The sequence below is a fragment of the Daphnia magna genome, linkage group LG9 (assembly GCF_020631705.1).
Source record: "Daphnia magna isolate NIES linkage group LG9, ASM2063170v1.1, whole genome shotgun sequence".
In the NCBI taxonomy this organism is placed as follows: domain Eukaryota; kingdom Metazoa; phylum Arthropoda; class Branchiopoda; order Diplostraca; family Daphniidae; genus Daphnia; species Daphnia magna.
Window position 1 is genome coordinate 1,197,688 of NC_059190.1, and position 260,799 is coordinate 1,458,486.

Below are 260,799 nucleotides of genomic sequence, written 5' to 3' on the forward strand. Positions count from 1 at the left end.
GGCTCTCTGCTATTTGTCGTTCAACTCCAATGGTCCGACTTTTGTTTTTCTTGCACGATGAATGTTGAAGCGCGTTCGCAATCAGAAAAATTGAAAAAAAATGCTTTTATTTTCAGTGGATAAAGAGTGTGGGTCGATCTATACGTGACATTCGATGAAATAAGATTTTCTTTTTCTTATATTCTCTTTGAAGTGCGTCATGCAGTAGAGCTATGCACATAATAAAAAGAAGGAAAAAAAGCCACTTGTTTCACTGGAACGAAATACGAGATTGCATTCTATGTTTGCATGTTATATACTTTTAATCTAAACGATATAACGCAGCGAGCCTCTCGAACGTGAACGAACTGGTCGTTTAATCGAACATTTCAGATGGACGAATTTTAATGAAGCCTCGAGAGAATTTGCCTTGATGATATTCAATCAAACCCTTTTGGATAACAGAAGGCTCGCTAACATTATTCATTTTTGCTCATTAGTGGAACGCTCCATGTCAAGATTTGAACGCTTACACACAAAAAGAAGCGGGGACTCACCCTCTCCTTCTGTGGTAATATTCTTTCAATAAGAAATATAGCTGCTCGCTGATGATACATAAATTCAGACGACGCCCTTGCAACGCATTTGTGAAAAAAAAAAAATGGGGTGGTGGTGGTGGCAGAACTGCGCAATGACCGGCGTCGTGTTACCATTTCCTATATTCTATAGCGGGGCCCTATATTCGAACGCGGGTTCGGTCACACCCCGCCCGCTACTACATTTTTACTGTCTTTATTATAATAGCAAGCGCTATGTGTTGTAACCGTTTGAAAAGCAAGCGACGGCCTTTTTTATTTTTTTTTTCTCTTTAAATCTTTTTCGCCTGATGCAAAAGGGGCCTCAACACAACGTATTCACACCCCCTCAGATTGTAATATTCCCTAAACTCATCTCAAATCAGTTGTGTGTGTGTGTGTCTATTTTATAACAGACGAGAGAAAGCTGAGATTCGAATTTCACTCCGGAACCCCCTCCGCCTTAGCAACGGCTTTTTCTTTCGCACCTCTCTGGATGAAAGTTGAACGTTGTTCACATCTCAGTTCTCCCAATCGTGTGTTTAAAATAAACACACGTTAAAATGCAATAGCAGATCGTTTAAATGTATACAGGTATACGTATAGGTGTGTGATCCGCAATTGCTGTTCGGTTGAACGGCCAACGACCTTTCCATCGTCACCTGAAAGTGAAAGGATGTTCCCTCCGGCCTTGGATGATGGTCTTTTTTCTTCCGTATACAATGGAAAACCAAATTCACCCCTTCCGTATACAATTTGCGAAAAAAACAAGCACACAACAAGATGTTCTTCCGCGGTTTCCCCATTTTTTGAATCCCTTTCAGTCTGTTCTGTCAATAGAGAACAAGAAAAGAATGAAATACTGGACAAGAATCGCACCCTGGCATCGATTGTGTCTACACATCATACAGAGCGGAAGAAGTGGGGGTCGCATCCATCATCAACTGTTTTTCCTTTCTCGTCCGCAAGGGCCTTTTGACCGGTCACAGACGGACAATAAAAAAAGAGAGAGATAAGCAAAAATCTGCATGTTTTCACTTTCAATTGAAAAGAATTGAATGTAAGTGTCTGGAAAATCGCGGAAGAAAGGCGTCGTATTAAAGATGATGATGATGCGAATAATGGACCCGGCGGAAGCTGCCAATTATCTCTGATAACTCTCTTGTATTTGTTTGCTACGTGTTGCTGCCCAACCCCCCTACCGTTAGCGAACAACAATCTCTACTAGCTACGTCTGCGTAATTGAATGATTGGCCAATTCCGTTTCGACCTTTACACGGTTATTCGATACCATCAGGTGATGCCATCGATCGATACTGCTGATCGGGGATGCTGGGAAATTATAAATGAGAAGCTAAACTAGCCGAAACTAAAAAAGTAAAAGTGTTAAAAGAAATAAATGGTTTACAATTACCCAAGAGCACATTTGGTTCAGAGTGACCATGAAATTTTTATGTTTGATATACTTCGTGATCGCCACATCTCCGATTGCTTTTCTCGTTACAAGGCCATTAGTAATGAATGTTCTAATCAAGCTCTTGATAACAAAGTGTATATACTCGAGAAAAAAAAATAAGTATTTGGCTTTTGTGTTTATTGGACTCATCTTTGACGGAGACTATGGGTGTGGGGATGGAAAAGAACAACTGGACACTCGGAATCGATTAAGATGAATTACTCCCGGTTCGTTTTACACACTTTTTTTGTGTGTGTGTCCAGCTCGGATATGTGAAACAAGGTCGTTAAAAATGCGACACACACACTGAGCGTACACTCATTAACAGCACAGTGTGTGTAGGAGGAAAAGGGGAGGTGGGTTGGCAGTTGGTCATCAGTTCGCCCTCACACACAAAAAAAATTGAAAGAAAAACGACTAGTAGGTGAACATCAGCGTTGCTACGGTCAAAGAGAAACTCTTCGTCCGCCTCGGTTCTTCCGCCATGTTCGATGCTGTGTGAAATGTGAGATATCTCTTCCAGAGCCGAAGAGATGAAGGAAGGACTGTAAGTACGTTGGAAGGAGGGTTGAGTCGCAACCATATATATATTGATGGATTCTTTTGCTCTACTTTTGAAAGCCTCCACCCCCACATTTGCATCAGTACCGTTAAACTTGAGTCATTTATGATAATAGTTTACTGTTCAAATACAAAATCCAGATGTGGATGAAGATTTTTATGCTTTCGGACCTGAAAAAGAAAAATTAAACTGTGATTTCTTCTTTTTACTGATTCAGCCAGGATGCTGGAATAGTTTATCTTCATGCTCTGATCGAACCGGAACTTGTGGCGGTACAACGGTGAAAAGACATACAAAAAGAAGGAAGTAACAAGACAAGGAAAGGGATGATGGCCATCATCAAAAATTGTCTGTTTTTCTATAGAGCCTATTCTTCTTTATTTCATTGTCGCTCCTCACACATGATTCGGATCTCAAATATGCCATCGTGTGGATATATAGCTGTCATCTTACTCTATATCGATATGGCGATCGGAAAAAGTGTCATTTCCCTATCATATTCGAGCTATGGAGAACACAAGTATTATAGTTTATTGGTTTCATCGTCTGATGATAGCCTGTTTGTTTCGAATCAGATTCTTCTCTTGTCAGCTGTCATATCGATTTTCTCAATAAACACAAGAGCTTTTATGGACGCAATTCAATTGATCAATTGGCAACGCCGTTAAATTGCATTCGCTAGTACGTAAAAACAGCTGCAACTCGATTCACGTGTGTACGTTTTGTGCTCCCCTTTTGGATGCCATCTTGTAATCTCTTCTGTTGAATCGTAATCCTTTCAGTTCTGCTCACGTGTTGGCCGAGAGACAAAAGGAAACATTTCACTCCCATTCGGATGCAAGCAGATCGAGATAATCAGTACGTATTCAGTGAAACCCAATCTAGGAAATGAGGGTCTTTATCATGTCCACGAGAGAAAATCTTTTAGGTGTCGACAGGACACAAGTTGATGACGAAATTTTTGTTTTTCCACATCATTGGACGTCGTTTAAATTCTTGGCGTTTTTCAGTGTGCAACATTCTAAGTCCCATCATTCACACTCACATAGTTTACCACCCTTACGTGTCATTTGAGAGCAGCCATTACCACCCAGGGCCTATCTCTTCTCTTCATCTGATTTTTCAGTTTTCCAGTATTATCGGATTTTTCTTTGCTCTCGTTTTTTTTTTCTCCTTCTTCGAGGATGGAATTTTATCAGTTTTTACTTCCTCTAACTACACAGAGATACGGGCGTATGTGTTCCTGGCCACACACCTACACACAGAAGACTTGGTTCGATGAAGCAGAATGAAAAAAAAAGACCTCTGGAATGCTACTGCTGCTGCAAGTGTCATGTTCTTCATCATCGTTGTTATTAGATAGCGGGAAATGGTAACGCATTGAGTCAACGATACGTAGGATATTTGATGACGAATGATGCGCAACATCATCGATGCTGCACAGCATTGGTTTTGTCTCGTTTAATGTTTTTCTGCTGAATTTTGAATCATGTCTGGACAAGTGCGTTGGTCAAAAATGCATCACGAAAGACAATACCGTCAGTCCATTAATCTCTGGCATCGCTGACGGCACTTACAGCACGTCAGTTTTATTGCAATGGATTCAAATCTCCGATTACGTATACCAACGAGTGCGTGTCGTAAACTCACGAAAACAATTTTCCTCATGTAACCACGTTCGTAACAACTAACAAAACAGGATTCGAATTCGGGAAGTATTTAGACACACTCACGACTACTAGTATTGCCAAGTTGGGGGTTGGGTGAACGATGAATTGCCACTAAAACAAACAAATCGTCAACCAACTGCATAAATATTACTGGTCGTTCCGTAAAAGAAAGAAAAACTATTGGAAATAAAAACATAACCAGAACCCAAATTTATCACCCACTGAGAAATGACGAATGTTTCAACATTCTTCTGAAGGTCTGACAAAAATAAATCAACAATTAATTTTTTTTTTTCATCAGCTCGGTTGAACAAAAGATGATTAGTCTATCGGAAGAGTTGCTCAAATGTCTATAACATCCAAGTGCACACACAGAAATAATAGGCCTGTATTATTTGGACGATGCGGACGGACCGAGTCGTAGGCGAGGATCGAATTGCGACAAGTCGGTGAAAAATGACCGCTTCTCTTTTTCCTATTGGGCAGCAAGCAACAAACTGTTTCCAAGAAAGCTTTGTCGAGCAAAAATTAATAAAAAAAAATAAGGAAAAGAGAGAAATAGAGAAAACACAGTACTTGAATCGCTCATGAAACAAGTCATATTATCTTTGATTGGGATTCGATATCAACAACTTCCTTCGTCTCCGCCTCCCCAAGTTTATTAATAAACTATTCTTGTGATGGATGGATAGGAAGACGCTTCACTAGCGCCTTATTACCAACCCCTTTCTCTTTTGTCTTCTCTCTCTCAATGCCCTTTTTTCCATCTTTATGGTGAAGTCCGTATCACATGTCGTGTCATTTCCATCATCGCGTCAGAGGGTAACGAGGTAATGACCGAGGGGTGGTAACCAGAGCTTAATCACTGCTCTTCTCGCTGGGCAATTCTAGCTGCATTTTCGATGGAATATGGGGGGTGGAGTGAATGCAAATCCATTTTTTGTTTTCTTCCCCTTTTGTTATTTTATTTTGCACTCCAGTTGTCGTCTGACCATCAGACGAGTTCTAATGTTTTACAATTCAAGAAGAAATAAAGACAGATAGTGTGGATGGGTATGAAAAGGTCTTAACGTGACCTCTCTTCAAACGAGGTATTATGACTAGTAATAACGATGAATCTACGATGAAAGCGAATGAGATTATAATAAGAAAGGAGACGAAAAACAATTAGTAAAATTAATTAAGAAAAAAACGATGCTATGTAATGGTGGCGTATGGACAATCTTCGCGTTTGGCGGACGGTTTTTGATCAACGGGCTAGTTGCGTAATTAAAGCAGCACACATTTCAAAAAATTCCATCGTTGGGTGGCCTCCGCCAATCGAGAACTGAGATTGCGACACGTCTGGATCTGTGCATTAAAAATCGCGTTGGCATGACGTAATCGTTGAATTTCAAAAACAAACGACATAGACAATTCGAAATGCACTTACTGGAGCTCAATTGTTCGTTTTCTTCTGTGCTGAGGCTCTTAAAATCTAACAGGTATGATTTGTAGTCGACTTGGTAGAGTTGCAACGACATTTTTGAATACCGATCATTTACCGGGTTCTTGCTACGCACTTGAACGTGGAAGGGATTCACTGTTCTCCATTCCTGAAATATCAATCACGTTACGGAATTTAGTATGAATCACTTGTCTTAGATAAATCGAGAGAAACACTCACGAAATCCAGTGTCTTCATAGCTCTGTAAACCTCATACATGATGTCATGAGGCTTGCTTTGTGATCTGATGCCTGTAAACAAGTATCAAATCAACATGAGGGACGCAAATTTCATAGAAAAAGAGCAAGAACAATATAATGGAAGCGTGTCTATTACCCAAATGCCATTTGGCCCGTTTCATCGGGGTCTTGGGTGCAGTTCGTTCGCCGGCACTGGCTGCTCGCTCGCGGAATGCAGCTGCATGTGATTAGAAAGACAATATATAGTCGCAGTTCGTAAGAAGATGATGCCATGAAGCTAGAACATAGGATGTTTCAAATTACGTGCGATTCGCTCCGGATGAGGTTTTATGCCTCCCGATCCTGGCGTAGGGCTAGAATCGCCCGGACTAAAAGCGGCTGGTGGAGGACTACCGGCAATGTAAAAATCTGATAGGAAATACAGAAGACTTAATAAAGAGAGAACAGTATTTCAATGGTGAATTTATTTTTAGCTTTACCTCGGAGTTCGGCTTTGGCGGCTTCATCTGCGATGCGCTTATTATCCACAATAAGGTGGTAAGCAATAGCCAACTGATCGTGGGGATCTCCACTTAAAAGGGCACTGTGCACTTCTTGCTCACGTACCCCAAATTTCTACGCGAAAGTAATGAAAAGGATTAGATATCAACTGAGTTTTGATTCACCATTATTTCTTTCTCACCTCACAAACTTCAGAGACTGCATCCGTATCGATCACAGACGTATCCTGTTCAACCGGGGAAGGAAACAAATAGGCAGGCAAATCCTTGGCAAACCAATCATGCTTTCTGATAAATAAACATAAGACATGATGGATATTGATATGAAAGGCATTCGGAAGGACTAAATTATTACTTGACATCGTCTATCGTTGCTCTCTTCATGGGGTCCACCTGGAGCATATGACAAAGCAAGTTCACAACTGATTTGTTTAGATAATCTGGTATAGGAAACACGCCAGCTATGAAAAAATATACAAGAAATAATTAGTAGCTCTACGCGGAATAGAGCTTTTTTAAAAAAATGTGTACATTTAATTTTGCGAAAGAGTGTCGGGACGTGCTCATCATCAAACGGCAAGGTGCCGCAAAGTAGCGCGTAGAGAATGACACCGCAGGACCAGACATCTACTTCTGGCCCAGCATATAGTTTGCCCGAAATAACTTCTGGGGCTGCGTAATTAGGAGAACCACAGCTTGTGCGTAAAAATTCACCATCCATCATCATATTGCTCAGACCTAAATTGGATTCCTTGATAACTGTCACATGGAAAATAGCTGATGCTTTGAGGATATCTACCGAAATCAGCGATTTTCACATGAAGGTTAGAGTCTAATAAAAGATTTTCTGGTTTCAAATCTCTGTGCACGACCATATGGCGATGGCAATAATCGACTCCAGAAATGATCTGCTGAAAGAAGCGCCTGGCTTCATGCTCCTTCAGCTATATAGGTAAATTTAAAATAATTGTTTAGTGTAGTGCATTGTTAAAGAAATGTGGTTATTTAATTTGTGAATTACCTTCCCATGTTTCACAATATAGTCAAATAGTTCTCCTCCTGAAACATATTCCATAATCATGAAAATATCAGTTGGAGTGCTGATTACTTGATACCTACAGTGATCAATGTACATATTAGAAAATAAAAAGTATGACAATAATAGAAGTATATTGATAAAAAATTAATTGAGGTTTATTACAATTTGATTATGTGTGGATGGCGGAATAGTTTCAAATTTTGAATCTCTCTTCGAATCTTTCCCACAACATCCAGATTTTTAATTTTTTGCCGATTAAGAATCTTTATTGCAACTTTGTGGCCAGTAAGTTGATGTTCACCAACTACAGAAAATTCACGGTGATAAATACAAATACTTAAAAAAAAACAGTATGGAGTCAATGTTTACTTTTGACTTTTCCAAAAGTACCAACTCCCAATGTTTCTCCCAAAACATAATGTCCAATTTTAACAAGAGGTTTTTCTTGTGATAGCAACGCCGAGGCGATCACAGGGCGTTCGGCCATTTTCGAGCTTGATTAAAAATCACCGATTGAAAAGAAACAACTCCTAAAAAAAGGAATCGAACGCAACGAAATCGATTAACTCTATTTTACAGTATTTTTTTTAAACATTAACCAGAGCAATACGCCACTTGACAACAGCAACGTATGAAAGGTAACGCTAATTAAAATACCTATGGGATGATTCCCAAATATGAAGTGTTTACAAAATATTAACACACAAAGTTTTGTCACGTACACTTTGCGTCGTACTACGATGAAGTGTCTGCTAACTAATCTGCTAACACAACAACTAAACAATTTTCAGTGGTTTGGCGTTGGCGTGTAGGACAACAAACGGAATTATAATTTACTAGAGAATTAGCGGAGATGAAAATAAAGCGTACGGTACTTAACATTAATTAATAATTCATGTTATTTTTAATTTGCTTAAGTTTATTTCTATGGTATAGCTGGTTTTATCCCGTATCGATATCGAAAATGCATTTAAATTCCAGAAAATGGTCGATAAATACTCAATAGATGTCGCGACAAGAACCAACATAGATACACTGACAGATGACAGCGTGTTTTCCGCTTCCTGTAGATGGGAAAATCGAACAGGAATAGGAATTAAAAAGTCCTAGTCGTGATTTTTTTCAGCGAAGGGGTACTGCCGAGTGTTCGAACGTATAGTCATGCAAAACGTAATTAATACAGTGAAAGGTACGGCGCTTGGAGTCGCAGAATATCTTACACCAGTGCTTAAAGTATGTACCAAGTTGAAATCAACGTTGTATTTTTTTAGTTTTCATTTAACGATATTCATCTACAAATATGTTATCTTTTTTTTACAGGATTCCAAATTTAAAGAAACTGGTGTGTTAACCCCAGAAGAATTTGTTAAGGCTGGCGATCATTTGGTTCATCATTGCCCTACATGGCAGTGGGCAACTGGTGATGAATCTAAAATAAAACCTTATCTACCCAAAAACAAACAGTTTTTACTCACAAGAAATGTTCCTTGCTATAAGCGTTGCAAACAAGTATAATGTTACCCTAGATTTCTTATTTTTTAATCCTCAATAATAACAAAAGTTTTTTTATTTATAGTTGGAATACACTGACCAAGAAAAAATTGTTCAACCAGAGGATGGTGAAGGAGGATGGGTTGATACACACCCCACTAATGAAAACTTAACTGAAGGATCTGCAACAGCAGAAATGTCAAGTGAAGAAAAGGTAAACCATCTTTTCTTTGGACATTGTACAAATATACTTTATTTTATATGTCTGTAGAGTGATATGGAAGAGGCTGAAGATATGCAAAATAATTTGGGGAATGCCATAGCTGATCTTGCCCTTGCTGATGATGATGATGATGGTGAGGCAGCTGTGATGGAAGATAGTGATCTAGAAGATGAGGAAGATGAAGTTAGTAGTAAAGTTCCCGATTTAAGATGCATATCATTTCCCGTATTACGTCATAGGCAGAAGTCAAGCCAACCTTTGACCGCGAAAATGTAAAACCTAAATTTAGTGAGCCAAGTGGAGAAATTATTCAAACGAGAACGTATGACCTGAACATAACATATGATAAATACTATCAAACGCCTCGTCTGTGGGTTTCAGGTCATGACGAGGTATCATGAAATGTTGAAAACATGTTTCTTCATCAACAAACATCTTGTTATACAATTTTACCCCGTGCTAATTTTGAATTTAAATCGTGTACAGAATCGCCATCCTTTATCAGTTGACCAAATGTATGAGGACGTCAGCCAAGATCATGCAAAGAGAACAGTAACTATGGAGACTCATCCCCACATACCCGGCCCGCCTATGGCTTCTGTTCATCCCTGCAGGTAACTGCATTTATATTCATGATCTGTCAACTATACAATAATAACATTTAAAAATGTTACATAAAGGCATGCTGAAGTCATGAAGTTCTTTATCCAAACTGTTACAGAAGGTGGAAGAGAGTTAGGTGTACATATGTACTTGATCATCTTTCTGAAGTTTGTTCAAGCTGTTATTCCCACTATTGAGTATGATTACACACAGAACTTCACAATGTAATCAAATATGAAGGATCTTTAAGCCATTTCTTGTTTGTTTGTTTTCTTAAAGAATCTTCTCATATGTTTACAACCTGATGCTTAGGCTATTGTTTTTAGATCAAAATACACCTTGTATTTGCATTTTCGAGAACCCACGACAGCTGAAGCTATCGCGTAATGTTGATAAGGTCATGCACATTTTATCTAAGGTAGCAAACTAAAAATGTATACGAAGGAATGTCGAGGAAGATATTTATAATATACTATGTATATCCGCGCTTCCGCTGTTCCTGTTCGGCCTGCGGTCTGTTGTCTGTATCAAATTTTCTATGGCCAGTGCGGCAATGGCAAGAACGGCAACTGTGGAAGTAGCAGAAGAATCTCGTGTTGTGAATTTTGTTGACAATTTGTGCACCTTGCCGGTTTTGCGGCCTAAGTTTTCACAGAATTATAGATATTATTTGAAATAAGGAACAATCAAAAAATGTTTTCCTTTCGATTTCGTGCCATAGCTAATCTATTAACATTGAAGAATGGTGTTTCCTTAAGCAATGTGTATCAAAACCCACAGAGTAAGTCATTGGTACATTTGTTAAATTTGAAATCAATGGATTTTTTAATAATTAATTTCTATAGGCTCCTCAAGAATGTTGTATGGTTCCTTATCTACCACAAACCCTTCTCCAAAGTGGGAACTCCTTAGTGCAATTTGTCTTGAAAGAACACCAATTATAATGCCCCCAATGGCAAAAATTGAAGAAGAAATGGCAGACATGTTTCAGAAGCTTGATACCATGAAAAGCCTCAAATCAGACCATGAACTAAAACAAGATGAAGACAAGTACCAAAACCAGAAAATTGTGTGATGCATTTTTACTTCATTGACATTTTTTTTTACCTCAGAAAAGTTATTGCAAGTCTTGCAGGGGAAAATCAAGATGAGAGCAACACAGATGTAGCAACAAGGCAAACAGCTCAAGATTTTGAAGATGCTTGCAATGAAGAACTTAGCAAATTCAAACCTGGATCAAAGATAACAGGTACCTATGGTTAAAAAAAAGACAGAATGGTGGTTCATATAAATATTGTAACTAGCTGAAGATTTGAATGGAGATCTAAAGTCTACAAACAGGAAACTGGACAAGCACCTAGTGTTTGTTGTTCAAGAAAAAAAAGAAGGCAAGAAAATTTGGAAGCTTCCCCATGCCCAATGGATAAGCGGAGAGACGCTACGTGAAACTGCAGAACGAGCTTTAAAGGAACATGTTAAAACACCTGATACGTCAGTTAGAGTGCTAGGAAATGCTCCATGGGGAGTGCACACTATCAAGTATCCTTCGTCAATTAGGGAAAAGGTAGGATTTACTGGTGCAAAGATCTTCTTCTTCAAAGCACAGCTTCTTTCTGCGTGCACGACTTGTTCAGACACAGAACACCATTGGCTGGGTAGAAACGAGCTTACAGAATATCTTGATCCGCAATACTTACGTAGCGTCCAAAAATTTCTTATTGATGAAGACTAGTTCGTTTATAGCATAGGATTTGTTAGACAAGTCATAAAATACATAATTTTGTCTCACATTTCCGTTTCTTCAACGGATATTATCCCATACTGTTTAAGCTAAGTGAAGTAGTAGATTGGTTTGCACATTATATTTTCATCAATCAAGATACTGTTCGATGTACAAGTATAGCATGGTCTCAAGCTAATTCATAAGAGTGAGAGTTATGAAGAAGTTATCGATATAGATAGAGAAATCGAAATTCACTTTAAGATGTCGAAAAGAAAGAACCAATTAGATAAGAAAAAGCAACTTAACTGATAGCCAAACTGCAACAGCTCAGTGATTGTTTCGACATTACAAATCAAGTTAACTTATTTTTCAGCTATCGTACCACAAAATGTTCCAACGTGACTATTCGATGGCTAAGTCCCGAAAGCTATATGCTTGAAGGAAACACAGTCGAAAAGCGAGGTTAGAACAAAGATTGAAAAGGAAAAGTTAAAGAAAGCAATTTTACAAACTGCTTCGAAATGAGAAATGAGATGCAATCCTGTAAATCCTAACTGTTCATCACTTCAATTGTCCTGCTATAGAAGTTAGTAGTTGTGTTTTTAGGTTTTGAAGTCGGTAAAACAACTTGAGTTATAAGAACGGACGCACCACTTTAATACAAAAAAATCAAGAAAGTTATGAAGGGAAAGATAAGGGCAAAGGAAAAAATTAAACAAACGGCATTGTCGCTTTTTAAGTATGATACGGGGCAACGTAAGTGGCAGGAAAGAGGCCGCGGCGGGGGCCAATTTCACCGGTCCACCAATGTTGATCAGAACGGTCGGTCACAGTGATGACGTCACCTCGTTTGAATTCCAACTCACCTGGTTCTTGAGGGGTGAAATCGTACAGTGCCTGCACCAAAAACTGTCGGGAAATTCATACAAGAAAGTATTACTCAATCGTTGGCCTAAAGGTAGAAAGAATACACGCATGTGTGTACAACTAATAAACTCACCTCTTCAGGCACCATGTCTCGTAATTTTATATCCTGAGACCGAGAAACAGATGTGGAGCGATGGTAGTCGACCAGTTCGTTGAGCGAGTTGAATTTTACCACCCACAAGAAGAATTTCCCCTGGGCGTCGCGAAGTACTTTGAAGTGCTGGACTCCATCGCCACATCTGCAGGACAAAACAAAAATTTAGAACATCCAACGAGGAATTTTCATAGTTAAGCACAATGTACATGTGGAAGAAATTAAACTACAAGAAGTCGAATCGTGGAGTTGATGGCTTCCTTGTCTATAAACAAAAAGCACTCATCACCACCCAGCTAAGAGGATAGGAACCTTAAAGCAGATTATATAATACAGCTGGGCATCGTAAAAAGTTGTGAGAGAATTGAAGAAAAAAAAAATATATAAAAAAAAAAAAGAACGGTGCCAAGTTCCTGTTTCGTCACATATATAGATAGCTGCTCGATTACGGGTTGTGGTTCACTTGGCAAAGAAAGACAAATTGGCTATCGACCTAACTTAGAAGAATGTATCTTTTACACGCCTTACAAGTTTTAGAAATGGCCCACCAAAGGGTAAAATTAATTGCCAAAACTCAGAAGCACTGAAGTTCAAACATGAGGCAGCAAACGGATCATCATTCTACAAATTCAAATGTTACACGCAATCCGTCTTTGTTTCTCGGGGGAAAAATGACAATTCAAACCCATTCCACAGTGAAAAGTAGATGTGAATGGAATAGGATAGATGGAATGTAAACGGATGTTGCGTCATCGGCCTCAACTCACGCACTGCGTTTCAGAAAATCCTCGCGTGATCAACTTAAAGCTCCACAGAAAACAAGCTAACCAGATTGAACACTGGTTCATTAATTTTCTATTCAAAGTGGTCTTCCCTGTATGACAAACGAATATGAAATACACAGCCTAGTGGCCTGATCGTGCAATGTCCGATCTCATATAGACGATAGTCGCATGTCGGAAATTCTTTCACGCTCCAAGCATACTCGTAGTGCCAGGAAGAGAAGATATTCTGGTTGTTTGTGTGCTAAGTCTTCCTCGGTTTTACACGACAGAAAACAACAAAAACAACTTGAATATTAAGCTAGATGATTCTTAGCGGAATTTTAAAGAAGATTTTGCTCTTGATAGTTTCTCAATAATTAGGTAGAAATTTAGCTACAACCAGACATTCCAGACAGGAAGTTATTTCCTTTACATACATACTTATTTTTTGATATTACAAGCTAAATAGCTAATTCATATTCAGTCAATTATACTGGACAATGTAGATAAGTTTTCTGTTTACAAATATTACATTGTCCAACAACATTGTTGAATGTCTTCTTTAATCCATAGGAATTAGAAAAATATTGGCCTGTTTGATTTTTATATGCAAAGGCTGATAGCAACATTTTAAAAAGAATTACTATCCACATACTTGACAGAGAGGGAAAAGTCTCCTGGGGAACTTTCGCTGACTCTAACAACAAAAGCACCTTCGTGTTTGTTGCCCAATAATTTTTCTGCATCAGCTCTGGTTATTCTTCCATAGTACCAGCTGTGGGTATCAAAATAAATGTTTTAAATAACTCAAGTTTTTCACATTTTTTCAAGCTAGGCTTACTCATGGTTCTTCATTTCAATGTAGTTACTTGGTATCAACCCTTCTTTTCCATCCAATTCAGCTCTGTACCAATTCAGATCATCTTCCATGTTCAGAATCTATATGTTGATAATAGGAAACAAATCATAACATACTCATAAATGAAATTTCATGAGTTTGCCAAAAGCATCATTTCTTAGTGTTACCTTAAGAACTTGTCCTTTTCGAAAACTAAGCTCATCTTCAGCAGTGGCATTAAAGTCATGTTTTGAATTGGCTTCCATCTCAAAATAACAAGTTTTCTAAAATCACAGATGATAAAGTGTTTCTTGGCAAAACAAGCTTCTGAGAAGGAATTTCCTTTTCAAGGCTAGGCCGGATGTGCACCACGGCTAGGTTTATCAAATGAAACGACTGTTGGCGAATCACCAAAAAGTTTTGACTTTATTCAAAGTCGAGTTACACTTCTCGAAACTCGAAAACGAATAGCATTTCTCACAATTGTTTAACAATATTGACTACCAACTGACGTATCCTTGATTGTTTGATTAACTAGACACTGTAGATTTCAGGGCGCTACGAAAGCCAGACAGCCATAATTTTGGTAACCCTAGTTCGACATTTACCCACCAGTCTTATTTTTACCAATGGAATTTTTCAAAGAGAATTTATTTCAAATATTTTAAAAATATGAGATATGATTTTAAAAAATCGTGAATAACTGAGATATAAAAAAGTAACAAATGGAGTCTGCGTTTCGGGTTTTCAGTAAATCTAAATTTTAAGCTATCTGAATACCATGCAATGAGAAAAATGTGGCAACGTCGAATTCGAACGTTCATTTGAATAAAGCTCATTTGAAAAACCCCTTGGAGAATTCTTGGACGTGTTTAGACCTGCTTAAAGAAAGTAAACCAGTGTGCAAATATTTTAACTTGATTTTTTAGAATTCTTATCCCACAAATCTTAGAAAATAGTCAGAGCAAAGCAGATGTTTTTTCCTCAGAATTCACTGTAGATTTTTACTTCCATCAGAAATGAAATTTATTCTGTATTTTATAGCTATAATTCTATTGGGAACCAGTAGTCAATCTAGTTTAGTTGGATGGATTTTAGGCAGGGATAGCTCCCCTTTTAATATTTTGAATAGCGAAAAACAATTTGACAAGCTTATGACTGCAACAACAACAAATGAAGAACATAAGATTGAAACATATGACCCAAAAGAGAATGCCATAGAAGCAAGATCTGATATTCCATTTGAGCTTAGTGTCGCGGATGAGAAATTCATTGCAGATGCACAAAAATACACTGATCTAAGCCTAAGTGAGCTGGATGTCTGCCAACATAAAGTAAGATTTTTGTAAAATGTATAATGGAGCTTTAAAAAATTGTAATTTAAACTAACAATGTTTAATGCCTTGATAGTTGATCCTTCAATTGAAGCAAGACTGTAATGATCTCTCAGAGGAAGATCTGTCAAAGTTGGGAGTTAACCTTCTAAACTGCCAGTCAAGGCTCGAAGGAAGAAAGGTCTTCCCATGCACATCTTTAATGGTAACATGATTTTGAAAGTATTTAAATTAACAGCTTAAATTGTAATTTTTGTTATGTTTCAAGTCTTTGAAAGAATGTACTAGTGACATGGATTCAGATACCTGGAATGCCTACCATATTCTGTCAAACAGAGCAAGATCAGTTTGCTATGGAGCTCGACAGCAACAGTTTAGAGCACTGACTCAGATGACTGTTAACAAACTCATGGCCAGTTCAAGCCGGCAGTTGGGGTTTATAAGAGAACTCAAGGTTGGTTTCATTATTAAGTAGCCAAGTTTATAGCATGTTAAATGATCGATTACCAGGCTGAGCAAGAGGAACTAGGATCATTGGCTGCAGATACTTTGACTTCTTTAACCAAAGGTCAAGAGCAGCTGTTGGAGCAGCAAGAGTATCTAAAGGCCACCCAGCAGATAGCTTCACAGCAATTAAGCAGCACTATTAGAGAAATGTCAAGGTAATGTTTCCTTCACCTGTTACTGTTAGTTCCATATTATTATGGTTTTCATAATTTCCAGAGAGCGCGCTGCTGCCTATGCAGGTCAACGACAACTTTCGGCCTTAAGTGATTCGTTAAAAGAAACTTTGAATCAAGCAGCTCAGTTGGCCATGGAGCAAGAAAACGATCGAAAGATAGCACAGGAGCACCTCCTGAATTCTTTGATGAATCTCGAAGGACACGTAGGCGAAGTTTGGAACCAATTAGGTACTAGTAGATCTTAATAACTTTGTGGCACGACTATAACAACTTTTAAAATTCTAGAGGAAAGTGTCAATAAATTACTAAATCAACAAGATCACGCAGCTCAAATGCAAACAGAAACTATAGAAACGCTACAGCGACTAAATCATACTTTCCAATTTTTGTTGAGCGTCTCTGAGAACAGTCGTGAACAACTGAATTGGATTCAAAGCTTGGTTGTTAATACAGGTAATCGCTGTAGTGTAAGTTACATATTTAATTAACACTATTGATGAGAGTTAACAACAGAAAAAAAGGTCGGAAAGTTGTCAACCTGGGTTCTCCACGTCTGCTATTTCCTGTTGGGGATGCTGTTGTTAGGTATAATTTACATCATTAGCGTTGAAAAAAGGTGATTCGTTCTTAAACACGTTTTTTTTTTTTTTTTTTCTAATTATCGTTTAGCATTCGTACAAGCCCCATCGTACATGCGGTGGATATTTTTGTTCTTGGTCCCTATTAATTTATCAATGGACCTTCAGCAAGGTGTCGCAATGGATGCTCCGGCTCTCGTAGGCCTCCTTTTTGTCGTTTCTACTGGTAAATATGTTTTACTCTAGTTTTACGTGACAGATATCCGCGTTATTGATTTGTTTTGTATTTTTCAAAATAGGTTATCGAGTGTTCTTGTATTTGAAATCCCGCTGCAGTCCTATTACGCGCGCTATTGATAAGCCTCAGGAGATCGAGTACCGTTCTTCGACTCCCGCTGCGAAGGTTTTTGTGACGAGCGTTTCGGACAATACGGTGGATGACCTTCTCGAGGGTTGCACTCTGCTGAATGACTCATTCGATGGAGATCGTAGCAGCACGCCGCTGCCTTCGCCTTCGTTTGAAATGTTCATGTCACAACAGAAACACAAAAGCGTTCGGTCACTTCTACAAGACAGCAAACTTGGTGATATAAGCTTGGGAAGCGCTGTTCACCGTCGGAGTCCTAGGAGAGCAAACACTTCGAATTCGTTCAGAGAGCTCTCCCCTACCCGATCAGTGGCTTCGAACATGTCGATCAATCAGTCGAGAAGGTACTTTTATGCGAATCTGACGATAAAAATTAATTATTTATTAAATTCTTTTGAAAAATGTAAATAATAGTGGCACACCGCGTCGACCGGCCACTCCTCGCCGCACTTGCTCTGGAACATGCGTAGACGGTTCTAGTTGCCGCAACGCGTGCATGAAGGATTCTGTATTTTGCTGGCAGCACAAATGAAATTTTACTTCTTCAATAACTTGGGTGATTTTTTCATCTTATCCTTATACAAAATTTATATGCTCTTACCTACTTCCAATTTATTATGTGCAAAATACACGACTTAATTCATGATTGAATTTTCAGATTCAATATGTTTGCTTATCAAAGCAACGACGAAGGATGGCATCTGCACCTCCAATTCAAGGTAGGGCCCAATCATTCTCTCACTTCTTAAGCATGAGCACGTGTATTGAAAGAAACGAACGACTCCTTATCACCATCGAGATATTTTAGCTATTACCACAATAATCGTCAGGCTCAGCGTAGGGTTTTTTTCTTTTTCTTTAAATTCCAATCTGCCTTTCTCTTTTTTGGCTCCCGCTTTTTTAAATTTGCCATTGCGCATTTTTGAATAAGGTTGTTTCACCTTAAATTGAGAAAAAAAAAGGAAGCAGTGAAACTGCATTTATTTTCTTTCGGCGAAAGCGAACAGTGTCTTGATTTTTTTGTTGTTCGCTATGTTATTGCTTACAATAATTATACAAACGGTTCCATCTTGGCACTTTGGAGTAGTCTGGTTTTGAATAGGCCCTAATTTGATTTGTTTTCGGCTGTGCGTGAAGTGATGTTTGAATCGGATTTGTTAAACAGAGGCGTATTTCTTTCTAGTAGTTGTCTAGGTAACATTTGCGTTGCCTAGGCAGCATTTACGCTTGACAGCTGAGGAAAATTCGTGGCTGCGCCAGATGTACATGATTGGATTATAAACGGTGTGAACGAGCACAAGTTCCCGAAAATATGGAATCATCCAAGTTACGGCCGTGCAATCGTCATAGACGTGACTGCAATAGAATGCTCCTAGCCAAACAATAAATATGGGTGAAGAAATGATAGCTAGTGATGTAACACCTTGCGCTAATGTCCACGTGGCTTCTATTTCGAGTTTACTAATTGCATTGCTGCCGACGTGAACGAAAAATTCTGGTGATTTTGCCGTTGATTGTTCGAGGACGTTTTTCGGCCGATCGGCTTGTGATAGTGACCCTATCGATTGACATCGGCCTTCCCTCTGTTGAAGGAAGTACGTTTTTGTCTTCAAATAAATGACGATCTGAGCGATGAAGCAGCTAGTAACGAGCACAGTCAGTGTAAGGACGATGATTTTTCCATGCGGCTCATTTTTATGGCAACTGACGTTTTTCCGAATTCCGTCCCAGAAATGCGATGCTTTAAAGAGGATGGAAAGAAGGACAACTCCCGTTAACTGCCCAGCGATGATGAGTTTGACGGACACTTGATTTTTGTGCCAAAGAGGGAAGGTGATGGCGATGAAGCGATCAATCAAACCCAGCAGTAGATTTAATAGCAAACTGGCGTATGGGATGCCAACCAAAAGGGAAAATATCCAGCAGGCCGTTTTGCTTTCGGGCATCAGGTAGAAAACGATGAGTTCGTTGACGCTTACCACCTGGGCAAATAAATTGGAAAAGGTTACACCTAACCAAGCGATGTGACGAGGCTTGTGCAATCGCCGTTGCACGATTATGACGACGGCGATCAACAGGTTGAGTGGCGCACCGACCGAAACACAACTGATGATGGCCAACGGCAGGAACGCTAAGACGCTAACCGGTTCCGTCTTGTTCGTTCCGTTCGACACGATTTCGCTTGAAGCAAAGATGGACGACATGCTCGTAGCGATTTACATTGATAAATGGCCCTTCATCACTGACTTGTCGAATTAATATGTATCTCTCGTGGAAAGAGTGTATTCGAAGTACTCGAGCGCTTGCGCAATTTGTCTTCATTTTGAACGACCATTTCTTGAATCTTTTATCTCTGTTGTGCTCACGCATTGTTGTTGCTCTTAGATGTGCCCAGGACTTTGTAAAAGGCTTATTCTTAATTTTAAACAATTAATTCCCAGTTTTCTTTTCCCTCCGGTTTTTATCGCGTTGCTAATCCTATTCGCAATGGGAAAGTTTGAGCAGAACTAAGCTGCATTTTTCGGCATGCCTGTAAAGATGCGCTATCCGACGTTTTGTGTGCTGTAATCTCAGCGGATCAGTATTTGTATCACTGGAGATGGGGAATCGTGTATTGTCATGGCAACAAATCCCACCAACAACAATTTGAGAATAAAAAAAAAAACAAAAAAACCAAACGATACAGACAGACACAAATAGAGGCATACCCGATTCTTTTTTTTATTGAATCCCATCGTCTTTATCAGTAATGGAGGAATTCTTTTGAAATAATACCCTGGCCATTTATGGATGCAGTTTGTGGCAATAGGGCCAGTACTCTGTGTTTTTCTAATAGGTTCAGAAGAACCGCTTTCATCAAATAAAAAAAAAATAAATAAAAAATGGTCCAATAATTGGCTACTTTGATTTGAGGAATCCATTAAAAGGGGAAAAAAGTATCAACGGTTGCAACGTGCATCATGTTTCCCACCACATTTTTTTTTTCAATACTACAATGTAAAAATCCATTTTAACTATCCCATGATAGATTGAAAGCACCAGACAACCAACCAGGAAAAAAAGGAGTAAAAAAAAACATGCCGAATTTTTAAAAACAAATCCAGCAATTTAAAATGATATTTTCCATTCAAGCCGCTGACCCGCATTTCGTATTGAAAGACCAATCACAATGGCTCTGAAATTGAAAGAAAAAACAAATTTATAACAATATGAATTGCTTGAAAGTCGTTTTTAGATTTCGGAATTTCGGTTGATGTACTTACTCGATTCCAGTACAATCCTCCGGGGCACCTGGCTTCGGCCCATTGTCCGTTCACGCACTGATAATAGCTAGTACAAGTGGATTCATGCGCCCGGAAGGATCCGCTCGTGCAGCTAGTTCCTTTACCCGAAATGGGAGCCCAAATACTGACACTTTCCGAACTGTCGTTGTTGTCATTACCGCCATCTACTTGATTTATTTTTAAAGAAAGGGGTTACTTTTTATGGATGAAAAAATTGTTTTGCTTCTTTGTCAACTCACGTTTCATTGGTGAATTGGCGCACGTTTCTCCCGATGCCGGATAATTGCGCAGTACGCGATTAATTGTTTTGAGCAGCGGATAGGTTTCGCATCCGCACCGGTTGCGGAAATCGTCCAGGTCTAGCGCCCAGATCATGGCGCCGCCGAGTTTCATCGTGCGAACGAGGTCGGATTTTCTACGGACAATATCGACGTCGTCGAAAGAGACCCATTGATCCCCGCGATAGGCGTATGGTCCCATGGCTCCTTCTTCGTCTTGTACAATTGTCCATCCGCTTCCTTTGATTTGTTTGCAAATCTGTTGATCGGGGGGAACCCAACAAAAGATTTGTTTAAACTTGAGAAATGAATGAAGAGCGGATTTAAACCGTACCTCGTAGTAGGCAAGGAATCCAGCTTGACGCGTGAATTCTCCTTGCTGGCCAGTCCCTTTAGCCGGGGCGTTCAGTCCGTTGTTGTTCGGATTTTCCAGCGTGAATGACTGGCCGTAGAGTGGCACACCGAGGATCAATTTAGCCGGATCCGCTCCCAATTTGATCCAGTAATTGAGCGTGTAATTCGTGTTGAAGTAGACGACATCCGCTTCCGAATGGGTGGTGAACGGAGCTACGTGACCAGTTTTCTTGTCCCAATGACCGTGGTAATCGTACGTCATGACCCCGATCCAGTCGAAATCTCGTGATAGGGAAGGCACATCGTACGCAGCGTCGATGACCGTCTTGGACGGCGAGACGGCGGACGATAGGAGCCAACCTCGCGGAGTAAAAGCGGCTCTCAATTCGCTGACTAAAGCGGCAAAAGCCGGTTTATCCGAAGCTGGACCAGCGTTACAATCCACCTATTTTTTGTTTTTGTTTGAAGGTTACGTTATTCCAACCCTCGTAGATTCATTTTTTTTTTTTTTCGATTTTACCTGCCAGCATTTTGGGTACTCCCAGTCGAGATCGAGTCCGTCGAATCCGTATTTCTCGATGAAGAGGATAGCGTTGTCAATGAATCGTTTCCTGGCCGATGGATCGTTGACCATCCGACTGTATTTGTTGCCCAGTGAATCGTTCCAGCCCCCGAGAGCGATCAAAACTTTGACGCCGCGACTCTTGAGGGCCACTACCTTTGCGTATAATTTCGGTCCGTATTCGTCCGTGTCCGACCACGAATCAAAGACTCGCATTGTTAATTGGTTGGGATCTAACGTGGCAAAGCCGTAAAGGATGTGAGTGCAAAGGTCGACATCGATGTCAGCTGGGGAGTATTTGGCTTCACCGGGACGATACCAAGACCAGTTGGTGTAGTAGCAGATCACCTTGTACTCGCCTGGCATTTGAAAGTACGTCGTTTTAGAACTTTGCATCATTTTATTTTTTTCAATTTTTAATTTCGCAAATTGCACCTGGTTTGGATGGCTGAGGAGGTCTTGCTGGTTTGGTCGTAGTTATCGGTTTTGTTGGCCTGATTGTTTCGGTCGGTCTTGATGGCCTTGTTGTTGTTGAAGGCCGGGTTGGTCTGCCTGTTGTGACTGCTAATGAGGGCGTCGTTTGAGATCCACCCGGGACAACTGGAGATTTTTTTCAGACAAATTTTTCATTCAATCAAGTGGGAAATGATGTCGCAAGGAATTGTGTAAAGTCTTACGGCCGTTGAATGGACAGTTTGCGTTGGCTGGCCAGTCACAGACTTTTATTTGCTGATTCCAATGCAGTCCAGGTTGGCAACCTTGTTCGATTAGCTGCCCGTTGATGCACCATTGATAGGCGGAACAGTCTGGCCCTCTTTGACTGTATTGTCCTTCTTGACATTGTTCTGTAACCGGTTCGATGGCTGGTGGTGGCCGTGTCGTAGGCCTGGGCGTAGGCCTGAATGGTTCCGTGTTGCTTATCGTCGGTACAAAGGGGGTGGTGGAACGTGTGGGTGCTAAGGTGGCTGGCAAGGTAACTGTAAAAATCACAGCGCCAGGTGAAACTATTGTCAAGAATTCTTTGATTTTCTTGTTTACGTACCTTGATCATCTGATTGACAGTTGACTCTTTCGGGCCAATCGCAAAGCGTCTCGTCGTTGTTCCAGTACAGGCCAGGTGAGCATTTGTTCTTCTTCAGGACGCCCATGACGCATCTAGCGAAAGAGGTGCAATCGCCCGGCACGGGGTAATATTGACCGTTGATGCAATTTGTTTGAGTCGGTGGCTCAGTCGGTGGTCGTGTTGCAGGTCGTGTCGGTGGTTGGGTTGGTGGTCGTGTTGCCGGTCGTGTCGGTGGTTGGGTTGGCGGGCGAGTAGATGGTCGAGTTGGCGGTTGAGTTGGTGGCCGAGTTGGCGGTTGAGTTGGTGGCCGAGTAGGTGGCCGAGTTGGTGGCCGAGTTGGTGGTGTAGTTGGAACTGAAAATTCCACACACAAAAAAACGAGTTTATTTTTATTTTTGTTATTGCTGGGCAAGAATTTTCATTTTTACTCATTGGGAATGTGGATGGAGTGGTAGGCCTTGTACTCATGCCTGAATCGAAACCAGTTGTGATGGCTAGCGGGGGTGGTGTGACTGGTGAAGGTGGACGCTGGCAGTTGACTCCAGGTGTTGGCTGTGGATCTGTGCGGATGCCAAGGGCTCTTGCGATAGCTTTAGTCAAAGGGAAAGCTTCTGTGCAGCACGTATTCTTGAAATCGTCCATGTCAATGGAGAAGACCATCGCACCGCCAAAGCCTTGGCGTTTGATGTAGTTCGCTTTCCGGCGGACTGAATCCACGTTATCGTAGCCGACCCATTGATTACCCCTGAAGGCGAATGGGGAATCGTTGCTCACCTCGGTCCAAATACCTTGACGCACTGATCATCAATTAAACAACGGTCATTTTTCATTGGCAAAGAATTATACGGGAGAGGAGTTTGAATTTCTTTTAGGGGGGTTTACCTTGATGACAAATTTCGTAATAAGCCAACATGCCCGCTTGTTGGGTATAAGGGCCAGGGAGTCCAGCTCCTTTGGCCTTGACGCCGATGGCCGCTTGATCTCTAGTTGTAGCCGGAACGGCTAATGTGAAACTCTGCCCGTAGAATGGAATACCAACGACAAGTTTAGCTGCTGGTACGCCCTGTCTGCTCCAGTAGTTCATGCTAGCTTCGACACTGTCCGAATCGCCGCTCCCTTCAAGTGGAGCTGTGTGCCCTGTCATGCTCTCCCAGCTGCCGTGGAAATCGAAAGTTGGCACCGTGATGAAATCGGCGAATCGTCCGATAGCAGCGCCGTCGAAAGCCGTCACGGCGACGTTCTTGTAACCGGCCACGTTAACGCCCAGTAAAAGATCGTTTCTACCAAATTCACGGCTCAGTTCTTGAATTAGAACGGGGTAGTTTGTTCGGTCGAATGCGGGTCCTTTGGAACAATCAGCTTGCCAGCAAACCGGGTACTGCCAGTCGAGGTGCAGACCGTCGAATCCGTACGTTTTGAGGAAAGCCACCGCGTGAACGACGAACGTGGAACGCGCCCTAGCGTCGGAGACGAGCCGGCTGTAAGCGTCGTCACGCGACTCCGTCCACCCGCCCATTACCAACATGATTTTCAGACTAGGATTGATTTGCTTCAATGAATTTATCCTGGCGTACATTCCTGCGTGAAACATTCAACAATTTTTCAAGTATATTTTTTAAAAAACAATTTGATTTTAGTTGTTTTTACTGTTGCTGATGTCCGTCCAAATGTCGTTGCTTTTGATGAGCAAAGTTTTCGGATCTAAACCCGCGTAGGCGTACAAGACGTGCGTGCAGCTGGATGATAACACGTTCTCTGGAACGAATTCGGCATCGCCGCGTCTCAGCCATGCCCAGCTGCTGTAGTAGCAGACGACCTTGTAGTCTTTATTCTTTTGCAATTGCCGTTCCGCTATTTGTTTTTTTTTTTAAAAGGGGAGAACACGTTGATGGATTTGAGGGTTTTTAAGAATTTAAATCGTAGACGAATAATGGGCTTACCGCTTATTCTAGAGTTCTCTGAATTGCACTGGACGTTCTCCGGCCAATCGCAAACAAAGATGCTGGGGTTGAACAGCAAACCGGCTGGGCAATTGAAGAAATAAGCGCTCGGTCCAACGCAACGGTAGAACTGACTGCAATCCCCTGGATGGGCGAAAAAGCTGTCCCCTTTTAACAGACAGTTTGGATCGAATCCGCTTGAAGGAGCAGTTGTCGTTGGTGCGGGAGGAACGATTGGGATCGGTTGTAGCGGAGCAAAAGTAGATTGTTCAACTGGACCGGATGTCGAAGGCCGTGATGGAGTAGTCGTCGTCGGACGGGCTGTTGTTGTGGGTCTAGGTGTAACAACTGTCGGCGTTTGTCCATTTCGACCTAACCCGTCGTTGATTGCGCGCAGCAAAGGCCGTTGAGGTCCACAATCTCCTTTGATGTCGTCCAGTCCCACTGCCCAGATCATCGCTCCTCCCAATCCGGTCTGTCTGATGTAATCCATTTTCACTGCGACGGACTCGACCGTGTCGTAGCCGATCCACTGGTCTCCCTTGACGATGTACGGACTTCCAGCCGGATCTTGCAGTTCTTGCCATCCGCCCTCCTGGAGCCACCTGCAAATTTCGAAATAGGCAACGAAGCCGGCCTCCTTGGTGTAGGGACCGACCATTCCAGCACCGGCGATCGGTGCCCGGGGCTGCGTGTTGCTCGGATTGGCCAGCCGGAAATTGCGTCCGTAAAACGGAATGCCGAAAATGATTTTCGAGGCCGGAGCTCCTTTGGAGATCCAGTAAGACAAAGCGCCGTCAGAGTGTAGGTTCTGCGTGGCGCCCGTATCGAAGGGACGCCTGAAAAGCGGGGCGTGGTGATCGGCGTAATTGTCCCACGTGCCGTGCAGATCGTACGTCATGACGTTAATGAAATCCAAAGATTTGGCAAGTCGCGGCACATCGTAGCCTTCATTGATGCGGAACGTGGCTGCTGGAACAGCCGCCGTCAAGAGCCAATTGCGCCGTTGGAAGACGGCTGACATTTCCTCCACCAACAAAGCGAAATTTTCTTTATCCGCCCATCTACCGTCGCGATCCGTTGCACCTTTTGATTTTCAAGTACGAACAATTAAAGAGTGCGCTTTTAATTGAATTACATCCCGACCGCCCACGGCTTCAATTCGCCTAGGGCCCTACTTTCCAGTGGGGACTTTGGAACAAAAGTTGAAAGGGATAATCATCGAGGAGATGCTCTTCGTTTTGCGCGCTTTGATCTTTTGCATCTTTCGTTTCTAACGAGCCTTTGATCTGCTGACGTTCGAGCCCCCAAAAAAAAACCACCGATGGAATTGAATTCTAAAGTTTGTCTTTGCGTACCTGGGTATTCCCAGTCGAGATCGAATCCATCAAATTTCCATTTTTCCATAAAGGCGACGACCGAATCGATAAATTTGGCGCGGGTGGCGCTGCTGGACACCATCTGAGAATATTGTTTGCCTCCTTCTGTCCAGCCGCCAATAGCTATCATGACTTGTAGGTCAGGGTTGATGTTCTTAAGGGCCAGCGCCGCTCGAAAACCGCCTGCGTCATTGAAATCGAATCAAATTCCATTCACACTAACTTTGTTTGGTTTTTTGAAAAGGGAAAGAAAAAGATTTTGAAAAAAAAGATTACCTCTGATGACTTCGTAATCGGGATCGAGAATGGTAACTGTTAACGATGTCTTGTCCAGGCCGAGGAATGAATAGATGACGTGGGTGCAGCCGAATGGATCGACATCCGCCGGACTGGTGGTCATTGGCTCCTCACGATAGATGGCCCACGATTCGTAGTAGCACACGACCTTGTAATCCTCTCCTGCACACCATTAAATACGTCGTCATATCGATTTCAGATCACACGTATAGAAAGAGAAAGAAAGAAGCAAACACGTTCTCATTTTCACTTAAAAAGGGCATCAGAATAAATTAACGTGACGGGGAAAAAAACCTAACGATTTTCAACCTGTCTTTGAAAGGCGTGTCTGATTTTGTCTGCGACCTTTAAGTCTCTTCTCATCTTCGTAAAGGCTAACAGAAAGTATATCGAGTCGGTAACGGGGATCTTACCATTTCTAGTGTCTGATAACGGATCGATTGGCACCGGGTCGACGAGTCGCTCCAACGCGTCGAGAACGGGCGGTTCATTTTGATACGAGTGACCGTTGAATCCTCGGTAACTCTCCGGATACGAGTGTTGCTCTTCCACGTAAATGTTGTTGTTGTTGTTGTTCCTAATTGGGTTGCGTTCGACATCGGCCGGCTGGTCCTGCTGGCCCGTCTCTTTGATTTGGCTCAGGATTTCGAGCTCCATGAGCCGTCCGCGGGTGTACTGCGATTGCTGTCGGCGGATGTCGTCGGAATTGGGCCGATGCTCGATAGCACCCCGGTTGAATCCGACGACCGGTTGCACGGCTACTAGCGTCCGCTCATTAGCATAGTCTCGGTCGACACCATCCATCAACTGTTCTCCACCGGCTTGCGCGCCGATCACAAGCGTCACAGCTGCGACCAGCGTCAGGCACCACCGCAGTTTCATTGTTCCTTCAAAACTTGTCTGCGTGTGGGGGTTGATTGAGCAGACAAATCTAAAGGAAAGAGAAGAAAAACAAATTTTTCCAATCCTTTTCGGTCAAAGTCAAAAGAAATATCAACAGACGCGCATAGAATTATAACAAAGGCGATGTTTTAAAAATTTGTTTTGCCTTCATTATTGGAAATGCCGTTCGGGGAGGGGAGGGTCTGTGTTTGCATGGGTGGCAGACCTACCGCGTCGGCTTATATTTAGCTTCTTATTTATTATGAAATCCACCCTCCCCTTCTGGCGTATGGCGATAATGTGTGTTGACTTGCTAATGAGGACGTGGCCCACGCGCTCATCCGTCATCATCACTTGCCAAACTTCCGACAAATGAGCTGAAATCGGCGTAGGAAAAAAGGCACACGATGACTGGGGCACGACACCCGTGATGAGTAGTATAGAATAAGCGTGTCGTGAAAGGTAGCCGCAGGGCATCCGTTCGAATGGTCAAACGCATCTCATTGAAAACTCTCTACAGAAGAACATTGTTGCACGCAATCGCGTTAAGTTGATGGCTTCCGATCTGAGAGACTATCAAGAGGTCAATGTCTCGCCATGCAAATTGTTTTGGCTAAAGGAATAGGGAATTTAAAAAAAATAAAACCTGATTTATTTACTTTGGGCTTTACGTCCAAATGAGATATCTAATAAATTCTATAGTCTTTGTTGGCGAACGTTCCATGTATGGTTTGATGTCGTGTGAAGAGAACGGATTTATTTCGTCTGCAAATGTTGCGTCTGATTAGTTTGAAAATGTAGGGGGATGTGATAGGCGGTTGAGGTTTTGTTGCATTTCAAAAATGCGTCATGCAAGATGACGAGAATGTCACTTCCGTACATTACGACATGTTAAGATTGAAATGTGTTTTTTCTCGTTATCAGTAGAGAAAAAGAAAAACGGAACATTTTCGATAATAAATGGGGGAGAGGACCAAAAGGAAGAAGACGGAACGTTGCGATTGTTTTCGAATAAATAAAAACGGGTTTTGACTCGTTTTTATTGGGATTCGAACTGCGAAGAATGTAAGCGGGAAAAGAGGAGCGCTGGCTCTTCGAGTTCAAGGATGCCAAAATGAACACCATTTTTATGTATCGAGAGTTTATTTAACGATAGTATTTTTGGCGGCCAGCTGCAATTTTTTTTTCAAACTTCGTATGGGGGTCCTACGTGCAAAACCTGTTTTAGCTTCGGGCTTGGGCGTGGTGCAATATTCAAAAATCATTTTATATTTTTTTTTTTTTTGCATTCGTTGCTTATCTTGAACTCTTCAACTTGATAGATCCTTCTTCCTTTTGGTTGTGTTTTATATTTCTTTTGATATTCCTGAAGCCAAATGGAGATTGCAAAGTCGTCCAACACGTATGGTAATTACATTTATTTTTGTTTTCTCGTGCAACCATTTGACGTGCGCCATTTTCGACCGCTGGCCATGCAGACCTCCACTCCCTTTTTAAGACAATTTGACGGGTTCGTTGGACGAGAGAAGCATCACCGAAAGCTTCTTCTTCTATGCAGCAGAGGAAAAAAGAAATAAGACACCTGCGATTTTTCTTCTCCTTTCATTCGGACGCTATTCAAATAAATCCATTTTCTAATCCCCGCGCGCCGTTGCATGTCGGCTATTCAATTGGCATCCGATTGCCAAAAATAAAATGTGCGCCCAATGTCAATGATATGCGCGTTTTTGTTTGGCTTTCCAACGTCCAGCGCAGAAAAATGTTTATGATTGTTATTAGACATGTGATAGGTGATGGGAAAATTGCGCTTCAAGGACGACCTTGATCTTGAAAAAATAGTCTCAATGGGGACGGCCTTGCCGTCGTTTGCCAGGTAACGCGACCGCCCGGCGCGAGTTTAATTTGAAAAAAAATAGAAAAGAAATGTCCCGTGAAAACGGCCAGTTATTTCGTCCCCATCCATTTGCTGAATTTCATTTGCAATCCGGTGTCACATCCTCCTCTTTATAGCTCATACCAAAAAGAAACAATTTAGTTTATTTCTTTTCCCATCGCACTTTTTTTTTCGACAGGTGGGAAAATGTGTGAAACATTCCGAAATGTTTCCGATTTTTTTTATTTTTGCGATTTCCACTAGAAATTAAAAGTGGGAGAGCAAAACAAACGAACGCCAAAGGGGTTTGGCCGATGCGGACGCTAATCTGTCAACACCTGAGATTTGTTGTCACCTGTCGGATGCACTCGAAGAGGGGGGTAGGTGAAGGGCTTATTATTTTGTTTACCTACGGTGCAGCTATTTCCACCCTTTCGTTTTCTTCCCACAGTTAAATGTTGAAAAGAAGAAGAAAAAAACTGGACTAAAACGGAGGGGGGGTCGTCCTTTGTTTGCGCTCTACCGGACACCTATTTCATACATTTTCTTATTATCCTTTCCCTTTTTTTTCTTTCCTGTTGTTTACCTGTCCAGCCTAAAGAAGTCGGCGGCTTCTTTAATTTGTTTACTCAATTCTTTCTTCTCAAAACAAGGGAGGAGGGTGCGCATTTTGACGTGTTATCTTTCCGCTTGCAGTAGTTCAAGTTCACTCAACAATAACAACTAAAGAAGCTAAAGGGCTTTCGTTAAGAGGAAGAAGCAACGGCGTGAAGGGAATTTTTTTTTTTTTTATTTGAAAGAAAACTTTTATTCTTCCCTCAATTCTCAAATTTCGTTGAAGGAATTTTTGGGGCTTTTTCTCGAAAAAGATAAACTTAAAAAAAAAACTCAACGAAACAATTGAATAAAATGACATTCGATCCTCGAGTCCCACGCCCAAAGAGCTGTGATGGGCCCTAATGTGTCAACGGTCATTTTCAATTTCTTTTTTTTTTTCCTCCTTCGCTGTGTGGAATAATCGGTACGCTAGAATAGATACCCCACTATCTATCGTCTACCTGAAAGGTGAGGGAGGGGGGGAGTAACGTCGTGTGGGGGGAAGGATGTTCCAAAAAAAATGTTCACTCAAAAATCTTGTCACAAATAACAAGTTGGAGAAGTGATCGGCAAAGGACTTGTCACAATGGAAGACCCTTTTCCCTCTCTTCCGGGCGGAGGGGGGGGGGTTTACTTATTCCGTTACAAGGGTGATAATACATTGTATATATATAGGAGGACTGTAATAAAATATTTCGTTTAGGGTTGGTTTTGAACTTACCGCGCTCCTTTTCGCTTCGACAATCGTGTTGTTGTGCGCAGTGATGCAACGGGTCAGATAGCCGTGAAGAAAGTAACGCGCACAAAATATAAAAACGTGTCCTCCTCCGTCTTGCGTTGACAATAAATCACGGGATGCGATACCGGTGCGGATACTGAAAATCCAAAAGAGGGAAAATCTTCTTTTTTTTTCCCGAGCCTCGAGAATAGATTTTCTAAAAGAAAACAAATAACACAGGGCGGAATGAACTTTGGTGGGCAATGTCGACCCTTTGGGGGGGGGGGAAATGAAATGCGTAGAAAACAATCCGAAATAAACAAAAAAAAAAACAGACGAAAAGAATTTCCTTTTGGTTAGATTGTGTGGCTTTCGAACGGTTTTCAAGAGAAGGGGGGAGTTTGAAAAAAAACAAAATCAATTCAATCTTGTCGGTGATGATATGAAAAACCCACAAAGGGTGGTCCCCTCTTCGTTCTTCAACAACGGGGGGAGGAAGAAAGAAAAAAACAAACAAAAAAAAATTTGAATTTGTTTTGTTTTTCTATGTGTGTGTGTGTGTGTGTTTGTTTACCCAAAAAAAGTTGTTCGGTTAGGACGGGCGGGGTTTTCAAACTCGACTGTCAGCCGGTACTCGTCCAGCAGAGCCTTTTTATACACCCAACAGAGCGGCGTTAGCGACTGACTCGACCACTTCCCGCAGGCCAAAATGCGATGTTCCGTCTTGGGCTTCTTTTTTTTTTCTTTTTCTTTTTTATATTCCTCTTCTTCTATCGTTGTTGTTGTTTTTACTTTCCAACGTATTTTTTTTTTTTTTTTTTTCTGTATATATTTTTTAAAAATAAGAAAAAGGGGGGGCATCTTCGTAGCTTCTTAACTTTTCTTTTGTCTTGTTTTAAAATTCTTTTTTTTTTTTTTTCGTTTCGACTTTGCACTTTCAAGTAGTCGAGTGACAGAAACGAAACAACTCGTTTCTTCCTCTTGCGCCAATTCCCGGCTTCTTGTTGCACACATCGCTCGTTTGGCAGAGGGGACCCATTTTTAGAAGGGTCTCCTCGCAAAGAACAACCTTCGGTCATCATCATCATTCCAGGTGGGGTCGTTTGTGCGTGTGTCTCTAATAAGAAAGACCTGCGAGTGCGTAAAGAGAGAGAGAGCGTGAAACCCCGCCCGCGACCCGCACATCACATTTGAGAAGCGCGAAACATTCCTCTATCAACGCCAAGCGATTCTGCTTATACGCACACACCCGCATATGCGCAACCGTAAGCGAGATTGTGTGACAACCTTAAGATGGAAAATAAATGTCGTGAGTTTCAAAATAAAACACAGAAATTGGGATATGAATAAATAAATTCGCTGAAGAAGATAGAGAAAAAAAAAAAGGTGTTTCGGTAGGTTGGAGTCAAGGTTGAACCGCTTTTTATCACGAAAGTCCGGCCCCCAAAAATAAAAAAAAACAATTTCTTGTTGGCCGGGATTTGTTGCGCGCCACCGTTTGAATCGAAACCTGAATGATAGTTTGTTTTAAAAAAAAAATAAAAGAGAAAGGATCATGTCGTTAGTGGCCATCCAATTGACTTGCGTCACCGCTAAAGAGGAGGACGATCTCGGTGGGTGGATCCCGACGCAAAATGAATCCCCATTTTTCAATTTTAGCGCGCGCAAATTTTCGAAAAAAAAATGATGAAGAGGCGACGGAAATGACGGCCCTCTCTTTCACCATCGTTTTGCTACGGCAATTTAAAAGCCATCACGACGCCTTTTTTATCTTTCTATTCTGCGTACATCTTTATGATATTTTTGTTATCATTATTTATCTGTTTCTTACATATCGTCTTCTTTCCGAGAAAACATAAGAGTTGCCAAAGCTTTTTTCGACCCCCGAGCCTCGCATTTGCATCGGCACGTCGTTTAAACCGTTCGACTCACGTGAAAGTGGGCCTGTTTGTACCTTCAATACAAACCACCCACTCATCTCTTATGGCTTTTTCTCTCTCTCTCTCTCTTTCTTCTTCTTTCTCTCTCTTCCTCGCATGACTTCATTTCACGGTTTCGGGATTCCCAGATTCTTCCAGCTTTGCGTCTAATAGCCGCTACATGTACAACGATAGTTGCTATAACTTATGACACCGCGCTTCTTCAACCCCCCTCCCTTTTTGGCCCTTTACCGATTTCCTTCTCCGAGGAGATCTGTGTTCTATAGGCAAATGAGGCCATAACTTAATATCAAACCAAAGATTTTTTTCCTTTTTTTTTCTCTCTCTTTCTCTTCTGATTGTCGGCTGGAGATGATACGATTCGGACAATGAAACAAGAGTCTATGAATAATACAGCAGAAACCAATCGACCTCCTCATAAATTCTGTGCCCAGGTTTTTTTGGTATAAAGGCATAATGGAATTTGTTTGGGAGGAAATAAGGTGCCATCGCGGGTTCTAGATTTTCTTTTCTCCTCCTTGATATTCCATCCTCTTCATTCTGTCGTTCCTATGTACATATTTATATACCCCGTTTTACGACCTCTTTGGCCACAGTTCGGCCGTCTATTGTGAAAGGGATAGTCTCTTTGCCGGGCGCTCAAGATTTTTTCCCCCTTTTTTTAGATTTCTTCTTCTTCTCGTTCTTGAAAAGAAAAAAAAAACGAAAATAAACAAATCATATTATCTTTATTTCTTCCCGATGGAACGCATTATTGCGCAATTTATACACGAAACGTGTGTCATTTTCTTACGAGCGCTTCTAGAATGTTTGGGGAGGTTGAAGACGCCACGGTATGGCCGCGTAGTCACCTCAGATACTACGCACCTTGCACTTTTGCAGTCATTCGTGATTTCAAACCTTTCTTTCATTCTTTTTCTTTTTTTTTTCCGACCTGTCTTACCTACGATTTGCGATCGACGGCCCATTGGTCCCATCTTTTATTCAGAAATTCACGATCGTTTTTTTTGTATTTTTTTTTTTCCAGAGTTCATCGAGTACTTTTTTGGCCTGTACATCAATCAGACGTTTTCTTAGTGGACGGATTTTTTTAACGCAATTAAACTCGACGTTCGCGTGATAAAATGCGATTCGCACTGGATCGTGCCGTCCCATATTCCTTCACATTTCCGTAAGTCTGTAGACGATATATTTTTTTTAAATTAAATCCTTATGGTACGAAACGTTTTGGATCTGGTGCAAAGCCCACAATCGGATGCAACGGCGTACCGCGTTGCTTTTTATAAACAAATTTATTCGCAAAGTATCGGATGTTAAAACGAAAAAATTGTTCGGAATTGTTTATTTTTGGAATGGGGGATAAGCGATCGAAAGGTGCGACCGATGTAACACGTTAAAAATGGCGATAACAGAATTTTACACGTTAAACAGCCACGTAGACCCGACTGTATTTTTTTTTATTTTTAACACATGTATTCGACCTTAGAAAGTGCACACGTTCATACTGGTATCGTATTTTTATATTCACACAAAAACTTCCTCTTCCCCCATCATAGTTTAATGGAATATTTCTGCCATTTTTTTTTAAGTTGTTTTACATCTCACTTTTGTCTTCTTCTTTTTCTTGTATTTTTCCATGTGTGCTGGAGGGATTGATATCCCAAGTGTTTCTTAATATGAATTGTGCAGCAAAAACAAATGCAGCTTGGTTTTTTTGTGATATGGTTCTAATCCGACATTACGATGGAATACCACAAACGTGACAGTCTTGGCATTTCTCTTGCAAGCAAAAGGAATTGTTTTCTGCTCTTTTCATTTACCCCGTAAACAAGACACAAAAGGGAGGCATTTATTTGAATTAATGGATTCCCCCTTTTTTCTTTCTGAACATTTCTTTTCTAATGGCGTCACGTAACGTCCCCCCCATGAAAGACAGGGCGTGGCTAAACGTTGCTGAAATAAATCGGCCAACTCCTGAAATGGAGCTTTACATGACATCGCCATTGCAAAATTCGAAACATTTTTGATTTTCCTTTTTGTTTTTTGCTTCCGGAGAGCTAATTGATTTGGTAATGTGTTTTTCAGAAGGCCCACACGTAGAACAATGACGCTGATGTAGTAATAATAAAAAAACAAAACGCGGATGTAGTTGTTCCAAGTATGTAATGAGGCAAACTGAAACATTTCCGGGTATTGAGAATTTCAGTTCATCGTTCACAGATCCTGTTGATTTGTTTTTGTTTCGTTTTTTTTTTTTTTTTATGTTATGTTATGAGAACCGTTTTCATAAGGCATTTGAAAATGATTCCGGAATCCTTGGGGATGTGTGCAACAATTGCGGACGTAGCGCTAATTTCACCTCAGGCTATCACAAACGCCGTATCGAATGGGAGTTTGTTAATGCATAGTAGAAGGATGGCGTCTTTTCGGTTCAACTTTTGTTTGTGTCTTTTACTTTTATGTTGGCATCTTTCTCGAAATGTTTTGTTTTGTTTCTGCGGACAGAAAAGTTTGTGCGCAATAGCAAAGCCCTTGAGAAAGGGCAATTACCTTCGGACTGGCTCCGGACTGGCCGAATGCTCCTCCTCCGACTCTTGTATATTTTATTATTTATTTTTTGGCTTCCCCAGATTTTTGTGTTTGATAGAATAGAAACCGATGTATTGAACATCCTATCAATCTAAAGCGCTAGTAGATAGAATTTCGATTCAAGGGGGAGAGAGAGAATGTTTGCAAGCAGCGCATGAATGCGCAAAATAACACAAGACATCGATCTGTTACAAGAAGAGGCAGGAATCTAAAATTCACGATCGCAAAACAAAGACAAGACGTGTCTTCATTTACATCCTCCTGATTTAGCCATCGTGACTTGCTATCATGATTCAAAGGGGGGGGGGGCATTGTTTTCGTTTTTCCCGTCTCCAAATAATATAGAGGGGGTTTTAAAAAAAATAATAATCGATGTATTACAAGTCAAAAGCTTTTGATTTTTAAAATAAAAATTGTACGGTTCGAGACAGAAAAAAAAAAATACAAGTGGGCAAAAGCAAATAGCAAAATGGAAAGGCGCAGGTAGAACCCGCATCATGTCTACCATATCGTTTATTCACGCTGGATTGCTGTACCGCCAATCTATTCATCTGACCTAAATAAAAGATTGCGTCTATAGTCTGACCTTTCGCCATTTTAACACACACGCCAATGAATTTCAGATTGATATCATCAGAAAATATTTTTCTCGATAAACTCTGTGGTTAAAATACCTGACCAACAACACACACAAAAAAAAAGGTTGGAGTACATCATCCATCAACAAATGCCACAACCGATGTACACGTACACGTAGGTGTCGACTACACGAAAATAATCGCTTCAAACTCGCGTCGAATTCTTTCGTTGTTCTCTTGTTTTTTTTTTGGTCCCGTCTAATACTTTCCCAGTTGCGTAACGCAGTAAATTAACGCTTAATTCACGTCTCTTTATTTCCCTTCGTCCAGCTTCCTTATTGCTGCATCTTGTCCGCAACAAGTCCATTGAATTGTCGCCCTTTTATTCAGTAATAGCTGCGCAACAGCATAAAAGCAATATCTCATCGTAAAAGGCTCAAAGGGCTGAGAATGGCGGTTCTATTGATAAATGATGTCTAGCTACCGACAGCGGGGTCTCTTAAGACGTTGCACCAGAGGGTCATGTCGCCACTGTTGAACCATTACCGTACGCCATATCGTCGGTCAAATCTGATTATGTTACACTAGAGGACGTCTCCTCGTGAATAGAAACAAAAATCACTTGATTATTTACTTCCTTTTCTTATTTTTTTTTTCGTTCTTTAAGTTTCCTTATTTGATTGCAATCCTCCTGTCAAAAAAACCAGATCATTATTCTTCTACTAGAGTCTCTGTATGGCCATCATAGAAAACCTATCGTCCTCTTACATTTCAGCTGCCACTCTTCTATACGGATATGAAAACTAGTTTCAAATGTTTGGGCGTGGTCGTAGAGATGGACACCTTAACAACAGAGTTTAAATGGCCAAACGCTTGCACTTTGGGTGCATGCAAATAATGAATGGCACGATATAGCGAGTGTCAAATCGGAGGGCATCGTGCGCGGCCAATGTACCACGCGTCCCAAACCAGATCAAGTTTGGCGTTATATCTTTGCTCGCCCCGTAGCGTTTGCTTTTATTCTTTATGATCGAAACAGATGGGGAGAAAACAATGACGGTAGCAATCCATCAAAAACTTGACCATTTAATATTGGATGAGTAGATAAGAGGACTGTGCGCATTAGTGGACGCGTGTGTGGCGAGTTCATCTCAATATGGTGTATATATAGATGTGACCTTTAGAGACGCAACAGCTTTACGGGGCTTTGTGCGAATTACTGCGGCCACAGTTGCCGACGGTATGTTGCAAATTTGATTGTTGACGATGACCATCAACAATGGAAATGTAGAAACAAGCTGGTGCTACGTGATTGCCGGTGGCAACACTTGGTCGTGCCGATTTCGCTTGCATTATGTATACAACCTGTTTGGACCTCTCCTGCTAACAATTGTCGCTTGACACCGCACATCAAAGACCCCGGTAAAGGAAGAGGGGTGAAAGGAAAAAAAAAAAAACAATTGATTTTGTTGACTTCAAAAGATAGGCCTTTCATTCGTTCGTCTGATTTATCCTGCTGGCTTGTTCCGTTGCCGACCGGAGTTAACGCGGGAGTTCAAAGTTTTCTCACCGATCCATCCTTTTGATGTTGATTGAAGAAGTCAAGAAGATTTTGAACTTAAATTTTTTTCATAATGATTTCGCTTCTTCAGTTTCCTTCCCGCCTAGATCTACAGGTGCAATCGACTCTTTTGCATTGTTGAAGAACGCAGTAGAACGGCCTATTAGATGTACAGGCAGTTTTTGATGTGGAGCTTAATTATGCATGTATATCTTCGATGACTATGCGATCGATACGGTCGGTCCACTTAAGCACAAATTGATGCGCAAAGCACACGCAGTGGATGCTATACGATACATCGACATAACAACCATGTTAGGAACTTGTTTTTGTAATTGGCAACCCTCCCTACTCGATGCACCTTGTTGAACAGACAGGCCACGTCTATAAAAGGGGACTATGTTTAAAAACAAAAATCTATACGAATATTCATCAACTTTAATATGTAAACGAACGAGGGTTCCGTATTGACGGAAATCAGCCCGTTGCGGAGCATGTAAACAGATAACTTGTGTTTGTTTTATGAACCGTATTTATTATAACGTATGTACATATAGATTCAATGTGGGTTATTTCATTAGCTTTACAGGTCGTTGTCACCGTCTAGACTCGTTACATTTGCATTTTTCGCTGTTTGATTATTCCATGAAAAAGAGGAAGATATAGGGTTCTTTGGCTTGCTGTTATAGTTATGGATAATCATAAAAAGTATGTACATAGTTAAATACCCTTATCGTTTTGTCACCTGAAACCGTTGACCTTCCGCCAAAGCTTCTCAACTGAGCACGGCGATATTAGTCCATAGCTGACAACAGCAATGTTTTGCTACCTAAGGAGACTTATACCTATCGTGTAATCATAAACAACTTTGAAGCATAGGCGGCTTTGATTGTGCGCTACTCTAAAATAAGCGATTTATTTTGCATCTTGTCTCCGCTAGCGTTGAAGTAGATTTGTCCCCCCCCCCATTTTTCCGCCAATGTGGCCCAAATCCAAATTGAAAAGCTGATGTTAGCGTGCGACGTCAAGCGCATCTTGTTGTGTTAAATCACGCGCTTGTTACATCTGTCACGAACAGACGCGCCGACTTGAAAAGAAGCAGCTCCTTCCACTTCGTTCATATTTACCCAACGTATTGATGCGAATTCAAAAGAAGGCGACTGTGTTAATTTGAACTGAAGAACAAGTGCCGCGGTTTAATTAATTAATGACCAAGAATCAAAGAGCGTGGCTTTAAAAACAAAATCGGAGAGAGTCGAGCGTAATTCCTTGAAAGAAAAAAAGAGGCTACGTGTATATCGCGCTATTCTAAGCAACGTGTACTATGACACTTGCATGAAATCTATGAAAAAGAGGATCCTGCGCGCGCGTGGGTTGTCTATAGGGCATCCAGGAGCGGTTCAAGGAGGCTCCACGGACGTTTAAGCGGGCTAGCGTTCGAAACGTATAAAAGGCCCGGCGTCCGCACAGGTGTGACGCATCAGTTAGTATACGGTGTCAACGCTGTTCGTTCCTACTCGTCATCCGCTGCCGATTGATATAAATCAAACGCGATTTTTTGAATTTGTTGGTCTATTCGTAGTAATTGAACGATTTCTTCCGGACGGGAGGGGATTTTCCCGTGAACATTGTCAGAAGCAAAGTTTTTTTTTTTTTTTTTTTTCTAACTCAAATTTTACACACCAACACACACCTACGCGTAGATATTTGGACGTTTCAACTCCGGAAAGCAAACGGGGAAAACAAAACAAAACACAAAAAATGCATCAGCTGTCAGCCAAATTATCGCATTTTTCGATTGCTCTGCTCGTCTTGTTCGTTTCGTTGACTATGGACGTCGAATCGGCTCCCGCTGCAACTTCTTCCATTAACCGACCGGAAGCACAGGTATTTTTCTTGACGTTTGTAATGCGATGGAATTCACGACACTCCTTTATCTTAAACATCCACCTTGTCATAAAACGGAATACTTTTTCTCCTTAACAAAAAAAAATCAAAATAAAAGATTTATGGCTATAGTGAAATAATAATATGTATCTATAATTTCCGGCCCGTCTCTTGTTCTTTTCACGTCGACCTAAAAGCTGTCCATTCAGGAAATGGAGAAATTTCTTGAGGGCCTGACCCGGTACTTGCATCGACAGCGTTTGGAGCAGCAACGAATGCATCAGCCACAGGCCAAGTCGCTCATGTCGGAAGAGGCCACCTACGATCCGGATGCTATCGACCGTGCCATCCTCGGCGAGATGGCGGCGCCATTAGATGCGGAGAGATCTTCTTCTGTCGAATTGGCCAATAATTCCATGTCTCATGCACGTCCGCCGACTAATAACAAATGGCCGTGGTCGTTGAGTAACTTTGAACGGATTGAAGATCAGGATGTTAAGCAACGCCAACCATACGGCAAACGCAATTCCGAATTGATCAACTCGCTACTGGGCTTACCCCGTTTCATGAAAGTCGTCGGATAAATTGGATTGGAATAAAAACAAATTATTATTATAATTGGAGTACAGGGCAAAGGGGGCATGTTTTTCATCATATCTTATGTGTTGACATTAAAAAAAAATAAAATAAAATCTTACACATTTTATTATATAATGCATACTTTAATATATGCATGCTACTAGAACTTAGTAGTCCACCTCTTCCGCTTTCCGAAAACGCTCGCCAATGGAAACAAGCGTTCGACAAATCGTTTACATATACGAGTATCTTCAGCATTATGTGTAGTTGACGACGGATATTAATATGTTAATGTTCCCGTTATTTGATGGCGCACCTAAGTATTAAATCAAACCCATTGATCAACTAAAAAGAAAATAAACGATTAACTGTTTATCGACTATTCTATGCATTTGATGGTATTCACATTTGATTCGTTTTTCCGCAATTTCTTCGTTTTTGTTTTTTTCTTTTTTCTTTTATGAAGACTCGTTCATCAAGTTCGTGTAACATTTGAAATGCGTTGAAAATTTTCAGATTTCAGGCGTTACCAGGACGGAAGGCCAGTTTTTCAGTTGATGGCCTCTGTATAAACGTCAGCCCGTCAGCCAGGCGACCTGTTTTTTTTGCTGTGCTGTCTTCTATTCCAAGGCCGACAGTTTCGCAACTACCGCAGCCACATCGGATCAATTTTAAATAATCGCTGTTAAAAGAAGAAGAAAAAATTCTCGTCTTGTGTCAGTCAGTATTTTTTGTGTGTGTGTGCTGTTGTTGTAATCGGGTGGTCTTTAATGGGGCGTCCTGTTCGTAGGAAATGAAATATTTGCGGGTTCGCATTGGCGACGGATAACGAGCCCGCATGATTGAACGTTACCTTGTAAAGACGTTTGACAAGCCATCAGCCGACATGAAAATCGTGAACAGCTCCGCCTGCTCGTTGATCTCCCGGCCCTTTTGATTACATCGTTCTCCATGCCCCTTTCGCAGATCTACTCCCATCTGCTTCAATTAAACCAAGACCAGGTGAAAGGAATGAAAGAATGGAACAAATGTTTCATCACCCTCGTTACGCAAAGCAGCACAAAAAAGAAATATTCGATGTTTTTGTCAGATCAGGTGGAAGACACGATCCTCAAATGGTAAGGAGAAATTGAACACTTGTTTAGTATTTAAAAAAAAAGGAGGGGTATCTAATTATTTAGCCGCAAGTTTTTTTTTAAATCCACGTCGGAGAACCTGGAAAGGTTTTTATGACAATTAGCGTTGGACATAATAGTGGCAGGTAACAACAATGTAGCAACATCAGTGATCAATAATCTTATAAAATTGCATGCTCACAAAAGAATTTGCATGGGCACGTATAATCGGCTCAAACAAAAACCGCTGTTCGCATCCGGTTAAAATAAAGAACCCGCGAACAATAACAACAGCGAAATCCCCCCCGCAGCGTAACACTTAAAATCGCAAACTTGTTAGTCATAAAAAATAAAGGATCCCGCCGACATCGATGGTAGACCTGTAGAGTGTATTAGGGGGAACGCATGTGGGCCGTCCGTAATTTCTCATTTCTATGGATTGCGCACAAACAGTTGGCAGTTGTTGTTTTTTTTTTCTTTGTTTATGTCCTATTACATTTTGATTTGGACCCATCGGCGATCAATGACCTGATAATAAGGATTGCGATAATAAGGCCAGAATTGTTCTTGTACCTAGTATTTATAATCACGCGAAAATGATGAGATGGCGGCGGCAACAAGTTATCACACCCTCAAGGAATCGCAGCTTAATATTAGTGTAATAAAAAAAAAACGGAGATTGCCACCGTATAATGCGTTAGATTTGATGTCTGTTTGGGTTCTATCAAATTTCGGAATGAGAAAATTGCCATCCGTGAATTATTGATTGTAAATTCGATCACTGGGGGGGGGGATGAACGGAGCGTGTTGCTTAAAGGCGTTTTCTCTGCTTTTATCTGTGATTGCCAGATGATGAAAAGTATTTCTCGGCAGCGACAATGTGATAAGCGTGAATTTAAGAAGAAGGCAACTTTCTACGGCCTACAAAATAAATAGGTAATGCATGGCTTTCTCAGACTTGCACAGGTTGCAGCCGGAAACTGCTTTTTGATTGTGATGGTGATGAAATATTTATGAAAGTAACAGATTGACTTAAAAGGGAAAGAAATCTTGCCACATTGAGTGGCGATTAAGATAGAGATAAGTTGTTTTCTTTCATGGGAAAGCTTTGCGGCAGCACAACAGCCCAACAGTGTTTTAGCACGGCTCTATACCGGCGTATACTTTGAAAGGGGCGGACGATGCTTTCAACACCGCATCAGCTCAGAAGAAATTCATGGGCGTGATATTTAATTATTAAGGTGTTGGAACCATTGTGTGCAGCGGCTGTCTAAACACGTCCAAACAAGTTAGAACGATAGGAGAAATCATCTGTGCAAGTAAATCGGCACGTCAAAGTCAAAAGGTATCACAGACTCACAGGGTTAACTGGAAACGATTGGGATAAAGTTTCTTTTTTCTCGGTGTGGAAACATTCCACGGCGTGCTCGATGATTCAAGATGGCATCCAATCCAGAGGTTTTGTGACTTTGATAAAACAGAGAAATCTTTCACTGTTGGCCTGAAATTGCAAGGCCACGCCGGCATCATTCGTCAAGTTCGAGCAAAAAAGTACGACAAGAACATGAAAAGAAAAGATCCATTCTCAATATGGAGTGTGGCAATGATTTTGCTGAATATCAGATGCCAATAATTGATTGGGGTGACATGAAACTGTCAGTTTCGAACTATAGAATATCTGTGTTGTGTTAAAATTGGAATGGTACAGTATACATTGTCCAACCCGTTCTTGATGACGTCACAGGTCGGAGCTTGCACCTAGGGCGCCCCAACGGGAAATGCTCTCAGAGCAACTCTAGCTCCAACATGTCACGTGACGTTCATATCATGGTGGCTAACATGCCGGTGATGTTTTGAAAATAACAGTCAGTCTTTACGTACTTATCAGTCGTAAAATTATACGTCTTTAAGATGATTTCAACTGTGAATAAACTTAAAAAAACAGGTATGGTTTTAAGACCGATGGTTTCTTTCTCGGCTGGAGCCAGCGGCGCCCCCACGATGGTCAAATACAGAAATTACCAAACTCTGACCGTAAACTACCGGCATCGAGGAATATTGTCACGATATTCGCCATTAAATCGATCAGTCCCATTCAAAAACCCAGCTCTACATCAAACCAGAAATATTGGATTTTTGGTTGGGAGAATTCTTAAAGGAGTATTGAAAATTCGATACTTGCTTATCGGAGGAGCTGTTGGTGGTGGCATTTCCCTCCAAAGAGTAAGTTCATAACATTTCTGTTAGCAACATTATGTGCACCATTATAATTGAGAGCTATGCGCCAAAAGTTCTGCAGCAATTCTGAGAGCAGCCAAGCCATGTTCTTGTACACTTAAAAGCAGCCTTCCAACGAAGAAGCTGTTGTACATATAATAACATTCATATTATTCTTTTCAGTCATATGAAGAATGGAGAAATTCTTTGCCAGATTCAGAATGGTTAAAAGATTTGTTTCCTTCTTCTGAAAAAGTTGATTCATTTCGGGGTTCCTTGATGGAACTATCATCAAAGTTCAGAGATTCGCTGGAAAACTTGGATATAGGTACATTTTTTTCTCTGAAATCTGTATTAGTATGGTCTACATGTTCTTCTGTCGTTTAGATCCGAGACTGAAGGTGTTTGGAGACCGTAAAATCAGCGAATTACGAGCTTGGTTTGACAGCAGGCTTGAAGATGCCATTCAAGCGGCAGAAGAAGAAGGGAAAGTCACCGCCCAAGGTAAAATCTCGATTTTATTTTTTGCTAGTTACTCACCTTTTTGTGCTTTAGCATTTCCTTGTCAAAGGTTTGGTTTTCTTTTCTGTGTGCTTTCTATGTTTGTTGTAATTATATATAGGAATCAACAGTGGACTGAAATTGTTCTATCTTGCCGTAGATAGCGTATCCGACGTGATCCCGCCCGTCGTGAAGGCCGAGGCCTTTGTCACGGCTACCGGTGCTGAGAAACATGAAGAAGAGAGAAAGAAAACAGGTATTCTCAAGGATAAACGACTCCTTGCCAGGATTTGAATTGACTGATTACCTTGCCAATTACAGAAAACATGCAGCAGAAGATTGACAAAATGCAGGAGGAGCTCATGAAAGTGCAACTCAAGTATCAGAAGGAGCTAGAAAAGCTGGAAAGAGACAATAAGGAATTGCGAAAACAACTCCTGCTCAGAGGTAATAGCGGATCGGCCAATCGCAAAATCAAGGTATAAGTGCCCGTTATCTGTGCTGATTCATCCATAAACAATTTCCTCGTCCACCGTACAGAAGTCTTTGATTGACATGTATTCGGAGGTCCTCGACGAACTTTGTGATTACGATGTGGGCTACAGTACACATGATCATTTGCCACGTGTCGTCGTCGTTGGGGATCAAAGTTCTGGCAAAACTTCAGTTCTGGAAATGATTGCACAGGCTCGTATATTTCCCCGGTATTATTAAAGTAGAAAATTTTTTAGTCCGTCCAGGCAAATTAAAGTATGACATTGATAGCGGTGCGGGAGAAATGATGACGAGAGCCCCAGTGAAGGTCACGCTCAGTGAAGGCCCTTATCACATCGCTCAGTTCAAGGACTCATCTCGCGAATTCGACCTTTCTAAAGAATCCGATTTGTCTGATCTACGCAAAGAGGTACATCCAATTTTTCCCGCAATCACGCCGTCAGCATGATTTTGTTGTTAATTGTTCGCCAGGTCGAGTTGCGAATGCTAAACAGCGTCAAACATGGCAAAACTGTGAGCTCCGAGGTTATCTCGATGACCGTCAAAGGTCCCGGACTACAACGCATGGTTCTTGTGGATCTGCCCGGCATTATTAGCGTAATGATTTTATTTCCCGATACTGATTTATAGCCAGACTTCATTTAGCATACTTTGCCAAATTACCAGACCCAAACTACTGAAATGGAGTCTGGGACGCGGGAAGCCATCCGCCAGATGACACAAACCTACATGTCGAACCCGAATGCCATCATTTTATGCATCCAAGATGGAGCCGTAGATGCCGAACGTAGCAATGTTACAGGTTTTTTTTTTATTTCGACAACTTGCTATGCTATGAAATATTTATAAAAGAAAGTTTTAAATCGTAGATTTGGTAGCCCAAATGGATCCGCAAGGTAAACGCACCATATTTGTCCTTACCAAGGTGGATTTGGCCGAAGAAAATCTCACCAAACCCGATCGCGTAAGACCTAGATTGTCCACCGGTAACTGTAAAGACCTGATAGCTTTATCGAGTTTTACTTTTCTTTTTTTTTTTTTAGATTCGTAAAATTTTATCTGGAAAACTATTTCCTATGCGTGCGCTGGGGTATTTCGCCGTTGTAACAGGGCGCGGAAACAAAGACGATTCCATTGCCACGATCAAACAATACGAAGAGCATTTCTTCTCGACATCGAAGCTATTTAAGTAAGAAATTAAACGTGTAATCTGATACAATGATTTAATTATTTACCACATCTGTGTCGGGCAAAAACTAGCAGAGAAGGCCTGGTTCCATCGACACAGGTAACGACCAAAAATTTGAGTTTGGCAGTTTCGGAATGTTTTTGGAAAATGGTGCGTGAAACAGTCGAGCAGCAAGCTGACGCTTTCAAAGCTACCCGGTTCAACCTGGAAACCGAATGGAAAAACAATTTTCCCAGGTAAATCTTCTTGGATTTCAAACATTCACCATATAACTTTTTTGAAAACGTTAACCTGTTTTTTCTTTTGTGCCGTAAAAGGCTTAGAGAACTCGATCGAAATGAACTTTTCGAAAAAGCTCGTGGTGAAATCCTTGACGAAGTGGTCAATCTCAGCCTGGTATCACCTAAAGAGTGGGAAGAAGCTTTAATGAAGAAATTGTGGGAGAAGGTAGCGACCTACGTTTTCGAAAACCTTTATCTACCAGCAGCCCAGAGTGATACGTCAGGTTAGATTTTTACAATGACGCCAGTTGGATCTTGTTAACCGGCCTTTTAACAATTAGGTTCCTTCAACACGAAGATAGACATCCGCTTGAAGCAGTGGGCTGATCAGCAGCTACCCCGTAAAAGTGTCGAGTGCGCCTGGGAAACGTTGAAGGAAGAGTTTGGCCGGCTGGTAGAAAAGGCCAAGTTGTCGAAAGATCACGATAACATCTTCGACCAGCTGAAAGCTGCCGTAGTCGATGAATCCATGAGGAAACATCAATGGGAAGATAAGGTACGTACTCTAGATGCAAGTCTTTTTCGTTTGTAGAGTACTAAACTAGGTAGTTTTAAATGACCTGTAGGCAGCCGAGGTGTTGCGTGTCATCCAACTCAATACGCTGGAGGATCGCTCGGTTCACGACAAGCAACAATGGGACTCTGCCGTGCAGTTTGTGGAGCGTTCTGTGATTGAAAAACTCGAGGTCACTGAAGCAAACCTCAACAACCTGGTTGGTCCCAGTCGAACCCAACAGTGGTTGCGCTGGACTAATGCAACACCCGAACAAAAACAACACGCCTCCGTGAAGAACGAGTTGGAACGGCTTCTTTTTGCCGAGAGGGTAATCGATAATCTTTTCGTTGCACCTTGTTTTTTATTAAAATTAATCAGAGCGTTGCATTAATCCGACAGAACCATCCTCCGACTCTGTCGTACGAAGAGTTGACGGCAGCTAGACGCAATTTGCAAACGAACGGCGTCGACGTCGACAACGAGTTCATTCGGCAGACGTGGCATCATGTTTATCGTCGTCATTTCCTTCGTAAAAGCCTCTCGAGAGCTTACGAATGCCGTAAAGGCTTCTGGATGTACCACCAAGGACTCGAAAACGAGGTGATTTCAAATTATCATAAAATAGTGATTTTTGTTTGGTCTCCTTTTGATGGAAGTAGATCATTTGATTGATGTAATACCTTTAAAGCAGGTGGTAGATTGTAACGACGTAGTCCTTTTCTGGAGGATCCAGCAAATGCTGAAGGTCACCGCTAACGCATTACGACAGCAGATCATGAATCGAGAGGGTAAGTGTCACCTTATTGATATCTAGTAGCTGCGTCACAAAACTGGGGGATTAAAAAAAATGTGCTTGCCCCTAATTCAACGAAAGTTCTTTGACGCTTTTCGTTATCAGCTTTCAGAATGAAAGACACAGTCTAACAGCAAATATGTATCTTTTTGAACTTATTAGCCCGTCGCTTTGAAAAAGAAATTAAGGAGGTCTTAGAGGTCTATTCACAAGATCGGGACAAGAAAGAGCAACTGCTGACTGGGCGAAGAGTACAGTTAGCCGAGGAATTAAGTAAATATTTGTCAACGTTAATTTATCTATCAGTCGCTGATAGTTGTTTTTTTTTTGTTTGGTTTTTTTTTTTTTCTTTCTCTGAATGTAGAAAGAGTGCGCCAGATTCAAGAAAAACTGGAAGAGTTTATCAAGTCACTGAACGCCGAAAAGTGATACGACATATTTAATTCGGTGGTAAATCTTACGTGCTGAATGTACATGAAATTCTTTTTTTTTTGCATCCTATTTACTAGTCGCGCGCTCTGTTTCAAGAATTAAAAAAAGATAATTTCGGAGGTGAAACCTAATCTTTCTAGCAGATTTTCCAATTTTTTTTTTCTTTTTCTTTGGGGTATGAAAAGAATTTGATGGCGGTTATCGATTCGTCGGGAATGCCATGCCGAGTTTACACTTTCCGGACTGTAACGTGAAATAAATCAAAGAACACTCGAGTGTTTGGGCGACCGTGAAAAAAAGGCTTGCCTTCCTCACTAGAAACTGGCGTCGCCGATCCAGTCAAGCAGAATTGACTATCACCAAAGATTGGCGGATGAAGGGGGGGGGGGATAAAAAAAAATAACGAACAAAATAGAGACTGGAGCTTTGCGAGGGAAAAAAAAAAAAGATAAAAATCCTGTTTCCCTTTTGCTTCTTATGCTGGTTCGACTTCACGCTCGACTGAATGGGCAAGTGCCAATCTGGCTTAACCATCTAACCCCCATAAACCGGAGACGCAACAAGTTTTGCTTTCGAGTTTCTTTGCCAAGAGGGGCGAAAGAGTTGCATTCAATAGCATCATAACATCGTGGCACCCCTTTTTCATTTCGTTTGCGTCTTTTCCAACAGCAAAAAAAAAAAGATAAAAAATTGGCCCATTGAAAATTATCTGACAGCTTCCAGCGGATTAGAGATTGACGGAACAATGGGTACGCGTACAAGGAGGACACGAATTCAAACAGGTTGAATAACTCTGGAGGCATGGCAAGGCAACAGGGTGGATGCTTACAAATCGATTAAGAAGGGTAGTCCAACCCCTCTTTTCGTTTGTAAGAAAAGAAGTTTCCTATTTCTAGTGAATTTTTGTTCACAGGAAAACACGGTATTTGTGCAGGATCTGATAATGTCCTTTTCATTCCATCCCTATGTTCTCCCCATCGTTCTTCTTCCTCCCCACCTCTCCGTGCCAAAGGATTAAAAGACGTGAATCGATCAGACCGGCACGGAGGGGCGGTCCTGAATTCCGATCGTTTTTCTCTTGAGCGCGTTCCGCGTTCAGAGACACGCACGATGCTCGCGCGATTGACGTTATACTACGCTCTTTGAAAAAGATTGGGGGAAATCAAATCTTTTATTTTGCGTTTTTTTTTTTTCTGCTTCGACACCCTCCGTCCTTCCCGTCTTTGCCGTGCGTCTCCACCCTTTTTCCGCTGGTAAATAAGATATATCCTTTTGCTTCTTTTTCCAGTGCCGTCTTTTTTTAAAATATACATCCAATTCGATTCGGATGTGGAAACACGTTTCCCCCCCTTCATGGCACGGATAGAATGGGAAAGGGGGGAGAGAAAATATCTATAAAGTTGCAACACCGCCTTCAAAGATTTATTATTGTACGTAGCCCGAGCCTTTTATTATTTTTTTTTTCTCTTCATTTTCTTCATTCTTCCCCTTTCCTGCTTTATTACCAGTCCGAGATGATATGACCATCGCTGCTGTTGCTGCTTTTTTTTTTTTTGCTGTTGTTGTTGATGCCGAACCGCCGACCGGCGGGCCACTTGTGTGGTCAACATTCTTCACGGTCGACTGCGTGCTTGGCTTTTTATTTTTCTTTCTTTTCTCAAAGCGAAATCTTAATGGTCCGTCGTACAACCAGCTACTGATTAACGGTCGATATGTCAGTTTTAATCCGAATAGGAAGGTACCACAAACGGTACAGGTTCGATACCACGTTAACATTAGCTTTTGGCCGATCAAACCGAAGATCGAGGAACGCCGATATTCGAACATCGCGGCATATTTACCATTTTCTATTCGATGAAATCCAGTTGCGTTCTCGTCATTCAATGAAATCCACTTTCGGCGACGGTGGTGATCTGCCGCTTCTTATCAAGCGGTTGCGAACAAAAGAACAAGAGAAAAATTAAATACGGCGTTAATGAATCATTTCGCTGTATCATTCCTCTTTTCTTTTTGTGTGTGTGTGTTTTTTGCTCAGTTCTTTGTGAATTCAATATGTCAGGCAGAAGGAAAAACCACCGCTGTCGGTTCCCTTTCACCGATGGCGTGTGCCGGGCGCACGGTCCAGGTGATCATCACCGTAACGGTTTCGTTGTTCATCACAGGCTTCTAAAGAACAAACAGATCGAACGTGAGGATAACATTTTTTCTTCCTCCCTCATTTTTTTTTTTTTTTGAGGGGACTATTTAAATACTGGAATCTTCACTTCCGAATTTCAAAAAAGGCTCAGTTGAGGGTAACAAAAAAAAAAAAGAATCCATCAACAAAAAGGTTGTTGAATTCATCTCGTCTGTTGGGAAGACGTGGAAACGTGACCCTCAGTCGTTGGAGCCGACTTATACTCGTATACACAGTGCGCATGCCACTGTAATCTTTGCGTCTCTATGTCTGTGTCGCACTCCTTTTTTCTTTACTTTCCTGATTTCAAAAATCAGCTGTTTCCCAATGGCATTAAACCTGGCACCGAAGAAACGCCCGAGATTAATCTAGAACAGTGTGTTGGCCAAAAATCGAAATCAACTGCGACAGCCGTTTGCGCAACGATCAACGGTTGTAGTCCAAAAAGGCAACAGGTGTCTATTTTGTTTTTGTTTTTATTCATGGGGGCTTGTTTCGGATAAAACTCGTTGTGTCCGGACACCAGCAAACAAAACGGACTGCACAAGATGTGCGCATCGAAGAAATTCTGAAGAGAAAACATACAACAACTTCAGGAAGGAGACTATTTGAAAACGAGATTGCCGGGCGTTTTCCTGCCCTCGTAGAACCGAGTTCATATGAGCATTTGAAATATACTCGAATCGAGCTCATGGGCATGGCCGGCTGTCAAACCGTCAACCGAAAACAACATCTGATGGACCCCCGAATTGAAACGATAAGCAATCGAATGTTTCTTAAATCTTGGCTTATTTTTAAATTTATTGTTTGTTTTTCTGTTTATTTATCATCTATTTATTTATGTTTTTTTTTTGCCGCTTTTGAGCTGATGCGGAGTTCAACCGGTGGGGGTATGAGAAGCCACGCGCCGGATCCACGCGCCTTTTCTCATTGGCTCTCGCTGGCTAGTCACGTGACCCGTGCCCAGAGAAAGGATATACCAGTCTTTCGCTGCTCTTTCTCGTTTTACAGAAGAAAGAGGGAAAAGGACCTGCCTCTCCCTATTTTATTTTTTTTCTTAAGAGGGAAGATTTTTTTTTTTTTTCTTTCTTTCTTTCTTTTTTCAAAAGGGCTAGTTTTTGCTTGATTAAGTTGCTCCAGTCGTCTCGGATTCGTGGTCGTGAACGGTCGCGTGTTGTCGTTCGTCGTCTGTGAAACATAACAAGGAGTCGGGAAAGAAAAAAAGAAAAGAAAAAAGAAACCACCATGACAGCCAAAAGCGACAAGAATCTGAAAAGCAGTCGTAGTGATAAGCGCCGGGTATGCAAATTTCTCTTTTGATCCCAATCAAATTTTAACATTGTTGACATTCCATTTTAATCCGATCAATCCATCTGTTTAGACCAACAAGCCGTTGATGGAAAAGCGACGTCGAGCGCGAATCAACCACAGCCTGTCCATTCTTAAGAGCCTTATCATCAAGGACGAAGTAGGTTTTGTTTTGGTTTACACTTTTTAAGGACTTCTTTAAATGAATTTTTTTTTTTTTTTTTTTTATTCTTCGTTTCTGGGTACGCTAAAGGCCAACAGTTCGAACGCTACTTCACAGTCACGACTTGAGAAAGCGGATATTCTGGAGCTGACAGTTATGCATTTGCGGACGCTGGAAAAGGAGAAAGAAGAGCACTTGCAACAGCAAAAACAGCAGTCGGAACTCGCCGGAAAGGAAAGCAACAAAATCGACAATGACGTCAAATCATATCGGCTAGGTTATCAAGCTTGTTGTCATGACATTGGTCGTTTTTTGGACGGACCCTTGCATGAATTGACCAAAGAGCGGCTGATGGAACATCTCCTAGAAAAGAAGCAACAACTATTTCAACCCAGCAACAGTGGCGATCCTTCGGATGCAAATCTGGTCACTCCAACGCGTTTGTCGGATGGACGCTTGGCCCTCATTTTCTCCTCGACTTGTTCTTGGCTCTCGGGCGGAATAGATCTCCCAGCCTCTTCTTCTGCGTCTTCTTCGTCATTCCATTCAAATCTCGCTCCTGCCACTCCGCCGTCTTCTCCGGATCAACAAGTTGTTGCCCAACCGTCGCCAGACTCAGTCGGCAACGTGTGGCGGCCATGGTTTTAAGGGTAAAAAATTGGCCGAAGCCATTGCAACTCCAATCTTGATTCTTTTTACAAAATCCCTCTTGTACATAAATGCTAATGATCCATTGAAATGAGTTCGAAGCGGATTAAACGCTGATATTCTTTGGATGGCGATCTCTTCTCTGGTCTCAGCTTTCGAGATTCCGATCTGAATGGGTCTTACCATGGACATACAAACATGAAATGCTTATTCTAAATGGTGTGATATCTGAGCCGAATTCGCGAAATGATTTGCATTCCACCCTCCAACTTGACTGTTTTGACTACAATAAGGAAGTATCGTGTTACGCATTTCTTTGAACTTAGTTAACTGTCAATCATACAAATCAAATGTGCATGATTTTTGAAAAAATCAACCAAGTGCATAAAAAGCTGCTCGAGAAGGAAGTTTTTGTCGGCAGTTCCTTTTGGCAGCAAAATGGAAATCGGAATTCTCATGTTTAACGATCTCGTAAAGCAGCAAGGTGGGGTGAAACTGCGCTTACGCAAACGGCCACATGGCGAGGATTGGCTTCTTTAATGACGCACGAACTGAGAGTCCATGACTTCTTATCGGACAGTACGCCATGCCACCAAAAAAACTTAAGTTTATCTACTCAAATTAACTTTAAAGGAGAAAAAGAAAAACAGCAACAGGGAAAAAAAAAAAAAAATTGAACTCACCATTTCAACCGACACCGTTACGCGAGTGAGCAAACTGCCAACAAGGTCATCTCCTCTTTAGTTTGTTTATAAATTAAATCAAAGAATGAATCCAATGATTCTTGTTATACTTATAATGCTGCAACGAACAAGTCAGACTTTGTAATAGGGATCGTATTCTACATTCTCTTATTTGAAGGAACTTCTACCGAAATGAGCACGCGTGATAATTTTGGTACAAGTAAGATTCGTGTCGGATTTCACCAAAACATTTTAAAGAGAAAATATGACATGGTGTGGGGTTGGTCATTTTTGTTTTGCCTCACAGTCCTGATGTTAATAATGCACAAAAACCTTGATGGCAATATAAACCAAAGAGTTTTACCGTTTTAATGATAAACGCATAGCTATTTATCGACTAAATTTTTTAATTTTTATTTGGGCCATAGGTAATGCTATGCTAGCCATCGTGATATTTGCCTCAACCTAACGTGAAAAAAATCTGCCAAATGAATGGATTTGCAAGTGGCGCGTCTAAGCGGCAGTGCCATCTGTGGATTAAGTTTTCAGGTCTTCATTCAAAATAAAGTAAAACTACTGTACTAAAACATGGTTTCAATGGCGAAATCAGTAAAACAATTCTTAGTAGTGTAGTGTGGTAGTGTAATTAAAATTCTCTAGTAGCGCGAATTTTGAAAACAGGTTCTGTTTAGTTGAAATTTCGGCCCAATTCTATTTGAGTTTTATAGTTTTAGTATGATAATTTTAGTTTTATTTATTTAAAAAACTGGAAGCTTTAAGAAAAAACGAACTTGATTATCATGCTGCTCGTTCAATTTTGAATCGAAATCATGTATTTTTAACTAAATCTAAAATTTAGCCAAAAATGAAAAAGTGGGAAGGAAATAGCCTTTCCACTTTTGTCGAAATCCGCAAAAATTGATATCTCTTGTAATTCGATAAATATCACATGTTATGCTCAAGATTGAACGATGATTTAAGAAAAAGCATTACTCCCCCCCCCCCCACTGAGCTGATTTTGTAATTAATGGGACAAAAGTGTTGTTAACGCAACAACTTTGTTCTTTAGTTTTCTATGTTTATTTAGAAAATTATAAGCCCATCCGCTCCACAAAAACTTTTCGTGAATGTCGTTCAATTGTCCGACTAGGGAAAACAATGTTTTTGTTGTTTTCCAAACATCAATACCTTTTACTACAGGGGCCTCTAGCGTCTGAAATCTAACTATTCTATGCTCCTTTGGCAGGTAATTTTCATTTCAATACTAGGGGCCCTCACTCCGTTCCGGAAGTTCCCGATAGGGTTGGGCTATAGTTGCTCTTTAATCGCGGCAACCGTATATGCTCTGATTACACTCAACGGCTCCGCTGTTCGCGAAGTTTTCGATAGCGTTGGAGAAAAAAGAATCACACAGTATAATCAAAACTGACCGCTAATTTTGATTAAGTAAATGTTTTCCTCGTTAAATTAGCCGATTTTAAAATAAAGGAAAATAAAGTATTGTTACCACCCCAACTTTATATTTTGTTGTTTACGTTAAGTTTAAAAAAAGCATAAGGCCAATCGAAAAATAAACTTGATTTCCGTGATTAGCATTCAATTCTGAATTGAAATCTTGTATTTTAAGCGAAAGTTGAAATTTGGCCAAAAATTCAAAAGTGGGAAGGGTATAGCCTTCCCACTTTTGTCAAAATCTGCGAAAAACAACATCTCATAGAATTCGACAAAAACCACACAGAATAATCCAAATTGAACGTTGATTTCGATTAATTGTTGTTTTTCTCGTTAAACCACCTGTTAAAAAATAAACAAAGGCCTGCCTTTTTTAAAACTTAGTTTTGGGGTTTTTCTGATTCCAAGTGTTTGCTACTCTGGATCCGTTTCATCCAAAAATCGATTAATTGAGTGGAAAACTAATATTTTATTCTGAATCACCTTTTACACCGGGTGGAAAATCACTCTTTCGCCCCGACCACCCCGACCCAAAACCCCCATTTTTTTGTATAGTAATCCCCGCAAGAGGGTACCCATTTTCTGAGAGGGAAAATAGACATAGTGGAGGAACCAGGGGTTCTATGTCTATGACTCTGGATTAAAATTAAATTACCACGTGCGTTTAATCCCTCTTGGTTAATTTTATTTTTTATCTTATTGGTCAGCTGTCGATGGGATAGTTTTTAAATGTCATTTCGAGGTTTTTAAGGATTTTCGAGTTTTTTTGTTTTTTTTTTCGAAAAAAAGATGATTTCAAAAGAGGCAACACTGTCTACTAAGCGCCCGTCCTCGGGCATGTAGAGAGCTTATATAAATAGTTCAACATGCCATTTTCCCGTCTTTTTTCAACAGGCTTCGCTGAAGTGAGTAAGTATTGTGTTAGTCGTACGTTGATTTATGTTAAAATCGTTTTATAATGTGCTTTGCGCAGAGTTGAAACTAGCTCACCGAAACGTGAGCTTAGCTCAAGCTCTCCGCTCACGGCCTAAAAGTGAGCGGAGCTCAAGCTCAAGCTCACACAAAAAAAGTTGAGCTTCGCTCAAGCTCACGTTCGCTCAAGCTCATTTCCAAGTTCATTTTATTAATAGATTACCTTTGACAACTGACAATCAAAACAGTGTATTTTTTTCAGATTTGCTTTAATGAGAAAGCGGTCAATGCTCAATGGTCTAACATTGAATGAGAATGACAAATCTGCCAGAATCATGCCCATCGCTGCCAGAATCATTATTCTCTACATTTACAGTTTCACAATCAACTTGATCATCACCACCTACAGCACCCACATGACTTTGACTTTGTAAACTTGTAGAAGCTGTTCGCTTTTTTGACGCCATTTCTCATTGGTCTCTACTCTCTAAAGAGTTTAAGACTTTCAGTTTCAGATTTCCTGGTTTTAATTTGAACGAAAATTAGTGTGAATTAAGCAATTAACTACAGAAAACCAATATTTAAGACACAACTCACAAGTTCATGTTTTTATTTGTTCAGTTCAATCACTAAGCTGTAACTGCAAGCATAAGCAACTAGTATAGGCTAGGCTATTAGCAAGTAGCACAGACAGCTTTCCACCTCCAAACGTGGAGATTTGTCTCATTTCGGCAACCACTTTTAATTTTGGCCGCTAGATGGCGCCACAAGCGTGAGCTTCCGCTCATGAGGCAAAAGCTCAAGCTCAAGCTCACACTTTTTCAAAAAGAGCGAAGCTCAAGCTCAAAGCTCACAAAATGAGTGAGCTTTTGAGCTAAAGCTCAAGCTCTCGTGAAGCTCGTTTCAACTCTGGCTTTGCGTTATTTTTCATTAATCATCCCTTAGATAATGTTATTATTTCTTATTACATTGTACAGGGAAACATAATATTTTGTTCTTATCTGTGTTCAGTTTGTAAACTAAGCTAATATTCCTTAATTTTTGACACTTTCAGTAAGGAATTATGAATCACAAAAAAATATTATTTTTGTCTACATAATTTAGTTAGGAAGTATCCCATATAATAAACAGTGTAACTTTGACTATATAATTGTAGATATGCTAATTGATGTTGCAGTCTGTAATACTGGTTTGTGTTCCTAACCATCAATTTTCAAGATTTATCATGTTCGCAGTCCCAGATGCAGTTGTTCCTGTATTATTTATGATCAACAAATCTGGAAAAGATTTTATAATAATGTTTTGAACAATAGAAATTTTAACTATCGTTATTTCATTTGTTAAATTCATTAGCTTTTGTTCACTCTGTCTGTAGGTATTCAGGTGGTATTTCTACATAGGCTGTGATGCTGGCTAGTATTCCTGGCTGTGACTCTGCATCTCATGGTAGTTTGGTAAAATGTGTAGAGAAGTGAATTATAAGGTTATAGTTTTTATAAATGGTATGTTTTATGAATTTAATAGAAGTTGGATTTGTTGATAGTTTTTATTTAGTTGTGGGGGTGATTTACTCGTTGTTCAGGTGGTTTGAATGATTGTAAGTTACTTTTAATGAGGTCTTTATCTGCAGGTGGTAGATAAGAGTTCATGTGCATGAAGATGGATGTGGAAAATTGGTGTTGGCTGCTGTGTGACTGGCTTATTAACACTAACAATTACCTGTGCCTGTATTTTTTCTAGTCCATTCTACAGGGCTAGGTAAGGACTTCAGAGCAAACTTTTAGTTCTATTTTACTACTAAATCATAGGTACGGAAATTTCATTGCATTTTCACTTTAGGTTGCTCAGTATCAGGGAATTGCGAGCACTGAACTGGACTGCCAGGTAACTGAAGCATTTTTAGTAAATATAATTGAATTGATAATTAACATTTTATTTTTCTTGTTTTACATGTTCTATTTTGGTGGAAATAGTGTCATGAATTTCGAGGATGCTGTAAACCACGTAGTAGGGGAGCAATTTATTAAGGTACATAGAAAATAGTTTTGTAGGCAATAAACGTTTTCTATTTGGTAGGTCCAAAGTGCTACCTGTTCTACATCTGGCTTAACTAAAGTAGTCAATGGACGGAGAATAGCATCTTTGATGACGAAGGATATGAACTTCGATTTGTAAGCAACAAATGTTTAACCCGCTATTAGTGCTGGGCCATGCACTCGTGAATAGATTTGGCTAGAATATTTTTGAATGAATTGTTGGAGACGATATTGCGTAAGGAATTATGCTATTCGCAAGTGTTATCAAAAGAATTTTGGATTGACAAGTTTTATTTCTTCTAGGCTGATTTTGGTGGTTCCCGGGACGTAAGGTTGAAACGGGTGCTAAAGGAATTTGTTCCTTAAAACTTCGTCGGAAGATTGTTTTATTTTCTGATATGAAACGATATGTCTGATGTATTTTTTATAACCAATTGAAAATCATTTCAGACCCTTGTTTTCTATGGCCTTGTTCCCTTTGACTTGTGATAAATTCGCTGTGGTAAAGTCGTTGCCTGATCAGTTGGTCAGAAGTATACGAATGAATTCTGATTACGTAAATTCGCTTACGTGAAATTTCGTACTTGGCAAATGTTTTTTTTCGATTCTATTAGCTGGGATTATTAGAGATTGGGATATTAGATGAGTAATATCCGCGCGTGTCTATTGTACTGTTTGTCATGTTTATAATGTTCATGTAATATGATAGATCAATAAAACGATTTTATGATAATTTTCGCTTTCAAATTTGATAATACTAATGATTTTATTAAGATATTTATTTACCGATACGAATTTTTTTCGGCCATTTTTTGGGTGGAGATTTTTTTGGTTTTTTATTGCAAATTTTTTTTTTGCATTTTTTTTTTCGGCAAAATTTTTCGGTAAAATTTTTTTCGGCAAAATTTTCCGGTAAAAATTTTTTTGGTGAAAAATTTTCCGGTAAATATTTTTTTGGTGAAAATTTTTCCGATTTTTTCGATGAAATTGATAAAATCAATGAAAATAAATTAATATGTGTTCCATGTAGGAGTCGAACCTAAGACCTCTGACTTGCTGTGCCGATGCTCTTCCATTGAGCTACTTCTCTTACAATTAAGTGTTTAATTCTGCATCATAACGCAAAAATGTAAAATGTTCTTGAAATGTCAAGTTGGAGATACAGTGGCCAATTCATGACACGATGGACGGGCTATGGCCTGGAAACTTGACGCTGTATCTCCCGAATACCTGCCCAAGTACCCTACTCCAAGTGGCCGCGTGGTGGTCTGGGGAACCTGGCTCAACGGCCCTGGGATCTCGACGATTTATTGCTCGAATCCCTACCAGATACCCCTTCCCAAATGATCATGTTGTGGTCTGAGAAAGCAGGTTCAGCTGCCCTATCGGAATCCAACCGGTGATGACTACCATGTATTTGTGATAATATTATTTTAGAAGTGGAAAGCATAATATGTATTCGGGATGCAGTTCCATCAGTTTGATACTAACTGGATTGCGTAATCTTACGCGACTCTAATGGGAATCGAACCCTGAACTTTCGGATCACAATTTCGATGCTCAACCATTGAGCTACAATTCACATATCAATAATGAGAATGTCGCTTTGTGATACATTTGTGATGTTCCATACTTCTCATTGATTTGTGTATCAATGTTAGAGTATCGATTTCGGGTGCTGCAGGTACGATGTTCGAATCCTACCTGTTTTGAATAGAAAAAGCAATTTTTTCGTTAACAAGCTGAGCTTAAAATTTGGATTTCTTTAAACCTAACCTAGTGATCAGGTGAACTTCGTTTTTAAAATGTATATTCTATAAGATCTTTGTACAACATTAAGTGACAAACTTTGCATAAGGTTCTATAAGGTATTTAAAAACATAGACAATATTGGTTTCTGCCATTTTCCGTTGCATTTTTTTCGTTTCATCAAAATACAAAATCAGATTGACTATTATCACACCGCAAACGTTAAGCTGCAAATCCCACAGACTTTTCTTATTTCTTTTGTAGCGAACTGTTTTCATTTTAGCTGTGCGGAAACGACGAGTCGATGACGCTTTACAGTCTAAAGTTCAGTGGTTTCCAGTTTTCTTGGTGACAGGAAAGTGGTACTACTACTTGTGCTGCCCTTGTCCTGTTGAAAGACAGGATATCCGAAATGGTACACGTTCCTCTGATACAGACCTTTGCCCACAGTTACTTCACAATCCTCTTCCTTGACCTCACCAATTTCGCACTCTTTTTCGCTAAGCGTAACATTTCCAATAGATTTATTAGATCGAATGGAGTTGGCATTTCGCTGTAGGATACTCCTATAATATATATGTGTGCCGATATTACAATAGGTTTTAAAGAATTTTACATGACCCATAGAAGAACAAACCTGTTGAAGGCTTCGGTTGTGGTAGACTTTAGACTGGCCGTGTTAGCGTCGCTCGAGTTTCTCGATGTCGGCGGCGCATTTCCCAAAATTGCATTAACATCCAACGAATCTAGGCCGTCACTTTCACCGGATCTGCTACATACGTACACCAATCTTAGTTGTCAATAAAACAACAACACACGTTTCAGTTCTTACCTATAGATATCGTCATTTTTAAACCATTCAGGTTCTAACTCATTCCGCCAAACGGGATTCGATCCTTCTACAGTGTGCTGGTTAGTATTTGGTACTTGATTGCTAGTACGGTTGACGTTCGACTGTGAACCAAAAGCCGTGGCGGAAGCAGCTTTCAGCTTGCGCATCAAAATAAAACGCTGCGAAACACACAATCCCAAAACGAGGAGAAGGATCATGGCAAGAAATACTGCTGTCCCACTAGCCCACAGTAGCGAGAAGTTTTGCGGATTGCTTGTCAATGCATCACCTAGCGTTTCGGCTGCAGAGGTATCCAGTACATTGTAATCCTGAAGAGAATAAACAAAACAAAAAATATGTTAACTGAGTCAACCAGTTAAAGCCAAATTCAATCGAGTACCTTAAATAGTTGATCTAACGATTCAACGTTAGCATCTATTAGTCGCAATACAGCATCCACTTCCATAACTGAGTTGTCTTTGGCATTGACAAAGTGCAGGTAGGCGTCCGTTCGAGTCTTATCAAGTTGCCCATCTTCATTAGAATGCACTTTCAGCTCATCCACGTTGACGATAGCTCCAGTAATATTTCCTAGCGCCCTTTAGATTCAATTGCCGATTTTAATAAAGTAACTAATAAATGAGGATGATGAAACCTACTCTTTGAATTGGTCGATGCGTGTCCGAAGAAACTGAGGATGTTGCCTCAGCACGAACTTGACTCGTTGATCGTGACGTAAAAGATATACCAACACCCGGGCATTGTCATTAAAGCCATCAGAATCGTTGACATAAACCTAAGATTAGAACATAAAGGAAAACGGGTAAAAAGGGATAAATTTAAAGGTCCATTTTCTAGACAAGGTTGCAGCTCTCAAAACGAAAATTATTTGCGTAGGTAAATTAACGAAAAATTACCTCCATGTCAAAATAACCCTTCATGTCTCTTTGCGGGTCGAAATTAAGCGAAACGATCCCAGTTTCTCGATCGATGACGAACGGATTGTCACCAATTTGTTCTTCTTGACCACTGCGTGACAACAGCGTCGACTGAACCTGTTTACGAATGTAGTAACTTAATTTGGCATTGATTCCGACGTCTGGGTCGCTGGCGATAACTCTGACAACTTCGGATCCGAAATCAGCATCGGTCGTCAGTCCTGCCGTAAACACCTCTGCAAAAAGATAAGAACATCAGTAAAGCAGCCGATTCCGACCAATGAATAAATGCGAATGCTGCAGTACTTCTCTCAAATGTAGGTGGGTTATCATTGATGTCTTCTAAATTGACAACGACTTTCAGTAACGAATCGTCAGCTGGATCGAAGGAATCAATCACCTCCGGATCAAGATCGCAGTTTTCGCTGGCTCTAACGACGATTACATGTGAGGCTTGCTCTTCCCGATCCAATGTCTTTTCAACCTGAAGTTTGAGGATTAGTACTTGTTGTTTACGTCAGAACGTTGATCAGTAAGACTTACAGTTAAAGTGTGCTGAATGCGGTCAAGGCTAAAAGCGCCCTGTTGGTTGCCTCCAACGATGTAATAACAGACGGGATCTCGAGCACTAAGCAGCTCGTCCGGCTCGTCTAAATCAACCGTTTCCGGCAATTGGATGGCATCGGTCGATGGGTCATGTTCTAGAAAAACAAAGCGATGAAATGAAATAATGATGGACGTTCAACAGATTTGTGCTTCTTAATACCAGTAATGTTGATCTGGAAGACATCCATTGGGAACTGCGGTTGATGGTCGTTGATATTGCGAACGTAAATAGTCAAATCCAGATCCGTCGAAAGCCAAGTTGGAATTCCTGAATCTCGGGCCTCGATTCTTATCTTTAGAAATAACAATCAAACGATTAATACGATTTCGCTATGTCAACTACACGATATTTGATTGACATTACTTGAAGAAGTTTTTGCTTTTCGCGATCAAGAGGCTGTATCAGTGTAATTTCACCAGTAACACCATCTATTTCAAACCACTTCCAATTGCCAACGGGTCGTATTGAATACCGCACTTGACTATTCAGTCCAGCATCTTCATCAATGGCTGAAACAGAAGTGATGATCGAGCCGACCGTAGTGTTTTCATAGACACGAAATGTAGTATTGTTCTGTTCTGGTCGGACAAACACAGGAGCGTGGTCGTTGTAGTCGCTCACGCAGAGCTCCACATCCCGAAAGGCAACGTTGGGACCTGGGCCTCGATCTTGAGCTCTTATTCGCAACGTATAATTGCCGTGGTGTCCAACCAAAGGTTGAACGGCAGTCAGTCGAGCGCTGCTGTGGTCGATGTTGTTGACGCTAAATAGGCCTTTGTCATTACCTTCTTGAATGGAGAAGACAATATGGCCGTTTGGAGTGGTTGGGTCGTCACGATCGCTAGCGTGAATTGCAGTTAAAGGAACACGGACATCGTGAAACTCGGTAACGCTAACGCAACCAGAACGAGCCTCGAAAACGGGCATTTCGTCATTTTCGTCCATTACTTGCACGCTGAAACAATTCATGGAAATAAGTGAATGAATAGTTGAGTCTGCCAGAGACTGTAGAAAACAAGTCAGTGAACTCACGTCACTTGCTGGAAGGCATTCCTGCTTTCACCGGCAGCGTAACCGACGCGATAATTGTCCCACGCTTCCAAGATCAACGTGTAACTTTGTTGCTCTTCTCGATCCAGCAGTTCCGTCACCATAATTACACCCGTTTCCGGATCGACAGAGAATCGCCCCTATGGAATTCCAGAAGAATTATTGTGAAATTCTGTTCTCAGAAACTGGATTTTTATTTTTTTTTTATTTTTAGCAAGTACTTTGGAAGAGCGACGATCCATTAAATATGTGACATGACCGAAATCGCCAACGTCCACATCGAAGGCTTGAACTGTTCCAATCACAGTGCCTGCAAACAACAATTGTTACTCAAGATAAAATCTCTAATGGCGTAGAAAATCTTCTTGTTTTTACTGACCAGGTGGAGAGTTTTCTCGTACTGAAAAGTTACTTGGTACACTAGCAAATTGTGGGTTGTTATCGTTTTCGTCCAAAACCTGTAGACAAAGATTTTCACGCTTAGATAGATAATTACTATAAAAGCGATCACTGGTGAAAAAACAAAAACAAAAACACGAATTGCCTGGATAAAAACCGGCACGAAACTGGATCGTCGGGGCATTCCAGAGTCGGAAGCTTTTGCTGTGAGATTCATCCAAGCGAATCGCTCTCGATCAATTTTCCCCGACACAACCACTTCGCCTGTCTCGGAATTCAGATGGATGAGTTCCAATAATTCGGCGGGGCCTGTGTGTAAATAAAGATTAACGCTGTAATAGCGAGCCGATGCAGTGGGGAAAGGTCTATACCATCAAGAGAATACGTAATGGAACGATTAAGATCGGCATCGTCGGCCGACAGAGTTAAAATGGTTGCTCCTCGGTTGCTGTTCTCCGCAACTGAACGGCGATAAAACGGTTGAATAAATATCGGATCATGATCGTTTACATCCTCCAAAATGATCGTCATTGTTCCTGCATTCATTTGCATCAGAAATTAGCCTTCAAAGTACTGCACGTCTTTCCATTATCGTCTTTCGAACCTGAAGCGGTCTGGCCGATTGTGGCCGCAGCGACATCTTCTGCCCTAATGGCTAAACGGATTGTCTCCGCCTTTTCGCGGTCCATCTGGCGGACGACACGGATGCGGCCATCGGTGGTGTTGATTTCAAACCAGGATGTAACGTTCTCGTCGCGGACTAGGAAACCCATTTCGTTACGCCCTTCGCTCGCTAGTAAAGACAAAACAAACAAGACAGTTGAAAAAGATTTCACAGATTAGGGGTAGGTTTATTAATGCCATCATACCCGCATGATCAATCCAGTAACGTATAATGGGCCGTTCGTCAGGGTCTGTTGCAATGAGTTGAGTTAGAACAACGCCTACTGGAACATTTTCTTGTACCCGAACAACGCCCGGCTCCACCAAGACTGGAGACTTGTTATTGACATCAGCGACAGAGATCATGACTGTGACGGAGGCGTGTAGCTGGCGACTGCCTACACCCCCGTCTAGCGCCAAAATTTCCAGCTGGTAGCGGACGGTACGTGGATGAGTTTGATCCGGGTCCAGCGTGGCACCGAGAGCGACGCTAACAATTCCTGTAGTCGAATCTATGACGAATTTATCGCGTGCTCCACTTTGAATCCGATAAGCAACGACATTGTTGGGAGAAGATCCATCCATATCCAAAGCTTGGACTTGCAATATTGACGAGTCTGGAGCAGCATCCTCCGCTACGGCAACTGAATAGGACGGCCTGGTGAATGTAGGGGCAAAATCGTTGACGTCATGTACGAAAATCACAACGCGAGTGTCCGTGTACAGCGGCGGAGTACCCATATCGGACGCTCGGACAGTTAAATTGATCGGTCGAACGTGCCCCAATCCTTGCGTATCCCTTTTTATCAAAAAAATTAAATTTTACGTCTTAACATCAACGCGTATTTTCTAAATTGAAAAAATAAAAATAAAATAAAGGCACTAACAATATTGATGGTGCCAAGAGCTCAAAGTCCAGCGGATGAACGACACTCAATTCTCCCGTAACGCGATGAATTGAGAAATTAGACTGCAAGTCCCCGTCGATAATTGAATATCGAATGCGGCTATTGTCTGAATCTGCAAGGAAGACATAGCCATTATTAAAAAATCATTATTATTTTGCATTTAAATTTAATTATCCAACCGTTGAGATCTCGGTCGAAAGCTTCGACAGTGAACGCGTATGGGAAATTCAGCTCGTTCTCGTTAATGTAGATCTCGAAATGGCTCTGGATGAAAACGGGGGCGTTGTCGTTGACATCCACCAATTCCAAAGAAAATTGCACCGTATTGCTGTAAAGAGGATAGTAAACCATAAGTCATAAAAAAGAAAAAATAAAAGCGAAATGGGAGTTAATGGGGATCAACAACGAGCTGTTACAAAAAAAAAAAGAAAAAGAAAAAGAAAAAGGAGGGCATGACAAGCTTTCACCATTCAAAAAGAGTAATTCGCCATTTTGGGGTTGCGAAGGTTTTCTCTATCTTTACCGATTTCCCAAACCGAGCGAGTCGCGCGCCTCGACCATCACTATCAGTTGGCTGACTTTCTCCCTATCCAGAAGGCCGGAAGCGCCTCTGCCGATGGAAACCGCACCGCTCAACGGATCGATCTCTAGAGCGTCTGCAATTGAGCCAGGCAACAGACTGTAGCGGATGCCATCAGTGCCCAATTGGCCGGAATCTGCATCTGTGGCTACCACCGAGCCAATAATCGTTCCGACGGCAGCATTCTCACGCACTTGGACCTATTATAGTCGATCAAATCACGAAAAGAAACCGGTGAATCACAACATTTGGACAACTGACACACAAAATAAATAAACAAATAAACAAAAACAAAAACAAAAAACTAAAATTTACAAGTTTTTCTTGTTACGTACCTGATAAGACGGCCGACTGAATTGGGGTATGTGATCATTGACGTCACGGATTCGGATCAAAAGAGGCACAGTGGTGGTTTTGGCCTGTTTGGCTACCGCCTCCGTGGCTGTAATGGTGCAATTGGTGCTCCTCAATTCCTCATAGTCCAGTGCCAGATGGCTCTTGACCCGGATGCTGAACACTGCTTCGTTGACCACCACGCCGGGGCTGATGTCAAACAGGTCGTCGTCGCAGTGGATAGACAAGTAAAAAGTCCCGTTTTTCCCCTACAAAAACAACAACAACAACATACGGCAAACGTCATTTTTGTTTCTCTCTTTCCATCACCTTCCTGCATAATTGAATTGCATTTTCAGGAGGCACTAATTAGAGGGACACGGTCTTGTATTTTAGTCCCGTCATATCTCTCTGGATGTGAACGGTAAATAAACCGGATGCATTTTGACGTCAGCTCTCGTGCAGCTGATCCAGTACGAAATGCTACGACCTTCAGGACACGAGCCTCGAAGTAATCGCCGTGGATTTATTTCGTGTTTTCGTTCCTAATCTGGAAATCTTTCAAGTGAAGAACCAGCTGGATCTAGTCAAGACCAGCCCAATCAAAAGGAAGAAGGGGGGATTTTTCGTTGTTATTATTACACAGCTGTTGAGTAGCCGGCCTGCCCTTTGAGCTTCTGAGTGGGGTTTCGCTTCGAATTCATAATATCTGATTCTAGTTCAAGAGTCACACATACGTATAAAAACAAAACAGAAACGGATTTAGATTTTTAAAAATAAAGCCGATTTCATTTTTTTTTTTTGAAAAATGGGAGCGGGATGGGGAATGTATCCGGACTTGTTTGGCTTTCGTTTTGGACAGCCAGATACGTACACATTCTGAAAGCTACGACTAATCCCTCAAAAATGGGCACAGGTATTCAAAAACTGTGAAATTCGACACTCGTTTAAGGAGTTCTTACAAGTTTCAAGACCAAACTGAACAACAACAATAAAAAAAAAAACCAAAAAACAAACTGACCTGGTCATAATCGTAGACTTCAGGTAAAGATTCCGATCCCAGGAAGGTGACCGGCACATTGGCAGGTGAATTCTCGTCAACTTCTGCTACGTAAGAGCCGCTAGTGCGAAAGGCCGGCGCTTGGTCATTGACATCGAGGACGAGAATGGTCACCTCGGTGGTGACACTCGGTCGAAGTGGCGAATCTTCCGTGGCCGTGATGACGAGCATTAAGGCGCCATTGACGACATTGGGATCCTCGCGATCCAATTGCTGAATCAGGTAGACAACGCCATCTTTCGGATCGATGGCGAAATACTGATTGGATGCATCCAGCGAATAGATGATGCGCTGATTAACTCCTCTATCGCCATCGATGGCCTTGACACGCAAGACGGACGTGCCCGGTTGAGCATCTTCCGCTACGCGGGTCACAGACGGCACCGTAATAAATTCGGGCCCTTGGTCGTCTTCGTCGATGAGCCGGACGAGTAAACCGGCCGTGGCCGTGTTGATTCGTCCCTGGTCGCTGGCTTGATCCTTGGCTAAGATTCGCAGTTGGTACCACGAACGTCGTTCGTAATCAAGGGGCATCAAGCATCGCAAGATGCCCTTGCCGCCAACAGTCGTGATGGCGAACGGCATCCCTCCAGCGGCTGTTTCCTCGTCGATGCCGTCTTCACCTTCGATGCTTTCCAAGCTGTAGACCACCTGATCGGGGTAGGGGGGGACGTCAATTACAAATGCATTACTTGGCCTTGTTGCTTGCCACGAACTTTCCCTCACGAACCGGTAGGCAGGTCACGTGGTAAGTGGGTCGAATGGGTCACACTATACTGCGCCACCCACACAAGCGCAGTTACAATGAAATTTAAAAAATACACTTTTTTTTTTTTCGACTATAAACTAAACAGACAATGCGACAACGATTCGCCGATAGATTTTGCCTTTTTTCGTTTGGAACAAAATGATTCAAACTCGCATCGGCAAGATGATGATGGGAAAAACGGCAATGATTCAATTGTGTTTGACTCATCGGTGGAGGTGTTTTTCAATTTCTCATTCACAAAGCCCGAACATAAAGAAGAATAGATTAAAACTGATTGTTCGATTGTAATTTGCATTCGGCAAAAAAAAAAAAAAAAAAGAATTAATAAATAAAAGATTTCCCCTGACTTTCCCACACTGGTGTATCATCACACGCCTGACAATCGAGCAATTGTTCACGAATCTCGAAAAAAAAAATGCTGATGTTGTCTCTTTTTCCCCTAGAATGGTGTCTAATGACTATCATTCCATTTCTATACGCTACCTGTATCATTACAACGCGTTAAACAAAAATGGGAAATACCAAAGAAACGATTGCGGATGCCTTTGGAAAAAGAAATGCAGCAACTACTACCATACAACTCTCTCGTCGAGTCTAATCTCTTTTCCTCCTCGATGGATGTGACCCGAAAAATAGCAAAAAGGGAACCGCCGGATGACGCAAATTGTGTCACAAAGGCTGGCATATTTCACTGACGCGTTTAACAAGTAGACGTACATCGTGTCAAACGCGTGTTCATTATGAAAGCTTCTCATGTGTGATCACACACACACACTGAATGGCAGATGAACAATAGCTGTGCGCAGCTCTCTCCTCCATCTCCTGTCTCTCATTTCCCTCCCTTTCTAGTCCATGTGTGTTAATTGACGTTGAATAATGAAACGGAAAAAGATGTACGTAAGCCAACTGGTGCGCAACCATATAATCTAAGCCTACTGCCACATAGCAATGAGGAATAAGAAAGAAAGAAAAAGAAAGCAGAAACCCCCCCTTCTTCCAAAAATAAAATGCAGGTGTAGTGGGTAATATTTATGTACACCTCCAACTGGGCATGCGAGGAATGAAAAGAGAACTCGAGGAAAGAAAGAAGAAGAAGAATGGAGAGCGAAGTACGGTATGTTACCTGGCCGTAAACACCTTGATCGCGGTCGGTGGCCTCAACAGTCAAGATGACAGCGGGTGGGGCGTTCTCGCGCAGCATCAGCGTGTTAGCAAAAGGCTGGAAGACGGGTCGATTGTCGTTGACGTCCTGTTGTTGTTGTTGTTGTTCCATTTTGTTGTTTCGGCAAGAATTGGCGATGTTGCGTTCCGGTCGACCAATTACGAATGAAAATGTTTTCGCATTTTTAGGACATCCAGGAAGAGGTGAAAAGAAGAGAGAAAAACATAAATGAAAAGGAGGTAAATATGGGAAACTAGATAATTCAATCATTATCGAATAGTGTGTTTACCTCAACGATTATCAAAAGGCTTTGTCTGATGGCCTGGCCGGCACCGATCTTGCCGTCTGTTACTGTCAGTACAAGGGAATACTCTTCCTCCGTCTAAAAGACAACCAAAACAATCAGCCACGTATGGCGGATATTGTTTAATGAATGAAATTAACATATTATCTCTAAATCCGCTTCTAATGGTATTTTTCTTTTGATTACCTCTCTGTCCAGTTCTTTGATTAACTGAAGGTCGGCTTCGTTACGACCGACGGGCTGGATGCGTAGCAGCTCGTTAGCCACGTGACCCTGCAGTCCGAACTCGAGGGCGTCTCCGTCGGCATCGGAGGCTTTGATTCGGTAAATGATGCTTCCGACGGGCGTCCCTTCATCGCCTTCTTTCAACTTCAGAACAATTTCGCCTCCGCTCTCGTCCGTCACCTCGAAACGCGGAGGTTGGTTAGCGGCCACCAAGGCCAGTAAGGCCATCAGAATGGAAACGATCCTCGCTGGGCACGCCATTTACTTGACGATGGGATAGACTCTTAAAGCTGCTGCAAAGCTTCTTCTCCTTTAATGACCCATGCCGGATGAGATCACCAGCAGCTTCTAAATGGCCCTGTGTGTACAGTCAGTTGAGCAAAAGAAAGAAAAGAAAAGAAAAAAAAAAAACTGTTAGTAGATGGGGACTTTGTGAATAAGTTCGTAACGAGATATGCAGAGCAGAGCCAGCTGTGCGTGAGAACTAGAAAAGTCAATCTCAGCTTGGCTCGCATTGCACTCTACTACGTAAGGCGAGAGAGAGAGCTACCGAAAAAATGTGAACATCCGCCAACGCGGATCCCATATGATCAACGATTAAAGAAATGGGGAGGGTTTAAAAAAAAAAAAAAAAAAATACGCAAAAACATCATAAATACAATGGGCCCGTGAATAGCCCACCTTGTTGTTTTTTATGCTAATATAAAACGAAGGAATGTTTGCTGTTAAACTGTAATAGTTTCGAATGTTTCGCAAAGCTTGGCACACGCTGCCGCAGTTTGACCTTGTTCACCTTATCCGCTTTTCTGTTTGTTGGGGAGGGGGGGAGATTGAGACATCAATAAACGTAACGGTATAACATCACTTGATTATTCCGGTGGTTCACAAGTGAACGTAACCATTTGATGGGCTGGTTTATTTTTATTTTTTTTAAGTTGGTGGTAGATTGAGAGCGCGAAAGCCATTAGAGTCAACGAAACGGTTTTACCTTAATGTTTTTCTTCTCTGGCATTCGTTTTGTTTTGCTTTTCCAAGAAGGGAAATGAAGAGGTTTTCTTTGTCTCTGTTGTTTTCCAGAGTGATTTCCACGTCAAAGGAAAACGGTTGTTGCCGTGATCTTATCATCTGGCGCTTCTTTAATCGGCAGGAGGCGAGAGAGCAAGAAAACAAGAAGGAAGAAAAAAAAAAAGGGAAAAGAAATGAAGAAACATTTGACTCGAATGTTGAATGAGTGGCGTAGAAAACGAATTAGAGGCAACAAGGAAAAGACTAGAAAAGAAATTGAAGATGGGGGGAGTTTCAAAAAAAAACGGGCATTGGATTTGAGATAGAATGGCTGCGATTTCAATGTGGTTCGAGGTACTTCATCGCTTGTGCCAGTTCGTGAGTGGAAAGGAAAAACAAGCAGTCAGTGAAAATCAACAAGGAGGGAAATCAAAAGAGACGATGATGGAACGATGAAACACGGGGGCTGGCTCACTCAAATGGGCGCTGGGTCATGTGTTTCTATACACACACACACACAGAGAGAAGAGTAGCAAAGTCGGCAGGCGCAAAATAAAGATTCACGAAACGGACGTGAATCACGTAGGAGTGTCTAACGCCCCTCTTCTCAACTCTTTTTTTCTTTTCTTTTCTCCACCTTTTCTACGTCGTCTTAAAATAAAAAAATAAACCTGCTAAATTGTCTTGCCCGTGTGTGTGTGTGTGTGTGTGCGGAACGCGCACGCCGAGCTTCCTCTGCCTCCTCTGTCTCACTCTTTCAAAAACGTGAAATGTTCTCCACGCCGAGGTCATTGACACTCTTTGGTCTCTTTTACTCCGGCAACCTTAGCTATCCATTTTTTTTTTTTTTTTTTTTCAAAAATGAAAATTTCATTTGCATATATTTTCAAAATAAAAAGAATTGCTTGTTCTTTTAATTTTTTTTTTTCTTTCGCTGTGTTCTCATTAAAAACGTGTCTTGCGTTTTTGTAGTAGAACTGATTCACCACCATGTCGCCCTAATTGCACGCCATCCAATCGTGATGGACTGATAAAAATCAATGGCGGTCGGTCGAGAATTGTAACGGGTACGCAAATATTTCCTGACCGTTCATTAATGAGAAGAAGAAGAAGAAGAAGAAGAAGAAAAAAAAAATAATAATAAAAAAAAACTGGGGAATGAACAAAAATGACAAGAATTTTCATCCGATCGTGTTGATTGGTCGAATAGATAATCTCGTCATGAAAGAAGGAGGGAAAGAAAAAAAAAACCAAAAAAAAACAACAAGCGAAATAAAAGAAACATTCCGCAAAGGATATGCAAACGAGACAAGGACCACAACTTCTACCTGTTTTTGGTTGTTCTTTTTTTTTTTTTTTTTTATTATTTGATTTTACTGTACGAAAGAATTCGGATATTAATCGGCGATTATGTGGGACTCTGCTTCAATGACAAGCGATTAACCACCCCAGTCGGGCCATTGCTAACCGATCGTCCCTAACTGGCAATCGTAATAAAACACTCCTCGAGGCAAAGGTCAGTTTCTATCCTTTTTCCTTCTTCAATCATAAAAATAATTCAACAACAAAAAACAAAAAAAAAAAAAAAAATAACAGAGAAAATAAATAAAAAAACCGCGGGTTCTTCTTCTTTTTTCAACATCGACTTCTTCTTCTTCTTCATAACGGAACCGCATTTCAAATCAACCATTCCATCTCATCCAGGTCAGAGGTGAAGTCTACCGCCCTTACGAGCGCTCGCGTCGGCTTCAGCCGGCCCTGAGAGGAAGAGAAGGCATTTGTTGTAGGAGTGGCCATCATGTCGTTAAAGTCCATCTTTTTCTTTGATTTGATTTAAGTGCTAGCATCCGCTTGTTCCTTCTTTCTCCGCCAACGCGCGCACACACACACACACACATATATATATATAAATTCGGATCTGTCTATCTTACACCATCCTGGCGCCTGGTCAAATAAAACATCTTTGACCAATTGATAGTCGAGTCAGTGACACAGAGACGGGCCAATAGTAAAGTGGCCGTATCCCTTTCGCTTTTGATTCTATCTTTAAGGGCTTGGGACTCTTGTATTTTGTTCGTCCAATTTCGAAACAAGACAAAAGGAGGGTTCGAATCAAAATGATCAAGTCATTTGAAAAGAATGTGCCCCGAATGTATAAAAAAAAAAAGAAAAAAAAGAAGTCAAGATTTCATTTTCCTCCGCTTCTATACCTGTTCTAAACAAATGCGGAAAAAAAGGGGGGCTTGTTCCAGTTAAAAAACATGTGCACTTTTCAAAATGAAAAAAGTTCCCACTGGTAAAAACTGTGAGGCCTGCATTTGTGCTTGGACCTTATCAAAATATATCTCGCCGTGTTCTCCCTCTCTTTTGGTGAGTGCGGATGTTTTAGTTTTTTTGTTCCTGAACAAGGGAGGGGGTCCGTGTTCTGTGTGTACGTTGTTAAACCATCAACTGATGTACTTGTACGATGTACACTGGACTGAAACACAGGGGAAACTTTCAAGCGAGGGTGAAATAAAAAGGAAGGGAGAGTTGGCCCAGTCTCCCTAGAAACACACCGGCCGGAAATGGCCGCAGCACATCTGCACCCTCCCCCCTCTCTCTTTTTCTACTAACAACAAAGACCGAAAGAGAAATGGTTGGGAAGCCAAAAAGACAGGATCTATTCAGCCGGTGGTAAAGGAATCTTTCAAATATACCCCCCCATTTTTTAAAATTTCATCAACATCTTATAATGAAATACAAATAAGGTAACACTAAAATATGAAATGATATTTCAAGTTCTTTTCAGATCAAGTGAGTTTTTTTTGTTTTGTTTTTTTCTTTTAACTTTTCTACCGTTACAACATACGAGTTGTGGAAGTTGACAAAGGAAGCGAAGGATTCAGTAACTGGATGACATTTCAGATTGGCAGCGAGATTGACGCACGACTCGGCAGTCGGATCTAACGTTACAAGTCACTTATAGACTAGCAGAGATTTCGCAACAAAAAACAAAACACCCAACCTAAACATAAAGAAGTTTTGTTCCTCATTGCGACATTGGAATCAGCAACACGAAATATGAATCCGGAACAAAGGTATTATTAACGATTGGCCCTTTCTTCATTGTTATCACTTTAAAAAAGACAAGCTGTTTGTTGTTTTTTTTTTGCCATACTCCAAACGAGATCATTCCCGTGGAATTCGAGCGTCCAAAAATAACTAAACCAACAACAAAGTTGGTTCCGCGTACGTTTTCGGGACTTGTGACGCAACAGAGAGAACAAAAGAAATGGACTGTTTTTCTTTTCTTATTGAAATTAATGGCGACGGTAAAGGACGATGCGTTTCACGTTTGAAAGAAAAAGGGGGAAAACAAAATTTTGATTTCTTCAAGTTGTTAGATGAAAATGTGGATCAGTCACGGACCGAACGAATGTTCGTGCGCCCGGAGGAAGCAAAAAATTCACCTGTGAGTCGATGCGGATGTCATGACGCGCGTTCCGTCTTTCAAGTCCGTTTTGTTGTTGTTGTTGTTTAACTCACTTCCGGCGGGTATTTTAAAAACTGCTAACTTCAATTCCAGATGTCGAATCTTGATCGTCCAAGCAAATAATAATTCAACGAAAGGCTGCAATCTAATATCCGAGCACGATTTGAGCCGTCTTGAACTCGTCACACAAATTTCGTTGGCTGGCCAATGAAACGACACGCTTCGAACGCAGCCAAAACAAAGTCACCGTCTCGACACTGACGTGTATGTCAAAACACTGGGGTATTGATAATTATGTCGATTTCATTCCACTCGACTGACGAGTCTTTTTTTCTTTTCTTTGAATTTCGCAAGGTCCTTTTAATTGATGTATAATAAAGGAGAAAAGAAGAATAATTAGTGATGAATCAATGAACTCACTCACTGACAAAGTCACGCTCTACTGGAGGAGGAAAACAAGAAGTCACGCGGAGAGCAGGCGGATGCGTGTCGAGCAAGGAGAATCGCTCGAAACGAACTGGTAGCCGTTCACGTGTCGACAGACGATCTCTATACTTGGGGTCTGTGTTTCTTCTTTCGTTTTTTTTCTTTCTTTCTTCTATATTTAATTTTATTTTGGTGTGCCCGATGGTGGTAGGGGGCTTCCTCCTGCCATCTACCCCCTTTGTTTTTGGCTCGATGTTTACTATACTACGCTTCTTGCAATAAGCAGACTTGACAGTCATCCGACAGAGCCATCTAGCGACGAAATGTCGAACCACAATGGAAGACGGTTGAAATAATAATAAATAACAAATGAAGTTGACGAAAGAAAGAAATTCAAAACCACAAAGTCTTTCTAGTGATGAGAGAGAAAGACGATTGAAGCGCGATGGGAAAAGAAAAGAAAAACGAGGCAACACATTTCTTCGAAGCCTCGTTATAACAGCGTCAAAGCGGTTGACTAGGAAAGAAGGACGAACAAAATAAAATATATTGAAAGAAACAATGGACTTTCTCTTCGACAATTCACGAAAATCGCGAACTTCATTGTTGTGTCACATAAAAATCCGTCACCCTTCAAATAGGCAAAATGGAGGTCGTTTTCCACGAACGACAAGAGAAAGAAGAAGCCAACGACGACCTACAGATTTCCGATTGTGTTTTCCTTCATTCGATATGGCATGGCAAATGAAGGGCAGAACAAGAGAGGGTCGTGCCGACTCGCCACCTACGCCGGAACTGAGACAATCAATGAAAAATGGGGACATTGTCGGATGGTATTAACTCCTTTGATCACCAACCCCATTCGCCCCGTTAGGCGGCAAAGACAAATCGATCAAATTAGCACAAAGAACCAGGAGGTCTAAACAACCAACGCCGGTCACCGTGTCCGTTTCCCTTTCACGATTTTCTTTTCTATTTGCTGAAAGAAAAAAAAATATAATAAATAAAATGTCCAGTTCCTTTCAGATCAAAGACCTTTGTGTGTATCACGAAGCCAACAACAACAAAGAAATCTCCCGTCATTTAATCGATGATTTTTCTTAGCAATCCACAGCAATCCCCCCCCCCCCACGCTCCAATTAAGAAAAAAAAATAAATAAATAATAAAAGGGAAGCCCAAAAATCAGAGATTTTTGATTAGGTTCTCACGTACCCGAGATTGACTTAACAGACCGTGGTCATACCGTACACAAGTGGCGCAGCTCTCCAACAGCCCCTTTTATTATTTACGAGCTTCTTCTTTTCCCAATCGAATTCATTGCCGCGTATATCCCTTTTTTTACTTTCAAAGCTATCGCGCTACTTTGAATTCAACATTTCGAGCACCACTTGTCGCATGGTCGGCGGTTTGAACGTGAAACCATCTGCGCGTGCGCGCTGGCCATGTTTCGTTCGGTTTGTATATACAACTTTGCGGCTAACGATGGGTCGTCAGCCGAGCGTTTTGGACGACTGGAACACAAGTAACAACAAGGGCAATCGAAGAAAAATTCATCTGGACTACATCACGCCCCCCCTACGTAGCGCGCAGCACTAAAGGCCTATGGTAAAAACACACACAAATAGAGTTGACTACTTAAAAGTGCAGTGCATATTCATAAGAAAAAAAAAAATAAATAAAATAGAGGAGAGGAAGTTAACCCAAAAGTTCCGGTTGAGTGACAAACCGAGGCGGAAATAAAAACCCTCTGGTCCTTCTTATATTTTTGTGTGTGTTGTTGTTTGTTATTGTTGTAGGGGATAGAAGGTCCCCCCCACCCCTCCCCAATGAATAAGGTGTTCAACGGACGGCAACTCCGGAAGTAATCGTATATACATATAAAATTAGATGGAAATGCGTAGATTAAGCTAGGCATATAACAAAAAAAAAAGGAAAAATAAGAGGAAGGGAGCGTGTAGGATTAGCGCAAAGAAGTCAGGATTTAAGCCGCAGTGAACACGACTAGAACATTTTTTTTTTTGTCCAGTCCGTTTTGATTCATCGGCTGCAGTCTACGCAGAATAACGGAATTTCAATCTTCAGAAGGCCGAGAAATATTGGGACGTTTGCGGCTGACTTCGAACTACTTGGATAGTTTCTCTTTTTTCTTTTCAAAACGAACAATTTCAACTGAAAAGAAAAGAATTGACTTCAATTTTCATTTTTTTTTAAGAGTTAAATTATCGTTTGAAATTGCCTTGGCTATTTGATTTGATTTCCTTTTTTACTTTGACTCGAAGAAATTTCTATTTTCGCGCACGGGGAAAGTGAAAAATAAAAAGGCTGGCAAACATAAGGGACGGAACTAAAAGGCAAATAATGACCTGCCATCTGTTTTTTTTTTTTTTTTTGGCCGACCCGCTACGGCCGCCAGTTTTTGTTTTGTTTGTCAAGTCCTAGCGAAAACACCGCCGTCACTAACAGCAGGAGCCGTCAAATTAACAAGTAAACCTCCTCCTTCATCTTCTTCTTACTCCACTCTCTCTCTCTTCTTTCTTCTTTTGACTTCACAACAACAAATGACCATCAGGAAAAGAGAGGAAGTATTAAGAGTGTTGAATGGTCTTTTTTTTTAAATCCCTGTAAAAAGCCAAGAAACAAACAAAGATATTCCTGGCCCTCATTTCCCCTTAAAAAAACAAGAGAGGCACGCAGCTAAATGAGACGGAAGTGAATCATTTTTTCTTATCCTTAAATATTTTACTTCAAGTTCAAGGTTCGCCTGTTGCGCAACTCTTATTTATGGAGTCCAATCTACAGCCCCAACTGTTTTGCGACGCTATTATTTTTTAAAAGGTAAAAAAATAAAAAAAAATAAAATAAAAACTCGTTAAGACACGGGTTCAACGTAGAACTCATTACAGCGGGGGGATGACACCAAGTCCATAGACAAATGCAAATAAACTCAGCGGAGGGGCGCGCAAAATGCGGGGCAGGTGAGGTACGGATAAGAGCAAACGTCCTTTTCTTTTTAAATTTATATATGAGGGTCATCAAAAAGAATAAACAAAAGAAATCCCGCCGTAGGGGATCCAACTTCAGTTGCTTATTTGTGCGCTTCCGTTCCATTAGTTAGTGAGTTTTTTCTTTTATTTTGTCAAATAGGCAAGGCGAAAACGTGGTTAAGATGAGAGAGCGTGAGCGGGGACGGAATGAAGAAGAGTCACGTTTCATGAGCTGGGAGAGTCGGAGGGGGGGCCATCACGATCGCTTTCGGGTTGCCTAACCTACGCTTCTCTAAACCAAACAATAGCAGCAGGTTCACAGAAGTGAACGGCTACGGCTAAAACAAAACCAAAAGAAAAAAAAATCGGGTCAACGGTGACGATCACTGTGCAGTAAATCACAAAAGAAAAAAATTGTCGGTGTAAGGAGAAAAAAAAAAAAAGAAAAATCAGACGAAAATTAGCCCACGCAGATCGTTGGGTAAAAAGAAGAAAAAAAAAATTGTGTTTCTGGCCGGTAATGAAATTGTTTTATTCATCCGCGCAAATCTGCGCGCTTGATTACTCTTTTTTTTGTTTGCGTGACCGATGGGTGTCGACCGTGAAACCCCTATTTTCCAATCATCAATTCCGACGCGCGTGGGATGGAACAAGAGAACACAATTCAAAATAAAAAGAAAGTTTCATCCGCTGCGGTTGGATGGAGACGAAGAAAACCACCAAAGTGGCACGAAGATCATTGCAAGACTTAAACAAATACATAAGAAAGAAAAAAAATCACAAAATAGGGAAGAAAATCGGTATTTGCAATTTTTCAGTGTCTCCACGCCATCTAGCGGCCGCACGAGCAAACACTTCGGCGTTACGTAATCAGCAAAAAACAATGAAACCTTTGATATTCACGCGTTGAATTATTTTCTCTGGCAGAAACCTATTACCTTTTTTTTCTTTTGATGTGCGACTTGAAACTCAAGTCAAACACAAAGATCTACGATGTCAAGTAAAGTCCTGTCTTTTATTGACTGCACTCGACGCACTTGCCCTGCGCCAAGGAAAATCAAATCCCTTAGCAAATTCATCGTTGAAAAAAAAGAGAAAAACTTGCGGATACAATTGCACAACGAATGAAATTAGCCCGGACCCTTCAACAACAGCTGGGCCCAAAAATTATTGCAAGTCCATAAACCATTCAGCGCTACTAAACTTGTCTTTGGCTAATTGAAAATGCCAGCCCCCTTCCCCTGCAAAAAAAAGAAACTCATTTAGATTTTTGGCAGGCCAAGAAAGTTCTCCTCTTTCAGAGCCATGAATTCTGAGTGTCATACCACTCAATCAATACAGTACAAAAAAAGAGAAAAAAGCTCCATCCTATCAAGTCAAGTCGCACTCTCTTCTAGTCGGGATATTGTCGTCAAGTACAAAACACCGGTCGACCATATCCTTGCATTTCTTACTCTCTCTCTGTGGGTACACAACATATCCATTGAATATAGATGTGCATCTTCAACCGAGCGCGAAAAGAATCCGCCCAAAGCTTTTGATTTGCTATCCATCGAAACAGAGCCCTTCTTTATTCGCTATACGGCTCCCGAAAAAACAAAACAAATGGAAATAAAAAGAAGAAAACCAATATAGAGACATCAAGCGAGTGTCGTAAAAAGCGAAGCTCTTGTTTGCCATCAGTGCGCATCGCCAAACGGCCTAATATCGAATTGATTGAGACGAATGGTGACGTGGCAAAAAAAGATGGTCGACACACCACCACATTCGAAATGGCGCAACATTTGAACGCAGAAAGAGATGGCCAACAATAAGAAGGAGAGACGCGTCACAAGTTTTGACACACCTCCGACCTTCTAATGAAAAGAGTGATGGGCAACTTGCATGGCATAAAAAAGGAAAAGCTTTTACCTGGCTCACTCGTATTCACTGTCATTTAACGACAGTAACGACAGAGATTTCTTCCCCCCCCCCACCACTCCCGTCCTATTATACGAAATGATGTTCATTTTAGATTGATGCTGTCCTCGCAATCTAATCTGCACATGAAAAGAAAGTTGGGCCGTGCCAAATTGTTCGCTCAACTGGAGCCAAGCTCTTTGTAAGCTTCTCCGCGCTTCGTCATTTTGGAAAATAGGCAATCACGCAACCGAGCACATCCATTCGCCTTGTCAGACATCATTAGTTTCTATTTCAAATGTTTGTTTTGTTTTTTTAAATCAAGTCTCTACATCGATAGATGGTAATGTCCGTAAATTCGTCAACGAAAATCATCCAATTTTGAAATGTTGAATTCAGGATAACGAGGCGAGTTTGTGCATAATCAAATGAGCGGGGAATAACAAGTTTTTCTTTGACATTTCACCAAGGTGATTGCTCCTTCTTTCATCCAACAATTAGTATTTATATTTAAAACGTGTCCCATTAAAGAATGACAAACTGCCAATGATTGCGAAGAGGATTGCGCTCGACTTGATTTAGTCGCAAACCAACAAGCTCTCGTGATCCGTAATAATTGGGGTCAAACGCATTTGGGATGCGTGTTCCCGCAGACCACTTTTATGTCCTTCCTCTCGCCATAACGGGGGGGGACAAAATAACGAGCCCACCCCCAACCCCGTTTGAAACAAATCACCCAATCTTCGTATAGCGTCGTAATACTTTTCGAACCATCAACTCGTGTTCATTCCACCCGTTGGACTTTTAACGGATTTGATCGTCAACATTTTTTTTTTTTAAGAACTTCAAAAAAATGGAGACAACGATCGATACAATCTGCCCGTCTACCGACACAAACCAGTCACGTGGTCAAGATCATCTATACGGTACAAAACAGCATTACATTTAAAATCGAGTGATTTGCGTTTCAAAAAGGAAAGAAAAAAGGTAAAACAGAGTTCACCAAGTCCCCAAAAGGACGACGACATGTTTGATCGTTCGGTGTAAACACACCGGGAGTAACAAGTGATTTTTCCCTACCCCTCCCTCCCCTTCTTATTCCCGCACATTCAATAACTGTCCACACGCAGCCATAGTTTCTATCCGCAAAACCAAATAAAGATTTTTTTTTTTTTTCAAAAGAAAAACGAATAAAAAAAAATAATAATAAAGAAACACAAGAAACGCATCTAGATTTCAAACCGTGTGTGTGTGTGTGTCTCCGCATTAAACAGAAAAAAAAAAAAAACCTGGCCATCTAAGGGCTTTGCCTATATAGATTTGTAAGACGGTCTGTGTGTGTGTGTGTGTCTTATGTGCGTTGTCGTGTATAGCCTATACGGTGGTACTGTGTGTGTGTATGCGTGTGAGTTGCCGCTGCTGCTGCTACTCGCGTTTTCGTATTGATTGGCGAAGACCAAGGAGGCGGGACTAGCTCCTTTCTTTTTCTCTCTCTCGACTCCCTCTTTTCACTCTCTCAATAACCCCCCCCTCCCTCCACTCTCCCTCATTTTGACGAGCCGAGGAACTGAAAGGATAGAAGTAAAAGAAGAAGTTGGAAAAGAAGTGGAGATGCTTCTCTACCAGCGAACGTAACGGACCGTTCTCTCTTTTTCTGCCGGCATCGAGTGAGAGAGAGAGAGAGGGGGGAAAGCGCCTTGTTAACAACAAATAGAGAGGACACCGGTAACGCAGACAAACTGGAAAACTTGACATGTATAGTTTGTGTTTAAAGAGCCAAATGTTATGCGGTGGATCGTGCGTGTTTTTACCTAACTAGTGAACTGTACCGCATTGTTTGTGTTTCAATTCCTTTTTGTTCTCTGACGTGCCAGTGTGTGGCAGGCGTGACCTTGTTATTCAATTCTACCTGCCGTCGCAGTAAAAAAAAAAATATTTCCACGCAAACACAGTGAATGCAAATCAAACATCATCGAAAGAAATATTTAAAAAATAAAATAAAATTCTTTCTTTCTCTCTCGAGTCGACAAGGAAAGAAAGTGCAACCGTCACAGCTGCGAGCATCGTCTCCAATTGCATTTGGATTCGTCTCTGTTTTCGTGCTCTCCTCCGTTTGATTATTTGCCCTTTCATACATTTCCAACGATTCGACTATTGCGGACGGCGGAGGGGGGCCGCTAAGTTAGTATTGATCCAAAACATTCGGTATAGTCAACCAACTATAGAGACGAGCAGCTTTGACTAGTGGCTACAAAATACGGAAACCCGCTGCTTTTTATTCCGGATGAATCGTTAGACACACGTATCACTAAACGGTGGGCGAAGAAGAAGAAGAAGAGAAGAAAAAATAAATAAATAAATAAGAAAATCATATCGAATCAGCGGCCATGAGGCAATTAGGTTGGCCGATTTGCTAGTGAAACGAGCGCACCGTATTCAAATAAGACGTGAAGCCATCGGCAGGGAATTCATTTTAAAAAAAAAGCAAAAATTAAAAGTTCGAAGATGCGATCGTCTTCCAGTTTCTCGCTTCTCTTGCTGTTTCGCTTATGCAACTGGGCAAGCGGGTCTTCCATCGTCGGGCGCGATCACCAACAGCCGATGATGATCCATCCCAATCAATCAGGTACATCATCCGCATCATGTCGGGACAAACGCGCCCAAAAACGTCTAGCACACAAGTGCAGTTGCTCTCTCTGTTCACTCCATCATTGACTCGTCCATAAAAGACAATCGATTCAAGTAAAAAATAACAAGATGAAAATAAAATCAAATGCTCGAGGCATCTTCAAAAATAGAAAGAAAGAAAAAAACAAAAAAACAAACGATGTGTAGCTTTCAGAGAACATTGATCGATGTTTGTAATTAACTCGGCAAATTTGGATCGAGTCCCTCCCATATAATAAGAAGAGCTATACTCCGTTGTACGAATCTTTGCGCTCTATTACCCTTTGACTAAATCCCTCTCTCTTTTCATTTCCCCCCCTTTTTTTTTCTTTTCTTCCGGTGCATCGATCCTTCCCCGACATGAAAAGATACCACGGCCGGATCATCATCATCATCTAGATGGTTATCGACTTGGACGGCGCACGAAGGCCAGCCACGGGAAACGGTTCCAGTGATCAAGTCGATCAAAAGTCGGGGCTTCCTAGTGGGCGATTTCTGCGATGACGCCGACCAGTGCAATTCCGGTCTGCCTCACACCGTCTGCAACGCCATGACGCAACGCTGCGAATGCGATTCAGACTTCCCTATCATCGTAGACAACTCCATTTGCGTCCCACGTATGTCTTACTTATAAAATATATAAGACGCCCGCCCTTTTGTTTTTATTTTTTATAATTCCCCTTTTCGTTTTCAAAACCCTGCAAACAGAAAACCCAACTTCAGCTTTGATAGCTACCCACGCGATCAGATAGGGGAGCCCCGTAAGAAATTCGAATGATCAGAGAGACACGTCCTAACCTTCCCATCCCCCCCTTTTTTTGTTTCACCTCATTCACAGTTGCGTGCATCATTCTACCAATTTGGTTCCTATCTGACCGTGTCACATTTTATTTTTAACGTCCGCGCCAGTACGCGCTGTCACGCAAAAGAAACGCGGAGAAAAGAATAAAATAAAATAAAATAAAAGGAGGAGGGAGGGAGGGAATTTCCAAGTAAAGCTTAACACGGATATGTTTCTTTTTTCCTTTTTTATTGGTATTCTGTTGGGCTTCTGGCCGGGGCAGCTTTGAAGCTGGGCGAAGATTGCTTGTACGACCAGTCGTGCCAGTATTTCGACCGCAATTCTGTCTGCGCAATGTCGGACGAAGGCAACACACACGAGTGTCGTTGCCGGGCGGCATTCCGGCCGTCCATCACGCTCGAATCCATTTCGCGAACCAGCCTTTGCATCCCAGGTTAGTAACGACCATTTTTTTCTTTTTTAAAAACGTATCAAATTAAAAAAACGAAAACAAAAATCAAGAAAATAAGCGAATTCATTGATGTCCGACTAGAACCTCACGGGCCTTGGTTAAAATCAGATGTGCCCACCGTCATCGGACTGGGTGTTGGCATGTCCGTCTTCATGGCGTTGACCTGCCTCGTCTTGAGACTCTTCAGCCGTGCGCGTTTCGCCCAGGAACAAGCCCGAGGCTACGGCAACGCTCACTTGGCTCCGCCGACCAGCGCAAGTACCACCATGAACCACACTCACACAGGTCCTACTCCTTATTTCCGTCTTCTTTTAACGAAGGCCTACGCAACACATCATTATTATTATTTTTTTTTTTTTGAAAGAAAAACACATTGCCCTTCCCCGCGTGTGTGTGTATAGAGTCATTGCCGAGCGACGGTTATTGATTTATGACTTGAATTTCATTCTCCAGATGGAAAGCATCCGCCACGGCCCAACAATCACCGACAGGTATCCATCACCGATTCCGAGACAGCTGCACCCACAGGTACGTGATCTCATCTACTTAATGGGACGGGGGGTAGTAAAGACAAAAGAACAAACACAAACACAAAAACAAAAAGAGGAAAAGGGAAGACATATTGCGTTCAATATCGGCAGCAACGATAACGCGCGGTTAGCAACAGCTGCGTCAACAGCGTGATCCTTTCTTTGCTATCGAGTTCGATCAAAAAACAAACAAAAACTAAACAACAGATGATGTTGGTGGAACGTTTGCTTGCGCAGCACTTCAACCCTAAACGTCTTATTTTGTTTATTTCTCCTACCCACCCCACCCCTTTCTCCTTTGTTATCATTTTCTGTTCTTCGTTTTATTCAGAAAATATTTTCAAAAAAACAAGTGAATGTCTTTCTACATAATTAGATATAAAGCCCTTTTATTTTCGGATTTTTCGTGTGTGTTCACTTCACTGCACATTTGTCCCCCCCCTCCTCCCTCATGCGTCCAACGTCCAACATGGTTTCCTATAGACATCGTGCCGCGTAGGACTAACTCGATCAACAACGGCGGTCACCACCATGCGCGCGGATCTTTCTACGGTACGTTTACTGCGACGTGTGATCTGCGAGCTCACTCGACCCATCTCTCTTTCTCTTTCTGTCTGTCCATCAACTTCACTCTTCGCTGATTTGTGTAGAAGGGTAGCATTTTTTTCTTTGTTTGTGTTTGGAACAAGAAATCCGGCATGGAATAGTGCAGCTTAGACGTTTAAGAATCTATACTTCTACAGTAGCCTATTGATCGATTTCCCAATCAACCCACTCACACACAAAAAACGTGGACTCGTGGAAAACGAAAGAGAACTTCTTTTGATTTGATCAAACACTTCCCTCCCACCCCCTCTCTCTCTTTTCATTTCCTGTTGCCGGTTATAGAAGGGAAACCCGGAATACGATCCGGCGGGGAAATGTTTATATTTTGTGTGTGTGTATGTGTTTGTTTTGTTTCACTGGGCCTCAAAACATTTTTCTTTTCCGCACGATCAAAAAAAAAAACAAAACAAAATCGCAAAATAGAGGATACACATGGGGGTCATACATTAACCTTCATCATCATCTCCTCTTTTTCTTTTACAAGTTGATGACGCGCAACTAAAAAAACAAACTAATAACCCGTGTCGCCCTTTCTCTTTCAAAATGGACTCTTCAATTTCCGCGCACATTCGCAATCGATGCGAGCCGAACGAAAGAGAGTTCAATTGTTATTGTTTTCCGTTTGCTTTTTCCCCCACCACACTGCGCGTTAGCTGTCGGCACGATTTTATTAGATGAAATCAATCACTCCGTCGATAAAAAAAAAGAAAAGGAAAAGGCGCTCAACTACCGGGGGGGAAGACGACACGGTGATCAACGTTCTTTATTTCCTAATCTCTCGTGAGAATTTGGCCAACCGAAAGACAAAGTAGATGGAGGACGCGTTTTGGCTGCACGTGTTTTTTTCTCTCTGGAAACACGTCCAGAGGATAGCGCATTGGGATGCCAAGACAGAAATAATATGAGATGGAAAAATACGTTTCCCGATGCCATCATCGACATCAAAGAGAGAAAGAAAAACATGGCAACCTTAAGTAGCAATCTCAATTGGCTTTTTTCGCCGTTTCCCGAGTGCAACGTAGTTACGGACCGATATGTGTACAAGGTAAAAAGGTTACAACTTAGAAATAGAAAATGGCAGGACGCAAGTGCATCGAAAAGCCTCCAACTCGGTGGAACGGACTAGTTTTTAATGCACACGAATGGGCATGGATTAGCCGCCGTTTCAAGCTCAACGTCCAGTGGGTATTACCCGCGTTTGTTTGTTTTTTTTTTTTAAATTCCAATTTCAAATTATAAAAACAAAACAAAAAACGATGTAATTTAATTAAACCAGAAGGGGGGACAAGGATGCACAACCCCATTAATGAAATGGACCATTTCTCCTTTAAGTAGCGCACGTACGAAAAGGTCCCAGCACATCTGCGGACCCCCGGCTGCATGATTAGCGAATGCATCTCTCTCTTTCTCTCCCTTCTCCATTTTACTGATCAATTTGCGCACTATATATATATATTAAAAAAAAATCTATACTAATTCTAAAACCTTTTGAAATCGTGGGGCCATCACTTCATCGATCGGCCGGATGGGTAAATGCGCAATGCAAAAAGGGAAGAAAGCCGGTACGTTTAGAAAGCCCTTTCAAGCTGGGCCAATCGCACGAAATGCAATTGAACATTTTCGCAACAGCACTGGCATGGGACGCAAATTGAAAACGACGCACGCTAATAGTATCTAAAATAGAATACAATAGCATTTCTTTCCTACCTTTAGTTTGGCTATAGAATCTCCTCGTTTCCATGGGCCTCTTCTTTTTTTTCTTTTTCTTTCTTTCTCGTTATCTTCTTATCCATTGGCAATCCTTCTTTCCCTCCCAATGAGCAGGTAGGAGGCAGAGCAATCATTCAGCAACGTACGAAGCCAGGAGTCCAATGAGGAGCCACAGGGGTGATGCAACCGCAAACCGCGATTCCATCAGCGCTCAAGTGGACACTGAAGATCGAACGCCGGCTCCACTTCATCAATCCAACAATTCGATACGCTCCAGTCTAGAATGAAAGAAATGGAAATTTAAAAAAATCTATTATTATGGATTAAAAAAATAATAATAATAAAATAAAATAGTGCGAAATATCAGCCAAATGATTTCAACCTCATCTTTAAACACTAGAAGAAAAACAAGAAAAATTGCTCTTTCTATCTATTTTCTCTCCTCTGTCTCTCTCGCCTATTAGATTTGTAATTGACTCGCACCTAAAACGTCACATTTCTGAGGCTTCTCATTAAAGATAATTTGTGTTGTTGTTAAGATGCCGTTGTGGAGTCCACTACCAAAAGACAAAAGAGAATGACCAAAACATGATTTCTCTCTCAGTGTTTTTTAAACGGTGATGTGTACCCCCTTTTCCTTGAGCCCATATTTTCAGAGGCATCAAACGGTCGACATTCTCGTCAATTAACATCAGTTATGTTTTTCACAAAAAAAAAAAAAATAAAATGAAAAAAAAAAAATGTGTATCGATATTACATGGAATGTGTGTTAACATCATTTACGTGTACGTGTACGTGATTGTGGAATTTGTTTCGTTCCCAGCTTTTCCCTACTCACTTAAAGAAAATCTTTAATTCATTCCCTCATCTCAACAAATATTTGATGTCATATTATATAATAAACCATTTTCTATACATGAATCCATCATTTTATTTAAAAAAAATTAAATCTATTCCTTCGTCTGGGTCTTTGGATGGGCACGACGTCTCAACGCTGTAATTTATTCAACAGGTACAACCGGTAATTAGTATGCACATCAAAATGGCAGCCGTCAAAGAAAAGAAAAAAAGGGGGCTGCCATTAATCAAGAGTTGTAGACATTTCCGTCTTCTTTCAGAACGTTAAGGGAGTAAAAGAGGAAGGAAGAACTCACGTCCAGGTCAGCTGATGACGGTTGAAAGAAAAGACCCATGGCTAAAAAAAAACTAACGGTTGTTTGACTACGACCTTTCTTGATTTTCGAGGGTATCGTCGTGCCTTATTCAGAAAACGCACGGAATACTTGCGAGACGGTCGACAGTAAACGCATACGAGAGACGTTTCAGTTCCGTCTAGGTACGAGACGAGTGTAGAAGCAAGACGTCGTCTCTCTCGCGCGCATTCAAACAACAACAGCAATGCCAAATCATTCAAAATTGTGGCTTTTCTTGTTCATCGCAGCGGCATGCCACCGAACGCAGGTGGACGCTCAGGTGTTCTCGATTGGATCTTGCCCAAGTGTCAGCGTCGTCTCTAACTTTGATGTTGATCGAGTAAGTCAAACAAACGTTAATACTTGGGTCTTGATTCATTTGAAAATGAGATGGCATACAGTCAAACTAATTTTCAAGTGAGACGCGAAAAGATGATGATGATGCAGAATGGTGACATGTCGTTTAGACATTAAACGTTACTTCGTGTTTTTTGTTGTAATGTTTTATCAAATGGAAAAAGAAAGAAAGAAAGAAAGAAAAAATTATATTGGCATCATAAAAAGAGAAGGGGCCAATTTTCGGTGTGCTTCAAAACAACAGGAAACGTAAAGTCACTGTAATATTACAACGATAAGAGTAAAAAGCGACAAAAAGATAAGGTTTCATTGTAGCGCATAAAATTTAACTATGTGCATTGCGTACAGTCAAATGAGGCAATCGCTTGCAACGGGGAAAATATCACGGACGGCTAATTTCTAATTCTAATTGACTTCATTTTTGAAATCCGTCATCGTCTGGATCGTGTCCATAAAATCCATCCAAAAGTACGTGGGTAAATGGTTCGAGAATCGAAACTACTTTGCCATCTTCCAGGCCGGACTGGATTGCGTGACGGCAGAATACGCCAAAGACGGGGATAAAATCAGCGTGAAAAACGTAGGAACGCGAAAAATGTAAGTATTAAAAAAGAAAATGGCCAACAATTTTTGGAATAACCAAATAACATCGAAATTTTGTCTCATTAGTCTTAGAACTAAATCGACCGTAATTGGATCAGCTCGCCAATTAGAACCTCCCAATGGCAAACTTGGAGTGACATTTCCCAGCATTCCATGTAAGACATTCGTTTAACTTTATTCGCTAATAAAAGAAATCTAATAACGTCAACGTTTTCTCCCCTCCCCCCTCCCCCAAATAGTTGCACCTGTGGATTCACCTTATTGGGTTTTGGGCACTGATTACGACTCGTATTCCGTGGTATGGAGCTGCACCAATCGCGGATTTTTCAATTCACGTAATAAAAAAACAAGGCACAAGGAAAATGATTTCATTACATAAACTTGATGTGTTTTCCCTTAATAGAAATTGCGTGGATCCTAACACGTGAACAATTCCCGTCCACCGACACGATCAACAATGCATTGGCCGTCATGGCATCAAACGGAATCGATCAGAACAAACTGGAGATAACAAACCAGAAAAAATGCTGATTGAGCCAGTCAACAACGAGCCTTAAAAAAAAATCCCGCAGGGTTCTTGAAATTGCGCAATTCTATATGCAAATTTATTTAAAAAGTCGTCATGCCATTTGACTTGATTAATTTAATCGACAGTCTTGAAAATTAAAAGTGGTCTCTCTTAAAAAAAAAACGTTAAAACGCTTGAAATATTGTATGGTAATTCCCTCACACGACCTAGATTATTAACCACGAACAAAAGGAGAGACGCTTCCTGGAATTGAATTAAACTACTTCACTTTTGTGTGCGTGTGTGTATGCGCAACATAACAGGTATACTCGTGTTGCGAGGCGGTTTGATGCGCTCCTGCTAGTTAACTGTTGGCGCACAGCCATAAACCCAACGGGGTTAACAAATGAAAAAAAAAGTAAACATTTTAGCTTCAACTTTTGTAGGTTCATTTGTGATACAAAGAACAAAGTTGGAAACATCAAACTTTTTTTTTGCTGTGCAAGGGCCTTTTAGGCATCCCATTCAAATCGCTCGCATGTCTGTGCACTTGGGAGGGCCGGTAGGGTTATAGTATAGACGAAGTGTATTGTTATTTAACGGATTCTCTAACGTTACGTCTTCATTTTTGACGGGGGCAGGTTACGTCGACCTGGAGATAGAACGATGGCGCTGCGATTCGCTTTAAGGCTGTAGATATAACAAGGATTGCGGTTCTGTCTACATCAAAGAGCCAAAAATTTGCAATTTTTTTGCCTTGAAGAAAGATGCATTCGAAATGATTTCGAATGAAATTCATTCGTTACGGTTTAAAAAGAAGGGCACGTTCCCAAACTAACACAAGGTTCAATGGTCTAAATGCCTGCATCGTCTGCCGACTTTTAGAGTGCACCATCAAGCCCCATCCATCTCCAATTGCCATCCGCTTGATTACGAAATGAAATAAGAATTTTAACATTGGGCAATGACGATAATTCAAAAATAACACTCAGATGTCAAGGGGTCAGTCAAATGTCGCTGGCCAAGTAGCCCAGTCCTTTCTTATCCAGCTGGACAATGTCGTTTTATTTATCGATTGCGGCGAGTTGGTGCGTCACAAGCGGTACACAGTCAAGAGTTTATTGGGTTCTTGCTAACCTGTCAGTCACTTTAAAATGTTGATAACGTAAAATTCGATCGATGAGTTGACCATCTTTAAAAATAAAAATAAAAATAAAATATGTTCAAACTGTGTGGCCATTTTCATATTTGAATGACGGAGAGTGACAGCCAGTGAAACCGTTACGATTACCATATAATAATTGTAAAACATTTCGTCTCGTTTGCACTCTCTTCAACGACAATTTACAACGTGACGAAAACTTTCGTTTATACTGCGCGTCGTAAACATAATGAAAACACAAATCTACGCTTGTTTGGTGCTGCTTCTTAGTCACGCGTTAAGCCTAGTTCACACCAATGACATAATAGCTTAGCTATTAACTTTTTTTTAAACACGTTTTAAGCTTCAAGGATGCGTCTTAGTATGAAACGCCCAATGTTTTCGTTTCCTCTTTTTTCTTCTCAATTCTTAAAAGAAAAAAAAAATAAAAATAAAAATCTTGAAACGCGTTTTGAAATCCTAGTTTGCCATTACGACGCAAGGTGTCGCTGAGACTCAAATTGAATTCCCCTGGGGAATCTAACAAATTGTTTTGATGCTCATCATGGATAACAATGAAATGTTTAGAGGCAAACCTCGAGTGTAAAATTACTTCCTCATCCAAACTCCTGGAATGCAAATTTGTACAACAGCGCGCACTGAATTACCATTCAGTTGAGATTAGTATCAATCAATGGGACTCAAATTGATGGTAACCAAGTCGAATTGCTAATTTCATAGCAACAAGCAACGATCTCCTCACCGTAGGAAAAGAAATCGGCCAAGAAGAGACGCAAAGTTCCACATTGTTTTGGCCTAGTTTAAACATTTGCAAACACCATAGCTGCCCATTGTGCCAAGCCATGGCATACGAGCCGGCAACGCAAACTGGAACCCCTAACGGTTCTTTCGTCTCGTTCGTTTTTGTTTTGTTTTTTCTTCTTCTTGACATCTTTGATGTAGTGGGATGTTAAAATGCTTGAACAAGCTAGAGGGAGTCAGTAGCACGGGAAAGGTAACGAAGCTCACGTCTCTCTGCGCGCATGTTCTAAAAATGTTGTTAAAGTTTACGAAATGCCTCGTTGTTCTATTAGCTGCGCTTGTACAGATCCAAAACACGAACGCTCAAGTGCTTGGCCCGGGTTCTTGCCGAAATGCTATCGCCGTTTCCGGCTTTGAAATCGATCAGGTATGTAACTTAAAAACAAAACAAAAACATTCCGCCACAATAAATGTTTAGAAAAAACATTTTCATATCAAAAGTATTTGGGTAAATGGTACAACAACCGAAATTACTTTTCCATCTTGCAAACGGGTCAAGATTGCGTAACTGTCGAGTACGCAAAAGAGCGGAGGCCGCATCATCGTCAAAAACGGGGGATTAGCATTGATGTAAGTGTTGAATTGAATTTCATATTGAGAACTAGCTCGCCGAAAATGCAAGGATTTTTGTTTTTTCGTTTTCCTCTTCTATTTTCCAGCACTAGAAAGAAATTGACATCAGTAGCGAGAGCAAGCGTCACGTCATCCGGGAAACTTAACGTATCATTTATCACCCCTAACGTGTGTAAGCAAACGCAAATTCAAATTTGACTAGTCCCACCAAATGAAATCTCTTTTTACCATTTTTCAAGTTACCTTGGGCAATGAAAACTACTGGTAACAATCAAAACATTAATTTTGCAACTGGCTCAATTATTATCTTGTTTGTCCTCATTTCCGATTGGTTTGAAAGGATTCTGGGCACCGATTACGATTCTTACGCCGTCGGATGGAGCTGTTTGCCATTCGGACTCTTCCATTTCGGTAAAAGCCCAAATTATGATTCACGATTGCCTGCGGTTACATAAACGTGACGTAATAACGCGCATGTTCTGTCGCACAGAAATGGCATGGATACTGACTCGCGACCAAAATCCTAGCGATGAGACTATAGACGCAGCATTGGCCGTACTCGAGAAGAACGGCATCGACCAGAAAAAATTAAAATTAATTAATCAAGAAAATTGCGTAGCATCCGAATAAGTCCTTCGAGAAATTTGAGCCATTCACGGCACTGCGATTTCACTCAAGCAAAATGCGTTCACAGCAGGTAAACAACAATTGCAAATTTTCGTGAAAATAACTTTAAAAAGATGATTTGAACAATGTAGGTCATCCTATCATCATATGATGAAGACATCCTATTTAAAATGTTTCCAATAGTCAGTCTAAAGAGCCACGGTGCCTACAAGCCATCTACTTGAGAACTAGCTTTCTTGTGCTATATATTTTAAATACAAAATATTCCGCTTGAGGCTTGATCGTTTCATCGATTTTGGATACGATACAAACAGGTTTTGTTTTTTAAAGGAAGCAACGGTGGTGCCAAACCGGTACAAGATAGACCTCTAAGAGGTCAATGGAAGATGACTGTCCACTGAAGAGCTTCAGTCAAACAGTAGCAGTGGGGACACACAGTTTCTGAATGTTTTCAGCGACTTTATAAAAATGGCGCGAGATTCAAAATGTTGGGTTTCTTTATTGGTTGTGGTAGGATGTTTCTCAACAATAACGCACGCTCAAGTGTTGGTTAGAAGTTCTTGTCCAAATGTTACAGTCGTCTCTGATTTCAACCTCGACCAAGTAAGTTATTGTATAAATCGATTTTTACGTCAGCAAGTAAATGGGACGACAAAGGTCGAACGACTAGCGTCTCCAACCAAAACAAGAGTCTTGTTATTGCAAACACAAATCAATTTTTTTTAATAAAAGAAGAAAATTCAATCACAAAAACTTTTTACAATGAAAAAATTCTTTCATTCAAAGTATTTAGGCAAGTGGTTTGCAAACCGCAACTACTATGTCAGATCGCAAGCCGGTGTTGATTGTATAACGGTCGAATACACCCAAAGTGGAGAAGAAATAGCCTTCAAACACGAAGGAATTCAACAAGTGTAAAAAAAAACACACCAACAAAAAACAAAACAAATTCTAATCAATTAAACCCCTATTTCCCGCAATTCTAGAACAAGAAGAAAAACAACGTCAATCGGAAGAGCTCGTCTCATCCAACCCGGAAAACTTGTTGTTTCTTATACCGACGAGCTGCCCGCTAAATCGGCGAATGCAAATTATTTGGTGATCGGCACCGATTACAAATCTTACTCTGTTGTGTGGAATTGCTATGAATTGGGGCCCATCAGTTCACGTAAGAAAACAAAAAAAAAATTCAAACATAATCCGGATGAAATTAAGGACGTTGCTGCACTTTGCAGGCATTGCGTGGGTGTTAACGCGTGAACAGCAACCCTCAATATCAACAATCGACAAAGTTTACGCCGTGCTCAAACGGAACGGCCTCGACAGCGGCAAACTAAGATTAGTAAATCAAAAAAATTGCACAAGGCGCTGAAGACCAATGGCATCCAGCCATCGATTAAAAAACTCCCGCAACAGAAAAACGCTAAAACCAAGTACCCTTCTGATGTGGTGATTGCTGACGGATCGACATTTTACAAAAATGAGACATGAAATAAATAAATTATTACGCAATGGATGCATTGCAATAAGTTTCATTCCATGTTGCCCTGTGTTACTTCAATCGACTTAAAATGAAAACAACGCAAGAGCAAGAGGCAAGGCAACGACCCCTGCCAGGCATAGCCGGAGCAGGCAATCGGTCGCTCAATTTAATTTAATTTTGTTTCCCAAAATGAGAACATTAAATGGCCAACACAACTCGGTTTGAATCAATTCGTTTTGAAAATCGACCAACTTGAGATTTACAACATTTTGAAGCGAAAGAAATTGTGCGTTGCATTTCTACGGGGATTGATTTCAACAATCACCCTGGGCAACAGGTTTCAAAAATTCCAGTTGTGGACATTTCAATGTTCGGGTTAACGGTTATTTGACTCGTTTAGTTTGTTTTGTTACGCTCTCACTAGCCATTCACGCGAGCTTCTTTTTTTTAATGAGAATTCTCGATAAACAGGATTTAAACATCAAAAAGCAAAGCGATGACTGTTGTAACAGCAAGATATTTAAAACAAATAGCCGAGGGAAAAACGCCATTGAGGTTTGTCTGACACATAAGGTGTTGCCGATATCTGTTTGTGATTAGAATGTCAACCTGCCTTTCATTCCATCACGTCTCGTGAATCGCAAAAAACAAAAGGAAAATGAAAAAGAGGCCTAACAAAAAAAATTCTTTAAGGTCAAAAGTGAATTGTTACAAGATCGTTAACGGTCTTCAACATGGCCACTCGGGTACCATATTATCTTTATAAAAATATAGCTAAGAATGATTCCTACCTTGTTGCTGGCGAGATGCTATTCATCTGTCTCCTTCAATTGTATACACCGCGGGCATGGGGCATATCACTCAGAGCTGGAATTCAAACAGCCAATATGATACCTCAGCGTTGCTAGGTGACTGTCTACTACCGAATTCAATGCCCTGGAAAAAGAAGAAATAATATCACTCTCAATATCGATTTCAGACTCGAGAAAAGATAAATATATTTTAAGTTTACTAAGGACTTTTGGATAGTACAGTAGCAGACAAAATTCTTAACCGCTTAACACGTATGGGCGTGGGCAAAAACGCCAATCAACGATTGTTTACTTGCAAAACCTGTAGCGAATTCCACAGTTTACTTGTGAGTGATTTCAAAGAAAAACTGAACTTCTATTAACCCCAGCTGAGAAGCAGAAAAATATTAAAATATAATCTTTCATCGAATTCTGGGACGAATGTAAGAAAAAATAAGCGACATTACAAGTGGAGAAACCTGAACCGTGAATATAATATCTCGAATACCAGACCAACCACGTGCGAATAACGCCTCAAGTACTTAAGAAATGGACGTACAACCGGTCAACATAGACGTCTCCCACAATTCGAAGAACTGGTTTAAATTCATGAACATATTAAACCCTCATAGGCTTTACAAATCATAATGTGGATTAAGAAGAATTTTAAAAAACCAAACGTCGTGCTCTAACAAGTTTTACGAGAAACACTGATGGAGTAGTCAGGAAATACTATTTCGAGCTTGTAGGGACAAACACACACGTAAGTTAACGGTTGTTTGACTTTTTGATTGGTGCGACAAGGAGATGGTCTTTCACAATGAGCCATGAAAGAATAAGACGCAGTCAAACAAGAACGTCCAAGACATCAAGTCGTGCCCAAATGTTTTCAAATCGCACAAAATGCTGGATGCTTTTTTTGGCGGCCATGCAATGGTACGAAACAGCGGTAAATGGCCAAGTCTTTGAATTAGGTGCGTGCCAAAAACCAACTGTTGTTTCCGACCTCGACGTTGACCGCGTAAGTTTTTTCTTTTTAAATTATTGCAATACTTTTGAAAATAACATTCCGACCGTTAGCTACTACTCCTTCATATGTCTTACTAGATATATGTTCAATAATCTTCCCTCGTATTTTTTTCCATTTAAATTCAATGGCAAACTGATATTTTTAAATCCGAAAAATTTTAAGTATTTGGGAAAATGGTTTAACAACCGGAATTACTTCGCCGTCGTTCAAGCTAAACTGGACTGTATAACGGCCGTCTACGCAAAGACAGCAAGTGGTATTAGCGTAACCAACGAAGGATTCAACATACTGTAAATCTGCATTAAACAATTAAGCGCAAAAACAAATTTTCAAAATTGAAATGAATTCCATTTTTTGTGTTGTTGGCGTAATTCTTCAGTACGAGACAGAGGAGCACTGCGGTCGGCAGTGCTACTGAAATAGAGCAAGGAAAACTCGGGGTTTCATTCTCCGACACGCCGGGTATGTAATTAAGTGTTAGTTTCAAGTGAAACTATTAAATGCAAATTTTTGTATCATTTTTGGTTAAATAAGTCAGTAAATTCGAGTGAAAAACGTTCAATAGTTAAAAGCCCCTCACGTTAATTTAAAGAATTTTACAAAATGTTTTGTGCCGACTCCGAATCTAATACTATTTCTCCTATTTGAAAATTTTATATAGCTACGACAGCAAATTATTGGTAAGCAATGACAACCATTTTGTGTAGTTTTTATTGTACCCGAACTCACGTGACTTTCTTTTTTCCAACTGGAATTTAACTATAGGGTGCTGGGTACCGATTACGATAACTACGCTGTGGTTTGGAGATGTATAGGAGTTGGCCCCATCCGTATAAGTATAAACCGAAAACCAATATTCCAACTACCTCGAATAAAAAAAAAATGCTTCCAAAAAAACCAATTTAGAGTCCTATAAAATCAATATTTTTCTATAGGTTGTGCATGGCTTCTTACACGTGATCAAGAGCCTACTAGTGCCGTAATTGACGAGGCTTTAGCAGTATTCAACGCAAACGGCATCAACACGGCCCCACTGAAGGTGACGAATCAAAAGAATTGCCCAGCATCGTGAACAAGTATTTGATAAATTCAACAGAAACATCGAATTATTCCCAGCCGTCAACCAAGTTAAGCTGGGACTGGGCCCACCCCACCCTGAAAATAAAATATTTAAGCACTTTCCCACTTTAAACTAAAACGACTTTGTTTTCGGACAATTTTGCCAAACTTTTATGGTGTCTATAGATGTGAATAAAAAAAATGAGAGCAAAAAATATTCAAAGCATATAGAAATTTTTAAAAAAAAAAAAAAAAAAATGCTAACTCGAAGCTATTGCCCTAGGATGTTAAAAGTCGCAGCAAGTTGGCAATATCTGGCAGAATCGAAGAAAGATAACTTAAAAATTAGTTAACTAAAGTTTGTTTGCTGTCAGCATTACGATGAAATCAAATTTGAAAAACTGAACTTCGGTGCGCATAAAAAATGTTTAGTACGTTAACTTAATGAAAAGAGATCGAAACAAGACGAAACGCGACAATGCTGGTTGCAACAAAAAAAGAATTAGGGTATCCTAACTCTTTCCTCGTTTTTATCATCTTTAGTGCAACGCCCAATCAGGAAAGAAGTTATTTCGTAAAGTAGGTTCTGCCTGACGAGTAGGGTATTGTACACATTTAAATAGTAGAATAACGTACGATAGTCTTCCTTTCCAACACATCTTAACAAACGAGAAGATCAAATAGAATACTGACGATGAATTCAATCTGTCCATATTTCAAAAGAGAAATGCAGAAGAAAAAAACACATTTCCGTGTGTGTTTTTTTCCACTATTAAACGGCAAAAATGTAAATAATATAAAGCAGCCTGACGAAAAATGATTCGATTCCGTAACGAAGATCGGGTACCAGATAATGATATTATGAACGTTTCTTACCTAGTTCGGTAGGATGAGAATCTTTTCGTCTCTGTCTTCATTGAATTTTCCGTTTTGTAGCTGGGACAACGGGCAATCATTAAGTGTTGCTTGGAGAGGGCAGGGTAAGGGATAAGGTGGTTGCTGAGAGACGGTCTGCTGATGAACCCGCTATCCTGAAAAAAAAAAAAAAAATCAATTCAATATCAATGTCAGATTCTAGAGAAGATGAGCTCTTTTTTTTTTTTTTTAGATGAGAATGGCCTTAAGGAAAGTACGACGGTAAATTGAAATAAGCCTATTGCACGTCATACTAAGGCCATTCTTTGCATTCATTCTCATGTAAGTACCTAGAAATATACTGTACTAAATTGCAACGCTTGTAGCCATGGTCTTTGAAAGGGAAACGGTAATTAGATTTTTACCTGTCAAATCGCCAATCTGATTTGAGAATTGGAAGAAACATTTTAATTTTTGGGTCGACCGTTTGTTGTCTTTCCTGGAGCTCTGAGGACATAACAACTGCGCATTTATGTAATACAAATTTAACATTATCTGTTTAAAACAAAAAAAAAATCATAAAAAAACAAACAAAACATACCATGGCAATTTTTAGATATGTTCTGGCTCGTCCTTGGTTTGTCCTGGATTGTCCTTGTTTTGCATCAACATAGATAACTGAATTGCCTTTGGACACTGTACAGGTAACTGAAGAGAAACAGATGACATCATCTGAGACCTCATCATCATTCATCATTCAAACCCATACGTAGAAAAAAATGGTAAGAACCTGTAAACAAGACAAAAAACATAACAAATTACTTTAAAAGGTCAGTGCTATTTGCTACTCACATAAAAAACAGCAATTTAATTCCCACACAAGATGAAAAAAGGGCAAGAAAAACTGAAATGCTATTAAAATTGCCACGATGAAGAATCTACACACTGGCAACACTTTTTCTAGCTAATATGATACACAATGATGGTGTAAAGGCATATTATCCACTGACGGTGATTGATTTAATTGGAATCTTAAGGGTAACTTCACATGAAGCTGTTTGTAACACCAGATATTATTTGGAACATAGAAGAAAATGATTTTTTTTTACTTAATCTCTCTACACATCTGTAACTTAACATGAACTATTGAAACAGATTGAACTGGTATTCCACTACATTTGTTCAACTACGGTAGAGATTAACATTTTAAAATGTTAGTGGAAACTAACATACAGGAGAAGCTTAAATACCTGATACCCAGTTTCTTTTGTAGGATTTACCATGCATCAAGAAATAAATGTCCAGAACAAAGAAACATTGACCAGTAAGATTTCCCACACTTCAAGAAAAAATATTCAGAACATTATGTTAACCAATGCTGTTACTTGACACAAAATACATTATGGATTGAAAGTCATGGAGTGGTAAGGCAAAGATTAGGTAAACCTTTCTCATTAATTATGAGTTTTCTACAATAAACCTTTATTAAACTTCTTTACCTTACGATGTTCGGTGGAACCTGTGCAACTAGGAACTGCAACTCTGAATGAACGCGCCAAAATGATCTTTTCCGGCAGAGGTCGGTTTCTACTGTAAGATGGCGCCACAGAATTTGGCGCGAAAACATCAAACGTTGCATCAACCTGGCTGATTCCACTTGATCCCCTGAACATTTCTATTGAGAATTTCTAAAGATTAAATAAAGAAAGGATATAATTAAAAATGTTGCTTGTCACGTAAGCGTTAAATTATTTTTGCGAACCACTAGCGGCTCTGAAGAAACGCAATTGCAGGCAAAGCTGTTGATTTTTATTTGTTTTAACTTATAAGAACGTTTTTTCTTAAACCCACGAATAAACAGTAGCAAATTACCGTTCAGTCGTCCTGGCAATATCTTCAACTCTTAGTGCAGTAAGATCATCAATAGCAACTGATCCATGACATCAATAACCCCTAAATATTTCTTTTTACAAGCAGCAGTTATTCTAATATATATGAGGGCAGAATGACATTTTTACCTTCATTAGCCGATTGGCTAACGTAATCCCATTATATTTTATTATAGCAAATTTGTTAGAAATTTTCTTTGGGTTTTACCTTCAAGGATATACCACCGGCAGAACAGTCCAGATATTTGGTATTTCCATTCCATTTAAGATCCAATATTAAATACTTCGTGAAATTTAAACCACAAACGAATTAACAACATACAATTAGAAATTATGTTTTTTATACCAACTTACGTAGTTTTTAAATAATTGAATATATTTTGCACTAATTGCTGGTCCAATGTTGCCGATTGCACAATTTCAAGTCCACCATCATGGATAACACGAACGAGATTCAATTTTTAGAGATCCATTTTACAAAACAGATGACTTTAAATTTGACTGAACAGAAAATCAGTTGACCAGTGGGTTGGCCACGGATTCCACAACATGCATTTGTTCTTGCGCTGAAAAGAAAAAAAGCAATAAATACATTTTGGCCAGCACAAAAATCAAAAAGAAATTATTGGGCATTCATTCAAAAAACATATTCATTTAATCACAGCGAAAATACCGTTAAGTCGAATGTTTAGAATTCCAAAAAGACCATACGATTTTTTCGAACTCCCCCCTAACTCTCTCCGAAAAAAGGACTTATAATAGGTAAACTTGAGCCACTTCTCTCTGTGCCTTGGCATTCTTTTTACTATCCCAATGTTTTTGTTTTAAATATTTTCTTGACGACTATCGTCCAATTTTTGTACATTCCTTTATAGATGAATCCATAACCATCACTTCCAAGCTTTTCTAATTCTGCTATTTCGAACTTGCTTGTTTTTTTGGAACACGTAAAGAATTTTCAAAATGCTTTTTAAAACACCGGCACAGCTATGGTAAAAAACGCAGTTCCATCTACCGTCAACTATCGAACAAATTCCTAATTTGAATCATAACAAAGTGGAAAACATTTAAGTCTAGAACATTCAGAAGTATCGTATAATTAGTTTGCAGATAATATTGCAAAATTGTTCAATGTCAAGTACAAGAAAGTTTAAGAAATCTCAAATGAATATCAGTTCAGAAGCCACATACCTTTCACAGATTGGATTCTTAAGAGGTAGTTTTAAATTGTATCTGCCTCTTCAAATGGATGTTAACCTGTGTCAAAGAGAATAAATTTCCACTTGAAAATAGGTTTTGTTTAAGGTAGTTTAATCTTAATTCGAATATTTAAACGGGAAGTATTTTTCTTCAACTTTATCATATAGCCTAAGCAATTTTCAATACGACAATCGAACGTTCAACTGCAGTTGTCTACTGGAAACCTTAACGGCTTCATCTCGTCTTACAAAAAGCAACAATCATCACTTTCGTTTCATATGTTTCCCACTTGCTTTATGGTTCCAACTGTCAACCTAATTTCTTCGTCGTAATTACCTTACTGGGGCAAACAGGATAATTATAATACTAAACATAGATCAAATGCATTTTTTAACATCAAGAAACAAATACGTCTTCAACCAAAACATGGGTCAAAACATAAATCAATTTTTAAAAAATCAAAAAAAGAGAAAATTTAATAATTAAAATTTTTAATCCTCGAGAAGAAAATCAAGTTGTGAACATTATACAATTATCGGCTAACGGTTTTTGTTTTTTTACTTTAGTTTCGTCTCTTTTCGCTCCTGTCCACCATTCACGGGTGAATGGCCTTTGTTTGAAACAAGAATGCTCGGTTAACGGGATGATGATGCCACACATGAACAAAATGAGCTCAGTCTCATTCTACCTCTGTTAGGAATGTCACTAAATTATTCGCTACGTTGGGTTTTTCTATTAGTTGCGGTGGGACTCTTCAGAAGGACGAAGTCCCAAATATTCACAATTGGTTCCTGCCCCAATCCCAGTGTTGTTTCCGATTTTGAAGTCGATCAGGTCAGTTTCCTCAACAGGGTAACAATTAAATTCAAATGAAATTGTTTAGTTTCTGACGCTATGTAAGCAACATCATCGTTTGACACTATAATCATTCAGTTCACAGCGGAAGTGAATGATTTTTAATAAATTGTGCATTTTGTTTAATTTTGTTTAATGTTTTTTTATCGTCAAACTCATCTTGTTGCAAATGTTCAAAGTATTTGGGAAAATGGTACTACAACCGCAACTACTTTTCAATATTTAAAACCGGCCTCGATTGCACAACGGTCGAGTACACGATGAACGAAGACGAAATCACCATCAAAATCGAAGGATTTCTCATCAAGTAAATCACTTTTAGCCAGTCAATCCCCCAAAAAAAAAGAACAAACTACTGATACAATCTTGTTTGTCCGATTATTATCAGCAATAAAAAGAAAAAAACTACATTCGGAAAAGCACGCGTAGTGACATCCGGCAAGCTCACCGTAACGTTTATACCTAATGCTTGTAAGTATTTACACGTTCAACATCCGTCCGTATTTATTTTAATTTTTACATTTTTAAGTCTTTAACACTTTCGAAAAAATTTTTACTTATTTTTAAATTGTTGTTGTTTTAATCAAGTAACACAGGGAGCCGAAAACTACTGGTAAGTTTTCAACCCAGAATAATCCATTGGCCAATTGCTAAAATGTTGTTTTATGCTACGGTGAACCACAAGGATACTCGACACGGACTACACTTCCTACGCAGTTGTATGGAACTGTTTTCCACACGGGGTCATGTATTCAAGTAATTTTTTTTTTTTAAGATAAATAATAAAAAATTTTGGATTTCGCCGATCCAGAGATCAAACATCAATAAAAAATTCTCGTTACAGGCACAGCGTGGATCCTAACCCGTGAACGTAATCCCTCGAGTGCCACAATTGATTTAGCATTAGCTGCCTTCGAGAAGAACGACATCGATCAGACGAAATTAAAATTAGTCAATCAGCAGGATTGCGAATAAGCGCAGGGCGGATGAAGACTTCAAGCCCTTAGCAATTTGGCTTGTATAACAAACCGGCAAAACGTGTTGTACTTTCAATAGAATTAACTGTCATTTCTGCTCAATTCGTTTGACCCTCGCAGACTTGAAAAATGAATTAATAAAATACAACGAACTTCATCAACGTGTAACTAAGCGTAACAATCATGCTGTCAAGTAAAGGAAAGATTGAGAGGGAAAAAATGCAAATCTTTTACTACGACAAGAACAAGTTTTCAAATGGATTAGTTTTTAAAAAATCCAATCATGCTAGTAGGGAGCAATGTGAACCCCAGTTAACCGTTGTTTGACTTTTCGATTGGTACGGCAAGCCCAACGTGAACCGACAACAAAGAAAAATGTAATCACTCGTTTACATTAGATCAATAAATCTAAACTCGCCAAAGTGTCGTGTTGCAAAGCGATGCACATTTCAATATCAACTTCAAAGAATATCATCGGGGTAAAAACAAACGGTGTTGAAATCTGTCTGACAAGTCGGGTGTTACTGATATCCGATTGTGATGAGAACGTCAGCTTATCTTTCATTCCATCATGTCTCGAAAATAGCTACAATCAAAATCCTACTGTCAATCAATTGAATCCGGCCATATTAAAAAGGTAAACGTAGAAAAAGGCAAATAATTTTGGATGTTTTCCGTTTTGAAACGGGAGAAAGTTAAACGAAAAAGATACCTGACGAAAAGTGCTTCAACGAGATGTTTAACGGCCATCGTTTTGGACACTCGGCTAACCATAATCTTTATTATAAAGGGAACTAATAATATTGTGGACGATTCCTACCTTGTTGCTGGTGAGATGTTTTTAGGTCCGTCTCCTTCAGTTTTGCTTTCCGGACAGGAGACAATCATTCAGAGGAGCTTGAACCCAAACGGCCAATACGATGAAACCTCGGCTTTGCTGAGCGACTGTCTGCTGCCAAATTCACTACCCTGGAAAAAGAAGAAACAATCAAACTCAATATCGATTTCAGACTCGAGACATAATCATTCTATTTTAAGTTAAACACGGCATTTTGGACAGTACAGCGGTAGACTCAATCCTTGTCCGCTAAATACAGTGAACGAAAGTCATTGGAGAAAAAAAAAAATTGGGCGGGCAAGAACGACAACAAACGATAGTTTGCTTGCTAAACCCGTACGCATTCCACAGTTTAGTTAAGAGTGGCTTTTTAAAAAAATGAACGTCTACAGAAACAAAATAGCGACCTATATTCGACAGAATTCGTTCGTCTTCAGGGCAACGGCGACGACATTTCAAGACACTATCATCCCCAGCGAAGAACCGTACCAATATCGATAGGGGAAAAGAAAATACAAATTTTTCGCCGAATTCAGGGACGAACATACACAAAAATGAAACAACGTTACAGGTACAGGAACCTGACTCGTTAACCCGATACCTCGAATGCCAGACCAGTCCCGTGCGAATAAAACCTCAAGTACTTAAGACATTAACATGCAACCAGTTAACATAGCCGTTTCGCACTATTCAAAGGACTGATTTGAATTCATGCAGGTGTTCAACCCTCGCAGACTTTATAAATAATAACGGGGGCTAAAGAGAAAACAAATAATCAAACGTCCTGCTCTAACAAGTTTTACGAGAAACACTGATGGAGTAGTCAGGAAATCCTATCGAGCCTGTAGGGATAAATACTTACGTAAGTTAACGGTTGTTTGACTTTTTCGATTGGTACGACTAGAAGAGTCTTTCATAATGAGCCATAAAAGAATAAGACGGCCAGTCACAGAAGAACGTCCAAGAGACAAAGTCGTACCCGAATATGTTTTCAAATTGCGCAAAATGCTGGATGCTTTTTTTGGTGGCCATGCAATGGTACGAAACAGCGGTAAATGGCCAAGTCTTTGAATTAGGTGCGTGCCAAGATCCAACTGTCGTTTCTGACTTTGCCGTTGACCGCGTAAGTTTTTTCTTTTTAAATAATTGCAATACTTGTGAAAATAAAATTCTGACCGTTAGCTACTACTCCTTCATATATGTCTTACTAGATATAGCTTCAATAATCTTCACTCTTTTTTTTTTTTTTTTTTTTTATTTCAATTCAATGGCAAACTGATTTTTTAAAATCCGAAAAATTTGAAGTATGTGGGAAAATGGTTCAACAACCGGAATTACTTCGCCATCTTTCAAGCTAAACTGGACTGTATAACGGCCGTCTACGCAAAGACAGCAAGTAGTATCAGCGTAACCAACGAAGGATTCAACATACTGTAAATCTGCATTAAACAATTAAAGGCAAAAAGAAATTTACAAAATTGAAATGAATTCAATTTTTTATGTTGTTGGCGTAATTCTTCAGTACGAGACAGAGGAGCACTACGGTCGGAAGTGCTACTGTAATAGAGCCAGGAAAACTTGGGGTTTCATTCTCCGACACCCCGGGTATGTAATTAAGTGCATGGACATAATGAGGGGCTAGAAACGGCTAGTTTCAGGTGAAACTATTAAATGCAAATTTCGGTATCATTTTTTGGTTGAATAAATCAGCAAAGTCGAGCGAAAAATATCCAATAGTTAAAAGCCCCTCACATTAATTTAAAGAATTTTACAAAATGTATTGTGCTTACTCCGAATCTAATACTATTTCTCCTATTTGAAAATTTTATATAGCTACGACAGCCAACTATTGGTAAGTAATGACAACCATTTAGTGTAGTTTTTCTCGTAATCGAACTCGCATGACTATTTTTTCCAACTGGAATTTAACTATAGGGTGCTGGGTACCGATTACGATAACTACGCAGTGGTTTGGAGTTGTACAGGACTTGGCCCCATTCGCTTAAGTATAAAACAAAAACTGATACTTCAACTTCCTCTGCATCCAGAAATCAAAATTGGGGTGCCAATAACATCAATATTTTTCTATAGGTTTCGCATGGATTCTGACACGTGATCAAGAGCCTGCTAGTACCGTAATTGACGAGGCTTTAGCAGTATTCAACGCAAAAGGCATCAACACGGCCCCACTGAAGGTGACGAATCAAAAGAATTGCCCAGCACCCTGAACAAGTATTCGATAAATTCAACAAGTCATTCGAATGATTTCCAGCCGTCAACCAAGTTAACCTGGCACTGGGCCCACCCCACCCTTAAAATAAAATATTTAAGCACTTTACCCCTTTACACTAAAAAGACTTGGTTTACGGACAATTTTGTCAAACTTGTTTTGGCGTCAATATATATGAGTTCAAAAAAATGTTCAAAATCGTATTAAAATTTTAAAAAAAATTGCGAACTCGAAGTTATTGCCCTAGGAAGTTAAAAGTGGCAGCAAGTTGGCAACATCCGGCAGAATGGAAGAAAGATAACTTTAAAACTAGTTAACAAAAGTCTGTTTTTGTCACCATTACGATGAAATCAAATTTGAAAAACTCAACTTCGGTGCGCCTAAAAACTGTTTCGGACGTTTACTTAATGAAAAGAGATCGAAAAAACACGAAACGCGACAGTGTTCTTTTAAAACTTTCTTGGCATATTTAGTGCAACGCAACAGTTGGGAAAGAAGTTATTTCGTAAAGTAAGTTCTGCCTGGCAAGGTGGGTTTTGCAAATAGCTGAAAATGAAGAGAAACGTAAGGTTATCTTCATTTCCAACATATCTCAACAAACGAAATTATCAAACAGAATACTTGGAACGACGAATTCAATCTGTCCATATTTCAAAAGAAAAGAAAAAAAAACTGTTTTTCATTGTTAAACAGTAAGAAGGAAAATAGATAAAAAGCGGCCTAACGAAAAATGCCTCGATTCCTTTAACTAAATTTTACGTAATATTTAACGGATGTGATTTGGAAGCTCGGGTACAAGATAATATTATCAATGTTTCTTACCTTGTAATTGATGAGAATCTTTTCATCTCAGTTTTCATTGCATTTTCCTTTTTGTTGCTTGGATCGGGCATCTGGTAAGTGATGAGGTCTCGTGGTTGCTGAGAGACTGTCTGCTGTCGAACCCGCTGTCCTGAAAAACGAAAAATTCAAATTCATTATCAGAATCTAGAGAAGATACGCCTTTTTAAATTTTTTTTATTTAATTTTTTTTTAGATTAGAACGGCCTTTAGAAAAGTACGACAGTAAATTAAACTAAGCCTATTCAATGGCATACTAAGGCCTTTCTTTGCATCTCATGTAAGCACCTAGAGATATACTGTGCTAAAATGCAACGCTTATCACCATGGTCTTTTAAAGGGCAACGGTAATTTGATTAATACCTGTGAAATCGCCATTCAGACCTGAAAAAAGAATAACGATTTTGTTTTTAGGGTCGACTGTTGGTTTGGACTGTTGGTTGTCTTTCCTGGAGCACTTTCGACGTAATTCATGCATATTTACGTATTCCAAACTTCATATTATCTGTTAAAAAAAAAAAAATTTTTAAGCAAAAAGCAAAAAAGCATTTTTAGATATGTTATGGCTTTATCCTTGTTATACATCAACAATCATAGATACCTGAATTTCCTTTGGACACTGTACAGGTAACTGAAGAGAAACAGATGACATCATTTGAGTCATTCAAACCCCTACGTGGAAACAAATGGTAAGAACCTGCAAACAAAAAAAAAACATAACAAATTACTTAAAAAGGTCAGTGCTATTTGCTACTCACATAAGCAAGCACAAATTTAATTCCCACACAAGATGAAAAAGGGCAAGAAAAATGAAAATATTACTAAAATTGCCATGATGAATAATCTAAAACTACGGTAGAGATTAACATTTTAAAATGTTAGTAAAATCTAACATGCAGGAGCAGCTTCAATACCTGATGCCAACAGTTTCTTTTGTAGGATTGCCCATGCTTAAAGAAACAAATGTCCAGAACAAAGAAACATAAACCAGTAAGATTTCTCATGCTTCAAGAAAAAATATTCAGAACAACATTACGTTAACCAGTATAGTTACTTGACAAAAAAGATATTATGTAATGAATGTCATGGACTGGTAAGGCAAAGATTAGGTAAACCTTTCTCATTAATTATGAGTTTTCTAGAATAAGCCTTTAAACTTCTTTACCTTACGATGTTCGGTGGAACCTGTGCAACTAGGAACTGCAACTCTGAATGAACGCGCCAAAATGTTTTTCGGCAGAGGTCGGTTTCTACTGTAAGATGGCGCCACAGAATTTGGCGCGAAAACTACGAACGTTGCATGACTTGCATCAACCTGGCTGATTCGACTTGATCCTCTGAACATTTCTAATAGTATTAGAATTTCTAGAGATTAAAGAAAGTATATAATTAGAAATGCTGCTTGTCTTAAAGGTAACATTTTTTTGCGAACCTCTAGCGCCTGCTGCGCCTCTAAAGAAATGCAATTGAAGTCAACGCTGTTTATTTTTATTTGCTTTACCATGGTCAAAGAACCCAATTTATTGTTTCTTATTAACAAACAATAAATTGAGTAGAATCTATTATCATAGTACGTGTTCAACTATACGTTTTCCATCTGAGTTAAAATGTTCTAGTATATGCGACTAATAGCACCGTTGTAGAATAGGACTTCACAAATCTTTAGTTACGGCACTCTAACTTAACTCTTAGAGATTTTGTAACTAATAAATCAGAATTTTTTCCGAAGACATTGAAATTCTGTGAACGTTTTATTTTCCCGATGGAACATATTACTGCACTTGAATGAAACTTTACTCTTTCAGGAATGGAACCCTAAACCTTCGGCGTAGGGCGCGGGCGCCAATGCTCTACCGTTGACCCATGAGTCATACATTAGAAGCCCAAGCTAAATTACTGAAACGCTTGTAAACTGTCAGTGATAACGTCAATAAAGTGAATCAGCAAACATCTTGTATACTTTTTACCTCTGAAGGGATTTGATCCACAAACATCCAGCGCCACAATACGCTCACCCATTAAGCATGATTCGTACATAGACACGCACAATACCTTCTTGTTGCTTAAAGGCAACCTTTTTCCACTTGTAAATTATTGAAGTATAGTCTCTAGCCTCTCTAGCAAAAATGTGGCGGTTTTCCCTATGCTTTGTTTGCATACTGGTTGTGACTGGACGGTTCTTCCAGAAGAAGACGCTCTTCTTCCGACGTCGCGATTTCAATCCGATTGAGCAAGGCATGTTCCTTGGCTGCTATGTTAGCATAATGGACCATCAAACGAATCAGCACTTGCGTCTCGAAATCAGCTTCCAAGAGCGGTTCTTCGGCGTAAATGATTCGAATTGACAAACCGGGATCAGGAAACGGGTGACGTTCCAGTAATTCTGCGGGCGGACCCAGCTCGCGACATAAGGCTCTTACTTCATCTTTATGGAAGTCTATTGGAAAATATTGAGAAAAGAGCAAAATCTTACTGTAATGCCATAACGCAGGAAACACCTTAATACCTTCTAGAAATTCTACTACACGGCCGTGAAGGCGCAACTGACGAACAGTCTCGGAATCGTGTTTCGGATCGTCGCAAAATCAATGGTTTACCTCGACTTCGGCAAATGAATCCCGATCTCAGTCAGGATCTGGTAAGGCTGCGCTCGGGACTCTCTGGAATTACCTCCAATTCAACGCCGTTTATCGGATCGGTGGATCATCGGGATCGACATCATGTTCATTCGAGTTGCCATCGATCAAGACAACAAAGAGATCTCCGCCTTATTCCGTAATGATACAATGCAATAATAAAAAAAAGTGTTATGTCATCATTGGGCAGAAAGAAAAAGATTTTACCATTGCAACGTGAAACTTAATTGGATGTTGATAGTTGAAGAACCCCATACAACGTTAGCTAGGCCCAGGACTGCTCCAACGATACATCCAATAACACTTGAACCCACAAAATAATGAATAAAATGACTTGCTAACAGAAATGATAATAAACATCACTAAAATCAAAACTGTTCAAAGATAAAACCTTTCACATCAGATAGAACACTCTCAAGAAACCTTGTCTTTGATCACTCATTCTCATTGTTGCCATTGAAGCAACCCCATGGTTCTAATGCTGGGGGCTGTCGATGGATGACTTTGACTCAGCATAGCTCTGATACCTGTGTAACCTGCTGAAACAGAAATTCATCATTTGGAATATTCCTGTAATATTCTGCTCCAGAAAGAGCAAACTGATTGAAAATGTAAACACTAGATAGCGTTTTTGACAGAAAAATTAATCCAACTATAACTTTCCATTTCTGATAAATGCATTCCCAGTATGATCATAATTCTTCCCTATTGAATAAAAATGTGTTACATGGATTATACATAGTTAGAAAAAAGCTTCGTTTTTACTTACAAGTCCATATGTAAAAATATGAATTTAGTTTGGAAAGGTTAAACTGGAATATCAACCTTGAGACAATCCTGAATTAATTAATACATCAATTTTGATATTTTAAATTGAAATAAATAACAAACCCGGATTTTTTTTTCAAAACGTTTGCGTCGTTTACCGTGCCTCAACAACTTTGTCGTTGCTTCAGTTGATTTGGATTCAAGTATTATCCACTTGTTAACCAGACGCTTGTTTAGAATGTGAAACTACTTTTTGCTCCATTCAGCTACACGATTCTCATTTCAATATTGTGTAATGATAAATGGTATTCCTTGTTTTATGCAGTAACTTGAAAGCTCCCGTTGAGTAAAATAAAATAAAAAAAATTAAAATATGAACTTTGAAAAAACGTATTTGCAAGCCCTCACCGACATCAAAACGGACCCCTTCATTTTAGCTAATCCATTTCTTGTGATGCCCATGATTTTACCACAAACTCATCAGATCAACAAGGTTACATGATGATGATCAAGACTCATGCAATGACTTTCCATTGTATGCTGAATTTCTTTGGCAATTGTTGCCCTAAATTATTTTAAAAATAGTAAATCAACTAATTATCAAGGAAGAAAAACTGTCTTACTTGGAAACTTCAATTCCAAAAGTGCTAAAGAATTTCAAGATATTGTTAGAAGTAGTTGACGCTCCTTGTCCTTGTCGCCATCACTTCGCACATATCGTCACCCTCTACAAGCAAAGAATACCTTGTATCGTCGATGTTGATGACAACTGGCTATCAGTTTGAAAACCCTGAAGCAGCATTCAAGTCGAAAAGCAGTTTTGGTTACAGTCGACCCTATGCAATTGTTCTTTGAGGAACGTGATACATGAACGATTTTGCAGATGCAGCAGGCTTAACAATGACTGTTGTTTGACTAATGACTTCGATTAAAGTTGGTTTTATTTTCAGTTTACATGTACAGAGGCTGAAAATAAATATTTAAAAATAAAATAAAAAACCAAAATTAGTTAAAATTTTGTAAGTCAGAAAATTATAAATTTACCTCTACTTGATAGAACTTTGCTTCCACCTCTAGTTTCAGCAAGCGGATTCGGTTCATGTCTAATTTAATCAAAATGAAACAGTCATCAGGTAGATATACAGGTAGAAATATTCCGTCACCTATAAAAGGACAAGAAGGTCGTTATCAATTAGGAGCTGGGTGGAGATAACAGGTGTACTGATGGCCTTTGATGCACGAATGATTTCCTTATTCCTAAAAGTTGCCGGGAAATTTAAATTATACATAGTTTAATTCTAGAACATTCGGAGTTATCGTTCAATTAGATTGCAGATTCAATTGCAAATTATTTTAATATCGAGTAAACGAAATTTTAAGATATCTCTAATGAATGTCATTTCAGAAGCCACTTACCTTTCAGACGGATTGAATTCTTAAAAGGTTGTTTAAAATTGTATCCGGTGGCTAACAAGGAATATATTCTTTTTCTGGGACATGCATCAATGCATCAAATGCTTACTTGGGTAAGTATCATTTGTTCTTCGCGTCAAAGCCCAATTTTCTTGTTCGTTGAAAAAACAAAAATACTACTGCAGGTGATAGACAAGTCTGCACGGCTTTCGAGAAAATGTGAACCCTATACCTGTCGTCAAACATGCGCGGCTCGTGCCTTTTTTGCTAACGGTAGTTTGACTTTGAAATTAAGTTCTTCTTTTGTTTCGATTTTGAAAACCTGAATAATTTGGATTTTAAGCTCTTGTACGGTCTAAGCGTTTTTAACATAACCAGAAATAGAGACCAGTTGCCTTCATCGAAGGAAGCAGTGAAGAAGCTATTACAATCTCTTTCTCGATCACGACAATGTTAAACCATTTGAAATATTGGTGTTCTTTATTGATAATGATATCATGCCATCGAACGGTGGTGCATGGACAAGTTTACGCACTGGGTTCTTGTCCCAATCTCAACGTCGTCTCCGACTTCAAAATTGATCAGGTACGGTTCACCGATTTTTTGTCTTCCTTTTTCGTCCATCAAGATAAAATTATTAAATCCAAATTCGTCAGTTACCTGACACTCTGAATCATATTTTCATTCAATAACGTGCCAAGTTTGGAAAAGCGGTGCACTTATCGCGCAACCATCACGTCTAGTACCATTTCCAGGAAATGGACCTTACAAAACTTTAAAGATTCAATTTGAAAATAAAAGAAAGAATAGATTTAAAAATCAATAAGACACACGCGTGCAACTCGTCTTTTTCTTTTAATTCTCGGAATATCGAAACACCCCACAACCAAAAATTCAAAAGTATTTGGGAAAATGGTACAGCAACCGCAGCTATTTCCCATTTTCTCAGTCTGGATTGGAATGCATAACGGCCGAATACGTAAAGAATGGAGCAAAAGTCACCATGAAGAATGTCGGAATTAAAAAAATGTCAGTAAACCATTTTAGACAATCTTCAATTAATGAATGAATAACTGATGAAATTGTGTGCGCAACCTTTTAGAACCAGAACAAGATCGACGACATCAGGTACTCTGCGCCACGTACAGCCTCCCAACGGCAAACTAAGCGTATCATTTTTCGGCGATCGTAAATATTTTTAGCAAATATTGTATCAGTCTCGCAATTAACTTTCTAAATAGCAATATTTTTTCCCCCTTTCTGCAAAGCTACACAAGGGAACGCGAATTATTGGGTGCTGGACACGGATTACACCTCGTATTCTGTTGTATGGAGCTGCATGCACTTTGGAATAGAACCCATCAATACACGTACAGAACTTAACCGTAAGACCAGGGAATAAACTCACAAAACACCAATTTCTATCATTGATACAGGCATTGTGTGGATCCTAACTCGTGAGCAGCATCCCTCAAACGCTACAATCGACGCGGCGTTGACGGTACTAAGGAAAAACGGAATCGATCAAAGTAAATTGCGGTTGACGAATCAACAGGACTGTTAGCCATGCAGCTGAAACTCATTTGGTATAGTTTTGTTGGGATGGGGTGTTAAAATTAATAAAAGGAAGCGCTTTATTCATTTTTTTATGTTTTAAGCTTAAAGTGTATTTAAATGGTCATCCTCAAAATGTTCTCTTGTATTTGGTGGGAATTGTACGATTACTAAGTGTAAATTTTAAAGGTTCAAATGTGTGTCGCATAACGTTATTGCCAAAAATCCTGTGTTTAACCACTAACCCAACCCCTTTAACGAAGAGTTTCTGCTTGTAAAAAAAAACACCGGCAGTTAATACAGAAAATAGGGGTGTAGACGACGCAGTGGTCAGGTTAACGGTTGTTTGACTGCTAGCAACAAGTTTTATCAGTAAAAAGCAAGTTATTCGAGAATTCGTTACGTTCATATAGGGATAAATGTGAGAGTCGATTAACAGGTACTAGGGTTTTCCGATGGCTTTTTAAAATTTGTGTTTACCTAAATGAATTTTAGGGGCATTTGAAAGAGATTGAAAGACCAATTGCAAAGCGGCATTCCAACGATTTCCCTACAAAACGGAATTGTACTCCGAAATGGTACACGGTCAATCAAAACAGTCCGACCGTGTATGAAAGGTACGAAATTCGAAAATATAGTCGACATCGTGCCAACACGAGAACGAGCGTGAAAAACAAACTGAAACGGGACAGCGGGGAAATGATTTGGTTCATAACTAAACATTTGTCTTGTACGATACGTGGAACGCTTACAACGGAGTGCTAGAGAAGCCGCGCTTTCGGCAAGAAGACACAGAAGATCAAATATAAATTATACGAAGGATTCCTACCTTGCTCTGTTGTAATGGTTTTCACGCCTTCCATTATGACTGGCAGCTGGCCTGGAAACAATCATTCAGGACGACACGAACCAATCGTCGAATCTTTGACGTTGCTGTGCGACTGCCTGCTGCGAGCCTTGAATAGAACGGTATAATCGAATTCCGTATCGATTTCCATTTCTAGAGAAAGTGCACCTATTTTTGGACCAAAATTAGATTTTCAATATAATGCAAGAAACTCAATTTATACACGTCAAATACAGAGAGATACAACGAAACAAATGTAGATACGAAGAAAATTGTTACTTACAACGTAGCCGTGATGCCTTTAAAATTTCATATCCGCAGTAGCAAATACAGTCCTGACCTGAAAAGAATGCAACGTCACTAGTAATATTACGTTTAGCTTAATTTCCTATTTGCATGAGTTTAACACAGTGACCTCCAAGTTTATTTAATGATTAGCCAACTTTCAAATAAAGGCCAAGAAAGTAGGCAACATAAGCTAATGCGGCAGTTCCGAATACCAAGAGATGTAGATGTGTGTTTTAAATTGTCGGTCAAAACGCCGCTGTCTGATTTGGCACATCTTGAATGACCGACATAGATTCATTCCGAATAATGAAAATGCAAAACACGGAGAACTCAAGTGCCAGATTCATCTGAAGTTAGAAAACCGGTATTGCCGTGCCCGTATTTGTTGGTGATTAACGGTTGTTTAGTTGCCCAACCTTATAAAAATCTTCTCCTTCTCTCAAAGCAAGCAACGTTACAGAAGAAAGCGTCATTCATATTGAAATAAGGGACAACCCAATTTTAGAGAATTCTATATCATAAAAGGCATGGACGGTGTAACGGTCAGTCAGCGACGGAAGTTCTGCAGAGAAAGACACCGCGGAAAATCAAAAAAATTTGACTAGCCTTTTTTAAAACTTATTTGGTGACGAAATGGTTAATTACTTCCCTATTTGGCTTCTGATCGCAGCCACGTGCTACCAAACATTTATACAGGCGCAGTTGTTTGAACGTGGTAATTGCCCGGATGTAAACGCTGTCCCTGATTTCAAACTAAGTGAGGTAAGTCCCGCAGCGTATAGAGATTTCGGCCGGAAGTTAATATTAGTGTTTTTCGTTTTACTAACTTGAACGGATTACCTAATTTCACTAAAGTACACTGGGAAATGGTACGAAAATAGAAAAACTATTTCCAGGTTTCAAAACAGCATGGCACAAAGCTGCGCGTCTGTCGTGTTCAAAGAAACGGATGGAAAACTCACCGTCGAAAATAGGGGATTACAAAGACTGTAAGGCTAAATTATTAATTGTGTCAATAATTTGATTAAGAGATTTTAAAAATGAAAGCAGTAAAGCGGATAAGTAACAACGCATTCTCTTTTCACGGTGTAAGGACCAGGAGAAATATCGTACTTAACGGAAAAGCACGTCATCCTGATCCTTCGAAAGGCGAGTTTGTCGTGAATTTCTTTGGAAATGGTGATTACGATCTTCCACGATTAAAGTTTGAAAGAACTCCAATTGTAACTTTTTTAAATTGCTAGCTTCCTACGGAGACGAAACGTTGATGATTTTAGGAACCGACTACGATTCATACTCCGTTTCTTGGAGTTGTATTGGCGCAGGACCAATGCATCTTTGTAAGAAAAGTGTTAAAGTAGTTTTTTGCTGGATGAAAAGTTAATTCATTAGAAATTGCATCATACCATTTACAGACACACTTTGGGTTCACACTCGTGATCCAAATCCAACCCCCGAAACAATAGATTTGGCGTTGGATGTAGTGAAGAGAAATGCCCTGGACGAAACTAAGTTGCTGATGACCAACCGTCGGAATTGTTGAACCAGGTTTACATGCTGGCAACTCTTCAGAGAACCTACCGACGAAGAACACATGATTGTAATAAATTATTAAATGCTATTTCACATCATTAAATAAACACTAGTAAGATCTGAGGTACGAAAACGAATATAACTTTAAAATATTGTTTTTGAAAAAAATATGCATTTCATAGCTCGTGCAAGGTTTTAGTTTATAAAAGAGAAGATAATGATGGTTAAAACGTTGAATCCTTTCGTACTACACTTAGCTGTTACATACGAATACAGCTGAATTTCACAACTCAACGTTTGTGCCCTTTAGCTGGAAACGACGACCGTCTTCGTCCAGAGACTACGAAAAAAATTTTTTAACTGCATATCATTGACCCAATAAATATTGTTAAATTGTGGGTTGACTTTTTCCCCTTCGAGCAATTGGGATGACCCTCTAACAGCTGTATGTCGTACCACTAAGGCAGATTTACAACATCTGTGAAGTATAATACAAGAAGAGACTAGGTGAACTAGTTTAAAAGAAATACATGTTCTGTGTTCTTGAACCGATTTTAGGTTTCTTTAACAGGTCGTTGTACGTCTAATAGATGTTGATTATAAAATTTGTTACCAGAGAGACGCCTTATAAGTAAAAAGTACCTTAAGATGATGTCAGGAAGTTTCCAGTTTCTACTATTTCCTATTCGGGTTTCCGTTTTTACAAGAATCTTCGTGACATCGCCAATGTCTTCAACATCCCACTACTGGATAAATCCATTGAGCAAAAGAATTTACGGTGAAAATTTAAACAGAGAAGGAACACAAATAACATGGTGAAAAGCAACAAATATGTAAGATGTTTGGAAGTTGGTACCTGATATCAAGTATCGGACAACAGTATTACCACCAAGGAGATGTAGACTTGGGCAAGCACCTACATTTTAGGAACAAACTAGAAAAATGCTTGAAGTGTCAGTATTGCACAACAGAAATTTTGAAGAGAATGATTACCTGGTTTCTTAAATATGACTGACACCTTGTCACAACCCTTTCCTCGACCATAGCTTAAGAAGTAAAAAAGCAAGCGTAAACAGGACAAGTCCAACTTGCATGTCATGTGTAAAAAAAGAAAATCAGTAAAGATAAAAAAAAAAAAACAATCAAGCCCTTTCAAAATGACCAATCTCAATTGTTTGCAAACTCAAACTGATGACCTCAACAGCTTAGTCTATTGGGCTGTTCCACATCTTTTTGCATTTTTTAGCACAAAAAGATGCCAGTTTCACGGAAGGACCGTAAAAGTGTATGTTTACCTTATCACTTAAAACACTTGGTGAATCAAGAAACATAAGCCATAGAACAAAAGGATCAAGCTTCCGGTTACATTTCGTTTAAAACAGCTTCTAAGTATTCACTGTACATTGATCGGCAAGAACTGAAACACGTGCAAGTGTGCAACTGAAACTGTGATCTACCGCGCCAAAATGAAAACCCGGGATTAGCCATCTGGCGTCCGCAAGGTGATGTAACAATCGGTATGGCGCCAAATGAGTAAAAATTCAAACTTTGTTTTATTTGACCAATCTGGGTTGGTCGTTGTATTTGAGTAAGAGAGTTTCGCACAAGTTAGTACACAGCAACTTCTTTAACTTAATGAACTTAATCATGCATTAATATCATATGAGGTACTGAAGAAACGTAAACTAGATTTTGTCTTAGTTTAACGAGATCCAAAAATGAATTTCAACAGAAAAATCTGTTTCACAAGGTTATCAAGCAAACACAAAGTTAAATGATTCTTTCCAGCAGCAAGGCGCTCATTTTCTTGATGTTGCCCTTTGAGAAGCGTATCTGTTGCGCTTCTTGCTCTTTTAAAAACTATCCTGCTTGCGTACGTACTCAGGAGTTGCGCGCCAGTTTCCATTTACTCCCCGCTGACCAGCGTATCCAGGTGCATTCGATTTAGAATATGTCGATTCGTTCCTCCGTGATGAATTATTTTGACTTACAAGAGAAGGACGGTAGCACGCAGCCCGATTCTCGAAGCGACCAAATTTCACCTCGCTATCGGATCCTTCGTCTGACGGACGTTTGTAATTCTATTATGCAAAGAAAATTACCATTAACTATATACAGATATTTACAGAAGTAAATTTTATAGAAATAACAATTCTACCTGACTGGCTGGAGAGCTAGGGTATTCGGCGGCATGAAATTCACACAATCGGGAGATCATGTTAACAAGTGGACTCTGCGTAAAGGTGGTAACGGATTCGGGATCAGCCGATAATCTGGCAATGATTTCATCAAGGGCGGGTTTCAAAGCCAGCATATTTGCCACGGTTTGTGGATTTATCTGAAGATTAATCCACCCATCCAGCCGTACTAAATACATTCCTGATTCTGGAATGATCTGAACCCGTTTAGCGCCAAACAAAATCAAATGAAGTGGTGTGACTAGAGTCACGTTCTTGCAAACGACTGTTCCAGCACGTATTTTTTCGCTGAAAACAAAAAATGGCAATGGAAATTCAATTTCATCCGATGAGTCGATGCAGTTGACGGAAGACTTATGGATCAGCGAAGGTCCTAAGCGAGCTTCCGCCATTTGTACTTTTCGTTTTTCTCTGTGGACGCATATGTTGGGGTAATGCCCGATTCCGATAAGTCCTATCACCGTATCTAATTCAGGATCATTACCGTTCACCCGATAAGCCTTTAAAACAAAATTTTTCGTGAGTGGTTGTAAATGAATATTACCAAAAAAATACCAAGCATACCTTTGGAGTAAAACATGATTTTGGAAAACCGAAACTGAGCAGAATGTCACGAAGTTGGCAGCGGGCATCATACAAGGCGCGAAGTGTGGAATATGACAAGCCATTTGCGTCACAAAAGGAATGCAGTGAGCGAGGACCAGAATCGATCCGTACTTGATCGTAAGCGTAGAATGCAGAGAGCATGGCTACATGATCAGAACAACGGTGACCGGCGAATGATCGCTGAGTATTGTTGAGTCGTTTGTTAAGACCGAGGTAGAAAACATCAGCACTGACGGACTCGCCAGCAGCAAGAATGCACATTGCATCACCGTGTCCAAAAAGTGCTCCAACAATAATCATTTTGGCGAGAGATGGTTCAACAGGGATTCGAGCTACTAATCGACCGAGAGCTGTCAGTTCTTCCTGTGCGTCCAGGCACTTCATCTCTCTATAAGATAAAAAGGCCCGTTAATCATTTTTTCATTTTGAAGGTTGTTATATCATACCTGAGCATAACTTCAGCTTCTATAATTGCATCTATCGGGGGTGGCTCTATAGCTTTACTTAAGAAATGAGCGATTGAGCCGAGACGAAGAAGTTTAATAGCTAGTGCGGTTTCATGAAGCGGTGAGCGGAGGATTTCAGCCTTTAAACTTTTTTCCAAATGTTGATAACGACTATAGCTGCACAATCGAAAAGCATATCCAGGACGGACGCGACCAGCACGACCACGTCGTTGTTCTAAATTGTCTTGAGCAGCCCAAACGGTGGCGTAATTGTGCATATTGTTGTGCGATGTAAACAGTTTGATATTAGCGAGACAGGAATCAATGACGAAAACTACATCGTCAATGGTTATGGAAGACTCGGCGATGTTAGTCGCCAAAATGACTTTCATCCTCCGCTCGGGAGCCGGTTGAAAAACACGTCGTTGATCTTCTCGCGGCAACATCGAGTGCAATGGTAGTAGGAGATAATCACTAGCATACCGGCTTTGCTGCAAATGACGTAACAATGCGAAAATGGTACTCCAGCCAGGAAGGAATACAAGAACAGCGCCAGGAATTTTCATTTGTCTTATGTGAATAAGTAATTCTTCAACCAATTCAAGACAAATTTCTTTCTCATTCAATAGAGCCATCGTATTTTTAGTTTCGGGTGAATATTTTCCAATTACCTAAACGATAGCTTATTAGTTTCATCTAAAATAAAGAACACAACAGATTTCACCTTCAAATTCATATTTTCCTCTTCTTCATCATCTTTACGCTGGTAGTTTTTTTTAACTTCTTGTCTTGGCCGAAAGCGAAGCATTTCGACGCAGTCTTCCAAGTAATACAGTTGGACAGGGTGAACTCTACCAGGAATGTCGACTACTGGGCACCTGCCAAAGTAGCGACTAAAGAGCGACGTATCAATCGTGGCTGACATTAAAATGACTCGAAGTTCTGGATGTCGGTACACCAAATCCCGTAGCATTATCAGTAAGAAGTCAGTGTTGGTATCACGCTCGTGTACCTCATCAACGATAACCTAAAATGTTTGTTTTTTTAGCTCACAGAGTAAGTCAGATCTCTCTAATTGACATTTAGGCAGTCATATAAATTACGTGTGATACACCATGAAGGCCGCGTTCCAATCTCCGGAGAAGTACCCCAACGGTGCAGAAAAGAATTGAACCATACGGACGGGGTAACGTACTTTCAAACCGGACACTGAAACCAACAGATTCGCCCACCTCCTCGCGTCGCTCTGATGCAACACGTTCAGCCACAGATATCGCCGAGATTCTACGCGGCTGTGTCACAATCACGGAACACTGTGCACCCTCTTTCCATCGTAAATAGTCGTCTAGAATATATTGACAGACCTGTAAAAAGAATACACACACAAAGGAAAAGATTAGAGTTCATTGGAACAAACTTTTTTATGAGAGGCCTACCTGTGTAGATTTACCGGAACCCGTGTTGCCGCGGATTACGACGACCGAATGGTTGTATAGGGCATCCATAACAGCGTTTTTGAAGGCGTAGATTGGCAAAGCTTTACGCTCTTCTAGTGCCTTCTGAAGACTGACATCGGATTGTATGCGACGCTCTTGCCTTTGCCACAAGTCTTGGCTTATCGTATTCATTGACACCTAAAGACAATTTTTAATTTTGTTTAGTAAAAACTATAAACTTGATAAATACCGTCGCGAAATATCCGCGTTCGATAGTACTGGCGGTCCAGGTGTTCCAGTTGGCAGTGGGAGGAGACCATGGAATGTCAATTGAACTACAACGTGAATCCCCTTCATCCCCGAGGCGCATCGCTTTCGGTGCAAGTCGCTCATCTAACAGAGTTTGTGGTTCTATTGAATTTCTCCTCTGAAAATAAATGCAAAAGGAAAAATGAACACCATTCAGTCAGGTAGGTGCTAGCATTTAAAGGGGCTATGACTAACAAAGAGTACAAAACAAAGTAAAGCTACTTCGTTAAATGTCAAAACATTCGCAAATGCTGTTTTTACATTTGAAAGTATAAATGCTTCGAATCACAGAGACATTATTCGTCCTTATCAAGTGGGAGGCCAATACTCAATGAACGTTTGGTGAGAGTATTGCTGCTGAAACCATTAATAAAAACCGTACCCGGCAACACGTCCGTGGTACAATTTTTGGAAAGCCCTCTTTACTTTACAAGAGGGCAAGCTATTATCATTCCAAAATTAGTAATAAAATACGTAGATTTAAGAAAAAGTTCATACCACGATACTCGGTAATAAGCGAAACTCCACGATTGTTTTATTCAATTCTTTTTCCAGTTCGTCGCGAAGAATTACGGGAAAAGGTTTCGTTTCCACTTGATTTTTTTTGGTACCAACTGTAGTTCCAGACGGACCGATGAATTTCATTTCATATAACTGTCGTACAATCGACAGAGCACATGATTTGGAAGCGAGAGCCTTTGTCCACCCCTTTTCTCGCGCATAAATTTCTAGAGCATAAAAAATTATTCGTTTTAAGCATGTAACGGAATACGTGCCAAAATTACTGATCGGCTTACCTCTGCCACGGAAAATAAAACTCATTTCGGCAAAGAAGTTCCTGTAAAAAAATGCAATCATTTTTTAAGAAGTCTAAACGTGAGTGTCTAGGTCAAAATTAATGTGTCGAGATCGATACTACTTTCAAACTGAATAAAAAAAAATTAAATACTAAAATTTACTTATGATGATCCGGGCCATAAGATTCGTAAACATAATCTGTTTGAATTCTATTTTCCATCAGAAACGGGTGCAGTTTAGCTTTAGCATTTTCCGCCGAATATCCTCCAACGCTGAATGGAGCAGGTTCTCTGCCTAATCGCGAATCTTCATCCGTTCGGTGGACGTATCTTCCACTAGTAGCAGTATCATTACCTGTTTCAGAGAAATTAGGGAAATCTGCCAACATAGTTGTATGGTGTGTTTTACCTGAACTAGCATGTAGCCCCCTTTGTCTCACTATGCTTAGGGCATTTCTATTGGGAATCTCTTCTGCTTTTATGGCTCCCTTGTAAACCAGATGAGCAACAAAGCTGTTGGCTGCACTGGTTTGAGCATTCCTTTTTGAAGTTGATCTTCCAGTTGCAACATAATGAAATCCTTAAAAAATGACAATAAAAACACTGAAGCTTGAACAAAAACAATACAGTTGGAACACTCACCATTCACACGTAATTCACAGTAGTAGCCATTTTGATCTCCTAAAGCAGCAAAGGAGATCATGGAATAAACTGAACTTCACAGTTAGACAAAACGTAAGATTTCTTGATACCTAGGGACTTGACATCATAAACCGGAGGAATTCTGTAATTTTTCATCAAAAAGGCATACAAGAACTCTTTGATATCTCGCTCTCCCATTTCGGCGCCCTTACGAAATGGGAAAGCTGTTCTTTAAACCGTAGGTCACTTTACGTCGTTTGGTAATCCTAAGTTTAAAATGTGTTATAAGTAATAACAGGAGATATATACAGAATTCTTCTCTATGAAAAGTGTTTAACTTTCAGGATTGAAAATTGAAATGCTTTTAGCTGTTTCCCACACTCGTCTGCAAAGTAGCAGATCAGTGGTAGGACTAAACAGACGGCATCAGTCCATCAGAGATGAAAAAAATGCCCTCGAAAGTTGGAACAGATTGAAATGTTACTGCCTAGGAAAGAGCATGAGTAGAATCTTGAAGGCTAAGGGAATTTAAGTAACCTTTACAGAACTATGACATAACTATAGAGAAGAGCCACACACTCGGTTTCATTAAGAATTGTGTTATGTATGATACTATGATTGCGCTGTCTGCCATGAACCCCATGATGTTTTTCTATAACATGTTAACAAGTTACATGCGATATAGGATACACGACATTAAAGACTGAGATTTAAACGGAACTGCTTAACAAATCACAATCTTCCATGACTACGACAGACACCGGTGTCTTTAATAGAAAAAGTTGGTAGCGAGAAAATAGAAAAATCGTTGCGTCCACTGATTCTGTAATGTCAATCCGGGCTTTTCGGCTAACAGAATATACATTATGCTAGGGTTATTACCTCTTATCAAATGCCATCTGTCCGTCTTTTATTTACATGGATAACATTCGTATTAACTATCGAGCATACAATAGTTTTTAAACCACACCGAAACCCTTTAGAAACATTCCGACATCATGTTTTTGCTTAAGAAGAGTAGATTTTACTTTTTAAAATCAAGGAAGAATTATCTAACTAAATTTGGGCGGCGTAGGCAGGGAGAAGATCGATAATCGTGAACCAGTTTGCTTGGGAATGAGTTGTGCAACTTGTTTGACAATACCTAGTACCAACTTTTTTAATATCTTTGACACCTATTGAGGGATTTTCATTTCTAGGATATTAACTGGAAACCATGCTAAATACTGTTGATTCACCATTTTTTAAATTACCTTGAGAATTTTTGGAAGTAAAACTGCTAGAAGTAGACCTGGTAGATAGATTTCATTGTACAATTCAGACAAATATTTCATCTTAGATGATATTCAGGTGCTATGATGTGAAATAAATCATAAGAAGTGCCATAGGTTAATAAACAAGGCACGGTAAAGATAAATGAATTGTGTTTACTTATGCTATACAATTTTTCAGAATGGTCTGCTGGGGAAGAAGTAGTATTGGTTCCCTAAGTGGCAATATTATGATTGTTGTGGAGACGAATGGCTAAATTCATTATGAAATGTTTGTGGCACAGTGTTGACCTTTAAATACTTCAAAATAATAGTTGAACATGTTGCAGACTCCTTGATTTCAAACCAGAGCTACAGCATAACCTGTCACAACAGCTACATTGCCATATGGTTATGTATTCCCTCATTAGGTTAGGTTAGTCAAACTTGTTAGCCAGTTCCATCCAAAACAGTTAATGAACACTTGAGGAGACAAGCAACAAAAACGTGCTTCTTTATATGTAGACGAATGTCCACAGTTAGTTGTAGTAAACCTGATATTTCGCTACACGAAAATGAAACAACATACTTATTTGCCGTTGGCATTTAAAGTGACACATCAGATTCATTATGCAAATCAAGAAAACCAATCTACGGCTGGGCTGTGGCAAATGGAAAGAACGATAAAAAAGGACATGTGTGTTTGTGTTTGAAAACAAAGGCAATGAAAAAACCGCAGGAAAACGCAAACACCGAGAGTGCCTAATTTCTTTAAATTGAGCATTATAAGAAACGAAATGCACAAGGTGTAAAAAATTTCATGTTTAAAAAAAAAAAAAAAGATTTCACACATTTTCTTAGCATTCTTGGTTAATTTTAGTAAAACCGGTAATTTAAAAGTTTTGCTTGCGATTTTCAGATTCTGTTTAGCATTAGAGTCTTGCATGACACTGCGGACTTTACCGAGGAGAAGGAAAAGCTACAAGGTTCTTTCCTACTCAATAAAATTTTAAAAGTTTTTGTCATTCTTTAGTAATTAGAGGATCGACAAAGCAATAAATTCATATAGCACCATTGAGTAAATAAGCACAAGAATGGTGAGTAATATGCCACAATTCTCTTCTGACTTTTGTTTGTAATATTTCATTAATCTAAGTGGTTTTTGCTATACGTTTTCGAATATTTGCAAAACACCGACGGACATTTTAGATAGATAGGTTCTTTATTTCAATAAGCGTAACGTTGTTAAGCCTATAACGTTTGTGAATCGTTGTGAAAATTGCTCCAATAGCTTTCCCTGTTTGCATATATTCCCAATTCAGCACAGTTACAATGGAATCCATTACCATTAAACCAAATTATATTAAACAACTGTTCATTGGAAATGTTAAATAATGAATCCTTATGAATTAATTTCAGGGCCAAAACCAATCTGGTGCTGGTGGTGGTGGAGCTGGAGGGGATAAAAAAGAAGATAAAGATAGGAAGAAGAAATACGAGCCCCCAATTCCAACTCGTGTAGGAAAGAAAAGGAAGAAGGTCAAGGGACCAGAAGCTGCAACCAAGCTTCCTCAAGTAACTCCTCACACAAGATGTCGCCTAAAGTTGCTCAAGATGGAGAGGATAAAAGATTACTTGTTGATGGAGGAAGAGTTTATCCGTAACCAAGAAAGGCTTAAGCCCCAAGAGGAACGTAATGAAGAAGAAAGGTTAGTATGCGAGATATTTCCAAAGTGTAATGAAACTTAATACCTGATTTGCTTAATAGGTCTAAGGTGGATGATCTGAGGGGAACACCCATGTCTGTGGGCACCTTAGAGGAGATAATCGACGATACCCATGCTATCGTCTCTACCTCAGTCGGCAGTGAACATTACGTCAGCATTCTCTCGTTTGTGGACAAGGACCAGGTAAAATGACGTGTCTATCCTCGTGAGGTATTGAAAAATGAATATATTTTCTTTTTAGCTGGAGCCTGGCTGTTCAGTACTGCTGAATCACAAAGTCCATGCGATCGTCGGTGTGCTCAGCGATGATACTGATCCTATGGTGACCGTAATGAAGTTGGAGAAAGCGCCACAGGAAACGTACGCCGACATTGGTGGGCTTGACACCCAGATCCAAGAAATTAAGGAGTCTGTTGAGCTACCTCTTACCCACCCCGAATACTATGAAGAAATGGGTATCAAACCCCCTAAAGGAGTCATCCTGTACGGTGCCCCAGGTACTGGCAAAACACTATTGGCTAAAGCAGTCGCCAATCAAACTTCAGCCACCTTCTTGCGAGTTGTTGGTTCGGAATTGATCCAGAAATACCTTGTAAGTATGATTGCTATTAGTGAGAGAGTACACAATCGTAATAAACTATGTCTGGTTCCTTAGGGTGACGGTCCCAAATTGGTGAGGGAACTCTTCAGAGTAGCCGAAGAACATTCGCCATCAATCGTCTTCATCGATGAAATCGATGCCATTGGTACAAAACGCTACGATTCAAACTCTGGAGGTGAACGTGAGATTCAACGTACCATGTTGGAACTATTGAACCAGTTAGATGGTTTCGATTCTAGAGGTGACGTCAAGGTAAATCTTTCTTTTAAATTTCACCAAGCAAAGAATCACAATAATTAAATGTTAATTTAGGTCGTCATGGCAACAAATCGAATTGAAACATTGGATCCTGCACTCATTCGTCCTGGCCGTATTGACCGAAAGATTGAATTCCCCCTACCAGACGAAAAGACCAAGAGGCGTATCTTCCAAATTCACACTGGCCGCATGACATTAGCCGAAGATGTGAATCTTGAAGATCTGATCATGTCCAAGGATGACCTGTCGGGGGCTGACATCAAAGCTATTTGCACTGAAGCTGGATTAATGGCCTTACGAGAGCGGAGAATGAAGGTCACTAACGAGGACTTTAAGAAATCTAAGGAGAACGTGCTCTACCGTAAGAAGGAAGGTACACCCGAAGGTCTATATCTTTAATTATGACTGGAATTTGTACGGTAAAAGTACCACGGATTAACTGGAATAAATACGGAAAATTTGAAAGACCGCTGAAGTTACCAGTTTTATCATTTTCTACGTACAGGTCTCTTGCTCTACTTTCACCAATATGCGTCAAGTTTGCTGCATTTTGTATTTCTGGGCTCTTTCCTGAGACAAGTTAAAGATTGTGCTACCGTACTAAGCGATAGGCTGGCATTAAGATGGGTGGAGGGAGGAAAGAAAAAAAAAACGTTACATATCACATGAAAAGATTTGGGAGGAAATTAAGGTGCACATGTCCAATAGACATGTCTATAAACGAACAACCCCTATGTTGAATTCGTTTATTTTTTAGGGGGAAATTTCCAAAAAGGAGATAACGAGATCTTGGCCATGTATTCTTATTTACTTTGCAAAGATGTGTTTGGTAACCCACCCAAAAAAGAAGTAGATTTGTTTTTTGTAAAAAAAGATAAAGGGGGAGAAGTAAGACAAGTATTACAAGTCAACGAAAAAATCATTAACCGCTTCGACTATATCATCAATCATGGTCAAGATACGGATAAACCCTCTCTCCGTGAGACACAAACAAGATGATAAAAGAAAAGAAAAAAACGAAATCAACAGTGCTGGTGAGAACGATAATAGGAGAATTGTGTTAAATGGTTTGTTTTTTTATCTTCTCCTTTTGTTTTGCTACTGAACAACGGGAATGACACATGCGTTTGTGTAAAAAAAATGTGTTTTGTTTTGTTTTGTGTGTGTGTGTGTGTGTGTGTGTGGGCATGTGGGCACACGTTTTAAGAAATGGAGCCTGTAAGGAGTGGAAAGGATGAGCCAAACAAATAAACACACACATGATCATCATGACAAAATTCAGCAAGTACGACATTTGATAAAGGCACTTACGAGAGGGGTAGGGTCTGTTGGACCTATAATGCGTAGGAAACAAGAACTATCTCTCGGCAAATATTTCGTGGAGACTTTCAGGCAAAATAAAAAGAAACAACTAACAAATAAAAAAAAAAAATCAAACAACAGAAGAAAGAATTGGGGGGAAAGTGATAAAGAAATAGCGAAAACAAAATTTTAAGTTTTTTTTTTTAGTTTGTGGTGTTGGTTGTTTTGACAACTTGCCTGCAGAGTAGGTTTTCCATTCAAAACCTAATGAGGTGAAGTCGATTTCAGCAGCAGTCGATATCGATCGCTAGTTTGATCTGAAAATAAAGAGATATTTTAAATACCACTGGATATTGTAGAGAGTGACGTCACTGATTTTTACCAGGTAGCAATTCGACAGTGTACATGGATTCATCTTTCATATTTTGAACTACTTCATCAGTAACGAGAACGTGGATTCCGCAAGGTCCTTCGATATAAACGTCCAAGACGTGCTGGGACGACAATTGCACTAGTGCGGCTAATTTATTGGCGATTTCGACGCAGGACAAGTTCTCCAGGAAAATCGCATGGAACACTTGGCTCTGATCCTGCGTCAAGTAGAGGGTCAGCCTCGGCGCCAAGGCTCTGTGTTTAAACGATTCATTAATCATTAAAGGCTGCGAGAAGACAATACATTTCTGATCCCACATACTTGGCGTGTAAAGCGTTGAAAAGTCGGATACCATCGGCCAATCCACAAATCTGGATCAGGTCGTCACGTGTTAATCTGAGAATGTCGGCTCCAGCAAAGCGAGAAAATGTGCGGGCTTGGCCAGAGAATCGGTTGGTCTGCAGCCATTGAGCCGTTTGTTGAGCGCTCGCTTCGGCGCTTAGAGGCTGGAGGTAATACTGGTAAACGGCACTATTACCACTGCCGATCATAGATGTCTATTGAAATAAGCAATCAGAAAGGAAAATATGAAAATAAAGCAAAATGAACGACGGCCAAATATCTCGCAGCAATTCGACTTACAGGACTTTCAACGTTGTCTGTGTCGTGACCTAGAGGGCTTTCACTCGGGCATCCTTCACTGGCGAAACTTTGGGATTTGCTACGATTAGGACCATAATTTTAACATTTGAATTTTTAATAGGTGTTTTTTTTTAAAACAAACTGTTCTTACTGTAATTCGGTAGGGCTATATGTTCGACTGGCCAAAACAGCCGGTGGGGTTACCACAGTGGTTGCGACAGCTACCACTTGAGTCGTCTGGCTGCTGTTGCCATTGCTAGTTGCCGTGCCTACTGGCACGATTGCTGACGTATAGACTAATTCGAGCGGTATCTATTGATAAAAATTAACAGTTATGAAAATTTAGACGCTTAAGAAATGCTGAAAAAATGGGACATACTTCAGCCAAAATTGTACATTCGCAGGACGGTTGGTATTTTTCCTGTTCGACCATTGGTCGCTTGTAAATCTTTTCTCTGTCTTGCTTATGTTTTCGATCCGCTCCTTTCAACTAGAATTTAAAAACAAAAAAAAACAAAAAAAAAAGAAAGAAAGAAAGACACAAATCATTAAGCACGCAATCAAATTAAATGAGTTGATACCGCAATACCTTAAACACTTTAATCTGGCAACCGGCAACGTGCAGTCGCTTCGGGGTGCCATCGCCATCGCCGTGAGAATAGGTTTCCACCTGAATGCGGAATGGAACACCTTTCTCGCCGCCGTGTTTCTTGGGCGTGAATTCTGTGCTGATGCAATTGACTTTGATGTAGACGCCCACTTCCTTGGTAGGATCCCAGGCAAATTCAACGACATTCAAGTTGCTATTGTCCTGGACGACTTCGTAAATGCCGTAGGACAAGGGCACGTCTATCTCGACGATGCGGTCACCCGGCCGCGACATTCTCCACGCAGCAATCTGTTCGCGTTCCATGTACTGCAATCTTCGTTCGTGGAAACACAACCGAACGACGCTCTAACCGGCGCAAAATGAAGACATTAGCCAATCAATTCGAATGTGTGATTTAAAGCGAAACATTAAAAGACGACTCACTCTGAGCAATTTGCCTCGAAAATTGGACAGATCGCCCAGTTTCTTCATCTTAATTTCATAAGGTTGGCCTTGATTCAAATAAGTCAGAGACTCTTCGTTGACTTTGGTGGCAATGGACGTGGCAGCTGCCAAAACATATTGGAATCTAAGGTAATTCAGGTCAATTAGAATCAGACTTTCCCAAATTGATATAAATCATTCATGAAGTTGAAATGACGGATGGAAAAAAAATATGCTGTACACATTAGGATCCAACCTGTTGTCGGCATTAACGTCCGTCTCGTTGAGTCGATCGTATTTGTATTTTTCGCCGTGGTAGTTGCCAGTTCCGACGATGGTCGAACCGCCTCCGCCTCCTTGTTGATGGGGACCGCCGGAAGATGACATGCCTTCGTTGGACGATGAGGACGTCAGGCTGGAAGCGCTGCCCGTACCAACGCCACCCGTAATGGGTCCGGTTCCTCCGCCAACGTTGCCGCCGCCACCACCACCTCCACTGTCTTGGCCACTCCAGCCGCCCGAATGTTGGTGCAGCATGTGCTGGAACGGATGCGAATAGCCGCTCTGATCGCCACCGTGCCCCGTCAGATGCGTCACAGTCCTACCCTCGCTGGAAGCTCTTTCCGTCGCTTGCGGAGGCGATGGATTTGTGCCGACTCGTCTGTCATGTGAAAAAAATAAATAAATAAATAACTGGTGAATATAATTAGAAATTTTTAATCAAATTTGACATACCCATGCTCTCCGTTGGGAGGTGACGGGGCTTCTTGTTTGAATCCGGTCAACGTCGGAAGAGCCAGCAATGCCTCACTAGACGGACAAAAAATAAAACAGACGAGATCATTATTCAATTTAGTCGCGTAGTGATACGACCAAAAAAAGGGGAACCTCAATTACAAGTTTGAATTTCAAGAAAAGAGAAGAGTGAAAAACTTGCGAGAAAATACGACGAATAAAGTCAAGAGACAGAGAGAAAGAGCTCCGATGAGAAAAGAAGGGAGCATGTGATATCGAATACGACTAGCTTCATTTTCCATGCATTTCACACACGCAGCGGGTCGAAGAGAGTCCCGAATCGTGGTCGGGAATGAAAACTATACATCACATAATCAAGTGGATAAATAAAAAGTTCTGCAACGGCACGGTGTGGCCAAAAATAAATAATAAAAAATAAATATATATTAAAAAACTGGCGATCGTAATTGGACGTCTACTCTGCTCACCATTTTTCTCTTTCTTTCCCGATAGCCATTCAAAAGCGGTTAAAACCAGTTTCCCCCCCCCCCCATTTGTATGCAAACTGTGCTGATAAGCCCGAAAAGTTATGACGTGATTCGAATGGCCTCAATTTATTCCCATCTCTCCCACCCATTCCACAAAACACAAAACCAAGATGAGTACATGTCGCTATACCCTTCCATTTCCCATGGAGATGGCGAATTGGATCTCCACGAGGACGACACGGGACTCGACCGTGAAATCATCTTGCGCCGCGTCAACTCGAGAGCAGACGGTGACGAGGAAGGGGCCGGATAGTGGGCGTAGGCCGAAGAGGAACAAGCAGACGAGGCTGGGTGATGACCGTTGGTGGTTGCCGAACCGACGGCGCTGTTGCAGCCACCACTACCGTTGCTGCCGTAATTATACGAGTACGGATGATAGGCCGTGTTGGACGACGCGAAGTGATGGTGATGATGGTGGTGGTAAGCGGCGGCTGCGGCGGCGGCAGCAGCGGCTGCCACGGCCACCGACGGATGGCCGGAGTAGTGATGAGGCGACGACGAGGAAGAGTAGGGCGCCGGAGAGTTGCTGGCGCAAATGGAATTGGACGACGAATTGAGAGTGGACGAAGTGCCACAAAGGGGAGCAGCACCACCGCCTACACCACCATCGGCCACGTGATGAGCGTGGTGATACGGCGTGTAATGGTGCAGCGGCCCTGCCGTACCGCTGGCGCTGTTGCCGGCCAGTCCAACGCCGACGGATGACGATGCGAAAGAAGACGTTAATGAACCGGGCGGCCCGCACGGCATAGGGGCCACCGGCGGGTACGGCGAAGGTATCGGAGCCACAATTGAAACCAATCGAACCACCTCCTCTATTTCGATTTCTTTCTTTCTTTCGTTCTTTGGGGAAACAAATTCAAATTCACGCCGCTGTTGTCGAGACTCTTTTGTTTCACGGGAAAACTGTTCACCAAAACTTGAACTTCTCAACGCCACATCATTTCAATTCGCCAAAATTTGGGTTTTCTTTTTACAACTTTAGCAGATTTAAAAATCAAATCAAAATAAAAGGGTTGAAACGTCTAATCGCAAAAAGGGGTTTCCTCAGTTTAAGCCGAACGGTGGCAAGATCAAAGTCAGAGAGCGATCGTTGTGGTCAGGCACGTTCGGAAGTCAGGTAAAGACTAACAGACAATCTAAAAGGCTCGTAGTGCCTTTCTCCATCAGCCTTGCACACACGTACACACATACACATGTAGACGGCCACAACTACATCAAAACAAAAGCTAGTTAAAAACAAAATAAAAAGGGCAAACGAGCTCATCCCCTTTTCAACATCCGACTCTTTCATGAGAAAAGAGAAGAAAATTAATAACGAAAGGAGCTTCTTCAGGACTCTATCGATGTAAGCCATCACCTGTTGATTGGCATTGGTCAGTGCTGTGCGAAGGGGGAAAATGGAGGGGGGGCCGACCTTAAAGCAATTAAATCGATTTTAAAACAAAAAAAAAAAAGTGAAATCATTTAACGACTTCATTACAAAGAAACAAATAGGAAAAAAAAAAGCCAAACGATTTGGATAAATTTGAATTGAAACACGTCAAAAAATGTTGAGAGATGCTGATGCGATAAAATGATTAATCCCTACGTCTATGATGACAAACCGGAAGTCCAGCGTGATCCAGTGTAAACGAGATATTCCGACTATTGTGTCACCTCAGTAAAAATATCTTTAAAACAAAAAAGATTTTGAAATTCAACAGTGTAGAGATGTCGAAAAAGAGGAATACGTCCGGAATACGTAATGCGAAAATCGTTAACAAACTCAAAATCCCATCGAAACAAAATTAGTACTAATAACAAGCTAAACACAAGATAAAAACGTCTGGACCTCGTAGAGAGAAAGTTTTTCTTCTCCACGTAAAAAAAAATATAAAATAAAAACAAAATCATTCAACAGACTTGATTAGCTAATGAAATAGCGATAGAGGGCGCACAGCTTCCTGATAGGAACTCGAGAAAAGAACAAAAATAATAATATAAATACAACTCATTAGATACCACAATGAGTCGGGATCTCTTTTACGAACGAACGAAGCGCCTCTGAAAAAATTAATTTATTTGAAACAGAAGGCTCGGCTGACCAGCCCCGGTGAGAGAGGTAGTCCCTGGTCTCGGGACCGACGCAATTAAGAAATCGGCCAGCCGATAACAAGCTCCGGATAAATCATATACGTTTGCTGCCTGGCCGTTCACCATTAAAAAAGAAAAAAAAAGACTTTTAAAGAAAGAAAAAAATCCCTCATTTGTGAAGGATATTTTTTTGTTTTTTACGTTTCCGGTCGGGATAGCCCGTTAGTTGTAACTCAACCAAACAAAAACGAAAAAAAAAAGTTCAATGGGTTTTGATCGAATGATTTTTTTTGCGCCGGTTTGTTGTTTTGTCCCTGAACGTACGACGTAAAGGTCCGTCCTGCGTGAGGAAGTTGTAGCTTCCAACTTCGTATCATTAGTTCTCGGCTTCAATTAGCGCAAGGAAACGAATCGAAACTGGCGAAAGAACAAAGAAAATAGAGGACTGCAAAAAAAAGAAAAAAAAGGCGACAAAATGCCCCAACATTTCGGTTTTCTCATTACGAGAGACAAGAAAATGAGGGGGGGACAAAAATCGAATGCCAAGAATCTGGACAATAACAACTCGAAAATTGTTATGCAGATAGGAGATGACACGGACTGGATGATAAACCTTTTTCGGCTCTTGCTGCAACTTATCCTGTTGGCCGTCTCCATTTCAATTCGGCTCATTACGGAAGCGAAAATAATCAAAACAAAAACAAAACATTGGAAGGAAAGGAAATGCGCGGTCCGTGTGCAACAAGAAAACGCAGCACAAATCAGACTCGGATCTCTGTTCCTCCTTGCTTGGGTTTCAAATGATGTGGTCCCCCCTTCTCTCTCAACCGACATCTCGTTAGTGGCTCATTAAAGTTGAAAAAGAAAGAAAAACTCGAAAGAATATTAAAGGGCGTCATCTTTGTGGGTATAAACCTGACCCCCCACCCCCTAGAAAAAAAGCACAGTAGGATCACAATGAATAAAACGACAACGCCTACTACCCCTTGTGAAAAGAAGAAAACCCTTCGAAAACATTCACAACTAGAGAAAGGTTTAACAGTCGGTTTACTATCAATGACTTCATTTGTTATTCATTTTTCCTCGTAAAACAAAGAGCCAACTTCCTTCCCCACCCCGTCTTGTCAACGAATATGGCCGTGTCGAATCATAACATGTTCCGATTTCTTTCAAAAGCTAAATGCGTCGTGATTATGGCGTTCATTAGTCAAACGTATCGTCCAAGAAAAAGAGAAAAACGTGCCATCCCACCATTAAAAAAAAAAAAAAATTGGGGAATTCAGTGGCACTTGATCGACCGTATCTTATTGCCGTGTGATGTGTTAAGATCTACTACGTATGTACATATCAAACAGTTGCTCTTTTGAAAATATAAAAAAAAATGGTGAGATCATTTTCTAGATAGAGCCAAAGGGCCTTTGTCTAATGAAGAGTTATCTGCACGGACTATCAATTCTCTCCTAGCCTCTCTTTCAACAAACGACGAAACTAACCAATGAAGCTCATAATGGATCGGGGGTGTGTGTGTGTAGAGTGGAAAAGAAAGAAAAAAAAAAAAAAAGAAATGGTTGACTTTGAAGACTGACCTCATGTTGTACGATGCGACGCTGAGATCAACTCCCAGGCCCGATAGGCTACCGTCAAAATCGGCCGCTAGGTTGTCATCAATATCTTCCAATCTCCAGCCGGCCACTCGGCTGTTCATCGACGTCGCATGAAAATGTCGTTCACCTGTCAAAAACATATTCCAATAAACAAAACAAAATTTAATTCATCTCTTCCATTGCAAATATTTAACAAACCAAAGTAACGACACATCGCCACTAGAACCGTACACGTAACCGCAACACGATTTAACGTTGGCGCCAGCGGTTAAGACACGACAAAATTTTTATTGTTTTGGGTTCAAACTAAAACATTTTCCATTTATCGTTGGGCATACCAAACACGACCCGTCTATTTTTCCTCCTCTCTTTTCCGAGAATCTGACGATGACTTTCGGGTTGTACCCATCTCTGCCATGTGTGATTAGTAAAGCACGACAGGTACGAATCATAATGAAAAAAAAAATGTAAGAGAGGGGGGCGAGGAAAAGAGGAGGACGGGAAAGGTAGAAAGCAAAAATGTCGTTAGTGACGTTTATAATTACCTGACATGTGCAGCGGTGGCGTATCACGGCAAGATGCGCCCGAGCGGTTCCGAATTTCCATCACGTCCGATGCGTGAACCTGCGTAGAAATAAAAAATAAACAAATTGATTTTTTTTTTATTTATTTAATAAAGTTCAAAGACGACAACTTTATCGAACCTCCTACAAACGCAAAAACAAAACAAAAAAATGAATAAATAAAATAGAAAAAAAAAATACAAGTTGATTTTATCTTTAGTGCCTTTATCACAATTCGATATCTGAGACGTTTCATAATCTGGCGATGCAAATATTAGCCAACTCGAGTGATAAAACACATCGGGTAATTAAACTTTTTATTTGGTTCATTGGTTGTGACGATAAGCTATCACCTTCACCGACGTGGATTAACTTGATATTTCATCGACCTCTACTACCCACCAAGGCCGAGTATTATTCTTCATCCTTCCCCCCCACCAAATAAAAAAACCCCAGATCTTTTAAATGGATCGTCCAGCGTCTTAGCTCAAGGACGAACATGCAACGATTGCGTCAGATATCCCCCTCAAAAAAGGTGTCCTTTTTTTACTTAGATGATTCAATTTTAAAAAGGAAAATTGCAAAAATACTCACGTCCACAGGCGGTGCCGGAGTGGCTAAATTTCCGTCATCTGGCAGGTCGGGTGGATGGCCGCAGGCCGAGTCGGCCGTGCTGCTGCACAGGCTCTCAGTGCTGCCACCACCCGAGCAGGAAGGCGGCCCGAACGAGCGCGACTGATAGAACGAGAAGCTGGGCACGTAATTGGAAACGGCCGAGAAGCTGATTCCTCCCGACGACGCACTGCTCGTCGAGGTTAACGTCCGAGCGGAAGTCGAACCCGTTCCAGTTCCAACAGCCACCGCTGGAGGAGCGGCGGCAGTGACGGGAACGCCGGCGTGACTCGTCGGCTGGATGGAAGCCGAAGGACGGGCCTGTCCGACCAGTCCCATATGACGCATGTCTGACAGCGATATGGTGTTGCTTCCTCCCGAATTCGCCGCGTTCTCCGGCAACAAAAACTGTTCCAACAGTTTGCGTTTACGCGACGCCGTCAACGACGCCGCGCTTCCAGTTTGGCTACTGTTCTGCGACAGACGGGAATTGGCCGTCATCGACATGGCCGAAGAGCTGCTATCGCTGCGGGCCAGGTGCCTTTCTACGCCAGTGGTGGTCCACTGAAATAGATCCGAATTGTCCGATGCGTTATCGCTGGAAGAATCGGGACTGGGCGAGGCGGGTGCGATGCAATTGGCCGCTTTGGCCGGACGCGTTCCTCCACGCAAGCTGCTGCTGCTTCCTCCCCCTCCTCCACTGCTGTGTGTCGATCCACCACCAGCCACGGTGGATGAGCCCATGGCGTGCAAGCTGCTCGATGCGGATGAGACACGTCGAGGCATGATTGTGACCGCGGAATGGATGGTTGCTGAACCCGTTCTCTTCAAATAACCAACCAAATAAGAATTCACTTTGTCCTCACTTTGTCCAACTGTTTACAACACATTATTTCCAGTTTTCAATTCGTTTTCCATTCCTTGTTTGTTTGTGTTTTTTTGTTTACGGCAATTGTCTTCTTCCGATTTCTGGCTTTACGTCCACCCGTTCCGACCGAAACAATGATGACGCAATAACGGGTGGAGTGGTGCTAAAAAAAGGTAGCGGCTAAAGACGATTAGGATGGAGAACAGAAAGAAGTAGGAAAGAAAGAGGCGAAGGCGGATGAGCTGATGACGCCAGGACGGAAGGGCAATTCAGGAGCGGCCCAGCGGAGTTGGGTGGTAAGCCCGGGCCGCGGGTCCTGAACATCCGGCGTGTCGTCGACGTCGCCTTCGACGGCGATCGCGCAGCAACTCTGTCCCGCAGAAGAACCGCACATCACGGCCGGATTTTACACTTTTGCCGGATTTTCAAGCCACACACTTGCGGCGTGTTGCTCCAAATTTTCTTTTTTTTTTCTTCTTCCTCTCTTCAACGCAAAAAACGATCGCCACACGCACGCAAAAACCAAACAATTTGAGCGATATTTAAAAAAGGGGGAGGAAAACGAATGCAGGAATTTCTGCTGGATGTCACCCCCGAAAAAAAAAATCCTTATCGACTGCTGGCCAAGAGATAATCTGTAAAAGAAAATCAAACAAAATGGGGTTTTAATACGTCAACACACAAAATGGGTAGATACATGTGTGTAAACGGCCACAGATTTGCAACAATCATGGCCGACGATTTGATAAGAAACGGGCCTTTTACTGGATAGCAACAGCACAGAGCCGGACAAGAACAACAAACTAAAAAGCAGCTACTTTTGTTGTTGTTCTATTGTTTTAGAAACGGTCGAGGGTTTCCCCCAACGCCTCCGGCAGGTCCGTGCCAAGAGACGGACTGATACGGTTCCCCGTGGGAACGGGTCAAACGTGAAAGTCCCTTGATTTTGATCTAAACAATTTGATGCAGAAATTTACACAATTACGGGAAAAGGGGAATTACGTTTTTCTAAAATATATGCGCCCATTTTTTTTTTTTTTTTTTGAAATTCACAAATGAAAATCAGGTTTTGTGGTTTTAAAAAAAATTGGTATGAGAGCGAATTGAAATGAAATTCAAATGAGACGTTTTCTAACGTTTACCTTCGGGAGTCGGGCAAACTTACGTCCGAATGGGAGAATCGACCGACTAACTGTGCAATGAATTTTCGTTATGCCGACACCTTTCGAGAAGAGAATCGACTACACGCACTACTAAGATATAGAGATGCATTGGTGGTAGTCGTCGGACGTGAAGAATGGGGAGGGGGGGGAGGAGGTGGCTCTTTTTTCTTTGTCAAGTAATCAGCACACGTCATCTGACCCGAAGAGAAGAAGGTGTCCATTTCGATGGCTATTTGATAGCCTTTATTTTTCTACTCTCAAAAAAATTTTCTTGCTTTTTGTTTTTTTTTCGAAAGTTTTCTATGGGAATCAATGATTGTCTAGAAACAGAGGCTGCCTGTGTGCGACGGGGTCGATTAAAATAAACAAAATAAAAAATGGGTAGCCCCCACCACCTTTATGGTCTTCCCCCAAGCTATTTTTTTTTGTTCAAACTTCTTGTATACCTGTTTCCTTTATTTAGATTTTTTCTTTCCCTTTTTGTTGTTTTTCGAAAACACACGAGCTTGTTGCTAGGGCTCTTACGGGACATTGAAAATGGTTATGTACAATGGGGAGGAGACTGAATTGGGAGCCATTTTCTTCCAGGAAATGTTGTACTCTCGTTTCGAGTATGTGTGCAAAAATTATGACGTTCATTCAGCCAGATGTTGGTTGTTTCAACTTATAGAAGACGAATCGACACTCACACACACAATGGCTGACGATCAAAACATCGTTTGCCTAGTCTGACTGAATTGTTTGGTGTAGAAAAAAAAATGGCGTGGATATTCTTACCGTTTCTGGTCGAGCATGCAACGATGAGCAGTGAAACTGTAATGTTGGCGGAAAAAAGACAGAAAAGATCAAGTTGGACCGTGTGACTTATCGAGGCCAGCAGACCCGCGCAAACGGGAAGGGATAAATGCACGGCAGACCTTCGTCTAAGCGAAACTTTTGCTCCATGCCAACAACGTTGCCGTTTTCCATTTCGTTTTTGATAATCATCTTTTCAGAAAATAAAATATTAATACAAATACAACGTTACCATTTTTCACTCATGAAATTATCGGATTGCATTTCAGTTGAAAAAAGAAACTTTTTTTATTTTATTTAACACTGAATTATTAATGAGAAATTATTTACACGTAAAGAGTAATTGCTAGTCGAACTACGAGATGTCATTACGTAATGACTAATATGGTTCTTGCTTACAAAAAGGGAAGTTAAAAAGGCATCTCAAGTGGAATTAAGAGCCTTTGCCCTCTGCTTTCAAACAAAAGACAAAAGAAGTTTCATGTCATCCAAACAAACAAAAAAGGGCCAGCAACAGACATCCGGCGAAGTGTCACATGTTCACAGTACTCCCTGATGCAGCTGTAGTATTTTAATATCAACATCACAAAACAAAGAATTAAAACTGGACATTTTCCCCATTGCAAGATGGTGTAAAAATCTGAGACATGTATTAAAAAAAAAAAAAATTCTTTGTCACAAGGTACACTGAAGAGTGACCAAAATTTATTCCAAAAAGAATTTTTGTCAAGGCTTCCGGCAGACGAAAAAGACGCTCTCGTATTCGTATTTGAGCATGGAACGAACATTTTGAGAATAGGTTGTTTTAACCCCCGTTTGTTCTTTCTGCGAACACACAGTTCATAGAAATGAATGTCAGTTAAGAAAGAATGTAAAGGTTCTGTTCAGTTAGCTACCTCAATGATAAACCCTAGCCCTTGTACGATTTCTCTGACCATTTCGTAGGTCGGCTCGATAGAATTTTCGCCAGGGATATCAGAGTAATGATACAGCAATGGCCCTAAATTGATCCAAATGCCACCTGTTGAAAATCGAATAAGGGTGTGTTAAATTGTGACAGATGCGTGATTGGAAACAAGACAAACCGTTCTTTAATATTTTGTAAATGGTTTCGATGAAACTAACGATGTTATTCGCGCAGTCTATGAAGAAACATGTAGCTATGCAGTCCCAAGTATTTGCTTCAGTGTAAACCTATATGAGAAAACGAAAATTTATCGCGTAGTTGATTTTTTTTTTTTTTTTTATGGGGACAAATGATAATGATTGACGTACTTCGAGGAAATCGCCAGCAGCCATCGAAAACTGAGCATGGCGTGGTAGTGACGATGGATCAAGATCAGGGAAGGAAGACCCTCTAGTTACATCAGCAGCTGATAAAGTATTGACGAACTGTTGCGTCCATGGATAAACACGAAACGTCTCGACCCCCTGACATCTACAAGGGCGAAGCGAAATAAAGCATAAACACTGACCATCTTACTGAACACACATACGCGTCATTACTTGTTCAAGACGAAATTGGATGCAAAAAGCATGAAGAGACTGAACTCATTGCCTTGACAGCTGTAACCTCTTTTGGCTATCTCGAATGCTAGTCGACCAAGCCCCGCACCGGGGACTAGGATTTGCACTTGCTCTAAGGCCCTATGATGCAAAATAATCATTGACATGAAATTTTCATAATCCTATTACCACTGATAAACAAACCTCTCGCCAGGTGGAAATTTGTGTTCAATTTCTTCAATGATAGGATCATAACATGCAGCTCTTTCTTGTTCACCATCCTTACTCCAATCCCTGACAATTTGTTTCAACGTTGACTGGACCTTCTCCATATCGCTCATGGTGGGATGAACTTTAGACTTGACCTATGTTTACTGCACAAGGAGAAAAATGATTTTTCAAGCAATTTTAAGAAAAACATACTTGACCAGCATCATGCTTGACGTTTTCAAACAGCGTAGCAACATCTGCTGTGATAAGCTTGATGATTTCGTAGTTGTGCTCCACACAAGTCCTAATGTCTTCCAAATGAGAACGATAACTTGTCAGTAACTTTTGGTGGTGCTGGGGGAGTGTAGAGACATAGGTATCCGATGCAGCAAGACGTTGCAACGAGAAAGACCTAAAACGAAAACGTGAGACACCAAACGCACGAAATAAAGATCATTGAACCATGAAAGGCTGTTCTAACCTGTAATAACGAAATGCATTGACGATCCTCTGAAAATGCTCTTTTTCTTCGACATCATCAGCAGGCCCGTTATTCCCCATAATATATGCAATGAAGATTGCTGTCCCTTGTTTTGACAGCAATCCTTCGAGTCAAATCAAAACTCTATGTTTTATGTAATATTTCAAAGTTTTCCAAATCTTTTCAAGTGAATCTAATAGTAGGCGAGATTCTTATTCAACGTTGTCATATCGTCTTTGAATTTTCTGTTGTTTCCCTCTTCTTTTTTTCCCCCTCGTAAATCAATAATGACTCAGACCTCAGACGACAACATGCTTTATCTTTGTTTTAACGTTTATTAAAGAAACAAGTGCCATAGTGTTATATGTGATTGTAGTCTCTATAGCTGCCCAAGGAATGGTGGTGCTTTGTTGACCATGCGCAATGGAATAAGGACGCACGAAACTGCAGGAAGACCATCGATTCAATACGGTTTAGCAGTTGCAGGACACCCATTCTGGCACTCTCTGCAGCCGGGGCTTGTCGACTGCAGTGTCCCGGCTGCGTTTGATGCATTGCGGAGCTTTAGACTCTCGAGTCAGGTACACAGACAGACACAGTCGTTACATAGCGTCGCCTTGTAGCGTAAACAAGCCAAAAAAACCGAGTGTTGTGTGTCTGTGAGTGTAGCAGAGAAAGTCATCTAAACAATTCAACAATAGCAAACCATTGTGAAAGAACAACAACAAGAATCGATGATTTTTCTTTGTTGGCGATGCGATTATAAAGTGTCTTCCCGACTGTTTTGGCCCATAACACAACACAAATTTGTGACTGGGTAGTGGTTTATTTTGGATGTATCGCGAAGTTGAACGAAAAGCTGCAGTCTCTCATTTCCTTCCATAGTGACATGTGAAAAGAAGAAAAGAAAACCCCCGTGTGTTGTGTGTTTAAGTTCTCGTTTTGTTTTTCACTTTACCTCACTTTGTTTGCTGCTGCTGCTTCTACCAAACGATGCGGGATCGCAATTTAATTGGTTTCCTTTCCGTCTTCTTTTCCATCGCTTTGGGTTTGCTGATTTTTTGAATTTTTCGTTGTTGTTTTGGCTTATGAATTAGTTCAACGAGACTTGCTAAACGGCTTGCCCACAGACTTGTAAGTGGCCATAGAAAATGGGCGCCAATTGATCAAAATTGAGCTCCTATATATAAACACGAGCATTTTTGATGATGCGCGCGCCTCTTCGTCTCTCCTAACGACTGGGTACAACGATCCTATAAATAGGAGCGGTTCTCGAGGACCTGTTTTTTGTATTTTTCTTTTCTTTTCACAACGGGCAAAAAGGCGACTCTGCTGGGTTGTCACGTGACCGGTGATCCCAGCCAACGAAACAATTACTTAACATTTTATTTGTTTTAATTTTCTCCCGTCTCATTTTTTCCTCTCGCATTTTTTTGTTGTTGTTTGTGTCGGGAATGTCGAGATGATTGAAAAGTCCATCTTGCGGTGGGTCTTACCCTTTTTTGTTTTCACAGTTTGTCTGCAGGCCAACAGCATCTCGGCCGAAGAGGAATGCATAAGTACTGCCAAATATGTCAATTTTTATCTCTCTTTTCATAATTGAAAAATAAAACTGCTGTTATTACAGATCGTTCCGGCCGCACGATTTTGTGTTACGATTGCGACAGTTATCATAATCCACTTTGCAAACATATCAATGAATCAGCTCCAGCCAATGAACAGCCTCCGTTCAAGACGTGCAAAGGATGTTGCGTCAAAATAGTTGAACACCGCTATTCTCGTACAACTCAATAGAATTGAAAAGAATTTTCCACAAAATTGAATTAATCATTTTACCTTAATCAGCCAAGGAGCGCGTGAGGCGGATGTGCACGGAACAGCTGATTGTCAACTATTTTATCGTCGATCACGTTTGTTTGAAGGAAGGAAACAAACGCAAGGGAATGACTTGCTTTTGCGAAGAGGATTTTTGCAATTCGGCGATCTCAACACAAAGGCATCAAAGTCGCGATCTCTTCTGGTGTTTGGGCATCGTCGCTGTTGTCCACTTCATTTTAGAAGAAAGGGCCATCTTCCGATGGTGGTGACCGTTTTTAACGTTCGCTTCATACATTTTTGTCCATCACATTTTTTTCTTTTTGCAAATGTTTTATTCTAAATGCCACCCGACAAGGAAAACCCGCCATCTATCCACGTAACATCGTTAGACGAAAAGCCTTGAAGCGCTCAAAAGAAAAAGAAAAGAAAAGAAATGAAAACAATTCCGGACAAATGGCTCTGCTGGCGTTCGGCTGCCCACCTCTTTCTCTAAAATTCTCATTTTTTAAATAAACATTTTGAAGTAGAGGAGAAGAAAAACAAAACAATTTTCACCAATTCGTGTGCACCGTGAAAAAAAAAAACAGTCGACAAGCAAAAATCACGCCCAGCTGATTCTCTTTCTCTATTTGTCTCACCCCGATTTCAATAGCAATTTTTATGGCTGCAAATCAATAATCTTTTGAATCTTTTATTATTGTTTTTTTCTTTTCTTTGTGTGTGTGTATGCGTGTCCATATTTTCATCTTTGTTTGTGTTGTCGTTATACCCATTTAACAAGCCACATTTTTAACTGGCTCACCAATTCAAAACCATCAATCAAATACATGCTAACGATAACTCTAAAACATTCTGATAGTTAAATTTTAATTATTTCCGACGTCTCGTTCTGAGTGGGACATGATTTATAGAAACGATCTCGATGGTCATACCTTGTTTTGTCTCTTCAGTTACCATTTAATTTTAAATATCTTTAATTCAATTTAATGAAATTAATTTAAGTCTTTTTGTTGTTTTTTTTTTTTTGGAAGAAAAATGAGAGAAAGTGAGAGACATCGCGGATTATATCAATAAATAAAAATCTTCCTTCCAAAAAAAAAAGTGATAATAATAAAACACGGCAAATTAAAAAATAAGAGGAGAGGATTTCTGAATAATGAAGTGGGGGGGGGGGAGTTCAAGGATTCAAAGAGAGAAGAAAATAATAATAAAAAAAAAAACTAGAAAAAAAAAATCAATTACACACAATGCCACAGTAACTGAAATTAATAATTTTGGGTGGGAGAGGCGGGCTTAAATTTTTGTTTAACAAAAAAATAAAAATAAAACACTCACGCGCATTATTCGAAAAAAAATAAATGAAAGAAAAATAAAAAAAAAAAATGGAACTACTACAAAAAAATTTGTTTTTCTTTTTCCTATGAGGGAGCCGTGGGAAATACTACACACAAACATATTTTGGATAGAGAAAAAGCGCAAAAAAAAACAAAAACAATAATAACCCCACACCAAATTTGTAATCTTGTGAAACATTTTTCCGCTCCTTTTGCTTTTTTTCAAGAGAGGAAAAATAAAGAATTCAAGAAACTGCCAGTCTCAACATTTATATATATATATATATATATATATATAGTATGTATATATATATAACGGTAGTAGTAGTAGTAGTAGTGGATAGTAATTAATAGCGGATGAGGAAGGTCTGGAACAGTGCGGAAACAAGGAGAGGGGGGGGCGAATTTCATCATAATGTCTCACATTGAAAAAATAACAACCATTTGAATGAACTTTTCTCTTTTCGACGAATTTTAAAAGAATTTCTTTTTTTTTTTAAAAAAAAAGGAAGAATTACATAATAAAAAAAAAAATCAGAAAACTTTTTTTTAAGGGGGGGGGCCTTTTTTTATAGTTTTCGCGAGAAAAACAAAAAACGAGGCGGAGGCGAAGGCAGCGTATTACAATAGAAATATTTTTGCGTTGTAACAACGAGATAGTGGTGGTGGTGGTAGTAGTTTTGTGTGTGTGTGTGTGTGTTCCTTTCCTCTAGCTAACAAAAACGAATTTTTAAGAAACCAAAAAAAACAAAAACAAAGCGAAAAGAAAACAAATAAATGCGCAACAAATTGCGCATTTGTTTTGTTTTTCTTTCTTTTCTCCTCTCTGGTTGTTTTTTTTCTTTCTTTCGCCAATTAAAAAACCTGGTCGTCTAACATTACATATATATATATACTGAATACACATTGATGATTGGCGGGATTCTCGGCGCGGGAATATTTGAAATGTTTGAAAAGAAAAACCAAAATCAAAGAAAAACTGCTTCCATAGATTTCAAATTAGTCCTGCTTTTTTTTTTGCCCAATCGCGTTTGATAATGAGAGGCGCTTCAATTAAAAATAATAAATTTGTCCTTTTTTTTTACCTTTTCTCTTTTTTTTTTGCCTTTTCAAAGATGAAATCCGTTAAAATAACACACCCATTATAAGAGAGATAGGGACAGATAAAGAGGGGAAACAGAGCTAGGGGGGAATGATTTCTTTTAAAAGCCATGAAAAATGAAAAAAAAAAAAAAAAAGAGCAAATATAGATCCTGAATTTTGTCGTCCGATTAAAATGATTTTTAAGGAGGGGGAGGGAGAAAGTGAAAAAAAAAAAATGATGTCGCCAAAAGAAACCCGAAAGTGTGGCTCTAAATCGGTGGCCTGTCGGCAAACCCACACACACACACACACACACACACACATGAGAGGGAAATTTTTGCAAAACATTCAAAATAAACACATGATATATAAAAGATTTTTTTTTTTGTTTTCTTAATAGAAGAATCCGGTGGTTTCACAATTTGTTTTTTTCTCAATCATTTCCCACGTTTACACTTGTGTCTTCTTCCTTCTTCGCGTCTTCCTTTCTTTTTCTCTCTCTACGTTTATTTTGTGTGTGTGTGTGTGTGTGTCCTGACGTGCGCTATCGACATTTCCGCGCGTCCACTTTTGAATTAAAAAAAAAAAAAATTAATTAGTTTTGAATCCCTAAAATGTGTGGCAAAAATCAAAAACAAAACGAACAAAAAATCCAACAATTTATTTTTTCTTTACCTGGACTCTTTGAGGTCGTGTTTTTAACTATCCACGGAGAAGAGTTCCTTGTGCAGGGCGGGGAATTCCAGGTGAGGTGTGGCTCGTTTAAACCTGGCCAACGCCTCCATGTGAAGTCCGGAGATTTCCCTAGAAAATGTCCCCATTTCGAAAATCAAAGAAACGTCGAACGCGTGAAAAACAAATTGGATTGGTCCCACCTAAGAGCCGGAAGCCTGGCAGCGAGGGAATCGGCGACAGAGATGTCGCCTTTCAAAGGAGTTCGATGCGTGCGAGAGAGTTCGAGACGCAGCGCCCGTAAAACGGCCTGGCCCAGCCGCTGGATTTCCAATGTTCCTCTCAATCCCATTCGATCTGCTTTCGCACAGCAAATCAAAACCCAAATGTTGGGTGTAAATAATTTTGTTTTTGTTTCTGCCGAAAGAGAAAGGAAGAGATAAAAAATATAAAGAAATCACCACTGGAGAGGAGGACAAAGGCGGAGTAGAGCGCCAGCTGGATTTCACTAAGTTTCAATTCGGCCAGGCTTTTGGCAAAATCGAAAACAGACGAGACCAATTTGGCTTCAACTGAATCGGGCGTCAGAAAAGCCTCGACCGGCAAGAGCGTGTCGCCGAACAGCACCGCGTTCTGGCTCAGGTCGTAGTAGCGACTCATCCGCAAAACGGCCAATTCAAAGCTCCCTGTTTTGCATTTCCAATTCAAAACAATGATTTGATTTATTTAAATTCAAACGTGAGAGAAAATGGTGTACCTGTTTTCAGAAGAACAATCTGATCATCCTGAGAAAGTTTCATGAATCCGGGGACCATTTTGGCAAATTCGATAATTTGCTGAATAACAGCTGTCAACCTTTGGGCGCATTCTAACCAGAGCTCCTCTTGTGCCTTTTTGTTTCAATTTCGCCGATATCCAGTGGGGAAAAAATAATAATAAGAAAAATTAATAATTAGATTTTTAAAAAATAAACTAACGATTTAAAAAAAAAAATGAATAATTTTGTTCAAAAAATAGTAATTGAAAAAAAAAAATGCGATTATTTAGCGATGACCCCCACACGAAGGGCAAAACAAAAAAAAACAACAACTGACCATGTTTTTGTAATAATGCACTTTAGAAATATCCTGCGGTTTGCGCAACATGTCGGCGATGTGCTCCCCGCTGAAGAGACACGTCCGGCTGTGAGCGTCGCCGATGGTCTTGGCCAACAGTTCTGAGATCTGAACGGGATCTATTTCCAATGCGGATGTTTGTGAACAAAACACGATTTTTATTTCATTTGATTATTCATTCCCATTTTTTTTTTTTTAGAAATTAAATTTAATTAAAATTCTTATCGCTGTCCATTTCCAATAGTTATCTCTCTCTCTCTCTCTTACTCGGTTCAAAGTACTCTTCGTCATCGACGTCAGTGGTCGAAGTGGTCGCACCCTTGCCGCCACTGCTCCCAGCCGCCACCATCAGTGCGCCTTTTAATTGTTCGACCGAGGGGGGAGGTTAAAGTTGTTACGTCATCAGAAATACAAGTGTAAAGTGAGAGAACAACCACCAAAAAGAGAAAAACAAAAGTTATTTGTTGTAAAACACAATCACCGAAGAATTTGAAGAAAAAAAAAATTAAAAATAATAAATAAATAAAAAAAAGAGCGGGGGAAAATAGAAATCAATAAAAATTTAGTTTTGTTGTGGGGAGGGGGCTGAACGAGCCTACCAGAAGGAGGAAGAGGAGGAGGCCTTGGGTAAGAAGTTTGTTGCTGATGAGAGGCAGACGATGATCGGTCGTTCAGATGAACTTGACCGAGACTAGCGTTACCACCACCACCACCACCGAGGACGACCGATTGAGGAGGGGGTCCATTGGCACGACCTCCACCGGGATCAGGACCCGGCCGTGGATTCTTGGCCGGGAAGAGCGTCACTCCGCCCGGATAGTCTGGCATCATCATTTTTGAAGAGCCTACACAACAAACCCTCGGGCTGTCTTGTTTTTATTTTGTCTCATTTTTTGTTTTTTTGTTTTGTTTTGCACGCGTTCATTTTTATGTCAATTTTTTAAACTCCCGAAATTTTTGGGTGAAAAAGAAAGTGTGTGTTAAAAGTTAACAAGGGAGTGCATAAGAAATCCCGTTAGCATTTCATAAGAAATCAAACACGAAGTTATCAAGAGGGAAACTTCGAACCCAACTACATTTGTTTGTTTTTCGTTACAGAAAAAGGTTGACATTTGAAACCCGATTTTTCTTTTAAATATCTTATAAAGAGTCCCCCGCCCCCCTCCACCATTCGTCGACAGCATATTTGATTATATCTCTGTCGTTCCCTTATTTTTTTCTATTTCAGAGTTGCCGATTGGGTTTTGCATTTTTCAAATTGGACTTAAAGGAGGGGGGGAGGGGATAAAGAAAAAGCAATTAAAGTCTTTCCCCTCCCAATTGATCATGCAAATTATCGGATAACTAAATTTTCAAAGACTTTCGTTTTCTTTTCTCTTAAAATGAAGATTTCTTTTTCAAATTCAAACAGAAATGTGAAACTAAACTTAGAAAAAAAGACGAATATATAAAAAAAAATGGCGCGTTTTCTTTAATGCGAATGTCGTTAGTGTGTTACCGGTGGAAACGACAGGCGAAACCAAATTGCTGTCCGGCAACGGTTCGATGGGCGTCTGTCGAGGGTCGAAGGTTGTACTGTCCACGTAATCCGTCGTACCGCTAATATCGTAACCTCCACTACTCATGCTGCTACCTCCACCGCCAGTCCCTCCGCCAGCGCCTCCGCCAGTCCCTCCACCAGGTACTGGTTGATTGGTGTGAGGCGTCGGTGTGAATCCGTAACCGGACGGTGTGTAAGGGCTCATATCGCCGCCATAACTGGAATACCTATTTTTTTTTAATTTTTTTTTTTTAATTAAAAAAAAAGAAAAGAAAAATTCATTTTATAAATTGTGCGGATTACGTGTGGGTGTAGGAAGCCAGAGGTCATTGCACTCGTATTTTTTCCTCGTGTTACACACGTCACGAGCATCGATTCGATTTTGAAAAGATGATGCAATAAATGTTTGAAAAGTGCCATCTTGCGTTCAAAATGTTTCTTACCCTCCAGTGTAGGGCGCCAGTTGGTCAGATGATGAAGGCTGTTGGTTGTCAAAGACGCTACTATCGGGCGACGTTTCCGCCTGTTGGGCTTTCATTTGCGCTCGATGGTAACGCACTTCATCCTCGACCTTTTCCCGCTGTTTCTTCGACATCCGACCGAATTTCACCGCTACGAAACCAAACAAAATAAGACACCACACAAACAAAAAACGAAAGTGAATCAAATTGCCAAACAGAAACCTCCTCCTTTTTCTTTTGATTATATTCTACTCAATAATATTCCGATCCTACTCATTTCTCTCCGTCATTTCCCCTTCCTCCACTTTCGGGACAAACTTGTTCACCACCGAAATGCTCGAAAGCAATAAGGTGTACGATTTCCAACACACAAACATTTTCTCGAGCTTCTTTCACCAGAAGTAAAAATATTAAAAAACAAATGACGGACGCGTGTGTGTGTGTGTGTCCAATCCCCACACACACACACAATAATGTCGACGTGAGCCAAGACGATACACACAGGGTTTACTAGCGGTCATTGGCCCACAAAATAAAATAAATAGGAGCCCCCAGCTGTAGCAAAAGCAAACGGGTCCCGAACGCGGCTCTGCTATCTCTCTCCTCCCGACTACGTCATCGTCTAGTCTCGTCGGCTATCATCGTTTTTCAATGATTTCTCTTTCTCCCAGCGAATCATTAAATAAAAGAAGGAAACATCTTTTTTTTTCTCTTCTTTTTTATCATTTTGCGAAATAAAAGTGTACCGTCACATTACGAATTTGACTGCATAAAACAAGGAGCAAAAAAAAAACGGTCAAAAATAGATGACTATGCTAAAGGATTGAAGTGGAAAAGGCAACGTTTGAAAATAGATATGTGAAAGAAGCACAAAAAGAAAGATCCTAAACTGCTGCATACAATGTCGTCAACACAAGAGAGGGGGGAGGGAGTTCTTCCTCCTCCTCCTTCTCCCACTGAGAGAACTTTTTTTTTTTTTGGCTCTAGGATCCGTTCGCCCGTCTCTCAAGTGAGGACAATCCTCCCGGGCTAAGGTCGGTCGTTCACCCCAAACTGGCGGGCAGGCGCGCGCTTGGCTCAAAGTCCCGTTAGGAGGCGGAAAAAAAAATAGAAGGCGGTGACTGGTGGGGTCAGGCGCGATGAGAAGCGTCGTCCAAAAAGGGGAAGAAGGCAGTGTGTATCTACACACACACACACAACTAGTACCGCTATCTTTTTATTTCTCTCTCTCTATAGCACACCCTTATATTCATCCGTTCCTTTTTCATCTTATTTCTTTTTTTAAAGGCGTATATACACAGTGTATGTGTCGGGTGTGAGAAATATACACACACGGGTCCATCGACCGTGTCAGGTGAAGTCTACGGTGATTGGCCCATACCTTGAGGCGGCTTGCCATCTACAGAGCGCGCACCCCTCCCCATATGGCTGAGAAAAGGACCTCCTCACTTTGGAAGGAGAAGGAAAAATATTGGAGACGACTGACCTCCAGCCCGCGGGCCTTTAAGCTTCCGTGATTTCGGCGTGATGGTGTAAAAAAAAAAGAAAGAAAAAGGAAATAGAAAATATTACCATCTCTGGACATGCCAAGCGCCAGACATTTCTGTAGGCGGCAGTATTGGCATCGGTTGCGGTTGACGCGATCGACGACGCAATTCTTTTGTCGGGGGCATTGGTAATTGACGACGGAACTTTGCGACCGCCGGAAGAAACCCTTGCAGCCCTCGCAGGTGATGACTCCATAATGGACGCCCGAACTCTTGTCACCGCACACCTTGCACGGGATGATCTCAATTTGCGCTAGAAACACAACAACAAACAATTCAAATTTTTTGTTTTGTTTTATTATTAGATTTTTTTAATGAGAGGAATACAGCGTTGCATTTCTCGAATAAATGTGTTAAAGACCAGGTACAAAAAAAATCTTCCGGGGTCTCAAAAGGTCAATACCCTCTCCTGTTTTCAACATACATACAGTATATATATATATAGGTAGGGGGGGATGAAAATAAGAAAAAACATAGTGTTTCTTCACCCCTCGAAAAAAAAATACCTTGAGGGCAACTTCTCCTTTCGAGAGTAAAATGTTGTTTTTTTATTTTCGTCGAAACCAAAACAATCGAAACAAACCTCTGATGGAATTGTTACTATTTCTTCTTGGCGGCGGTGTGGTGGTGTCGGCAGCGAAATCGGAACCCGATTTGCTGTGGAGGTTGTTGCGGTTGTTGTGTTCGTGCTCGCTAATGTCTTGCGCTTCGTTGTCATTGTCGTCGACGACGCTGCTCGTCTCCTGACTGCTCGGAGCAGCCGGAGAGAAACACGATTCGACCGTGGTCGAGTGTTGGCTCAACGTCGGGCCGGGAGTGAGGCACGTCGGCGGATGTTGGTGGTGGTGGATCGATTGCAGAGGCGGAGGGACAGTTGCAGGTGCCGATTCAGAACATTTACGACGCACCACCAAATCGGTCCGCGAATCGACACCGCCACTCACCACTAATAATCGTTGTTGACTGTCGCTTCCTTGTTGCTGGCCGGCCGACCATTCACTGCCGAAAATCTCATCCAGAATATCCATCGAATGATGCGGATTAGCTACCGGAACAGCCGGAGCTTCCATCATCGCGAGATCGCGGCAAACCCCTCACCAACAACAACAAGATCGTTTTCTGTTTCTTTTTTTCGCACAAAAACACACACGACACAATTTGTTTTCGCAAAATTTGGGTTTCGTCAAGTTGGCAAAAAAAAAAAAGAGGGTCCGTGTTGTGCTGGTTGGGGTGGGAGCTCAACCCGAGCTGGGCAAGTCGGGCCAAAAAAAAAAAAGAAAAAAAGGGATAACGGAAGATTATTGCCTTCTTTCGTATTCCTTTATTTCTTCTTCACCCTCTCTTCTCCTTCCCAACAAACAATAAAACACCTGCTCTTTTTCTTCCCTCAGCTTCCAAGGGATTTTTGTGTTTGTGTGCGTACCAAAACACAACTCGTACAGGTGCGCGCGCGCTCTTGTGAAAGCTCTGGGCCAGCCCCACCCCGAGAACGGACGGATCACCCCCTCCCCCCTTCCGAGAAATTGTTCACCCGACAGGATTCATTGCCGTTGTTGGGCTTTCCAGGTGATTTTCGATGCCGGCAGTGATGAAGAGTCGAGCTCCCTCTGAACGACGATCAAGTCCATCGACCTTTTTTGTTTGTTTTTTTTGCGTTTCCCCATTGGAGAGAGAGAAATATATTAATCATTAAATGAAGATTGATTTCAAATTAAAAAAAAAAAATCGACATTTGTTTTGCTCTGTTTCGTCAAGTCTCTGATCATCGGTTTGAATAAAATATATTTCTATGATTTACTTTGTTTTGAGTGTGTGTGTCTAACGGGTGTGTGTCAACCTGCAGCTATTGTAAAAGAAACGGTACAACGATACGGTAGACGGGGAAAAAAGAAACGGAATATATACATATAAAAGATGTACAGTAGAAGAAGAACCGGTCGAACGAACATGGGGAAATGCCTCCGGAGGACATTTTCTACGGGCGAATACCGTTAGATTTCTTAAAGAAAGAGGGGGAGAACATTGTCGGAGGGACCGTATTTTTCTAGCTAAACCTGTATAACTTTTTGTAGGGAAATATAAAAAAAAAGAAGGATTTATTTATTATTCCTAGAAAGAAAGAAAATCACCGTTAAGTTTTTATTCCCTCACCACTTTTTTTTTCTTCTTTTACTCGATGATGGAAAGACGTCAACCAGGTGTCTGCCCCCCCCCCCCCACAAATGACACATGTTTTTATTTCTCTAACGGGATTTTCTTTTCTTCAAAATTAAAACCAAAGATTACCTTTTTATTATCAAAGACGGTGGCATTTATCTTTCAAAAATACGAACAGCATTTTGAAAATTTCAGGTCTAAGACTTAATTTTTTACGAAAAAAAAAACTATTCAAATTTTGGTGGATTGAAAAAAACAAAGAAGAAGAAAAAATGAGATAAGCTCAGCTAGTGAGCTGAGCTCGGGTTTGGCCCGCCACCAACCACACTGTAAAAAGGGAAGAAAAAAAACTCGAGGGTTCAATGACCGGCCGCTAGTGCATACACACCATACAACTAACTCCCTGTCTCTATAGGGACCCCAACTCTATCTCATTGCTGACTTGTTCAATAAAAATGAAGAAATCAAATCTTTTGACCATTTCTCAAGATTGCAACGTGTTCTTGTCTCATCTAGCTCAAACATTTTGGACGATTGGTTTAAAGAGATATTGAAAAATTCGATTGCAATACGATTAATTCTTCGTCTAAACAGAAGAAAAATGGAATGCCAACACGTCGTGTGCTGCCGTTGCCAAGGTAACCCGCCCGAAACGTTCCCGAGTTTTTTCAGATACATACACACCACTACTGCTGAGACGTACACACTGGGCCAGGCAGGAAATCACCCCCACACACACACACACAGACACACACACACACACACACAGTTCGATGAACTCTCCTTCGCTCGGGTTCGGCTACTTCGGCGCGGCAACAAGAAAAAATGTGTGTGTGTGACTATTTCTTCTACTTTACTTTTTCTAATCGTTTGACGAGAGGGGGCAGGGAAACGATGGTCTCAAACAATTTCAACCATCTTGTTTTGTTTTCCTCGTGTTTGATCAGACAGCTTTCGAAACAGAGCAAAAATGTGTGAAAAATCAAGAGGATACCGTACTTGGTTGGTGTTGGGGTCAATTCTTTTCGTATGTGAGTGAATGGGGGGGAGGAGAGGGGAAAAAAGATGACGAATCAATCGAATTTTTCACGCCCAGACAAGTTTGGACTCACAAGAAAACCAAAGAAACAAATCACCACCATTGAATGGGGCGATATTTTGTCTCACACACTTCACTAGTCTTTTTTTTTTCTTTCCCAAACACACAGGCACTAGGCACACACCACGCAACACTAGAATTTCGGTTGGGTTGAATAACCTCAAATGTGTTTTGTCAAACTTAAATTTAAAAACATGGGGGTAGTTGAAATAAAAAGAGGAGAAACAAAAAAAAAATAAAATAAAAAATAAAAAAAATAAAAAAAAAAATGTCTAAAAAAAGGAGGAGGAGAACACGAGTGGCACACGCACAAAAAGATGCGACCCGGTCGACGGTCGGACACCAACTGAATAGGAGGGCGGAGTGAACGTGTCCTACGCGGCGGGGCCTGGTGGTGGCAGGCCGAAGTTTTACAACGGGCACTGCCGTCGTCCGACCTTCGCCTCTTCACCACCAGCCCACCCGACCACCACCTTCTCCCGAATAGCGGGATTTTTAGGTATTTCGTGTGTGTGTGTGTGTGTGTGTGTGTGTGTATACAGTACTACATAAGGTATAGGATATACTGTACGATGAATCCTATAAGCATCATTTCCTTCTTTCGATTCCCCTTTTGAAGAGGGGGGAAGGGAAGGGAATCGGTCGTTGGGGCCTATCTACGCCTCTGGGCTTGGAAGGAAAAAAAAATGGAAGACAAAGAAAATTACTTTTTTTGTTTTTTTTTGTTTCAAGTGGTTCATAATAATTCCAATATAAAAATACTTGGACATAAAGCTAAGAAACAAAAATAATAAAACAGTTGAGCATGACCTAGCGAATTGTTGTGTTACGTCTGCTAGACCTTTGTTGTTTGTGTGGGCCCACCTGTTTCCATCTCTTTCAGGCACTTCGCCATTTTATTTTTTCTCTCTCTCCCAATGGTTCGTGGAATACTTTTAATCAACTTTCTGTCGCCGTTCATCATTTGTTTTCCTTCTTTTGTCTTTCTTTCGTTTGACGATTTTCACATTTCTTCGTGTTGTCCATTTGCTTTGACAAATGACCCCCCTCCCGTCGTGCGGTTGAGGACATTGCCGTTAGATGGCGTTGCCAAGATACCGTTACTTCGTTCAACAACAAAAAAAGATAAAAAAAAAAAGGAGAGAGAACGAATAAAAAAAAGAGAGAGAGAGGAAAATGGGTCACTGTGTAGTTTGGCTCGATTCCAGCGGTCAATGACTCGTTCGCTGCTGTACATGTACCTTCTCTTCACTAGTGTCTCGAGTCGGCGTCTTCCACCAGACTTTTTCAGAAACAGTTTTCGCATACATGTTCTTTCAATTTTTGATTCCAAAACAAAACAAAAAAAAAGGGGGAAAATTTATTTTCTAATATTGACCAGCGTTGCCAGGCTGTCAAACTCTTCATCAACTATCGTCATAAAGAAAAAAATTTAACAATTCGGAGAATTGCCAATCGCCACCGCTACGTCAAAAAAGATTGCGCGGGAAATTTTGAAAAATTTCGAACAAAACGCCACTAGAGAAATCCCATTTCTGGGAACAAAGCCAAGAAGTACTATAGAGAGTATATATCCTACCATCTAGATAGGGTTTTAATTCCCTTGCATTTTTTTCTTTCTTTTTAAATGTACACACACACAAGAGCCGTTGAAAAAGAAGGGGGGGGACAAGGATATTTCGTTTTCTTGGAATTGAAAGAGAAAAGCTCTGGCCAACTTTCACTCCAAGTATGAACGCGCGAGCTGACTTTGGGACTTGCATCTATACAAGTATAAAATCAAAAAAGAAAAGAGAAAAGGTTTTCCCTTTTTTTTCCCCTTCTTTTCGCATGCTCCGTCCGTCTCTCCCGAATAATCATCGCCCACCATCGTCTGTCTATGTTTTCTTTTCGTTCAAAAAAAAAAGGAGTGAAATACATGCAATAATAAACGCGTACACGTCTTGAATGTAGAGACAGGCAGAGATCCCTTCGGTTGGATAACATTTCAAATCGTTTTGTTTTTTTGCAATCCCTTCGCAAAAAAAAAAAAACAATTGATGGAGTTTTGCGGATAGAAAGAGAGAGAGAGACACCAGGTGAGTGAACGGAACGGGTCCTTATACCACTTCAAGGTGGAGTAGTATGTAGTGCTACTAGAGAGAGGGACTGGAGAGACTTTCTCTTTTGCTGCTGGAACATAAGAAAAAAAAACATACACGAACGTTTTTTTTGGGTGTGGATCGCGTACACACACACAGGGAGTGGCGGTAAAAAAAAAATTGTGGAGAACCTTTCTCTCTTTCGTCAGACTACGACATTTAAAACAAAACAAACAAGAATGGTTCTGTTTGTTTAATCCATTTTTTGTTGTTGTTGTTGCTTTAAATTTACCTTTGATCGAACCAATGGCAGACGGCGAGAGAGCGGCTTGAGAGAGATCGCTGTGTTCGGCAATAGCCGCGTGATTCGATGATGCAGATGTGTCGTTATGATCGTCTTCGTTGGCATCTTCCACCGCGCTGTTATCCTCGTTGTTGTTGGTCACAGCTGGCCGGCTGTTGTTGTTGCCACTGTTAGCGCTACTACTACTACTACTATTCCACAGGTTGAGCATGGACACGACCGGTGGACCTGCGACGCCATTTTTCATCGCCACCTGATGGTGAGCGTGTTGCTCGTCTGAATGATTGGCGTGCTGGTGATGGCCATCCGATCCCGGATGATGATGCAAATGATGTTGATGGTGGCCAGGATGATCCGTCCAGGACGAGTAGAGACTCGGCTCGCTGGGCGAGGACAATCGACTCGGTTTCACCATTCAACACGCTGATTGAATATCTTCGATTTGAAGTTGTTTTTGTTTGTTTTTTATCGCAGTTATTCTTGAAATTTTTTTTGAAAGGGGGGAGCAAAGCGAGAAATGCACGAAAAATCACATCCGCACGAGCCAATCAAAAGGCAGAAGAACTTTTCGAATAAAATCAACAAAGAATATATCAGAAATTTTTGCTAGCGAAAACGCGCACTCGTGTCCGTCTACTTCCACTTTCACGACGATCCGTTCGGCTACTGAAAGCGCCGGAGAATGCCCCCCTCTCTCTCTACAACACATAAGCCAAATCTTTCGTTGTGTATTCTCCCTCTAGCGTTATTTTTCAAGTTTTTGGTCGTGTCGTCGTCGTGCAGTTCTCAGTTGGCCGATGTGTTTTTTTTCTTTTTTAGCGACTTTCACTTTCCAACCAAAAGAGCTATGCACACACACAACGAAGAAGAAGAAGACGATGGCGAATGTAAAAGAAAAAAAAGAGAGAGAAAGAGAAATTGAAAGCAAACCGCGCGGTCACTGTAATCTTGCAAGTAATCGAATCAATTTGAGAAGAAAAAGAAAAGAGAAACATTCACGACCGGTAGGTTTGGCGGTTGCGATCGTTCTGAGATCGGCAAAAAGGAAAAAAAAAATAAATAAATATAAAAAGGAAATGATTACATGCGGAGGAGACGGGTGTAATATATCGTTTTCACTATTCGGTTCGTAGCGGCGCATTGACTTTGTGTCACATCGACACCCACCTCTTCTTATATCCTCCTTGTTCCCTAAATAATATTACCATACGAGAGAACTGGGTGGGTGGGGGGTGGTTGGTCTCATATATATTAAAAGTCAGTCGATATAACGCGCGCTAAAAAACGGTGGTTTAAAAAAAAAAAAGGGGGGCAAAAGAGTAAAAGAAAACGTCAGAAGCGTCGAATTTCCGCGTCCGCGCGCGCTTCTCCGCAACCGACGACAGGGAGCGCGCACGACTTACGAGAGAAAAAAAAAGACATCACATCACCGGATATTTGTCAGCGGTTCCGTTTTTATTTGATACCGGCACCGTCACCAGTCGTATAATAAAATGTAGGACGAGCGAGAGTCTATTAACCCTGGCCCTCACTCCATTTTATTTTTTTTCCTTTTGCTCTCATTTAAATTATTTATTTATTTTTTAAATTTTGTCTTATCATTTTAAACGGGCAATTCTTCGATTTTGGTCGATTTTATTTGTTTTCTCGGCAAAAATATTCTTAAGCTACGATGAACTTTGTTCGATTTTCCATTTTCTTATTTTTTTTAATAATTTATTTTGCTCGGTAATAAATAAAATATCCGCGTGATTCTCTCTGCCGTTTCGTTTAGTCTAAACCCAACGACTTGACGTGAAAAAAAAAAAAATCACGTTGTTATTTTTCTTTTAATATAAACAACACGCGTCACGTGGTACCCTGGGAGCCTATCGAACTTCTTTTACGCCGATTGGATGAATGTCAAAAATTGTCAAAATAATAAAAAATAAATAAAAAAGGGGGCGGTGCTGAAAAGAAAATTATTGAAACGGAATCGCAGGCAATGGAAGAAGAAATAACAACAGGTGGTTGAACACGAAAAGAATTAATGAAGAAAGAAAAAGAAAAAGAACCGACAAGCAAAAGAGATTCCGGGTCGGGTGATGGTGACCCAGTCCCCTCGTGCCGTTCGTTCGTGAGTTGTACCGCAATATCTTCTTCATTCCCTTCCTCCGCTAGCAACGGTATTTAAATCGAAAAGAAAAGAAAAAGAAAAAAAGATATAGAGTGAGAGAAAGAAAAGAAAAAAAAAAGGCAACACGTTGCTGGTTCATTTCAAGGTGTGTGCATCGACGTGACGTCAGCAAACGGTAAAAAAATTTAAACGCCTGAGGGAACGGAATCTCTTCCATCTGCAGCATTGTCGCTCTATTGCCAAAGTTAACAGCAGCTTTATAGTAGTCGTAGTTGTGTTATTTTTTTTTTGTGATTTAGCCTAAAGGGGTTTTAAAGAAAGAAAACAAAAAAAACTAGGAGAATATAACTTGGTGAAAGACTAACGGGACATGCACTCACGCACGGCGTAGGAACGAAGAAATTGTTTGAACTGTTAAGGTGCAATAACGTGAAACGGGCTCTACAAGTAGCCGGGCAGATTTCAACAACAAGAACAACATTCCTTGGGGCGTGTGTATGTTGTATATATATACCGTATATGCGCTCTCACATGTCCCACTAAATGTGTGTACGGTGCACATAATATGTGTCTACAAATTACGAGAAGAAATGAAACACTTTGCTGGTGAATCACTTCTTCCGCTTTCAATCTTGCAATCAACCGTTTTTAAATGTTACAAGATCCGTCGTTTGTCCAAGTCTTGAATCAAACAAAACCCATCGATGCGTAATTTTGTGTCAAATAAGGCTCTGTCGGTGAGAATCTTCTTCAATTTGAATCGACACGCAAGATGAACTTCAATTGACAACCCCAAAAGAGTCAATCAAGCGCGTTTTATATAGGAAAAGAAAGAAAACCGTTTCAATCCTCTCTTTTTGTCTTTTCCCTATTTATCGGTCAGAAAAAACAAAACACAAATAACCGTCGAAGAATATACCCTTTATGTATAATTCCAGGTAAAAAAAAAAATAGTGGGGGGTAGGGAAAGATCCGTATACAACAGCTTGGGCACGTCCTCGGGAGTCCTACTGACCGCGGACGAGCGGTTATTCACCTCCCGCGTTCATTTGTATTTCTCTCTCTCTGCCTGCCTGTGTGTGTGTGTGTGTATGTATGAATACCACCTTGTTTTTCTTCTTCTTCTTCTTCTTCTTGGTTCTTATCCCGGTTTGTACCGCTAGGCCAACCGTTGGTTTCGGCAACCAGTTTGCGGCATTTGATTGCAACCGGCTTCTTCATCGTGTAGAGTGTTGGACACAGCGGGTTAGTAATCGGCTATTATAACTGTACAATCGTTTCTTCTTTTTTTTTCTCGAATGTTTTTCGTGTCGACTCATGAAAAAAACCACCACAAAAACACAGACATTTTTTCTGCTTTTGTGTGTGTCTCTATAGGATAATGGTCAAGGCCTCACCTTGGAAAAGCCTCACATATCGCAGAGGATTATCACATACAACTAATGCGATGGGGAATATAGAATTTTTGTTGTTCTTCCTATTTTTTTTTCGATACCAGGAAATTGGATACTGACCAACACATGCAAATAATAGAAAAGAAGAAGAAGAAATCGAAATGTTTGACGATTGATTGTCTTACCTCTAATGGTGCTTGGCATCACTCCCAGGTCATTTGGCCAAGCCGAAAAATTTATGTTTCTTTCAAGAAGATGAATTCTTTTTTTTTTTTTTCTCTTTCCGGTTAGCGATTCGAAGATTTTTTAAATTATTATTTGTAGATCTTGTAGAGAATTTTTAATTTTTTAAATACAGTCGAATTTTTTTTAATCCAAAACAACGCGAGGAAAGAGGATGACACCAGGAGATGAAATGAAACTATGAACAAACGGTGAACAGAATTGATGAAATGTTGGTTGAACTCATGAAGCGCTCGTTCCGGTCAGTAGCACTGATGATGTCGATGTTAATAAAAATGTAAATGACGAATCCATTGCGCGCGAAGCTTCCGATATCTTTTTTTTTCCTTTTTCCCCTTTCTTTTTTAAAAGGAATTCAACGAACACACACACAAGACGGCGGAGAACAGTCAGAAAAGTCCGCGATGTAGTCGAATGTCGTTGATGTTGTCAAGGAAATAAATACGAAGAGAGTCCTGGAAGACCTGTTGCCTCTGTGTCGCCACAAGTCTAACTGTCTGTCTTACTGTGCGTGTGCCGATCTCTGTCTGTGTGTGTGTGCGAGCCGCAAGAACTTGAACCAACAACGGGCTTTAACGCAGCACAGCAAAATGTAATATATTTGAAAGCCGAAGAAGAAGAAGAGAAAGAAGAGGAGGAAAAAAAAAAACTAAAAACAAAAAAAAAAAAAGGCAAAAAGAAAAATGCACTTGCGAGCTCCTCCTACCTGGAACCTTTACCTTTCGGGCGCAAAAGGTACCGTTGCGTCGTACCTTTGCTACATAGCCTTGCTGTGGTGTCCCAAACTTTTTTTTTTTTTAGCGCCCAATACATGGTCTTATAGGCCAAATAAAAAATAACTAAATATATGTATTTTTTTTTAATTAAATTAATTTTTTTTTTCTTTTTGCAATTTTTTCCTCCGTTGCCATTTTTTTTTTAAACGATCAAATTTCTTTTGGATGGGATTGAAAATGTAATTTGAAAAATTAGTGTGACGTCGTAACAGTGTGGACTTTTTTGTGCAAAGGCAAGGAGAAGAAGGGCCTCGAGAATAGATAGTCACGCGTGACCTCACGCTTCGGGCGATCTTTTTTTTTTTAAATCTTTTTCTTCCGTTTAATGCAAAAAACAAAAACAAAACTTTACGTGTGTATCTGCTTTTTTTGGGGGGGAGAATAGGAAGACTGTACAGACATAAAAAAAATAAATAAACTTACCTGTGCACGGAATGCATAAGTCCAAAGTTTGGCATAATGCCACAGCATACATAAAGAGCGCTGATGAACCCCTTCCTGCGTTCATTATTCTACTCAACCAACAACAACAGACGCCAATAATGTCCATGCAGACATATAGTCAGTCTCTCTATATGTGTAGTTTATACACATACCCAATTCCTTTTTTTTTTTTCTTTTCCTCTATGGCCCAGTAACCTGCAGACAACAGCTGATTTTTTTTTCCCTCTCCCAATTTTTTTTAAAGAAAGAAAAAAAAATAATAAAAAAACGCACAATCGTTTACGTAATCATCTCTTTGCGCTCCAATGCCGTTTCGTTATTGTGTTGGCAACTTCTTGCGGTTAACCGCAACACTATTCGGGTTTTTTTTTCGTCTGCTTCTCGTTGCAACTGCGAGTCTATATCCCAGCGAAACGATCTTTGAATTCGTATACAATGGCCAAATGGTAGGCGAGATGGTGACATTGTAATACATTTTTTGTTTTAATTCATTTTTTTTCCCCGAACAAGAAAACAACTAACGGGTTTTTCTAGTTGTTATTATTCGGATGTTAATCGACGAATCGAAAATAAGAAGAAAACGGGGCGTGTTACGCAGATAAATGAAATGTTGGGTTCGATAAATTATTCTTGTTATTTTTGCTGATTGGGACTAGGGTGATGCAGCTGATGTATCTCTACGACGTGTATTGAATTACCACTTCTTTTTTTTTCCCTTTTTTTAAGGAAAAAAAAGGATCTGCAATGAAAGGGCAACTGAGAAATGAAAAAAAAAAAAAAGAAAAAAGAAATGGGTTATCACGCGCGGAAGCAACCGACTTTGACATTCTGGTAATGTGGCCATTACCAAAGAGATAAATGAAGATGAGCTCGGGCTTCCTTTCGGAGAGGATATGTACGTGCGTATACTACTACCACTACCATGTGATACACAGCAAAGAGATGGATAATATTCTCGTTGGAGTTTCGGCAGCTGATATTGCGATACAGTCGTGTATAACGCCATTTATGTGGCTTTCTTTAGTAGGTCAGTTAGCTTCGACTAGCACTTTGGTCGAACGGGACAGCCTTCTTGACTTTGACGGCCATGGATTCGGGAAAAATAGTCGCTTTTGCACTTCGTTCGTAAATCGTACCTTCAGAATATGGACACCAGATGGCTTTTTAAGAAAGCGATTATTCACAGAGCTAACCTTAAAACCCATCACAGAAGTTTTAAAATGTTGCCATTTTAATTATAATTCAATTTTAACGTTCCAAAGTTGCGCAGAATGTATAAATTTTAAATCGTTTTTGCGTATCAACTAAGTCAAGTATCGTTGAAGTAAACAGAGATACGAAACTGTTGGCAGAAAGAATTAAAATGGCTGCCAACTGGTGACTGTAAAGTAAAGCTTTTCTTGGGAACGGAAAAATCGCTGAATCTTCAAATTAGTTCAGAATTCAGCTACGAGAGCGCCAATAACAGTAAATTAAAAAAAGTTTCCTCCCAGCTGATCTGTATTTGTTTCTGCCAGTCACATGACAGAAGGACGGGAAATCAGCCGTCTTCAGATCCCGTGATCTGACACAACTGACGATTTCAGTTCTTTGCAGCTTTGTCGGTTTGACGACAATTTGACTGTAAAAGTTAAGCAAAAACTAAAATGCCTGATAGTAAAATTAATTCCATGTTGATGAAATTGCCAGATGAGACTGGCAAAGGAGGTATGTTCAAGTTCTTGTTTAACCATTGAAAAGTTAAAAATAAAAACATGTCTTTTATTGTTAATTGAAGATGTTATGGCTGCCACTAGTGTTTTGCAGCAAAGAGCCAATGAAATCAGGAATAATTCCATCAATTGGCAGTCATACCTCCAGTAAGTTGCTGATGAATTTCGACATGTTCCCTTGCGTGGTGCTGTAAGAGCTTGATAAGTAGTACCCAACTTGCCAGTATTATGATAGTAATCAAATTTTACACTAAACAAAATCAAGATTAGTCAGCTTTGATGCATCCATTTTTGAAGAACTGCTAAGTAGGTCTTCTATTTCATTTCAGATCTCAGATGATTGGTGATGACGACTATCGCTTCATCACGGAATTCCTGTCATCTGATGGAGGCAAGAGAGACTCATTGCTTCAGGACCAGAGAACACAATGTGCTAAGACCTTCCTGAGTCTCCTAGAACACATTTCTAAAGATCAAACAGTTCAGTACATCCTTACAATTATGGATGACATGCTTCAGGTAAGATTAAAATCCACCATGTTCTTTGACAGTCAATCTTTGAACTTGCACTTTTGGCCTTTTTAATACAGGAAGACATGAACAGGGTTGAGATTATCCGAGAATACGCCAAGAAGAAGCGTGAAAACGTTTGGTCTCCCTTTCTGAATCTGTTGAACCGCCCTGATAGCTTTATTCAAAACATGACCTCCCGAATCATAGCTAAACTTGCTTGTTGGTCACGCGATCCAATGGAGGGCTCTGATTTAACCTTCTATTTGACTTGGTTGAAGGATCAACTTCAAACTCCGGGTAACGAATATGTTCAAACCACAGCGCGTTGTCTTCAGATGATGCTTCGGGATGAAAAGTACCGCCTAGTGTTTGCTGGTATGGAAGGTGTTTCCGTTCTGGCAAATATCTTGTCTGGACGTATCAACTTCCAGGTGAAAGTCATACACATTTATCTGTTTTACCATAGACAAACGGTTTCCCTTTAATCATCAACCTGTTTTCCTTTCCCCCGTGAACAGATTCAATATCAGTTATCTTTTTGCTTGTGGGTGATGACATTCAGCCCCCAACTAGTGGAACAAATGAACAAGTATGTGGTTGAAATGGTCTAAGTGCCCGAAGAACGTAAGTTTTGAACGCGATGTATTCTTCTATTTTTAGACACAAAATCATTCCCATTCTCGGTGACATCCTAAATGATAGCGTCAAGGATAAGGTTACGCGTATCATTCTAGCCGTCTTCCGCAATATGATCGAGAAGCCGGAAGATGCAGCCATGGTGAAGGAGAACTGCGTTGCGATGGTCCAAGCTAAAGTCCTGAAGCAACTCTCTATCCTGCAACAGCACAAGTTTGACGACGAGGACATTATGGCCGACATTGAGTTTTTGACAGAAAAGCTTCAGGCGTCTATTCAAGATTTAAGCTCCTTTGACGAATACTCGACGGAAATCAAGTCGGGTCGTCTTGAGTGGAGCCCTGTTCATAAATCAGAGCGCTTTTGGCGCGAAAACGTCGCTCGTCTCACTGAAAAAAATTATGAGTTGTTGAAAATGCTTGTTCACCTCCTGGAGACCAGCCGTGACACTTTGGTGCTTGCTGTGGCCTCCTACGACATCGGCGAGTTCGTGCGGCATTATCCCCGAGGAAAGAGGTGATTTACATTTTTAATATTTAATTTTATAACGTTCCCATAACTTTGTTTTGATTCTCCGCAATCTCCAGCATCATAGAACAGCTTGGTGGCAAGCAGATGGTTATGCAATTGCTGGCCCATGAAGACCCGAATGTCCGCTACGAGGCTCTGCTAGCCGTCCAAAAGCTAATGGTTCACAATTGGTTCGTAAAAATTAAAAAAGCTATTATTTTAAAATCAATTGAAAAACCTTTTAAACTTTCGCGATAATGTTGTATATAGGGAATATTTGGGCAAACAATTGAAGAAGGATCCCACATCTGAAAGTTCATCCACGGGCGTGAAAACTAAAGGATAAAAGTTTTAATAAAACTGGGTGACATTGGCATGTCGTTTCCAAATTGTTGATTTATCACCTTGGTCATTCCTCTTTAACTTGTGTTAATTTTGTCGATTACGTAGCGATTGGTGTTATTTAGGTATTGCCATTTAAAATATAGAAAAAACTGTTCCGTGATAAATCATTCAATGTTTGCCACCCACTTAAAGCTTTTTAGCTGAAGCTTCACAAAACATGAAGTTTCCAATTCGTGGAATGAATTCGGATCAATTCACGTCTTGTGATAGAAAGATGCAGTAGTTAAATAGACCGCGCTGTACATATCGATTCACTGCGCTTTGTGAATTTGTGCGCCTGTTGCGTTCATACGTCCTAAATTCAAAGAACAGGGTACGGTCGCCACCTATTAAAAATACGCAGGCCAGGTATTTTTTTGTGTGTGTACTGCCCCAAGGTAAACCATAGCTGAAAAAACTTGGCGAGGCAATATACAGTAAGGACACCATGCGGCATACGGACAAACTGAACTCCGTGTTAAGTTAATTTCAGTTTTCTCGTAAGGATACCATTTTATAGTTTTTTTTTCCGATGAAGTGGGAACACTAATGTATTTTCTAAATAAATATGCAAGGTGCTGGTGACCTTATGTACCCTGAAACTGAAAAATGCGTGAAATTTTGCACGGGAAAATTGGAAATTAGGTAAACTGTAACCAAGAATTGTAAACATTTTCGTGTTTCATTAATAGTTTATATCAAGAGCATTTTCTAGTGAAAAAGAAATTGGAAAATATTTACAAAATCTATGTTGGAAGTCTTTTAACCCTCTAGTTTCACAAATCACAATACTACAGGGAGTGGTGGCGCTACCGGTATCACCTGTTAAAAGGTAGGTGATGGTTGCGCCGAGTCTTAAAGGTGTGTATAGAAACTAGACCTTGTTTAGTAGAGGAGTGCAATGTTACTGTGTTAGTGTTGACGCTTTACTTGCTACAACAAAATAGTTGTTTGACAGGAAACTCCTCCTTTCATGTCACGGATACACTGTCACGTTGAATTCCTTATTGTTCCATTTGTTTAGTTAAGCAATTATAACAACAGGGACGTGATTCCTTCGAGAACACGACACTTGTTTTAACAGTGGAATGGACGGAGGATGTTTACCGTCAGGGTAAAGTGACTCATCGTTCAGGGTCGATTGCTTGGCAAAAATGCAAGAGGAAGAATCCAGCCAGGAAAATTTGGAAGCTGGGTTTATATTCCAAAGTATTTTAGGATTAGTTTTTGGATCCACAATCATTATTCTGGCTCTGCTGCTGTGTGCCTGCTTCAAAAAGGCGAAGGGGTGAGTTCCGTCTTAAATGCGTGCTGAAGTGAGTTAACTGTTGCATGACCAGTGATCTAATTATAGGGATGCTGATGCAGAAGAACATAAGAATGGAAATATCTTTGGGTCATCAAGACATTCAACCACTCTTGACACTGAATTTGAAGAAGATGGCCTCAAGGGGGCTAGAGCTACGAGTCACAGAAGATTACCTGACTTACCAGATCCTCTCCTCAACGGATCAGAAAACCCTGTTGTTCGGCACAGTAGTGTAAGAAGCAGTCAAGATACCTCTTCCGAACTTTATGCTCAGGTTGAAATAGGAGCACTTACAAATTCGTGTATGTCAGCTAAAAAATCCATAACCTAAACAGATTTATCAGACTTGCTTTTCTCTCTACTCTAGTCCCAGTGAATACTAATTTAAATGAAGATTTGGAAGCCTTGAGAATTTCTACGACAACTTTTATCACTCAGACGGAAGAAGTACCGGAAAATCATCCATATGATAAAGTTAAATCTAACCACGGGTACTCCAAAATTAAAAAGAAAGGTATTGGAAATGGCTTTGGTAGATGGCGTTGCCTTATTGAAATTATGTTTTTCTTTGGGTAGCCGAAAATCCATACGCAAAAGTAAAGCGCAGTGACACAATGGAGAGTGAACCTGCCGAGGCGGACGAGAACGAGACCGATACGGACAATTACGATGTGGTCTATACAATGCGCACTCTTGATGAAACTAGAAAAACCGAGTCTTCTTCCAATGGAACAGCTATAATTGGAGCCAACAGTGACAGTGCGCCTCCCCCCTTACCTCTTCCTCTTCGAGGGTCTCATAGTAGTTTGGCTAGCGGTGGTGAAACAAGTAGCCATGGCCCCCGACCACCCCCTCGAGGCAGACGTGGTCACAGCATCATTTTGAGCCATACGTCCTCGAATGGAAACATTCACAGACCCAATAGTCTGATCTCAAGTGATCAGGATGTAGCTGAACCTGATTCCCTCGATGGCGCCGCAGTTGTTCAAGACGACGTCCCTCCTGAAGTACGGGGAGCCGGTGTGGCACAAGTTCATTTCAGTGGCGATTCTCAAACGTCTCAGGATTCTAGTAAGCCAGAATTGTACCTGACATCATGCTTTAATTGGCCTACATAAAAATGATGATTTTCCTTAGAGGGTTATTCAAGTATAAGCGTCCGCGAGCCATTGGCCAACTTAAAGGCATCGAATCCTGGAGTGCAGGTGGGTAGGCAGAGGACTGGATCTTCCTCACAACAGCATCGCCATACAGATTCCTTGGATCCTCATTATGCCACCGTTTCGGATGCCGAAGATTCGGATGAGATGTATGCCGCCATTGCGGAGTTACAGCCAATATACGACGGTGGTGCAGGATCTGATACTTACGCCAAAATTAACGAGCGTTCAGAAGCCATTTCCGCTGCGTCGAGTAGCGGAACTGTTGCTCCTGTCGTTTCTACGGCCCCCACTGTATTAACTCTTCCAAGCCCCACCAGCCCTACAGCCCCGTACATTCCATCTGAAACGGAGCGAATCAGTCCGTCTCCGGTCCCTCCCACGCCTCCCAGCGTAGTGTCTCTCAAACAGTTATCAACTGGATCGAGTAGATTGCACGGTAAGATTTCGGCATTCTGTCGCTGTAAAAAAAGAAGTCAATTACGTTTAAACTTTTCTTTCTTTTATAAACAGCGTCTACATTGAGTATTGCCAGTCAAACGTCCATCATGGGATCTCCTAAACCGGAAAAGCGACAGGCGAATTCACCCTTACCACCTCCACCGGTTCCGCTAGATTTGATCGACAACCTCGATCGGTCTAGAAAATCTATGAATGTTGAAGAGATGTACGCCAAAGTGATGAAAAAGAAGGGTTTCTCCGTTCACCCGTGGGCAGTCGGAGTCGGAGAAACGGGAGCCGGCAAAATGCAAGCCCATCGGGGGTCCGTCGACCTTGGATTCTTAGTTTCCAGAGAAGGAGAATCGCTTTCGCATAACCCAAGCCGCCGAAATTCCGTGGACTCAACACCTCAGTCGTTGAGCATGGATGTTAATGACAATGGGCATCAAGGTTGTATTTAAGAGCAGTTTGAGCACATGTTCAGGCCGCTAATAAAACTCAATTGCTCTGGTTGCTTAGTTGGCGAGGCTTCTGTTCAAGAAATCGTTGCACCCGTTGTTGAGGAAGACGACGAAGAAGATGATTTTCGGTACGAAATGCTTCCCACACCGAGAACGAAGCGAATCTCCGAAACGGACCCAGGTTACGAAAAGATACAACTCAAAAGTGGTGATTCATTTAACGACCCTCGCTATGAGCGGATTCATTTAAGAAACGATGGAGAAACAGAACCAAACTACGAAGTTGTTGGATTCCGGTAATTATCTTAATGATGCGCTAGACGTCGTGCAGCGAGCGCTTTATTTATTTGTCATTGTTTTCATTTTCTTTTTCTTAACAATAGTAGGATGAGGTTAAGCGAGTCTAGTGAACCCGGTTATGAAATTGTTGAATTGCACCAGAACCCAAGTCCAGGATTCAGCCGACAAGATCCAAATTATGAAAGTTTGCATTATTCCGTCCACCACATCATTTCCGATCCACCATACGCCAGTATTGCAATCCGGGATGACGATTTGAAGGAAGGAGAACTGGAAGTTATGACGGAAGAGGTCACGGCTGAGCTAGTCGTCAATAATAACACGGTCGGTATTCCCGTTTATGCTCAGGTGATCAAATCAAAGAAAGTGATGGCGCAAACCAACGTCGTTTCGGTTGTGGAATCTCCTTTAAGACCGTCAGATGACGTGAATCCTTCATCGCCAATAAGCATGGAAAATCAAGATTATTCCGTTAGCAGTAGTAGCAAGAATACGACAATCATTCGAATCAGTACTGACAACCGACCTCCTATTCGTTACTTTACCGACGAGGATAGTTTCGGAGTCGAGTTCGGCGAGCCCGAACAAGTATAGCCTGAATTAACTTTATGTATTTTTATGAACAGATGAAACGGAAACAAACGTAAACAAATTGAACATTTAATTATGAACAAATGTGATTGGGCCTTATATGTTTGTTTAAGATTTCATTGATTCCTCGTGTACAGATTTGGCACAATCGCGTTGCCATTGTTACATTTGCAATTTATCAAAATTTCGAGGCATCGCTCTTATTTTTAATTTTTATCTATTCCAAAACGAAAACAATAATTTTCTCCTTTATTCAGGTGACTATATTTTCTAAAATATCGGTTGACTGTGTATTTTTTTTAGAGAGAAAAAAACGATCCGGTTCTTTATCAATACACTTTTCAAACGTTTTTGTTCTTCCACAAATTTCTGTTGGAAAGTTTTGGCTTCTAATTTTTCTTTTCCTTGATTGTACGGATGGTTACATCATCAGGCAAATGAAAGTATGGTGAAAGTGAGTATGCAATTCGAACCAATTAGCCAAATTTAAGCGGCCATGCCAAATACATTTCATCTGAATGATTTAACATTCTTTGTCCTCGACAGATTTGATGAAATGGTCAGAAAAAGAAATTAATTTGGTGGTATTGGTATTCATAACCAAGGTCGCCAAATTGTTTTTATTTTACTATCTGAAAAAAAATGACTAGATCAAATGCTCTAAATCATAAAGAAGATAAAAAATATGCTCATGTGCAAGAGACTTCATAATTATTCAAATTCACGATCGTTAACCAGGATCACATATTTAAACCATTTTACTTCGTTTATTTTATGGGTATTAAAAGAGGACAATTAAGAAAGAAGAGTTGTTCAGATTGTAGTTTGAACCAGACTATTTCGAGATGATTAACGTCACCGATGTAACTTGCAACCACTGGCTTATGACGTATGTTCGACATTAAACGACTTCAAACTGGATCGGCGCCAAACGAGTTTGTTCTAGGTGGAACCCATCGTCTAAGACTTGAGATTGTGAAGCCATTTGAGCGCCATGATGATACCATTGAATGTTTCTATGTTGCATGAGCCAAACCATATTTGGACTCGTTTCTAATTTATTTCTATCGTAGTTTTAGAGAAACTCTTTTGTTTGGTGCAAACATTTTACAACAAAAAAGTATACTGTACTTCATCGTGTCACTAAAACACCCCATTACATTATTTTGCTAACTGACAGTGGTGTCCGACTGCAAATAATTGCAACACACCAAGACAGCTTCATGCCAAATTTTGCTGTACGTTTTTCTGGCATTTTATGGGCGCTTGTTTCTATTGTCTCGAACCCTTTTCTTTCTTTTAATTAGCAATGAAATTTCATTCCTGCTTGGAGTTGCATATTGTGAGATCATCGCAACATCGTATCACTTCTGATTTATATCATGGTAAAAGTTAAAAGCATTAAGCTGAATGTGACGGCTGCTTTGCAGTGTGTGTGAAAGCGACAGTCAATTCCCCCTCGGCCCTCGCTAGTCGCTCCTCGCTGTTGAAAAGAAAAAGAATTACGAAAAGACTACTTAATGACACTTGGCAACACCACACACATTGGACAGTGGATGAAAGCGTCAAACTCTAGAAAAATGCCTGTTTTCTTTGCGATGTCCTAGATGAATTATTTCTAGAAACGTAAGGAAATCATTCACTGTGGAATTTCTCTGGAATACCTTAAACCTCATTCGTTCGGTCAACGTAAGTTTTCGGTTTTTGCATTTTACCGTGATCGGCATGCTTTAAGCAGACGCCATATTTAAGTTCGCAAAATAAGTTGTAGTCTAATTCTTGGAGAAATCGTATTCTGACATCTTGATCTTGAGTAAAAAATCTTGATATTGATTATTTCTAACCAAATGTGTGTTACAGATGCCACGGTCTAGGTATTGCAAATCCAGATCAAGAAGCAGATCCAGATCACCAAGATCCAGGTCACGATCATGGGATAGAGGGAGAGATCGTGACAGGAAAGATAGGCATGAAAGGAGTCAAAGAAGGAAAAGCTCATACAGGTATGTTCAATTGCTGTATCCTTCTCATTTAATGCAAAATGTCAGTTCTTTTGAGAGTAGCAGTGTAATGCTTCAATGGTTTTTGTGTGACTCTGATGTCATAGACACGATTTCTGTGTCATGCATATTGCCATACTCATCGTGAAGGTTACCATACCTACAAAGGTTATTCCTTAATACTTTTCTTATTGCGTATGCTTCAGGTGTTTTTACTATCTGCTCACTTGTATCTCACCAATTGGTGAGTCATAGATATTTCATTTTGAGGGTGCTGAAGAAAGACAGTAGCATAACATACATATTAGGAATTATTACCAGCATCTACTTTTTGCATAGAGGAAAGCAAATGCGTTTGGCCCTACCAACACTGGGCTAGTATTTCATCATTTGTTTCATTCATTAGAAGTATTGTAATTCTAGAAGATAGTGGCTACAGATTTGACGAGCTTCGAAGTGCATTTTGCAGATACGCAGAAATGAATCGAAAAGCGTTTTCCATTTTTACGATTAATGATAAAATCAAGATTTTCGCCTGTCGTGCTCTTGAACGTTATAAGATGGCGTTGCGTGTTGAATCGTGATATTCCATCAGCGAAAAATCCGCACGAATTGGTCTTCTTACTGTTCCCGAAATGGCCATTGATTTCTTTATGATTTTGTAGCAGTCGCAATGCTACATACTTCTATCGATTCTTATTATTAGCGTCCTTGGGAATGGTAACGAGAGAGACAAGATGCGAATCGATAAGTAAACAGTAATAACAGCAAAACACGACATGTAATAGCGCCATTTCGAAAATAGCCATTTCCTCCTTGTGCCAGTTTCATTGAAAACGGGGTGGGAGTCTATTTAGTCGAAAGAAGAAAAAAAAATTCGCATGCCTTATTCGTTATTCCGCATGGTTTCAAGGTAGCGCCCTCCACCTTCCTTTGACTGGTTTGGTCATGAAAAGTTAGAGAAACTATGGACAACACGTAGCACGAGAGAAAGTCAAACGGGGGGTGGGTTCACATCGGTTGAAAGCGTGAGAGATCCTTTCGGTGGTGTGTACAGTCATAACGTGCGAGCAACTGGCATTGACCTACTTGAAACGTAAGAGCACTAGCAAGTAAAGGAGTAAGTGCGAGGGGCCCAGTGTTGACCGTGATTAATATTAGTAGATAACTGCGAGCAAGAAAGAAAAGGCGATGTGACAAGTAAAGAAAATCTGAAAGAAGCCAGGGAGGGCCGGGGTAAGAAAAGCATGTGTTTCGTCACACACACACACACAGAGGACACCTCCCGGATCAGACCCCCCCCCCCCTTTCTTTTTGCATCTTATCGGCTAATCCTTTGACACCTCGCTGTATCTTTTGTGTCCAACATTCGATTTCACCGTACTTGACCCGTTTCGTAGATGACAGCGCCACCTTTTATGGGAAATCATTTAACATATTGTTTCGTAAACATCTTGCGTCGTGTGAGCACAATCGATGCGGCCTCTCTCCGCCAAACAATGAAAGATTCACTTGATTCGTGACTTTGGACACATAGTCTATGTGTCCCCTGGGCATTTTCTACCAATACGAAATGATGTCGCGGTCGCATCAATAATAATGGTGAATCGCAGCAGCAGCCTCCTCTTCGTCCCGCGGGATACCGCAGTCGCACATAAATTAAAGCGATAGATGTATGTGTTACGGTGTTTTGCGGGCTGCTGCCCGTAATGGTCTCCCCTCCCTCTTACGTTAGCGATTCTATCCAATTGTCGGTCTCGTTGTTGTGATATATTTCCCGTTCCGAGTTTACTGGAGCTAGACAACGGGGTCGACACGAAACAGACGAACCTACTACCGCTCCCCGTATCATAGGCTTCTTGTACATACATACGCCAGACATATTTCACCTACATTTTTTGTATTCACGTTTTTTTGTTGTTGTTGTTGTTGTTTTCTTTTTTGAGGCCGTTCGTGTCATTCCTCTTAGCTTGCGAACCGCATCCCGTAACATGCACCGTATCGTTTCTTTTGTTACGTCCATTTAAAAAAAAAGAAGAAGAAGTTCCTTAAGTTTAAAATACCCTAAAGCTCTCGTGGATCGTCCGTTTAATTCTGTTTGTTGTTGCCTTTTGCCTGGATGCGGTTCTTCCGAGAAATAAAAACCCTGGTGAGGCCAAGGGCGCAGCATAAGAAATAGGGGATGTGTCATAATATTGCCTTGCCCGAGTATCCATCAACATCCATCACGGCAGCCGTTGCAGATTGAGAGCGAGTAGGTCTAGTTAACCGGGCAGTCGAGACCTTTTCGGAAGATGGAGCCAATAGTTTCCAATTACCGAAAGGTTTGTAACGTTGAATAAAAAGGGAGTTGTCTTTTGCGCCAGGTGCGCGGTCAGCAGCTTTTTTTTTCTCTCGATGTGATCGATTCGTCACGCGCCAAAGTAGTTTCATACCATCACGAATGAGGAAGCCCTGAACATTTTTGTTTCATTGTCGGTATCCTTGAGACAGAGGCAGTACCCGGAGTAGGAATCAAGTGCTACTAGCGGCAGCTAAAATTGCCATTTTGGCACATTTCCCGTTCGCTTTATGGGTCCTTACGTGTTCGTTTGAATAGGCGGGGGGTCCCAATTATAAATAAAATAGACGGGGTCTGTGACTCATTTTGTTTTTTTTTTTGGTTTTTTTCTGCCAAAATTATTTAAAAAAAAAAGAGTTTCAGATGAATAATCCACCGTTTAACCCTGACCGTCTTTTTTTTTTTTTCTTTTCTTTTCTTCCGTTTTTTGTTTATGTTCGGCCTATCTTCACCGTCTTCCACTTCTTCCGGTGTTTTCACTAGTTTTAGGCGATTGATTGTTTTTTTGTTTTTTTTTAAGGGGGGCCCCTCTGAGCGAAAGGTGAGAAGACACTGACAGAGTCATAAAAAGAACGCCATCAATTTATTTATTTATTTTTTTTTTTCTTTCATTTTGTGGGATGATCCTTTAGATTTATTCGCATCCATCAAACAATTTGGTGTTGTCGATATTTACAACATTCCATGCGATTTACACGATAACAACGTGCAATCTTATCTTTTTCCTCATCGCTTTTACACACGCAGACACGGACGCTCTTGCCGAGTTGGATGTTTTATTTACCTCTTCGTGGAAAAAGGAATTTTTTATTTTTTATTTAAATTTAAATATCTAAGTCTCCACCCCCCTAGACTATGACCAAACACGGTATTAAGAGAAGAAAGAGACCCTCTGTGGAAGATGTTCTTTTTCATCCTCCATGGTTTTTTTTTTTTTAATGTTTCTACCCTTGAGGCAGAATTACAATACCAACTCCAGTAAAGAAAAAGGAAAGAGTTTTTGTTGTAGTCGACCAAATCAATGCAAATATGACGTACTACGATCTTTCTTGTGAGAATATTCTGTTTAATGTTATTGTCAAGTTCAAGGCGCATGACCATAACGTAAATGGGACAACAAGAAAACCCAAAACAAAAATCTTATTTTGGAATCTGTTGTGTGTGATAGTTTTTCGGGACGCAGAAACAGCACGCCGACATTATTTTCGATGTCATTTGTTTTGTTTTGAAAATGGTTGCTGATGCAAATAGGGATTCCCTCCCAAACCCCCCCCGCTCCCCCACTCCCGGCAAGATCTGAATCTCTTCGAGACTTGAACTTGCACATCTGGAAAACTTTGGCGGACACTTTCACTCCCGTAAAGATTCAAACGCACAGGCAAGACACACCGACACGCACATACAAGCGTCCAGGTGTTGTCGAGTCCCGCCTCCTGGAAACAGTCGAAGACCAATAGCCGCTGCCCAAGAAGGAGAGTCGGGGCCACGCCAGGTGCCTTTGGGGTAGACGGTGGGTTGTAGTGATAGCCGAGTCGCTACGTCGATATCGTTCCATTCGGACGTGTTCACTGCCGAATGAAGAACCAACTCTCGACGTATTTTGCATCCATGTTGACGGACAAAGTACCGCAAAGTTGGACTCGCCGAATATCCGTCAAAGTGCAATCCGACGTTCAATCCGATCCGTTACGATCATTGTAGTGAACCCATTTTATCCCGCCTGAACCGAATCACACGATGGTGACTTCATCGCTGACCGTACTCACCGTAGCCATGGGGGTACTTAACATGTGAGTCTTCCTTCTTTTTTCTCTCTCGTTCCTCCAGCCCGCCGGAATATTACGCAATTTTGCATTGTGTCTTACTATTTTATTTTTATTTTGTTGTTTTAATTCGCCTGATCCAACGCATTCTGGTGGCTATTTCGAAATGTTTGGTTCGCTCTGCTCGGCTGTTTTTTTTCCCCCCCCTCCTGTTTCCTACTTAGTTCGGGATCCAAATTTTGGGGTTTTTTACCGCTTGTTTCGACATCGAATATTTTCGGATGTTGCGGTTTTTTTTTCGTTCTTATCCGATGGATATCAATCAGTAGTTAGGAATGCGATGGCAAAGTCAAAAGATATTTCGGATGGAGCTAGTCTTGATCTGTTTTTGAATGGGAATCACGTGGACTGATTGGCCGGCCGTAGGTTTCGATTGCATGGGATCATGTTTATCGGTCACCCGGGACCAGTACCGCCCGCGGTCTCAACTCTCCGACAACGCCGATCGCTACTTTATCAGGTGACAAAACAAAACAAAATTACAGACTCGAAAGAACTTGTTACAACAGCGATGATGGCGGCGGCGGCGGTGGCAACGGCGCCAGTGTGAGGTGCGATTCTCTAGAAATCAAAAGGAAAGGGACAATCGATTGACGGATTATTCACTTCTTTTGATTATTATTATTATTTAAGTTGAAGGCCATCCTGTTCCAGGAGGACATAAGTCTGTTTTTCTTATTTTTCTTCTCCATCTCATATGTTTTGTCATGCCATGTTTGTGTGCCGTTGGGTGTTGTCCCTTTTGTCGTGCGTCTCGCGCTTGTCTCGAATCATTTAGAAGAAACAAAAAAAAGAGACACCCAAAAGAGTTCACTTTGATTCTCGTTTTTCGTTTCGGTTCCTTTATTTTGCATTGGCTCGAAGGTCGAGACATCGAGGCAGACGGGGCCCCAGCTTTTTTTTTTTTATTTCTAATCTTATTTGATTGCGATGACGATTGGATCATCCAAGGGCGCCCGATATGTTAAATGGCTTTCTTTCATCCAGATCCAATAGAAACTGAAAATAGAATTTAATCGGGTTATTTTTATTTTTTTTTTTCTCTCCTACCAAGAAGAAACAAAAAGAATGAAAAGAAACACTTTTAAAAAGCGAGTTTTTCTTTTTCCACAGCTTTCATTCTTCATCCACTCACCTTGAATTGGAATTTGATTTAACGAAAAGAAAAAACAAAACAAAACACACCGTCTCCCTGCGTTGGAGAGACTGGTTTATCGTCTGTTTCCCTCAGTCGGATGGATTCTAATCTCGAAAAAAAACAAAAACAGGGTCCCTTTTAAAAATATATATATTCTCAATTCAGGATGGAGTAATTGCGTGAAAAGAGACAACGCCGCTGTAATGTCGCTTTTGTAGCTCTCACTTTTTTTTGTTGTTGTTCTTTCAAAGGAGAGAATTGTTTATGAAAGGATTTTTAAAGACCGTGACACGTCAAAAAAAAAAAATCTGTTGAATTTGAATATTGAGAGCAGAAGAATTGACCGAATTTCCCTTCTGCTGTCAGTCGCATTTGTTGGGGAAAAAAAAAAAAAAAGAAAAAAATCTGTTGATGTGAACAAGGTTGTTCCCGTTTTCCTATTGGGGGTAGTAACTGGGTGCAGTAAAAGATGGTGGACTTTTATGTAAGTCACTAATAAATTCATTGAAAGAGAGAAAGGGAGGATTGCTGGCTCGCTCGCACCGTGTCCAGCTTTACACGAGCTTTTTAAAGGCATGAGGGGCTCCTTATGCCTTCGGGCTACCATTCACGATCTACGGTTTTCACTCTACGGTGCGCAGTAAAAAGCTTGAAAAAGAAAAAAAACCCGTCGTTCATTTTCTTTTCTTCCTTTCAGCTTTGCCTTATTTAGCGAGAGTGGAAAGAGGAGACGATCGGTCGTTAAATGACTCAACCCAACGTCTTTTGTTTGTTGTTGTTGTAGAGTGGAGGAAGAAGAAGAAGAAAAAAAAAAATGCGAAAAGCAAAGGATCCGATGCGCATCGAACCAACTAACTGAATATTCGCTGCGTCCAGTTTGGTCCGGTCGATTTAAAATCCCCACACGCCAATAGCCTAAGACAAAAAAAAAAAAGGGCTTTTGAAATAACGATTTAAAAACAAAAGAAGGGCGGGGGGGTCATTGATTTTGACTGAAAGGTACCGCCGTCTTTAATGCAATTCGGTCGTCATTAAAGAGATAGTGAACGATTGGCGGCCAAGTTTGTATTGAACAATCTTGTTGCGTCCGGTGTTGAAAAGAAAAGGGGGGGGGGGCTTTTTTAAAGAAGAAGAGAGTTAAAAATAAAGGGGGAAAAAAAAAATCATAAATATTAAGTAGATGATAATTGGATGATTTCAAAATGAGACGGTGAACTGGTTTTCCAGCTTTGTGCAATTTAAATTTACGTGGTTGACCGGTGGTTATGGTTACATCGATTTTCGGTGGCGGCTGGTTGGACGGGTCCGTCAAAATGGACACGCGACAATTTTCGTTTGTTTTTTCCCGATATCGGCAACATCTACCAGCACACGCCTGCCTCCATGATGAAACATTCGACTAACCTCCTCGTCTACGTGGGCATTTTTCAAAGCTGATGTCGCCTCATCAAAAATAACCAAGGCCAATTCTAAATCGGGAATAACAAAGAAAAGAGGCAATGACACAGCCAAGTTCACTTGCCAGTTGTGTTTCTTATTGTTTTTCTTGTGTATTATTTTCGAAGATGATGGATGGCACCTGTCATCGTATCAGCTTTTCACAACCGCGTAGTTTTTCTTTTGTTTTTTTAAAGAAAAATTTTGCCTATTTGATATTTTTGTCTTGTCCTTATTTGACATTTGTTTTTTGGATTTCTTTTGATCGCAGTGGTAGCCGACACCAGAAGCGTCACGATAATCGAGACAGCAGTTTGGGCAGTTCGTTTCGTCGCAAACATTCGACGAGATCGCCATCGACGGGCGAAGCCGGCGGGACCGGAGCGTCCGGTTCGGAAAGGAGGCGCGAGCGGAGGCAGAGGCGAGAGCGCAAACCACTGGAACAGCAACCGGTGGCCACGACGACGGGGCACCGTCGCTCTCCCTACAACGCCTCACCCATCCAGGTGGGTTTTCTCTTTTCAATCTTTTAATTTTTTTTTTTTCTTTTCTTTTCTTTGTTTTTTTTTAATTTTTTTTTGTTTGCTGTCCACTTTCAATTAGTTAATTGGATTTAAAAATAAGAAACGATTCCATCGTGCATGCAATCTTCTACTTGTCCGAGAACTGGGTCAATTTAACGAGCACATCATTGAAACGTGTTCAACTTTCAAATGAAATGCGGCAAATGTTGTACCTCTTTCTTTTGCTGTCCCTTCGTTCCGCCTACATCAATCGGGGATTGTAAGACATCAGGATGTAATCTATTCGACAGAGAGAGAGTCGTCCATCCAGGTTTCCCTTTTTTTTTGTGTGTGTTTCACGCTCTCGATTTTCAGCCTATTTCTTTATTTTTTAAAAAATCGTTTTCCATATTATTGTTGGCAAAACATATTGTCTAGTAACGTGTAACACATTTCCAATCGTGAGGTTTGGGAGGAGTTTTCATCTTGTCGGGTCAGGTTCCTTTTCTATGGGCTGTTATGTCAATGGCAGAGAATATTCGATCTAATCTTTTTGTCGATCTTTGGGTACACATTCAACATAGATGGGTGGACCTGTATTTTTTAAAAACAAAACAAAAAAACAGCTGGGACCAATGACCAAACAAGGGATTTCGGGGGGGGGGGGATTACTTTTCTATTTGTTTTGATTTTAAAAAAAGGGGGGGGGGAAAGAAAATTTCCTGAAAAAAATAAAAAGGCAAATGTTTCAATTGACGATAATAACGTTGGCTAGTTCTCGGAGAAGGTGTTTGATTATTTGCGTATGGATGTCGACGTCATTTTGATGAAGGGTAAGTTGTCCTAGTGTCATTAACCTATCCCCACAACGCACACACACACACACTACCAAAGAAATTAGACGCCATTGGCTAATTATACCTCTTGTTGCGGTGCGCGTGTACGTGAGGAGAACTTGCGTCACCAAAACACGAGATGGTGGTCAAACTTTGTTCCAGAACGGGCAAACAAAAAAAAAAAAAAAAAATGGCATTGATACGCTATGGTTTCAAAAAGATAGCGACTAGGTTTTTTTGGAAGCGACGCTATGTGAGAGCGAAATAAAAAAAAAAAAAAAGCGCTGGGTGAGCATTCTAATCTTAGCACTGGAACACCTTTTAGTCCTGGGGATGCGCGCATGATCTTTGTGAAGAAGGAGCGAAGCAAAGTGGGGAGGGGGGGGGAATTGGTTGCGGGGTGGTTTTAAATTTAGAACTTGTGAAGGAACAGCAAAATGAGTAAGAGTTTTTGGGAAGCTTGAAACAGCCCAGAGATTGAGAAAAATAAAGAAAAACATTTGGGAAAATGGGAGGGATAAGAGGAGAGGGAAGGGGGAGGGGAGAGACTTGCTGTATTCCGCTGCGGAGTTGGTTTGCGTATACAAAAACATACGTACACCCCTCTCCCGCGGATTGCGAGACTCACTCGGCCGTCCTCTGGCCAGTAGCGTCCTGCTAACCGTCCCAGACACACACACACATAAGCAAGACGCCAGTGCTGCAAGAGTTGTGTCGACATACTTGAAACGAGAAGAAGAAGAAGAAGAAAATTCTAGGCTGAAATTTTGGTGTGCGGGCACGTCGGAAGTGTTGGGCTTCTCTTTGCGAGTGGTGCGCACAGGCAAAAGAGGCCACTTTCAAGTGTCTGGCTTTATTCCTCATCCGGAATAGCCGGAAGAAGAGAAGGAATTTCCCTATTTTTTTATTTTTTGAAGGATGTTTTGGTTTGGTATCGAAAAATTCGGCCCCATCTGCTACGGGATTCTTTGCATTGTTGGCTGTTTAGTGAAGGAGGAGTTTTAGTGGCGGTTCCAATGAGGAGAGTGTCCCAGTTTCCGGAGTGAGAGGGGAGGGGGTGGGGGAGGCACAGAAAAAAGAAGAAAGAAAAAAAAAGTTTGGGAATCCAAATTTGAACTGTTTTTAAACAAACAAAGAAAAAAGAAAAAAAGGGGAAAACGGAAGATTGCAAACACTCCACCTGGAAACCCTTTCCTATCACTGAAGTGAAAGATCACGTCTGGAACATGTCCGCCTCCCGGCGGCGTCATTCGGAACAATTGCCGCTGCAGCGACCACTGCCGGATGAAGTGGAACCTAGCGCCATCCGTCATGGAGAACAGGCGAACCATCGCATCCATCGGTCCCACCTTCAGCAGCAGCAGCAGCAGCCGCTGACGAGGACGCGCAGCTCTGCTCATTTGTTTCTCGGCCAGCTGACGGGAACGTGTTCCAGTCTCTTTCGCCGTCTGTCGGTTAAAGTGCGTTACTTGTCGCTGTCGCTCATCCCGGGCTCTTCGGGTTCCCGATCGAGCTCGGCGACGGGCGGAATCGGATCATCCAGGCCGTCCACTCCGCCGTCGGGTCAAAGAAATCGGCCCCGATCGGCCGACAGGGTCGTCGAAGATATCGCAGCTGGCCAAAAGGTGCGCCCTAGACGCCACACGACTACCGTCTGCACGACGATGGACGAATCCACCCCCGTGGCCAATCACGGCCCTGTGAATTGTAGCGCTGCGTTTCTCACGGATTACCGGACGGCTAGACGTTCGCCCAGTCCCGGATCGGACAGTGAAGCCACTCCGACGCCCAGCCCTTGCACGTTTTCCATGCCGACAGCCACCGTTGAAGACACGGTGTACACGGCTGGCCAGCAACACCTGAGGGCCGATGATTACCCAACGCTGAAAGGATCGAGCCGACGGAGGCGGCGCCACCATCACCACCACAGCAGCAGCGGCAGCAGCGGCGGCGGCGGTGGCAATGGGAGCCACAACAACAACAACAACAACAATCATCAACATAATCGGCATCAGCGTCATAACCGGAAGAGTCAGACGGAAGCATCTACAGGTCGCGATCGTGCCAGTCCATTGACGATGGAGGACGACGGTGTGGCGATGATGAACAGCTGCGCCACAGCAGCAGACGACGACGACGACGGCGACCACCAGTTGTTGAACGAGTCGACTGCAACACCTTTGGCACTGGACCAATGTTTTGCTCTGGGCCTAAATTTAACCTCTTTGGCTCCAAAGTCGTCCAAGTCGACGGATACATTTTTGGCCGGCGACCAACAAAACGACGACGACGACGACGAAGACGAGGAGGAGGAGGAGGAAGAAGAAGAAGATGAAAATGAAAACGACGTTGCCGCCGCTGCTGCTGCCGGATCGTCTGCTTGTGATCGCCAGTCGGAGCAAGTAGAATGCGAGTTGTTGACCAGTCAGGATAACACGAACGGCAGCACTGCGTCCAATCCTTATTTCGATTGGTTTCTGTCGTGCAATTTGCAAGAGGAAGACGAACAGTTGGGCGCCAACGCGTCGGTGGGCGACCGGAGGCCGTCCTTGAAAGTGTCTCACAAGTCAGTGGGGTCCGCCCGAGGAGGAGGTGGAGGAGAAGAGGAGGAAGAAGAAGAAGAAGATTTGCATCGGTCGCTCGAAGATTTGCCTTACCCCATTTTGCTGGACGATTGGATTTCTCCGCCTTCGCCCACTTCGCCACCGGCCGTTGCGTTGCAACACGACCATCCGTCGGCTTCGATGGATCGAGATCCGCTGACGGCGCTGCGCCATCACTCGACCTGGTTCGAAGATTATGCCTATCCGGCCTATTCCAGCAAATCGAGTCAGGCTGGTGGCGCTAGTAGTAGCGGCAACAGCAGCAAATCGTCGAATCGATTGTCTTCGACTGGAACGCTGGCCGCCACGTCGACCGGCACCAGCCGGATGATGGCCGAGAAAGCGTATCCGTACGTTTCGACGCCGGCCACACCGTCGCGGCACAGCAACACGAAATACCATCAGGGCACGTCGTCGTCCTCCTCCTCCTATCACCTCGATCCGTACGATCTGCTCTACGACGAAGTGGCTTATCAGGTGCCCGATGCTGCAGGATTGGGAGCCAAACTGGCATCGTCTGGTGGCAAACCGTCTACGTGCACGTCGAATATCATTCCGGTGCCATTGTCGTCGTCGTCGTCTTCGACGCTGTCCAGCAATAATAACAGCGAACGCGGAGTTCATCCGGGACCCGAATCCTTTCCTGGCGTGGAGCCCGGCACGCGCGCTACCGGTTGCCATGGATACGGCGGCCCCGTGTCTACCAGCGCAACCGGTAGCGGCAAGGTACCGCTGCTGTCGTCGTCGTCCAACGCAGCCGTTGGCCAATCGTCTGCTAATTCATCGAACGCCATTACCCGAACGGTTAGAACGAGACGGTCCCAGCCGTTGGGCAGCCGTTGCCTCGCAAGTTTTTTTTTTTGTTTTTTTAATTCCGCACTTTCCAGCGCATGGATTCATCAGTTAAATGACATTCTCTTAAAATTACTTCTACTAACTTTGCCATTGCCATTGCGGAATCATAGGCATGTGGGGTTTTTTTGGGGGGTTTTTTGTTTTTGTTTTTTTAATTGGACGAGATGTGCGTCTGCACTTGCGACATGTGCGGGGGTCGGGTTTTTTATCAGTTGATGGCAATCGAAGAGCGGAGTCGTTCTCGATTTCTCAACTGGGGTAGCCGAGAATAACACGCCATCCAATGACACAAAAGATGGGGACGAATTTAGAAGCATAGTTTGGCCGTTTGCCCGTTCTCGAACCAGTCGTTTACTCTCCCCCTTACTGTCTCACCTTGTCTGTCTGCGTGTGTGTTGTGTGCGTGCGTAAATGACGTTTTTCTTCTCTTGTTTGTGATCTCAATTGTTTTTCTTTCTATTTCTTTCTTATTACTATTATTATTATTATGATTATTATTATGATTGTTATGGCGCAAGTTTTATTTTTAGTCATTTGTGCATGATTCGCTAGACTTGCTGCTTCACTTTCAGTTTCAACCATTAGCATATAAATAGGTTTAAGTAGCTAAGTAGAAGACGAGAAAAAAAAAAAAAATCCTGTAAAAAGGACAACAAAACAAAAATATCGAGGACGAGATCGCCATTGTCTTTGGTCTCTTTCTCCTTCCTCTATGGGTTCTCTCGTTGCTTCGTCCGTCCATCCATCCGCCCAATCCGTTGAACACACACACGCACGGCTGCGCGCGCGCGATTCCAATCGGGTCTGTTTGCCACCTCCGCTGCCAACCTCCGCTCCTGTACCCACATCGATGAATGTTGATGACGATCGTTCGGCGGCGCGCCCTTTGGTTTCCTTGATTTCGGTGTGTGCGATGGCTGCCCTGATTGCTGTTGCCGATCCGACCCAACTGCGCGAGTAGAGTTCCCGTGCCCCGTCTGTGGAGGACGACGAAGATGGACATCTTCTTTACCGAAATGGCGACATTCTCCAGAATCGATGTTCGTTTGCCATTGCTACACACACAAAACCAATTAACACACTACCAAAAAAAAAAGACAAACATTTTTTTTTTTTTTTTTCACTTATTTATTGATTATTTCAATGTAGAAAAGTAAAAAAAAAAAAAAAAAAAATCTGCTGTTCCATAAAGAGAGGGGAGAACGATAGGAAACAACTGAATTCAAGACAAGTTTTGTTTTTAGTTGTTTGTTTTTTTAATTTTGTGTTTTTATTTTGCAGTTTTTGTTTTGATTTATTTATTGAAAAAAATTTATTTTTTTTTTTGCAACAAAATAATTGATTGCTGGGGTTTCCCAAATTTTCGTCCAAAAAGAGAGAAACGATAGAACTAGAAAAGATTTTTGGCATTTGGAAAACAAAACAAAAAGTGCTGTTTTAGTCTTAAATATATTCAAAAGATTTGAAAAGAGTTTTTCAAGTTTTTTGGTGCTCGACACTTGTTTCAATTGCAATTCTCAAACCACTTTGTCGTATTTTGTTTTTCGTTTTTTTTTTTTTTATGTCACCTTGCAGATCGAGTGCAGGCCACCTTGGGCGAGGGCACCTTTGGTAAAGTGGTCAAAGTCAAAGACGTGACCAAATCCAGGTAGGTGTTCCTCCAACGTTTTCATTTTTTAAATTTGAATTTGAGTTTTTTCAATATTTAATTCGTCGATTCCCACCGATGGATATGGTCAAGATCCGTTTTTTTATGTTCCTTTGCAACTATTCGACTTGTTTCCTTATTTTGAAAGTTCTGAATATTTATTGCTGACAGTCTACTGTGTTATTAGTTGCTATAACAACTAACGATCTTTCGTTTCTTTCCTCAAACAAAACAAAAACAAACCTTTTTCTTTTTTTTTTGTGTGTGTGTTTTTCTTCTTTTTTTTTTTCAAACCTTGAAACAACGCAGGGACGAGAGCTTCGCCTTAAAGATTATCAAGAATGTAGAAAAATATCGGGAGGCGGCCAAACTGGAGATTAACGTGCTGGAAAAGTTGGATCGCAAGGATCCCGAAGGCAAATAGTAAGTGGTCTCGGTTTTTATTTTTATTTTTTGTAAGCTGTTTTAAGTATCTCCTTTATTTATTTATTTTTAATAAATTCATTGGGTTTTTACGTTTTCCTTTTGTTTGTTTTTTTGTGCAGCCTTTGCGTCAAGATGCTGGATTGGTTTGATTATCACGGCCATATGTGCATCGCCTTTGAAATGCTTGGCCTTTCCGTCTTTGATTTCCTGGTCGGTTTGATAAATTTGCCTCTTACTCGTATGACAACATCGATTTAACAGAAATATGGTCTGTTTTTCTTTCTCTCTCTCTCTTTCTGTTTAACCAATGACGTAAAAACAGAAGGACAACAATTATCAGCCCTATTCGCTGGACCAGGTGCGTCATATTGGCTACCAGTTATCCTACGCCGTCCGATTCCTCCACGACAACAAGTTGACTCACACGGACTTGAAGCCCGAAAACATTCTCTTTGTCGACTCGGATTTTGACATCTCCTACAACCCAAAAAAGGTGCTTTTGCAATGTCCCTTTTTTGTTTTACGAATCCATTTGAATAACTCTATTCGCGACATTGTGGCTCCCCCCCCATCTGTCGTCAAGTCACACCGGGTAGATGGGGGGAGTTGGAATGGAAGAACGATGGATTGCAGACGGAATATTTCAAGTGCTGGGGCGTCGTGACGGGCGACGGCCCTGATTTCTAATCTTTTTTTTGGCTCTCGTCCCGGCGTCGCCAATTCACCTTCACTTTTTATTTTTTTGTCTTCATTTTTCAATTGAATTTTTCATTTTTTTTCTTTACACTGTCATTATGTTTTTATGTGTGTGTGTTTTACCTTGACTACGCAGAAAAGGGATTACCGACGAGTGAAAAGAACGGACGTGCGTTTGATTGATTTTGGGAGTGCCACGTTTGACCACGAACATCACAGCACCATCGTCTCGACGCGTCATTACCGCGCACCCGAAGTCATATTAGGTAAAAAAAAAAAAACTAGAATCTTTGAGGTGATTTGCCATTGTTTCACCCATAATTAACGACGTGTTTTTTGTTTGGTTTTTCGCTACCCGCGTAGAATTGGGTTGGACGCAGCCTTGCGATGTCTGGTCGATTGGATGCATCCTTTTTGAACTCTACCTGGGCGTCACTCTCTTTCAGACCCACGATAATCGCGAACATCTGGCCATGATGGAGCGCATTCTTGGTCCCATTCCATACAGGTACGCTACCTATTTTACCTGCTGTTATTGTTGATTGAATTTTAATTTTTTCATGCATTGAATTGTTTTGGGGTTTTTTTTTGAATAATAAATCCAGGATGGGCAGGAAGACCAAGACCAAGTATTTCTACCACGGCCGGTTAGATTGGGACGAGAAGAGCTCGGCCGGCCGCTATGTTCGTGAAAACTGTAAACCACTGAAGCGCTACCAGGTGTCTGACGAGGAAGACCACGTCCTCCTTTTCGACCTGATTCAGCGCATGCTCGATTACGAGCCTTCGCAGCGGCTCGCGTTGACGGAAGCCCTCAAGCATCCGTTCTTCGACAAGATACCGCCTCACCTTCGCCTCGGATCCGACCGGGTCGATCGAGAACGCAGTCATTCACTCTCCAGATGACTGACGATGTCATCCGTGTGATGTGGAGAAAATTTATTTGAAATAATTTGCCCTTATAAACTCCTCCCCTTTCTTTATCCTACTCCCCCACCTCCGTCGTCTACGTCTCTCTAAATATTTTTTGTTTTCTGTTTTTCGGTCTGCATTGTCTCGAGTTAATCACTGGTAGGCTGGACAATGGGTTGGAATTACACAGTAAACTAAAAAAGAAAAAGGAGGAGTACGAATGCTTAGCAAAAAAACAAAACAAAAAATGTTAATTCCTTTTTGGACCTTGATTCTTCCTCCCCCCAACACACAGTTTTCTTTTCTTGTTTAGGAAACAGAATAATTTTTTTAATTATTATTTGCAAACGCATCGTCACTTGAAATGGCGACGTTTGTTTCCGTGTGTGTGATTGTGTGTGTGTGTGCAAAAGCCCTGACGAGCCAAACGCGACAATAAAGGACATCATGGAAGGATGAAGTTTGGAAAAGTTCGAAAAGAAGAAGAAAATGGAACTCCTTGTCTTGGCTTTGTTGTGCGTATCTCTCGTCGATATGCTGGGCAGGAGAGAACGCCTCCTTGACGTGGATATCATGTTTCCTCCTTCACTTGCCCTCTTCCATCCCTTCGTACAACTAAAGAAATAGAAGAAACATATTGAAATGACTACTCGTCTTTCTATCAGATTCTTAATAGATCCCGCACTTTTTGCCTCTTTTTTTTTTCCTTTTTCTCATATTGTTTTCTTTCCTTGCCAGTCCTTGATTTAGTCATGAACTGTAGCTAGTTAGATGATGCCACTTCCATAATTTTGTTTATTTTTATTTTGTTTTCTACCTTCGGTTCTGCGCTGGAAAGAAAAAAGATGTTAACTGACGTTGTTTTCCTTATTATAATTTTTTGTTTTTCTTTCCTCGCGTGTTTGTGTCATCTTACAACTTCCCCATGCTGTTTCCTCGTCGACGACTATGAATAATAACTGAGCAAACATTTGATGAATAAATACATGGAAAATCGAATGATTTGGCCTTTACTGCGTAAACTTTGTTCAGACCTCGGCCTACTTGACGTCACTAGCCGAATCTGTTGTGTTCACTGGAGCACAAAACAAACAAAAATAGAAAGAAAGAGCCAAGCCAAAAAGATGTTTCCAGGTTTTATAGTTCGCTCCATACCATGCCGGAAGAAAAAATGATTTCGTGTGTGTATGGAAACCTCGACTTAACGTCATGACCATTTAAAAAAAAAAAACAAAGTTTAAGGTCAAAACTACTTTCTCCCGGGCTAAGTAGGTTCTTCTCCCTTTTTTTTTGTAGTTATGATTATTTTTGAAATATTTACCTCTCATTCGAGAAACATGTTCCTTTTCACAAAACATTTGACAACGATGACTGGCACCGCGTGTGTCTGCACATGCAGACCTTGGTGTGCCCAGGTGCTGCAGAGTATTTGGAATGTACGTAATTTTTTTAAAAATGAAAGGAGCTCGTTGAATTTACTTTATCAGCTTACCTGTATTTATTTGTTTGTTAAATTCTGTCTGCAATCTTTTTCTTCGCAATGTCCTTGAATGTGAAAAGCTTTGGTATCAATGTCAGGTGAGTCAACGTCCCGCCAGTTTTTTCTTCAAAATCATCTATCCCTGTGGCCACAACTGAAAGTGGAAGAAAGAAGGTTATTACTCATTTACAAGATTGCACATAGAGACGAAATATGCTTTGTCTGGTTATTTCGACTATTGAAAATCACGTTAGTCAGATGAAACAACGAGATACCTGTCTTGCGAAACAGCACAAATGTGTCGAAATGGCCAGACGTAGAAGGAGGAATAATCATTAATCTTCCAGCGAATAGCGGTGATAAGGAAAAGGGGAAGATTCTCGACAAGTCGGCCATCATTATTACAAACGTGATGGGCAGCAGTGATGATCGAGAAAGGAAAAAAACGAGAAAAACAGAGCGTACTCTAGAGACATTTCTCTCACGAAAGCATGATAGCTGCCTTGCAATTCTGGTCGTCTTCTGTGAGTCTCGATCGCTTATCGATCGAGATGATCACGACAAAAATAAAGAGAAAATTCTTTTTGAAAAGCCGGACGTTTGGATGTTCGCTCAAAACAAAATCATGGCCATCGTTTTCATATGTCGTTTTGACGTAGAAATAACCCCCGAATCATGGGAGATGGATGACGAAACATGGGTTCGATCACCCATGACAGTCTTTTTGGAAATTGATTGATTAAACATTAAACTTTCAAATGTTTGGCACCAGCTAATATAAAATCCGGCTTTACGGGGCCAAGGTCTTTTCTGTCGTTTCGTACCTTTACGTCGTGTAGAGCGTGATTTTGCAAAAATCTTTTAAAACGTTTTTCTATTTTCATTTTCCAGTCCCTGAACGAGTTTTTAAAACCACCGCTAGATGGCTCTGCCGAATTTTGCCGCGCGCCGCTCTTTTCTGTAGTCAAATCGATGGACTGCTACACATGGGGAAGTCGTCCCAGTGCTGCTGAGATGGTAGTTCCTTGTTCAACTTGTTCCTATGCAGTCGAGTATTTATTCATTCCCCATACCTTTTCCTGCGTTTATTGAAATAATACATCGTGTGGCTGTCTCCCATTTATACTGACTGACGTCCGGTGGTTGTGTGCAGAACAGGAAAAGGACAAAAAAGACAACGAGAAGTAAAAACCCAGTGAAAGTAAGTGAACCGTCAATTTCATTTCCTCGACCCCGACACAGAGAAACTGTGTCGAATTCTTTCATGTTTCTAGTTCCATCTGAAATGTGAGGAATGTCGGCAGGCCAGAGGTTTCATCCCCCCTGGTCTGAGGCAAAAGGTTTTCACCTGCCCTTTCTGTTGTTTCCCCTCTTTGTACCTTTTTTTTTTTCTTTTTCTCTCTCTTGTGGTAACCTTGACAACCTTGATGGCAGGAGGGTTAGGAAAAGGACAAGAGAAACCTTTCTGCGTTTTCCCTTCCAAGAATTGAAGAGAGAGACGTTATGAACCATATAAAATGGGAGAAGGAGGGTGGGGGGGGAGAAAACGCGTAATTGGATCGGGAATTGGGCATGCGCCGTGTGTCACCGTAAACCATCTGCCTCTTTCTCCTCAAATTTGGGGATTTCTTTTTCTTTCTTTGTTTTCTTTTTCAACGACAGTGTATCGAGGACGTAGAAATGTATGTGCCAAAAAAGGTATCGATTAGACGATCACTAATTTGTCCCTGGCCATTGGTTGCAACTGACTGTTGCAATAGCCAAAAAATCAACGATGCGTGAAGGGGAAGTCGATACAGCGCACGCACCGGTCGAGTCACGCGTCTATTATTTTCTCCTTCTGTTTTTATGATATTAGATGTGTGGATGTATGTACACACGATACGCTATAGAGTATCCCTAGTAACTAACGACAGTTGCGTCTATACCCTTGGACTGGGGGGGGGGGGCGCCAGGTGGTCGAAAAGAAACAACACAAAAATTGATGTTTATTCGAGAGGAACCATCCAAAACTCCTTTGTTTTTTTTTGTTGTTGTTGCTCGTATTATTTAACAGACAACGACTCTGTTGCCAGTATGTAGTGTGACTCAGCCGTGGTGACTAGTCGTTTGGTCGTGTGAAAATAATCACATCTTTCAATCAGACAAAACACATCGTTTGGCTGTAAACGAAATTTCTTAACTGTGTTTATTTTTTCTTTTGTTTTGGCTTTTTAAACAAACAAACAAAAAGTGTCGGATTTCGACGGAATGGCATGCGGTAACTAAAACATTCTGCTACACGGCGTTCGTGAAATGATTCCTGGAAGACGATCGACGCTTTTCTGAAGATCCTCCCCCGGTGCTCATCGCAATCGATGGAATTTCGAATCATCCTTTTATGTAAGTTGCTTTTTAAATTGAGTTTCTTTTTTGAAATGTTTTTTTCTGGCGAGCTGGGCATCGATGCAGAAATTCGAATCAATTGATTTTCTATCCCCCCCTTTTTTTGTTTTATGCATCAGTGGACGCTGTGAAGTTGTGTTGGGTTTCCGGGGAAAGAAAAAAAAAAACGATTCCGGCGCGCTTGAAAGATCCTAAAAACGTTACAGAGAAAGTAGGCGCCAACGTTTTCCGCAACAGCTCCTCATTAAAAAGGAGTTAAAGCGTCTGTTGGTAATTAGAACCGCCGTCTATGAAGAAGAAAAAAAAAAAAAACATTTTGTTTTTCATTTTTACTGGACATTTTTGTAAAGAGGTAAATAATAGGAACACGATCAAATGAGGAGGGATTTTAAAGTGGTCCTCTTGGCACAGCTGTTTGTTTCCATCAAAGACCGTCTGCCTCGAAGTAGTAGTTTGAATTTAATTTAATTTAATGGAGACAGTTGTGAAAAAAACAACAACAAACGTTGCGGCGATTTCTCTTCTCATCTCTTTCAGTTAAAAAGCTCTTTAAACGACAGTTTCAACGATCGTTCAAGAAGAAAAGAAACATCATCAGTTGTACACCGCAAAAAGACGACCGAGTTTATAAAGAGAAGTAGATACTTCATTTAATTTAAAAAAAAAAAAAAAACGATGCGCTCGGTTTGGCAAGTGGGAAGCGCCTACACACAAAAAAAAACAGTTGGTCCATCGTTGCCAGTTACGCCCCGTTCGTTCTGTACAGCTGTAATTGGATTTCGAGGGCTTGTCCAGGTAAAAACAAAAAAAAAGCAAAAGAGTTTGGTTTTAAAAAGGAAAGAAATAGGAAGTTTGCTAGGTTTCGTCATCTCCTTAGTTTCGCATGATTGCGGATTTAAAGAAAAAATAGCAATTCAATGCACTAAAGATATAATCATCCCCCGGAATTGGCTTTACAAGAACCATATCATAAAAGTAATTGCAAAGAATCCTACCTGCAACATCCCAAGGACGTTTTGATGCTAAATTGTTTTTCCACCTACCACATTTCAACACGTTCCAGATTATCCCTCTTCGTCAAGGGCACTAGGAATATTAAACATCAAGGGCAAAAATTGTTTTTCTTTCCTTATTCATTCGGCAAAATGCAAACGTTCGTGTACTTTTATAGGCAAGTACCTGGGCGGACTTTTTGTTTTCTTAACTTGATCAGTAGCTAAAAATACGAGCTGTGAATAAAAATGGTAGGGCCTAAAATTATGCCCATCTACAGCCCACAAGTACAAAGGCTTCTAAAACATTTAAAGGTCTCTTGTAACCGCAGGGCCCATTCGTCTTTGTTTCGAAATATGAGGCTTGTTTTTTTGAATGTCGAAGACAAGAAAAGAAAGAAGCCTCACGTTTCGGCGCCTTCCTCACTTGGGTTTCAGGTACACAACATGAAAACATTCCACAAAGAAAAAATAATAAATAAAAAACAGGGTCCCAAGGTCTTCGATATCGAAAAGAAAAAGATGGCGTATAATTGACGAAGCTTTCCATTTAATTGGACTGTGGCGATCTTTTGTGACATTGATTGTTTTCCAGCTTTCTTGCCATAAAATCATCGCAATATGCCCTAAAAGAATCCCTCGAGCTGAATGGTGTGTTGTTCTAGCGAGAAGGAAAAAAATGGTTTCCATGGCGACATTAATTCCTTGTTCGGCTGAGGGTATCCGCCGTCTTATCGCAGTTCAGCAGTTTTTTGTGCCTTGTAGGTCGATCTAGAATTTCTAATCGTACACACGCAAGCGACATCGAGATTCATGAGGATTTCACACGGTTGTTAAACCCTTCAGCGGTCGATCCTATTTGAAATGTCGTGAACGAAAAAGGAGAGAAGCAGAGCATAAAATTCTTTGTTAATTTCTTTTCAGCGCTAATGAACAATTATTTTCTCGTTGCAGACTCGTTGTTGCTCGTCTCAGCGAGGGGATCACGGCCGTCTGCAAGAGGTTTAGCTGTACGTGACGAATGGCCTGAATCATCATTAGCTGGGCCAAATGACGAACGAATCGATGCACTGAAAGAGCGAGACGAAATGTCTCTAATCACGTTAGCCGACCTTGAAGAGGAACACGAAAAAGGAGGAAAGGCAAGCAGCGTGTCTGACGTAATCGTTGTCGGTCGCACCATTTCAGCGGTGGCTGCAACAGGAACAGGAAGACGGCGATGGATGAAACGAGCTGCGGAAATCCTAGCCGGCACGAGCGTCAAACATCAGGTGGCCAGCGTTTCCTCCCCCTCCATTCCACCGCCGGAAACGACGATGTCAACACCAACGGCCGCATCTAATACGACCCGCGTCCCAGATTCAACGTCCGAGTCGGTGGAGACCAGCTCCGAACCTACTACGCTTCTCTTGTCATCCAGCACTACCACCGTTGACACTACATCGATTGAAACGATGGCGTCAGTCAGCCGTATGGACGTCATATCATCCACTTCCATTGTACCCGAGTCACAAGATGAATCGGTCCAGTCAAATCAGACGGTTAACACGATCGTTATAAATTCTACCAGTACAACCACCACTCAGTTCAGCCCTGCAGCACACGAAAATGCGGATGAATACTTTGCCGATGATGCGTCCAGTTCGACGTCTGCGACGGACGCTAATTTCGACGACGAGGAGACGACCATAATTATGGACAAAATCACTGGAGCGCCGCCATCTGTTCAACATCCCGAAGCTGATTCGGAACACGTCAACACATCGCCTCTATGGACGGATGAACTTAATCCGACGTCCATTCCCGACACTTCTCCGAGGCCCTTTCTGACTGTGTCGTCGGTTGTGGCGATTGGACGAGCTTTGTCGCAGGAAGAGAGCGTTCCATGGCCGGAAGCGAAATCTACCAAAGTGATTGGTACCATCATCGAAGATATTCACGGACCTTTTAGTGACGGTGTTTCGTCCGTCAGTACAATCGGTCCGGACGTACTTACAGGCAGCGGGATCGTCGCTATCGCCATGTGCATTTTCCTGGTTCTAGTGACCACAGCCGGTGAGTCAAAATAAAAATTCAATTTCGTCGTTATGTACAGTACAGTACACGATTCGAAAAGCATAAAATCTTTTAAGATTTGATGGCCGCGTCAGGTGGCCGGTTGATATCAAAAGAAAAAAAAAAGAGCCTTCCTTTTCTTTTTAAGGGGCCATATCACGGTATTGCATACACGAATAAGACTAATGTGAGAGACTATCTTTTTCTTTTTTTCTGTGACGACAGGTGCCAGCGGATATTGGTGGTACCGTCGGCGTTACCTGCTGAACCGTCCTGAAACGCTGAGCGAACGCTACGCTCCGTCCGAAACGGGCCTCGGGGCAGCCGAAGACATTTTCCGCGTCGGATACGTCCATAGTCCCGAACTTCCGAGGGTAGGTCTTTAAAAAAAAATACCTAATAATTTATTTTTTTTTTTTCTTCGCTGTATAATTAATTAGCTACCATTCTTTTTGCCACGCCGCCATTGCGGTTGTTCAACTTCACAGTTACTTACCTTTATTTTTTGCAACAAAAAAGCACAAGTTGATTTGTTTTTTTATTTTCCCGAGAGTTGATTGACAGCTACGGAAAACCGTGACGAGTCCTTTAATCTCATTTAAGAAAGAAAAAAAAAACGGAATTCATGACCTACTTTTTCTTTTGCTCCCTTCGTATAGCAGGATAGTTCAGAAGAGATGTATTCACTCGATAATGACTCCTTCTTGACGAGTCTTGAAGCCATGACGATACCTACTTATTGGACCGAAACCATCAAACACACTAAACTATAGAAGTTTTATACATGGCTTACTCTTCTGCGCCTCGGAGTTATTTTTTGGCTGGACTGGCCTACAGACGGCATCATGGGAAAGAACGCAAAAAACAAAAAAATCTTTTGTTTACCGCATTCGAAAAACAAAACAAAATTCCAATGGCTTGGCTTATAGAAGCCGAATGATGACTGCGCGGATATACTGACGGTATTGATTATCATCGAGCGGTGTTATGTGTGTGCCTGTGAATGTGTGTGTGTGTGTGTGTGTGTGTGTGTGTGTGCAGAAAAAAAAAAAGGCAGGACAGGCACAATTTATACGGTGCCTGCGATAGGGATGCCTGCCCATGTTGTACGTTGATATCGGGTGAGTTATGCTGTTACGCGTATACACCACACGTCATCAGCACTACTCTCAATCGTTATATAAGTAAAGTAGTTGTATTTAATTAACGCGATTCTATCCGAGTTGTAGGTACTCTACTTTTCACTACCTGAAAAGGCCTGAAATTTACTGTATCCTGTCCACACATAATTTCGTAGGTAATTAGTAAGGAAATGTATATGCAGTGTATACTTAACTATATCCCATTTTACACAAATTTAACATTCAATTTACCTGTGTCTTAAAGTACGTTGGAACTGTATAGATTTACGATTTGATCGAGTAGAAAATGGGTCATTTCTTCCTAACGATAATACGAGAAAAACTCGCCTTTTGTTATTGCTAGGAATTAATGGCTGGTTTTCTCTCTCTTGGCTGTTCCGAGTTATAAACTTTTATCTAATAGAACTCTGGATAGGAAAGTTTCGGCTGGAAATTCTCTTTTATATATACAATATATATATATATTTACATATAAACATTATATTAACATAATCGCTCACCATTCATTCTTGTTTTTATGTACCGTTTCCCTCCAATTGTGGTCCCTCGTCTTATTATTGCGCGTCTCCTGATCTCGTTGTGTGCATTATTTTTGTTCGTTTTTATTTTTTTGTTCAGTTCCCTTCGTAATCTGCAATACACTTGTACCGCATATCGATCACATAATATGAATGCTTCAATAGTTTGATGTAAAATATTTTATTTCAAAATCGATTGGTGCCATTCGAAATTGCAAATTACTTCCGTTAAAGCTAAACACTTTTCAGGAATATCATGATGAGGTTAATGGACATTACAAATCCTAAACTTTGACTTCGGTGTCCAAATTGTACTGTGCGTACAACTGATTAATTATGGTAACGTTTTTCTTTAGATTCACAAGTACTTCTTCCATTTGCGCTACTACGACAGACTCCATGTCCGTCTCTCCAAGAGCTAAGCTGGCCAGGAGATCTCGCCTCGACGGGCATGCTCTAGATACAAGCTGTCGTATGGTATGCATACGACACGACATTCAGTACAGGAAACTGTAATATGTTCATCAAGACTTACATTGAAAATCTGTTGCACCATCCATCCATGATACTTTTTCAATGTCTTTTCATAAGCTTGAAGACAAAGAGGTCTCAGATCCTCATTAGGTGTGCCATTTTTAGTATCACAGACAATGCCATCAATGAAGAGCATGGTGAACTCAAGTGCACTGTAGGGAACAAACATTTATTAGATTGACCAAAGGACACTTCACAGCTTTGTACCGTTTCAACCACAGAAGTGCATCAATGGAAATTGACTGAGTAACACCAGCCTCCAGCAAAATTATATCATTTACATAGACCACTTTTTCAGGATTCTCTTCAATAAACTTTCCGAGTTTCTATTAAGAGAAATGCTTCAATAAAAACAGGATGGATAATGAAAAACATCATCTAGTGACTAAAAAACTGGTAATCTTATTACCAGTGGTTTTACATACTTTAACATTTCCTGAGATATCTGATTGAACGGGAGTAAAGATGGTTCCAAGAAATCCTGTAGTAAGAAAGTATATCATTAAGAACAGTCCTATTTAAGCAATTAGATTCTTCAAAAACCAAAAAATTGGGCGAGGTGATTTGAGGCCGATAAAAATTCATCCGCCTTGATTTTTTCGTCCAAGGTGGGCTCTGGAAATGGCGAATGGGCTTTGGTAAAGAACGTTTCCCTGTCTGCGGTATCCATTGTAATTTCCGTAATTGTGACTATGCTCTTGGTTTTCCTTTAGCAATATATTTTACGACAGATGGTGCCCATTGATAAGCTTAATGACTATGTAAACAGTCAACCCGTCAATCGCGAACAAAGTTTTGTTTTCGTAATAAGCTACTAAAAAACTATAGATACTGCCCTAATACTCAAATTCGATACACGATTTTCCGACCAAAATAAGAATTTATTAGTCCTATTAATAAATACAAAGTTGGTTTAGTTACAAGGTCTTGAATTCACTTCAATAAAAACAAATCTTTGTCCATAATAGTTTATGCAGGGTTGGTTTTACAACACAAGTAATATCAAAAATGATAATTGATACCTTCACCGGCTCACCGCCGCAAAAGATCTTAATGGAGAAAATATTCGATAAAATCATAGAAGGATATCTCCTCATTGAACCGTAACTCCCATAAATAAGGAAAGGAAAAGTAATGTGACTTGAAAAAGCAACTACCAAGACGAATCGATTCATTTGCTATCACTTTGCCGACAGTTCGTTTTAGACTCCAGCAATCTCGTGGCCGTTAATGTCATCATTACTTTACTTCCGCTGTGAAGGCACAGGAAAAAAGAAATACTGTATATTTATGGTTAGAGTGTTGTAGCAACCAGTGTGAATGTGAGAAACGAATCGTTCTTATTGTGTCATCCAAAACTAAAGCGAATTTTTTCCGCTTTCGGTTATTTTAGTGATATTCTTCTCTTCCATTTCCTATTTGTTATGAATATCGTTTAGTGAACTAAAAAATATTTGATGGTACATTATTCTTTGAAGTCGTGTAAATAAAAACGAACGTTAAAAAGGTTTTCTGAGAGACAATTATTAGTTTCACGTCTGCCTCTAGGGGGCTTTCCCTGTTTTTTTTTTGGACGATTTTTCCGCCATCTTTGAGTCAAAATTTCCATGTCGTGTCCCTATCCCCCACATAGCGACTCGCAACACAACGCGAACAGTGACGCCAGCCTTTAGTCACCGACTGAACATTATTAATTCGAACAGAAAATCTCGATTCTGCGTCTGTCTATCACCTGTGATCCAAACCGTGTACTAAAAGCAATGCCGATTTTCACTTTATTTTGAACTCAACATTATAAATAAGAACGTGTTGATACATTCAATCGAAAGTCGCTTTCGGTTCAGCAAATTTGACACTTCTTAAAAGTTCTATAGGCAAAAATGAAGTATACTATGTCAATATTTGTGTGACATTAGCCTTATTTCAGATGGTCATCATGGCTATATGAATCAATGAAAGAAAACTTTGTGCTGCAGTATGGAGCAAGCTGTCATTGCTGAACCTGAAGTTGTAGAGAACAACTCAGAGGTTGAAACTAACCAGCTACCAGATGTTGGGCAGTCCAACACCTTGCAGTCTGGTGAAACTTTAGTGCCAAATGTCAGCAGTGATGTTGCATCAACTGGTGATGTTAGTATGACTGCCACAAATGAAAACCTCTCTGAAAACACATCCAATGAAGATAGAGAAGGTTGCAGTCAAGGTGCTGATTTAGATCAAGTTTCCAGCTCAACAGAGACTTCTGTTGGGCAATGTAGGGATGCTTTACCCTCAGTAAGTCATCAAATGGTGGTTATTCCAAATATGGAACCATATTTAGAAGATGGGTCTCTAGATGGAACACCAAAAGAACTTCAAGATCCAACATCATCAAACGGAAATCTATTAACTGAAGATACCTCAAACCAAGAACCCGAGTTGAACCATGTTGCTTCTCCAGAGCCAGACATACACACCCTACACGAAAATGGCGAAGAGCAGCTGGATTTGGTTTCTGAAACTTGCCACACAGAGGAGCAGCCTGGAGAAGTTGTACTTTCTGAGGTTATTGAAGAAACTCCTAATGATGAAGCTACAGCTGAAGGCGATCAAGTGGCTAGCTGTAGTGATCAGTTCATTGAAGAATCAACAACAGCAGTATGTGATGGTACAGCAGCTGTAACAGATTCTGAACATTATCAGACAGCAATATTACCAATAACCAGTGAAGAGGTTGTGCCCGAAGACGAAAACGTCCATCCTCAATCGGGAACTGCCAACGTTGAACCCGTTATGGGAGAAGCTGAACAGATAGGTCAATTTGAAAGTCTTCAAGCAAACGTAAGCCATTTTACAGCAGATGGCACCTGTATGGAAGGTGATGTAGCTAGCGCAGACCAAACCCTAGTGACGTCGTTGTCCACTACGGAAATGACATCCCATTCGGAAGTATCCGAAAGTGGCACAGTTTTTATGACAGCCAATGAAGCAAGCAACGAGACTGAGCAAGAAGAGAATGGCCCAGAATCTGCATGCGAGCTGGTAGAGACAAATGAATCAGTCGGAGAAGCAGCCATCTTTAGAAATGATTTCGCCGATTCCAGCACACTGGAAATGGAGGAAGGTGAATTGGTGGCTACGGAACCAGATGATTCGATGATTCCACAAGAAGATTTGCAGAGCATGTCTTATCAAGAACCAACCGAATCATCCCCAATAGATGAGTCAGGGCAACAGGACTCATTCAGTGGAAGAACTCCTCCCGAAACTGAAACTGTCGATTCGAGCGTTGATCACACCGTCCAGGCACAAACTGGCCATATACCGGAAGAAGGCACTCTCAACGCTGAAGACTACCAAAGAGAATGTGCTGAGGTTGAACCCATTATCGACGCAAATCTTGGAATTGACCAGGTTGATAGCGGTACCGCACAAAGTGATTTTGTTGATGATGGAGTCGCGGAATCCGGTTTAGCTGATGAAGAAGCCATGGAAACTGGCCAAATTCTCAGCGGTACAGCAGATAATGATTTCGTAACTGTTGCAGCTGACCCTGTCAATGAAGAGCCCGGTGAGTCTACTGGTAGCCAAAGTATTATCCCTGATAATGCTGTTGCAACAACAGAAGGGGAAGTAAGTTATGACGATCCTGTTGGAAGCGGAACCATTGAAGAAGAAGCTAACGATGCACAATCCATTGAGACACACTTAATAGCAGCGCATCCCATGGAAACTCAACCCGTTGAGAATATTGAGCCTCAGACAGTCGACGAAGGAGTTGATTCTAGTTACTATATGAATTCAGCACACATTGAACAGCCAGATGGGACTATCGCCGAAAGCGTGGATGCATCGACAGACATCGACAACCCTACATCTTCTCATCTAGATCAACATTTTGAGAATAACGAAGTGGATAATCCGGAGTTAATCAACATGGATACAAACTTGTCTAACCCAACGGCTGTCTGCGAAGCCGATAGTTCTGCTGTCGGAATGGAAGATTCTGCTTACGAGACGCAACAAATGGTTGATACGCAGAACGTTTATGTGGTAGAAGATGATGGCCGGCTGACTCTTAACTCCGTCGAGCCATCCAATTCTATGAATAGCTATCACAATCCTGAGAATGCCATGCTAGTAGAAATGGCTCCACTTTCTACCGATGGATCTTACGTCGATTCTCAAGTATGTATAATTGTATCTTATCGTATCGATACGGAGTTATTCAGCCCTCAATTTAAATTATCAAACAGGTGAATTACGTCGATGCCGGGCAAGAAGGAATGATAACAGATGCGCAAGCTGCCGAGCTTCTCATGCGGGTCAGTGAACAGAGACCCATGTCCCTCCAGTCACTTCAGCAAGATTCTTCTTCTTCCGGCCCGTACGTCCAAGTGCAGTTAGCTCAGACCGTCGAAGGCATAACCCATCTAGTAGAAGTTCCTGTTTCAGCCCTTGCCGGATATTGCTTACCATCGTCACTCGTCTACTCAACTTCGGGTGGAGGCACTTCGACGAGTGGGGGCTCGGAGATGACCTGGGTCCAAATGCACGACAGTTCTTCTGGTAATATTGATCAGCATCACCTCCGAACGGAGAACAAATTCTCGGATATTGTTTCTGCATCCATTGAAGCAATCGGTTTTCCAGAGTCTTCCACCCCAGGGGCAAACATTCTGTCTCAAGCAGAACAGATCTTGATTGCCTCGGAGAATGCCGCTCAAGAATCTGCAGCGGCAGCAGCAGCGTCAAGCAATTTTGAATTTGATGAGAGTTCTAATTCTTCCATTACGTTAATGAATGACAAAGCCACAACTTCTTACCCAAGGCCAAAGAGGGAAAGCATTGAATCCAGAATCCATAAACTGCTCCGAGGTGCCAGTGCTCCAGGGCTAGAAGTTGTTGAGGAACCTATGCATGTGCCAGGAAAGGCGTCACCCAGGAACGTCAAACTTGGTCCCGTGCAACCGACGAAGCCTACCGTGTCGTCTGCTGCTTCCACAGCAGCCACTGTGACGTTGAGCTTGAGTCCAAGTCAAACCAAAAGACCTGGTCGACTGGTTACAGCCACCACTTCGATGGGGCGTACTGTAACTATTCCTACAGTTTTCACTGCTACAAATCAATCAGCAAATAAGCCTTCTGTGTCAGCATTACCACCGGGAAGTGTTGATTATTTTATGCCTCGAGGAGTGAGTAAACGCAAAGCACAAACCTTTAAAGCTTCCAAAGTCAACGCTTTAAATCCAAATTCCATCGATGTGGAGCCAGCACCGCCCGAAGAAACTCAGGTAATACGCCGTCTTTCAATTTTATTTTCGTGAAAATTGTAAAATTTATTGGGTTAGGTTAAACTTGCAATGGGAGGCGACACGTTAGATGACGACGATCTGCATAAGGATGATGACGATTTCAACCGAGCCGTTCTATTGCAAGCCCGGCAACGCCTGCAGTCAGAACAAGGCACGAACTATAGATTTGCAGGTCGTTCATCCTCTTCAGCCCATCTCTCGTTACCGGCTGGAGCGGCGAAAGGAGACGAAGAAGATGTTACCCCTGCAAAGAGAGTTAGGTTATCCTTTCCCCCTGAGAAATACGCCAATTTAGAGAGCATCAGTTCATCGTACATGGCCGAACTTCAAACCCCCAAATTGACTTACACGTACTACAAATAATATAATCGATGTCTAGTCAAGCTTTAAAAAAATCTTTGAATTTTTCCTAAGGATTCCTCGAACTCGGCAAGTTCGACCGAAAATCATCAAGGAGGCAATTAGTATTGACAATGCACCTAAACCAGAGAAAGAGATAACTGTTCGTCTGCCATGGATGGATGAAGACGAAGACCTGAAACGAAAACGCACGCCTCCACGCATCATCCGCCAAACGGTAACGGCGGAGCCGAAACCCAAAGAAATTGATCTATCAGCGTACGACCTAGACGTAGACTCGGAACAGTCTGATCAAGTGATCGTTATCGGACTGGATGAAACCGGTCAACAACCATCTGAAGAACAGCTGACGGCCATTATTCAGGTACTTTCTCTTTTCAAGAACTGCTATCGCTTTAACAAAGACTGATAATGCTCTTTTTTTTTTTTGCGCAGGCGGCCATGACCAAACGTGAAAGTATGGGTTCAGATCGTCCGGCTTCTTCTCAATCAACGCTGCGGTCCTCAAATGTTTCCGTAGCGAGTGGCAATATACAAAAAACCTACGCTATGAAGCGTAAAGCAGAGGAAGAGAACGGTGTCGAAACTGAGGAAAATGGTGTCCGACTCAAGGTATTTTTAAATCTGGTTCTTTCTCAATGAATACGTGAAATGATATTTTATCGGATGCAGGTCATTCGGACGTATGATCGGGGTCTTGGCGCACCACGTAAGAGACCGCCTCGTTCAAAGAAGCTTTCAACGTTCCTTGAAATCTTCGAATTCGAAGAAGATGAGGAGGAAGAAGAAGATGAAGAGGAAGTGGATGATCTGGAACGTTTCTCACAGGCCCTGGTCGATGAGGAAAATGCCATAAGAGAGAAGGAAAAGACAGTCTATTCAAAAAAGCCAAATATGTCAACATCCAATAATATCGATGCTTCAACCTCGGCTTTCTCTCGCGGTCGAGGAAGAGGAAGAGGTCGTGCCACTAGCCATGGTAGTTCACTACGCCAAATGCAGGATGGGCCCGGCACCACTGCCTCTCCGACAATCAGAGGCGCGCGTTCACGAGGAAGGCCGCCCCGTGGATCGAAGATTCCCTTGCGCAAAGGAACAGATCCTACACATAACAATGACGCCACAAAAGGGGCGTCCTCGGAAGATGATTACGGCGCCTTTGAGGATGACGATGATGATTACAAGCCTAGAGGACGTGGCCGTGGTCGAGGCAGAGGTCAGAGCCGTGGAAGACGGTAATAAATGAGTTTATTATATTTCTCCGGCTATGCGCAGTTAGAGATATGCCTAGAAGAAATTCTCATGGTGATTGATTTCGAAATATTTCCAGGGGCCGGCCTCGGTCGTTATCAAAAGAAGAACCGATTGACGCTCAAGACGAAGAAGAGGAAGAAGAGGAAGAAGAGGAAGCTATGGTTCCTGGCATGCCTTCCAAACCTTGTCCGTTGTGTGAAGAACGGTTTACCACCCGGGAGGGATTCCTGGAGCACGTTGTTATTCATTCAAGTATAGACTCTTGTATCTCGGTGAAGCTATTCTGCACATGTTTATACGTTTGCTTTCAAATATCAGGTGCCAAGTGTTTGATGGAACTTTGCGAATGGACGAATCCAATTGCAAAGGAGAAGACGCGCATGAATCGGGAACAGTTGAAGCAACACATGTTGAGCGCCCACTCCGAGTCCATCCCGACAGCGTAGCATGTTTACCGCTCGTTTAACAAGAGTGGTGTGTGTAATTGTACAAAATGAGCCAACCTAATAGTTTCTCATCCTTGCAAGCCATACCGCCTTTTTCCTGCTGCTCTTTATAGGGAGGTATATCGTAATCTCTCGTTCTTCTGTGTAGCTATCTCTAATTTTGTTTTCAGGTTTGAGTTTGTTTTCCTTTGGTTTGGTGACGTGGATAATTATTATTTTTTCTTCTGACCCTTCTCCTCACATGAAGCGCAATCAATTTTATGAGGTTGAAACAGTTACTACTAATACACACCCAAGTCAAATGAAGAAACCAGAGGTAAATAGAAGTTTGTAAGATTTCGGATCGAGTTTTCAGTCCAGGAAAAGATTCAGCAGGTATTTGTCTAATCAGAATTTTTAAACATTCTAGTGTGTATAGTCCACATTTTACATTTTTTTTTTTTTTTTTTTTCCCTTAAAGTAAAATTACCCACACGTTTCAATAGAGGGGAAAAATCAGACGTAACCGAAAAGAAAGCGCAGTAAAAGAGAAGAAAAAGGGCGTATCGCATCAAAGTCAAACTCAAACCGAATTCTTTTGACGCGATAGATTTGAGAAAAGAAAGAAGAGTGACTAGCCAAACAGCTACGTAGACATTGCTTACTTTTTTCCCCCAAACTAGTTCGATTTCTACTCAAAGAAACAGACATCCACCAGACAGAAAGACGAGAGAAGGGGGCGAAGAATACAAAGGCTTTTTTGTCTTCTTATCCGTCGTCCCGCCCTTCCACATTATAAACGATAAAAATCTTCATTTTCTCTAAATATAGAATTCGTCTTGACGAGCGACGGAAAGGTATTAATTACAACAACAGGGAAACAACGTGAAAGACAAGAGAGTCCAGTTAGCCACAAGAAGGAGAGAAAAAAAAAAATTTGGTCTCGCAGCCACCCGAGACAAGATATCACAGCTGACCGAAACACGCACAAAACGTTGCAGAAAAATCTTTACGACGATTTCAATTTTTGCATGACATAATTTTTTTTGCGATAGTTTTTTTTTTTTTGTTTCTTTTTCCATTTTTGTAGGAGACAATATTTCTCGTAATAACTTCTTAGCGGCTGGAGAAGCGTGGGCTGGACGGGCCGCGTGTGAAAGATTTCCACTCGTAGGAGCTTTCGGCAATGTGTGCCGAAGCCGTATCGACATCCGACTTGCGCAACACAATCATTCGGATGTCTGTGTGCAAGTGGATTCGACCGGATTTTGAACTGCGAAACCTGATGACAGAGAAGCGGTAGAATACTGTTATTAAGCAGGATTGACTTTTTATTAATTGATAAATGAGCTGGATACCTGAGATGAATGAGGTAGCGGAGCCATTTGGCAGAAACAGGAGAAGCGTCCGTTTCGTGTGATGGCATATAAAAGGTCCGCTGGCGGAGAAATGTCTCTGAATTTGGAGGCATCTCTGTGAGGTCAAAGAGAATAACGAACATCTTCACAACCGTTCCCTGTGGATTGAAGAGAGTCAGCTGCACAGTTCCCCTTCTGGGTACTTGATATCTGCAGGTAACAAATAAATCGTTGAATTCAATTGATCTCGGGTCCTTCTTGGTAGTGATTTATACCCTTTGGCACCAAGATTTAGATGTGCCAGATATGGAGAGCCTGATTTATCCGATTCGAATCCGCCAATGTTGTAGAAGAAAACGCTGACTGGGAGCAATTCGTGAGACGGGCAAAAAGATCCACTAGCTCCTAGCTCAGCGCCGAATCCTTCTACGGTAGACATGGGTTCGAGTCGTCCGTTCAACAAACATTCCTGATTTGCGAAATATGGAAAATGATGGTACATAGCAGGACATGAACGCCACGATAAGAAATTGTCTCTTACCTCGAAGCTACCAAGGAGAGGGGATGACGACATGCGAAGTGGTGGTGAGCGGAGGAATTTGTTGAGCGGAAAACGTTGGCCTAGTCGAGGAGTTTTGGAATCAGTTCCGGAGGTACACGTCGTAGTATGGAACAGCAAAGAAGCCGCAGAGTTAAGCGACCGCTGAAAGCGCAGTTTGTCATCCGTTGTTGGCACATTCTTTCCTGCCTGAAGAACTGGAGCCATTTCCGGTTCTTTTGACTCCGCTTCGCTCAGTAATTTGTCAGCGAAACAGTCTTTCCGAGATCGTCGACTTCGACCTCGCTCAACCGGCCCAACTGCGGGCTCACGATCCAGTCCACGCCTTCCACGCTCCAAATCATGGCCCCACCGATCACCGTGACCCGCCGGCAATTTCAAATCGAGTACGTCGTCCTCTTTTTCACATTTGCAATCATGTTTCCCGATTCGATTACAGTTGATTCGCATCCGATCGTCCAGTAGTTTCTTTGTACTTCCATTAGAGGGCGGCTGTGGTGGTGGTTGGGCCCTGTATGCCGGATGGAGAAGTCTGATGGATTCGAAAGACGGTGAACTGGATCGCGAACGGGAGCGCTGGAGGCGCTGGAGACGTAATTGCGCTGGAGGCATGTCGAGAAGACCTTCGCCCAGACAACTGCTGCTGTCCTGTTTTCGTTGCAACTGTCGTTGGCCCACATCCGCATTCTGTTTGGGTGTGATAAAACGACACTTTCCACAATGAACATGTGGAATTACATCCGTCCGAGGCAGCGAGCTTACGGAAACCTACAGGGATAAAAAATTATTGTTATGGTTGATCCAATTCCGGAAACAAGAAAACAGAAGAACGAACTTTGATTGCATGTGTGCCGAGCCGCCCAACATGTGCCAAAGGGAAGTGATGGTCGACTGGTTGGGATCCGAATTTGGAGGCGAAAGCCTCTCCGGGCATTGTCACTCGATAGAGCAGCTGCTGAGGCCGAGATCCGCTGCTCTTGTTCAACCAGGCACTCAGCTGCGAAAAATGGAGAAAGGAGCGGACGGCCTGGACCAAACAGATGCCGGCAATGCTTGCTTCCCCATCTCTGATTTCACAAACGAAGAACAAAGTAAGCCAAGTGAACCGCACATACCCAAACGAATCTTTTAATAGCGAAATGGTAACAAATCAGCGAAAGCTTTTGTGATTCTACTCTTAGCTGTTTTACAACCAACGTAATCAAGTATCGTGACTGGAATAGAGAAAACTTGCGAGAGAATATACTTTTTGGGCGAACACGTGACAGTCCAACGTTCCAGCAGGAGAAAGTCTGGATGGGGCGTGCAGGTTACTTCAACTTGTTTGGCTCGCTGCGAACCGTGACTGCATTCGGGCCCCACCAAAACCTGCACAAGGTCAGAGATCGTGTTTCTTTTTCGTCCCTTAAACTAATTTAAAAACCAAGTTTCTTTTTTCTTTTTTTTTTTTTTTGTTACCGTACCTCCACACACAATGGCACTCCATTTTTGCCCAGGAGGCAAGCGTGTTTTCGTAGATGCTGAAAACGTTGACACTCAAGCTTGTCAGGTGTGCAAACATGGTGTCCTGGCCTGCTCCCATTATTGCTGTGATGAATGTTGTGGTTGTTGTTATTATTATTGTTGTTACTACTGATTTGGGCATGACTGAAATAAGGTGGGCAATGAGGGCCCTCTCCGTAGCCGCGCCCGCTATCTCCGCGGCCTGGCACTCGAGCCTCTAAAATGAGTGTACCGAGATCGCAAAAGACATCCAGCGGGTCCGGCTCGTTCTCTTCAGTCAGCCTAGCATGCATTCTCGTATCGCAAAACTTTCCCGTTTCTCTCTCGATCAACTTTCCACCAAAAAACAGAAAAAGAAAACAAAAGTCTCTGTGTCTAATCCGCAATCACTACTCGGTTGGACAGTTCACACGATCGACTGGCCGATGGATAGATGTTGAAACAGCCGCAATCGAGACCAGTCACGTTATCGTCAAGTCTGAACGGCAACATAAACGTTTGAAAACAAATAACCGCGTTGCCGAATTCCATACATGACCAATCCACCTGTAAACGAAACCAAACCGTTATTACGTGATCACAGAAGAGAATCCCTGCAGACATGAACAATCATTGGAGCCACACTGTGATCACGTGGTTTTCGCAAGATCATAATGGTTTTGCTTCTATTTGCCCTTTTTAAATTTTATTTTTTGCTTATCTAAGTACCATAAGCGAGTGAAGCCAACGACCTCTATTTCTTCTTTTTCCCCCTTAAAAATTGCAAGTTGCAGTGGGGGAAAAAGAAGGAAATAATGTATTCATTCAATGTTTTCTTTTTCTTATTTTACAGCGAAGGAAAACTCCGACCTAAGGTATCAACTGTCGACGCAACCAAATATTTTTTTGGCTATGGTCCAAGTTTTTCCCTGACGTCATCCCTTAGCTCTACACTTGCTGATGCACGCCCACAATTGGAGCCATGGCGTTCAGGTCTGCCATAATTGCAGAAATATGATACGTGATGGAACGGGAAGAACGAAGAAAAACATCCGGTTAACTGTGCCAATTTTTCACTTTTAAGAAATTGCCAATTATTTCTGTTTTTTTGTTGCTTGTAGCTGGCAAACGTAAAATCTGGAGGAACATCACCGGATAAGACATAATAGGATGGAAATGAGACGACCGCTAGGTGGCATGCACTTCATAAAAACGACGCCCATGGACGCTCCAATGACGTAACTCTCTCTTGTTCCTATCTCATTATCCCTAATAATTCCATCCGTTTTTTTATTTATTTTTTTTTTCTCTTCTTCTTCTCTCCTTCTTCTCTCTCCCTCTCTCTATTTCTCGTTCAGGTTGGAAAGAAAGTCGCGTCTGTTATCTGTGGCCGGGCGGAAACCGGCACCTTTTCGTAGTCGTGTCGAAAACCGAATAGAAAGGGAGTAGAGAAGGAAACCTAATTTCACTGTACTTTTTGGCACAAAGCAATCATTTTTGCTCTCCTCTCTCTTTGGTCTTTCAATTCCTTCCCTTCTTTCCACCGTTCAAGGCTTTCATCAGCCGTTGCTTGCTACCGACCATTCGTCGGTCGACTATTTTAGGTTCGTCCTCGTCTCTCTTTTTCCTTCTTTTCCTTTCTTAAATGAGAAAAAAGAAAGGCTGTGAGATCCCGTTCGCGTTCTCGGCCTCTCTACAGAGCGTACAGAATCTAGGGAACAAAATAAATTGTGGGTTTGCGTTTTAGCGTGCAGCTGCTGTTGGCAAACAGTAGGCCTCCACCTTTCCCCCTTCAAGTTGAACGAACCTGATGCCAACAACTCACGTGATTCTATCGCACGCCCCTCTATAATTTCTGTTTTGTTTTCGATTCTAAAGCTCGGCAGCTCCTCCTCTTTTGGGATACGAAAGGTTGAAAGGCGGGGCTCGAAGATCTGGTCGGTAGCTCAGGTCGAGCTTACCTAACCCAATCCCGAGGCCAGCACAGAAACGAGTCGAGCTTCGTCAACAAGAAAAATGAAAACAAAAATACGGCGTGAGAGCCACGTGAACAGAATTTTATCAACTTGGATAACAAAGAGCCAGACAGGAAAATTTGGTAAACATTAAATCTTTGAAAAGTTTTCGATTCAACATTAACAATTCCCGTAAATCTCTAACAGAGCGTCGAGAGAGAGCTGCTAAACAAGGCAAAGATGGTTGAATTTTTTTTCTCGAAATCAAAACTTTCTCTCAACCCTGGCTTGCAAGTAAATCGACTATTCATGAGTTAACCAACTAACCCTTAATTGTTCTGAAGCAAAAGGATACTTAAAAAGAGTCTGAGAAAAGGTGTCAGTCCGCACGTAACGGTAATTTGGCCGCCCTAGCAACTGCAGTCCTTGTATCCGGCATTGATAATAGGCCATTGATTTTCTTTTTTTTTTTTTTTTTTGTCTTTCCTTCTTTTCTCCTTTCTCGTTGGGTTTTTAAAGAGCAAAGAAAGAGGATGGCAGGAAACGAACAAACAATAGCTCAAAGCTGATGTCCTCGACTGTTTGGTTAGAGGGCCTTCAACGATGAAGCAAGAGATCAGTTTGGCTCCGCAACGGCTCGGGGCAAAATAACTGGCCCTGCATGCAGCACTGGGGCAAAAGAAACAAAGAGAGATGGGCAGCAACAGAGGCTTAAGGGATCAGCTGATGCGCACCTCGTCATCGTTTAAAGGGAAAGAAGTTTTTTTTTTTTTTTTTTTTTGTTTCTGGGGGAGGTCTCATCCATGTGCCAGCTGCCAAACTAGTTCTTTATTACTGAGGGGTCAAACCGAAAATTTAACAAAATATATATACAGGTTGAACCAAATATGACGTACCAACGTCATAGATATTCAAAGTGGGTCTTTGCTTGTATCGATTCTTTTTATCAATTGGTGGGTGAAAAAGGGGTTTGTCGTGCATTTTATTTCGGGATAAACAGTTGCGCACAGGCTCTTTGTCACTCGACGAAACGTCAATACTGAAACAGAGTTGGAAAACTTTGATAATTGAAAAAAGATTACACTCCGATATGTTCTTGTACAACGTTTGTGGGGTTTTTACGCACTTTCATAGTTTAAAGAAACGTCGACTTCAATATCCAAGGTTATATACTCCCGATCGTACGCCTTCCCTTCAAAGCTCGAGCAGGTTCTCACTTTAAAAGACAAACGTTGGCAGAAAAGATTCCATCAAACAAAGAACAAATATGGATGCTAACTATTCTCAATAGATCTATCAGTCTACCCCTAATGCTGATGCAAGTCACAATCGATAAAAAAAGATAGAGAATCTACTTAAAATAGGTGAAATGTATACAAAGGACTCTTACTGCGCTTTCGTCCGTACACGTCTGGAACTTCCAACTTTGTCCGTGTCTTCTATCGCACTGACCTGTTTCTAAGAGCAGACGATAGGTATCCCAATCGATTACCATTCCTTCAAAAGCTACAGCAAATTCGATCGCGCGAACTTCTTTTTATATTAATAACGTTTTACACAAAATCTAATAATTTTATCGACATTTTACTTTGTTTGTCTTGCATATTTCGAAGTTTATTTATGTATTGTTAAATGGCAGCTTCGTCGGAGGTTGTCATAGAAACGCAGTGTAATGTTGTTTTGGTTGTTGTAGTGTAGGGTAGACATGGAGCAGACTTCCTCTATTTTAGGAGGAAACATGAAAAGATCTAAATATGAAAGCATTATTAATGCTGCCGGTAGACATCTTTTAAAGCGGAATTGCACAGTATCTGATCCATTGTGTTTTCTAATTAAATTTGATGGCTGGCTGATATTGTGTTTCTCTACATAGGATTCTGATATTCTGAAAAAGAACAAGTTAAAGTTGAAGCAGACCACCGAGCAATTTGAAAACTCCTCCGTATGGAGCCAGAAGATAATTTCTGTTCAGAATTCTAGCCTTAGTGAACAAGAAGCAGATCTTCAATTCTCAAAGTAATACAATTCTGTCCATTTTTTATCAGCACCTCCTAATATTGTATGGGATGCATTCTAGATTGAAGGCATGGGTGGAATCTCTAGATGATGGTGCTAGAATCGAAATAGATGAAATTCTTTTTCCTGCATTTATTTCACTATACAGAAAACTTAATGTTAGTGGTAACACAAGTGGAGCAAGAGGGTTTTATGCCCGCAACCAGTCAAACTTTTTCAAAGTGCCTGAACTCCGGAAAATGGCTGAAAGATTTTGTTCAGAAAATACCAGGTAAAGTGCAATTTTCACAGTATTGTACCTGCAGATCTTTTTATATGATTGGTTATTAGTCATTTTATTCTGGAGTTGTCCCAAGAACCATATGAAATACTTCATAGTTATATTGGAAGCAATGAACACCCCCTTTTGCAACAACTACTTAACACAACCTTGGAGATCAGCATCATTAAAACGAAAATTGACTCCAGTGATCCCTCACAAGCAATTTCTAAATCACATGCAAGCAATTTCTTTTTAATATTTCAAATTAATGTTCATCTAGAAGCCAATAACTATAATTAAAAATAGGAAGACTCGTCAAATATGGAAGAAGTGCAGGATTTGATGGCTGCCATTTCTCGATTGGACGAACTTCCGCCCACTGCTCCGTTATTGAAGTTATATTCTATCGACACAGGACAAAGGAGAATGAGTGCAGCCTCTGCCTCACCCTGCCAAGGCTATCTTTCCTGTGGATTTCAAGATTCATCCGTGGCCATCTGGGATGTTAAAGAACTACGATCACCGTCTCTGTCGGATGTTAGTCGGTCAAATCTCTCTGAATCCTGCGCCATCGGCCTCTATCATCCCGTGGCTTCCACATTAACGTTCCCACTGGAATCCGATTCTTCCGTCTCTATATGTTTGGGACATACTGGTGCTGTTTATGCTACTCAGTTCACGCCTAATAACACTTACATGCTTAGCTGTAGCGATGACACCACCTTAAGGCTTTGGGATATGTCATCCATGGAAAATGCAGTAGTGTATCGTGGACACACTTACCCCGTGTGGGCCATGGATGTCTCGCAACAGGGCCAGTACTTCGCGTCTGCATCACAAGATCGTACTGCCAAAATTTGGATGTTTGATCGTACTTTTCCCTTGCGGATTCTAGCCGGCCATACTGCCGATGTTGATGTACAATCCTCTTTTCGAAATTTTCAATGTGAAACTAATTTTTCATTCTTCTTTACAGTGTGTGACTTTCCATCCAAATGGACTTTACTTGGCTACGGGTTCTGCTGATAGTTCTGTCCGTATGTGGCATGTCGCAGAGGGCAAAACAGTTCGCATATTGGTTGGCCACCGTGGCACAGTTTTAGCCGTTGCTTTCAGTCCTTGTGGAAAGTTGTTAGCTTCAGCTGGTAGTTTTATAGACAGTGCTATCACTATTCTGTGTCAATCTTATCTATTTGTTTTCTGTCATGTTCTTTTTTCGTTGTCTATTTAGGTGAAGATCATCGCGTTAAGATTTGGGATGTTGCTGCTGGGTCTATTCTTCATGATTATGCTGGCCATCACGATGTAATCCATGGATTAGTCTGGATCTCTGAGAATGTTCTTGGCTCATACAGCGCCGACGGTAACATACGGGTCTGGAATGTTACGCAGCATTCCTTTCCTCCGTCACAGCAATCACAGCAAGAGCTTGCGTCGTATTCAGTGTCGGCACCCACGAAAATCGTACATCTTGGTCGTGGAAACCAATCAACTTTGGTCTGCATCGCTGCTTCAGATTAGGATATCTGTAAATATTCTCTCTTTTTCTTATATATATTTTTTCTCGGTTAAGTGTTTTTAGTGTAATAGAAATTCATCGAAAACAGTTAATTCGTGTGAAACTTAACCTCGTATCCGATGAAAAAGTTCATTTATTTTTTTCATGTCCTGCTACATTAAAGCACCCTATACCTTAATAATTAGAGGGAGTGGTGGGTGGTGCTATAAAATCTCTTCAACGCTCGGTTAATTTTTACATGCGCACACAAATCTGAAAGAAGACAAAGGGGTATGCTCAAACATGTATAACACAGTCACATGACAGTTTTGTTTTTCGACTCGAGCAAAAATGATGAAATTTCTATCAAGTCGTTCCCATCGTTTAACTGAATGTTGCACAGTCTCGATGCCAGAAAAAAACTTCGAAAAATCCCTGAAAATGACTTATCGACGATAACGATTTTTCAAAGCTTTCAGGGTCTTCTGCATCAGCGGTGCAACCTTTGGTTTCTTGGCCGCAGCTTAAAGGAAGAAAATAAATATCAATCCTATGTCATGTTCTGAGCTTCTAAAACTAGAAGGCTGTATCTTACATGAGCTAGACGAGCTAGAAGATCGTGGTGCAGACGACTGCGTCATTTTAACTACTTCTGCCACTGAAGTACTTCCATTAGCAGCATGATTGGCGGAGGCTTCAAATGGGCGAGCCCCGGACTTGGCATTTGTCATACTTGCAAGAACTGCGGAAGACCCTGGTTTAACCTTAACATGATTTGAACCATCATCTATGATTTTCAAAGAAAGAACTTGGAATTTTCAGTTACTGACGTACCGGTCCCAGTTTGCCTCGCGGAGCTTTAGCCAAACTTTCAACAAAAGCCAACTTGGTGGTGCGCTGGGGTGTAGCTTTCGCCATAGATTGCTTGTGATTTGACGTAAGGCTCTTTAATCGTGCTTCGCGTTCTTCGTGGCATCTCTGTCGAGCCCCCAAATTCATAAATAGAGAATTTGTAAAGAAAATAATACGAGTAAGTAACGGACCACGTATAAATCCCGCCAAGTTTCCATTTCTTCTCTAACAGCTTTCCTGTATTCCTTTTGACAAAGAACCTTCCATAACTCATCAGTGTCTTCCAATAGATATGCATTGTGATCTTCAAGTGAGAATAACTGCTGAGAATTAGCCCTTTCAAGTACGGGTCGGATAAGTTCATAGGGGACTCCTCCTGTGTACTCCAGTGCTGAGGAAGTACGATAACACAACTTTAAAAGAAACATAAAAAAAAAGGTAATAAGATATCTTTAACAATGTTACCGTCTATATTTTGTTGCAGAACCCTGATGCAGCAATCGAATAAACTAGGAACATAAGCCAGACCGCTAGAACGATTTCCTGAGAAAACTTTCGTTCTACACACACAAAATGCGTAAATATTAAACTCTTAGACGAAAAAAAAAAGGAAACTGGGCGTACCTATTTCCTTTTTGCGAAAAACTAAGTGCACTAGTTAAAGCTTCTTCTGAACTTCTTGCTCTGTCTTTTAATGATGGCAAAGGGTCGGCAACAAATTTCAGAGGCAGAGGTTTGTAGTGAGGAGAAATTTCAAAATCCGTTGGCCGAATATCTAGAGATTTGGGGGGTGCAAGAATTGGTTTCGATACTATCGATGACTCGGGAATCGGCGGCGGCAAAAAAGAACTATTTTTCCTCTCTGAATTACGTTTTTCCTTATCTTTACTTTTTTTCTTTTTACTGATAGTTTTAATGCTACCGAGGGCATCTGCAAAGCTTTGCGTTGGGGTTTCATCACCATCTTCATCATCGGCGTTGCTGTTAGAGTCTTCCTGAGAATGATGCCTCTTTCTTGATGATCTGGAGCTTGACTTTGATGATTCACCTTCCTTTGAATCCCTATGTTTTTCAGATACCTTGTTTGATTTAGAGGTATGTTTTTCGGGTGACTTTTCTTTGGATGAACTACTTTTGCTCTTCAATGATGGAATAGGATCATCTTTTGATTTGTCCTTGTGAGATTCCTTTTTTTTCACATCCTTGTCTTTTTTATGCTGATTGGGTGACATGTTTAGATTGTCGCTTGTTGCTTCTAAATTGTGATGGCTGCTTTCTTCTTCTTGATGATCGGAATCACTTTTATCTTCTGCTGCAACTATTTCTTTCCATTTGCTGACAAGAGATCGTGCCTCTTCTCCCACAGCTCCTTCTGCTTTCCTCATGCCATTGATAGTCCGCCCAATACCAGTTGCTTGAAGATGTTCAACCCCAATAGGTAGTTTTGTCAATTTGTTTAAACAATGAAGCATCACCTCAAAGTTTAAAATTAATTAATCATTATTAATTTAAATATCAGGTGAAAAAATGAAATAATTTTTCAACTCACTTTGGAATCTGAACCATACTTCAGGATTTTTCTCTGATAATGCAAGATCTCCTCATTGGTAGATGACATAGTAGTTCGTTAGTACGCAATATGCAACGGTGACAACTTGATTTTCGCTTTTTGATAGACTGGATTGCAAGATTTTCTGCAGTTAGATGGTTATTGTTAACAAACGGTCATTAATTTCCGGTGTTGACTACTTCTGCATACGAGAGAGGGAAAAAATCTAACTAACGTGTTAAAGAGGTCGGGAAGAAGACAGAAAGAAAGAACTAGAGAAGGGTAAAAGAATATTTTCGATGTTTCACCGTTACGAGCCTTGCTGTTTAGGAATGACCCTCAGTATAGCAACTGAACGATAGCCATCTTGTAGCCATGGTTGTTATTAATATTATGGGCTTTGATTCGAGTTTTGCAGTTCAACCACAATTAAACGTAAAGTAGTCAAGATGCATAGGCGAACATTAAGAACGTGCTGCTGCTGCAAAGAAAAAATTACAATAAATAAAGAACAATAATACATGGTAAAAAGGGATAAGTGGTCATTAACTAATGGACCATAGAGATTAATTCACACTACTGACAAAGGACGTAGTTGATCAAGTAAAAAAAATGATATTAATAAAACTGAGATTATTTTTGAATGGCCAAACCACTTCTTGAACTTTCGGCTTGCAAAAAAAATAGCCGTTTTGGTAAAGGCTGGAAACCTGATGAGTGAATATAGCTGAAATTTATATTAGTCATTATAAATGCATTAAAACTGTCAGGTTTTGTTTTCCGTTGGCTTCCGAATTGAATGGACGCTAAAGAATTGCAACAATTTTACAAGAAAACCAAAGACAAATTTCAATTTGAAGTAATGCATTGTACTCAGTAACCTTAAAATTGTGTGCCATACAATTACAGTGTCAATTCTGACGTAGGCTACCATAGTCGATTTCAAGCAGACCGCCTTTTTGGTCTCGACCAATGACATTATCATACGTGTTTAGGGGGAGCGACTACGTGTCAAAATCTCCAAGAGTTCTTAGACGACGATGCTTTGATTTCAAGTCGGTCGCTAACCGGCAGTTTAACTTCATTGCTCGTGTTACAAGTACATAAATAAACCCGTGGTGGCAATATAGGTACAGCAATGATTAAAATAGGTAGTGTATTCAATGTCATGTGTTTCTGAACATTTTTTACTAACCTCCAATTTTAACCCAATAGCTTTTTACTGGCTCCTCATTTTTTTCGTGAGCTTGGCTCGCGCTTTGTATCCTTCCAGTTCAGAAGTCATCGAACTTACGCCGGGCAATTTCAATAAGCTTGTTATCAATAGTGATGAAGTGTGGGTTGTGGAATTCTATGCTCCATGGTGTGGTCATTGCAAATCACTAGTACCCGAGTACACGAAAGCTGCATCAGCATTAAAGGTGCAGACGTCTATTTAACAAATATTGTGGAATCAATTTACCTAATGTTTATTTGCATAGGGTGTTGTTAAAGTTGGTGCAGTTGATGCTGATGAACACAAGTCTTTGGGTGGTCAGTATGGTGTTCGAGGCTTCCCAACCATTAAAATATTTGGAAGCAACAAAAACAAACCAGATGACTTTAATGGTCAAAGAACAGCTCAGGGTATTGTGGAAGCTGCATTAAAAGCTGCCAAAGAAAAAGTTGAGGGACAAATGGGAGGAAAAAAGAAAACTTCAAGCTCAAGCAAGGATGATGTAATTGAACTGACGGATGATAACTTTGACAAACTAGTCCTGAAGTCAGATGACATCTGGCTGGTGGAATTCTATGCTCCTTGGTGTGGTCATTGCAAAAATTTGGCTCCCCATTGGGCTCAAGCAGCAACAGAGCTGAAAGGAAAAGTTAAATTGGGTGCACTTGATGCAACTGTTCACACAGCAAAGGCTAGTCAGTATGGTATTCAGGGCTTCCCCACAATCAAGTTCTTTCCAGCTGGACCCAAAACCGCTTTTTCGGTAGAAGAATATGATGGAGGCCGGACAGCAAGCGATATAGTCTCTTGGGCTTCTAACAAAGCTGCCGAAAATATTCCTGCGCCGGAAATTAAGCAGTTGACAGGTGAAGACGTTATGAGGTCTCACTGTGTTGAACATCCTCTTTGTGTGGTTGCTGTTCTTCCTAATATATTAGATTGCCAATCAGAATGCCGTAATGGTTATCTGAAAACTTTGGCTGATCTTGGAGAAAAATACAAGAAGAAGATGTGGGGGTAAGCATTTTAGAAATTTTAAACGTTATACTCGCATTGCACATATACTGTAATGTTTTTTTTTCTTTCTGTTTCATTATTTGATAGATGGGTCTGGTCTGAGGCTGGTGCACAGCCGGAATTAGAAGATGCTCTAGGTTTAGGTGGCTTTGGTTATCCTGCCATGTCCGTGTTCAGCTCGAAAAAGCTGAAATATTCCATACTGCGAGGATCGTTCGGGTATGACGGAATCAACGAATATTTGCGAGACTTGTCCTATGGACGAGGTTCAACATTCCCTGTCAAGGGAGCTGCCATACCTACCATACAAACAATTCCTCCGTGGGATGGTAAGGATGGGCAGCTTGAAGTAGAAGAAGAAATTGATTTGTCAGATGTTGACTTAGACGATTTAAGCAAAGATGAACTTTGAAAGGCTCAGCATACACATTGGTGCATCCTTTACTCGAATCCCATTTTCACGACCTCGGTGGGAGATGCTTGTTGAATCCTGATCGTAATTATGTTTAAAATTGATTTGTCATTCTTAAAATACATGTAATTTTTTCGACATTTGTCGCCATTAAACTGCGGTAAGTCACATTTTTGTATGTGTAGCAAAAGTAAGTAGCAACAATTTATTAGAAATAACAACTAGGGCGCCACATTGAGCTTAAGCAGGGTCGCAATTAAGATGTTAATGTTAAATTGAGAACTTTGGATTTTTAATGAGAATTTTTCTTCAATATCCTGTGATGTGGATGCCAAGAAGTGCCTCAGAAATGGCAACTTCGAGTAAAAAAGTACTTGAAGTTAGAGAAAAAAATCGTGGTGGCCGAACACTAGACTAACTTTAAGGAATTACAAATATTGGGGGCTTAGAAGACTTGCGCTAGAAAAATAAATAAAGTAAAGAAAAACATTCTTAGGAATCCAAAATTCACTGAAGCCTGAAGCCTGAAGCGTTTCAGTGAATTTGTCCGTCGATGATCTTACATACGACTAGATTTCTCGTAGTACGTCTACCACAATCGATGATCCAATATCCAAACTGCAAGAGTGCAAGTCGACGAACAGCCGTGTTTGGTAGCAGACGACTAACATTTTTGTAAAAAAGTAGAAGTGTATTGTAAGTCGTTACTATTTTTCATGAAGGCATACCATCCAGAGTAATTTGTAAACTCTAACCGGGAAAGAAAAAAAAAAAAGGGAAAAGGAAGAAAGAAATCAACGATGCTACGCAATATTTTTAACATCGGCAGGTTTCTGTCTAGCTCTCACTGCCGGCCAATTCGCCCACTACTTTCCACGAGTAAGTTTCAAAATTTCCACTGTGACTTTGCTGAAAATTCTCTCTTAATTACTTATCATAGGGTGTCTCTCTATGCAAGAATGTGGATCTCCAAAGATTGTTGGGCCAATAACTCCAAACATCCTTATCCCACTGATGCCAAAAATCAGCCCAACCACCCATGTCAAAAATGAAGGAAATAATATTCTTGACTTTTGGAAAGTGCCTCAGCATCTACCAACATCAACAGGATTTCCTGTCATAATTGATATTTCATTACCCATTAGTAGCCCAGATAAACCACAGCTTGAAAAGCAAGCTGCGCGGATGATTGTTATTAGACGAAGGAAAATGAAAAAGCACAAACTGAAGAAGCTAAGAAAAGTGAGGAAATTTGAATATAGAAGAATGGCTCTGAAAAGAAAAACCAAAAAAGAAAAAGATTTTCAGATGAAACTAATGGAACAGGTCAAAGAAGCTGAAAAATTTGATGCCAAATCACATGTTGAGGGCATCATCAGAGTAGCAAAAGAAGATATTTTGAAAAAACGGCAACCTCATCCTACTTTTAAGAGAAACCCATCATTGTATGATGGGAATGGTAACAGAATCCTTTTGAATCAACATTTATGTGGAAGGAAATGACAGATGCCTTTATAGATATAAAAATTGGTAATAAACTAGTTTGATGTGAAACATTTATTTATTCTTTTTTATCCCTATCAAAATTGAACCTAAAATTGTTTTCTGACAGTTGAAAATTGAATGTTTGTTTCTTGTTGTCAACAGCTGGGTGGGATTTCCTCATAAACTTTCCAGTACTTGTTGAAACCATTGCAATGGCAGCATTTTCTAAACCTAAAATTGAACACTGCTTAACAAGACTTCCCAGTTCTAACTCAAAGAGATGACTCAGAACATACCTAAAGGAATTTTTCTTTTTTCTAATTCCATTTTTTTTCTATAATCTCCAAAACTCACTTTCATGATACATCTTTTTTTCACTAATAACTCATGTGGATTTTCGAGGACAGCAATATCCTTTCTAATTGCATCCACTGTAAAACAAAAATGATTTTTAAAAATTAGTTTGTAGAGACAACTTGAAGATAGAATAAAAGTATAAACTTTGTTTGGATGTCAGCTTTTTGCCATTTAAGGACAACTTGAGTTGGTGAATACACCATGCTAATTCTTCGTCATTTTTTCTAGTCTGTTCATCAGAGATGGATAAACCGGGCACAGGAGTTTCTACAACCTGCCTTACAAGTGCAGGGGGCTTTTTAACTGCTGTCTGTTAACAGTGAAATATGAAATAACATTAGGAAACTAATAAGAAAGATACAAAATACCTCACGTATTGGAAACCGTTTAGGTGGCATGATCGTCTTGGTTCTACCATGGACAACTCTAACAAGAGAACGGGACTATTCGACAATTCCAATGTCGGCCATGTAATTTTTTTTGTTTTTTTATTAAATTTTACATTAACAAATTATTATAGACTTACTAAATAACCATATACTGAAAATTAATCCTTAATCAGAAATTTCTTCTTTTCTATCGATCGACTTTGGTTGATAGATAGCATACATTTCGAGTTCAGTTGTCAATTAGCAAGAAGTCGCGATTTTTGGTTGATAGATGGCATCGGCGGCCCGCCCTTTTCCCCTTAAATTATACGTTTCCTAATGCAGTTAGAATTGCCTTTGAAAGCTGCATTTAATGATAAATTTTTTATTTTTTTCCGTGGAAAGAGCCCACCCGACAAGCTTTAACACGGCGAGATAGAGAAGAGTCGTGTCCTGAAGTTAGAGTAGTAGTTAGAGTAGTCCATGGCTCTACTGGATTATTTCGGTTTTCAAATTTCCCATTAGACCTTCAGCGGATGCTGAGTTGCACCATCTCGCAATTCAGCCCAATCCCATAGTCCCATTCCCATAAACAGTGTTTTTTAATCTTAGCATTATCATGGTATATGGCCCCATATACCATGGCATTATTACTAGCCTAGTAATACTAGGGGCCCTCACTCCGTTCGGGAAGTTCGCGTTAGGATGGTGGGAGAGTGGGAAGGCCGTCAAAATCTGCGAAAAACGACATCTCATAGAATTCGACAAAAATCACACGGAATAATCCAAATAGAACGTTGATTTCGATTAAGCTGTTGTTTTTCTCGTTAAACCACATGTAAAAAAAAACAAAAAAACACAGTGCTGCCCTTTTTAAAACATAGTTTTGGGGTTTTTCTGATTCCAAGTGTTTGCTACTTTGGATCCGTTTCATCCAAAAATCGATTAACTGAGTGGAAAACTAATGTTTTATTTTGAATTAGCTTTTCCACAGGGCGGAAAATCACTCTTTCGCCCCGACCACCCCGACCCAAAACCCCCATTTTTTTGTTTAGTAATCCCCGCAAGAGGGTACCCATTTTCTGAGAGGGAAAATAGACATAGTGGAGGAACCAGGGGTTCTATGTCTATGACTCTGGATTAAAATTAAATTACCACGTGCGTTTAATCCCTCTTGGTTAATTTTATTTTTTATCTTATTGGTCAGCTGTCGATGGGATAGTTTTTAAATGTCATTTCGAGGCTTTTAAGGATTTTCGAGTTTTTTGGTTTTTTTCGAAAAAAGGTGATTTCAAAAGAGGCAACACTGTCTACTAAGCGCCCGTCCTCAGGCATGTAGAGAGCTTATATAAACAGTTCAACATGCAGATATGCGATCTTTTTTCTACAGGTTTTGCTGCAGTAAGTAAATATTGTTGTAGTCGTACGTTGATTTATGTTAAAAGCGTTTTATAATGTGCATTGCGCAATGTTTCATTAATCATCCCTTAGTTAATTTCGTTATTAGTTCTTATTACAATGTCTAGGGAAACATAATACTTTGTTCTTATCTGTGTTCAGTTTGTAAACTAAGCTAATATTCCTTAATTTTTGACACTTTCAGTAAGGAATTACTAATCACAAAAAAATAATCCTATTTTTGTCTAAATAATTTAATTAGGAAGTATCCCATTTAATAAACAGTAACTTTAACTATATAGTTGTGGAAATGCTAATTGATGTTGCAGTCTGTAATACTGATTTGTATTCCTGACAATTAATTTTCAAGAATTATCCTGTTCGCAGTCCCAGATGCAGTTGTCCCTGTATTGTTGATCAACAAATCTGGAAAAGATTTTATAATTGTTTTGAATAATAGAAATTTTAACTATCGTTACTTCATCTGTTACATTCATTAGCTTTTGTTCACTGTCTATAGATATTCAGGTGGTATTTCTACATAGGCTGTGATGCTGGCTAGAATTCCTGGCTGTGGCTCTGCATCTCATGGTAGTTTCTAGTTTGGTGAAATGGTGGGTTTGTAGAGTGGTGAATTATAAGGTGATAGTTTTTATAAATGTTATGACTTATGAATTTAATAGAAGTTGAATTTGCTGACAATTTTTATTTAGTTGTGGGGGTGATTTACTCATTGTTCAGGAGGTTTGAATGATTGTAAGTTACTTTTAATGAGGTCTTTATCTGCAGGTGGTAGATAAGAAGTTCATGTGTATGAAGATGGATGTGGAAAATTGGTGTTGGCTGCTGTGTGACTGGCTTATTAACACTAACAATTACCTGTGCCTGTATTTTTTCTAGTCCATTCTACAGGGCTAGGTAAGGACTTCAGAGCAACCTTTTAGTTCTATTTTGCTACCAAATCATAGGAATTGAAATTTTATTGCATTTTCATTTTAGGTTGCTCAGTATCAGGGAATTGCGAGCACTGAACTGGACTGCCAGGTAACTGAAGCATTTTTAGTAAATATAATTGATTTGATAATTAACATTTTATTTTTCTTGTTTTCACATGTTCTATTTTGGAGGAAATAGTGTCATGTATTTCGAGGAGGCTGTCAACCACGTAGTAGGGGAGCAATTTATTAAGGTACATAGAAATAGTTCTGTAGGCAATAAACGTTTTCTATTTGGTAGGTCCAAAGGGCTACCTGTTCTACATCTGGCCTAACTAAAGTAGTCAATGGACGGAGAATAGCATCTTTGATGACGAAGGATATGAACTTCGATTTGAAGCAACAAATGTTTAACCCGCTATTAGTGCTGGGTCATGCACTCTTGAATAGATTTGTCTAGAACATTTTTTAATGAATTGTTGGAGCCGATATTGCGTAAGGAATTTTGCTATTCGCAAGTGTTTTCAAAAGAATCTTGGATTGACAAGTTTTATTTCTTCTAGGCTGATTTTGGTGGTTCCCGGGACGTAAGGTTGAAATGGGTGCTAAAGGAATTTGTCCCTTAAAACTTCGTCGGTAGATTGTTTTATTTTCTGATATGAAACGATATGTCTGATGTATTTTTTATAACCAATTGAAAATCATTTCAGACCCCTATTTTCTATGGCCCTGTTTCCTCTGACTTGTGATAAATTCGCGGTGGTAAAGTCGTTACCTGATCAGTTGGCTAGAAGTATGCGAATGAATTCTGATTACGTTAATTCGCTTACGTGAAATTTCGTCCTTAGTAAATGTTATTTTTCGGTTCTATTAGCCACCCGATTGGTAATATCCGCGTTTGTCTATTGTACCGTTTTTGTCATGTTTATAATGTACATATGTTGATATATCAATAAAACAATTTTATGATAATTTTCGCTTTCAAATTTGATTACGATAATGATTATATTAGGATATTTATAAACCGATACGAATTTTTTTTTTCGGCCATTTTTTTGGTCGAAATTTTTGTGGTTTTTTAATGCAAATTTTTTTTTTTGCATTTTTTTTTCCGGCAAAAATTTTTCGGCAAAATTTTTTTCGGCAAAATTTTCCGGTAAAATTTTTTTGGTGGAAATTTTTCCGATTTTTTCGATGAAATTGATAAAATCAATGAAAATAAATTAATATGTGAACCATGTAGGAGAGGAACTCTAGACCTCTGAGTTGCTGTGCCGATGCTCTTCCATTGAGCTACTTCTCTTACAACTAAGTGTTTAATTTTGCATCATAACGCAAAAATGTAAAATGTTCTTGAAATGTCAAGTTGGAGATATAGTGGCCAATTCATGACACGATGGACGAGATATGGCCTGGAAACTTGACGCTGTATCTCCCGAATACCTGCCCAAGTACCCTACTCCAAGTGGCCACGTGGTGGTCTGGGGAACCTGGCTCAACGGCCCTGGGATCTCAACGATTTATTGCTCGAATCCCTACCAGATACCCCTCCCCAAATGATCATTTTGTGGTCTGAGAAAGAAGGTTCAGCTGCCCTAACGGCATCCAACCGGGGATATCTACCACGTATTTGTGATAATATTATTTTAGAAGTGGAAAGCATAATATGTATTCGGTATGCAATTCCATCAATTTGATACTAACTGGATTGCGTAATGTTACACGACTCTTAGGGGAATCGAACCCTGAACTTTCGGATCTCAATGCCGATGCTCAACCATAGAGCTACAATCACGTATCAATAATGACAATGTCCCTTTGTGATACATTTGTGATGTTGAATTGAGTTCAACAAATTTGGACTTGGAATACTTTTTGTAGTGTGATTCAAGATAAATTCTGATAAACATGTAAATCCATCTATTAGAAACGCCGTGAATTTACAATATACGTTTTTATTAATTTTGTTAACCTTCAGCCGAGATATGAACCCGAGACCTTTAAATTCGTTACCCAACGTTCTACCACAGAGCTATGATCCTTATATACATGCTAATCAGGCTAGCATATAGTTTGACGAGCCTATAAAAATTGCCATTTTTTGCCATTTAAATTTAAGTGGCGTAAGGGATATTCCTAAGGGGCTAAAAATTCAACAATCTTTTGAAAATAGTATTTATTTTAATCAAGCATTTTTTATTTATTTACCCTCGCGTTGACAATTGGTTGAAGGGAATGAACGCGCTTATTTTTTTATTACAATGCTGAAAATTCGTTTGCAGCTTTCCTTTAAAATGGTGAAAAATTTTGTATTGCAGACGTTCTAAGTTTGATTACCACGAATGACGACGTGTCAATGAGTTACAGCGATTATAATAAATTGTTTCATCTCCGATCGTCCTCTTATTTCTTGCAAGCGGCGAATCTAACAATTTTTTAATATAAAAAATTCACACAGCTCAGAAACTTTTCGTCACCTAATGCATTTCCACGCTGACATATAATCTGAATCATTCGCACCCTCGCCATTCCGAATTGTCGCTAGTGCAATGAAAACTATTTTCTTAAAAGCCTTGGGAACATTATGAATATCAAATATTTAACAGTTCTCCAATAAAGCCAACCTGCTAAATGTAGCTGGTTCTAGAAAAGAAAGGTTGTGTCAGTACAACTATCTGATAAACCTTCACAATAGACATTCAACATTCTCAGAGCAAAATACTACCATCAGCTAATTCATTTTCCATAGATGTTGGGAAATCTTCTGACCTCATTATGCTGATATTATGCATCACATCCCATTTTCATTCTTTTTCACATGCGACAAACATGCGAAGTATGGAGAAATTAACTTAGTGCCATAGTTTGCATATCCAAAAATGTGTTTTTAAGATGTCTATATGGTGGCTGCATGAGTGCTGTAAATACATTAAAAAAATCTAATCAGAAATCATTACTGCATTGTGACGACCTACTTGAATTACTTTCAAATGAAAGTAAGAGGTTGCAATGTGATCCAATAAAAGTCTCTTCTAAACTGTTTACCTGTGTCCATTCATTTTCAATTGGAGTAATAGTATCCAGCCTGAGGCATCCTTCTCAACAGGTTGGATGTAAAGAGTTGAATGACTTTGTATCACGTTGGCGACACTGAGTCACAGACCCGAGATTTTATTACAGTGCGAAACTATTGCGGTTGGCAACTGTAAAATTTATTTTTCCGAGCATTGTTTTTTTCTATATTCCAGGCAATCATCGATTAAGAACCGGGTAGAAGTAACAGGTGTACTTGTGGTCTGTGAGGTGTTAATGGTTTCCTTTATCCTGGAAGTTGATGAGAAACAAAGTCATATATCTCAATATCAATATTGAAGAAAATTCCTTTCATAGGAGCTCCCTGTATGATGCTTACTGATTCCATGCCTGCAAAATTATAAATCTTTAGTCATTTATCAAAATGGTGCACCCCAAATGTTTTTCTACTGTAAAAAGTGGCCAACCTTCTATGTTGTCACTTCATAAACAAACCTTCAAAACAAATGATGGATTGCCATGATCATCTCACTTGGACAAGTTACTTTTAGGGACACTTCTCAGATTTGCTTCCTCACCGTCAGATTTACTCAATACATTTGCCATCTCGTCACTGAGATGAACAGAAAAGCATGTTTTGCAGATTGTTTGCAGCAGTTATTACTGCCTTGGTGTAACCAACATGAGAATTGTGTGTATCCTTGCTTGCAGATATGTTGGTCTATTAGAAGGACTTACGCTTTCTACAAAGGACAATAAAACAGCAAAGAAACGTGCAACACAAAATGTCGTCGTTGTGTAAATCGAGAATGATGAGAAATAACTACAAGTCTAACTAAGATATAATAATCTAACTAAGGTGACACTAAGAGGAGAAAGAAACACTATAATATAGGTGCTTCGTACTCCTTAGCTGACGGGAGGAAATAGACAATTTTGACGTTAGCAAACGTTAACACCCCCTGCCTGCCAGGGGTTACGACATCTATTTTTTGCGCCTGGAACCCACAAAGAAAATAGATTTTACTTTTAAATCAGAACGCCTACTTGCCGATGGCGAAACTCCTACGTAGTGCGCGAATAACAAGCATGTTTGGATAAAGCACGGTTAAGAAATAATCGAATAGCCTGAAAATATAGAATCTAAATGTAAAACAATATTAAATGACAAAAAAATAAATAAAAAATAAGGCAAATTGTTAACTTAAAAGACATCTTAAAATATGAAAAATAAATAAAAACGCATCTAAATCAGATTAAAACTTGGTTATACTTATCCACGCACAGTAGAAAAAAGAAAAATAGTTGGTCACGTAATATTCATCAACATACATGAGAAAATCTGGATTGCCTGTTCTGGCGAGACTAAGAACACAAGAATACGAAGGCGCTTCAAAATTCTGAAAATAAAAAAAAAATTACAATAAAAAATAATAATAATCATAAAAAAAAAAAAAAAATAAGGCAACAATTCTTGATGTATCGTTAACCACCACGCAAAATGAAAATTGAAACTTGTTTAACTAAGCTGGAATATTCAAATCCGTTTGCCTCGCCGAGATTTTAATGCTTTTTGTTTTAGCCGTTCACGATATTCTACCAGTTTTTGTGTGCAGTGCTTTAGGTGTTCATAAGGTTCCCACGTATTGTCCTCTTCGCCATAACCTTCCCATGAAACGAGGTATTCATAGTCTTCCTCCTGTGGGTTAGAATCTTCAACTTTGTAAAGCAATCGTCGGTCTAAAATTTTGCCCACAACGAATTCGTTTTCACTCAACGCCTCATCCGCAGTTGCATTATTTTCCCACACATCTGTTAAATCAAACAAGATTAATCATAAATCTACTTGACAAAGTTCAACGCAATTTACCAGAGGTGTTATCCAAATTTTCAAAACCTTTTGCGGCTTCTGCGAGTAAGTCGACATCAGGCACTTCTCTGACAAAGCGGTCCAGTTCGTAATCCATTTCAGGTGTAAAGTCGACTCCACTGTCTGATATGGGTGTCGTAATTGAGTCTTCTCTGCTTCGTGTCATGTCAGGGGCTGCAATCATGTCCCTGCCGTGATGAGGTACTGGCGTCACATCTATTCCATGTTCAGATACCGGTGTTTCGGGCGTGAAATGATAGCGGGGGGTGTTACTCGTTTCGTCAAGTTCACCGACTAGTCCTCGAATGGCAATATCTGTTTCGGTGGGTTTTTGCGAGCTTGCATTACATGACTTTAAACGAGTCTTTTTTTTCTTCGAGCTACAAGGTTGGTCTGATTTCGCCGGTTTAGGTTCCGAAATTGATTGATCAGTGTCCGATTCAACCATAGCACGCTTTTTTGACTGCTGGGTGTAAAAACCAACTGTCAGTTTCTTATTAATAAAGGTTACAAAGTTGCAAATATACTTTAGATTTCAGTGCTCTGACACGATGAAGTTCATTGCCAACAGCATTTGCAACCCATCGGCGAGAGACGATGGCTACGGCAGCTCGAATAAAGATTTCGCGACATTTCAGCATGGTATCGAAAGAACCTGCTAACCAGAGTTCATCCAGTTCGTTGTGCAAGTGTTCCTCATGTTGCACTAAAAATCAAAGAAACTGTCAGAGTATAGGAAGTTTTAATTATTTTTACATTATAATAACATACTTAGGTTTTGACTTATTGGTTGATTTTTCAACTGTCTCAAAAAAACTTCTTTCCATAATGAACGGGCAAGCTGATCCATAGCAGCCTGATCCATTTTCTGCTTGAGTTCGACTCTTGGCGGTGCGCAGCAGGTTTGAATATGCAGTTGAAATGGGGGTATATGCTGAAAGAGCTCAAGGCAGTAATTGCATATTAGCAATGGACAACTGCGCGCGTAATCCAGACAGCCTTAAAGATTAAAATGACAAGATGGGAAATTTAGTCGGTGTAGGACAAATAAATATAATGGGCCGTTTTACTTTTAAGCGTGTCTATGTCTAACATGGCATGGATTTCCTTCTCGTCCGCGGTCCCAAAGCCACTAAAAACATTTTGGAACGCCTCATCTTGATGAATTAATCAATTAAACAAAGTAAACCAGATAATAAAATAAAAAAGCGTACCGATCTCATCTTCGTTAGGTTCTTGCACTTGCAAAACCTCCGACGTTCTTGTTAAAGTGGCTTCCGTTCGAATCGAATTTTGGTCGTCGGTTGAACACTTTTCACTGTAACTAGTGGTGGGCGTGGCCATCAGCTGGTCTTGACCAATCAACGATACGCCGGCTCTGTTACTAATATCCAACAGTGTTACTGCTGGAGACAAAAATTTTGTTCTTTTTTGGAACTCTGAAGATGAACAACAAAATTTAAACATCAAATATACCTGAGTTTTCTATGCCATCTTCACATTGTCTTATCTGATTAGGGCAATCAAGGGCAGGTCCATCTATAGGTGCATCTACAATAACATGTCCTATTATGTCAAACGGCTGCAAAGAAAATTTATTATACAATACCGCAATTTGAAGACCGAAAATTTTGGTTCTCGCTGACGGGCTGATGTTCCAAATTCAGTTCATGTGGGGTATTAGATAATTGATTCATATCAAATACGACTTCTCCATTATGACCTAGCAAATTGTAGATCTCGTTAACTTGGCCGCTGGAGTTCCGACAAAACTCATCCAATCCAGGCAATGAGGGTAGACCATTCCCATCAAGTAAGACACTAGCATCAGTATCAGCCAAATTGATTACATGATCTGGAAACATGGTGCATGAACTGGATTCCTTATCCAGGTTAATGTCAGTCACTTCGAACACTGAAGAACTCATGATGAATCATATAGACGACTGCAAACCATACAGATAGAGAAATTTAGCAACACTTCAACTACCATCAGGCATTTCACAGTTTTACTCATTGCTTATATATACTCACACTTAAAGCATTATATCATACTTTAAGAATGGATACCTTCATAAAATTTTCACACATTTCATTAGACAAAACGAACTTATTTTTAGTTTAGTGAAAATAGCTTTAGAGACCTATTTGCAATGGATAACCTATAAACCACCAAAATCTGTTTAAGTTTGCAAAGTAGTTTTAAAAAATTAAAATAATCCTGTTTTAAAGAGGTATACAAAGAAAAATTTAGTTTCCATGCCAAGTTCATGAACTCTGAAACAAAGGATTGTCGTAATCGCCAATGCTTTTGCTTTCCACGTTCGAACTTTAAGTTGAAAATAAACAAGTATCGGTTTAGAAGCGTACAACCTAAAAAAGCAAACTTAAAAACTTTTTACCTTTTACTTTCACAGATCACTCGATTAGACGACAATAAAAAAGTTGAAACAAACACAATGAATACTGCCGCCAACTAGGGATTAGTCCAAAACAAGTCAAACCACGTGTCGAAAGATCTTCGTCACTTTAAAAGATTGAATATCTTGAAATAATGTCCAGATAATCCATGAAATTATCTTAATTGTCCGGAATCTGGAATACAGTTTTAAGTTTTAGAATACTTTGAATTTCATAATTTCAGTGCAACCGACATAACTGTTCTCATGCTATCTCCTATTTCTGTAGCTGGCGGCATACTGACTTAGTCGAAAAGATGGGGCGAGCATCGCATGCAAAAGAGTATGGGTATTCTGTTTTTTTCCCAGCACGACCCACGAGCGCTGTTGCAATCGTTTAATAAATATAATCTACTATTAAATGTCAAAAATTCTGTTATTTTAGTTACGGTTTTAATTAATTTTAAAATATTTTGCTGTTCATAGAAGTTTAATTAATTTACGTTGCTTCATAAGTTTAACAAACACGACCAATCTTTTTGTCCAGCGAAGCAAATCATCAAGCAGTCAACATTTTACGAATCACACCATTAGTTTTCGTGTCTTTACTGAACTAATGTATAAAAAGCAGTAAAAGCGAACATTATGAATACACATGTCGTATAGAACTGGCTAAGAGTTTTCTGTGTATTCGAATTTTAATAAACACAAAGAAAAACTGCCACTTGTTAGAATGTCTCGAATTGGGGAAACAAAAATAGTGATAGTCCCCTTCGAACAAGGCACACTCACATGATTTCGTAAAGATCAAAATGCCAGAAAGAAACAAATAGAGAGCAACACGATAAAATACAGGCCGTAAGTAGAGAAGGGTAGAATGAAGACTCAGATCACCATTGACGGGGGAAAAAAATCCTATAAAAATGATAGAACTCGCAATTGAAAGAATATCCAGGTTTAGCAATTGGAGGCTGATGTTAGAATAACAGAGTTACTATATACACTACCCAACTATCACATACCGGCAATTTTTAATGAGAAAAAAATAAAGGAAGAAAAAAATAATTAAACTTGTTGCCTAAAATTAAAGGAATCGTGAATTAGAAAGGGGAGGGCGAAGTAAATCAACCAATTGAAATGTGCGCGCCTCTCGCTCCTCCCATGTTAGAGATTGATCTTAGCAAATAAATTTACCCATCGGAAGACAGATTTTTGCTAAATATATAAGTATGCATAAAAATGTTCCCCTCCCCAGTGTAAGGCATCAAATTTTTATTTCGATTTGTTCAACCAGCCGGTGTTAAAAATAGAAAAAACGAAAGAGGTCTATTGTGCAAACAATTACGGCATGCACGACTCTCCAATGGAGGGCAGGGTGAAATAAGGAAGTGATGATTAATTTGGGTTCTACTTATTGCCAACGCTGATGGCAATGGTTCGTTTGACATAAGACGTCCCAGGTGAAAATCGTGGCTAGTAGTGAGTGGGTGCGCATAATCTGAAGGCAACCTGTCTAGTTTAAGGCAGGATCTCGTGTTTTCATTTACATGTGAATAGCGGCAGCAGTGTAATGAGCCTCTCCGGATCTCCATCGCCATTGTGCAGGGCGATACTGCAAATGCCAAATCACATAGATTTTAAACATAAAAAATTTAATGAATTTTTTTAACTCTGACTAAATACCCGAATGAAGCATTGTCCTGATGATGTGTGGGGATTTCTATAAGCGTAAAATAGCCACCCTCCTAGACCTAGAACTATGGCGATCAAGAAAAGGATGCCAACAACAGATGAAACACTGGAAGCAGTGGCATCTTCAGAGACATCTACAATACAAAAAACAATTAAAATAAGTACAAAAATTCACGAAATCACATGAGATTTATAGAACTATTTAAAACCCACAGAATTATTAAAAACCCAATCACCATACCCTTAGTGTTTGCTCGGGCTTCAGAAATTGGAGGAGATAACGTAGTAGAAGTCGAAGTGGTTACTACGGGAACTTTAAGTGAAGGAAAATAAGATTTGTTTGGTAATGTTAAAAGCTTGGTTAAGGCCAGGAGTTTCAGAAATACTAGAATGGTTACCATTTGTCACACGGCTGGCTGACGGATCGAAATCATCCCAAGGTTTAGTAGGCGGCATAACGGTGGTAGCAGTAGGGGGGAACCTGCGATACGAAATGACATATAATGATTCTGAGTCCTATTTTCTAGCAATTTAGATACTTAGTAGGTATCGGAGTAGGCAATGTGCTTTCCGCTGGCGGAAGCCCCGTAGATGACGGAATGGTTACAGGTAAGCTGCAGATCGTTGTGTTGTCTATGAATAACTTGTCACAACCCTTTAAAAGCCAGTCTTGTCTAAAACGGTCCATGCCGTCTGAGCAACGCTCAGCTGTGGAACACCAAACACATTCAAAACCAATGGTATTTGAAATGCAAGTATCGCAAGAACTGAATGCAACGCATGTAGGCAGAGCGGTGAAATATATAGCTGAACCACTAGCGACTTCTTCTGTTTTCTTATCTACCTTGTGATACTCGTAAATTGTTTTGCGGCGGACAACTACAGCAAAAATTAAAAAGTTTTTATAATTTAAAACGACCACATTCAAAACAGGAAATCGGAAACCAAACTCACAAAAGATGGTTCGGTCAATGATATAAGCATCAGAAACGCCCACTTTGACAGGATGAGCTTCATCGCCAATCGTGGTGACGGGAATGGGAATGTCTTTGTACACAAAGATAATATCACCAGATTTCAACAAAGTTGCCTAAAACAAAAAAGTTTCGAATACATTAGATGTTTTCTGCTTAAAACGCCAAGTTCGTCATTTTACCTGGAATGAAAAGTTCCCGACTTCGGGACGATCTTGAAGTGCAACCCTGTCCCACTGAACTGAAAACGCTGTCCCATTATCCATGTACCTGATAGTTGAGTAGTTACTCATGCTGGTGTCGAAATTTGCCATCAACGGAGCGATATATTGTGTGGCAGCCAACCACGAATGAACATAATCCCCAGTGTACAAAAAACCCCCAGTGGCTATGGTGATGTTACGCACCCAATGACCGTAGAAGGGGAAGTCGAATGAGAGCGACACCGTCTAAAAGTTAATCATGACCCCTTAGTTAATCAAGAAATATCTATTCCAGAATTTAAAAAACCTACAGCGGCACGACGATGTGATTGAGACAGCATGTCATGAATTGAGGCATTTTCCTTGTCAAAATCGATCCAAAATTGCATGCCTTGTTGAGGATATGTAGAGCTATTAAAGAGTAAAAAAAAAAAATTATAAATTTTGAAGCTTTCTGTTATTCTATTAAAGGATTCTACACAAAAAGATTTAGCTATAAGGAATTATCACTATAACAGCAACCAATACCTGTTATAATATTTATGGTAATCTTGGGTAACATTTGTTACTGTGATATTATCACCATTGTAGTCTACTTTTGGTAGCTCTTCTGTTTGAAGTGATATTGTAAATGCTGCTGTAGAAGTTGGAGCAGAAATCGTTGTTGTGTCTGCGCTAATAATGCTTTCTGAACCTGAATATAGAAATCTTTATATGAAACCTATAAAATGAATAAATAAGGCTTACTGTTTCCCTGTTGCATATCAGCAACTCCACTTGCAACATTAACTAATTTTGAATTTGTTGAGTTTTCTGGACTTGAGTTCAATTGGGGCTTCATAGACGTTGGTTTCTTGGTACTATCGCTAATGTCCATAGCCTCTCTTTTATTCAACAGCTTTATCACAGGCTCTGGATGTAAACTAGGGAGCTCGTCTGATTCGTAGAGAAAATAGTCATCTGTCAAAAGGGTAAAACATAAAACATGAAATGAACAAATGGTTACATAATAATGCAATGCTAAATTCCTATAACTAATAATACACTTTCTATAAAGGTAACCTGTCATTTAGTTCAACGCAATTTTTTCCTTGAACTCGTTAAAGTTAACAGCGACATATCATACAAGTATTATACGTCACAATGGTGTTTTTATATACCAGCCGAGCAATTGCCGATGAAAGCGAGAATAGCGAACACAGCACACCAGCTCTTCAAGTAAAATTTTTTGCTTGACGCCATTCTCCGTTTCTTTTTACGACTGAAACTATGAGTAGACACTTGTTCCACTCAACTATCAGACCACTTGTTGTAGACAGCAGAGCTTCGTCAAATCACCCTTTCCCCTGCTAACCATGGAGTTTGATACGACAACAGTGTTGCCAAATATGTAAACGCTCCGTGCAACCACCATGGTGCAACAGCAAAAAACTTCTTCGTCATCCTTTCCGGCTCAATTTTCATTGTTTAATTCTGTGGCAATTTTTAATCATTCGTTGATTATCCATAGAAAGAAATCCATTTAGATAAATCACTTAACCACATAACGCTTTACCTAATTTCACGTTAAGGAGAACGTTGAAGAACATGAATACTGCTCACATTTTTTAACTATTTATTTAATGATTCGAGCCAAACACTACGTAATCACAAATTAAAGCGGTGACGTAATGAAAATCAATGTGGTATTCCCTTGATTTCGCAACAAATAAAACTGTACAGCATTTATACGTTTCAGAGGAACTGTCTTGCGTGACAGATAACCTTATCGGATGTTAAAGCTTTAACCGATGGATTTCAAAAAGCGCCGTTAATGTTCTGAATTACATTTGATAAGGCATGAACATGCTTTGTACCAACTTCTAATATTTAAAGTTCTACACGTGTAGGTGACTTTCTTGGTCTAATGTCTGACGGCTTGAAAACAACTACGTTTGGAGCTGTCACAGTTGACCTTAAATGAGTCGGCACGTCTTTTCCGGAAGGATCCGGATCGGCTAAGCTGATACTGGACATAGCAGATCTGGAAAGATACCCTTATGAAAAGTTTTAATAGCTAAAGAAATTATGAAAACTTACACTTTAAAAGTTTTTGTATCTTTGTTCGTCAAATCGCATTCTAGTGCAAAAGCTCCATCTCCAGGCATAATGAGCTCTTTATCGTGCTGGAGAATCAACGTAATCTGAAATTTCTCTTCATCCTAATAAAATAAGGTAGTTTAAAATATCTAAAAGACTACCAGAAGGAATAATGGTCTTACATCCTCAACTTTACATTCATCGTATGGTATCCTCAGCCGGAAACGACGCCCGCCGTTAGCATCTAAAAAGCATGGTGGCTTTCGCGAATAAAAGCTACCTATATGCCAGATAAAAAGTGAATTTTCCTTTCCACAACAGATATTCTTATATTTTACCTCTGGTATATATTACTCCCTTGAAATCTGCCTTTGTTTCAATGACAACTTGGAAGTTATTGCTCCCACAATCCAGTCGAATCTGGTCAAATCCTGATGCTGTTATACCAATGTTCATACGTCCGGTCACATCTCCTCGCCATAATTCTGAAATCAGACGAAAACAAACAAATTATTACCTAAGCATAGCAGCGAGCAGTATATCTATAGTATTACAGAAATGACTTTGGACTGTGTTGGCTAGAGGCCAAGAAAGGAAAAACGCTTGATGATTCACCTTCGGCCAACGATGTTAAAATACACAAAAACCAAGCCAAACACAAAAACAGAGAATAACGATGAAAAAACATTTCAACACCACGGTCTCTTAATAGTTTCAATGCTAAGATGTGTAGGTTAAGTTTTTTAAAAAATTATATCGGTCTACGTTACAAGCACCTGCCGAGTTCTCACTGTATCGAGTACTACCTGGTGAGTTTTCATCTGTCAAAAGTTTTACCTCAATTAGCCTCAGGTGGTCCTCAATGCTAAGTGATGCTTTGCGCAAAGCCAACTTCTATGCGGCAGAATAATTTGTTAAATCTTTTTCGGAAAACAAATAATTTATATCAGGAATATGGTTAGCGAAAACAACAGAAACATGAACCTGTTAATATTCTTTGAATCTACCACAACATTGATTAGTAAAACTTTCTTCCCATCTTTAGATGTGATCAGCTACTTTCGAAAAATAGAAGGCCTTAATTTTCATAACATGTGATTTCCATTCAGTGTAATAGCTTGTCGCTGTACAATGAAACTTAGTTCCTGTCAAGCTAAATTAGGGAAAAGGATAAAATATAGAAGACACTGACAAGGCCACGGTACTTTGTATTTATAAAAATGATCTTGATTCGTTTATTGACTCCTGACGATCTACTCAAGTATCTCAATTTCAAGAAAGAAAATGAGATGTACGCACATAAAACAGGATATTTCATTTGATCTGGGGTCACTTAAATAAATCCAAACGACGAAGCAATATTATATGGCAGCTCTAGCTTTCATACGGGTAATATGACGTTTGAGTTCATCGTCCGGAACAAGATCATCTGCCCTAATCGGCACACGGTTATTACACCCCATCCAATAACATTTTGTATTTTTGTTTGCAGCCATCAAGCTTTGAATGATCTCCTTTTCATAGGAATGTTTACATCTTGAATTCTTCACAGGATTAGAAAATTCCCTTTTAGAATAGGGATCTATTATCTGAACGGTTTCCCCTGTAACCGCTAACCCGTCCTCGTTATCCATTTCTTGGTCTTCAATATTACTGGTTTCAGTCTGATTAAAGTCCTTCATGGTGACATATAAAGGATCTCTTTCCAAGAAACCTTCAGAATGTTTTTCTAGTTCTTTTGACATGGTATTTTTCAACAACTACATAGACGAGTAAGAATAAAATTAACTAAAGGTGATCAGTTCAAACATGACATCCTTTCAAAAAAGACATTTCTTACTTGATTTATTTCTTCATGTAATGTTGAACACTTAATGCCATCATGGATTTCTCTTTCAGCCTTCTCTGTGCATAACTGAATTACTTTTTGTTTGCTTGTTTTGAGATCTTGATGACTGGTATCAAGCATAACATAATCTTTCATTGCATTTCGAAGTCCATCCAATAAGCCAGGAATCTCTAAATTCAAAAGCCATAGGCCATAGGTTCAAATGGGCTAATGCTGGTATGCAAAGATAAATTTATTGTACCTTCACTCAGGCAGAAATTAGGAAGCATGTCATAAACCTGGATGATCTTATCTTTGCCTTTTTTTATGTTGTCAGCAATCTCTGATACTGGATACCTCTGTGCCATCTTCTTCTTCAAAATGCTACCACAACGTCGGCATTTACCTACAGCGTTCGCGTATACAAAAGGTATTGAACTTCAAAAATATACATTTCACCTATGCTTAAAATAAAATATTTACCCTAGTCATTACCTGCACATAAAAAATCAAATAATAAAAGGAATGCCACAGGGAAAAAATTGGTCTGTGTTTTTATAGCAAGTGTTAACCGTGCTTAACAGATTTTAAATACGCAACACTCCATCAAAATAAACATACCTTGCTGGTTGCTTGAGGCGCCTTGAAACAAGCCATCTACCGGAAGCAAATAAAAAAAAATGAGAAAGCAAAAAATGGTTTTCGCGACAGCAGATGACGCTGAAACGCGGCGTCTGCTTGCTGTAGGGATGTTAAAACTTAAAATTAGAAGTTAAACCAAACTTTGCGGTTTAAATATTTGTCTATTGTGTGTTCTCACTCGCTTAAGAATTAACTTAAGCGAAACAATTACCTACGAGTATATTACCTTTTCGATGAAAGAAAATTTTTGTTTTGACTACGAAATATCACCATGTCACTTCAGCGTGAACGGCGTGTTAATGCTGGCAATCGCTTGTCAAAATTACTAGAGGAAGAAGAACAAGATGATGATTTCTATAAAAGCACCTATGGTGGATTCAATGATGAAGAGGATGACAATGAATTTGTTTTCAAGTATTATTTTAGGTTTAACTAGAATTTATGGCCATAAAAACTTTAATTAAAATAGGGCTGAAGAGGACCAAGATGATATTGTAGATTCAGATTTCAGTATTGATGAGAATGACGAACCCATCTCCGATCAAGAAGATGAGAGTACCAAACGAAAACGTGGTGTAGTCAGTACTAAAGCATACAAGGTAGAGTTCTTTATGAAAACTTATTTTCTAATTATATAATTCAAAGCTTTTTTTAGGAGCCAAAAGCTTCCACTAGTAAGCATTTAAAAGGTGATAGAAATATTGATGAAATGACAGAAAGGATTGCACAAGCCGGAGAAAAAGTTGATGATTCTTCAGAAGTTCCAAAAGCTAGATCAAAATATGCCAGAAAGACAAAAATTCCTTCTCAAGCCAGAGAAAAAAAAGCAGTACGTCAAACAACTGCATTAAAATCAGCTGAAACCGTTCAGAGACTCAGAGAAAGGGAAACAAGAGGAAAAAGAAAACATAACAGGTTGATTCAAAATATAATTTATATGTAATATTACTAATGTATTCTTGACATCGCATAGGAGAGACAATGGTGAAAAATTAACTCAACAACAACTTCTGGAAGAGGCAAAGGAAACAGAGTTACTCAACATACAGTCACTCGAAAAGTATCATCAGCTTGAACTGGAGAAAAAAAAGACGAGGGTTGTGAAAAAGGCTCCCACTGGACCAACTATTCGTTACCTCTCAACTTCGATGCCCCTAATACAGGAATTAAATGCAGAGCCCGAGCGAATCAATGTCGAAGAAGATGAGGATAAGGAAGATAGTCTAGTTAACGAGACCGGCACTTTAGCGCCAGTCGACAGCAACGCGTGCTGCGAAAGAACGTTCATAACTTTTTCAAACGACAGTGTCTTAGAGGCTAATTTCAATCAGAAAAAAGTCACTCCACCTCAAAAGAATTTTTGTCCTATCACTAGGTTGGTTTGACTGATGGTATCTGATACGAAAGAAAAAGTATCGTTTATCTATAATCTATTTTTCAGGCAACGAGCCAAATACTTTGATCCGGTGACTCAGCTACCGTACGCCACACTTCAGTCCTTCCGGATTTTACGTGAGGCCTATTGCCAGCAACTAGAAGTGAAAGGAGACGCCAACGATGCAGAGATCAGTCGTTGGATTGAATGGCGTCAGAAGTACCGCCAAGCTCGACTAGCCGCTCTTGCTGCTGCCCGTTCTCAACAGGCCAATGCGCAGGGAAATGCTGTACCGACATCGACGCAGCAATTGACACCATCTTCAGCAGTGAAGCCCTCTAATGCAAACAACTCAACTACAACGATATAAACGAAATCTCCACTCCATTACAATCACCAAAGTTAATAAAAGTTTTTTTATTTATTTTTTATTAAGGTTATCATGCATGTCTCTTCGTCATCCCAATATTGTCGAGGACATTTCCAATTTTTAAGGTTTCGTGTAATTTGAATAGCGATTCAATTTCCATCCATACTCCACACACGAATCACAAGCTATGCGCGTATGCGATGAATTATGCATGAATGTAATTCTCAGAAGCATCTAGCTTCCGGTTAGCAAATATGAGGTCTCATTAATGATCTAGCTAGCTACCGATAAAGTCGCACTATGTTTAGCGTTCGTCTCTATTACTGTGCTGCTCTCCTAAGTCAATTGGCGACAGTCATCCATCCACTGGTCCCGTATAGCGGAGCCACTCGATTTGTTCCCAATTGGTGGATGGCAGGTAAATACGTCACACGAATTAAAGAATCCAAGCTAATCTTGGGTCTTTCATAACAATAGCCCTTTTTAAATTGCCACTGTTATCTTTTTATTCAGTTCACCAGGCTGCAGGAGAGTGTCGGAATTCGGGTGATTGCCCTGAAGGTGAGTGCTGTGTCCGCTCTACGGGATCAAGACAGCACCTATTTTGTTTACCGTTACGCCATTTAGGCGAGGCATGTCGACTTCGGCAAACGTTCACAGAGCAGTCGAATCGGATCTATTTGAATTTGTGCCCTTGTGGCAAAGGCCTAATATGTCGTGAATCGTACACGGGATGGGTGGACGCCGAGTGCGTTTCTTTGCGCAATCCAGCTGAGATACTTCGTAATTCTTTCTTGCAAGCCATCCTAAAGGCCTTGGAGCAGCTTGGGCAGGAAAATTGGCAGACAAAAAAACGCAAAATCCATAACAGTTGGGTTTCAAATTAGGTTTATATGACGTTGACCTTTTCACCGATTCCGGGTGTTGGAAAGGGAAAAATGCAATGGTCTTTCGTTTTTTTTTTCCTTCTCCCGGCATTATCTCACGATTCGTAACCTATTGTACATATAGAAATGAAATGTTATACAACGGAAATAACCACTCCCTTTTGTAAGGGCACTACCCAAAAACAAGAGCGTGTGGACGAGTTGCGGTTTCGTGTTGACAACCCAGTACGTAAATCATCTGGCTGGACAACGTTCGTGCAACAACTCGGCCATCGCTGTCCCACAAAGCCCGTTATTACTACAAGTGTTTCTTGAACTGCTGCGTCCTTAATGTAATTTGAGAAAGGTTTGCAACTTGGTAAAAAAATTCGATTCTATGCGCATGAACACGACGACAGACAATCTGACGGATGTGTTTTATTCGGATCATGCGCGTTGTAACGTGATCAATACAGTAGAAAGTTCTGTTGTAATGACGGGATTGTATACACTCAAAGCGTCTTGGAAAGTTCGGCGAGTTCCACGATACCTTATCTTCACCAGCGTTTCGATCAAAATAGATTGTAAATATACAGCTGGAATTCTACCTGTGTACGAACTGTTAGTGACATCACTTTTCGAGGCGGTTTGCTTTATCGTAACTCACATCGCCACTCAATGCGAGATACCGACAAGAATCCCAGCTGGGGAATTTTTAGGAGGATCCTCGAATCAGCGCAGCTATAGCTACACGGCTACTGTGCTGCTGTGGTGAACGTCAAAGATGGCCGACGACGAGGACGACTACCAGCTTGAATCACCGCCACAGCTTTCGTCCTGGACTTCTTCTTCTGCATCTGCCGGTATGTCCGTCTAAAAAAATTCTGTCAACTCTTCCGTTCCGGTTCAATTCGTCATTTTCACAACTGCCGATCGCAAGGAATACCGTGTCAAACGGAGCCTCTTGCTCGACGCCGATTGACATCATAGTTTTGCCAAAGAATGTCGGTCGAAACGCTCCGATATCTAAACTGGACCCGCCCTAGCAGCTGGCGGCCACCCGTCTCTTCCGCCGCATCCACGACTTTCCCTCTCTCTCTCTCTCATTTTCTCTCCTCCTTAATTATTTATAGCTAGCCAGTAAGAAAAAGGCGTTAATAAAATAAGCGAAAAACAAGCGGTCGCGCCTTTCGTCGATGCGCCAAAGCGCTCACGTTCCTGCACAGCTGCCAGTTTCGCAAAGGCTTCACTTTGTTTCTCTTCTTCGTCGTTGTTGAGTGTTTGCAAATTTAGCGCCTATTGATTACTGGCCTTGCTAAAGCGTCCACATTTGTTGTCGTTGTAGTTCTTTTGTAGTTCCGTAGGTTGTAGTTATCGTAGAGCCGTAGCAATTCGGTAATGGCAATTGGAGTACAGTTGTATGCATTGGCAGTGTGCAAACTCAATAGTCGATTGACCACCGGTTCGTGATGCTTCTGTCGTTGATTTGGTTCCTCTCCAATCGTCCATGGAACAAACCAACAGCGACAAACCTTCCATCTTGTAAGCTCCATGTTCTTTTTCTTTGTTATCTTTACCAGTTCCCGTATCTGGGAGGTCAACCGAAAAATCTTTCTTTCAACTGGAAAGAAAAATCCGGTTGTTAATCATGTGCCAGATCATTTATAACAGATACTAACTGTAGCAACCGATTAAAGAAAGAAACTGGATGCTGTTAAATGCAAACAAAAATTGATCGGCTCTCCAATCTTTGCCATAGTACATTCCATTTCTAAAACACAAAAAAAAAGCGTAGCATCGAATAGTTGAAACATCTGGAAACCATCGTTTTTTTGTGTGTGTGTTTCTCACTCTGCGATGCAAGTTGGGAAAATAGTGGAGACGGAAACTGTGATGGATCGAGTCTTGACAGAGGATAAACAAAACCCAGCAGCCAGCCGTGTTGTTCTTGTTATTGTTTTGCTCAATTCTTTTTAAGCCGTTGCTTCTCGTTCTTTTGTTCCTCATCTACGAACAAAAACAAACAAAGAAAAAAGGGGATAGAAGTAACAGGACATTTTTTCATTGATGGCCATGTCAATTCAAAATCAAAAACTGAAGAGAAGAGACAAAACAAACCTGTGGTTCGAACCAGGCCAACAAGTAACGCGATGAACGCCAACCAAAAAGAATGAAAAAGAACTAAAACAAGAAAATATTTCCATGGCCGAGTTTATAAATAACCTAACGTGTGTCTCGTATGACGAGCTTACGTTATCGGAAAAAAGTTGTACGACGTGCTGCTCGCACGTAGATACAACACGAAGCCACTGGCAGGTCCCTGTGACAGAGCCTCAATTTCGCATAGTTTCGAGATATCCGTGTAAAATGAAAGAGCGTCCGTTTCACTAACAATAATGATTTGTGGATAATTTAACGACGTAGTTTAGAGCTGTCGAATGGTTGGAAACAACTAAAGTCCTTTTTGGACTGATTTTCTGTTGCTACTTGAACTGTACACAAGAAACCATTTTGGGGCAGAAGTCAAAGCTGTGTAGGTGTCTTCCCAGCTGAACCAGCTGAGGGGGGAAAGACGAGGAGAGACACATTCGATCAGTTTAAAGCACGAAGGAAAAAGTGCTTCGTTTTTCTGCTGGCCTTTCGTCTAAAACCTATTTTTGACTCACGAAAAGTAAGGGGGGACGTGAATCTCTGCACGTTCTCCCCTCTCTCATTTGGATGCAGTATAGTAGTCACCCTCTTTTTCTACTTGAGTATAAAAAGAGAGAGAGAGAGGGAAAGAGAGAGAGAGATCACATGAAAGTCGGAAGAGGTTCACAACCCTCCGGTTGCACTCTGTCAGTCGTCGGTGGGGACACATATCCCTTCCTCCCCATTTTATTCTGTTCCTCTGTGCACCGCCTGCCTGCGCCGTCGGGCGTTGTTTTACTGTACGTCGGCGCCCCGTTATATCGTTACACGGTCCGCTCTATTATCAGTCAAGAGCCGGCCAGAGCCGCGTTTGGTTATTGCCACTACACATCAGTGAACGATGGAAAATTGAGTGTGCACTCCCGGCTATCAAGTGTGTCGTGCTGCATTGCTATATGGATTTTTTTTTCTTTTCTTTTCTTTTTTTTTTGTTTTTTTGTGTGTGTGTTGGTTACAGGGAAAAGGAAAACAAGTGCGGTTCGTGTATGGTTCCGTGTTGTTATTTTCCCCAAAGTGGCTTAGATTTTAAAAATTCGGAAAATTTACTGAAAAAAAAAAAACAAAACAAAAAACAAACAATAAAGGCAGAGGTGTGGTTTCCACTGCGGAAGCGGTGATATCCTTTACTTATCTGCACATTGTTCAGGATTTCATTAATGTTCACTCCTATGCTCCTGGCGACTTTTGTTATCATCTACTTTGCTTTGGATATCAGTATCAAAGGTCTGTTAAAGGCATTTTTCGTGGAATTTTAAACAAAGGGAGAGACTCTGACATTATTGAACAGGGTTGAAGAAAATTATGCATTCTGTGGAACTTTAGAAAGTTTTATAATTAGAAAACTCAGCAATGTGACAATGACAATAAGAATCTTCACGTGGCTTTTCGAAAGTTGTTGCTCAATTGTTTCTTTCTGTTTAATCAAAGCAGACGATATTTTCTCGTCAAATTTGTTATTGACGTTTTGAGACCATGAAGGTTTCCGGTGCGGTTTGTCGCTTGGCCGAAGCTTCAACTCTTGTACTAAAAAAATATTTTTTTTCAAGAAAAGAATAACACCACACAGGCAGGACGAGCAATGACTCATATGTGAATAGAAAGAAGGAAAGGGGAGTAGCATGCGTGCGTCTGGGGGAGCAAGGGGAGAGGCTACAGTGTCGGATTACTTCAGAGTCGCCATGTTGATTGCGTATAGAAAAAGGGGGAGAGCACCAAAAGTTCGTCCCACTCTTCCTCACACGCACACACGCAGGCTCTCCCCTCTTTCTATCTTGTGTAGAGAAACCAACTGCTGTTGATGTTTGACAGTCTTTAGAGCAGGATGGGCTGAGCTGACTGCGAGCTGCATTCCAAGTTCCCAGTCTGCCTTGATCATTCCATTCTGCTGTGTGGGTGTTGTTTGCCTTTTTGTTGATTGACCTAATGGCTCTCCCTTGGCATTACCACCTAGCAGGTTGTGATTCTCAAACGATTTCCATTCGAATGTGCAAATTACTCTTGTGCTCTTGAGTGTTTTAATAGTTTGTTCACTCAGACGCGTGCGCAATGTCGGCCAATTAACGATCGATCAATCGCAAACCCTATCCTGTCACTTGCAAAGACAACGTGCACGTCCCTACTGATTGGCAAATGATCGTATTGTTGTTTTCTTTGCTCGTGTATTTTTAGGTCTAAAGCGAGGTTCCAGGGCATCGGATACGCCATCTCGAGTCGACAGAGTAACGCAACGCGATTCCAATTCTAACCCTATCAGTCCCGTTCCAACTGGACCGGAGGACGAGGAGGCGGAGGAAGACGAAGAAGAGGTGATAGAAACAGTGGCTACGACAAGCTTGGACCACTGTCAGAGTGAGTCGTACCATTGGTGTGAGGAGGACGATTTAACGAGCAGTGAAGCGGCTACATCGACGGACAAGACGCTTGGTTCGTCTGGCGAGCCGGATCATTCGGCAGAGGAATACGCTGAAATGGCCAAAAAAGTCGATCTCAATCTTGCCCATATCGACATGGAAAACTTCAAATCGGCCGATCTCTTTCAATCCCAGCAAATCCGCTCTCTTCTCATCGAGTACAATCGGCCTATCTTATGCAGCCAGTCGCAACTATCGCAGGTTCGTCTACTAGAGCTCTAGGACTCATGCCAAGGAGTGCTGCTAAGAATAGTTACACTAATATTTTATGTGTGCGTGTGTGTGTGTGTGGGTTGGTTGGTTGTGTTGTGGGTTTGCCCAGTCGTGGGAGATGGGGCTGGCGGCGGAGGCAAAGCTAACGCACACACACGAGCCAAGGTCATTCCATTCCGATCTCGTTGGATAACGATGGAAAAAAAAGTGATACAGCTGCTGCCATCTATCAGATCCAGCAACTTGACGAGGATTATTTTTTTTTTTATGTCGTTTTTAATCCGACTTTTGTTTTCGTACAGGACGATTCCAGTTTGACTGATTGTGGGTCGTTGTGCAAATCCGGGCCGCTGTTCTCTCCTCAGCGGGCTGTTCCTGGTGTTTGTGGAGTGGGAGGAGGCAAAGGAATCAGCCCGTCGGATTGCAGCATCGATTCGTTAAATATGGCAGAACGTGATGAATGTTGGCTTCTAGAAGAGACCGGCGATGGTGCCAGCCAACTCCTTTGCCGCACCAACATGACCAACTACACATTGGCTTGGAGTTCTTCTGCGTCTGGTACCGATCAGGATCTCGATTATAACGAACCCGGTAATGATGCGATTCTTCTTCCTTTTGCTTGAGACTCTCTTACGTTGACTATTAATCATCTCCATAGGTACGAGTAGTTCGGGATCGGAGCAGAGTCACTGGTCTTCTTCAGGCAGCGGGGGTAGGGTGGCACCACCTATTCCACCATGGCCGGTCGCTTCTCGTCAGCAATTCTCTGGATTAAGGAACGATCAGCCTCCACGGAAGTTACAGTGTTGGGCCGCTCAGCCGACAAATCAGCCAGAGGCTCCCAAACCAAACCTGAAGAAAACACCTGAACCAATGCAAAAATCGCACAAAGAAGAGGTCCACCAACAGGAAATGCGTCGGACGGAGTTGATCAATTTCCAGTCGATCGCCAAGACGGAAGACAGCCCTAGCTTGTCTGATATGGATAACGGCAATGGAAGAACGACGTCGAAGGACAACCGAACGAGACAGCGGCCCGTTTTTACCAAGACGGAATCTAAAGCAACCACGCCGCCATCATCGTCGACGACGACTGGATTGTCATTGTTGCAAATTTACATGCGGCAAAAATCCCAGACGAGCATGGAACGGGAGAGCAACAAGAAATCAGATGATGTTATCGCTTCCGGCGGTGGAGAGGGCTGGGTGGAAGACTACCCTAGCAGCGCGGATGAGAAACTCGGTTTGGAATCGATCTCTAGTTCCCTGGCGGATGAAGACGATGACGATAGTGAGGATGACGATGACAGCGAGGAGGAGGAAGACGAAGATGAGTTGTGCCAAAATAATCGTTCGTTGACGTTGACGGATGTTAGTGACATCGAGCAAACATCGATCCAAATCGATGCCGTGCCGTTCAATACAACAGCGGCAACGTCAAGCTTGGACAAATTGATTGCCAAAATCAAGCCGTTTGAACTGGGCTTGTCGCCAGCCTCTATCGAGGAGCACTGGAACTTTGAAAGCCGGATGCGGCTGACCGCCCCGCCAGTTCCACCAGAAGCCATCGTCCCTCTAATGGACAAGAGTTGCCAAGTCGCCATCAATCCGGCTACTTCTGCAACTCAAGAAGAGAGCACTTTGACCGACCCCGTCAAACCTCAGGCCTATCTCATCTTCCCTAGTTACAGCCTACCTGATTTGAGTTTCCTCAAAACGCACGACTACACCTGGATCGGTGACGTGCTCCTTTCGCCCCAGAATTTGCCCGCTTCATCACGCAAACCCGAACCAAGTGCAAAACAGACAACCCAGCGGACGTTCGACGACATCAAACGTCGCCAAATGGGTCACGTCAAAGATTGGGAATCCTTGAAGATTTTATTGCCGGAAGAAATCCGTCAACAGATAAACAACATTAAACCGTCACCGGTCAACCGAAATAGCCGGCCAAGACCGAAGAGTTGTGAACAAGCTGTCATTCTCCGAAACGCTAAGAAGACTGTGCCACGACCAGTTACGTGCCGAGGTTCAGTGGCATGGCCGGATGCACCCGCTGGGTACATGTTGCCCACAGTCCCACAATCCCCTACCGGAATGGATGGCGGACCTCCGCCTCTGCCGAAAAGAACAGCCTCCCTTCCACACAGTCCAGCAGCCACCAGACAACGTCGCACCTTTGGATTATCTGCCGAGTCTGTTAAATCGCCCGTCAATAAACGGAATCCTCCGTTGAGCGGGCCGGCCAATAAAACTGCAATTGGATACACTATGCGCAAAACTGTTAGCTTCGGTGAGCATTTAAGCGGCGGTTTCTTGAAAATGGCCAGCCAAAGAAGACCACTTTCATTATCTCACTGGTCGGGCGGTGGATCGCTTGATATGAACTCACCGACGGATGAAGATCTAGCCGTTAACTTGGAACAAAAACGAGGTTCCATCATTAGAATAATGAATAAGTTTACATATTTGTCCTAACTTTTTCCTGAAATTCGATAGAACTCGTAAAAGCCGTTTCGGTAGCCTGCTCTCAGTTATGCAAATTAATGAGTCAACCAATGAACACAAGTGACGAGGATAGTTGCGCCAATCACGCCAAGTCAGTAGCCAGGTGTTTGACTAGTCAACTCAGCCCGGCTATCTACCAAATATTATCGGATGGTCTTCTATCCAACGTCAACACTTTCTTTGGTCAAGTGAACAATTCTGTTTGGAGGGTGGTTGAAGCTTCCGTCAAAAAAGGTACTTGGTGTGCTATTCTGTTTTTTTTTTTCCCGCGAGCAAGTGTTTTAAAACTAAAATTATTGCTCTAGGCCCCGGATTGCCATGGATCGAAGAATTGGTATTTTGTTTAAATAGTGAAGAGAGTCTGCCTGAAGGACCTGTTAGGTTCGGTGTTTTCATCACCGAACTTGTCAAGTAAGGAAAACAGCATCACTTTTAGGATGACGTGTGTTATGACTCCCGTAACCGACTGACCTATTTTTACACGTAGCATGGGAGGTCTGGATTGGTGGCTGGACAATCTGTCAGCCAAGGAAACAATTTTGCGGCGCCATTACGCCCCACACGGCTTCCTCTATTTGTGTCACACGTCCACCCGACCGCTAATGGACGAAATGCAGAGTTACCTGCGATCTTTGGCTGCGTTACCATTTGATAACAGCCTACCATTACCGCCACCCAAGAAGCCAATTAGTCCAATTAACAAGCCAACAAATACTCATGTGGGTACGGCAAGCCCGGCCAAGCCGTCGACGCCGACAAAAACCATTTTAAAATCTCCGACGCGATCAAAGAGTCAACGGCCCATGTCTTACGTCCAAAACAGTCCCAGTAAGACGAGCCCGAAGCCTCAATACCGGCGCACTCAGTCGCAACATTCTGGCCTGTCGCCAAAAAAGTCAAACGTTGCACAGCAACAGCCGGAAAGCAACAAAACGGAGACAAAGGTTGAAGAATTCTCGTCGCTAAAACAAAAGTGGGAATCTTTATGCGGTGATAGACCGAAAAAACCGAGCGAAACCTCAACCGGTGGTAACAAGAGCAATGCTGCCGCCATTCCAGCTCCTGTTACGGCAACCGCAGGTGAAACGAGTCCTCTGAAATCAAGGATCCCACGACCGGTTTTCCGGTTTAGCAAGTAAGAAAAATTATTTGATCCCTTTTTTTTTTCTTTTCATTCTCTTCTTGCCTCACTCTTGTTCTCTCTTTTCACTCCCCCTTTGCTCGATGTGACAATTAATGTTTCACAAAGAAACTTATACGTCTTATGTCATAAATTATATACATATATACTATATGATTTGATACAAAAATGGTTTGCTTTGATTCGTTCTGAAGCCAACATCTTCCAGTTAACACAGCCTCTTCAAAACAAAGAGGGAGAAATTATTATAACTTTTTTCGATCTTAGAATTGCAAAAACTCAGTTTTCATGACTTATAATCAAGCTGGTCGATTAATTGTAGACGGCTCTGAATCGCGGTATACATTGTTCCTGTTTTCACGGCCGAGTTGTGTGTGTATTATTGCTTGTTTGCTTCCTGTACAACAAAAGCAATGAGTGACTAATCGAGGCACATCGTATCTTTCTGCTAGTCGTTTATTCAAATATGACGATTGATTCTTAGTGCCGTTTATCTTTTTGGAAACAATTGCCATTCACATTCGGTATCGGCCGAAACATGACACGCCGATATGTATTATTAATAACATATTCTCAGTGTACACTTCAATACATACATGACAAAAATGTATATGCTGTAATTATAGTATCGACCGTTTAGAACATGTTCTCATAAAATTAGCATTTTATTTTTTTTTTTTTTGGTTTTTGAAGACAACACAATGACGCTGTAAAAAAAATGTGTATTCTGAATAGGAAATTGTGCGTAAAGTGCGCTGACTTATCACAAAACAATAAGCAGAAAGAATGGCAAAGTGCATATCAAGAGCAATTCCTGACTTACATAGTTGAATATATACATACATTATCATAACATCCATTTGTCAAGCCATAGAAAAGTGTTACATTAGTGTTCGCAAGAATATTTGATTGAGGAAAAGAACAGAGATTCTACAGTTGAGGTTGGGCTTCTTGTTGAATAATGTCAAGTCTGCCCAGTCGAGCGGGACTAGTACGAGGAGAAGGAACACCATTGACAATAGGAGGTGGGACATCACTTAAGCACAAAGCTGTCCCATTTTTACTACAGATGCCAACATTTGGCAGTAACAAGTTGGGATGGAGACTCTTGTAATAAAAGCCAAGCAACGCGATACTCAGAGCAAAAGATCCAAACTGCCCAATGAGGGCCGGGTAATGAAACCACGGACGAGTTGAACCGTAATCGGCCACCTTTATCCACCATAGTACCATAAGGGTTGTATTCTCAAAGAAACAAACCTGTCAAATGTCGAAATCGATAAGATATGGACTGCTAAATTCAAAGTGAAACACTTACGATGTAATAGAAGGCATAGCGGAATCTTGTTCGATCGGGTTTAACGTTGAAGAACGTGAAAACATGAATAATAGCCAAAATAAGGCAAAAGAAAAATTCTTCGGTACGAGTTGAACAAGCGGCCGTTCCTTGTAACCAAAGCCAAATGGCCATTAAGATCCAATGGCCAAGGCAAACAGCCCAAACGAACCAACCGTATTCGGAGGCAAAGAAGCTAAGGGCAATGACTCGAGCAACTAAATCAATGTTAACAATTATTTTTCTTTAAGCAAAGACATTTTTTCTTAGCGCTAAAACTTACTGATCCCGAAAAGGTGAGCAAGGAATAGAACACAGGTACCAAGTAAATGGATGTTTTCCTTATCTACTTGAGCGAAACGGAGCGATCTGTTATAGGTTGTTAATGCCCATGCGAGGCTAATAACTGAGGTGACAACAGAGGCAGCCTGGAAAAACACTGCAAAAAATTATGTTTACATGACTAACAATAAGCTTGATATGAAATAGTTACCTGCTAAAGGGTCAGTTCCAAAATCAAGTTTGGTCTTTGCTATTATGTACAACTGTAACACAAGCTGTGGAGCACTTTCCATGAAACATTCAAATAGTCGTAGGAATGTAGCATCAGCATCTTCATAAGCCATTCTAGCATAGCACTGGCCCATCTTTTTGTAGTCTTTCCTTTTCTTTGCCCTTCTACTTTGCAGTCCATAGCGAAGGGTATCAACGTATCTGAGGATGCAGAAACAATGGTTACATTTGTTCTCTACATGTGAAGCCTAGTACTAATAAATACAGATACCTAGCAACTGGAGAAAGGAAAAAGATGAGGCAAAAAATCCTAAATGCCCAGATGCACTTGGAAACTGGAGGAAAATTTTGGTTGTTTTGATCTTTGATGTACCACTTGGTACTCAAACCAGACATGGTAAGGGCAGGGATGGCCACAAAAGCCAACGTAAACCCAAAATACCAATAATGCCCCATATTGAAATATGTGGCTGCCATAAATCCATCAGTGATAAGATCAGCGACATAACTGCATATAGAAACAACAATACAAACGACATCGAGCCAGTTGAAATTTGCCTTTCCTCGAAGGCCATCCACTTCGTCAAACTCTAAATGACTCGATTCTACTAAAGACTTCTCTTGACATTTGTCTTTCTCACTATCAGAAGATACACGTTCGTGGCATGCCCTAGGTAACAGTTTGCTTGGTGAGGAAACTATGCTACCAGTGATGTTATCCATTTTTTGGGCTCGTTTCTATGGAATCAGTTTTTGATGGATGTTCAAACGCGAGCCGTTGAATCACGCACTCACCTGCGTGCTGCCTGTAATTTGAAAACGTTTTTTGCGCCGTCTGCCGACTGCAATGACAGGTAAGATTATTTGTAGGTGGCAGTTAAATCGGTGGGAGGCTAATCCAGTTCTACATTAATCCGATAGAGGCGCTAGCTACAAGCCTAGCAATATCGTGCAACTGCAACCCTGGCAGACGACAATAACGGGGCCGGGCTAGTGCCACGTTCTTTCCCTATAGAATTGCTGATGAAATTCGCTTTTGTTGTTAAGAGTGTTGCCTCCGTAGTCTTTAGTAGAAAGTTGATTTACAATCATTCTTGCACAGGGAAGGCGGTACCGTTCCTAATAACACGGAAGTTTCAGGTTCTCTCTTCCTTGAGATCTCAACACGAAGCACCCGCTTGGGGTTCAAAAAAGCATAAAAACAAGCAGAAATTTAAGATCCAATACATTAACATAATGGCCGATCCTAAGATTGAAGAAATTCTTGCACCGTTCCGTGCTGCCGTCAAAGAGCAGGTTAACTACTGTGTAGCTTTTTTAAAATTCCCATACTTTTTTTTTTAGCTTTTTTAAAGTTATTTTACTTTGTGGTGTTACATTTGTTAGGGTGATAAAGTTCGCCAATTGAAAGAATCAGGTGCACTGGAGATTGATTTGAAGAAAGCTGTTGCTGAACTGAAAGCTCGAAAGAAGATTCTTGAAGACAAGGAGTTGGAGCTAACTCCTGTGGAGGCATCTTTTGACCGTGCTAAAATGGAAGATTTGCTAAAGCGCAGATTCTTTTTTGATCAATCTTTTGCCATTTATGGAGGTATAACTGGTCAGTTTGATTTTGGCCCTATGGGATGTGCCATGAAAGCCAACATGCTCAGCACATGGAGAAGTTTCTTTATCCTTGAAGAGCAAATGCTTGAAGTTGATTGTTCAATCCTGACACCAGAACCTGTGCTTAAGTAAGTTGTCGGTAAAAACTGTTGGGTTGTACCTTTTTATATCCTTGTCAATTATCAGGGCTTCTGGTCATGTTGATCGTTTTGCTGACTTGATGGTGAAAGACGATAAAAACGGGGAATGTTTCCGACTTGATCATTTGATCAAAGCCCATCTTGAAAAAGTCAAATCTGATAAGAAATCTACTGCCGAATTGAAATGGGAGTGCGAAGACATTGTCATCAAGCTCGACGGAATGAACAAAGAAGAGATGCGTACTATTCTTCGGAGATTCGAAATGAAGGCTCCGTTAACAAATAACGAACTTAGCGACCCCATGGAATTCAATTTGATGTTCAGTACTTCCATTGGCCCCACTGGCCTTGTTAAAGGCTTCCTGCGACCTGAAACTGCCCAAGGAATCTTCGTCAACTTTAAACGACTCTTGGAATTCAACCAAGTAAGACACTAATCTATCTCTAGCAACGGACATTTTTCGAATGAAAGAGTTATTTTCACCAGGGGAAACTACCCTTTGCAGCGGCTCAGATTGGTAACTCGTTCCGCAATGAAATTTCTCCTCGGTCTGGTTTGATCCGCGTGCGCGAGTTCACGATGGCAGAAATTGAACATTTCTGTGATCCATCCGATAAATCTCATCCTAAATTTGATGAAGTGCGACATGTGCAAGTAAGATGCTGATTCGTGAGCTATGCACAAGAAAGGTCTTCAATGCCAATTTGAATCCATAGGTTCTGTTGTATTCTGCCTGTAATCAAATGGATGGTAAAGCAGCGGAAATCGTTACCATCGGCAAAGCAGTGGATGACCGAATCATAGCCAATGAAACGCTGGCCTATTTCATGGCCCGCATTCAACAATACATGGTCAAAGTTGGAGTTGACCCGAAAAAGCTCCGTTTCCGTCAGCACATGAACAACGAAATGGCTCATTACGCCTGTGATTGCTGGGATGCCGAATGTCTCACTTCCTACGTAAGTTGTTTTCTATTAATTATTGAAAAGGTAAATTTTAATAAAAATACACTTTGAAAAGGGATGGGTGGAGTGTGTCGGCTGTGCCGATCGATCTGCCTACGATCTGTCCCAGCACACGAAGTCTACCGGTGTTCGTCTAGTGGCAGAAAAGAAATTGCCGGAGCCTAAGACGATTGACGTCGTAGAGGTTGTAGCAATCAAGGGTGCTGTTGGCAAATCGTTTAAAAAGGAGGCCAAAGAGATTATGGAAGCTCTTTCTAAGCTGGAGCCAGCAACTGTGGTAGAGGTTGAAGAATCTTTAAAAACAAACGGAAAATATGTACTCGAGATCGGCACCAATTCCTATACTCTTACGCCTGACATGCTGGAAGTCAAACGATACCAGAAGACCACTTACGTCGAAGAGTATGTTCCAAATGTTATTGAGCCGTCATTTGGTATTGGCCGCATCATGTATGCCATCTTTGAGCACAATTTTAAAGTTCGAAGCGATGATGGGCAACGCACGGTTAGTACAATTATCCCGGATTAAAGGCCATGTTCACAAGAAATTTCCAACATTTATTCCTTTGTGATTTTTCTTAGTATTTCTCTCTACCCCCGGTTATCGCTCCATTGAAGTGCTCGGTACTTCCGTTAAGCAACAATGCGGATTTCGTTCCCTACATCCGTCAGCTATGTAAGTAGTTTCCCATAACATGTGAGGCTTTCAATATTATTTCACACGATTTCTCTTTTTTTTTTCCAGCCCGTGATCTCACCGCTGTTGACGTGTCGAATCGTGTTGATGATTCGAGTGGATCCATCGGTCGTCGTTATGCTCGCACGGATGAAATTGCAATTCCGTTCGGTATCACCATCGATTTTGATTCTTTAAAAGAGCCGCACAGTGCCACACTGCGTGAACGTGACTCAATGGGTCAAGTTCGTATTCCGGTAATAGATATGACATCATTTGAAAAGAATGAAAGTTTCGAAAATAAACAACTAACTTCCATTCGTCTTTTCCCTATAGCTGAAGGAGATTGCTGGCGTTGTCAGGGATCTATCTTACGGCAAGATGACATGGACAGATGTCGAAGCCAAGTACCCGAAATTCGAACAACAAGAAACAAAATCGTGAATGGGTCAAAGCCTTGGATCCTCCCAAATTGGGTGAGGCGAATGCCTCCAGGCATAACCGTTTTTGTTTTGCACACGATGTGTAATAGCATTGGTGTCGGGTACTACTACACACCCCAGTGGCTTTCTGAAAGTAAATCTTGTCTGGTTACTCTAAAATCATTTTTGGTTTTTTACACGTTTTTTTATTTATTTATTTTCTCACACTTGCATATGTAACAGAATACGCTACTCTTTTGTATCACGCAACATCACCGTTTTATACTGTAACGCCTTCGGCCGGATGCGGCCCCTGTAGAATTGTCTCCGTATTACCTATTCATATGCAAAACAGTGTGTCGGATGGAAAAGGAAAAAGAAAGGGACCGAGTTAGAGACCCTACAAAAAGTGTCGTTCGCTGCTGCCATCTAGAGTATAATCAAGTGAGTATAGATACTGTAAACAGTATCATTGACACGTCGCTCGTTTCAACCTACTGCCGATTATACGAATACTTGGCAAACGGGCGGAAACTTGGTACGGGAGTGGAATGAGGGAGGGGTTTTTCCTCTACTAAACATAAAGATATTACTTTTTTTATGATTGATATTTTTTAAAAGTCGGTTTTACAGCATTTTTTTTCTTTTTCGTAATGCTTCCGGCTCGTTAAGTTTACTTCATGACGTAACTTTGATAGGTGGTCATTAACCAACCGTTTTCCTTTGGCCCTTGTTGAATTCATCCCGTTAAAATAGTTTAGTCGTGCCATCGATCGTTCTAGTGAGAAGCATTATTTTTCTTTTTATCACATCAAACAAAGGGAATCAGTTTTTCAAAAAGAAAAAGTTCCAGCTCAGGAGAAGAAAAAGTATTTTGTGTGCCGTACGTTCGTGACACGAATTTAATCTGCTAGAACTGTAATAAGATTAAAAGGTCTTTTCAATTCTTTGTTATCGTCTTCCTGACGTCAGTCGTCGTAAATAACGGAAACGTAGCAAAACAGAAACAGACGCCCTAGCAGAGGAAGTGGAGCCGACGAGAAAGGTGTGGCCGCAAATGCGCGATAGACAACCAAACACGGTCACAAAATGAAAAGAAAGAAACACTTGAGTTGCCAAAAGCTCCATGTTTATGTCTAACGGGCAATACCAAGAATTATAAAGATTAAGCAGACGACGCAAACCGCTGGTTGTTTTCTTTTCTTTAGTCCCGAAGACAAATGTTAATAGCTAATAGGTAACCGTCCAACTGCTGCTTTTTCTTTGAAGCAAGTGACACATATAAGGGTAGGGAAAAAAAAAATAGTGAGACCATGAGCATATTAGCTAGGCGACCGTGGGGTGCTTCTCGGCTCTTTTCGGTAGAAGTGCAAGTGGAATTTAAGGTTTTCATCCGCCTAGAGCGATCTGAGTTCTGGTCTTTTTGGGGTTTAAGTCACCGCCTTCACATGAGACGAAAGTGTTTAGGCAACTGGAACGCTACCTCCTCGTGGAACTCCAACCTAACATTGTTGCCTAAACCTATTTTCAAGTTCCCTCCCAACCTTCAGCCTCACCTGAAATCTTCCTATTCGGCAACATCGCAGCTCTGAAATTTCCACACGTAGATGCACAGTATACACCGAAGCACGTACAAAAAAAGAAAAAGTTTTCGAGGGTTGGGCCCAATGAATATTTAATTTCGTCAAAAGCCCTGCCATTTTGTTCAGTTTCCTTCCCGTACTATCTTGCTGGAACAAACACAGTGGGAGGATGGTGACTAATGCAATCGGAATTGTGTACGATGGGTGACAGCATTCACCGATGCTTGCGTTTTTTGAATAACCGACAGAAACATACAAACTTTGACGTTTCGTGCCCCACAGAAGAAAAAAAAACTCCTCCCGGACTGGGGTTTAGTGCAGCGTGTCGTGTGCCACAGTCAGTCGGCTGCTAGCTTCTGCATTGAAAGGTTGTGTCGTTGTTCGTGTGGCTTCTGTGCTTCACAACAACAGGCACACATTTCGCCACTTGTGTCTGTTTTGCCCTTTTTTTTGTTTTTTTTTTTTTTTTTTTTATCTTTTCTTTTGAAAAAAAAAAAACGACAACACCTGAAATAAGCCAGTGTATCTGTATAGAAGCGAAAGCTCTTTTCGTTCACGGTTTATTCACGATTGTGGACAACAACGACGACGTGAAAGTATAGTTATCTCTTCTCGTGGCCGGCATTTGGCGAACCGCGATATCCTCTACATGACTGAGTGAAGACAAACTGCACACACAGAGAGAAAGAACGAAAGAAAAAGAAAAGGAGAGAAAGCCGCTTGAAAGGTTTACTCATTGTTGTTGCGTGTGTGTTCGTGAGTCTGCGTGGGGGGAGACTGCTTTGTGCTAGTGCGTGTGCTCACCATGATGAATCACGAAGAAATCGGTCGAGGAGACTTCGTTCTGCTCGACGAGATCTCTACCGACAGTTTCATCCACAATCTGCGAATCAGGTGATATTTCTGTCATGCTTACAAACAGCAACATGTCCGATGGTTTTTATATTATTCTGCTGGACGTGAGAGTCTTAGTGAAAGAATCTCTGTGGGGGCAAACGACCAAATTACTAGCCGGGGGGCAATGTTTTTGATGTCATAAATTTTTGTGTAGTTAATGTGTGTTGCGTGTTCGGTACTTGAAAAAAGGCGTAAAAAATTGGGATTTCCATGAGAATTTTTCTGGGATGTTCCCCTTTTAGGATGAAAATCCCCAGTATGACTGATATCTGCTTAAAGATCAAACTGTAAGGAATTTTTGAACGCTGGAAAAAAACTAAAAATTCCTTCTCATAACAAAAAAAAGGACGGGGCCCCGTAAGATTAATATACCACTGCTGCCAACCCTAGGAACAGTATGTAATAAGATTCAATCTTCTCTTCACACTCTCGACCAGTACTGATGATTACGTGGACCGTTTGTCTGTCCACAAGACTTACGAAATGTAATGAGTAGTATGGAGTCTATTCTTATCAGAGGTGCGAAATGTATTGACTTTTTCGACTGGTGCAGATAGCTCTTAATGATGGACAGCTTGTTTTTCTCTTATCTGCTAAATATAAGTTGTTTCTTATTTGCTTACTTAGTTTCAATCCCCATTCGTTTGCACGTTTTCACCTATATCTAGTCCCGACGTGGTAATTACAGGGTAAGCAGATGGCATCTTAGTCTGTCATTTTGCATGGTCTATTACTCCAGTTGGAAAGAGAAAAGAAAAAACTAGAAAGGGAAAAATCAGTTAAAAAGGCAAACACACACAAGGACCGATTGAGCATCTATCAAACATTTTCTTATGTCAAGGATGAATAACGACCACTTGAAACGGCCATATGCCACATCGTGAATCAGCACCGTTATCTAATCTCTTTCTATCTCGGCTTTTTTTTTTTTCATAGCTCTTGTTATTTCGCCATCACAATGCCACCAAAGCCTCGTCAAGCATATCACTAATAATATATTTTTTTATCTAATATCTGTTAAACAATTAATAGATTTAATGGAGGAAAATTTTACACCTACATCGGTGAAGTATGCGTCTCAGTCAACCCATATAGAACGCTGAATATTTATGGCCCGGATTATGTTAGCCAGTATAAAGGTAAAGAACGTGCAGTCTTAACATCCTATATCGATAAAAACTAACGATCGGAATGTTCATTGTCTCAACGTTTTTGACAGGAAGAGAAATCTTTGAACGACCGCCGCACATATTTGCCATCGGTGATGCGGCGTACAAAACGATGAAGAGAAATGGCAAAGACACTTGCATCGTCATCAGCGGTGAGTCGGGCAGCGGTAAAACCGAAGCTTCGAAAATCATCATGCGTTACTTGGCAGCCGTGACGAACCTTAGCGGCCAGCAAGAAATCGAACGGTACGAATTGTCTACTTTTACATTTTTTTTTCCAAATGTCATAGAAAAAAAAAGTCGATAGTCAGCCCCGTCGAATCGATCCAGTGGTAGGTAAAACATAAGGGAATTAAAGGGAGGTCCATAGCCTGTGCTATTCACGCCCTTTTAATCTTTATGATTATTAAGCTACTAATCCAATGAAGTCCTTCAATGTCTCTGGGGTTGTAGCTGTCATCTTGCAGCTGAGCTTGGGATTCCAGTTTACGCTGCCCCATAGTGGAAAAATTTAATTTTGAACATAACTTGGTTTGCAAGTGAAGTTGTGCATGTAAATTTGTCTGTTCGAGTCTTTTATAGGCATTTTTTTTTTCCTTTCCTGTTTCAAAATAAGCACAGCTGTTTGCCAACACGCGTCCATGCATGTGTGACGTCATCAGCCAGGCTGCTTACTCTCAACCCCCTTTAGTCTAGAAATTTTTTCTGGAAATAGATTCGATGCTGACATATTTTTTTTTTTCTAGCATTCAAAATTATCGCAGTAGCACGGCAGAGTTTGTTTTAGGGAGGGGGGTTTAAAGTAGCAACCGTTCCCTAGCGGTATATCCTTGCTGCTTTTGTGGGTTAAAGGTATGCGGGAGCCCATATGCATCTAAATGCGAGCTCTTTAAAATAAACCTAGGTTTTCCCTGCTGTATTTAGTTTTTTTTTAATTTTTTTAATTTTTTTTGGTTTTTTTGTTTTGCGATAATTTTAAGTATGTCGCGGAAATTCGATCCAAACGATAGAAACACGGGGTCAGGATCCGGATACCTGAGACGGCATTTTTAGCCATCGGTTGGGAACAAGGATTTGAACGTGACGGCGGTTACATGATTGGCTTCTCTGTTCGTACCTCCCTTCTCCACCCTAAATAGTACACAGCCCCCTCCTGGTTTTCCCGTGAATTTCGGTGTCTGACAAAGGGAACGACGCTGACGTTAGAGCTGAATTCAAGCTACATGCCTTTTCATTTTTGAAATTCGTACAACAGTCATTTGAAGTGACGGTGACAAAAAATAAATGATTATTCTTTCTTGTTCCGTTACAGAGTGAAAAATATCCTTCTTCAGTCTAATGCAATCTTGGAAACGTTCGGCAATGCCAAGACAAATCGCAATGACAATTCTTCGAGATTCGGCAAGTACATGGATATTCACTTTGACTTCAAAGGCGATCCTATCGGAGGCCACATTAACAACTATCTTCTGGAGAAGTCACGTGTCATTGTTCAACAAGCCGGCGAACGAAATTTCCATTCGTTTTACCAGGTACCATTTATTTCATGCATAATTGAGTATATTTTATGGTGATCATCGGTGTGCTCATTATGAAATTTCTCCTCATTCCTTTATTATTATTTTTTAAATCTATTTGCATTTTTTGGTTTTGTTTTGCATTCTGCTCATGGCACACATTGTTAATCATCTCACGTATTTTTCTCATTTGTTTTGCTTTTTCTTTCTGGATAAACGAAGTTGCTGTTTGGGGCACCCGACAATGAAGCGGCCAAGCTACAGCTGAAACGTGATCCAACGTTCTATCACTTTTTGCGTCAAGGAGGCGTAGCCAAAGTTGATTCCATTAGCGACCGAACTGATTACAAAAACGTTTCATCTGCTTTCCGCGCCTTAAATTTTGATCCCGCATCCATAGAGACCATCTGGAAAATCGTGGCGGCCGTTTTGCATCTGGTACTACAATACGAAATATTATTTGATTCGATCGCTTTTTAACGACTGCATTCTTGTATTCGTCGCCCGATTGTTTCTTTTTTAAAACGTATGTAGGGAAACGCAGAATTCAAATCGGATGGCGACAAGACTCGACTGGCCCAGTCGACGACGCTATCAACCGTGGCGTCGCTTCTATGCGTCGACCCCAATGAGCTGAACCGAGCTCTATGCCATCGCGTGATTGCCGCTAATGGCGAACTAATGGAAAAAGGTCACACGACATCTGAGGCCACTTACGGCAGAGATGCCTTCGCTAAGGTACTGTTATGCGACCCTTTCTTAATCGACGCCAGCTATTCACGAACTAATTGTTGATTGTTTGATTGTCTCAGGCATTATACGATCGTCTCTTTACTTGGATTGTGGAACGAGTAAACAGCGCCATCGAAGTGCAAAGAGCAGACAGAAGCTATAACGTACCCGGTACTGTTATTGGCGTTCTTGATATTTATGGTTTCGAAATATTCGACATCAATAGTTTCGAGCAATTTTGTATCAACTACTGCAACGAGAAATTGCAGCAACTGTTTATCGGTAACATAATAGCGGAACAGCTAGTTTAAATCTAGGAAGTCAACGGTAACAAACAATTGTTTGTCATTTCAGAATTGGTGCTGAAACAAGAACAAGAAGAATACCGGCGTGAGGGTATCGCCTGGCAGAATATAGATTATTTTAACAACCAAATTATTTGCGATCTCGTTGAGCAGCAGCACAAGGGAATTCTCTCCATAATGGATGAAGCTTGCTTGAATGTAGGAAAGGTTACTGACCAAATGCTTTTAGAAGCTTTGGATCAGAAACTGTCACAGCACAAGCATTATACTAGTCGCAAGTTAAGCCCACTTGATAAAGAGTTACGACATGGCTCTGATTTCCGCATTCGGTAATTTCATTTTTTGATTGTCATGAAATCAATTTGCAAACTTATTAGTAGAAATCTCCTTTCTGATTATGAAGGCATTACGCCGGTGATGTCGTCTACGATGTCAGTGGATTCCTGGATAAAAATAAGGACACACTATTCCAAGATTTTAAGCGGCTCCTCTACAGTTCCAAGGACCCCAACATCCGCCATATGTGGCCTGAAGGAGCCCAAGACATCCACAAGGTAAAATTAATATTTGTGTTTTGTGTTTTTAGGGGGAGGGGAAATGAAATCGCTTTGCTTGACTGCAACGAAAAGCAGTTTTTTTTTTTTTTTTTTTTTTTGGGGGAGGGGTTGTTTAAAAAAAAGAGAGCAAAACGAGTTGACAGGACATCTGTTGTTTCGTCCTTGGCTTTTACTCTAAAGCGGAAAATCACACAGTATTATTATTTCGGAGAAAAAAAGAAATCAGATAGATAAAAATAAAATATAACAGACAACACCAATAAATAATAATTGTTATATCTTTCTGCTTAGACAACCAAACGACCGCAGACAGCTGGGACACTATTCAAAAATTCGATGATTGCCTTGGTTAAGAACTTGACATCCAAAGAACCTTTTTATGTCCGGTGCATTAAACCCAATGACCAGAAATCGCCAGTGCTCTTCGACGAAGAACGCGTGCGACATCAAGTAAATATTAGCAAAATATGGCGGTTTTTCCATTTGAAAAACTTGTGTTTGATTTTTGCAGGTCAGTTATTTGGGTCTGATTGAGAATGTGCGCGTCCGTCGTGCTGGTTTTGCTTACAGGCAAAGCTACGATCGTTTCCTGAGAAGGTAAGCAGGTTTTAAGGGTTTAACGTCTAAGTTTCATTACGTAATTGGAAACATTTAGATACAAGATGGTCTCCCAATACACTTGGCCAAATTTTCGGGGTGGAGCCGATCGTGACGGAGTCCGCATTCTTATACAACAACAAAATTTTGAGGAAGACGTTGTCTATGGCAAGACCAAAATCTTTGTTCGATCACCGCAGACACTCTTCATGTTGGAACAAGTACGTCAAGCTAACTAGACATGAAAATATCTAGTTTAAACTGTTCACGTTTTCCTTAGGCTCGTGCTCGACTCATTCCAGGAATAGTCATTTTTCTTCAAAAATTATGGAGAGGGTCCGTTTGTCGTCGTCGTTATAAAAAAATATTAGCTGCCAAGAAGATAGTAGGTGCTTATCGCCGATATAAGATGCGTGCATACCTGAGACTTCTTATTAGTCCCCTTCGGTAGGATACATCTGCACATGATTGAATTTCCGTGATTATTTTCATATTTTCTATTGAATGATTTAGCAATGCCAAACAGTTACGTGACTATGGTTTGTCTGTTCGATGGCCATCGTCACCGCTTATAATCGCAAAGCAAGTAGCCAAGTTTCATGCGGCTTTTCATCGCTGGCGAGCTTGGATGGTTATCCGGGCTATTCCCTCTCAAGACTGGCCACAACTTCGTCTTAAAGTATATTTTTTAAAAATATTTTGCTATGAAGCTTTTAATTAAAGCAACACATTTTTTAAAAAATATAGATTGCTGCTGCTGACGTATTGCAGGGGCAGCGTTCTGGCTACGGACTGAATCGTCGATGGGAGGGAAATTACGTGAGAGATGAGCTGAATGCCCCTACAGCTCTGGTCACGCTAAAAACAAAAGACAGAATTCAGCAAATCCTGTTTGCGTGTCGAATCCGCAAATATAACAAGCGCTTTAAGTCGAGTGAACGAGCTCTTCTTATTACTGAAGCTTGCGTATACAAGCTGGACGGGAAGAATTTCAAACCCATGAAGAATAAAACCCCCTTGGTTGAGGTAGACTCGTCTAATTCACTTGCATTTAATGAAATTTACAGAATTTATATCTTATGTTACTCAATGCAGATCACGGCGTTGAGCGTCAGTACCGAGGATGATCACCTTCTCGTGATTCACCTACGAAGTAACAACGATTTGGTAGTTTCTTTACAGCCCGACGATCGCACTGGAGGTAGTAGGGTTGGTGAAGCAGTGGGAATTCTCTTACAGCAATGCCAGAAGTATAACATTTTAAATATTCATTAAGAGAAAACTGTGAAAAAATCCAATTTCTGTGTTGTTTCCAATTTTTTAGATTGAACGATAAACCGTTGACAGTCAAAACTGGTACGCGGATCCAGTGCATGCTTGGTCGAAAGCCGCGCACGATTCAGATCGATTCGAACAACGCTTCCATTAGTGCCATCAACTTTGTCAAGCAATCTAAAACAGATATCCTTTATCAATCACCCCCAACTTCAGTTTCCACGAAAGGAGTTGCGACCAATGGTCAAAATGGATATCACTGAGAAGTGGTCACTAATGATCCTTCGCGGGCCTACAGCAAGGTGGGCTGTATAACACATTTTTGTTTTCTCTCTTCTTAAAAGAACCTGTGGTTCCATCGGGTCTTAATTAAAAAGGTATAAAGAGCAAATATTAACAGTTTCTTATGTATGTGTCAAATTTATGGTGTTATCATACCGTGCCATTTTTATTCTTGTAATTTTACTGTTGTTTCCCTCTGGCAATCGCTACTACTGGGACTTCGATATCGGTGTATAATTTTATTGGATTTTCACGGCTTAGCAAAACCAAAACGCTGTATTCATGTATACATCACATTCTATTTTCTTCAAGTCGCCATTTCCCTCCCAACACAAAATTACTTTTTGGAATTGTAGCATTCAAGCGGCTTGATGTAGCGATTCGTGATTTTATTCGCCTTCTGACCTATCAAAGGAATCAATTATATATGCGGCAGTCAAATAGTTCAATCTTAGAAGGTACTTTATTATTCAATACACTGCTTGCAAGATTTTTATCGCTGCAAACCGCTATGTTTTGTCCTAGTTTGTTTTCGGTTGTAGGCAACCGTTTACTGCAACCATAACGGTCAACAAAACTGAACAGTTTACGAAAAATTAGGAAAACCACATCCGTGGTTTACTTCGCTACTATTCCGCCTACAATTGAATTTCCCGATTGTAATGCTGATTTTTTTATAAGTAGAACCATCATTAGTACAGTTTTCACCGCTAGATGGCAGTATCGCGTTGACGATTTGTAACGTTTTCGGGGGAGGGGATCACTAACGTTTTATACGTTTTGTAGTTTTCGGTTTAGCTAGTCCAAAGTGATTTTGCTACTTAGCTAAATAATATGAAATGCCAAATGACCTTATTTTTTCAGCACTTAAATAATAATAAATAATCTAATTAAATAAATAAATAATCATTAATAAATACGCCTATCTAGCGGTCACGTTTCAAACATTTATCTAACCTAAGAATTGAATTACAATTTACAATCGATTCTAGTTGAATTTCAAGATTATTATTGATACAATCGCTTCCATTCATAAACAGACGAAATTGAAATTTCTTCTGTGACAGTACTAGCTGGGAGAAGTATAGAGCTATACTCCTCCCAGATTCAACCACCACACACATCAGCACCATGGTCAGGACTCAGGAGTACAAGATGGTAATATTCCATGTATGGATGCCATGTAATGTGGGTAATTTTAATAAATAAAGCGTGGAGATTTCGACCGTGAAATCATAGACAACGAAGTGGAAGACCGCTAACGCCTATATCCCTCTGTAGCGATGCGCGTGAGATGCCGCATAGTGGCGCTGAGTCCGCTAAGATAATAATTTTGGGTTTCCCTACTGATCCAATGCTTCAAACCGTAATTTTTAATTAAATCTGCACGGTATCACTTTGGTATGCACATGTAAATTAAGCACAAAAATTCAGCATATCGTGTGAATTATTTTATATTTTTAGTGGTTGGGTAACCTACTTTCATAAAATGTTTTATTTTCCCCCATTTTCCCTATCTCGAAAATTCGAAAAAAAAAAAAATTTTGTCTCGGGGAAATGGGGAAAAATAAAACATTTTATGAAAGTAGGTTACCCAACCACTAAAAATATAAAATAATTCACACGATATGCTGAATTTTTGTGCTTAATTTACATGTGCATACCAAAGTGATACCGTGC

At 40.7% G+C, this 260,799-nt stretch overlaps 45 protein-coding genes, 7 long non-coding RNA genes and 2 other non-coding genes across 121 annotated transcripts; 33 read left to right on the plus strand and 21 right to left on the minus strand.

Moving 5' to 3' along the window:
- The first annotated feature begins 3,249 nt into the window (after positions 1-3,249).
- Positions 3,250-4,108, plus strand: LOC116936079. The gene is made up of 2 exons (XR_006651165.1): positions 3,250-3,430; positions 3,796-4,108. It is a non-coding gene; the product is annotated as an uncharacterized LOC116936079 (long non-coding RNA).
- A 1,070-nt stretch (positions 4,109-5,178) lies between these two features.
- LOC116930435 (5'-AMP-activated protein kinase catalytic subunit alpha-2) lies at positions 5,179-8,343 on the minus strand. Of its 2 annotated transcripts, none has more exons than XM_032937848.2 (14): positions 8,190-8,343; positions 7,837-7,997; positions 7,630-7,771; positions 7,450-7,543; positions 7,228-7,372; positions 6,960-7,166; positions 6,784-6,889; positions 6,611-6,716; positions 6,408-6,543; positions 6,232-6,336; positions 6,065-6,145; positions 5,909-5,979; positions 5,675-5,837; positions 5,179-5,592 (listed from the first exon to the last, which is right to left on the minus strand). In XM_032937848.2, exons 2-14 carry the CDS (start codon positions 7,952-7,954, stop codon positions 5,492-5,494), a joined length of 1,575 nt encoding a protein of 524 aa, XP_032793739.1. In that variant the 5' UTR covers positions 7,955-7,997; positions 8,190-8,343; the 3' UTR covers positions 5,179-5,491. The 2 variants fall into 2 exon arrangements, with proteins under 2 accessions (XP_032793739.1, XP_032793738.1); XM_032937847.2 differs by having other exon boundaries at positions 8,125-8,285.
- A 132-nt stretch (positions 8,344-8,475) lies between these two features.
- Positions 8,476-10,134, plus strand: LOC116930437 (ubiquitin-like-conjugating enzyme ATG3). The gene is made up of 7 exons (XM_032937850.2): positions 8,476-8,700; positions 8,788-8,976; positions 9,044-9,172; positions 9,230-9,364; positions 9,421-9,573; positions 9,668-9,795; positions 9,862-10,134. Exons 1-7 carry the CDS (start codon positions 8,629-8,631, stop codon positions 10,010-10,012), a joined length of 957 nt encoding a protein of 318 aa, XP_032793741.2. The 5' UTR covers positions 8,476-8,628; the 3' UTR covers positions 10,013-10,134.
- Positions 10,135-10,353: 219 nt separating this feature from the next.
- Positions 10,354-11,574, plus strand: LOC116930438 (39S ribosomal protein L46, mitochondrial). Its single transcript, XM_032937851.2, has 4 exons — positions 10,354-10,565; positions 10,630-10,834; positions 10,897-11,033; positions 11,089-11,574. Exons 1-4 carry the CDS (start codon positions 10,478-10,480, stop codon positions 11,514-11,516), a joined length of 858 nt encoding a protein of 285 aa, XP_032793742.2. The 5' UTR covers positions 10,354-10,477; the 3' UTR covers positions 11,517-11,574.
- A 57-nt stretch (positions 11,575-11,631) lies between these two features.
- Positions 11,632-14,727, minus strand: LOC116930439 (growth factor receptor-bound protein 2). Its single transcript, XM_032937852.2, has 5 exons — positions 14,319-14,727; positions 14,134-14,231; positions 13,948-14,067; positions 12,508-12,673; positions 11,632-12,416 (listed from the first exon to the last, which is right to left on the minus strand). Exons 1-5 carry the CDS (start codon positions 14,394-14,396, stop codon positions 12,243-12,245), a joined length of 636 nt encoding a protein of 211 aa, XP_032793743.1. The 5' UTR covers positions 14,397-14,727; the 3' UTR covers positions 11,632-12,242.
- Positions 14,728-14,959: 232 nt separating this feature from the next.
- LOC116930434 (protein brambleberry) lies at positions 14,960-33,699 on the plus strand. 5 transcript variants are annotated; one of them, XR_004398432.2, is made up of 13 exons: positions 14,960-15,464; positions 15,541-15,669; positions 15,733-15,918; positions 15,975-16,126; positions 16,188-16,375; positions 16,433-16,600; positions 16,661-16,732; positions 16,817-16,951; positions 17,025-17,436; positions 17,507-17,648; positions 17,751-17,811; positions 33,287-33,430; positions 33,504-33,699. XR_004398432.2 is itself a non-coding variant. In XM_032937846.2 (10 exons), exons 1-10 carry the CDS (start codon positions 15,150-15,152, stop codon positions 17,622-17,624), a joined length of 1,875 nt encoding a protein of 624 aa, XP_032793737.2. In that variant the 5' UTR covers positions 14,960-15,149; the 3' UTR covers positions 17,625-17,738. The 5 variants fall into 5 exon arrangements, 1 of the variants encoding a protein (XP_032793737.2); XR_004398430.2 differs by having other exon boundaries at positions 33,287-33,699; XR_006651163.1 differs by lacking the exons at positions 33,287-33,430; positions 33,504-33,699 and adding an exon at positions 28,610-28,771.
- Positions 18,283-19,296, minus strand: LOC116930436. Its single transcript, XM_045179164.1, has one exon. The coding sequence runs from the start codon at positions 19,294-19,296 to the stop codon at positions 18,283-18,285; it is 1,014 nt and encodes a 337-aa protein (XP_045035099.1).
- On the minus strand, positions 19,687-30,997 carry LOC116930433 (probable chitinase 10). 3 transcript variants are annotated; one of them, XM_045178836.1, is made up of 17 exons: positions 30,894-30,997; positions 30,323-30,536; positions 26,663-27,180; positions 26,229-26,411; positions 25,932-26,135; positions 24,574-25,659; positions 24,281-24,484; positions 23,516-24,211; positions 23,062-23,430; positions 22,613-22,987; positions 22,248-22,547; positions 22,006-22,170; positions 21,529-21,929; positions 20,989-21,453; positions 20,616-20,913; positions 20,356-20,540; positions 19,687-20,267 (listed from the first exon to the last, which is right to left on the minus strand). In XM_045178836.1, exons 3-17 carry the CDS (start codon positions 27,129-27,131, stop codon positions 20,220-20,222), a joined length of 5,448 nt encoding a protein of 1,815 aa, XP_045034771.1. In that variant the 5' UTR covers positions 27,132-27,180; positions 30,323-30,536; positions 30,894-30,997; the 3' UTR covers positions 19,687-20,219. The 3 variants fall into 3 exon arrangements, with proteins under 3 accessions (XP_045034771.1, XP_045034769.1, XP_045034770.1); XM_045178834.1 differs by having other exon boundaries at positions 20,356-20,543; XM_045178835.1 differs by lacking the exon at positions 30,894-30,997 and having other exon boundaries at positions 20,356-20,543; positions 30,323-30,794.
- A 4,763-nt stretch (positions 33,700-38,462) lies between the features above and the next one.
- Positions 38,463-39,826, plus strand: LOC116930440. Its single transcript, XM_045178838.1, has 2 exons — positions 38,463-38,874; positions 39,072-39,826. Exons 1-2 carry the CDS (start codon positions 38,749-38,751, stop codon positions 39,456-39,458), a joined length of 513 nt encoding a protein of 170 aa, XP_045034773.1. The 5' UTR covers positions 38,463-38,748; the 3' UTR covers positions 39,459-39,826.
- A 2,537-nt stretch (positions 39,827-42,363) lies between these two features.
- LOC116930823 (dynamin-like 120 kDa protein, mitochondrial) lies at positions 42,364-47,103 on the plus strand. Of its 5 annotated transcripts, none has more exons than XM_045179398.1 (19): positions 42,364-42,791; positions 42,969-43,113; positions 43,173-43,289; positions 43,408-43,542; positions 43,608-43,765; positions 43,827-43,990; positions 44,052-44,190; positions 44,253-44,378; positions 44,448-44,583; positions 44,651-44,745; positions 44,825-44,970; positions 45,045-45,206; positions 45,288-45,475; positions 45,533-45,747; positions 45,818-46,075; positions 46,147-46,347; positions 46,436-46,535; positions 46,703-46,813; positions 46,905-47,103. In XM_045179398.1, the coding sequence occupies exons 1-19, from the start codon at positions 42,480-42,482 to the stop codon at positions 46,967-46,969; spliced, it is 2,973 nt and encodes a 990-aa protein (XP_045035333.1). In that variant the 5' UTR covers positions 42,364-42,479; the 3' UTR covers positions 46,970-47,103. The 5 variants fall into 5 exon arrangements, with proteins under 5 accessions (XP_045035333.1, XP_045035334.1, XP_045035331.1 ...); XM_045179399.1 differs by having other exon boundaries at positions 46,439-46,535; XM_045179396.1 differs by having other exon boundaries at positions 42,365-42,791; positions 45,042-45,206.
- Positions 47,104-47,361: 258 nt separating this feature from the next.
- LOC116930824 (enhancer of split m7 protein) lies at positions 47,362-51,393 on the plus strand. Its single transcript, XM_032938223.2, has 3 exons — positions 47,362-50,447; positions 50,530-50,616; positions 50,710-51,393. Exons 1-3 carry the CDS (start codon positions 50,394-50,396, stop codon positions 51,265-51,267), a joined length of 699 nt encoding a protein of 232 aa, XP_032794114.1. The 5' UTR covers positions 47,362-50,393; the 3' UTR covers positions 51,268-51,393.
- A 2,818-nt stretch (positions 51,394-54,211) lies between these two features.
- Positions 54,212-57,083, plus strand: LOC116934213. Of its 3 annotated transcripts, none has more exons than XR_006651605.1 (5): positions 54,212-54,311; positions 54,577-56,072; positions 56,154-56,198; positions 56,288-56,585; positions 56,654-57,083. It is a non-coding gene; the product is annotated as an uncharacterized LOC116934213 (long non-coding RNA). The 3 variants fall into 3 exon arrangements; XR_006651606.1 differs by lacking the exon at positions 54,212-54,311 and adding an exon at positions 54,371-54,515; XR_006651607.1 differs by lacking the exon at positions 54,212-54,311 and having other exon boundaries at positions 55,220-55,816; positions 55,945-56,072.
- A 1,060-nt stretch (positions 57,084-58,143) lies between these two features.
- LOC116930318 (cadherin-23) lies at positions 58,144-84,615 on the minus strand. 4 transcript variants are annotated; one of them, XM_045179057.1, is made up of 27 exons: positions 72,387-72,517; positions 68,918-69,063; positions 67,891-68,287; positions 67,690-67,782; positions 67,362-67,487; positions 65,431-66,120; positions 64,412-64,678; positions 64,020-64,276; positions 63,676-63,824; positions 63,476-63,608; positions 62,795-63,387; positions 62,530-62,718; positions 62,297-62,461; positions 62,071-62,234; positions 61,906-61,984; positions 61,748-61,836; positions 61,509-61,666; positions 60,840-61,431; positions 60,636-60,768; positions 60,413-60,570; positions 60,176-60,353; positions 59,849-60,105; positions 59,591-59,727; positions 59,332-59,530; positions 58,932-59,260; positions 58,737-58,871; positions 58,144-58,665 (listed from the first exon to the last, which is right to left on the minus strand). In XM_045179057.1, exons 3-27 carry the CDS (start codon positions 68,188-68,190, stop codon positions 58,419-58,421), a joined length of 5,817 nt encoding a protein of 1,938 aa, XP_045034992.1. In that variant the 5' UTR covers positions 68,191-68,287; positions 68,918-69,063; positions 72,387-72,517; the 3' UTR covers positions 58,144-58,418. The 4 variants fall into 4 exon arrangements, with proteins under 4 accessions (XP_045034992.1, XP_045034993.1, XP_045034990.1 ...); XM_045179058.1 differs by lacking the exons at positions 68,918-69,063; positions 72,387-72,517 and adding an exon at positions 84,483-84,615 and having other exon boundaries at positions 58,737-58,868; XM_045179055.1 differs by lacking the exons at positions 68,918-69,063; positions 72,387-72,517 and adding an exon at positions 84,483-84,615.
- On the plus strand, positions 70,902-73,860 carry LOC116930331. Of its 6 annotated transcripts, none has more exons than XR_006651389.1 (7): positions 70,903-71,684; positions 71,789-72,014; positions 72,105-72,248; positions 72,314-72,430; positions 72,503-72,691; positions 72,764-72,969; positions 73,122-73,860. It is a non-coding gene; the product is annotated as an uncharacterized LOC116930331 (long non-coding RNA). The 6 variants fall into 6 exon arrangements; XR_006651390.1 differs by having other exon boundaries at positions 72,321-72,430; XR_006651391.1 differs by having other exon boundaries at positions 70,902-71,684; positions 72,105-72,430; positions 73,047-73,860.
- LOC116930320 lies at positions 79,282-85,406 on the plus strand. Of its 3 annotated transcripts, XM_032937726.2 has the most exons (7): positions 79,282-80,345; positions 80,755-81,003; positions 81,451-81,621; positions 81,721-81,924; positions 82,093-82,167; positions 82,653-82,721; positions 84,600-85,406. In XM_032937726.2, exons 1-7 carry the CDS (start codon positions 80,225-80,227, stop codon positions 84,770-84,772), a joined length of 1,062 nt encoding a protein of 353 aa, XP_032793617.2. In that variant the 5' UTR covers positions 79,282-80,224; the 3' UTR covers positions 84,773-85,406. The 3 variants fall into 3 exon arrangements, with proteins under 3 accessions (XP_032793617.2, XP_045035005.1, XP_032793618.2); XM_045179070.1 differs by lacking the exons at positions 82,653-82,721; positions 84,600-85,406 and adding an exon at positions 82,501-82,627; XM_032937727.2 differs by lacking the exon at positions 82,653-82,721 and having other exon boundaries at positions 79,288-80,345.
- Positions 85,407-85,787: 381 nt separating this feature from the next.
- Positions 85,788-89,629, plus strand: LOC116930325 (apolipoprotein D). Its single transcript, XM_032937733.2, has 6 exons — positions 85,788-86,018; positions 86,505-86,632; positions 86,705-86,793; positions 86,878-86,973; positions 87,042-89,476; positions 89,528-89,629. Exons 1-5 carry the CDS (start codon positions 85,884-85,886, stop codon positions 87,167-87,169), a joined length of 576 nt encoding a protein of 191 aa, XP_032793624.2. The 5' UTR covers positions 85,788-85,883; the 3' UTR covers positions 87,170-89,476; positions 89,528-89,629.
- A 134-nt stretch (positions 89,630-89,763) lies between these two features.
- LOC116930322 lies at positions 89,764-90,097 on the plus strand. The gene is made up of 3 exons (XR_006651387.1): positions 89,764-89,854; positions 89,922-89,946; positions 90,023-90,097. It is a non-coding gene; the product is annotated as an uncharacterized LOC116930322 (transcript).
- Positions 90,098-90,454: 357 nt separating this feature from the next.
- Positions 90,455-91,844, plus strand: LOC116930324 (lazarillo protein). The gene is made up of 4 exons (XM_032937732.2): positions 90,455-90,912; positions 91,096-91,223; positions 91,296-91,477; positions 91,545-91,844. The coding sequence occupies exons 1-4, from the start codon at positions 90,778-90,780 to the stop codon at positions 91,679-91,681; spliced, it is 582 nt and encodes a 193-aa protein (XP_032793623.2). The 5' UTR covers positions 90,455-90,777; the 3' UTR covers positions 91,682-91,844.
- Positions 91,845-93,415: 1,571 nt separating this feature from the next.
- Positions 93,416-94,887, plus strand: LOC116930323 (apolipoprotein D). The gene is made up of 6 exons (XM_032937731.2): positions 93,416-93,604; positions 93,776-93,903; positions 93,993-94,075; positions 94,275-94,293; positions 94,379-94,449; positions 94,549-94,887. The coding sequence occupies exons 1-6, from the start codon at positions 93,467-93,469 to the stop codon at positions 94,683-94,685; spliced, it is 576 nt and encodes a 191-aa protein (XP_032793622.1). The 5' UTR covers positions 93,416-93,466; the 3' UTR covers positions 94,686-94,887.
- Positions 94,888-99,288: 4,401 nt separating this feature from the next.
- LOC116930327 (lazarillo protein) lies at positions 99,289-100,616 on the plus strand. The gene is made up of 6 exons (XM_045179072.1): positions 99,289-99,450; positions 99,651-99,778; positions 99,860-99,942; positions 100,060-100,084; positions 100,157-100,227; positions 100,316-100,616. Exons 1-6 carry the CDS (start codon positions 99,316-99,318, stop codon positions 100,444-100,446), a joined length of 573 nt encoding a protein of 190 aa, XP_045035007.1. The 5' UTR covers positions 99,289-99,315; the 3' UTR covers positions 100,447-100,616.
- Positions 100,617-102,216: 1,600 nt separating this feature from the next.
- On the plus strand, positions 102,217-103,624 carry LOC116930321 (apolipoprotein D). Its single transcript, XM_032937729.2, has 6 exons — positions 102,217-102,409; positions 102,592-102,719; positions 102,809-102,891; positions 103,120-103,138; positions 103,222-103,292; positions 103,378-103,624. Exons 1-6 carry the CDS (start codon positions 102,272-102,274, stop codon positions 103,512-103,514), a joined length of 576 nt encoding a protein of 191 aa, XP_032793620.2. The 5' UTR covers positions 102,217-102,271; the 3' UTR covers positions 103,515-103,624.
- A 5,922-nt stretch (positions 103,625-109,546) lies between these two features.
- Positions 109,547-111,049, plus strand: LOC123475870 (lazarillo protein-like). Its single transcript, XM_045179071.1, has 5 exons — positions 109,547-109,758; positions 110,075-110,202; positions 110,276-110,361; positions 110,442-110,543; positions 110,610-111,049. Exons 1-5 carry the CDS (start codon positions 109,624-109,626, stop codon positions 110,735-110,737), a joined length of 579 nt encoding a protein of 192 aa, XP_045035006.1. The 5' UTR covers positions 109,547-109,623; the 3' UTR covers positions 110,738-111,049.
- A 1,344-nt stretch (positions 111,050-112,393) lies between these two features.
- LOC116930326 (apolipoprotein D) lies at positions 112,394-113,518 on the plus strand. Its single transcript, XM_032937734.2, has 5 exons — positions 112,394-112,624; positions 112,718-112,851; positions 112,956-113,041; positions 113,107-113,202; positions 113,278-113,518. The coding sequence occupies exons 1-5, from the start codon at positions 112,496-112,498 to the stop codon at positions 113,403-113,405; spliced, it is 573 nt and encodes a 190-aa protein (XP_032793625.2). The 5' UTR covers positions 112,394-112,495; the 3' UTR covers positions 113,406-113,518.
- Positions 113,519-114,942: 1,424 nt separating this feature from the next.
- LOC116930319 (dosage compensation regulator) lies at positions 114,943-121,786 on the minus strand. 6 transcript variants are annotated; one of them, XM_045179063.1, is made up of 17 exons: positions 121,261-121,786; positions 121,083-121,182; positions 120,887-120,973; positions 119,940-120,806; positions 119,830-119,868; positions 119,597-119,767; positions 119,350-119,542; positions 119,188-119,228; positions 118,889-119,118; positions 118,332-118,508; positions 118,082-118,279; positions 117,749-118,009; positions 117,370-117,672; positions 116,646-117,316; positions 116,158-116,587; positions 115,554-116,093; positions 114,943-115,476 (listed from the first exon to the last, which is right to left on the minus strand). In XM_045179063.1, exons 4-17 carry the CDS (start codon positions 120,025-120,027, stop codon positions 115,249-115,251), a joined length of 3,570 nt encoding a protein of 1,189 aa, XP_045034998.1. In that variant the 5' UTR covers positions 120,028-120,806; positions 120,887-120,973; positions 121,083-121,182; positions 121,261-121,786; the 3' UTR covers positions 114,943-115,248. The 6 variants fall into 6 exon arrangements, with proteins under 6 accessions (XP_045034998.1, XP_032793613.2, XP_045034999.1 ...); XM_032937722.2 differs by having other exon boundaries at positions 120,887-121,036; XM_045179064.1 differs by having other exon boundaries at positions 119,940-120,095; positions 120,168-121,036.
- LOC116931466 lies at positions 118,690-118,806 on the plus strand. Its single transcript, XR_004398997.2, has one exon. It is a non-coding gene; the product is annotated as a U4atac minor spliceosomal RNA (small nuclear RNA).
- A 228-nt stretch (positions 121,787-122,014) lies between the features above and the next one.
- Positions 122,015-124,133, plus strand: LOC116930335 (26S proteasome regulatory subunit 4). Its single transcript, XM_032937741.2, has 6 exons — positions 122,015-122,176; positions 122,499-122,788; positions 122,848-122,989; positions 123,048-123,398; positions 123,462-123,659; positions 123,720-124,133. Exons 1-6 carry the CDS (start codon positions 122,174-122,176, stop codon positions 124,062-124,064), a joined length of 1,329 nt encoding a protein of 442 aa, XP_032793632.1. The 5' UTR covers positions 122,015-122,173; the 3' UTR covers positions 124,065-124,133.
- Positions 124,134-124,444: 311 nt separating this feature from the next.
- LOC116930334 (uncharacterized transmembrane protein DDB_G0289901) lies at positions 124,445-136,122 on the minus strand. Of its 3 annotated transcripts, XM_032937737.2 has the most exons (15): positions 135,962-136,122; positions 133,136-134,656; positions 132,524-132,602; positions 131,961-132,105; positions 128,429-129,226; positions 127,751-127,825; positions 127,272-127,676; positions 127,016-127,160; positions 126,572-126,937; positions 126,362-126,472; positions 126,134-126,294; positions 125,983-126,061; positions 125,662-125,897; positions 125,350-125,594; positions 124,445-125,284 (listed from the first exon to the last, which is right to left on the minus strand). In XM_032937737.2, the coding sequence occupies exons 2-15, from the start codon at positions 133,937-133,939 to the stop codon at positions 125,232-125,234; spliced, it is 3,702 nt and encodes a 1,233-aa protein (XP_032793628.2). In that variant the 5' UTR covers positions 133,940-134,656; positions 135,962-136,122; the 3' UTR covers positions 124,445-125,231. The 3 variants fall into 3 exon arrangements, with proteins under 3 accessions (XP_032793628.2, XP_045034995.1, XP_045034994.1); XM_045179060.1 differs by lacking the exon at positions 128,429-129,226 and having other exon boundaries at positions 125,983-126,049; positions 127,257-127,676; positions 135,962-136,120; XM_045179059.1 differs by lacking the exon at positions 128,429-129,226 and having other exon boundaries at positions 127,257-127,676; positions 135,962-136,120.
- A 485-nt stretch (positions 136,123-136,607) lies between these two features.
- LOC116930336 (carnosine N-methyltransferase) lies at positions 136,608-138,396 on the minus strand. The gene is made up of 8 exons (XM_032937742.2): positions 138,177-138,396; positions 137,909-138,107; positions 137,690-137,850; positions 137,486-137,626; positions 137,255-137,417; positions 137,065-137,173; positions 136,876-137,000; positions 136,608-136,804 (listed from the first exon to the last, which is right to left on the minus strand). The coding sequence occupies exons 1-8, from the start codon at positions 138,254-138,256 to the stop codon at positions 136,706-136,708; spliced, it is 1,077 nt and encodes a 358-aa protein (XP_032793633.2). The 5' UTR covers positions 138,257-138,396; the 3' UTR covers positions 136,608-136,705.
- Positions 138,397-138,558: 162 nt separating this feature from the next.
- Positions 138,559-140,842, plus strand: LOC116930337 (protein quiver). The gene is made up of 4 exons (XM_032937744.2): positions 138,559-139,224; positions 139,691-139,735; positions 139,804-139,956; positions 140,022-140,842. Exons 1-4 carry the CDS (start codon positions 139,170-139,172, stop codon positions 140,261-140,263), a joined length of 495 nt encoding a protein of 164 aa, XP_032793635.1. The 5' UTR covers positions 138,559-139,169; the 3' UTR covers positions 140,264-140,842.
- Positions 140,843-142,174: 1,332 nt separating this feature from the next.
- LOC116930101 (probable nuclear hormone receptor HR3) lies at positions 142,175-157,679 on the minus strand. 6 transcript variants are annotated; one of them, XM_045179065.1, is made up of 13 exons: positions 150,903-151,346; positions 148,330-149,378; positions 147,772-147,999; positions 146,182-146,350; positions 145,697-145,965; positions 144,798-145,043; positions 144,466-144,555; positions 144,178-144,317; positions 143,841-143,973; positions 143,545-143,769; positions 143,287-143,443; positions 143,087-143,215; positions 142,175-142,978 (listed from the first exon to the last, which is right to left on the minus strand). In XM_045179065.1, the coding sequence occupies exons 2-12, from the start codon at positions 148,817-148,819 to the stop codon at positions 143,110-143,112; spliced, it is 2,253 nt and encodes a 750-aa protein (XP_045035000.1). In that variant the 5' UTR covers positions 148,820-149,378; positions 150,903-151,346; the 3' UTR covers positions 142,175-142,978; positions 143,087-143,109. The 6 variants fall into 6 exon arrangements, with proteins under 6 accessions (XP_045035000.1, XP_032793357.1, XP_045035004.1 ...); XM_032937466.2 differs by having other exon boundaries at positions 143,287-143,440; positions 150,903-151,344; XM_045179069.1 differs by lacking the exons at positions 148,330-149,378; positions 150,903-151,346 and adding an exon at positions 157,083-157,679.
- A 1,125-nt stretch (positions 157,680-158,804) lies between these two features.
- Positions 158,805-159,800, minus strand: LOC123475846. Its single transcript, XR_006651304.1, has 2 exons — positions 159,208-159,800; positions 158,805-159,116 (listed from the first exon to the last, which is right to left on the minus strand). It is a non-coding gene; the product is annotated as an uncharacterized LOC123475846 (long non-coding RNA).
- A 66-nt stretch (positions 159,801-159,866) lies between these two features.
- LOC116930114 lies at positions 159,867-166,727 on the plus strand. The gene is made up of 15 exons (XM_032937485.2): positions 159,867-160,067; positions 160,138-160,219; positions 160,402-160,591; positions 160,663-161,016; positions 161,104-161,174; positions 161,246-161,737; positions 161,809-161,922; positions 163,251-163,403; positions 163,470-163,726; positions 163,792-163,938; positions 164,001-164,495; positions 164,562-165,023; positions 165,098-165,475; positions 165,545-165,782; positions 165,870-166,727. Exons 1-15 carry the CDS (start codon positions 160,007-160,009, stop codon positions 166,378-166,380), a joined length of 4,005 nt encoding a protein of 1,334 aa, XP_032793376.2. The 5' UTR covers positions 159,867-160,006; the 3' UTR covers positions 166,381-166,727.
- Positions 166,728-176,872: 10,145 nt separating this feature from the next.
- LOC116930104 (probable serine/threonine-protein kinase dyrk2) lies at positions 176,873-184,597 on the plus strand. Of its 3 annotated transcripts, none has more exons than XM_032937469.2 (9): positions 176,892-179,904; positions 180,875-180,953; positions 181,489-181,561; positions 181,871-181,984; positions 182,107-182,197; positions 182,310-182,480; positions 182,820-182,949; positions 183,047-183,191; positions 183,289-184,597. In XM_032937469.2, exons 1-9 carry the CDS (start codon positions 177,682-177,684, stop codon positions 183,587-183,589), a joined length of 3,327 nt encoding a protein of 1,108 aa, XP_032793360.2. In that variant the 5' UTR covers positions 176,892-177,681; the 3' UTR covers positions 183,590-184,597. The 3 variants fall into 3 exon arrangements, 2 of the variants coding, with proteins under 2 accessions (XP_032793360.2, XP_032793361.2); XM_032937470.2 differs by having other exon boundaries at positions 176,893-179,862; XR_004398250.2 differs by lacking the exon at positions 183,289-184,597 and having other exon boundaries at positions 176,873-179,904; positions 182,310-182,479; positions 182,818-182,949; positions 183,047-183,088.
- On the minus strand, positions 184,303-185,868 carry LOC116930117. Its single transcript, XR_004398257.2, has 3 exons — positions 185,351-185,868; positions 185,088-185,229; positions 184,303-185,013 (listed from the first exon to the last, which is right to left on the minus strand). It is a non-coding gene; the product is annotated as an uncharacterized LOC116930117 (long non-coding RNA).
- A 198-nt stretch (positions 185,869-186,066) lies between these two features.
- Positions 186,067-192,307, plus strand: LOC116930108 (location of vulva defective 1). Of its 3 annotated transcripts, none has more exons than XM_032937475.2 (5): positions 186,067-186,276; positions 187,309-187,457; positions 189,407-190,507; positions 190,733-190,881; positions 191,170-192,307. In XM_032937475.2, the coding sequence occupies exons 2-5, from the start codon at positions 187,433-187,435 to the stop codon at positions 191,278-191,280; spliced, it is 1,386 nt and encodes a 461-aa protein (XP_032793366.2). In that variant the 5' UTR covers positions 186,067-186,276; positions 187,309-187,432; the 3' UTR covers positions 191,281-192,307. The 3 variants fall into 3 exon arrangements, with proteins under 3 accessions (XP_032793366.2, XP_032793365.2, XP_032793367.2); XM_032937474.2 differs by having other exon boundaries at positions 186,068-186,276; positions 191,167-192,307; XM_032937476.2 differs by lacking the exons at positions 186,067-186,276; positions 187,309-187,457 and having other exon boundaries at positions 189,367-190,507.
- A 25-nt stretch (positions 192,308-192,332) lies between these two features.
- Positions 192,333-193,610, minus strand: LOC116930112 (glycolipid transfer protein). The gene is made up of 5 exons (XM_032937481.2): positions 193,245-193,610; positions 193,127-193,182; positions 192,909-193,027; positions 192,703-192,853; positions 192,333-192,634 (listed from the first exon to the last, which is right to left on the minus strand). Exons 1-5 carry the CDS (start codon positions 193,369-193,371, stop codon positions 192,452-192,454), a joined length of 636 nt encoding a protein of 211 aa, XP_032793372.2. The 5' UTR covers positions 193,372-193,610; the 3' UTR covers positions 192,333-192,451.
- Positions 193,611-194,308: 698 nt separating this feature from the next.
- Positions 194,309-200,361, plus strand: LOC116930102. 2 transcript variants are annotated; one of them, XM_032937468.2, is made up of 9 exons: positions 194,309-196,868; positions 196,937-197,249; positions 197,334-197,974; positions 198,032-198,345; positions 198,410-198,719; positions 198,791-198,967; positions 199,028-199,590; positions 199,686-199,861; positions 199,928-200,361. In XM_032937468.2, exons 1-9 carry the CDS (start codon positions 194,679-194,681, stop codon positions 200,053-200,055), a joined length of 4,812 nt encoding a protein of 1,603 aa, XP_032793359.2. In that variant the 5' UTR covers positions 194,309-194,678; the 3' UTR covers positions 200,056-200,361. The 2 variants fall into 2 exon arrangements, with proteins under 2 accessions (XP_032793359.2, XP_032793358.2); XM_032937467.2 differs by having other exon boundaries at positions 194,310-196,868; positions 196,937-197,974.
- Positions 200,362-200,442: 81 nt separating this feature from the next.
- On the minus strand, positions 200,443-206,831 carry LOC116930105 (protein FAM214A). 3 transcript variants are annotated; one of them, XM_045178940.1, is made up of 8 exons: positions 206,779-206,831; positions 203,415-203,538; positions 203,198-203,319; positions 202,787-203,018; positions 201,934-202,719; positions 201,668-201,861; positions 201,393-201,602; positions 200,443-201,316 (listed from the first exon to the last, which is right to left on the minus strand). In XM_045178940.1, exons 4-8 carry the CDS (start codon positions 202,883-202,885, stop codon positions 201,151-201,153), a joined length of 1,455 nt encoding a protein of 484 aa, XP_045034875.1. In that variant the 5' UTR covers positions 202,886-203,018; positions 203,198-203,319; positions 203,415-203,538; positions 206,779-206,831; the 3' UTR covers positions 200,443-201,150. The 3 variants fall into 3 exon arrangements, with proteins under 3 accessions (XP_045034875.1, XP_032793362.1, XP_045034874.1); XM_032937471.2 differs by having other exon boundaries at positions 203,415-204,000; positions 206,779-206,816; XM_045178939.1 differs by lacking the exons at positions 203,198-203,319; positions 203,415-203,538 and having other exon boundaries at positions 206,779-206,830.
- Positions 206,832-206,862: 31 nt separating this feature from the next.
- On the plus strand, positions 206,863-209,300 carry LOC116930106 (TAF5-like RNA polymerase II p300/CBP-associated factor-associated factor 65 kDa subunit 5L). The gene is made up of 7 exons (XM_032937472.2): positions 206,863-207,195; positions 207,262-207,404; positions 207,466-207,675; positions 207,735-207,903; positions 207,973-208,584; positions 208,643-208,811; positions 208,898-209,300. Exons 1-7 carry the CDS (start codon positions 207,094-207,096, stop codon positions 209,185-209,187), a joined length of 1,695 nt encoding a protein of 564 aa, XP_032793363.2. The 5' UTR covers positions 206,863-207,093; the 3' UTR covers positions 209,188-209,300.
- LOC116930107 (transcription elongation factor B polypeptide 3) lies at positions 209,301-211,889 on the minus strand. The gene is made up of 7 exons (XM_032937473.2): positions 211,566-211,889; positions 210,641-211,491; positions 210,482-210,576; positions 210,208-210,407; positions 209,999-210,142; positions 209,760-209,928; positions 209,301-209,687 (listed from the first exon to the last, which is right to left on the minus strand). Exons 1-7 carry the CDS (start codon positions 211,632-211,634, stop codon positions 209,611-209,613), a joined length of 1,605 nt encoding a protein of 534 aa, XP_032793364.1. The 5' UTR covers positions 211,635-211,889; the 3' UTR covers positions 209,301-209,610.
- Positions 211,890-212,554: 665 nt separating this feature from the next.
- LOC116930110 (protein disulfide-isomerase A6 homolog) lies at positions 212,555-214,365 on the plus strand. Its single transcript, XM_032937477.1, has 4 exons — positions 212,555-212,716; positions 212,781-212,986; positions 213,047-213,798; positions 213,886-214,365. Exons 1-4 carry the CDS (start codon positions 212,704-212,706, stop codon positions 214,208-214,210), a joined length of 1,296 nt encoding a protein of 431 aa, XP_032793368.1. The 5' UTR covers positions 212,555-212,703; the 3' UTR covers positions 214,211-214,365.
- A 366-nt stretch (positions 214,366-214,731) lies between these two features.
- On the plus strand, positions 214,732-215,764 carry LOC116930111. Of its 2 annotated transcripts, XM_032937478.2 has the most exons (3): positions 214,732-214,863; positions 214,933-215,089; positions 215,151-215,764. In XM_032937478.2, exons 2-3 carry the CDS (start codon positions 215,011-215,013, stop codon positions 215,711-215,713), a joined length of 642 nt encoding a protein of 213 aa, XP_032793369.2. In that variant the 5' UTR covers positions 214,732-214,863; positions 214,933-215,010; the 3' UTR covers positions 215,714-215,764. The 2 variants fall into 2 exon arrangements, with proteins under 2 accessions (XP_032793369.2, XP_045034876.1); XM_045178941.1 differs by lacking the exon at positions 214,732-214,863 and having other exon boundaries at positions 214,870-215,089.
- Positions 215,753-216,731, minus strand: LOC116930113 (UPF0488 protein C8orf33). 4 transcript variants are annotated; one of them, XM_032937484.2, is made up of 5 exons: positions 216,579-216,731; positions 216,421-216,495; positions 216,197-216,362; positions 215,992-216,126; positions 215,753-215,926 (listed from the first exon to the last, which is right to left on the minus strand). In XM_032937484.2, exons 2-5 carry the CDS (start codon positions 216,448-216,450, stop codon positions 215,772-215,774), a joined length of 486 nt encoding a protein of 161 aa, XP_032793375.1. In that variant the 5' UTR covers positions 216,451-216,495; positions 216,579-216,731; the 3' UTR covers positions 215,753-215,771. The 4 variants fall into 4 exon arrangements, with proteins under 4 accessions (XP_032793375.1, XP_045034877.1, XP_032793373.1 ...); XM_045178942.1 differs by having other exon boundaries at positions 216,421-216,512; positions 216,582-216,722; XM_032937482.2 differs by having other exon boundaries at positions 216,426-216,495; positions 216,579-216,656.
- A 1,060-nt stretch (positions 216,732-217,791) lies between these two features.
- On the plus strand, positions 217,792-219,725 carry LOC116929966. 7 transcript variants are annotated; one of them, XR_006651176.1, is made up of 6 exons: positions 217,792-218,460; positions 218,532-218,736; positions 218,818-218,862; positions 218,946-219,248; positions 219,317-219,389; positions 219,464-219,725. It is a non-coding gene; the product is annotated as an uncharacterized LOC116929966 (long non-coding RNA). The 7 variants fall into 7 exon arrangements; XR_006651179.1 differs by having other exon boundaries at positions 218,608-218,736; XR_006651180.1 differs by having other exon boundaries at positions 217,792-218,432; positions 218,608-218,736.
- Positions 219,726-223,037: 3,312 nt separating this feature from the next.
- LOC116930361 lies at positions 223,038-226,460 on the minus strand. Of its 4 annotated transcripts, none has more exons than XM_045179294.1 (11): positions 226,316-226,460; positions 226,059-226,251; positions 225,266-225,602; positions 225,133-225,207; positions 224,871-225,062; positions 224,727-224,813; positions 224,428-224,655; positions 224,184-224,362; positions 223,657-224,122; positions 223,387-223,598; positions 223,038-223,186 (listed from the first exon to the last, which is right to left on the minus strand). In XM_045179294.1, the coding sequence occupies exons 3-11, from the start codon at positions 225,582-225,584 to the stop codon at positions 223,043-223,045; spliced, it is 1,902 nt and encodes a 633-aa protein (XP_045035229.1). In that variant the 5' UTR covers positions 225,585-225,602; positions 226,059-226,251; positions 226,316-226,460; the 3' UTR covers positions 223,038-223,042. The 4 variants fall into 4 exon arrangements, with proteins under 4 accessions (XP_045035229.1, XP_045035230.1, XP_045035232.1 ...); XM_045179295.1 differs by having other exon boundaries at positions 226,311-226,329; XM_045179297.1 differs by having other exon boundaries at positions 224,871-225,059; positions 226,059-226,364.
- A 268-nt stretch (positions 226,461-226,728) lies between these two features.
- LOC116930362 (plexin domain-containing protein 2) lies at positions 226,729-230,287 on the minus strand. 4 transcript variants are annotated; one of them, XM_045179298.1, is made up of 11 exons: positions 230,085-230,287; positions 229,672-229,884; positions 229,453-229,612; positions 229,236-229,335; positions 228,904-229,170; positions 228,702-228,837; positions 228,287-228,626; positions 228,146-228,228; positions 227,989-228,060; positions 227,739-227,881; positions 226,729-227,667 (listed from the first exon to the last, which is right to left on the minus strand). In XM_045179298.1, exons 1-11 carry the CDS (start codon positions 230,164-230,166, stop codon positions 227,599-227,601), a joined length of 1,665 nt encoding a protein of 554 aa, XP_045035233.1. In that variant the 5' UTR covers positions 230,167-230,287; the 3' UTR covers positions 226,729-227,598. The 4 variants fall into 4 exon arrangements, with proteins under 4 accessions (XP_045035233.1, XP_032793663.2, XP_032793664.2 ...); XM_032937772.2 differs by having other exon boundaries at positions 229,453-229,618; positions 230,085-230,286; XM_032937773.2 differs by having other exon boundaries at positions 229,453-229,618; positions 229,987-230,107.
- A 235-nt stretch (positions 230,288-230,522) lies between these two features.
- Positions 230,523-231,826, minus strand: LOC116930366. Of its 2 annotated transcripts, none has more exons than XM_032937779.2 (5): positions 231,619-231,826; positions 231,342-231,488; positions 231,186-231,283; positions 231,004-231,125; positions 230,523-230,947 (listed from the first exon to the last, which is right to left on the minus strand). In XM_032937779.2, the coding sequence occupies exons 1-5, from the start codon at positions 231,689-231,691 to the stop codon at positions 230,794-230,796; spliced, it is 594 nt and encodes a 197-aa protein (XP_032793670.1). In that variant the 5' UTR covers positions 231,692-231,826; the 3' UTR covers positions 230,523-230,793. The 2 variants fall into 2 exon arrangements, with proteins under 2 accessions (XP_032793670.1, XP_032793671.1); XM_032937780.2 differs by having other exon boundaries at positions 231,558-231,699.
- Positions 231,827-232,191: 365 nt separating this feature from the next.
- LOC116930365 (E3 SUMO-protein ligase NSE2) lies at positions 232,192-233,480 on the minus strand. 2 transcript variants are annotated; one of them, XM_032937777.2, is made up of 4 exons: positions 233,327-233,480; positions 233,094-233,237; positions 232,844-233,022; positions 232,192-232,763 (listed from the first exon to the last, which is right to left on the minus strand). In XM_032937777.2, exons 2-4 carry the CDS (start codon positions 233,197-233,199, stop codon positions 232,365-232,367), a joined length of 684 nt encoding a protein of 227 aa, XP_032793668.2. In that variant the 5' UTR covers positions 233,200-233,237; positions 233,327-233,480; the 3' UTR covers positions 232,192-232,364. The 2 variants fall into 2 exon arrangements, with proteins under 2 accessions (XP_032793668.2, XP_032793669.2); XM_032937778.2 differs by having other exon boundaries at positions 233,315-233,466.
- Positions 233,481-233,547: 67 nt separating this feature from the next.
- On the plus strand, positions 233,548-236,578 carry LOC116930364 (vacuolar protein sorting-associated protein 72 homolog). Of its 2 annotated transcripts, XM_045179300.1 has the most exons (6): positions 233,548-233,887; positions 233,943-234,072; positions 234,129-234,388; positions 234,447-234,848; positions 234,915-235,249; positions 236,274-236,578. In XM_045179300.1, exons 1-5 carry the CDS (start codon positions 233,745-233,747, stop codon positions 235,216-235,218), a joined length of 1,239 nt encoding a protein of 412 aa, XP_045035235.1. In that variant the 5' UTR covers positions 233,548-233,744; the 3' UTR covers positions 235,219-235,249; positions 236,274-236,578. The 2 variants fall into 2 exon arrangements, with proteins under 2 accessions (XP_045035235.1, XP_032793667.2); XM_032937776.2 differs by lacking the exon at positions 236,274-236,578 and having other exon boundaries at positions 234,915-235,272.
- LOC116930369 lies at positions 236,508-239,090 on the minus strand. Of its 4 annotated transcripts, none has more exons than XR_006651561.1 (4): positions 238,203-239,090; positions 237,936-238,091; positions 237,773-237,855; positions 236,508-237,705 (listed from the first exon to the last, which is right to left on the minus strand). It is a non-coding gene; the product is annotated as an uncharacterized LOC116930369 (long non-coding RNA). The 4 variants fall into 4 exon arrangements; XR_006651560.1 differs by having other exon boundaries at positions 237,764-237,855; XR_004398387.2 differs by having other exon boundaries at positions 237,773-238,091; positions 238,203-238,931.
- LOC116930358 lies at positions 236,744-245,157 on the plus strand. 4 transcript variants are annotated; one of them, XM_032937763.2, is made up of 7 exons: positions 236,744-236,947; positions 240,444-240,886; positions 241,201-241,489; positions 241,557-243,332; positions 243,398-243,640; positions 243,712-243,817; positions 243,894-245,157. In XM_032937763.2, exons 1-7 carry the CDS (start codon positions 236,869-236,871, stop codon positions 244,543-244,545), a joined length of 3,588 nt encoding a protein of 1,195 aa, XP_032793654.2. In that variant the 5' UTR covers positions 236,744-236,868; the 3' UTR covers positions 244,546-245,157. The 4 variants fall into 4 exon arrangements, with proteins under 4 accessions (XP_032793654.2, XP_032793655.2, XP_045035227.1 ...); XM_032937764.2 differs by lacking the exon at positions 236,744-236,947 and adding an exon at positions 237,321-237,626; XM_045179292.1 differs by lacking the exon at positions 236,744-236,947 and adding an exon at positions 239,365-239,498.
- Positions 245,158-245,249: 92 nt separating this feature from the next.
- Positions 245,250-247,281, minus strand: LOC116930363 (XK-related protein 4). Its single transcript, XM_032937774.2, has 5 exons — positions 246,668-247,281; positions 246,377-246,597; positions 246,167-246,322; positions 245,866-246,101; positions 245,250-245,807 (listed from the first exon to the last, which is right to left on the minus strand). The coding sequence occupies exons 1-5, from the start codon at positions 247,117-247,119 to the stop codon at positions 245,478-245,480; spliced, it is 1,395 nt and encodes a 464-aa protein (XP_032793665.2). The 5' UTR covers positions 247,120-247,281; the 3' UTR covers positions 245,250-245,477.
- Positions 247,282-247,359: 78 nt separating this feature from the next.
- On the plus strand, positions 247,360-250,385 carry LOC116930360 (glycine--tRNA ligase). The gene is made up of 9 exons (XM_032937768.2): positions 247,360-247,692; positions 247,783-248,129; positions 248,188-248,566; positions 248,629-248,796; positions 248,859-249,101; positions 249,163-249,612; positions 249,690-249,783; positions 249,853-250,040; positions 250,120-250,385. The coding sequence occupies exons 1-9, from the start codon at positions 247,420-247,422 to the stop codon at positions 250,225-250,227; spliced, it is 2,250 nt and encodes a 749-aa protein (XP_032793659.2). The 5' UTR covers positions 247,360-247,419; the 3' UTR covers positions 250,228-250,385.
- A 1,215-nt stretch (positions 250,386-251,600) lies between these two features.
- On the plus strand, positions 251,601-259,613 carry LOC116930359 (unconventional myosin-Id). Its single transcript, XM_045179293.1, has 17 exons — positions 251,601-252,682; positions 253,718-253,824; positions 253,905-254,100; positions 255,167-255,386; positions 255,594-255,809; positions 255,906-256,109; positions 256,184-256,385; positions 256,458-256,737; positions 256,812-256,962; positions 257,257-257,415; positions 257,477-257,562; positions 257,621-257,783; positions 257,843-258,009; positions 258,076-258,241; positions 258,310-258,588; positions 258,658-258,812; positions 258,887-259,613. The coding sequence occupies exons 1-17, from the start codon at positions 252,594-252,596 to the stop codon at positions 259,098-259,100; spliced, it is 3,054 nt and encodes a 1,017-aa protein (XP_045035228.1). The 5' UTR covers positions 251,601-252,593; the 3' UTR covers positions 259,101-259,613.
- The last annotated feature ends 1,186 nt before the right edge of the window (positions 259,614-260,799 follow it).

Bases quoted from the DNA above. Each gene is read 5' to 3' on its own strand.
- LOC116930325 (XM_032937733.2), top strand. From the start codon at position 85,884: ATGCCAAATCATTCAAAATTGTGGCTTTTCTTGTTCATCGCAGCGGCA. The intron at 86,019-86,504 runs GTAAGTCAAACA...TCCATCCAAAAG, and splicing joins CTAACTTTGATGTTGATCGA to TACGTGGGTAAATGGTTCGA. The intron at 86,794-86,877 runs GTAAGACATTCG...TCCCCCAAATAG, and splicing joins GACATTTCCCAGCATTCCAT to TTGCACCTGTGGATTCACCT.
- LOC116930824 (XM_032938223.2), top strand. From the start codon at position 50,394: ATGACAGCCAAAAGCGACAAGAATCTGAAAAGCAGTCGTAGTGATAAG. The intron at 50,448-50,529 runs GTATGCAAATTT...CCATCTGTTTAG, and splicing joins GTCGTAGTGATAAGCGCCGG to ACCAACAAGCCGTTGATGGA. The intron at 50,617-50,709 runs GTAGGTTTTGTT...GGTACGCTAAAG, and splicing joins GCCTTATCATCAAGGACGAA to GCCAACAGTTCGAACGCTAC.
- LOC116930107 (XM_032937473.2), bottom strand. From the start codon at position 211,634: ATGTCATCTACCAATGAGGAGATCTTGCATTATCAGAGAAAAATCCTG. The intron at 210,408-210,481 runs GTAACATTGTTA...GTACTTCCTCAG, and splicing joins TCTGCAACAAAATATAGACG to CACTGGAGTACACAGGAGGA. The intron at 210,143-210,207 runs GTCCGTTACTTA...GGGGCTCGACAG, and splicing joins CTTGGCGGGATTTATACGTG to AGATGCCACGAAGAACGCGA.
- LOC116930435 (XM_032937848.2), bottom strand. From the start codon at position 7,954: ATGGCCGAACGCCCTGTGATCGCCTCGGCGTTGCTATCACAAGAAAAA. The intron at 7,544-7,629 runs GTAATAAACCTC...TGATCACTGTAG, and splicing joins CATCCACACATAATCAAATT to GTATCAAGTAATCAGCACTC. The intron at 7,167-7,227 runs GTAGATATCCTC...AATCCAATTTAG, and splicing joins TGTGAAAATCGCTGATTTCG to GTCTGAGCAATATGATGATG.
- LOC116930113 (XM_032937482.2), bottom strand. The intron at 216,363-216,425 runs GTGAGGTATTTT...CACTGTTAACAG, and splicing joins ACCTAAACGGTTTCCAATAC to ACAGCAGTTAAAAAGCCCCC. The intron at 215,927-215,991 runs GTATGTTCTGAG...GTTCAATTTTAG, and splicing joins AAAAAGAAAAATTCCTTTAG to GTTTAGAAAATGCTGCCATT.
- LOC116930358 (XM_032937763.2), top strand. From the start codon at position 236,869: ATGGCCGACGACGAGGACGACTACCAGCTTGAATCACCGCCACAGCTT. The intron at 243,641-243,711 runs GTACTTGGTGTG...TTATTGCTCTAG, and splicing joins TGAAGCTTCCGTCAAAAAAG to GCCCCGGATTGCCATGGATC. The intron at 243,818-243,893 runs GTAAGGAAAACA...TTTTACACGTAG, and splicing joins TTCATCACCGAACTTGTCAA to CATGGGAGGTCTGGATTGGT.
- LOC116930318 (XM_045179055.1), bottom strand. From the start codon at position 68,190: ATGGCGTGCCCAGCGAGGATCGTTTCCATTCTGATGGCCTTACTGGCC. The intron at 67,488-67,689 runs GTAAACACACTA...CAACAACAACAG, and splicing joins GCCTTTTGATAATCGTTGAG to GACGTCAACGACAATCGACC. The intron at 61,985-62,070 runs GCAATTCGTGTT...CTTTGTCTACAG, and splicing joins TCGTGCCGGTTTTTATCCAG to GTTTTGGACGAAAACGATAA.
- LOC116930364 (XM_045179300.1), top strand. From the start codon at position 233,745: ATGTCACTTCAGCGTGAACGGCGTGTTAATGCTGGCAATCGCTTGTCA. The intron at 234,073-234,128 runs GTAGAGTTCTTT...AGCTTTTTTTAG, and splicing joins TCAGTACTAAAGCATACAAG to GAGCCAAAAGCTTCCACTAG. The intron at 234,849-234,914 runs GTTGGTTTGACT...TCTATTTTTCAG, and splicing joins AATTTTTGTCCTATCACTAG to GCAACGAGCCAAATACTTTG.
- LOC116930111 (XM_032937478.2), top strand. From the start codon at position 215,011: ATGCTACGCAATATTTTTAACATCGGCAGGTTTCTGTCTAGCTCTCAC. The intron at 215,090-215,150 runs GTAAGTTTCAAA...TACTTATCATAG, and splicing joins TCGCCCACTACTTTCCACGA to GGTGTCTCTCTATGCAAGAA.
- LOC116930105 (XM_032937471.2), bottom strand. From the start codon at position 203,747: ATGCATGCTAGGCTGACTGAAGAGAACGAGCCGGACCCGCTGGATGTC. The intron at 201,862-201,933 runs GTAAGAGACAAT...TTCGCAAATCAG, and splicing joins CTCTCCTTGGTAGCTTCGAG to GAATGTTTGTTGAACGGACG. The intron at 201,603-201,667 runs GTATAAATCACT...TGTTACCTGCAG, and splicing joins CTAAATCTTGGTGCCAAAGG to ATATCAAGTACCCAGAAGGG.
- LOC116930437 (XM_032937850.2), top strand. From the start codon at position 8,629: ATGCAAAACGTAATTAATACAGTGAAAGGTACGGCGCTTGGAGTCGCA. The intron at 8,701-8,787 runs GTATGTACCAAG...TTTTTTTTACAG, and splicing joins ATCTTACACCAGTGCTTAAA to GATTCCAAATTTAAAGAAAC. The intron at 8,977-9,043 runs GTATAATGTTAC...TTTTATTTATAG, and splicing joins GCTATAAGCGTTGCAAACAA to TTGGAATACACTGACCAAGA.
- LOC116930366 (XM_032937779.2), bottom strand. From the start codon at position 231,691: ATGTTTTTTCATCGTTATTCTCTGTTTTTGTGTTTGGCTTGGTTTTTG. The intron at 231,126-231,185 runs GTAAGACCATTA...TTATTTTATTAG, and splicing joins ATGAATGTAAAGTTGAGGAT to GATGAAGAGAAATTTCAGAT. The intron at 230,948-231,003 runs GTAAGTTTTCAT...GTATCTTTCCAG, and splicing joins GATACAAAAACTTTTAAAGT to ATCTGCTATGTCCAGTATCA.
- LOC116930324 (XM_032937732.2), top strand. From the start codon at position 90,778: ATGGCGCGAGATTCAAAATGTTGGGTTTCTTTATTGGTTGTGGTAGGA. The intron at 91,224-91,295 runs GTAAAAAAAAAC...CCGCAATTCTAG, and splicing joins CACGAAGGAATTCAACAAGT to AACAAGAAGAAAAACAACGT. The intron at 91,478-91,544 runs GTAAGAAAACAA...TGCACTTTGCAG, and splicing joins ATTGGGGCCCATCAGTTCAC to GCATTGCGTGGGTGTTAACG.
- LOC116930337 (XM_032937744.2), top strand. From the start codon at position 139,170: ATGCGGGATCGCAATTTAATTGGTTTCCTTTCCGTCTTCTTTTCCATC. The intron at 139,225-139,690 runs GTTTGCTGATTT...TTGTTTTCACAG, and splicing joins CTTCTTTTCCATCGCTTTGG to TTTGTCTGCAGGCCAACAGC. The intron at 139,957-140,021 runs GTACAACTCAAT...TACCTTAATCAG, and splicing joins AGTTGAACACCGCTATTCTC to CCAAGGAGCGCGTGAGGCGG.
- LOC116930438 (XM_032937851.2), top strand. From the start codon at position 10,478: ATGTTTTCCTTTCGATTTCGTGCCATAGCTAATCTATTAACATTGAAG. The intron at 10,835-10,896 runs GTACCAAAACCA...TTTTTACCTCAG, and splicing joins CTAAAACAAGATGAAGACAA to AAAAGTTATTGCAAGTCTTG. The intron at 11,034-11,088 runs GTACCTATGGTT...TATTGTAACTAG, and splicing joins ACCTGGATCAAAGATAACAG to CTGAAGATTTGAATGGAGAT.
- LOC116930439 (XM_032937852.2), bottom strand. From the start codon at position 14,396: ATGGAAGCCAATTCAAAACATGACTTTAATGCCACTGCTGAAGATGAG. The intron at 14,068-14,133 runs GTAAGCCTAGCT...TGATACCCACAG, and splicing joins ATTGAAATGAAGAACCATGA to CTGGTACTATGGAAGAATAA. The intron at 12,417-12,507 runs GTGAGTTTATTA...ATTTCCCGACAG, and splicing joins GAGACATGGTGCCTGAAGAG to TTTTTGGTGCAGGCACTGTA.
- LOC116930434 (XM_032937846.2), top strand. From the start codon at position 15,150: ATGAAATTTATTCTGTATTTTATAGCTATAATTCTATTGGGAACCAGT. The intron at 16,376-16,432 runs GTACTAGTAGAT...TTAAAATTCTAG, and splicing joins CGAAGTTTGGAACCAATTAG to AGGAAAGTGTCAATAAATTA. The intron at 16,952-17,024 runs GTAAATATGTTT...TTTTCAAAATAG, and splicing joins CCTTTTTGTCGTTTCTACTG to GTTATCGAGTGTTCTTGTAT.
- LOC116930110 (XM_032937477.1), top strand. The intron at 212,987-213,046 runs GTGCAGACGTCT...TTATTTGCATAG, and splicing joins AAGCTGCATCAGCATTAAAG to GGTGTTGTTAAAGTTGGTGC. The intron at 213,799-213,885 runs GTAAGCATTTTA...ATTATTTGATAG, and splicing joins TACAAGAAGAAGATGTGGGG to ATGGGTCTGGTCTGAGGCTG.
- LOC116930823 (XM_045179396.1), top strand. From the start codon at position 42,480: ATGATTTCAACTGTGAATAAACTTAAAAAAACAGGTATGGTTTTAAGA. The intron at 43,543-43,607 runs GTATTCTCAAGG...TGCCAATTACAG, and splicing joins AGAAGAGAGAAAGAAAACAG to AAAACATGCAGCAGAAGATT. The intron at 45,207-45,287 runs GTAAATCTTCTT...GTGCCGTAAAAG, and splicing joins TGGAAAAACAATTTTCCCAG to GCTTAGAGAACTCGATCGAA.
- LOC116930320 (XM_032937726.2), top strand. From the start codon at position 80,225: ATGCGATCGTCTTCCAGTTTCTCGCTTCTCTTGCTGTTTCGCTTATGC. The intron at 80,346-80,754 runs GTACATCATCCG...CGACATGAAAAG, and splicing joins GATCCATCCCAATCAATCAG to ATACCACGGCCGGATCATCA. The intron at 81,004-81,450 runs GTATGTCTTACT...TGGCCGGGGCAG, and splicing joins CAACTCCATTTGCGTCCCAC to CTTTGAAGCTGGGCGAAGAT.
- LOC116930365 (XM_032937777.2), bottom strand. From the start codon at position 233,199: ATGGCACAGAGGTATCCAGTATCAGAGATTGCTGACAACATAAAAAAA. The intron at 233,023-233,093 runs GTACAATAAATT...TTTTGAATTTAG, and splicing joins TAATTTCTGCCTGAGTGAAG to AGATTCCTGGCTTATTGGAT. The intron at 232,764-232,843 runs GTAAGAAATGTC...TCGTCTATGTAG, and splicing joins TACATGAAGAAATAAATCAA to TTGTTGAAAAATACCATGTC.
- LOC116930334 (XM_032937737.2), bottom strand. From the start codon at position 133,939: ATGCCTCGACGTGTCTCATCCGCATCGAGCAGCTTGCACGCCATGGGC. The intron at 127,677-127,750 runs GTATGTCAAATT...TTCACATGACAG, and splicing joins CCTCCCAACGGAGAGCATGG to ACGAGTCGGCACAAATCCAT. The intron at 127,161-127,271 runs GTTGGATCCTAA...GAATTACCTTAG, and splicing joins GACGTTAATGCCGACAACAG to ATTCCAATATGTTTTGGCAG.
- LOC116930436 (XM_045179164.1), bottom strand. From the start codon at position 19,296: ATGTCGTCCATCTTTGCTTCAAGCGAAATCGTGTCGAACGGAACGAAC.
- LOC116930327 (XM_045179072.1), top strand. From the start codon at position 99,316: ATGTCACTAAATTATTCGCTACGTTGGGTTTTTCTATTAGTTGCGGTG. The intron at 100,085-100,156 runs GTAAGTTTTCAA...GTGAACCACAAG, and splicing joins CAGGGAGCCGAAAACTACTG to GATACTCGACACGGACTACA. The intron at 100,228-100,315 runs GTAATTTTTTTT...TTCTCGTTACAG, and splicing joins ACACGGGGTCATGTATTCAA to GCACAGCGTGGATCCTAACC.
- LOC116930359 (XM_045179293.1), top strand. From the start codon at position 252,594: ATGATGAATCACGAAGAAATCGGTCGAGGAGACTTCGTTCTGCTCGAC. The intron at 258,242-258,309 runs GTATATTTTTTA...TAAAAAATATAG, and splicing joins GGCCACAACTTCGTCTTAAA to ATTGCTGCTGCTGACGTATT. The intron at 258,813-258,886 runs GTATAACATTTT...CCAATTTTTTAG, and splicing joins CTCTTACAGCAATGCCAGAA to ATTGAACGATAAACCGTTGA.
- LOC116930335 (XM_032937741.2), top strand. The intron at 123,399-123,461 runs GTAAGTATGATT...CTGGTTCCTTAG, and splicing joins AATTGATCCAGAAATACCTT to GGTGACGGTCCCAAATTGGT. The intron at 123,660-123,719 runs GTAAATCTTTCT...ATGTTAATTTAG, and splicing joins ATTCTAGAGGTGACGTCAAG to GTCGTCATGGCAACAAATCG.
- LOC123475870 (XM_045179071.1), top strand. From the start codon at position 109,624: ATGTTAAACCATTTGAAATATTGGTGTTCTTTATTGATAATGATATCA. The intron at 109,759-110,074 runs GTACGGTTCACC...AAAATTCAAAAG, and splicing joins CCGACTTCAAAATTGATCAG to TATTTGGGAAAATGGTACAG. The intron at 110,362-110,441 runs GTAAATATTTTT...CTTTCTGCAAAG, and splicing joins CGTATCATTTTTCGGCGATC to CTACACAAGGGAACGCGAAT.
- LOC116930323 (XM_032937731.2), top strand. From the start codon at position 93,467: ATGTTTTCAAATCGCACAAAATGCTGGATGCTTTTTTTGGCGGCCATG. The intron at 93,605-93,775 runs GTAAGTTTTTTC...AAAAATTTTAAG, and splicing joins CCGACCTCGACGTTGACCGC to TATTTGGGAAAATGGTTTAA. The intron at 93,904-93,992 runs GTAAATCTGCAT...GTAATTCTTCAG, and splicing joins AACGAAGGATTCAACATACT to TACGAGACAGAGGAGCACTG.
- LOC116930326 (XM_032937734.2), top strand. From the start codon at position 112,496: ATGGTTAATTACTTCCCTATTTGGCTTCTGATCGCAGCCACGTGCTAC. The intron at 112,625-112,717 runs GTAAGTCCCGCA...ATTTCACTAAAG, and splicing joins CTGATTTCAAACTAAGTGAG to TACACTGGGAAATGGTACGA. The intron at 112,852-112,955 runs GTAAGGCTAAAT...TCACGGTGTAAG, and splicing joins AATAGGGGATTACAAAGACT to GACCAGGAGAAATATCGTAC.
- LOC116930362 (XM_032937772.2), bottom strand. From the start codon at position 230,166: ATGGCGTCAAGCAAAAAATTTTACTTGAAGAGCTGGTGTGCTGTGTTC. The intron at 228,627-228,701 runs GTGAGTTTGGTT...TTTTTGCTGTAG, and splicing joins CATTGACCGAACCATCTTTT to TTGTCCGCCGCAAAACAATT. The intron at 227,668-227,738 runs GTATTTAGTCAG...TGGCATTTGCAG, and splicing joins CAGGACAATGCTTCATTCGG to TATCGCCCTGCACAATGGCG.
- LOC116930440 (XM_045178838.1), top strand. From the start codon at position 38,749: ATGCATCAGCTGTCAGCCAAATTATCGCATTTTTCGATTGCTCTGCTC. The intron at 38,875-39,071 runs GTATTTTTCTTG...TCGACCTAAAAG, and splicing joins TTAACCGACCGGAAGCACAG to CTGTCCATTCAGGAAATGGA.
- LOC116930360 (XM_032937768.2), top strand. From the start codon at position 247,420: ATGAAATTCGCTTTTGTTGTTAAGAGTGTTGCCTCCGTAGTCTTTAGT. The intron at 247,693-247,782 runs GTTAACTACTGT...TACATTTGTTAG, and splicing joins GTGCTGCCGTCAAAGAGCAG to GGTGATAAAGTTCGCCAATT. The intron at 249,613-249,689 runs GTTAGTACAATT...GATTTTTCTTAG, and splicing joins GCGATGATGGGCAACGCACG to TATTTCTCTCTACCCCCGGT.
- LOC116930321 (XM_032937729.2), top strand. From the start codon at position 102,272: ATGTTTTCAAATTGCGCAAAATGCTGGATGCTTTTTTTGGTGGCCATG. The intron at 102,410-102,591 runs GTAAGTTTTTTC...AAAAATTTGAAG, and splicing joins CTGACTTTGCCGTTGACCGC to TATGTGGGAAAATGGTTCAA. The intron at 103,293-103,377 runs GTATAAAACAAA...ATTTTTCTATAG, and splicing joins ACTTGGCCCCATTCGCTTAA to GTTTCGCATGGATTCTGACA.
- LOC116930112 (XM_032937481.2), bottom strand. From the start codon at position 193,371: ATGGATACCGCAGACAGGGAAACGTTCTTTACCAAAGCCCATTCGCCA. The intron at 192,854-192,908 runs GTACAAAGCTGT...TGTTCCCTACAG, and splicing joins GCACTTCTGTGGTTGAAACG to TGCACTTGAGTTCACCATGC. The intron at 192,635-192,702 runs GTAAGTCTTGAT...ACCATACGACAG, and splicing joins TGGTGCAACAGATTTTCAAT to CTTGTATCTAGAGCATGCCC.
- LOC116930319 (XM_032937725.2), bottom strand. From the start codon at position 120,027: ATGGGAGAGCGAGATATCAAAGAGTTCTTGTATGCCTTTTTGATGAAA. The intron at 119,543-119,596 runs GTAAAACACACC...TCTCTGAAACAG, and splicing joins GGGGCTACATGCTAGTTCAG to GTAATGATACTGCTACTAGT. The intron at 117,673-117,748 runs GTAATTTATATG...CAAACATTTTAG, and splicing joins GCCTTCATGGTGTATCACAC to GTTATCGTTGATGAGGTACA.
- LOC116930102 (XM_032937467.2), top strand. From the start codon at position 194,679: ATGGAGCAAGCTGTCATTGCTGAACCTGAAGTTGTAGAGAACAACTCA. The intron at 198,720-198,790 runs GTACTTTCTCTT...TTTTTTGCGCAG, and splicing joins AGCTGACGGCCATTATTCAG to GCGGCCATGACCAAACGTGA. The intron at 199,591-199,685 runs GTAATAAATGAG...AAATATTTCCAG, and splicing joins GGTCAGAGCCGTGGAAGACG to GGGCCGGCCTCGGTCGTTAT.
- LOC116930363 (XM_032937774.2), bottom strand. From the start codon at position 247,119: ATGGATAACATCACTGGTAGCATAGTTTCCTCACCAAGCAAACTGTTA. The intron at 246,102-246,166 runs GTAAGTTTTAGC...ACATTGATTTAG, and splicing joins TGCTCACCTTTTCGGGATCA to TTGCTCGAGTCATTGCCCTT. The intron at 245,808-245,865 runs GTAAGTGTTTCA...GACATTTGACAG, and splicing joins GCTATGCCTTCTATTACATC to GTTTGTTTCTTTGAGAATAC.
- LOC116930114 (XM_032937485.2), top strand. From the start codon at position 160,007: ATGCCTGATAGTAAAATTAATTCCATGTTGATGAAATTGCCAGATGAG. The intron at 161,017-161,103 runs GTGAAAGTCATA...CCCCGTGAACAG, and splicing joins CTGGACGTATCAACTTCCAG to ATTCAATATCAGTTATCTTT. The intron at 163,727-163,791 runs GTATGTCAGCTA...TCTCTACTCTAG, and splicing joins AGGAGCACTTACAAATTCGT to TCCCAGTGAATACTAATTTA.
- LOC116930108 (XM_032937474.2), top strand. From the start codon at position 187,433: ATGGAATTTCGAATCATCCTTTTAT. The intron at 187,458-189,406 runs GTAAGTTGCTTT...TTCTCGTTGCAG, and splicing joins ATTTCGAATCATCCTTTTAT to ACTCGTTGTTGCTCGTCTCA. The intron at 190,508-190,732 runs GTGAGTCAAAAT...CTGTGACGACAG, and splicing joins GGTTCTAGTGACCACAGCCG to GTGCCAGCGGATATTGGTGG.
- LOC116930361 (XM_045179294.1), bottom strand. From the start codon at position 225,584: ATGAGTTCTTCAGTGTTCGAAGTGACTGACATTAACCTGGATAAGGAA. The intron at 225,208-225,265 runs GTATTGTATAAT...ATGTTATTGTAG, and splicing joins TTTTCGGTCTTCAAATTGCG to ATGCACCTATAGATGGACCT. The intron at 224,123-224,183 runs GTATATTTGCAA...TTTTACACCCAG, and splicing joins TCAGAGCACTGAAATCTAAA to CAGTCAAAAAAGCGTGCTAT.
- LOC116930106 (XM_032937472.2), top strand. From the start codon at position 207,094: ATGGAGCAGACTTCCTCTATTTTAGGAGGAAACATGAAAAGATCTAAA. The intron at 207,196-207,261 runs GTATCTGATCCA...TTCTCTACATAG, and splicing joins TTTTAAAGCGGAATTGCACA to GATTCTGATATTCTGAAAAA. The intron at 208,585-208,642 runs GTACAATCCTCT...TCTTCTTTACAG, and splicing joins GCCATACTGCCGATGTTGAT to TGTGTGACTTTCCATCCAAA.
- LOC116930104 (XM_032937469.2), top strand. From the start codon at position 177,682: ATGTCCGCCTCCCGGCGGCGTCATTCGGAACAATTGCCGCTGCAGCGA. The intron at 181,562-181,870 runs GTAGGTGTTCCT...GAAACAACGCAG, and splicing joins AAAGACGTGACCAAATCCAG to GGACGAGAGCTTCGCCTTAA. The intron at 182,198-182,309 runs GTCGGTTTGATA...ACGTAAAAACAG, and splicing joins TTTCCGTCTTTGATTTCCTG to AAGGACAACAATTATCAGCC.
- LOC116930101 (XM_045179065.1), bottom strand. From the start codon at position 148,819: ATGATGGAAGCTCCGGCTGTTCCGGTAGCTAATCCGCATCATTCGATG. The intron at 143,770-143,840 runs GTACACCATTTT...AATGCAAAACAG, and splicing joins GATTGTTCTTCTGAAAACAG to GGAGCTTTGAATTGGCCGTT. The intron at 143,216-143,286 runs GTGGGACCAATC...GACATTTTCTAG, and splicing joins GCCAGGCTTCCGGCTCTTAG to GGAAATCTCCGGACTTCACA.
- LOC116930336 (XM_032937742.2), bottom strand. From the start codon at position 138,256: ATGGGGAATAACGGGCCTGCTGATGATGTCGAAGAAAAAGAGCATTTT. The intron at 137,851-137,908 runs GTATGTTTTTCT...CAGTAAACATAG, and splicing joins TCAAGCATGATGCTGGTCAA to GTCAAGTCTAAAGTTCATCC. The intron at 137,627-137,689 runs GTTTGTTTATCA...TTTGCATCATAG, and splicing joins AAATTTCCACCTGGCGAGAG to GGCCTTAGAGCAAGTGCAAA.
- LOC116930433 (XM_045178834.1), bottom strand. From the start codon at position 27,131: ATGAAACTGCGGTGGTGCCTGACGCTGGTCGCAGCTGTGACGCTTGTG. The intron at 26,412-26,662 runs GTAAGATCCCCG...AATGGTGTGCAG, and splicing joins GTTATCAGACACTAGAAATG to GAGAGGATTACAAGGTCGTG. The intron at 23,431-23,515 runs GTAAACCCCCCT...ATTGATGATCAG, and splicing joins TTACGAAATTTGTCATCAAG to TGCGTCAAGGTATTTGGACC.